Source organism: Dromaius novaehollandiae, chromosome 12 (assembly GCF_036370855.1).
Source record: "Dromaius novaehollandiae isolate bDroNov1 chromosome 12, bDroNov1.hap1, whole genome shotgun sequence".
Lineage (NCBI taxonomy): Eukaryota > Metazoa > Chordata > Aves > Casuariiformes > Dromaiidae > Dromaius > Dromaius novaehollandiae.
Genome location: NC_088109.1, coordinates 23,451,106 through 23,739,463, shown reverse-complemented (window position 1 = coordinate 23,739,463; position 288,358 = coordinate 23,451,106). Strand labels below are relative to the sequence as shown.

The following is a 288,358-nucleotide window of genomic DNA, read 5'->3' as shown; positions in this document are numbered from 1 at the left end:
TATTCAGGGATGACTTTGAAGTATTATTTCCCTGTCTGGCTATGCTGTGCGAAAGCAGCATTTTTTTTTAACTTAGGCCAGTGGTAGGATGTAACAGCTATTATCGTCTTATGACGGAGCTCGCTGGGTCCCTCATCTTGATTCTTTGACTTGCCATTATCACAGTGTTATATACAGGGATATATATCCATAGCCCTTTCCCGTGAACATGGCGTATATCTTCATGTGCTACTCCTGATTATGTAATACAGTATATTTATGGGTGATTGCTTTGCCTAGCTTTGTCTTCAATGAGTATGTATGAAAGTATACTGCAAGCTGTTCTTGCAAAAAAGGAAAGAAAAAGGAAAAGGCACCTTGAAATGTTGTGAAAAGAGACAATTTAAGGACATGAAAATTGTGCAAAATGAATTAGTAACAGTTTGGGTGTGAAAGCTCATGACAAACTGTTCCACGAGTTTCAGACATATTTCCTTGCTGTGCAGTGCAAAAATAGACACGAGTGCCAACAATTAGAGCACATTTTCTTTTTACCTGCTGAAAATCGCTGTACCTAATGTCGAATTTCTGTGCCGAACTGCCTTGGAGATAAAAAAAAAAAGATCATAAATACAGAATTGCCACAAGGAAATGCTTTTATGTTCTATATTGCTGGAATTGTTTTTAATCTTCCTTGATTTGTTCTTGGGCAGGAAGGAGACATGGATTTCTCTCCTGTTGTTCAGATGCAGAGGAGAAGCTTTCTGAAGTGAATTGCTTGCTTTAACTTTCTATTCTTTAGAGGAAACCCTCAGTGGTTTGGGGTTAGAGACATTAGACAGAGCAGATGTGACGCCAGTAACCCCAGAGAGCTACTTCTCTAACTCTCCCACAGCTCACTTGCATATGCAGAAAGGAAGCGGTGTTGTTCCTCAGAGATCTACAGTAGCAGTAGCTGAGCATTTCCTTATAGTTTTATTTTCTTTACTGAAATCATCTAAAGGTAACTTTTATTTCCTTTCATAGATCTCAAGGGTGAGCAAGAAGAGCAGCTGCTAGCTGAAGTGGGTAGGCAGCAGCAAGATGACATTTTGGAAATTAGGCTAACAGCAACCCTCAGTGACTCCCTGGGGAACCCATCTTAGTTAAGTCTTCTTCATACAGTGTGTGGGAATGCCATGACAGGGCGTGAGGGCCTCAGGCGCACCTTATCACCAGAAAGCTATTACAAACGGAAGCACCGATTTCTTTCAGCTGATTAAAGCCTAGAAGACCAGCTCAGAATAAATGCCTAATTTTTAAGCATAAGTAGCTGAGCTAAATTCCACTCAAAGAAATCTCATTTACAATTCCATACTTTTTATTTTAAGCACTGTAGCAAACTGCACTATTGTCCAGACATGAGGTAAATTTTAATGCCAGAATTAAGGCCAAATCACTCAATATATCTTTAAAATTAACTCATTATCATAGCACTGGAAAATAGAACATTGATCCATTCACACAGCAATCCAAAGGTTCCAATTTTATGGTCTTCTTCAGATAATTTACTGAAAGTTGTCACTATAAATTTAAAAAAACAAACCCCCACAGAATGCTTGCGTGTTCAGAATCGAGGGGATAAAAGGGAACTACAATAAAAACACATGCAGTTTAGGCATACAAAACATTATGAAAGGCTTCTTTCTTCAGATATAGAGTTCTACATCTTCTTTCATATTGTGTTTGTACATTTCTGCATTATATAGAGAGAAGCGTTTTTGACTGTAAATATGCACCCATTAAAAATCCATATTTAATCTTTTCCCTAGCTTTCTGGGAAGAAGGGTATGAATTGGAACATACATATGCACAGTACAGATCTTGAAGTCAGTATTATTTTCTCCATCTCTGTCCGATCTCAAGGAAGCTGCACTATTTTCACATACAGTTTACTAAATATATCCATACAGCAATATAATATCAGGTATTCATAAATCATCATATTTCAGACAACTAATTGACAGAAATCTGGCCCCGGAGGAGTCGTCTTGTAAATTCAACAGCTCTTTACAATGAAGGACTCTCTAACTCGAAGCCAGAACCCACTTGAGCTTTGAACCAAGACATGAAGGTCAACAAATGTAAGCTTAATCAGGCCAACGTGGAAACAGATTTCATACTAAAAGCTTCTTTATTGAATAATGTGCTTCTCTGCTGTACTCAGCTGGGAAGACATTGCATACAAAGAGTGAAGGACCTAAATTACTGGAGCCTAAGTAAGACACACCCCATCACACCAACGTATCCAAAATCTAAAAGAAGAGTGTCTGTGCTGTTTAAATGAGAGTTGCAAGGCAAGTGAGAGCCATAAGGTGATCACTGCAACGTCAGCAGGCAGGCATGGTCTGCATTAGCAACGGCTGCATGTGCTTTCTTAAGAGGTAAAGCCATGAAGACCCCCATGAAAAAAAGAGCAGTCTAGCCTGTTGGAGACTGTCAGAATTGTTAAAAACAATTGTTTGAGCTAGATATCCAATGGAAGACTTGTGGCTTGTAGCCACAGATGGTAAGAGAGCTGTAAAATATATTCACTTTTTTATTAACTGTTTTTTGTATCCCAAGGTGAGGGAAAAAATTAAAAAATTACATTGTTTTGTAATTATACTGAAAAAAATCCAATCCACTAAATCTGAAACACTGATTAAATTTAAATTAGTTTTCTCTTTTTTATATACACAACAAATATCAAAATAAAGTAAGTATTTTAGAGTGAAAAAATACAATTTGTTTATCAAAAGTATCACTGAAATCTGGTATGTTTAAATTTCCAGGGATGAATAACCTACCAGATCCCCTTGGATAATTGTTGTAAAGATTAACTGAAAATCTTAAAATGTTTAACTTCAACTTCCAGCTATTTTACTTAATTACACATCGGCTACACTGATGGTCTTATTTCAAAATTCCTTCTCCAGACAGATAGCAGCAAACTATGATAAGTTTAGCCCTTGGTCTTTGCTTTCCTACAAGAAAACAGTAGTTCATTTAGCTCATTGTCTCTTCACTTCAAGGCATGTTTCCAATCCTTTCATCATGTAGTGGTACATATCTGCTACCCTTCCAATTTATTAGCATCCTTCAAGGAGAGTAGCCAACAGAAAGAGAAGTAATACTGAAACAGTAGAATAATCTACTATTAATTGAAACATCTCTTTGTTCTGTCCGCAGTATCTTCAAGATAGCATGTGCTCAACTGTTATCTGTTGTGACCTCAACATTCTTTTTGGTGACTTCTCCCAAGACAGACTCTGCAGGTTACTTATACTGAAGTTAAGTAAACTTCTACATGAATTTCTGTCATAGTTAACGTGCATTTAAACTAGCGGGAGAGGGAGAATGAGCCAGTAAGGAAGCAGGCCTGTGTAGGGGTGAGGCTGTAAGCCTAGGAAATCTGGATTCAGTTCCTTGCTTCCCACACACTCATTTTGTGACCTTGAATAAGTCAGTTTAGCTTCCTGTTTCTTACTTGTCTACCCATGTGACAAAGATGGTAATATTCCTCATAGCACTGGGGGAGTTGGGAGGATAAATAGATTAGAAAGATGAGCCAGATCATAGCTTTATTTCCATTTACAATGTATAAATGTATATGAACACACTCTCACTCTTCTGGCCAAGCATAAAATGAAACATTTAGATGGTAAGATCCAAAGAATTTCATTAAGAATCCACTGCAAATTGCAAATGACACCTCGTGTATTGGAATATGAATTGTGAGTTGGGTGTTGCAGAAGTGTAAAATTATTCCATAAATTATCTATGACAAAGTCAAAAAATGTATCAGTCAAAAAATGTATCAGTAAAGCCATAGTTTATTTTTAGATCCTCAAACCATGCACAGCAACATGTATACTACAGAAATAATTATTCCACTGCAATATGCGGAATAAAAACAGAAGGACATTTAAAATTAAAAATAATATGAATTTGAATTGTGAAATTTCTGCCTGATGACCTCCTGAAAAACATATGACTTAATATTTTATTAATCAGCCTTCACTATCATGCAGAGACATGCTGTGATTCCATCTCATATATTTTCACATTTTAATATTCATCTGAAGATTTCCCTCATATTTTAAGGGATAGGGTAGATGCACGTAGAGTACCTCATTTATCTTTCACAGAATTTGGGACAGAATTGGCTCTGCTGAATTTAACACTCAGCTAAAATTCAGCTTAAGAGCCCAGGAAGTAAGTGAGAGAGAAAGTTAGAAAGTAGAATTTTTCTCTCCCTTTTCCCCAGTCCTTTGCTAGCTGGAGGATGAAACTCCTTGAGATGCAATTTGGGATTCCAGTACTGATTTGTGTTTATTCAAAGGATTGCTCAACCATGTACCTTTGCATGTGCCTCTGCTGGCCCTAGTACACCACTACTGTCAACAGGTATCTTTGGTCATCACTTGATGACAAACCAGACGGAGCAGAGGTCAGCGTGTCAACAGTACTCGGGTTGTAGCAACACCACTGCCTAAGGAGGAGGCTTGTGAAGCCTTCTGTCTTGACAAACTGAATTGCTCAAATACTTAGCATGTTCTTATGTGAATCCTTCTGAGTTTTGGCAGTAAGTTACATAGGTGCATTACATTATAACACAGTACAATTGTTCTGCTGAACTGATACCATGAAGTTTTGGCTTGAATGCTTTATGTATACACAAAACCTTCAAAAAAGCATTGAAGTATTGGTGTCTGCCTTACACATTGCTGACAACAGGGCTTGAAACAGGCAAAGACAACAGTAGAACAAGCAGGAGAAAGCACAGTCCTGAGGAGACAGTGCTGGGAAAGTTTATGGGTTTTCCAGGCGGTGGGAAAGTGTCCTGCTGTCTCCACCAGTGGTGAGTCTCTACTGTACTCTGACCACTGTTGGGGAGAGGCAGTTTTCTTTAGCATCTGAGTTCAAGCAGTAAACATAGCGAATGTATTCTGTAGTCACATTTTCATGGTTTTCAAATTTTCACTATCTTCTTGTTAAGTAATTACCCAACTGAGCATGAAATCCCTGCTTTGAAGTCATTTGAACATGCATTTAAACAGGAGTTTAGTACCATGCCATTATTAGACAAATTATATGAGATGGGTTTACAATACTATGCGATTCAATGTTTTAATTAATAAGAGCCTAGCTCCATAAACTCCTGTGGGAGAAGAATAAGGTGTGTAATCTTCCAAGAACTATTTTAGTCAAATAGGTCACTACTATTTATTTCAAATATTCCAAGGTGCCATGATTTCACAGCAGATCACAAGGGCTTTGATGAAATTAATATCAAATATCACCTAAATACCTACATACTTTGAAATCTCCACCAATATATGGGAACATTAGCTGAATTAATGGCATGAAGAATATGCCAAATGTCATCCTACATTTAAAAGTTCCCTGTTTTCATAGTTTTGAATGACTACACTAATGTTTCTTAAAAGTATTTGTGTGTTTATAGCTATTCATCTCCAATTTTCTTCAATCCTAAGGAATAAAAGTATGACATTTTTTCCACATTAACTGACCATATTAGTCAAGTACTACAATTTTTGCACTTCACTGTTTATAATATTAATAGCCGTGCTATAAGAAGTGTACTATTGAACTGTCAAGAATGATTTGTTACCAGGTGTTAGCATAATTTGCCAGCTGTCATATTTTAATCATTTTTATTTGCCTAAAATCTGACACTTAACTTTAGTGGTAAATCAAGACATATAGCAGAACTTGTCTGATGTTACAGTAGCTAAGGGGGAAAAACTCTGGGCATCCTACCACTAATACTAGTATTTTCAGTTAGAGAATAGATTCTGAAGTCCACATCCATTCATAAATCACACAGAATTGCTGCTGTTCTCAACGAGAATTTTCTTCATTTAAGTAGTTCAAGCAGGTACTACAGACTCTCACTCAAGTGTGTAATGTTTACTCATGTGAGTATTTCCAACAAAATTTTTCACCTCTATCTTATGAATAAAAGGTACTTGCTATATGAAAAAGAGCATAGAGAAGAGTTTTAAACTAAGATCCTGTGCACACTTTTCATAAATGCTGTGAGGTCAAAGCTACGCCAATGCTTTGGGCTCACATTTAAGGGACAAGTATGTTTAAAAGTATAGAAGATTATAGGATAAAGCCATAACTAAACTATGAGCTGTACATAAACAATGAAAAATAAACAACCACTAATATAACAGAGCCTGTTAGAGGAGCTTGATTTTCTTTTTTTAGTACTGGTATTTAGATTTAGTTGCACTTCAGATGCACTTCAAAAAATGAGTGTGCAAAGGAGTGTGAAAGACATATTTTGATATTAGTAAAATATTTGATTTTTGCCATTAAAAATCTTATTTTGAGCATTCATCCTAGTTGTTCTGGGTAGAAATATTATGTTCTGTAGTGTGGATTAAAAGGTCATTGATTACATGCAATAATAAAGAACTATTTATGAAGTTGCAAAGAGTTTCATGAGTTTTCCCAGTGATCCATTGAATCTGATTTTATTATCTAGCATTTTCAACCTAAAAAAATCCAAAAATCAGTAATATGGAAAGGGAAATATGTTTTTGTAGCAAAAAAATGTTTGTAAAATTTAGGGCTGCATAAGGAGAAACATCATGACAGAGGTAAGAAGCCTTGCTATGACTGATACTGGACATAGAATATGGTGTTTCTGGTCAATCTACTATCATAAACAGAAAGAAATAAGAATGTATTTATAAAAAGCAACAAAAATTACTAGATAGATTAAGATACATGGATTCATGAGAAAAAGTGGAAATACATTCAGACAGAGAAAGAGAAAAAAGTGCGCACACAGCTAAAGAATAGGGAACAGAAAGGAGACACGATCATTTGTGAATTTTAAACCCTGTGAAAAGAGGAAAATTGAAAAGGAGCATGAAAATATGGGAAAAATTCCTTGGAGTGAGACAGCTCTGAGTTGGTAGAAGGACTGTATGTTTTGGGACTTTTAAACCCCATCTGTATAAGATACGAAGAGAGGTGCTACATCGGCAAGAACACAGAATAAACTGGTGTTTTTGGTCTTGAACTTTCCTTTGGTTGTATGTTGTCCTTATTCACATTTACAACAGCTGTTATTACTATAATGTTTTCTTTCTACACAGTTACATATGACTGAAGAAGATACGCATAAATAATTAGAGAAGCCTTGGGAGCTTGCAGTAAAAAAAATATAAAGGTGGAAAGACAGACATTAGTCTGATTTTATAAATGAGAAACAATACTATGGAGAGCTAACAGCATCCCACTCCTATTTAAAGCACTTAACTGAGGCGCAGTTAGAAAGTGACATTAGAAACCTAGTCATTCTCTGTATGAGAATGAGGCATCTCTGCAGTGTAGAGAAACATTGCTGGATGTGTGTACCTATCCACATTGGCTATAGAGCCTAAGGCAGCTGGGACCCCAGTTAGGTACCCTTTTTAGGTGGGATGAATCTGAGTCAACGTAACTTACACACTGTCACACAGGAAAACTGCTGAAGAGTTCAAAACTGAACCCCAGTTTTTGAAGACCTCAGACAGACTAATGCAATTTTTGCTTGTGTAGAATTTTGCACAAGATAATGAAACTAATCATTTTGCTGTAAATGGGAGAAAATACGCAAAATCCTGGAATACTAAGGAAATCACCTAATATTTTACCTGGATAACTCTTATTAATGTTGCTTGAAAATCAACAATTTACCCCACACAGTATATACCCTAACACAAAACTGTAACCTCTGTCATTTGTCGTCTCCTAAACTTGCTACACCTCCAAGCACACCAGTAAACTTTAGATATTTACCCTGGAAATAGGTTTAGCTTTGTCAGAACCAACTTTCCTGTATTGTCAATCATGTTATTCAAGCTTTTCATTTTATCCACAATATACTGCTTTTGTTCATGCGTTAACCCCATGGTGCTAGCTGCCACCAAATTATCGGAAAAATTCCATGCCGGGAGATCTAGACTACTCATGACAAGTAGTTCAGGTATCTGTAGCTGGAACATTACCTGACATTTACAGTCAGGGCTATATGCTGTTTATTACTATCCCTAATAGTAATTACTATTTAATTACTAAATAAGTAATTACTATAGCCTAAAAACAGGCTATTCCTATGCCTAGGCTTGTAAAAGTTTTTGGTATGAACAAAACTGGCTACACTTAGGGTATTTCAAATCTCATTGTATGACAAAAGAATTCTCCTTTCTCTCAGTCAAATGCAAATTCCTTAAACTACTTTAAATACATTCAAAAGCATTTACCAAAGACTCCACCTGCCTCTACACACACATATATATAGATCTATCTTTATCTATGACTTATCAGGATTCTGTATTTCGTAGCTCTTTCCTCAGGTGGCAGTAAACCAATTTGTTCACAGCGTTGCTGATGCATCCCAGCAGCTAGCACGCAGGGAAGGATGATGGTTTATTTTTTAGTGCATGAACAACCTCCAGTAAACCCACAGAGCTCAAAAGAGAGGGACTGCAGCATGTATGAAAACAGTGTTGCAGTGATTCCCCAAGGACTCAAACTGAACCAGTTATGAACTGTCATAAACACAAAGGGCCAGGATGGATCGGATGCAACTTCCTCATCTTCGCTTGGTTTACTCAAGGCAGGAGCTTGACTCTGTGCAATCTGAGACTTTCAGAGAGTTATACTGCAGGGGGATGTTCTCAAAAGTACCACAGGCTCTTGGACACTCACAAAGACCGAAAGTGTAGGGGAATGGGACTACATCTCCAGTGCATAACTGATGTGGGCTACCCCGCCCCTGTGCTTCTTATCCCCAGTAAGGATGCTATATGCTGGAGAGCCTTGACATAAAGAAAGCATACTTTGCTACGATAGCCACAGGCATCAAGATTTGTCAGGCTGACAACACACTGGTAGTTTTATCTTGCACTTTCGTAGCCAGATGTTGGGTATATGTGAGAAAGGACCATGGTTCTGTATGGTCTGAAAGGTGCTGGGTTTTGGTCCCTTCTTTGTTCTTAAAGAATTCATAATTAGATTCAATCTCTTCTACTATCCTGTTAGCTAATATTTTTTGTTAGCTACAGAGAGTATCACATTCCATATGCATCATGTTCCAAGGCCTCAGGTGTCCTGTTGCTCCCTGCAATCATGCCAGAACATCCAAGGAGGCACAAGAGAGCCCTGTTTCTATGTTGTTATTGTCCGTGTACAAGGCTCCTTTCCCCATTTTCCTGTGAGTGGACCTAAGCTGTCTTAGACTCCCCAAACCAGCTGAATGCCAGTACAAACCAGAGATACACCTCCTTTGGAGGTGTATTTTCCCCTGGGTTAAACTAAGCTTTTGCCAGAAAAGAAGCATCTTGGATGATGAAAATAAATGTTCCGAAATGCTCATAGAGGTCTGGACCAAAGTTTTGAACACATGAGATAGCATAGAAGACTGAGGTATGTCATATCCTTCATATTACCAGCTCATTTTTCCTGCTGTCCTGTAGCAGAGACTGTTAAAGATATGAGGTATATCTTATTCAGAATCCCATTGAGTTTGGATCATGGTCTCTTCTTCCTAATAGATTGCACACATCAGTACAATGATCTTTGAATATGACTGGAATTGTTGTATGTAACTGTATTAAAGTAATACTAGTACTAAAGTAATTAATATTGATTCATAAAGATTGAGTTCAGAAGTCTCTGGTATCTCTCCTAAATCTTATTCCACCCTTTCCTCCCTAAATTAATCCCGGTAAGAGTAGTTTCAGAAAGCATCTGAAAGTATCAAAAGATGGTGAAGGAAAATCCTCCCAGTTTGTCCCAAAAGAAAAAAGCATTCTTAAAAATATTTGTCATTCTTCGTTCTTAAAAATATTTGTCTTATTTCTCATTTGAATATATCTTCCTTCAGCTTCCACTTACTGGTTCTTCGCATGTTTTTTTGACTAAAGAGCCTTTCAGTGTCCCCTTGATAGGGCTATTTCATGGATGAGGGCTGCTGAGGCACCCTCTCTGCATGCATTGTAGACTGACTGTATTAAAAATATTAAAAATAGTAGTAAAATTTTTTTTTGTTTTAAAGGAACAAATTTAGTGAGGGATCCAGAATGCTCTTTATTATTTCCTTGTTCTCATAATTATTTGCCATTACATCAATCTTTGTGTCATCTGAAACTTTTACAAGCCAATCATTACTGAAAATGATTAATAGCAGTGAGTGACACCAGCGGAATACCAACACTGCACTTAATTATGATTTCCCACTGATAACTATGCTTTAGATCCATTAGCTTGCCCATTCTTCATAGATTTAACCTGTATTTTATTGCTATGGAATAATTCTCATTTTTTAATCAAAATATTCCACAGGACTAGGTGAGGTATCATACAAAAATTAGGGTCTCTAACAGCTACACAGCAACCAAGCTTTTAATGTTAACAAAGAAACAAAATTACGTTTGTTTGACAAGACCTGTTTCATAAAATCATGTGAAATGACAATTATATTCCCATATTCAGTTCTTTATCACTTGAATCCTTTATGAGCTTTCATTTCACATTTGCCAAGGATTGAGGTCAGTGACTTATAGGTACGAAGGTCATCCTGACTGCACATTTGGAATATGGACACAACATACTCTTCTAATCTGCTAGAATTTCTCTACTATTCTAAGACATATTAAAAATAAATATTGTGATAAGATAACCTCAACCAGCTATGAAGGTCACCTTATGTAGAAGGTATCAGGGCTGCTGATTTTAGAATATTTGGTTTTGTATATGTTATTTAATATCCTCATTTGTTTCCAGATGACTCCTAAATACTTCCCAGATGACTCCTAAATACTTCATCCTCATTTCTTTTGAAAATAGAAGACATAAACATTTATGGAGCAATTCTGCTGCTGCTGCATCATTATTAGCAATCTTATCACCATTACGGTGAAGTAATAAACCTATAACTTTGTCAGGATTTCTTTTGTCCTTAAAAAAATTATAATTACATCTTATTCTCCTCAGCTGTTAGGAGTGGATTTATTCCTGAGAATTTGAACTTTTATTTTCAACTTCCTATACTCCATACTTCTAGAGTCCTTCCACTTTCCATTGTTTATATACTGCTTCTACATATTAAATTGCTGACTTCATTGCTGACATCTTCCATCATTTTACTGAACTAGATTAACAAATCCGCTTATTGGCTTCTTGAAAATGCTGTTTATCACTTCAATCTTTCACCTAAACATTTTAAAATTTTTCTCTTGCTCCATTTTCTCTTCCCTACCCTAATGTTGCTGAATCTCTTGTACCTAAGATTCACAGTTCACTCACTCAAAAACTGTTAGGACCATCTGACATGATTGTGTCTCTGTGCAACATCAGCTTCTAGTACAATAATGACATTAAACTTGTATGATAGGAAAAGAAAATAGCAAAGAATACGCCCCAGAACAAGAATTTTATATTTGTAATAACAAATTGTTGCTTTAAGAAAGCTACTTTGGGGGTTACACTCATCAGTTAATATTCTTTAAAATCAGCAAGGCCACTGTTTTGAATGTGCTGCTGGTCTGGCTGCAGTGTCAGGGAACAGAAGTGAAACGGACTAGAGCCCACTACAGCCAGTGTCCTGTTGTCTTCTCAGCAGATGAGGTGATTAGACAACAAAAGTTATCAGTAATGATGAAGGCGAGGAAAAGAGGATAGATTAGGTGACCTCTCAAGATGGACCACAGGTCCCTTTCAGACCAATTTTCTGTGATTTCATGTTGCACCTCGCTACGGTTATTTTTCTAGACCAAAAGCTGTGGGAAACCAAACAGGGAAAATTACTTGAAGGCTCAGAGACATTTATTGCCAGCTATGAAAAATGGCATGTCATAAAAAGTTAGTAAATATATTAAATATGTCATTATATTTATTATAACAATTAAAATAGCAAAAGCTTAATAACTAATGAACCTGGAGAGAACTTTGCTTTCAAATAAATTTGCTGATAAAGAATTATTTTTGACAACAGCATTTATCATGGGCTACCTAGTACTGTTGTAGCTATTTGTTGCACTTAATGAACAATGATAAATGTATCTTCTTGAAGAAGAGTAACTTAAATATGTGTTGTGCAATCTTCTTGAGAAATTGTAGCCAAGACTAATTAAATGATTCTAATTAAAATTGTGTAGATAGGAAGGAAATTAATGGCTTCATTTGTACTATTTGTTTATTTCATTGTCAAGTGTACTGGATATAATTGCAGTGCAAAGAAGAAATCATCAAAATTATTTTTTACTCTGTTGATTCTGTGTTACATCAATTTATTGCAGAGACTTCATTTTCTCTATCTTTAAAGAGAAACAAAGACGGCAAAATGTAAAACCTCAACAAAGTTATTTTCTTCTTTGCAACTGTTAGATGGAGAATACATTTATTGAACAAAATAAAGGTTAAGCTTCAATTAAGCATTCTAAATATATTTAGTGAGCTATTGAAAAGTCATAATGTCTCAGCCCACATGGTTCACCAAAAGCTATGAACAAAATAAATTATAATAGAAACAGAAAGAGTATTCAGATGGTATGCCTGTAACACATGACTTACAAAGGAATAATATTACTCCTACCTTCTATTGTGTACAGTTTGTGTCAGATAAAGAAAAAAAATCTTCATTAATGCTTTTTTTTTCTTTCTTTCTTCTTTACTGCTAGCAGTATCCCATTACAAAAAGAAAGAACACCTAAATTTTTTCCAAGGCGAGGTTTACATTTCAGTTGCTCAGTCAGGGGTCCTCAGTTCCAGAGGGATAATGAATCAGACTATACATAGTCTCCAACTCAAACTGATTTACATTTTGTTTTGAGTACTGGGAGAAATTTGGTTGAGACGTATTGGCAGGCTGTGGTTCTCCGAAGGGCTTGGAGTAGATTCACTTCTCTTTATTCCTTCCCTCTCCATTGAGCTGGTAGCACAAAGAGAGATGCTGCTGCCTGAGAGTCCCCGGCAGGAACCCAGATGGTAGCTTGCAGTCATCCTTTTGCACTCTTCCATGGCAGAAAGCTATGGTCTCTACAGGTTTCCTCTCAGGAGATTCAGTATTACTCAGGAAATTGCTAATTAATTTCTAATGACTTTGAAGACAAGCAGAATTGTTTGAGAATTTTTTTTCAACTAAACATGTGGAAGTGAAAGATTCTGAAATTTCAGAGCTTAAAATGCATGTTTGACTGAATTGTGTTCACAGAATTTGTTTCTTTGAGATGTCTGCATTTTTGCTACAGAAAGCACATGTTTTTCTTTGTGGAAATTTCTGATTAACAAAAAATACAGTTTTCTTTTTCAAATAACTTTCAATCGAACAGTTTTGACAATTGAGCTATACCTAAACCCTTTATGCTGAATGTAAAAGCAGTCTTTATGTTGTTGTCAAAATGTGCTTCTACAATGCTAAATACAAATGAACTTTTATAGCCTTGGTAAGTAGAAATACATGGGAAATGAGAGTATATTTGAAAATGCTTCCATTTGTTAGAGCTAGCTAGACTAATGGCTTATTTTCTGCCTAAATCAGAGAGATTAATCTATAGTTTTAAAATCAGAACAAAAAGAGCTCTACTAAAGGGTAAGGTCTTGAGGAAAACAATTTTCTTCAAGGGTAAGAGACTAATCATCCCTCTCAGTGAATGCTTTTTCTTTCTCTCCACTTTTCTGCAACCCGTAAATGCCAGTGCATTGGGGAAAAAGAACATTCTCCCCTGATTCTTGAGAGTGTTACAACATGGTTATCTTTATGTGATTTCATTCTCTTCCCAGGACTTTAGGATAGCAACTAACGGCACAAGAGCCATTCGGAGACAAGCAAAATGGAAGAGAAATACTTTTTCAACCAGGGAACAGCTGCAATGTTCCCTTGGATGTCCTGGGCTCGCCACTAGGAGGTACGAGGTTGTTAAGTAAGTGTAGCCGTGGCCATGCTTTCCAGCCCTCAGGAATCTGCTTTACACCGGACTACCACAGAGTCTCTCCCTGTTAAGTGCAGTTGGTTACATCTGTCATTAGCAAGTGCTGGGGCTCGCTAGGCCTGGAGCTGTAGGGTAAAATGGATGGGGCTGAGGACCTGCTGCCTGTGCTGTGCGTGCGTTAGGGATTTGTTTTTCTCCTTGCTCTGGTTTGGTGCCATGGACTAAATGCTCATTTGCAGTCAGTGTGTGGCAGTAGCTGTGTTCCTGGAGCACGTCTTTCATCTTAGCGCCTCTTAGCACATCTTTTGTCCATAGGAATCCCTTCCACATGCTCAGAGATGCATGGCATGAACTAGTGCGGTAAGTGGGAATGATCAGGTCTGCCTCCGAAGCACTCTTGACCTAACCTGCAATGGTAATGTAGACACATATGTAGCCCTGCATAGTTTCCACTTGCCTCTACCTGCAGCATTGGTAAGACTCCTATTTAATCATTAGTGTCATGTTGTATTGTTGCAATCACTGTGGGACCAGTAGCTGTAATGCTCTAAGGATGTAAGTAGAGCAAGTTCAGCAAAGGCAATATTTTTTATTAGATCAGCTGATACAGCTAGAAGAAAAGCAGACAAAATCTTTACTTCCCAGAGGAGACTCTTCTTGGATATGAAATAGAGGTCTTTTGTTTCCCATTGGTATATACAATGTGCTTCCATAAGTCAGAGTTCCTAAAGCTGGGTGCGTAGGTAACAATAGCTAAAAAAATATATGTATAAGGTGAAACAGATGCCTGTGGAGGTGTTGAATAGCTCCTTCATAGCAACAGAATCACCTTTTCTTTCCCTATGAACTGATGCTCATGTGTTAGTATGTACCCGAAGTGCAGTGTAGGAAACCACCAAGTGCAACAGGAGCCACACGCTTTATTTTTAGTAATCTGTCAAGGCTCCAATAGAAAGAAGAAAACATCTGTAAGGACATCCTCTCAAAGTCTCAAGAGAAAAGCAGCGGTTTTATATTATTTACATGGGTAGAAAGGTGAATCTGGTATCAAACCTGGTAAGGTTCTCCTAATAATTAAAATTACTGTGTTAAATAGCTTTCCACTCTCAGGTTGGTGTAAGTCTTTATATTGTACACAACCAAGAGTTGCTTTCTACAAGCTGGGGAGACTCATTGCTCAATAGCAATTAGAAGGTCTCCTTACTTGTGAAGCAGTTGTTGAAGCAGTGGTGAGCTGCAGCATCAGGAGCATGCAAGTGTCATAAAAGGTCTAGGTAAGCAGTACAGAAACATTGCCACGTGCACTTTCTAGGCTGGCTGAAGAATTCGCAACAACCATTCACTTGATAAAATTTTGCCCTCTTAATTGTTTTAAAACTTTCCAAAAATAAAACGGGATTTCCTTTTGCTTTTCTTTTTTTTGGCTTGTTTTATTCATTTGCTTGCTACTCCAAGTTCTTCAATGAATATTTCATGCAAGTCAGCTTCAGCTTTTGTATCATTTGGAACTATCTGCTATACATATTCCTTTAATCATTCATTATTTATAATTCAATATTGAGAGTGGTTGATCTGATGCCCAGGTCAAATGGAGGTCTTAAAGAAGCCACAGCCCACTCTTTTCTCGGTGCCAATCATGAAAAACGTTCTCGCTTCCGAGTTTGCGGGTACTGGGGCCCTGTAGACGCTGTTGCATTTGTGCGGCTAAGAATACTCTGTGCTTAATATGAACTTGAAACAAGTGATTTTAGAATAAAGAAAGAATCTCATTTTCTATAGATAACTCTGCATGAGGGCATCCTACAAGGGACAAGAGAAAAAAGATTCCTGGTATTTAGCCCTTCAATTCTGTGTCATAAGAACTTGTTTCCTAATACACTTTGCTGTGGGATCATCTTCCTTTGACCTGACTGTGAGCTTCTGTGCTATTCAGTGGTGTGCCAGCTTATTTTGAGAAGGGAACAAAGATGTTAAAAGAAGGCTAGGTTTCCTTATGAGCCAATGAACTTTTTCTGGCTTTTTTAAAAGCATTAGAGGTAACATTACTGACTATATGGATGTAAAAAGAACAGCAGGGACCAGATAAAAGGAGGAAACTTCCTTTGAATTGTCTCTTTTTTCCTCTTATTTTATAGCAATATTGCCTAGCAGAGTTTTTTTTTCTTTATATGACTTTTTTGTCTGATACTGGATGACAGAAAATAATATATTATAAACACAGTAATCTTTCCATTTTCCTATTGAGCAAGAGAAAATGGAAGGAAAGCAAAATTTTCAGAATTAATTTGCTTGAGACTCAACTGCAGGTTGTGTGCCATTTATTGCATCTCTGGCAATGTGTCTTTGTGGAGAGGGGCTTCAGAATGACTCGGGGATACTGCTGTGTAGGAAAATAGGAAGCTGCCCAAGTATTAAATAAGAGGAAAATCAATGTAGTCCAAAGGTTGCTTCCAAGGAAACAAAATAACATTTATAAATATCTCTGTCTTGCTTGCTTCAACCAGGAATGCCTGCAAAACCTGTTAGCTGTGCTAAACCACCTAACACAAGGCTGCAGATTTAGCCCATGCTGGCAGGTGAGCTACTGCCTTAGCCAGTCCCCAACCGCTCATCATCACCGCTGCCAGAGGTTATTTCCTCTTCAGATGTCCCGGCTAAAATACTTGCACAAGCTCTCCCTAAGCAATTTCAACCAAGCTGAGCTGACCTGGCTTCAAGCAGTAGATAGGAAATGGGTTATTGAAGCTGATCAGAGGGGGAGATAACCTGTGGCAGAGGGCAGGGAATGAACCTGGGGCAGCAGAGGGGAAAATCTGGCACGGAAGAGGCCCCAGACCCCAGGCGTGATAAATCAGGCGAAATCACGCAGTGGTACTGAGCACAAGATTTGACGACAGGATAGACTGGCTCCAGCTTATAAGGAATAACGAGCACTGCATTGTTTCTTTGGTACTAAATGACTGCTACCAGAGTGATCAGTAATAGTAATGAGTGATCAGGAGAGTCATGCCCCATGTCAGAGGGATGAGTGCAACCGCTGCTCCTTATGGCCCTGCTAGAAGCCACATGGCAGCTGCAGGCCATCAGCATCGCCCAGCACCAGCAGGCCTCACTCACGAGCACCTCAGGGAAGGGCTGGCCAGGGCTCTTCTGCGCCCAGAGGTGGAGAGGAGCTGAAGTTTCAGCAGACAGCAGCTAGAAACATAAACTGATTCTTTTTCTCCCCAGCCTCATCTCTGGGTGACACAAAAGGGTCCCCACCTGTCATTCAGTGACTGTACTTATCTACCCGCTTTCAACTTTAGAAATTCTCTCCTATCCAGTTTAATGCCAGGGCTAACTGTGAATATTGTGAGTTAATTTTTGGTGTCCAGGTTTCACTGTTCTGGCTGCAGAGAAGTCTGCAGGTCCACTGCTGAGGTTTACAATCTCTAACTTGAGGGAGTTTCCCTACAGAATTTCCATGTAGAAATGAAGTGTGATGGGAGGAAACAAACTGGAATTAATTTCTTTCTACCATTTTATTTTACTTTACTAGAGAGCTGTCTACATGCACATGCAACGACTCTGAAATCCTTCTTCACTGCTAGATCTCTGAGCAAATTTACATTTTATTACATAGATTATTTTTTTCTTCAGTGTTGACGACCATTTAGAGTGAAAGTAGGACAATAGAAAAACACTGACAAAACAAATAAAGAGATCATTAAAACAGCCTAGATTGCACAGTTCAAAAACTGGCATCTATTCATATGCTGTTCACACTTTACACAAATTTTCATAAGCATTTTTAATACAGATGACATATCACCTAATTACATAATTACATGATGCTTTGTAATGGCTCGGTGATTTGGGGGAGATAAAAACTGCTCTGGAAAGCTCCAAGTGATCGTAAGCTCTAAAACTCTGGAGGGGATTGCTGAGTTCTATATATGTTTTGTCAGTTTTTTAATTTGATATTTCCCTGAAATCATTAGAGTGTAATGGACTATAAAGCAAGGAATACACTTTTTTTGGGGAAAATGCAACCATCTAAAGTAGACTGCCAAAATAAAAGTTAGTTAAATTTCATATAAAAGGCCAAATCCATCTTTTTCTGTTGGATAAATTTAACATTTAATCATTTTAGCTAAAGATGCACTCATCAATTTAGAATGAGTTAAAATCACAAATATGATTTTGTAAAGCTCATGTCAAACCTTGTGGCCTTCCTCTCATCTTAACTATTAACTTGTGTACATGAGTAACTGCTACAGAGACAAGAAGGTGTATTGTGAAAGTTCTGACATGTTAGTGGAAGCAAAATCTTTATAATTAAAGTGCTCCTAAGTCTTGTTTGTAACTTTTAATGATATGATAAAGTTTCTTTTTATATGCCACACTGTCAGGTCATGTACCTCTGCAAACAGCTGCTATTCTATAGCCCTAAAGGTGCCTGAATATGAGCTTCCTACATGCTCTGAGACTCCTACTTAATTAATACTTAAATGGCATAATTCACTGAAAACAATATATTCGAACAAATAAACATTTCTGTTGCATAAGCCCGCAAACATGAATAAGTTTTCTTACTAATATGGTGGAGGATCATGGGAGTGCACAGAAACTGTTTCTACAAAGTAATGAATATCTCAGAAAATTAAGCTCTCACTTCTTTGTAATGAGCCACTTCACAAGAGTTGCTTTCTGTTACCATTGAATTGATTGTATTCAGCGTTTCCCATGGTGTGCCTACTACATATTTTGCCATCTTACTCACGGGGTTAGATAAATAGGTAGATAGATGTTGAACTGTCTGTGTAGAAGATAGCTGTTGTCTGCTTTAATTGATAGGTTAATTAGCGCTGAAATTAGCAGATTAGTTTGGGGTGGAAGAAGTGGAGAATTGTGATTAATGCATTAATAGTACTGAGTTATATACTTCATTAGATACTTGTCTCCGTGAAACCGTCAAATGACCTGCTAAATCATGCCTGATCCTAAATGATTTAAGCGACACCATCCTTTTGGGAAGTCAAATGCAACCTGGCTGTTAGTCTGACAAGCACCGTATAAAATCCTCAGCCCCTTCTGTTGTGTTCGTGCTGAGAAACGAAGCCATTTAACATCTAAGAGCTTATGCTCTTTCAAGAAGCAGCTTCCTACCTGTTGTTAGATATTTACCACTTAAACAGAAGTTTGTTAAAGTTTGTACTGGATGTTTAACTGCAAATAGAAAAAAAAAAGTTTAAGTAAGTGCAACTGAGAAATACATTGTATCAAATATATCACAATTGTTCTGTCATTTCCTCCCTCAGGCTTCTTATGTCACCCTGTCCTGGAATACATCACTAGGAGAGTGAATGGATTATTTCTGAGTAGGTACTAAAGTACACCACCATTTTCGTTAGATTGCTTGTGAGAAGTCAGGGAAAAACTGTTCAGTGAAGTAGACACAAGCTCATTAGTCTAAGGGAGCTTAATTTGCTGACAGATGTGCTGCAGAGTCTTAACTAAACTGTACCCATGTTCGCCCTAGCTCTCCAAGACATAATTTATCACAAGGTGCAGGATTATACGATACTTTTCTAAGCATGTAACCTGTCAGGGCAGAGATCGTAACATGTGGGACGCACCTAACCTTGCCTTTGAGCCTTGCCAGCACTGGGAATTTTAGAGAAATAGAAGTGAGATAATGTGATGGGTTAAATAATATTTTGTAATCCAGATGTACCTGTGTAAGTATTTACTAAACATGAGATAGCAGGTAGGTAGAAGCTAGGGTTATTTCTCCAGTTGCTGATATTAATGTATTTCTGGGTTGATTATACAGGCAGATTAATAATGGTGTCTATTAAATTGAGTTGCCTTCTCTATAGCTGCATTGTCATGATGTCTTCTCAAGAAAGCTGCATTTTACTGACAAGTGCATGTCGCACTTCCATTTCTCACATTGATTCTCCATTATCTAGCACTGCATTTCCTTTATCACTTTGAAAGGAAGTTACAGAGAACTACACTGTGTCGTGATTAACACCCGAGTACAGAAACATTTTTGGCATGCTTGACTATTAATAGAACAAATGTCGTTAATTGTACTGGTCAAGTAGTCCCTGTCACTGATTAATGACTGAATGCACTCTCTGTATTTTCAAGTTCTTTCTTAGACTGAAAAAGAAGAGTGCAGAGAATCATGTACTATCTGAAAGGAGTGTTTACATTAAAGATAACTGGTGGTACAGAAAACATTTAATATCTTAGCATATACCATCTAAAATTAAACAATTTTGGTCTTGGATTTTGTGGGCAAAATTGTAACAATGTATGACTGATACAAGTCATTGTGATATGAAGTGCCTTTTGAAAGATTCAGTAAAGAGCTTCTCCTACGATTGAAGTTAATCAAACTGTAATTAAAACAACTGTGTGGCAGTCAAGAACACACTGTAACAAGTAGAAACAAAAGGATTCTATACAATGCATTTATGCTACAGCTTCTTATGCAAACCGCCCTCTTCTATAGTTCCATACAGATTAATACCATCACCTCTCTTTGAATTTTAAATTTAGAAGAAACATTCCACACGGTACCATTATTATTTTAAATTGCTTTCATTCACATTTTCAGCAGCTGCCCTCACTATGTCTTCACACAGTCCTGACAGAGTTAAGTAGTTGTATTTTTAGAGGTGCAAAGAAATGAAAACAGCAACAACAAAAACCTGAGTAAAGAGCATATGAGCCTGTGATACAAGGTATCAGGTCAATGGAAACAACACTATCTACCCAATAACATAATGGGAAATTCAATGAATGAAAGAGAATGCAAGCCGGAGCTAACAGAATTGCATGCCAGCACAGAAACAATCCAAAAAGAAAGGTACCATTCACACAGTGTACAAGATCCACATAATTCTAGTATCAGTGAAATGGGCAAAAGAAACTTAGAGGTGTTGACATTATATATATTTACAGAAAAAAATACAATGTCAATGGTATCCTCACTAAATTTGATTGAAACATTTCACCAGATCAACATTGAATCACTGCCATTCAGTGGTGAGACCTACTTTTTCAGTGATTGTTTACAAGTCTGCTGAGGAGCTTGTTTGATACACTTTAGCATTTATCTTGCTTCATGCATCTCAAATGATAGCTTTGCACAGCAATCATCACTGCATCACTACATCTCTTGGCCACTGTATAATGGTGGGTGTAATCACTTTATTGATCAGGGGGGCTGAAGCTATTGTGCACGGTATCTGTTCATGCAAGTATCTTCCAAAAATATACCAGAGCTGCTTAGAGGCAAGATGTACTGTGAGAGAATATAGCTAGTTTTCCACTGTTGAAGAATTGTTCATCTGGAAATGTATCTTCATAGAAATTCTTTTGGGGATCAAATGTGTCTTCCAGCACGTGCCTGAGCAAGGGGGTAGCGCAGAAGTTCATGTAGTAAAAGGCACATGGTGCGATTCACACTCTGCACTCTGGGACTCAGGTTAGCAGAGGTTTTCTCCCTGTTTATACTAGCAGCAAATCATAATTCTTTTTGTCTCTCCTGACGTTTACTACACTGACCAGTGAGTGGAGAGAATAAAACTGAAGTTCTGGCCAGCTCCCAGCTCCTGCTGCACAAGTGCTTTAAGTGAGGAACTCGGTCCCAGAGGTTGGTAAAACCGAGGTATCAGGCCCTTTGAATTGTCTCAAATATGAATGCAGAAAAGCTAACGCACCCACACCATTAGCCATTTCTCAGACTGAAATCCTTCTCCCCTTTCTCACCAAAGGGTCAAACCCCTTTGTACCTTCCCATGATACCTGGTGCATTTTCTGTGACTCAGCAGTGTGTGGTAATACGGGAGTCACAGAATGGCAAAGAAGCTCAAAATAAGTGTCAAAAGCTCGATAAGGATGACTCAGAGAATGAGTGTTGGCGGAAGTGGGTGGAGAAATACTGAGTTTCCACACGTTTATCAGGCTTAGTCATAATCTAGCTCCTAAGAAGCTAAACCCTGGCAAAAAATGGAAAAAATGTAGGCATGTGAAAGTGCAAATCTAGATTCTTCAAGGAAAAAAAAAATCAAACTTCATGGCACCTCTGAAGTTCAGGTAAAAAAAGCAGTAGAATAGGGGTTTTCTGAACGTCTCTCTTAAATTAAGACGGCTAATCTTTTCATGGATCTTTCCCAAGCTAAATGAAGAGAAGAAAGCTTCATTCACTTCAGACTTGATCTGAGGATGGGGAGAAACAAATGATTTGGCTTGGTATGACACAATGCAATGTTTCGCTTTGGCTTTAGCAGCGCCAAACTGGTGAATGCTGGCATCCACAAGCATCTCAGTGGAAAATTTAATTTTTACATGAATTGCATTTCACATTGAACAAAATTTCTCAGAAATCAATTTTTTTGGCCTCCCCCAAAAAAGAGAACTTTTATGACAAATTTCTTAGCATATGGATTGGTCGTCATTACCTTTATTATAGCCTTGACATTTTCAGAGTGACAAATGCCTTGTATTTTCATTGGAAAAGAAATCCAGCAGATTCTGAATGTTTTGGGGTTTTGTTTGCAGAAATAGCTTGCAGTTCAGATTCAAGGTAGGTTTGTTTATGTTTTCATTTAGACAGCCCTACACTCATAGCTCAGGCCTTTCCTGTGTAATTTCAATAATTTATCCTGTTTTCATGTAACTGATGACAGAATGCATTACACAATATAAAGGTTTTTTAAAAAGCTAAGAGTCATCAACGTGTCACAAAAGGACAGCAAGCTACATTTCGTCTTTTATTGGCCATCTGCCACCCTCTGAGTGGTAGTCAATAACGGTCTGTCAAACAATTAACACAGCTAATAAATAGTCACAAAGTAACCTAATTTGCCAACCACTAGTAGCCACCAGTTGGAAATTAATGTACTGTAGCTATTCAGTATCACACCTGACACCCAACCAGATGGAAAGGAAACATGACATAAAAGATGATGATTAATGATGAAAATGACATGCAGCGTTAGCAAGTAATTTAGATATGGAAAATACCTTTCTGCTAGCTACATGCGTGTGGCTAGTATGGATTATGCATTGTCTTAAAAGGAAACAACCCTGCAAGAACTGCTGAGATCCCGCATAAAACCGTGGCACTCCACATGTCTCTCTTATACAAGGTAAACTCTGGAAATGTTCTGGTTTACACTGAGATTCTGCTTACCCTGAGATTTTCCATTTCATCATTTTAACAAAGAGAAGAACTGTGCAGAATACTAATGAAATACCTGATATTATCAGGGTGTCTGAAATCCTGCAGCTTGTAGTGCAGAATTCTTAGGTGATTGATTTTAAGGTCTGAAAGAACCGTTATGATAACCTAATCTGGCTTCCTGAATAGTGCAGGTCATAGAATTGCACCCAGTAATTCTTTCAAGCCAATAATTTCTATTTGAGCTAAAGCATAATGTGACAATTCGGGAAATTCCACATATCACCTACGAATTCCAGATTGATTTTATGAAATTTGTGCCACAATGACTTGAATCTTTACATGCTCTACCTCATGCTGCTTATTGGAGTCCAGCTGGGGAATGGCACACACATGTCTATCTATGAATAAGTCAATTCTTAAAGACACTGTGTGGAAGAGACTTCATTTGAGGAGAAGAAAAGAATAATGTAATTGTCGATATAGCCGCTTTTCTCTAAGCTCTCTGCAGGGTTCTGAGATCTGAGAGAGTGTAATTTCCACACATCCATACAAATGGTTCAGGGATTAGTGTCAGGGCTTAAATTCAAAGATCCCACAAAATTCAGAAAAGGTGCTCAGAAATAAAAGGAAATTTGAGCAGAAAAGAAAAACAGTGGGTTCTGTTTCAGTAAAGGAGAGGTCTTTTTAATACTGGGATCAGACAAAATAGAGAAGTCCTACAAAACATATTAGAGTAAAGGAGTGCTCGTCTCTTATCTGTTTATGAACCACTTACACTTCTCTTCAATTATCCAAATACATTAGTAAACATAGAAAAAAATCAGTGGCAGTTTCAGTCTCCATGAAATGCTTTTAATTTATGTCTACCTCTTTCTGCTCCCACAGACAGCTGTGGCTTAGCACTGAAAATATTCGATGCTTTTGAAATTCATGGAAATGGCTGAGAAATTCATGGAAACTGCTCCCTCCTGTGGAGCAGCTGTTGAGTAAGGAGGCAGTTCACCCACTACCCTGGAGTACAGCTCTGTGGGCTGCAGCTCCCAAAGAGGGACAACTTCGCTTTTGAAGCAGTATGTCTTTGCATGACATACATGGGAGTGTAGTGCCATCAGGAAGCGTGAAGCCAGTTGCCTTTCTGAGAAGAGCCTATCACTTCCACTTCCAGGTAGAGAGCAAGACATAGTAGCAGGCAGCATCTAACAGCAGGCAGGTCACAGAGAAAGGAAAAAAGAAAATGCCAGTCACCTTGTTGCAGCAAAAAGATTAATTCCACTGCAAGAATTATGCAAAATCGTAAGTGTTCGCAGAGCCCTGACTGAAATGGATGGGGCAGTTCACGCCTCTCAGAGCTAGGCTTGGAGCTGTCAGAGCACAGCGTGGGAACTGCTTCTGCCTTATCCTGAGCTTAAAGGTTATTTCTGCATTGTGAAAGGCTTGAAATGTAGTGCTGTAAAATGAAAATATCAGATCCCGGAGCACAGTTTTGTGGCAGTAGTCTGGTCTTGGAATTCACGGAGACTGCCAGAAACTTCAGAGACTGCCACAGGTCTGAGAGCAGGGTTACACAGTTGCTCCCCTCAACAGCAGGGCTGGCTTACCCCCCGCCCCCTCCTTCAGGGGACTCTGGGCGCTCTCCAGTTGTGTTATGACAAACCGATTCAGGGAGCTAACTAAAAACATCCTGATTAAAGAAAAAAAATTTAAAAAAACCCAAATCCAGAGTATTTCCATCACTTAGCTCACATGCACTTCCTTGAAGAAGGGGTAGCCCCAAAACAGAACAGGGGAAAGGGAAAGCAGGAATGATCATGGCATGGTAGGCAGAGTAGCATGGAGGCACACCCTCCACTTACGTCATTTCCAGCTTAATCCTGAGTACTTGGTGTACATTTACACTGCAGAGTGATGTCGTGACAACTGCATCAACTTGCCATAATCTGGTTTGTATACTTGCCACAGCAGCAGCAAACTAACTCATTTATGTCCATACCATCTGCATTTCTTTCCACTGTGTTGGTATATTAGACTCCCTATCAATACAGTCTCCTACATACATTTCACTTAATCTTTCACATCAGTGAAGATTCTCAGGTTGCAATTGTCCTGTACTTATAATATCATTATTTTGCTTCTATACCTAAGCAAACTAGGCACATGCCACTCACTGAGCAGTCTACAAGGGATGAATACCAGAAACAGACTTTTTTTCAGTGTTTACTAAAGAATCAATTTCTCTTAGAGTTTTTTAACTAAAATGATACAGAACTGCAGGCAAAGTCCAGCACTGTATTGGGTCTGCTATCCTGAATGAAGAATATGGACATTCACCTGCATTACTGTCAAAAAAAAAAAAAAAAAAAAACACAGTAAGTTGTAACTCTGCAGGAACATTCAATGCAATAGTAAAAATCTGTAAAATAAGATATTTCTCATGGAGAAAGAACATCTTATAAGAGTGTGTGAACTGACTGCCCATTGAAACTCTGATTTTCACTAGGAGCTTCCAAAATGAATAACCTAAAAGGTAAGACTCAGTCATTAAGTAAGAACATAAAGGTGGTCATTTATATAAATTCTGTTAAAGAAATGACTCCCTGAGGACTGGGAAGTGGCTAGCTGACCCCATTATATAACAAAAGTCCTAAGTGCATCTTAAAAAAAATCTACGTCAGAAAACTTAGCATCATTTCATAGTGAAAGTCACAGAAAGCTTTTCTGAAGATCAAACAGAAGAAAACAGAGAAAAGTCTACAGAATTAAACGCAGAGAGGTCAGGCCTCAGTAACTTTTGCAGATTCTTCAAAAGCATGAATTGCCCTGGGGGTTGCAAGGACCAAATGTTCAGGTTTTCATAAGGACATTACCAAAGGCATATCTTGGGAGTACAGGTCTGAAGTGTGAAATCACAGAGCCAGAAGAATGTTAAGCAGCTGCCATTTTACCATGCTTTCCTCTAAGCTGGAAGAAGAAGTAGTTATTGCTTTCAGCAGTTTGACAAATGGCAAGAGACATGGAAATAGGAAGGAGAACTCTTCAAAACTGAAACAAATACAGGAAACGAGTATCTTAGTAGTAAATGCATGGCATGTTCTTAAGCCTTTAGAAAAATCACTGATTTCTGTTTTTAATTGCTTCTGACAGGCTATGTGATTTGGTGTAAATTTCTAAGCCCTATGGGCCCAGATCAAATGACCACAGTGATCAATATTTACCACATATAAACTCAGAGTTGGATGGAAAGAACTCTGATTTCATTCTTTTTTTTTCTGTACTGGATTGTGGCAAAAACAAATTCTTATTAAACAATAGTTTGAAACAAAACTGGATCATGTCAAGCACATAGTCTTTTTTAAATCTTAGATTGCTTTTAGTAATCTGGTCATTTTAAGTTTCAAAAGAAACAGTAATTTCAAATTGAATAATGAAACAACTAGACTGCAGAGCGTGATGTTTTAACAATTTCAAAACCATTTTTTCCAGAATAGGGAGATTTTTCTAAGTAGATTTTCTCCCATAGAGACTTTTGTTGAACTGGCACTTCGAGTTAAAAAAAATGCATTGAAGAATTCTCAATCTGCTATACACAAAAAATGATGAAAGCCTCATGATCTGGGGAGCCATCATGACATTCATTATTAGACACCAGCCTTTAACAGAGCTTTTGTTTCTAGATTTTTAGACACTTGTAAAAATAATAAGTTGAAGTGGGGATGTTTCATCAAGTACAGAAAGAGAATAAACACAACAGAAATCAGAGCAGTGCATGTCACACAACAAGATAAAACGAAGTTACTCCCCAAGAAAGACAGAAATTCAGGGAACGATTATGCATCTCATTTTGCCTTAAGCTAGCCAGAGCAATTTCGGCACACTGCTCTGCTGACCACTACCCTAGGCCACTCACTGTGCTCATGCTCCTGGGGGATTTCACAGCCAGATCAGCAGAGACAAGGGCTCACGGACAGGCACAGAGGTGGCACAGTTGGTTCTTAAAACTCAACATGTGCTGTACTCTTACTTGTACAGTAATTATGTCTTTGCTAAAAATTTTGCTGAAGTAATGGCATGATATTTGTCATGCCACAGAGAGCTACAGTCTGCCGTGAACGAAGCAGCTAGCGTGGAACAGACTGTAAAGATAAGGATTGATCTGGGAAGTGGTCTTCCACTTGTCTAGATCAGCACAACCCAATGGAGGTCAGAAGAGTCTAGGGAGTAAAAATACGCTTTCTGAATTCTAAACAGTGTTTTTCAATGCTATAATTCACCAGTGGAAACACAAAGAGAGAAAATTTCAGATAATGATGTGTTTAATGGGACTATTTAAATATCAGAATATAACAGACCATTGAAACAAGGAAAAAATTGTCTATATGCTCATATTTATGTATCAAATGTTTCCAGTGTAAATACTTTTCCTGATAGAAAGAAGTGTAGAAAACATTTGGAGAATGATTTTCAAGGTGCTTACAGTTTGTGTAGCATCAGTTTAAAAGATCTCAGTGGGTGATCTCTCACCCTTTTTCCTAAGAGAAATAAAATAAAGCTTGTAAAGTAAAACTTGCGAGAAAGTCACTGGGAAGCGGGAATGTGTAAGAAAGCTGCATAGGTAAGTCTACTGGAGTGGCCCAGGAGCATTGCTGCCTCAGCACTGACCTGAGCTCATTTAAAGTCCGGGGAGTTTTATTGCTTTCACCAGTACCAGCTCTATGCCTTTGTCACTTTGATTAATACACAAATGTGAGCAAGTGAGGAGCTTATTTTCAGAACTCAAATTCATGCCCTTGCTTTATTCATATAAAGGGTCATATTGCATCCCATCTACTACAGAGTGCAAGTGCCAGGAACTGGAAATCACCTGGTGGACAGTGCAGATGAAAAGTAGGCAGCTTTTACTGATGAACATTGAGCTTCCTCTTTGTACGCTATTTCTTCAGTGGCATAGGTATACGGCCAACACATGAGTGTAAGAGGAGAAATCCAAATAATAGGAAGCTAGGAAGAATGGTGATGCCTACATTCCTTGGCTTGTGAGGGCCTATAAGATATTAAGAAACACGTATAACGAAAGCAACCCTATCAGATTTATCTCAGGCTACTGAGCTCATATCAGAGTAAAGACATGGCAGGATTTCATTGCTATTAAATGTAGCATGCTGAACCTCAGAGGAAGTGGAGGAAGAGATGTTGGCCACAAGAAAGTTTTTTTTTTACATACAGGACTTTCGGGCTCCATCGAGGCCCCTCTTTTTTTTTTCTGCAGTCATGGCCTGGGTTCTTGGGCCTCTTGTTTATGTCTAAAAATGGCCTTTCCAAAATAGCTGCTAAAAGTAAGGCCAAAATCTTGATTTAATCTGTGAGAAATTCAGTGCATGACATGGCCCTGACCCATACAGTTTGACTTACAGTTTTCCTTTCCTGTGAGCATCAATACTTCCCATCTTTTCCCTTTGGACTTTTCATGTCTATATGCAAAGGCAGCTGCTATTTTTTGATTGCTAGCACACACATTTCTCGGGGAAAAGCTAGCAGAGTAGCTGACAGTTATTAAGATCTGTTGTCAGCTCAGGCTCCATCTCTGCATGGGCATTACAGGACTATAGCATCCCTGATCTGTGGGACAATGGGCCATTTCTGTGGCCATGCTCTCTGGATGCTCTGTACATGGTAGCCAGAGACAGGGGTAACTTATACATTACACTTCTATCTTCAAAACTTCATTCCTACAGGCGCAGATCTTTTTTACCAGTACCTGTCTCTTAAATTCAGCCAGCAGCCGGCAGGTTTGCCATGCTGTTCTAGAAATGACTAGAGGCAGATGGAAGGGGGCACAGAGTTGCCCTCATTTTCCATCTGGCATACTCTACTTTTAGCTCCACAGTTACTTGGGAGGGTTTTAAGTCTACTGGCTAGCGCTGTGTGGTTTGACTGATACTGCCCCCAATGTCGCAGTGCATCATGTATTGCAGGCAGCAGAACTCAGAAGCTTTCCAGACCTTCCATAGATATTTTTATATTAAAATAAAAGCAGACGATGTATTAAAGACTGCTGTGCAAACTCTATTTATGCAGCATATTAAAAGTTATTGGAATTTTTGGTAGCATTAATAAAATATATTTAAATACATTTGATTGTGGTGCAATATAAGACAATAAAAACAAAATCTTCTCAGAAGGAAATTTTTACAGAAAAACTCTTTTTGGGGCTGTAAAAATGCAGACCTACTGTGTTAGAGCATCCCATAAGCAAAGAGCTCAGCCAAATTAGACATATGGAATTCTGATTAAATATTTTACAAATATTCCCAACAAATAAAAGTTTATAATAACATGGAGGAACATATAGCCAGCATTTAGTGAACTAAGGCAACTTGAAATGTTCAGTTTTATTTTAGTATTATAACCCTGTAGTACATTTACTTACGTCAACGGGAGTGCTTCATTTGAGCAGACTCTCAATGAGTACACATGTAGACTTATTATTTATTTACCCCTTATAACTTATTTACTCCTTTGTAACCTCACTTATTTGGAAAAAAAAAACTTTAATATGCTTCTACTGATTTGTGCTAGCTGAGAATAGATCCTTATTAAGGGCAAACAGTGATAAAGCATACAAGCTTATGTATTTTCTCATGGTCTAATGGAAATATAGACTATGAGATTACAGGAAATAATATAAACATCTGAACATGCATGGAAGTGGCGTTCCTTTAGGAGCAATCCCTATGATACTTCATTATAAAGTAATTCAGAATTCAGGACCTGAAAGGAATATAAATGAAGTGGGAAAAACGAAGGCTGGCGACCATTAAATATGTAAAAACCTTTTGAAAGGACCCCAGCAAACCATTCTGTCCCCTCCAAAACCCTCCTCAGATGTTGTAAACTAGTTGTAAACTCCTGAGATGTTTATGAACAAGACTGTATGATATGACTGAGTATGCTAGCAGGCAACTTGATCTGATAACTCAGGAAGGCCTTCCCAGTCTTGTGACCTATGTTACTATCTTCATTGATTATCTATAGCTAGTAATAGGTTTAAAATCCCACATTTTAAATTTTTATTACCACAAGACTTGACACATGTGGGACGTGTATTGAATTCCTTTAAAACTAACTAACAGGCAAAATTCTTTGAAGAAATGTATGGACTGGACTGAAATATTATTCTGCTTATGTGAGAGTTGAGAAGACTGTGTACGCTATTCTGTGTTTTTCCCACTGCAATAATTGTTCGAAACCTAGTCAATACTCTAAGTGCCATATAAAAAGCAGAACATTTGCAATGCTTGGATCCAAAGTTTGATTTGAATTTAAGCATCCTCCTTAAGACTCAGAGTCATATGAAATTTAGGTTCATGATCCATCTTCACTGGGAGGTTGGGTTTTTTTTGTATTCATCTATTTGTGCTATTTTCATCTCTGCATATAAAATAAGTTCAGGCTAGTATCATCTCACTGATTTAACACACTTTAAGATTTCGTTTAGCTCAGATCCTTTTAAGCATCACTGTGTTAGAACAACACAGCATAGCATGAAAGCAGATAGAAATACATGCACAGATTCAAGTGCCCATTTGCAGGATCTCACAGTAGCACATTTCCTACCATTTAATAAAGACTATGATTTCTTTTTTGTCCCTGGCAAGCATATTTGTCACTCTGTCCTTCCAGTCACAACAGTGCTGCTGGGGGAGACACAGCCCTGACCTGGACAGAGGGCACCAAACATGCCGTACAGTGCATTTATGATAGGTAACAGCAAGAACCAGCTATGGCCAGGTGAATGCTCCCCTCCTTTTCCCCAGAGTAACTCCTTGACTGTTTGTCACCTCTGAAATATCATAAGTTTCTCAGAAGCCCTACTTGGTTTTGAAGAAAAAGTAGGTTTGTCTCCACGCATTCTCCAACTCAATGTCACCTTTTATTGGTATTGGATAAACCTTGTTTCTCAATGGTTGTGTTTAATTTAGAAACAATGTGTTAGGCTTGTTTCTAAACAACAACAAAAACAAGTTTTGACTTAGAGAACTTCAAAATGCTGAAGTGTGAAATTATGCTCTCAGCTAAAACATGAACTTTAAAATCTTCCAAAATATGCATGGCATTTTAGTCAAACAGATTCACCTGAGACTTGTATAGAAGATCCTACTCTTCCCTAGATAAAGCAGGAAGGATAGCACCTGTTTCTTATAAAGGCATCTTTTTGCCATTGAAATAATTACTTCACTTTTAATGCAATGAGTTGCAAAATTGGGGTTTTTTTTGTCCTAATCGCATAATACTGCTAAGATTGCAGGAAGAGTTATGTTAAAGTTCAAGAGCAAATCAAGCTTTTAATGTAATAATGCCTATGTTTGATTCTTACTAGCAATTGTTGATCTAAGTTCAGAAACAGCAATGAAATTTTAAAAGGCAACAAACTGAATATGTACACACGATGGTGTGGAAACTCATTAACAACACACCTGTTCATGACATCGCTCCAAAATGCTTTCATAAAAAGGAAGATACTGTTTGAAAATAATTATTTGCCCTTATATAAAATTTAAAATTTGAGAATTCACAATTCCTTAAAATTGCCTATTTCTATCCTTAAAAACTCTTTGAGCACATTAAACACATGAGGTTGCTGATGATACATGGAAACAAAGGCCAAAATTTCATGCTTTTAATTGTGGGCTACCTAGTTTAAGGACCTATTTTTCTGTTTGTTTTTTTTGGTGTGTGTGAAACTGTGGGACTCTAGACCTTCTAAAAAATTCAGCGTGACATTTTTCAGAAGAATATGCAAATATTCTCTGAGTGGGAACAGTTCTTAAATATCTCCAGGAAGAAACTCCTAATTGTACATAGCCATAGACAGATTCATTACACAGTGAAGCCAGTTAGATGCTTCACATTCATTTCTGTGAGCCTTTGGTCCAGATCTTGGTGCTTGGCACTGTAGCTGAATTTTCCTTCAAAAGACCCCATAGCACATTGCAGTCATCAGCGAAGGAGCTTTGGCAGTTCTTTTGGGGATAGGAAAGATTTACTCCGATTTTATTTTTGCTTTTGTTCAGGATGTGTGAGAAATCAATCACAGATATGAGGTCTCCTAAATGCATCTTATACTTTTATCACAAGACCATCCATTACTACATATAGTGATTTGTGAACAATGGCTAACATTTGAATTCAGGTCATTCTAGAGTAGCTTGATTCCCATGTGCAGGTGCTTTTAGAATGATAATACCCATTTCAAACAGTCCATCTAAGTGAATTAGAAGGTCTGCAGGTTTCAGGGCAGAAGAGTCAGGCAGAGGTAGGAAAACTCCCCACACAACAGTGATAGATGTCATGCAGCCAGGGCAGAAATGATCCACCGTGCTGTAGCAAAGCATGAGGCACAGCTGTACATGATTGCACACTGAACACTCATGGATAAGGATAAATAATCCTTGAGTATATCTGAAGACTGAGGCAAATGGTGTCAGATGATGACTGCTAGATGCACAAGAAAGTGAAAAGAAATTGAACTCTGTTAGATGATCATTTCTAATGTACATAAGCGATGCTAGGAGATAGATGGTTGGATGTTACAGCAGTGAAGAAGGATGATTTCAGGCACTATTGCTGACTGGAAGTGAAGAGATCCAAGCCGAACAATGTCAGACAACTACTGCTGAGTGGAGGTTTGGTGAATGAAGATGAACAACGTCAGAGGAAAACTGCTGAGGAAATGCAAGTCAAACAAAGATAAATAACATCAAAGGATTATTACAGAAACTATATAGGTGAATGAAGATGAATAAAGTCAGTCAACTGCCAAACAGATATTAGACAAAGCTGAATATAACAAGATAAGAAAGATACACAGCAAAAGTGATGCAAGTATAAAAGATTCCTTTAAAATGGTAACGAAAAGAACAACTAGTCTTCTCTCCCTACAAACAGAATTTTACTTTCTTTCCCCTACATTTTCTGTACAGATTTCTACTTTGCTCCTAAATCTGCTCATCTTTATAATTTTCTTTCTCACTTGCTCCATTGCCCTCAGATATTTATGTATTGCTATGTTTGGCCTGAAAAAGATGAGTAGTTGGGGTCTAGATTGCTAGTATAGTAGTGTCACTCTTAAAATCATTACGTAAGGAAATTGCACTGATGCGACTGAGAATGGAATTTGGCACAAATCTCTTTGGATAGAAGTTATAAGCATCAGAAGATTCTTGAAGAATGAGAAATGACAAATAGTGACACCTTCTGAGAGGGAAAAATAGAAGATAATTAGTATAATTAGAGAAGACTCCAAAATAACTTAGTGGAATCACATGGCCAAACACTAAGATTAGAATTACCAATCCCTTCCAATTGTCAGGACAATTACGGATCTACTTGCAGGTTCTCAGGGGATAAAAGAAAATCTCACATCCTCAGGAAAGAGAGGAATTAGACAGTAGTTTATGTGAATTACACAATAAATAGCCAAGCACATAATGACGAATAGATTGCATCTCTATTATAAAATGGAATAAATGATAAATAGAAGCCTAGTTAGTAATGTTTCCTCAATACAGAAGCATCCTTCCTAATTAACTGTATTATCACTGTCTTCTCCCTCTTTACATAATACACAATTGCCAGGGTAGTTTCAGTGATGAACCTGGGATTATTTATGAGTTAATTTACTGCTTAGCATGAGGACTAGTGTGTGCTTGTATCTGTGTGATCAGAATATGGATCAAACTATATAGTTCTATGCTGTAATTAGTGAACATTAATGCACTATGATTAGATCATTAGTGTTCTATAGGATGTGAAATGACAGATTATAAAAAGTATGTTAAAATTTGTACCACTTTCAGGACTGTTCTGTTAAAGTTAGGCAATTTATTGGGAAATTTATGGAAAAAATATGGTTTTTTTGCTATGTATTTATTAAGTTGTGACCAAGGTAAAATGTCCAAAATGTGTGTGTAGTAATGGGAGTTGTTACCTCTGGGCATAAGCTTATGGGGCAGGATAGTTTGCTGATCGACCTTCTACAGTTTAATATTATGTCGAAAAATCTTACTCTCCTTCTAATTTAATGATGTATGTTCATTATATTCTACCAGTGCTGGAGACATGAAACACTAAGATTCATCTAGTCTAAACGCATACCATTTTCTACCGGGTTTACAGTCAATAAGAAATATCAGGTTCCAAATTTTAGGCTTTAGATTTTAGAATTTAGACTGAATTAATCTAGGCTAACCAGTCTAGGTAAATAAGATAGGACACGCAGTTCCACTGTGCAGACAGAAAACTGAAACCAGAAATAGATGTATTAATCATGTATGGGCAAGAGGAAATATCCATAATGCTAATGTCAGAATTTGTCAACAATACAAGGTCAACACAGGAAATGGTTCAATTATATATAATCAGATGCCATATATTGCACTCTTCTTCTTAACTGCAACAACCAAAAAAAAAGTCTCTAAATGACATATAAAATAAGTGAGGGTTCTCATTGGCTGCCCAAACGAGCAACTTTTGGCTCTCCATGGTAATTTATTTCATCTGTTATTTAAGGAAGAGCTCTCAATTACAAGGTCTCTCAGCACAGCATTCTGTTCTAACAGTAAGTACATGGCTTAATTTAGAGATTTTTTGGGACAGAAGAGCTTATTATCATCATCTAATCTGACCTTTCATTGAACAAGGGCAAACACTTCCACCTGAAAAAAAGAACATGGTTTTCACTGTTTTAGATCATCATGACTGTGTTTCAGTCTGGTTTTGAGTGATCAGTATGTGCTACAGGAAAAGAGTTCAAAGAATGGAAGTTGGGAAGTGATAAAAAGAGGCCATAAGGCTTGTGTGACTGGGGTAACGCTGTGAATGAAGGATAATAGAATATGAGGTGAAAACTAGGTGGGGCCTAGTTTTGCCTTAGCAATAGAAACTTGTTGAGATAATCATAAGAAGACCGAGAGCATCCCTTGAAATTAAAGCTTTAAGTTTTCCAGAAAAGATCAAATGCTGCCCCTCATAATAGATGCCCAGATTCAAAGACTTCAAACAGGAGGTCATATTAATATGAAAGAGATCTTGCGATGTAGGTAATCTGGATGCAAAGGTTTTATTTTACCTTCATTCCAAAACTACTTCTTAGACTCTATTTTAAATCTCTATCATCAGTGCAGAATGCACGTTTACGCTACAAATTCCATGACTATTTGGACTGAAATAAACATCCCAAATTCTCTTCCCAACAAAAAGTAGAAACTTCAGACACGGCTGCCCCTCTCCCCATTCCCTGTTTTTTATCAGGATTACTCAAAAGGGATACATATGCACACATGCAAACGGAGAGAAGAAAATCTTTAATCTTGGCCTAATCAAAAGGAGTCATCCTTGTCAAGGCTGTCTTTCAGTTTCTCATTGTTACAGTATTTATCTCTTAAGGACTTTCCCTCTCCCTTCCCACCACAGCTGAAGTCTATGAAAGATGGACTTTTGAACTTGTTTCATAAAAAAATAAAGAAGCTTAAGATATTCTGGGCTTCACTAAAGGGAGGACAAGATATTTGTCTCAGTGTGCAACATGATCTCCCCAGAGTGAGTCTTAGCAATGTTTCCGTCCTGAACAAAATACAGAAAGCAAAAGAAAACAGGACAAGAATCAAGACTCAGTGTGGTTGAAATAAGATGGATGAAAATCTATTAAAATGAAAATCTCTTTTGGAGTTTCACTGAATTCATACCAATGAAAAAGAGTTTGCAACTGGGCCCACAAAAGCTATTTTGTCCATATCCTTGTCTTCCTACAGTGAAGATTCTTAAAAAGCAAAGAAAAAAAAACACCACCAAAACCCAACAATAGTAAAATTTGACCTTCATTGAGCTCAGAGATGGTGTTTAAAAAAAAAAAAGATTCACAGGTAAAGAACATTGCATGACACACATGTGAACACCAAAAATATCTACAGCAACCAAACTTCCAATCACCAACATCAAGAGAGAATCTGATAGTGTTAGGAAAGCAAATGTATATAGCAAATTCTGTAGCTGCAAGAAGGGAGCTGTTACATTCAGTAAGTCCAAGTTTTATCACCTATCTTACAAGGTTATCATGAGACAAAAATACAAATAATTGTAGCTGTTATTATGGAAAGGGGGATGGCATTTGTTACACAAAGATGGGAAGAGAATGGGTGATTTCAGACAGAACTGATCATCAGTTATACAAAGACTGTTATCTTTTGGTCTTAAAGAAAACTCTACCTAAGTGGTAAACTGTAACAGTCACCACATCTAGCAACCGCAAGGATACATAACTGTATATACTCAGGCAAATATATTATGCTCACATCATTTTTTTTTTCTGCTGTTGATTCTGAAAAGGCATCTCAGTGAGATGGCTACGAGGACCCCATGGTTACTAAACAAAACTTAAAGACTTATTTAATACAGTAGACAAAAATAGACAGGAGTACACAACTGCTTTGCAGAATTTAGGTCTAAAGATTCTTGTTGAAATAGTGTGGCTGAATACGCTGGAATGGTGATTTTTATGGGAAATCAGATAAAAACTGTTCTCTACAGAATAAAGTGTCTGAAATGTGCACTACAGAAGGATATGGAAATAATGTTTGGGTTTCCCACCTTTTAAAAAATATTCTCCCTACATAGAAATCGCAAGACCACTTATCTCAGCAGTGATTTCCATAGGGACATTTTTTTTTAAACCCTTCCATAACTTTCCATCAAACTCTAATGTAGTGCCTTGTTCACAGTAGTATGCAAGTAACTGTCACACTCAAGATGAGTTTCAAAGCAAATTCATCACAGGAATAATTTGCTAATATTAATTAAAGATAGCTAAAGGTAGAAAAAGAATCCATGCTGCTTGCCATTCTGTCTGATGAGGCAGCATCATAAAAGACTACAGGTACATGCTTTTTTTACCAGTTTGAAGAGAATGACCTAGTAACTCATCAATAGATTTTTTTAAGTGACCTTTTCAGGCTGAATTTTAGCTAGAAGGCATCTTCTTTGTATCATGTATGCCTCAAAGATCAATGTTAAAAGATTATGGAATTTCTGCACACAGTTCTTTGATATTTGCTTACCTTCCTTCCAAATCTTTCTTCCCTCCAAAGTTTACCTTAAGCTAAGAGTCAGATTAGTCTTAGTGAATGATTCCACAGAACAGGTCTTCAGATCCATAATATATCTGTCTCAGCGGGATTTTGTATTAGTTCTTTGCTGCAGAGGCTAAAAACCTAATGATCTAGTTTTCCAGCTTGGGTTTCTACAGCCATGAACCTAGAACTTTACTTAAGCAACTAAATATCTGTAGTAGACTCTAAGGGACTGTCCCTGCATCACTAAAAGATAGACCTACAATTAATATCAGTGGGTCCCAAATCAAGTTGATACTTCCTATCCAGTAAAGTATCTAAATACAGAGTTAACGTCTTGACTTTATCAATTAAATCAGCTACTAAGCAAATATCACACTAAAAAAGTGCATCTGTAGGGTTTCATATGAATAAAGAAATTAATAAAAACAAATATTTACACACAACCTGAATATTCCTTCAAGGCGCTGCTGGTGAAGATTTCTCAATAATATGTATTGAGAAAGTGTTAGGATAACTGATTACTCTTTTAGCTGATTTTTGATTTTCACAAGGTTAGACAGGCTGCAGATCAATGTGTCTGGTATCAAATACTTGTATGAGGGGCACACCGGGTCTACAGAAATCTACTGAGATCCACGGAATGACTCATTTTCAGATAAGAAGGTCCCAGTCCATGTATCAGTAATTGGGAAGGACTGCCTTATTTTCTGTAGACACTTCTACAGAATGCCTATGGCATAAATGGGTAAGGAGCGCAGGCAGTCTGTAGGGCCACTCACACATCGGCTTTGCGGAGAACTGCAGCAGACACAAGACTCTGCCATGCAACAGTAGCAGGATCAATATATATGGTCTCACCAATGCAAAGTGAAACTGTATCTGCTCTGCTACCACAGCCTTTTCTGCACTGGTGGAAGAGGGAGCAGGATTTATTTCTTTATATCCTATCCATCCTAAAAGGATTCACTAATATGTCACAAGGGAAATAGGGGATAAAGAGTATTTGTAGCCATTCTTCCTCACCATTTGTTAACTGTAGAATATGATTAACAGATTACATGACAGCCCCATATGAGTATTTCTTTTCATTCAAAATAGTTGAGTTTGGAATAGATGTATTTTTTTATTGTATATAAGGTTTTCTTTTGAACAAAGATGTAACTGAAGGATGTTTGATAAAATTACATATTGTCTTGTTAGTGTTCTAATTTCTTTGTTTGTAGGCTGCACTATAATGGTAGTTTCAGCCTTGCACCATCTTTATTTGCCTTGTGCTCCATTGTTTGCTTCTGTTTCATATTTTTACTAAGCACTTCAGAGAAGATTTTCATGCATTGAGGATAAGACCTTGAGATTTTGCTTTTGTCTGTTTAGATATAATTTTTAATTATTGTTTAACTTTGCTATAGCTACTTTTATATTGCAGGTATAGCAAACATAGCTGTCCTTGTCTTCCTCTCTTTATATGAGATTTAACAGCTAGTAAATCAACTGACATTAAAATGACTCTGTGGAATGTGCAGAGGTTTAAATGAACCAGTGAAGGCATAATGCACCTGATAATCTGAAAACAAGTAATGAAATTTGGAATGATTTTATTTGGAAAGACATCTAGAGGTCAAGGATATTTCAAGTTCTGAAGGGCTAAGTGGTATGTTCTTTCATGTTGAAATGCAATTAAAAAAAAAAGAGGCCTTTGTAATTTTAACTGTTAAGATCCAATACATTGACTCTTTGTGCAATGCAGAAATGAAAGGAGAAGAGATGTCTGTTTATGTTACATTATATAGCCCCAGTGGTATGAACAGGCTCAGTTCAGCACAATACAAATCTCTTTGAAGAGTGTGCAATCCTTGTGGCAGCACCACACTTCCCTGCTGAGAAGGAAATAAAAAGCTGATGACCAAGAAACCTTCGGGGTTCTTAAGCTTTTCCTTATGATCTCAGGGCAATATTGTGAAGGAAGCATCACTGTCATGTCTTTGTTTAAGAGTGTAGTAGGTGAGAGGATGAGAAGAGTGGCTTGTTGATTTTCTGTGCAAAGTGTTTATGATTCAAACCATGCCATGCTGCATCGTCTGCTTTGTCTAGTAAGGAGGTCAATAGCATCCTCTCATCAGCTGTGCTGAATGCTCTAGAAAGGACTGACATTTGTAAGAACTGATTTTTACCCAGCACTTGTCAACCTTTCTAAAACAAAGGATCATCAAACCTTTTTAAAAATAGTTCATGGGTTATTTCAAATTGGAGTTGTTCTGTGCAAGCGCAACACAGGAACCAGGAGCTGATAGCAATGTTTGTGCTGTATGTGTGCTTTTGGGGAGCACTTCATGAACCACAGGTTGTGAAATACTACTTCAGATCCCTTGGTTCAGCACCATATGGTATTTAGGGAGTGGAACTGGACTGAACTCCTTTTATACAGTCAGTTTGCAACCTGGGAGCATCTATCCAGTACGTTCCACACGGGAACACAGGAACAAACCACTATGTTTGTAGTGCAGGTAATTGGAAAACCAAAACTAACCAAACAAAGAAACAAAAAACCCTAAGATTCACTGCAAACTGTTCTTATTGGTTAGCTTTTTATACTTCATGGCTCTGTAGGAACCAGATACAACTTCAAGCAATTTTTGTTTGCTGTCTTCTTTGAAATAGTCATCATTAATAGTTTACATCCAAATCCCAGCATACATCAACATCCTCTACTTGCCAGTAGAAGCTCCATTTTGCATTATATTTTTGACTGAAATTTACAAATATCCATCTGTTAACTCATTTCATTTATTCATTATTTGTCACTTCCCCTCATCCTACTTATCTGCATGTGGACTCAAAGAAGAGAATTTTGCAGCTTGGAACTGGAAGGATTTTGGATATGAATTTGGAAGCCTTTACCCACAGCTGAGTGTCATTAACTAAGAAATCTACCATTTAATAGATGCCTATTACAACTAAAATCTAAAACCTTTTATTTTCCCAGGAAAATACTTTCCTTTTTTTCTCCCCCATCTTTTCCATTTATTCCATGAAGTCCTGAAACGTATTTTTATGTAGATTAATATTCCTTTCATGTTTATTTCCTGTCACACCAATGTTTGTTTTCTTCACTTTGCTGAAGTACTTTGAGCCTAAGCTGATTAGAATCAATCCAACTTTTGTCTTGCAGTTATACAGACATTTATTAAATGGTAAAAATTAGATGATCAATGAAGAAATGGTAGTAGGAGTCAAAGCAAACCATGACAACCTTTGCAGCTCTTTACAGTGCGATTTTGAAATTAGTTTTTTAAAAAGACCTTTATAAAATCTTTCATGAACAAACAATTCAGATAACATTTGTTGGCAGAAGAATTTGAGAGAAGCAGAAAACTAAATGAGCTATCTCAATCTGGATCCAGTTTTCATAAATGGTCAGCTAGCCTAAAAAGCCAGCAGAAAAATTAACTCTGTTCTCCAAGACAAATTCCAGATAGCAAATCAAACTGGATTCAGGTTGGGCTCATGAAAACTTGTCAGAACTTTTCCTTTTCAACTCATTCAACAGCACATACTATATAACTTCTAAAGAACAAAACCCAAGATTTCCCTTTTCCCTTTCTTTTAATACAAACATACACACAGGCATATGCCACCCCATCTAGATTTTGACTTCTAGCTGTCACCAGAACCAAAAGCTTTTATGCAGATCAACTTAGTAGCTCAAAAATGGAAAGGTAAATTTCACTAACAAGAAAAAATACAAAATAAAAATAAAAATAAAAATAAAAACCAAAAGGACCAAAGACAGGTATTAAGCTGTATTGTTAACTGCAAAACAATTAAACTCTGGGATCGGTTTACAAAGAGGTTGGCCCAGCCCATAATGAGTCAGGGCTATTGAATCTATTAGATAAACAGCATCTATAGGAAGACAAAGAACTAGAAAGAGTTGTAATGAAACCTAAAGGAATGGTATTTCATAATCTCTGCATTGATATTATGCATTATAGTGTCTCCCTAACTCCAGGAGACCATAACTTCAAAATACTTCATAGCACTGTTAGGCAGCTGTGTAGCACTCAAACTGAAACACAAAAACTCATGCTGAAACAGTGGAATTAACCGAAGAGAATACAAATTAGCTAACGGATTTATTTCTCACACTGACATAATAAACAAATATTGATGGTTTCCTGTGGTGTAATACATCCTTATTCACTGCTTCACAACTCACTCGGAGCTTCATCATTTTCTCTTCACTACTTCTAAATGGGTGATTTGTCCCATACTTCTCGAAATATTAGTCTGTTTACAGTCTTCAGATAGCTAACAGATTGTGCATCATTAAAGTAACAATGTGGAGACTTGCAATGGTGGATTGTTATGCTATTCACCTTTATTTGCTTTTTTATGCATCAGAGTTTTAAAGAAGAGAATAAAACAAACTGCATCAGCTTTGTAGCTAACAGAAACATTTTGACTATAGATCTTTATAATGTCTTCTGAGTAACTTTGCCATCTCCAAATGCTTCCTACCTTTTGAAAATTATGTATTGTTTGGTGCATAAACCAGAATGAAAGCGCAGATCTGTAAGGCCTGTAAAGGCCCTTAGCTCCAGCCTGGCATATAAACCCACATAACTTGGCACAGTGAGAAACCAAGTCGGAAATTTCAAATGAATGAAGCCCAATTCAAATGCAGCAAAACCCAAACACCCCTCAAGTTTGATGCATTCACAATTCAGATTAAAATACTGAGGCTTTCTCCTGCCTCTAGCAGATACCCTAGCTCTAGCTCCATACTTCTCAAAGGCAAATATGAAGACTAATCACTGCAGTAACTCTGACTGAAAAAGGTATGTACAATAAACATTATTTCTAGTCCTTTTCTTTACTCTCAGAATGAGAAATACTCTCAAGCATTAAGTATGTAATACTTATTTTTCATAATGGGAAAAATCCCAAATATTGAAAAATGTAGTAAGTATCTTAGTGGAATTTAGAGATGAAAGTGCTGCACATCTAAATTGATAGAGCTTCACTATGAACTTTCACAATTCCCATGGATAAAATCCTGCCTTTAAGTGCCAGAGTGGTCACAGTCCAACGCTGGACTTGCAAAATCCCATAGAAATTAAAACATTCCAAGTCAAGATTTAGAAGCACTGCAAAATAAGTTTGGGGATTTAATACTAATTCTGAGATTTAAAAAAAACTCCTATAGGATATAGTATTGTTAAAGTTTGAACAAATAAAAAGCCGTAATGCTAGCTGCTTTCTGTGCAGGCAAAATGTTGTTCAGGTAGTACAAGTTTCATGGATTTTGACTAAAATCATTTAACAGACCTCATTCCATTTTTTTCTACCTTATTGTGCAGAATTTCTTCCAGATTTATGACTAAATTTCTTAACATTAATATGCAAAAAAATCACTTCATAAAGACCTGATTAGATTTGTAAATTCAGGATCAAACCCCATATGTATATATGTATGTGTGTGTGTATGTATGTATGTATGTATATCAAAAGACTTGCAAATTGTTCCTGTTGAGACTCAGAGGTTTACTAAATGAGTTAAATACTTCAGAAAGCTTTTCTCCACCCTCTCAATACTTAAGACATGAGACATTGTGCCTATTACATTATCTTGTGCTGTATTCTACTAGATCTGTTTAGCTATTCTATAAAAGATTAATCAAAGGGCTGCCAGAAGGAGTCATTTGCTTTTTGGGCACTTTTGGAAACAATATGTTAGAAAGTGTAATTCACAGTTTGTGTTAAATGAAGAAAAATGAGCAAAATAGTGGAGAGTAAAAATATATTGCAGTGGATTTTTGATCTTAGAAAAAGAAACATTTTAATTAAAAGTCTCTCATTTTGTACTTAAATCTCTAATTTTGCATGAATGATCACTGGCATGAAATGAAATATATCAGTAACACCACGCAGATCACACTGTATGCAAGTTTTAGGCACACATTTGCCTTTTTCACTTTTACTGAAGAAACAGTCCAACTGTTGCTCGCCACCCAACAGAGGGTGGAATGGCTGAGTTGAAGAAACAGGTTCCATAAAACCTGCCACAGGGTTCATTTGCGACATTCTACTTTGCTTCAAGGGTTGAATGATTTGGTTCACTGAAAAAGTTGGAATTAGGGGTAGAATCTTTCTGTTATCATTCACCAGCAAGAACACATTCACTCCAGTATCTCTGTCCTAGCAAGAATCCCAAAGCAGAATTGTGTTTTCTTCTTCTCTTACTGTAGGTTGTGATATATCTGGGATTTCCAAATGGATTTCCTGATAGACCTGAGAAAAACAAGTCTCCTGGATGGAGGGATGGGAAGGAAACCAACATGGGGTGCTCAGTGTTTTCTAACGTGAAGACTTGCTGCCAAAAACATAATTTAATCAAATGAAAGCTGGTGAGCTATTTTTGTTAATGGTATTAATAGTCTTAACAGAAAAAGAGAAAAAAAAGACTAAAACTTCTCCCCACTCCTAGCTAAAACAGCCACTAGAAATTGAAAAGCCTCCGTGTATTCTCCTGCTGTGGTACAATGTTGCCTATTGGGCTGTGTTTCCCCCTTGGACAGGGGCTGCTGGACCCAGACATCAAACTTCAGAACACATTTCTGCTGCAGGAGCTCTGACTCTCTGGCAGACATCTCTGACAATTGCATTGGCAGCTTTCACACTGCCTCTGGGCCTGCTGATGGGTTTGGTGGCTGGACAGCATTGCTCTCCTGGATGCCTTTTTTATTTTTTTTTAGAGGAATATTCCAGTTTCAATCCACTTGTGACTCAGCCTAAAGCCTTGCTGATATCTCTAATCTCTGTGGAGGCTGTGCTGTAGTAATCCACATCTCCATGTTCAGCTCAGGCAGAAATCTGCTCTAAAGACTTTGAGTCACACATAACATTGAATGCTTTTCATATAATCTGCTCAGTGGCTTTCTGGCCACTCATTGACCTGAGGATCATTCACAGTGCAGTCTGCTGACCTGACTGAGCCTTCTTTCTGAATGTTCAGACTCTCATCTGTATGAAACCAAACATTTTACAAAGCACTGATAAGATCTGTTTCTTGGAGAACAGGGCCTGTGTGTCTGAGGAAGACAATTTTATCTTCATGAACATCGTAAGCAGGTAAATCTGCTTACACTAAGTACATCTGTCCCTAAAACATGCAAAAGCAATCATTTAGGACACTGCAGTTGTATTTGCAAGAAAGTACAATAGCCTGAGGGGTCTGCTAAGCAATCAAAAAGGTCATTATTTTTGACATTAGTCATACTTCACAGTTAACACATTATTGTCTGAAAAGGCAGTGTTCTGGAGCTATCATTTCAGATTATCTGAAGCCTGGACAACCTACATCAGCTTCTACCAAGCTGCATTTTTCATTTTGTTTTCAGAAAGATAAAACTACAATAGAATGGAACAGAAATTTGAAAATAGCTTACATTTATAGCAACGCATGTGGCTGGATGCTCCTATCATACAAAAAAACACATTAGTAAATTTAACTGGATTGCTAAGAGCCCCTAAAACATCCATTAGCATATATTCATGCCTGCTTATTGTATGAGAACCTTCTGCTCCCTCCAAGTATTTTTGTCATAGGATTTCTTCACAGTCTTGTTGGTTGATATTCATGTTGCATAATCAGTTGCAACAGATTTATTTCTACAACTGCTGTGTATCACTGAGGGAGCACAGGCCATATCCACCTCTATCTGAACCAGCAATCAGTAAACTTTAGTTGATGCTTTCAGAACTTCCAGCCCAGCATTTGCTTTCGTCTATGTTCCAACAAACTATGCACAAGATGCAAAGGGAAGTTGGTAAATTGTGTTAAACAGAATGTGAACATATTCTTCAAGCCTTTCCTCAGTCTTTTTTGTATTCTGCAGGAAAGCCAATCAGTTCTCAGAATTGCTGATAACATGAAACTCCTGTGTGATCAAGTTCTTTTCTATTTCACTGAATTATTTCAAGTGGATATTCCTCTGTGTGCTTTTGCATTTCTGCACAGTTGTAGCTTTCAGGTTTTTCCATACAGTATTGCAAAACATAATAATCCTATTTCTCCCCATCCTCTGTAACGAAATCTGTTCTTTTTTTAAAATAATTTTTTCTTGATTATTTTGATTTGCTTTCTGGTTTTCTAGATCAGATTTTTCTTGCTTTACATTGTAATTTTTCTTTACTACATATGGCAGATATTTTTTAATCCAAAAGTGAGATTCTCATGAAAAATCAGCATTCATTCTTGAAAGAAAAATCACCAAAAATCATTAAAGCTGTGGTATCATTACAGTAGTGGATAGTGTTTTCTGATTTACAGAAGTCTTTTGAAAAACCCAGATTTGAAGCTGCTTGCAGGAACCATTCAAAGCCTAAATCTTTTTTTCCACCTATCTGTCAAAATCATTAAGACTTGTGATTAGATCTCATGAATTGAATCTTTGCAAATAAATTATTCAGGAAATCAAACTCTTTTTCTGCTCATGAATTACTGTGATCTGATCTGGACTGCTGCAAATGTGTTCATTATTAACAGCTGTTCAATGAAGAGCTGGAGCTACACCTCTGCATATGGTTGTTTGCAACCCATTGACTTTGATTACTGAATATTAACTATGTAGAATATGGAACTGGTCACCTGAGTTATACAGACTGTTTTTGTTGTCTGATTAGACGACAGACACTACTTCACAGGGAAGTAACTAAACAGCAGGAAATACACTGGTTTTATGGAAACAGAGACATATGAAAAAACATCCTAACTCCAAAGATGTACAAAAAATTATTCACGGGAATGTTTATTAATATTGAATGATTAAAGGATCTGAATATATTCAAAACCAGGTTGGTCTTTGGAATTCAAAGGAATATACTCAAAATCTGTAATCTGTGCAGCAATCAAAAACTACATTAAGAAACTATTTGAAGCTTTTTCTGTGCATCATCCCTTGTAAAATTAGTTACTGCAGATGTGTGCTCATGCATATCCAAAGGAAAGACTGAATCCTAAGCGTATACACCTAATTCTCTGATTTACTGTTCTGTGACTTTTGCTTAAGTAATGTCACTTTATCAACAAGAAGCATAACAGTATGAACAATAACTTCCACCAGCAGCTCCACCAGTTCCTCACTCATTAGCAAGCTCATTTCTGAGCTGTTCTTCACTCATCTCCTAAACTAGTGTAAATCAATGTCACTGCTATGCAACATGACATCTGACCTCTAGATTTTAAATTTCCATCATATGCCTGCATTTACTTTAAATGGAACATAGAAACTGCACATCTATCTTATCTGATACTATAGCACTGAGCTGGAACTGAATAGCCTGGAAAGGAGCAACTCTGACCTTGGTTCCACTGCTATTTTTTCTATGATTGTTCTGGGATTTCGGTACCGTTACACTGTATTAATACTTGAAAAACAGATTTGGCCTGTATTTGATTTTCTCTTTTGGGGGGTGGTAGGGAACCATGCCTGAGAGATTATTACAGTAACATTTGAAAATTGCTTGAAATTAAAATCAAATAGCATTGCCAGAAATTGAGGGTTTGATTTTCCATAAGTTTACTGGAAGTTCTCACTGACAACAGCAGGTCAGAGACCTCTAATGAATTCCTGTGGTATTTGGCTCATATTGGGATAAAATACTAGCAACTGAAGTTGTCAGATACAGCTAATCTAAAAGCAGGAAGAACAGTAAACAGCATCCAGGACCTCTGGGAACAATTCCTTCCCATGAGCACAAGACAGGGGAAAAATCTTTACTTGACCTACATTTCAAAGCAAGTTTTCCACGGAAACAGATAAGTTTAGGTGAATACCATGACTGAAAATGTCTGAATCACTGAATCTGTCTCCATACAGAGCCTGGTGGCAGTGCATCATAGGTGACAGACCCTGAAAGAGTCTGTCACTAGGACTGTGCAATACACTTCATTCCAGTAAACCTAAGCCCACGCATCATCAGTGTTTTTCTACCAATCTCTCTTTTCTAGGCGTTCTATTACTACACAATTCTCTCTTTACTACATTTTATACAATACATGTTTTGGGGAGAATGGAAGGAAAAGAGAGGGAGAGTAAACTGGGTAAAACCATGCTACTTCTTGTAGACTAACTGTATGCCTATTACAGCACTGAACAGAGTTAGCACCTTTCTGCTAAATGCTTAATTAGTTTCAGACTTGTTCAATAACAAAGCAATGCCCAATGTGAAAAATGGTATTTATCATCTGAACTATTACAGCTGTACAACCCCTGATTAGTCTTCAAACTTAACTGACAAGATGTCTACTGTTTGTTTTAAAACACAAGCCCAAATATTTCTGGAACACATACTTGTGTCTGTCAAAAACACTAAATATGACATCTATTCTTGAATGTATTTGAATATGCTAAAATCAATATATCTAAAATCAATACTTTAATTCAAATCTGAGCTTAAAGAACACAGTTAAAGTTTGTATCAGACCAAAAATTTGTCTTTTTTTTTTTAATCAATCCCACACTGCTTTTATTTATTTTGGGCTCCATACAGAATGCAAATGCATGTCCCAGAGTCAAAATCTCACCAGCAGTCTTTCAAAGGAATGTGCTCTTGTAAAGGATAACAAAATTAGTAGATAGCAGTTTGGAGATTCTAAGAGGTTATATGCAAAAAGTTAAAGGAAACAAATGAATTAAGTTTTTTTTTTTGTTTGTTTTTTTTTTTTACTTATTCTGAATTACATGCTGCAGAAATAGAAGTGATCCATTTATTATTTTGTGGAAGAAATAGAGCTGCCAGCATTATCAAGGCAATACTTAGATAACCCCCATGAGAGATAAGCAATAAAAAGTGCGCTGCAAGCAGTATTACCCACTAAAGCACCATGGCCAGATAGATATACAGACGAATTTCATAGAACATCAGTGATAAATTACTTCCAATTTCATATGTGATTTATAAATATTTTTTGGAGACTAAAGAAATATCTTCTTATTTTAGTTAACCAACATTTCTGTCTTTTTAAAATAAGGTGAAAATCTCAAGTGCATCTGATTCAAAACCTTTCACAAAAATTTTAGCTTTTAGCTCAGAGAAAGTCACAGCTATGCCTCCTTATCTTTCTCAAACTAGATTTGTTCTGGCAAATCTTTAACAGATGGTTCCCAGTATCTAATGAATACAGCCGGTCATTACAAACGGGACACAAGATACACTTAGATAAAGAAAAAGGAGTTTCGAAGTGTTTAAACATACTTCAGAAGTTCAGAAAATATATCTAAATTAGATTCAGATACTTCATAGTAAGCTAATGACTTGAGTTAAAACAAGATAAAAATTGTTTCAGCTTGAAATGAAATCTACTTAGCATATCCAATATGCCTTCTATTTGTTTGTTAGCTTTTCTCAAACCACTGAAAAAGTTGAGTATGAGATTACCCCTTCCTTCAAGAAATACTTTGAGAAAAACAGAAATGTAGATTTCTCTTTTCACTAGATCATAGAGAAAAAAAGAAAAAGAAAAAGAGTGAATAAGAACATGCTGTATTTTAGGAAATAAGGAAATAAAATTTAGGCAGAAGGCAGCAGAATTCTGGAGTATTTAGTAGCTTCAGAAAGAGGGAAGAGCTTTCTAAGCAGTAATCTTTTACAAAATGTCTATTCAATGCTATAGCTATTGACTGCCAAATTTAAAAGGATAGAATAAAGAAAACAGCATTCTTGGAAACAGCTTCTCTATAAGTAGGCTTGGTGCTCAGAGAAGTTTAACAGTACCTGCAGCTCTACTGATGTAGCTGCAGGAGATGGAAGAATGGCTCCTGTTCTGTTAATCTTGTATTATCACTATATAGGTAAGATTTTGTTCTAACTAATGCATGAACTCTTTCAATCTTTGCTTAAATACTAGCTATGAGTAAAGCACAAGAATGAGAAAGGCAACTGTCGTTTAAATTTGTATCTGAAACAGCTTCTATGTGGATATTTTTGGAATACATAGGACTTGCTACTGTAACACAGAACTGCATGAAAAATTATCTATTGCTTTCAGTCTGTGTTGAAGAGAATGTCAGAGACTTGATGCTCTCTTGTCTTCTTCAAAGTCTTTGTTTTTGTTGAACAAATGCTAAGGGAACTGATTTTTGAAATTTCGCTAACTAATATCCATCTCTCTTCCCATTAATTTCATCAGGGAGGATCTATTTCTAAGATAATGAAACATAAACTTCCAAAAGAGTTTAGGAAGACAACGTAAAATTACTTTGAAGGCTTCCAAATAGTACTCAGTGGGTAACTGTGGTAGCAGAAGTACTGATTTCAGTTTGACCCAAATCTGAGTAGGTAAGATCCCTACTACCAGGGATTAAACAATGCACTGGAAATTAATTTTGCCCTGTTTAATCTTGCCAGCAATTAGCATCAGAAACCTTGGTTCACAAACTACACCAGACTTTAGAGAACTACCTCAATTTAGTGTGAGAAGTTGTTAGCAGCATGTGCAATGGAGGACATCTGTAGCAGCTGCCGAGTTGCAAGGCACATTATTTCATACATGCTGTGTCTCACCTGCCTTTCAAAGTCTGCCGACTGCAGAGGAAAAGACTGCAGTTGCTGCTACAGGCTAAAGTCTGAGTCCTCCACTGTAGAAAAGGGTGATTCCTCCTTTGTTTTGGGGGGGGGGACTGAGCATATTTTGGAGGAAGCACCAGCCCTCAAGGTGGGGGAAGGGAAGATGGGGCTGCTGGCAGGGGCCTGGCTAGTAGGAACCTTGCGGATGGGAGCCAGGCAGGAGGAAAAGGAGAAGGTCCCAAGCAGGGCTTTGAGCCAAGCAGAGCAAAGAAGGGCACCGTAGAGCTTCCTGTAGCCTGGAGGGTGATCACCCTGCAAGGAAACCATGGCAGAAGGGACTTCCATTTAACACTCCTTAATATTTCTTTCGTGTTCTGGTTGCTTTGAGTTTTCTCCCCAAACCACTATTCATTCCAGGGATGGTTCAAATGAAAGCTGGCTTTTGAACCTAAAAGCCCTTTTGGTGTTTAGTGTTTTGTGGGGTGCTGGCCCAGGAAAAAAATCTGTGCAGCCAAAATTTCAGTTGCACTGACCACCTCTGGGTCTGCTCGAGTTACAGTATGTTAAAATTAAGATGGAAGGTGGAGAGGGTAGCATAAACCATATTTTCTTTCCTGCTGCTTGTCAAAATGACAGTTGTCCAGCGGAGTGGTGTACTGATGCCGTTCTGTTCCCCTGCTTGTTTTATGCCTTTTGATAAATCACCACTTTTGTATGTTTCTGTTTCTCCTCCTTTGTCATATTTATTTGTCATGTAGGTTGAATTCAGAAAGCCTAAGTCCCTGAATGTGGTGTTTCCTTGTTGGATAGGTGCTTCTGAAGGCTTGCAAGCAGCCAGTAGAAAATCCTAAACAGAGGACTCGAGGTAGAATCTAAACCATCTGCATATGCCACTAAGTGTTTATGCAATCTGCAAGTGATACTGTAAAACTGATAATACCTGTTAAGAGAAATTAATATTACAACAGCAGTTATTGTAATGAGACGTATTACATTTTTATGACAAAAGCTGTAATTTTATAAAGAGATTGCTGCAAAATCTGAGAAAGAAAAGAAGCCAATACTGCCCTACTTGTCATTATGCCATCTAAGATGTCTTTACATGAAAAAATAAAATCCCAGTGTGGTATGTGGGATCAGAATCTCATATGAAAGTGTATTGACAACAAAACTGTTTTAATCAGTTAAATTATCATTTTGTACAAAAAAAGACAGATTTGCTTAATAACCTCACTACTCCAGGGAAGTAAGAAGAAATTGTCAATAAAAGCAATTACATGTTAAATGAGAGAGGCAAGCACAGTACAGGATGGGTCTTGCTTTTTTTTAATTGTAATAGCAAATAATTGTCTTCATACAAAGCAACTTCCCTACATGTCATACAACAGATCAATACTGGTGGATCACCTTCAGGATAGATTTTTTTCTGTCTAGCTACATTTAAGTGATGTTTCCTGAATTAGATTTTTACCGTATGTTAATCGGGAAGCTCTATTGGGCAAACTGACTGAATTTGGATAAAAAATGATCACAAATTTAAATCTTCAAAGTTCACTTACCTTCCCCCTCAGTGTGCATATTCAAAAAATGCTCTACAAAAATAAAAAATTGCAGGGTAGACAGAAGTCTCACACAATTTCAGGTATGACTATTAGAATAAAACCTAAAAGAACCCATTTTCATATGGTTCATGACCACACTTGACTTGCTGCACTTCCTTAAATAGGCTCCGACCTGCTGATGGTGTTTGTATTTCAACGTGCGGCAGGAAAAGCAAGGAGGCTTGCTCTAGAGAAGGGCTTGGGCTGATTCACCTCCAACCTCTTACTGACAGGAGTAATTAGTGGGTGCTTTGAGTCACTTATGAAAAAGGGGCAAGGCCATCTCTTTCTTTCAGGAATCTATAATCTAACATACTGTGAGAGAGAACAGGGCTATAAGAAATAGTTTTACAACCTGTTAAATTATTGTGGGATAGAATTCAGTGGTAAAGTATTTTTTCGAAAATCTGATATACTGTATTTCTTCTGAGGTCTGTATGACAGTTGAAGTCGGTATGTACGGGTGAAAACTAGACTTCAGGACTCTGATGAGTCCTGAAAGAATCTTTACCTTTCTCCAGAAGTCTTCTAAGTTGGATCCAGTTTCAGTGATGAAATAGCGTGGACTCCAAAGAAGTGGCATTTCTCATTGATGTAGATTGGTTTTTTTGCTTTGATTTTTAAATCCAGAAAAACTGGCCCTGAGGAAAGAGAACCAGAAAATACAGAATGAGAAGGAACAGCTAACTTGCAGAAACTTTTAAGACCACAGTAATGGCTGATTTCCTTATGAGAAGACTAATAATCTTCCCCTTGTTGTTACACTGGGTTTGGTGCATAAGACGACTTTTGTTTCAAAAAACCCTCAAATTTACAAGTGAACAGATGACAGAAATGTGTCTGAAGTGCTGATGAGTTTATACGCATAACGCACTGAAGTGAAAATAATTAAGAGTTGCATTGATCACAGGATCTTAATGTAGTTTCAAAATTCAAGGTGAAGTTGCACAAACACATTATTAGTGAAGCTGCTTTAGGCATTTCCTGTTCACTCCTTCCCTGCCTACCTTCTGTTGCAGCTTGCAGTCTCCATGGTGTTGATCGCACTTGTTTTGGGGGCTGTGCTGTAAACAGGATTGATGTAACTATCCAGATTAAGAAACTAAAAACATAACAAACCTTCAACTTGTACACATTTTTTTTTAACTTGGATCATCTTGGACAACTGATCCAATTTACAGCACAGCCCTACCAACAGTTGTGTTGTTATGATGAGAATGAGGAAATGAGTGAGAGGGAAGTGCTGAATTCCACTGATGTTTCTCTTCTACCTTTAGCAGTCATGTACTGCCATGTTAAGTGAAAGCAACCTGACACCCTTCTTTAGCTTCATCATTTAGGCCTCTGTATTAGAGATAATGCTCCCTTTTGTGCACGAGTTTAGATGATCATCTTGAAAAGACAGTCATATCCCTCAGATAACCAGGACTCTCTATATTGTCTTTTTAAAAACAAAAATCTGTTGTTTTTAGCTAAGCCTTTCAATAGATCTATTGTGTGCAATGATTTTATAGTCAAACTGGCACACTTGTGGAAGCAGCCACCTCTGGCAGGATAGGGCAGGGACTGATGGCTACTGATGGGAACTTCCAATTGGAGCATCAGCTGAAGGAACCACAATGTGGAGCCAGAGCCAGAATCTTAGGTTACATTCACAGGCACCAAGACTGAGATCAGCACGTTCAGTATAAGACCAGAACTGTTACTGCAAAAATGTCATTCTTTTCAGGGCAATTCTTTCATGTAGCTCACAGGAGATGAAAAGCGGCTTTGGACTTCTCTGATTCTTCTGTTTTCAGTTTATTCAAAACCTCTCAAGGATTGTTTCAAATACTTCAGAATGAATAAGTTAACATTCCAGGCTTTTCTATTGTTTTTTGATTGCAAACTAATTTGCAGTCCACCTGAAACAGATTAAACATTATATTGTGAACTGTCAACAGGGCTTAGGCACTTCTGAAATTCTTACTGCTGTGCATATTATGAGAGGAAGGTAGCATAAATGACATATGCAGTGCAAAACCTGATTGACCTTGTTCAACAGAAAATGTAAAGATAAACTATATTTTAAATCAAATTGTAGATGAAAAATGAAAAAGAATGGTATATGTCTGTTCAAAGCAGGGGGTGGAATGGGTGGGAAATGTATCGAAAGAATACCTGTTGTGACAAAGCAATGAAAGCTTTGCATTTGTCTCGAAACTGGAAACTGAGGTGGCTCAAAGACCCACGCAACTTGTTGAGGGGTCCATCCATTTCCTGACTTCATTTTTCTTTTACTACTTAATATGCCTTTAAACATATTTTGAGGGTGGAGGGATTTTTTTTTTTAAGAATGATTTTTACATTAAATTCAACCTTCAACATAAAAATAATGAGTTGTTTTAATCTACATAGAGATTGTTCAAATCCCAAAAAATAATCAGCCACCTGGAATTTTAACAAACTCTTTTTGATACAAGTCAATGCCTTTAGTGGTTTTTGCTGGATGAGAAACCAAAGAACTGTAGAAGACGAAAGAGGCTTTTCCTTTACTATGAAACAACATGAAGATGAAGGAGCTAGGTAAAGAGAAGAGAATTGTCACAGTCTTGGTTCTTAACTAAAGTGGTATTCTCCTCCTAGCTCCCATGGGTCCTGGGAAACTCCTCCCAGCTCTGGTACTGGCATATTGCGAGTTTTGATACTCTGGCTGCACTGCTTATTAGTTAAGTCTGCCCTCTCTTCCGCCGTCCTTCCAAATGTTCAACATCGCCTCTTCAGCAGAAGTATCTGCCCCTCCAGTTCTTCTATATTGCAGATGTAATCATTGCTCAACCCAATTCTGTCAAAATGATCCAGTCAATTTGAGCACTTTTAGTAGTAGAGGCTTTGGTTTTCTTTTTCAACCTGGATGATTCTGACAGAATGTGGAACTGAGTGGGCTGTGGGAATGGATTACACTTGGGCAGATGGTCCTTTAATTCATGGCGTTATTACTACTTCTATTACGGTGCTGCAATATTGTAATAAGCCCTATGGTGATCATAGTTTTATTGAGGTAGGTGCTATACTAGCATAGAGTTTGAAACAAATCCTGTTTTGGAAAACTTACTGCCTTATGAAACAAGATATCTAAGAGGTTGGGGGCAAAACTGAGTCAACAGATAAGTGAAGGGGTGCATCTCCTCAGCGCCAGAAGCAAGAACTGAATCTGTGTCTGCTGAACAGAAGCATGGCTAGCCAACACCCCACTGAGTACAAATGCCTCTGCAGATTGTTAGTGGAGTAAGTTATCACACTCAGATGCAGTCTCTCATGTTTTTACCCACATCTTACCTTCTGCTTAGCCCTCACTGCTGGTGACGGGAGTTCAGGGGTGCAGGCTGATAAGCCTTTGCTGAGAAATTCTTACTAATCTCTGCAGTGAGGCTAGATTTGAACTGGATGTAAAGTGTACCCTTGGATGACAGCCTGAATACTGTAGGAAAGCCCTAATTAGAGGCTCACAGTCTCTTAGATGGATTGAAGGGGTTTAGGACCAAGACAGTTGCTGTTGAACAATAATTATAAATTAGGACTCCAGGCATGCTGCCATCTGAGGAGCAATATTGTAGACTCACCTTTGAGCAGTAAACTGAGTACAAGCCCTTACACTGTTTCTGATGCCTTTTCACAGTTTGCCAAGGTCATATCACTCTCTGCTGGATTCAGCCTGGGCTCTCCCATCTACACCCTGGCTCAGCCTGGCAGCAGAAAATTCATGCTGTGGTTCCAGCTGAGCCACAAGTGACAGCAGCATAAACAGGGTATCATTAGCAAATTGACAGAGATTTGTAGGGATGCTGTGTTGTTATCCTGCAGATAAAGGAATTGGTTGCAAAGCATCCTTTGCCTTCAGTGGAGGTAGGGCCCTACCCCATGCTCTTCTCTGAATAAGGAAAGGGCTTGCCATCATTTATAGCAGTGTCTGTGGTCTCCAGTGCAGCCCCAGCCCTTTTTTCTAAGCACTGTACAAACACACACTAAGACAAATTACATGTCATGAAGTGCATATAATCTAAGAGACAATAGAGACAAAAGGTTAGAAAGAAGCATTATTTTCCCACTTTTAGGAAGAGGGGATTGAAGCACAGAGAAACAGTATGTTAGGTTCTCTGAGGTGAGTGCAACAGCCTGCCAGTTTTAGTTGCCTAATAATCAGACCAACATTGGTCTGCAGGAAGATATTTGACAGAGAAGTTTAAATTCACAAAATAAATTCTTCGCAATGCAGTATGTATTACAATTCCCTGAAAACTCTTAAGATCCAGATAGTTTTCCTATTATTCTGGAGCATGATAAGGTGTTCTCCCAGATAACACCAATCACTGGGAGACAATCCTCTTGCATGTCTCTCTACATTATTGACCCAAAATCTGCTCCACAAAGCTCAGTGGAGATATGCTATCCCCATGGGGTAATATTAGAGGAGTAGAAATGTTGGGCACTGAAAGTATGCTGAAGTGCCCTGATTTCAGAGACTGTCTCACTCACAGGGTTGGACTGCCTGGTGATTTAATAGACTAAAGAGATTGCATACTCTTGGAATATCTTAAGATTTAATGATAAAAGAGTATGTGTATTTGTAAATAATCATTTGTAATAATATTTGTAAAAAGATAGAAAGACAAAGACAGGATTCAGATGTTATGGAAGAGCAAAACTTAGCTGTAGCTCTTCTGCTCTCACCTGGCTCTCTGTACGAAGAATCTAGGGATCAACAGCATGAAGGCTCCTTTTGATGATTCCCTTTGCTTTTCCTTAATGACACCAGGGAGCCAGATCCTGTGGACATGATCCAGTCCATAGAGTTTTGTCCGGGGTCATGAAATGAATCTGTAAGAACAAAGGACTGAACTCAATTCTACATCTACTGTCTTAACCACAAAATCATCCCTCCCAAACCTGGTCAAATTAATTTGATTTTATTAAAGGGAAGCAAAAATGCTAATATAATGGATAACATTTTAACAATCTTTGGGCCACAGAGTTTTCTTTTTTTTTCCATTTTCCTGAGGCTGCATTACACACTATATAGAATTACCAGAATTATAATTCTGCCATAGTTGCTGACTGATCTTTTCTTCTTTTTCAGTCACAGATGGTCTGACACTAGAAAATGTACCTATGTTACCAGTGAACAGGTTAAAACTTTGTTAGATAAGGTCAGGAATTTCTCTGACAAGTATATGCACCTGGAATACCAATCCAGGCACATCAATGACTGAAAGGGGAATGGGAATAATCACAATAAATATCACATCCCAACAGCTTACTCTGTGTGGTTTCAGCTATGTTTTTCTCCTTGCATTTATTTTTAATTAAACTAACACTATATGATGCTGTTAGTGAGGCTTCTTATTCTTCCTTTGATAGTCTCAAAGCCAGTAAAACAGGCTGTGGCGGTTGAACAATTATGCAATTAATGGCTCAGTGCGGTTGGCAAGTATGTTACTAGGGAGATAGTCAAAATGATTTTTTTTATTAGTGCTGTAATTCAAGGTGGGTCCCAAAGAGTATTGTAGTTTCTGCCTTGTTTGCTGTCATCTGTGCTCTAGATGTCAAAGAGGGAGAACCTTGTTCATGTTGTTTTGAGAGCATAAGGGGAGTGGAACAGAGGACATTTTAGCGTATTGATTTTTCACTTGTTTTTTCCATCTTCCTAAAGCATCTTCTGGCCTTTTAATTTTTCTCTATCAATCATGTTCTTTTTCTTATTGTTAGAATAGTAATAAGATGTTCTATATAAATGTCTTTCCCTTATTATATAATATCCTTAGTCAGGCTGTAGTCTGTAATTATTTTCTGCTCCTACTTTTGTCTGTAAACACCATCATGAGGATTTTTCTCTTAACTAACTCCTTCACAGTAATACAATTGCTATTTTATTTCCTAGATGTATCAGCTAGGCATTTTTAAAGACTCCTACATAGAATGAGATACTATGTGTCTGTGTGTTCATGACTGTTAGAAAGCTCATCCATAGGAGTTTCTGACTACTACCATGCCCACACTAGAAGTGCTTTAGAGACTTGCAGTGGTTCACCCACCAGTGCCTGGTAAAACTAGCGATACCCAGAACAGCTTTGCAGGTCGTTACATCTGAGGCTGCAGTATCGCTGTGCCAGGATACCAAGGCGATCATGCTATTTCATGTTACTGCCATACACAGATGCGCTGCTGCAACTCTATACAGCAGCTGTGGCCAAAGACCTTTCTACTTCAAGCAAAGGGAAGTCATGCATGATCTCCTTTCACTCAGCTCAGTACACGATTTGAATTAAACAAGTTCAGGGTGTGAATTCAATAAGTTATGCAAAGAGGCCTGTAGATAGGTACAGAAGACCTTACTTAAAGGCATCTTAATACATATTCCTATGACATTGTTGGGGCACTTCCCCTTGGTAGTGATGCATGTTGAGGAAGCCATATCATGATTCATCTTGAAGTTTCATCTTATGATTTGCATGTTTTATCTTCTGCCTGCTGGCATAATAAAAATGTGAATCCATATGGATGTAACGAAAGATAACATACCCTACAAGCAGTGAGTAATGCACCCCTCTACCAAATAGCCCATCATGTTTCACAGCACACATCCTCATAAAAACAAACCCTCCACGTTGTTATTCACAAGTTATTTTCATCTGCAGCTAAAAGATGAAAACTGAGAGCCTGCAGTCCCACGAAAGGATGGTTACCTGCTTGGATTTCCAGGACAGCTTTGAAAACTTTGGAAGAACCAGCTTCCAAGCAAACTTTCTATTAAACCACACTATATTTGCAATTCCACTCCCGCAATTAGCAGTGAGCCTACTGGGTGAATGGCATTTAGCTTACAGGCTTTGAGAGGCTTGTTTGCTAGACTTTGAGGCTCCTGTGCAAAGCATGCTGTGATTCTGTGTGTTAATGACGTGTCAGAGAGTGATAGCCTGCGGCAACAAAAATCCATGAACATGGAAATTCTCTGAATTTAGGGTTTTCACGGGATTTAGGGTATTCACAAAGATTTCCTGAAAAATATGTGACATTTTCCAGCATATAAAGCTCTCACTCTTAGGAAATGATATTTCTATTCACCCTCCAGTCCTAGGAGAGAGACTCAAAAGTGAAAATGGATGTGTTTGGATTTTACTACTAGGTGGGACTTAAAAAAACCAAACATTCATTCCTCAGGAATAAAAAATCAAAACAAAATATTAAATACTATGGATGTGAATCTGCAGTTTTCACTCACTCTTTATTCAGGCAAAACTTCCACTGACTTTTGCTAGACTCATGACTGCCATTTAGCCCAATGGGCCAAAATTCGCATAGATGACAGTCATTTCTGCTTCTTCCTTTCATCCATCTACTCATTAAGGGCCAGATTTTGACAGCAGGCTTAAGGAAAAAATGATGATATGAATCTACTTCTGTTAAAGAACAGCTCCAAGAGACGCTGTGACTCAGTCTTAGCTGTCACAATCTTCCCCCTCCTTCACATTTGCTCCAGGGGGTTAGTGTATTGCTGCTGGCCTGTACCGGCAGCTAATTACAGTGCTCCACTGGCTTAGGCTGTGTTGCTGAGAGGAGATCGATTGAGTGCTGGCTTGCTGCTATGTGTCTTGGTCTAAAACCTGAATAAGCCAGATAATTAACAGAGGATTTTACTTCTACTATTCTTCATGTCTGAGTAGCCCACATCCCAGTCCAGCATTGCACATGTATAAATGTCAAATAGTCAAAATAATTTACAATACCCTGCAAGACACAGAGCAGGGGTTAAAGGCTGTGTGAGAGAAGCCAAGGAGAGGGGGATAAAACCAAATGAACACATTAAAAGGGAAGTAAATACAATTCCTCACTCACACACACATGCGATCTTTTCCAGAGAGGTAAGCAGCCTCCCCTCATTTGTGTGTATGTTTCCTCAGTTTCTCATTTCTGTGGTGATGAGATACTCTGAACAGTGAAGACTGTAACCTGGCCCTCAGTAGTGCTGTGGAGGGCAAGAAGAGCCTGTGCAGAGGCTGTAAAGCTGGGAGGGTAATGCACCTGCAGCCAGGTACAAAGGCAGAAACAGGCTGCCTTTCAGGACACTCCTTGTGTAAGAGCCAAACAACTGAAGCTAAAACCCAGAGTAGGGCCATGAAAAGCTCCCTTCTTTGGGTCTCCCGCCTTTTCCTCTCAATGATGTGAGAGGAGAGGGTAGCGCCTGGCATGATAGCACAGGGGGGCTATGAAGGAAATCTGGTAATTCTCGTAATATAGATATGGCTATGCAGAAAATGGAACTGGAAATACAGAGGAATTCCAAATTATGTAGTTCTACAAGAATAGAAGCTATAGGATAGAGGCCCTTTGAAGAGTAAACAATTGAAAACTAATGAGGGAACAGAGCCAAAAGCCAAAACCATGCACGTTAATAAGCAACTTAGCACCAAAAGCATTTTGAGATCATATTTCTGTATTTCCTGTCAGTATGATGAGAGACGTCTATCTGTACATGCTACAAAACAATGGGTGAGATGAGGCAGGCATGAAGACAGTGGTGCACTTCAGACCAATTTCACAGAAGAAACGTTCACATAAATCCCACTTATTTCTGTGCAAGTAATTCTTTAGAGCTGAAGACAGGATTGTAATGGGATCCATGCCACACTATGGGAGAAAAAAAGAATTTGAGAACCATTTTTCATCTGACCATCACCAAAGCAGAGAGAGAAAACAGATTACGGAAGAGTAACAGAGGGAAGCCAGCAGAGTGATGAGAGCAAAAGACTTAAAGACTTCTGTCTACCTGCCAAAAGATATCTGCTTACCGGTGCCTATTAGATAATGACCCTTCTCATGTTCCATTATCCAGTGGTCTTCTCCTACCTGGACATGGAGCAAAAATGGGAAGCTTCCTCTGAAAATGACACCGAAGAACTCATCAGTGACATCTTGGAAATGTTATCATATCAGCTATCCTCACAAAGAGCACTAGTTGGGTGACATGATATAGTTAGGCAAACATTTGGGTATGTAAACTTCCACAGTAAATCATCAGAATCATTTGGAGGACAACCTTTTGCCAAGGTGTTCTGTTGAATTTGTGGCTCTGCTGCCATGCGTCCCAACAAATGAATTCGTTCTCGTTTCAGAGAGTTTGTACACCCACCCACCCAGCCTTTGGCTCATGCTCTCACTCTTTCTGTACTTCATCAGTGTAAGTTCAAATCTTGTCTTTCAGCAAAATCAGTGTGGATGCTGCTGGCTGAAGCATTTCAAGTCCCTGATTTAGAGTATGGTCTGGAGATCACAGACTTGATGCTAAGCAGATCATATGTGATTAAATAAATGTTCAGATGATGAGCAGAACCCCTGCGTGGATGAGTGTCTCTGTAGTTTTGTGTTAACGACAAATGAGTCATATCACTTAGACAAACTGATCATGTCTTGCGTATCTGTTTATTAACCTAAGTGGCTTGCTTCTGTTCCTGTTTTGCATTTATACAGAAATGAAGCTACAGGACCTAAAGGAGCTAAAGGAACTAGCTCAATATGCAGAAAAGTATTGTGGGATAACATAAAAGGGCTAATCTGAAGTTAAATAAGGTGACTGCAATGTGGTTATGCAAGCAGCAAGCTGATCTTTTTTGAAAGAACAGGAAAGGTTCAGAGAGAATTGGGCCCATTTCTACCCATTTTGTGCCTCTGCAAACAGTCTAATTGATTTTAGTCTGTCAAACCACTCCTGGAAGGAAATGTTACACAGCGCAGCAAGGCTGAAACAGTCTGGCTCTTAGGTTTGTCAGCTTAATAAAAGCAAATAGCTTCTATGAGCAAATGACTGGGTGTGCTGTACATGCATACTACATACTATGTACATGCATACTATGGTGCATTCTACCATTTGCTTTTTTGAAGGTGTTAGCAAGGCAACCCAAAGAGAGAGTTTGCTGATTGAAATAGATTAATTAGACAAAACTGTACTGAACTATAATGTTGAGGATGCAGTTTTGTTGGACACCTGAATATCCGTTGTTCTTCAGCTTCCACTTTAGGGCACAGCTTTTACTTTTGCTGATTTTTTTTCTTCTATAGGTACCAGAGAGATCAGAAAGAGAATCACTGAAGGACAATTTAGTATTTCACTTACAGGATTTGGACAATGTGAAGATGACTAATATAGCTGTTTCAAATGTAAGAACATACATCCAGTCGACAGTGAACAACTTTACCCTTGATTCTTTCTAACAGGACTTAATGGATGTGTAGATTCTTGAGCTGTTCGATTTTCAACATATCTCTTCAAGAGCTGTGAGCAGAACAAGGCCAAATCCTCAGATGAGGAACAGAATCCTTGTGTGGATGAGTTTTTCTGTAATATTGTGTAAATGACAAATGAGTCACATCATTTTGACTAAATGATCTTGTCTTGTATATTTGTTTATTAACATGAAACCACTTACTGCTGTTCCCATTTTTCATTTATATATAAATGAAGCCAGCAAGTAGTTAACAGTTAGACTTCCATTGAACTATAACGGTAGAGGGTAACCACTCATTTTCAGGTGTTTTTGTGCTCACGCAATTAAAACATCAGAACAATTTTTTTAAATGGCAAGCTAAATTGTGACTTGATTCTAACAGTTGCTGCTCAGGGTTACTAGAGAAAATAAAGCTATGAACATGTTAGTGTTTCCAAGATTTTGGACTGGGCTTAATGCCATCTAACTTCAGGCACTTAATTAGAGTATTGCACTTAACTTATGAGCTGGTTGTCAAAAGCTTCTTCTTCAGTATGTATCAGTGTTTTCCTAACTTTTGACATCTGGGAACACTTTTTCCTGAAATAAAATGGGTGGCACGTGGTAGATCTCCACTGGCCACTCCAAACTTGCAAAATGTAGCTGGGCAGTGGCCTCATGACAACCACTGAGTATGTCAAACTGCACATTCTCCCCACCAGCTATTGGGGGCTGCTCACACCTGCCAAGGTTTTCAGACTGTTTGCTAAGGGAGGACAGATGAGAGCACAGGCTGTTGCCGTGGCACACACTAGATGAGTACTGCACTTGCTTTGGGAACTACTAGTTTATAGGAGAAGTTAGATACTCCTAGGGGTCATTCAGCCCAGGCAGGGTTTGAGCTGCCTCTAGGGGTGCCAGCTCTCCTCTTGACTGTTTATGCTTAGTAATACTTAGTGTACTATACACTTAATAAAGTGACATTTGTCAGGTAGTTGCCCTATGTTAAGGAGGATGATGCTGTTTTTTGTCCCTATCCTGAGGCTGATCGGGACCTGAAGAGAGCACAAGGACTATATTGTCAAAGAAAGACATGACAGAGGAAGATATGGTGAGACAGAAAAGATCTGGCATGCTCTTTCCTAGTATTCTGGTTGACAAGGCAGTATCAGGTTTGACAAGAGTATCATGATTCCAAGGTCTCATCAAACAGATTGATAAGAGAGTAATGGATAACAAGTAACTGTTTTTCAGTTTTGAATCTTTTCCCTCTCTCTTCAAAAGAAAAATAAAGCAAAGTAGCATGAAGAATTATTTATCTAGTCCTAAAATCATGACACAAGCAAACAAAACCCAAGGAAATAAAAAGGAAACCTGACTATGTCTCTCTATCTGTTTTTTCTCTGATGGTTATAACTTCAAAAAGAGCGATACACTTCAAAGTTACTAATACTTTTTTTGGTTTTCTGGATAGTTCTGGACTAGTACGGGAACTAAGTCCTTCAGAAAATTTAGCTGCTTTTCCTGATGACACATCTGTGACCAAGGAGTTTTTAAACTCTCACAATAATCAGTATCTTCTCCAGTGTGTGAAATGGTATAAAGTGTCCACAAGAGAAAAGTAAAACTCAAACTGAGGTATTCAGAGATAGCCATAACTCTATGTGGAACTTCAAAAGCAGAATTAAGTATTAAGCTGCAGAAGTAGAATTAAGCACAGTATCCTTAAATATACACTGACAACTGAATCTGCTAACACAAGCTACTGGAAAAGAAGTTGAGATCAGTCCTCTCTTTTGTGAATGTTTGGGCCTTTTTCAGTAGTTAATGAGTCCAGAGACTTAAATGCATTACTGTAGATTTTGAAGCTAACTGAATTTAAGGGAAGTGAACAGTTTGCGAAGAACAAGCTGTACTCATTTTCAAATTCATATTGCTTCTATACATTGCGAATGGAGACGTGAAACGGACTCTAATAGCAGATCCATAACAAGCCCAGAGAAGAATGCAGTGGAAGGAGAAGCCCAAAGTAAAGAATTGTGTCCTTTGCTGATGCAAAATACTATGGTCCCTCCTCAGCTGGGTTGGTTTTCGACTAAAAAAAGACAGGTTCTTGAAAGTATTCATATTAGGTACATGTTGGCTGACAATGTGTTGGCTGTAGCCTTGGGATGAAATCATGCAGCATAAAACAAGATTTAACGGTAAAGAAAATCAAGGAAAAATCTGAAAGCAAAGTCACAAAGACTCAGTTTGAGCAGTTTAAAATTTAAAGAAAGTATAATGTTCAAGAGAATTAGTAGGGACAGAATGTCTTGTGTTGTTGATTGGAAGTTCCTACTTGAAGGCAGCTGTGCTTACTGCCAAAACCAAAACCTGTTTAAACACATGCGCTTTTGAAACTAACCTTGATTCCTCTGTCATGAAAATGACTGAAGGCATTGTTTAGCTGCAAATGGCCAGAGGAATTATTTTCATCTCAACACACAGCATCACAGCGAACTTTCAACACCGAATATATTTAAACAGCCTAAGAGGGGAAAGGAGTACAGTGGGAAGAGATTACAGCCAGTAACTGACTGTATACTCTCAGGGTGATACTCACAAATACATGGAAGATGTACAAAGCCTTTGGCAGAAGGCTTCAGTAGGACCTAGCATCTTTGCGGGGACACACTATTCCCACTGCCCCTCATAGCCTACAATATAGCTGGACCAACATCTTACATGATTTTTTCTACCAGTCTTCAATGGTTTCTAGTTCCTGGCAGGTAGTTTCCACCCTGCTTCAATATTGGTTTAGCAATAGGAAGAATTTTACTGTCTAAAATATTAAACACATCTTCAAATATTAAACAGTTAACATTCTTCTTCTGGTTGTTAAATTTGTATTGAAACTGCCTGGAAACTGCGGTGCAGCCTGTATCTATGGAACTGGTGTCACAAGAGCTTGCTCTGCTCTTATATACATACATAAAAAGTAGATACTGTTTCTCAATGCCTGGGCTTTTAAAGCCTTGCACTCTGCACAAAGGCAAAAGCTTTCTTTTCAGAATATGTGACTTTGCTATTGATCTTGTAGGAAACAAATCCATGCCAATGAGCCTAAAGGGCCAGACTGATCAAAAGAATAATAGACAGGTTGCTGTTGAGGATTTTTTTTCCTTTCTGTTCCAGTTTTAACAAATGTGATTCATTAAAACTGGAAGGTAGATAAATGACAAAATCTAGTTTTGGTGATAACTTCTGGGGGCCAAACGCTATTCCTGTTCATCCCTTGTGCTGAAAAAAAAAGGGAGCAAATAAAAGCACACTGTGAAGACAGATCTAAAAAGCAGTAAAGGTGTTTGTTTAGAGGTGAGATGCCCTCACCCTCTCTCCATCCCTTTGGCATTACCCAGATGGATATGCAGCCTAAATCATTATAACCAACGAATTGCAAAGGCAGCTGGTTACCCTGATTCCATGAAGTCATGTGGAAAAGAAGTCATAAGGTTTGCAAACCTAACTACAAAAATCATGTCATGTTTGTCTCGGCCCAGCCACAGACCCCAGTTTCTGTTGCTGCAGTGAGATGGTCTTATAGCATGGAAATGTTCCAAGACTTTGCTTTCTGGTGCTGTCACCAGGCTGCTGATCTGCAGTGGTACTGCTGTACTTCATATCATACCCATCCTCAGAAGTGGAAGAAGAAAGTAAACATTCAGCCCCAAGTGCTTGTATTTCTAAAGAGGAAATGACATTTCATAAATACTGAACTATGCTTTTCTCAATATCCAATTTTCTATATTGGATTCATTTCTAAAATCTACTTACTCAGTTCAGAAGACTGAAATGTTAATCTATCAAGTCCTGCAGTTTCATAAGCAGTATGTAGCTTTTCATTCAATCTGACAGTTGCATTTAAATGACCCTATAGCTTTAGGGCACTGAGACAACTACTGTTTCATTATAACATTTCTATAAAATAATAAATAATCCTATATGTGATAACTCTTAAAAGGGGGTAACATGAATATGGTATGACCAGTATCAACTATTGAAAGAATGTGTGCAGTTGTGAAAATTTTTCTGTGAGCACCACAGGAAATATCTATTCCCAGAGGCTAGATATCATCTGCGCTGTGAAACTTAACAGTTCTTCACAATAGTTTACTATTTCCCTAACATGCAGAGAAGCAGCCTTTTGACTTCTGCATTGAGACCGCCAGCAAAAAAACTCTAGTTAATGACAATTCTTGTAGATTTTAGCATTTGTAATTTAGGAGCCACCTAAGACTTTCTGTTCAGAATGCCACTGAGCAGTTGTCAGTTGTTAATCAGCTGAAGTCAATTAGTGTTCCTGCTATGGATCTGTGCAGCGTATGACAGCACCGGAAGGCTCTATGGGACTAGAAAACATCTGAAAAATGGGAAAGAAACATGTCTTGGTTCTGTGCTTGAATTCAAGACGCTTTTGAAAGTTTTCAGCATAATTTGTAAACTGAAAGTCTGAACAAGTCCTGCTCAGCCATTTGACTTAGCCTTACAAAGCTTCTGACCAAAAGCACATGTCAAATGGTTTATCCTCAGAATAGCCTCAGGTAGCTTTTCACCTAGGCTATAAACTGCTGAGTATTCCTCAGCAGGCGAATGGTAGTAACTGAGTATGAGACCACTGCAGTGCTAGCAAAACATCTCAGCCTAAACACATCTCTAGTCTCATCATCTATTTTCACTGGGCATAGACCAGTCCTGGGTGCTATAGGGAAATCTGAAGGGAGTCCTGCATACAGCTAATAGGTAATATGGGCAAAAATATCTCCCTTTTGTGAGAACAAAATGCTGTACAGTGAAGTGTGAGGTAACCACAGGTCATAGCCGACCCTGCTTTGAGCAGGAGGTTGGACTAGAGACCTCCTGAGGTCACATCCAGCCCAAATTATCCTATGATTCTATGAATATGAGAAGACAAGTTCATGATTTTTTCAAATTATAAGAAGAAACACTGGACTGATTCTTAATCAAAACATAAGCTGTTCTGTTTCTTCATCTTAATTTTCCCCATCCAAAGTGGCACACAACTCAAAGAAATTATTTTAATTTCTTCTTATTTTTAAGAATCTATTAAGAGATGAACTGTCATGTTTATAAAAACTAAAGTTTTTGTTTTTAAACTAAAATTCCTAAGTTTCTATCAGAAGATGTATTCCACAGACCACTGAATATATGCATGTACACAGACAATGGTAATTCATTAACTGGATGAAGTGGGGGACTTTCATTTGTTTTGTTGACACTTCTTTTCATATGGAAAATCCAGTGCCAAGTTTTCATCTATTCATGTTCTGTCACCTCTTGTAAAAGTCAATATGTCACTATTTTCTGTATGTCAGCTGAGACTGATGGAAGTGCTGACTTTAAAGACAGGTCAGAAAGTCATTGGGAAAAAAAGCAACAACCTTTGCTAGAGCAGAATGATGCTAAATGTCACAGAACAAAGATTTAGATGCAATTTAGAGAGCTGACATGCAAAATGTGTACACTGTAGAGTTCAGAGCCTTAGTTAAAATGAAACAAAGTCCACAATATTACACCCAGATAGTGCATTACTTCCTCATCCTCTTCCAAAACTCCACTTATTTTTAAGGCAGAGAGATTTCTTCTAGCAGCACAGCAGGTTTGCATCATCTACTACAACACTCAGTGGCATTTTGCACACTGTCATTTAGTGTTTCCTATCACTTGGAAGTGTACCTACTCATATCCATTTCCAGATATCCTCTCCTTTTACATTATTCCATTATCCCTGAATGGCTTCGGACTAAAAGTTTGGTTTAAGGCTGCTTTTGGCTACCCCAACCATCACTTAGAGCTGCCTAAGGGGAGAACAGAGGCACTAACTAGAAGTCCTTTTCAGGAAAATATCAGACCCAGAATTCTGAACTTGTTTTAGTCCCATTTCTGTTCCTTATTCCTTGTTATTTTTTAAAGTTCATGAAGTACCTTAATGGTGCAAAGTACCACAGAAATCTAGACTGCAACACACTTCTAACGCACAAGAACTGAGAGCTGAGCTGAGGGACTCTTATTCACACAAGTAACTGTCATCACAAAGAACTATCCTCACTGAAATGAATGGAGATGTATGAATTAGGATGCAGGTATCTCTTCATGTCAGTCTTTAGAGGTCACTATTTTGGACTGATGAATTGAGTACTGCAGTATCTGCCTGTGTAGAGTTTAAGACCTGATTTTCAGCTGTTCATTCCTGTAACCTCTATTGTTGTGTCTATACTGTTACTTCAGTGCTGGAAATCAAGGACAAATAGAGACTAAAAATACTGTGAGCAAATAATGAGCTTTAATAACTTTGTCTTACCTTTGCATTTCAAAAGATCTGGCACATCATTCTAAGAGCCACACATTTTGAAAGCTAATGCCACCTATATTAGAGGCACTATCTTTTTCACACCAAAAATTATTAATTCTTTAACCAATTTAGAGTAAAAATAAAAGTGAACTAGGTACATTCCCTTCTGGCAATGTTCTAAAGAATCCTTCAGTTCCAGGTCATTTGATCATATACGTATACACACACACACACACACACACATACACACACACTTATACATATATATATATATATGTATACATATATAGCGACAGAGAAGTATTGCTACCTGGCTGTTCAGTGATCAGTGTGAAATGACTTGGCTACTTTCTTCTACGCTTGATAGAGACCTGGTCCCATCACAAATCTGTCATCACAAGTGTCATGAACTGACAGCCTCTCCACAGAGAGTTTAACAGCTCAAGGAGAAGACATGCTGGAGCCTCTTTATTCTCTCAGATATCCATCTGTTTTGAACAACTCTTACAGAGGATACGAAGTCAGGCTCTCTTCTGAAAACATACAAGCGGAGATCTTCATCATAGGCCCCAAGGCAGCTCTATCAGCTTTCTAGTCAGGTATGTCCGGATTTATCATGCTGAAGTATCTGACAGATTTCCTTTGCTAACCACTTTCCAGGGTGCCTGTTTCTCTCTGAGTGCTTAGGACTTTTCTAGGATTTACGCACAGGTCTCTGTGTTCATAGAAAAAGCATCATCATTTCACAAAGGTTTCCTATGAGATGTTATTTATATGAGGATGAAATAAAATTAAAGCAATATTCTGTCATTTCTAATTCCATGCTACACCTCTTGTGGAAATGAAAATATATGAAAATAAAGTAAGCCTGTCTGAACCATGCAAAACTAAAACGTTCTATTTTTGGCTTGTTCTGGTATTCCAAGTTATTCATGGGGAATATCTAGGGACTTACAACCAAGTTTTTAAGAACTTTGATCAGCACAATGGTTTGAATAATTGTGACTGACAACCATAATTATTTAAACTATTGCACTGTGTAGCCCTCCTCCCCCTTTTTAATGGTTCACAGAAGAATATATGTGTCATATTAGCATAAATTTAATTTACTTTCCCATACAAAATGCAAACCAATAAGGCCAAATTTTAAGTAGTATTCATTTAGTTTTTAATGCAGGGCTCTGCAGGGCCAGGATTCTTACCAAGGGTGAGGGATAAACAAATCAACATAAATCTACAGGTAATTTGAACTCATCTATGAAGATACAGCACAGTCCTTCAAAGTATCCCCTTTAGATATGTGGCTGATGATGGCTTTAGGAATTCTAAATTGCTTGCTCTCTACCTACTAGTTTTCTCAAACGTGATGTGATGCAATTCCCCTCAAATTCTTTGCTAGAGACCCTTATGTAAAGGGTCAGACCTTCAAGGTCAGACCTCTAGCAATGCAAGTGAACACTAACTGCGGGTGTGATGCCCAAAGTATTTTCTATCCAAGACCAAGAATATTTTAATTTACAAGTAGGTGATCCATTTACTTTGCTTTGACTGGTAATTACACATTACCAGTTATCACAACTAAGGGTATCAGAATCCAGCACTATATCAACTTCTCAAAAATCTGTAGCTTTCAGCACACAAACCACTCCTGTAAAGCACTAGGTCCCCTATATATGAAAGCTCCCATCAGAGCCCTGCTTTCTAACAAGTCTGGAAAAGTAAACAGGCTTTGAAATATGCCCTAAAAGTCATTCCAAACTGTAAGTCAAGTGTGACTTTCTACAAGATGATAAGAGTCTAACATGATTCCTATGTTTATATATATATTTTAAGTCAGAGTTCTTTCTTTATCATAGAATTTGAGAAACAAAAGTCTCCTGCCTTTGATTGCCTGGGAGAAAACATTTTTACAGATGCCTCCTCTATAGAGATCTAAGGGTTGTTTAAAGTCATCTGCTTTTTAAAGATGGAAGTTCAAGGGAAATAATTTCAAAGAACCTCAGAGGAGAGAAACCAAAGTTGGCATATCTTCTAATCTGTATATTCTTTAGCTGTTATTTGAAAGAAGAAAATTTCTTGTTCCTTTGCGTAGACAGAAGAACTGAGATGGAAAATGCTGCAAATTTAAATCAACTCCAAAGGAATGAAGACTTGTTCTATCACCTGCTGAAACCAATGAGGCATTTCCATTACTTCATTTCAGAACTGAAACTGGAAGTAGATAATGCAAATAAGAGTTTCAAGCATGGGTTAAGGGCAGGGCATAACGGTTAAACCTCCCCAGCCCTATCGACTCTCTATCAAAGACGCTATGCAAGGCAAGGCATTTGAATAAAATCTGTTTAGGAAACTTCCGCAAGACTGAAATGTTATGAAAAAGGCTGAAAAAATGTTCTTAATTTTCTTATCAGTTCTAACTATAAATTGTAATTTGTTTTCTGAGTATCATTCTGTCATTATTAGCTTTTTTGAAGGTGATGGCAGTGCCAAACACCACGTAGGAGTTTATCTAAAATTAGAGGATAATTTCTAGGTGCAATTTGCTTTATTTATGTACAAAGAACAGTTTTGGAACAGAAGTCAGAACAGCGTTCTGCAATCCCCTTTTACAGAAATCACTAGCCCTTTAAAACAGATACCTTGTTTAGGAGTCTACTGCTTCTCTCTTAGGGCTGCATTTAAAAATAAATTCTGTGAAAAGGCTACACCTTTATTGAAACACATTTATTTTGTTCATCCACCGAGAAAGAAAACCCGAAACAACAGCAAGGAATTTTATAAACTATCTACAGGAGGTCTGTCTGATCATTTCTGCTTAGAATATTGTCTTAAACTGTTAGACTATATTGAATTCACAAAAATAAGAAAAGCCTTAATTAATAAAAAAGTAGACCTATAGCCTTTCATTTACCATTGGCATGCTTACACTTCCCTGATCTGTGACACCCAGTGAACTATTCACAGCAATATCACACAATAATTTCAAATAGGATGAAGCGATTATATTACCTCATTTAAAATACAGTTGCACCATGGGAATGCAGATATCAGACAAAATGGTGTGTCAGCTTTATTCAGGAGAAAGGAGAATTGCACAGATCATTTCTCCTTTCAGATCTAATATCTGCTGTTCACAGTAACTGTATTTTCTCCTTGGTCACAGTTAATTTTCTTTCTGTTTTTGACATATTTTTCTGATTTTCATAACAATACTCTTTGTTATTATATTGTCTATAAACCCATGTTCTGTTTTAAAATAGTGTCTCAATTTCATTTATTTGCATCTTCATCTAGCTCCCTTTTTCCAAAGTACTTAGGGCTCAGTGCCTTAAGAATCCTCTCCAGGAGGCTTAAATGAAAGCATTCAACAGCTAGATTTAGTCCTCTGTAATCTAATCCTTGCCAGCCTGCACACAAAAGTTAACTACCCTTTCCCATATCTCTTGTCTAACAGCCGGGTCAAGCCAGTCCCTCTCTGGATTTAAGTCCTTGGAGGGCCCCTGTGGTATGAAATGCCTTTGACAAACATACAGTAATTTATTATTTTATCATAATAGCAATTTAAGAATGACAATTTTCCAAAGATCATCCTTAATTAGTTTACTGAATTGTAGCAGCAGACCAATATCCAAAGAGCAGGTTTTTGCTTAGTTTCCTCACTGCTTACTGTTGTTCTGACTCCCATCCTTATCATTTTGCCCTCTTGCATTTGATGTTTGATCAACATTATCAGAAAGCTGATCTGACTGCCATTGAAATGACTGCAAAACTTTCTTTGTTTTGACTGGAAACATGGCGAGGCTCAGATTTTTGTCTTTTAATTAACAAGAGGTTTTAAAGATGAGCCTCATTATATCTGGCTTCATTTGATCTCATAGTGACCTTTTCTGGTGCACTCATAGCAACCTTTCAGAGAGCTGCGCTGGTACAAAGCAGAATCCTTACAGTGAGGTCTTGGTGGGTGAAAGGAGCAAAGCAATAGAAGAATAAACCAGCAAGCTCTGAAGGTGTCCCAAGAAGAACAAAGAATAAGACTAATTAGATTACTTTACGGTAGTGTTTAATCTTTTCAAATGAATTGAAATCTGTTTTCCATGCCCCTTCCCTGGTGGTTTCTCTGAGCTATACAAAATCAGTGTATTCTTTGTAGATGTTGTTCTAAGACTGAATAAAACCCTTGTGAAAATGTCTAGCCATCTGACTCTGTTAATCCACTTTTACAGATTAATGTCTAAACGGAACTATAGTATCTGTCCGGCAAGACTACCTAGCATTCAGTCTGCTATTTTCAATATATCTTCATATAGTCACCCCAAAGAAAGGATTAGCCTGTCATTTCTTAAGATTAATTCACCTTCTTTAAATCTCTTTTCAATAAATTTTTGAAATTAAGACATGTTATAAATAAGGGATTTAATCAACAATGCAGTTTTAGTGTTCTTTTCAGGATAGGTTTGATCTCTATACTTTCTGAAGTCTGTGGAGATTATTCAGTTTCTCTTGCAATCTTTTCATTTTGTCTATATGAAATATTTAAACTTTCAAGATTTAATAATGATGAATAAGTTTGACATTGGAGATTACAGCAAGTTAAGGAAAATTATTTCATTTCAGTCAGCGATGGTCTAACATCAGCAGTCTCCTATTTCTTTTAAGGTTTTGCTGCTGCCCCTTTATATTTAAATGTAATTCTTTTTCTGTTCTTCTTAACACGCTCTTACTGTATTTTAGATTAGCAGACCAAAAAAATCTGAATTTTGCCTGGTCTATTTGCCTATAGTGCATTGCTCTTTATGTTGCTTTTTGGGAGGCCTAGGTTTAAAAGTGACCTTAGGTCTTCTGGCTTCTTAGTTCAGCAGTGGATGGAAGCCCTATCCTGCCTGTGAGCCCCATGCAAGCTTCACCAATTAAATTATTAAAGCCAGTACACGCCGAATGTGAGGAAGGGTTGAAAGACAGTGACCACAGGAAGAACTGAAGTGTCTATTATGAGTGTTTCTCAAACCCTAATCTCTCAAACATATTTTAATGTACCAAAATCTAAAAGCTTTTGCATGTTACTATTATTCCTTTTTAGTTTCATTCCTCTCTCTCTGAGACAATTTTGAACCTTCCTTAAGACATATATGCACATGGCTATTACAGGTGGCAATTCTCTCCTTGTGATTCTTATGTTTAGATGTATTGTAGTGCATGCAAATAATATTTTAATATTATATATTTATATATACTTTATTTACATATAATATATAGAAATAATATAGAAAATAAATATAAAATTTAAATATTTTAGTTACTGGATGGTCATTCAAAGTGCATAGTTTTCTAAATGACATATGCTATTTGGGGATTTCATTCATTTGCTTTCCCTGGTACTCCATACAGAAGATAACACACCCAATTACCTCCAGATGTTTCTGCCTGATAGGAAAAAATACTAAGTCATTAACATTCTGAAATCTTGCTGTTCCTTTGATTAAATACATCTGTTTTTGTACGAATTTATGATTTAAAGCTGGATTTGTGTTTCTTTATAAAAAATTCATCCAAGTTATTGATCAAATTCCATTGCTATCTTGTCTGTTTCCATCCATGCTTTGAGTTAGTTCTCATCTTGTATCCTTTATACATATGCTTATTTATTCTTTTTCAATTTTTTCCATTAATGAGCACATCATTCTTAAAACACACACATAAGCAAAGCTGGAACGAATGACTCTGGTGCTTTGAGAAAGACAGTCTCCCCTTCCTTCATCTCCTACCCACTCCCATCACTAATTCCCGTGGAGCCCACGTTGCCCTATTCTTCACTTGTCCTTAGAGGGATGAAGACATTTTGGAGATCAAATCCCAACCCTTTCACATTGCTCACACATTGAGTTGTTCTTCCTGCCAGTTGCAGAATAAAACTAGTACAGGGACTGGAAGAAAGTGGTGCAACATCTCTAATGGTCCTTCAACCTGTTGTGATGAATATCTAATTCAATGTGGAGTGTGAAAGAGCACAGCGAATTTTGCTACAGAGTTGGAAATACAACTGAGGTCTTCAAATCTCAGTGCATCCCTCTCTTAAGGCAGTCCACATTCCTAATGTGAAATGGACTGATGGTTGTGCCTAACATAGCTAAGTTTCCTCCGCTCTGCTCTGCTCTCAGTTGTAGGTGGGTCTAGATCTTCATGAAATGCCTGAAAGCAATCATTATGCCAAGATAAGGCAGAGGCTCTTCTGATTCTTCCTTTCATCACTCTTCAAAACTTTTTAAAGGTAAAACATATGTAGCTACTGAAGGCTTTTTCTTTACAAGAAGTCCTACATTACTACAGCATTGAGGTAGACACATATCATAGAGTTTACATGCACTTCTAGATTCTTGTTTGTTCTGCTTCATTTCAAATTGGGAATGTAAAAATAGTAAATGTCTTCATTATGTTTATGCTGATCTCATCACCATGTACGGCAAACATCTTTCTGGTTTCATGGCTTCATTTCATATTTGATTCAACATTTCACTGTTTGATCTCTCTTCTGATCAGTAACTTCAGTGACAATCTATCTGATCCTTACTGTATGTTATTTAACAGCTGTAATTATTTGGCTATACTGTGGCTATCTGAGAAAATGTGCCATGGCCAATGTATATGTCAGAACAATAACACCAAAATGCAGTAATGGGAAAATCCTGAAAGGCAATCCCTCTTCTGTTGTGGTCCTTGCCTTCCCTCCATTCAAAGAAAAAATCTCTAAAAGTTTCCTTTTTTTTTTTTTTTTGTAAACTTTGTTTCTCCCTGCCTGGCAGGAGGGAGAAGCAGCTAATGTCTCCCTGCTGAAAGCATTAACTGATTGCATTGTTGCTTGAGCACAGCAGCTGTCCTTATATATTTAGACTCCCAGTGACAACAAAATTAAGGCAGCCTCCCCTTCTGTCAGGCAATAAAATGATTTTCGCAACTTCTTTATTTCTTCTTAGAACTTCGTAGTGCCTGCCTTTCTATGACTGCAGTGAGAAGCTACATCAACTGATCATAATGAAGGGGACCTTTTACTCAGTGCTTTCAGGAAAGGCAACAGGGAAAAAATAACCCAGATTCCAGTGTGCCCTGAGGACTTATTTCCCCCACTTTTCCAGTTGCTTTAAATGTGTTCATGGGAGCAAGTGTTTAATCTCATTTATGCCACCAGTGGAATGCTCAGTAATTGCCCAACGCTTTCTGGTATCTGATTAAACAGATCTTGCTATGACACCCATGGCAGAGCACAATTCCCCAGGAAGGAGGAAGGAGGGTGCTCCTCATCTGAACCATTTAATTCTTGACTCTTGAAGAGTCCTAATGCTTTCTATCAGATGGCAAAACTAAATTGGTATCCTGGCAAGTTTACTCTATGCCAGTGTCTTCAATGAACCTGGGCGGTGTAAGGGATCAAAGCTGAGAATCTGAACCAAATTCCATTAGTTCTTGCAGTCCTAACAGGCTGCTTAACATGAAGGGGGCAATCAGGTCTTCGACTATCCTAAGATATGGAGACTGCAATAACTGTTCTGCTCTTCTTTCATTGCTTAAGCTTCTGTCAAAACTGATCTAATAAGGCAATTCAAGATTTTCCATTCGAAGCGGAGTCTACAGGAGGCATCCCACAACACTGGTGTGAGCAAAGCACATCTGCACAGAGCACATGGGGAAAACAGCACTTAGACTGATCTAAAATTCAGAAAGGAGCTGAACTAGGCCCAGGCAATACCAGACGGGATATCTCCAGTACATTTGAAGCATCTCAAACCTATGCCTTTTAAGATCAAGGGCTTCTCTTCTCAGTCACCTAAGATTTGGGTAATTTTCGCTCTTCTCTTTTTCCCATCTGTACCAGACAATAATTTAAAAATTAGGCCTCCTGATAAGACAGTTTTGTGAGGGATACAACAATCTCATATAGTTTCACCTGCTAGAATCTTAGGACTACTTGGAAGCATAATTTATTGAGAAAATAATTTTAAACTCAATGCTTTCCTCTTTCAGTGACAGTTACTTTGGATATTTCTCCTTAAGTAGACATCCTGCCTGAAATAAAAGCAATAGGAATTGAAGCTGCATCACTACTGCTGAATAGCTGAAATACATTTCTATTCCATGTATACATCTATATTCTCAGCTTCTGATTTGGTATATATATAAATTTAAATGCATGCTGTTTTTAATGAGAAAGTAACCCTTCAATCTTTTAAGAAAGACTTTTGTCCAGTTCTGATTGTGTCTGTTTACGTGTCATTGCTAGTTCTACCTCAATACTCTAAAAACACTGATTCTGCTATGACTTATAGATTACAGGAAGAAACACCACCACACAAGCACTAAGCTAAATCATCCAAATTTGCCACAGCAGGATCCTTCACCTATTTTCTGAAGCATTTAGTTTCATTTTTTCCTCTCGATCTGACCCTCGCAGCTCAGTATTGGTAATTAGCCCCCTGCTTCTTCTGTAGCTCCTAAAAACAGGGGAAAAATAAATGTTTCCATTTTAAAACATTATTATAAAGGCACAGCCATGGAACACTGGAGACTCACTCATGATGTAAGGGCAATTTTAATAAAATGACACTCAGGCATTTGGGTTCCAGCCTTCAGAATTAAGAACAGTATATTTTTTTTTAAATGAGAACTTAAGGCAGTGCTACATCTGTGATTTTAGAGTATTAATTCTGCTGTTGAAATCTCAGCTTGAAATCCTACCATCCTAAAACCCCTTAAATGAAAAACACCAAAGTGAAATAATAAAAATTAGTATTAAAATAAGCCAGGTAAAGGCCTTTGGAAACATGTGATTTCTTCTGCTTTGGTACTGAAAGGAAGTGATTTCTATATGGTAGGATGGTCAAATTATGAACTTTTAAAAAAATTCTTATTGCAGGCAATATGACTGGCAATATGATTTATTGTCACACATAGTCCGAAGAGTACTTCAGAGCTCTTCATAGCAGCTGCCTCAGCAAAATATCCTTCCAATCACTGTATCTATGCCACTCAAATCATAATTAAAGTTCAAACAATCCAGCTAAAGGTTAGATCAACTGCTACATTGCCATTCAGTTCTGAACCTCCTGTAGATATAGCTAAGCAGATATTTCATTAAATCAGTAAATATCAAAACCAAGCAAGAATTTATCAAAAGCTCTAAAGAAGTATTCCCCCTGGCTAGCTATGAAACTGCTACTCTGCTTCTTGTTAAATCTATGCATTTAAATTTAAATTCTGTTTTCTTCTTTCTACAAGGGAGATGCTCAAACAGATGTTATCGACTGAATCTAAATCCTACAATGACAGTGTATCCAACTTGCAAAATTTGATGATTTTCTTTAAGCTCCAGTTGCTTGTGTCAACCAACTGCATAAGAAGCTCGGCTTTTCATTTGTATCAAGAAGTACAGTTCTGATTGGCAGGACTGAGGGCAATGCTGAGGCTGAGGGCAATGCTATGTTAAAGGCTTAGAAAGCCCTGCATATATAACTTCTAAAGCATTGCACATTTGGGGGATTTTTTGTGATTTTTGAATGCATTCACCTGGAAACCGTTCGGTAAGTTCTTTGAAGGTCCTAATCTCCTGTTGCACCAAGCTTTCAGTAGAACATAGTGACAAAATTTTCCACTGAGATGAGGGAAAAATAGCGCAGTACATACTAGTAACATCTGAAGATACACAGCAGTTTTAGGCAGTTTTCAAAGGAGAGTGAAGTAACTAACAGAAAAACATAAAGGATCTTACACTGTCGTCTTCATTGGAAGAGAATTCTAGCTCCAAACAAAGACAGGAGCTTTGTCATTCTCTGATTCCCTCTGGCGTTCTGTTCTGTGCCTCTTATGATTCTCAGAAATTAATCTGGAAATAATGTTGCCTTTTTGTGTATTTTTATTGAGTTCCCCTTTACCTATAAAGCTTTTATCTACTCAACTGTTGACTTGATGTCATTCCGCTTCAGAAATTCAACTCAACTTAGACTTTTTTTGTAACACAAAAGCAGTCTGAGAGCCCTTGAAGACATCATTAAAAAATTTATTTCCATGACTTTCAAAGCCTCTGGAAATACATATTGTATTACATGCCATCGTTGTAAATAGTATTTCTCTTAATGCAATAATCTCAGCCTAATCTTCCAGTGGTATGAATATGCTAAAACGAAAGCTTAAAGAGATAGATGTTAAGTAAATTAAAATGAGCTAAGGGAAGATATTTTATAACCCTAGAAATATTGCAAACATTACTTAAAGTAGTTAATATTTTTACAACCTTGTGAATGCTAATCTCTGGGAAATCTCAGGTAGCAAACAGTTTTAATTCTCAATTTTAATTATCACAATCTGGAACTGCAAATTAATTTCAACACTCTAAAAAGTAATAAAGATGTTTATTTTCTTAAGTGATCTAGCTAAGTCAGCTGTAGACTAAATGTGAATTAATGGTCTTGTTATGCTGAACACAAAATCAGTGAAATGCACATAACAATAATACCAACTGGAAGAGTTACAATGTTGGAGACCAACTTTTTCTCATTAATATACTCTGTTAGTATTAAAAAATGATACTGAGTTTTCTATCTGGCACCTGAGTGCTTTTCTAGTGATTTCTTTACAAGAAATGATACCTTTTGTGGTATCAGTATAGCCTAAGTATGCTTACAGGGATGCATTAAAAGTAAAATTATAGTACCTGTTGTATTAGTATAATCAAGATGCATAACCTCAGATGTGGAACTTTCGAAAAGTCATGGGATGTGACAGGCAATCTTCAGTTCTAGATAAACGGAAGAAGTTGCTAAACTCTTCTTGTAATCATAAACAGTGGAAACAATAGGAATCAACACTGAAAACACAATGCTCTTCAAGAGCCATCAGGTTCCAGAGTAGAAGTTTCATCAATATTGACTGAGGATTTGTATGCATGCATATATATGTTTGCAGAAGTGGCAAGAGAACAGATAAGAAGTGGCCAAAAGGAGTGTTTTAAGAGAACTGAAAATATAATCAAGAAAAAAGTTAAAAGGAGATCTGAGAGGTTCAGTGTGATGGGAAGTACATATGGAGCCACGAAAAAATTTATCTTCCAATGTTTGACCATGTTGTGCTTCAGAAAGCAACACTGTTTTTTTTTTCCCCACGTAATAGGGTATTGCCAAAGAAAAATATCACTCAGTTATTGATTTCTTTCCTTAACAGCAGCAAACCGCAGGACTTTGACTATCACTTGACTTGCTCAGACAAAGTTTATTAAGGAATGAGTTTTCCAGGAATAGCCAGATCATAATGGTGTTGGTCTAAACAAACATAGCTATGATGACGGCATTAAACAGAAGTGTACAAGTGTGGTCAGATGGTCTTAACCCCTGTGCAAAGCCCATCAGAACAGACTAGGTAGGTAGACCTGTGCCTCATACCCAGGCTCCGTGAAGAACTCAGGTCCACTGCATTTCAATGCCCCTTGTGTTATCTGAAAAATTTTTACAAACAGGAGGTGACTCAGTCTGTACTTGTGGCATTAAACAAAAGTCAAAGCAAATAGTGAAGCAAGAAAGAACTTACTCTCCAGCATTAAAGATGAACATCTTCAGTTTGTGAGCTTGCAGAGAAATTTGTCACATCATTGTGAAACTATTTTTCTGCAAATTTGTGAAAAACAGCAAGCGGAAAAATGCTATTTAAAATACCCATGCACTGAATGCATCTTTGCTAAATCAGTGGGTATATTTTTCCTCAGAAAAGGCTGTCCTCCTCCCCTGAGCCAGCCAGTTAACTCAGGGTGATACTGGAAGGCTCTTAGTTCTTGGGTTTTTTTAGTTTTTCATGAAGAGTAAGGGTTAAATATGGTGACAGAAAATGAAAGTGGATAATATTTTAAGTGCCAGGCATTTACAGATGCATTTATTTTATGAACAGTAGAAGCACTATACAAATAAATTGGAGCTGGTGGAGGAAAGGTCAAGCTTTCCTGGAATTTGGGAGGCAGTAGTATTTTTGCAGGCAGGAAGAGGCGTTGGGAATCACTCAGTCATGCTCAGTTAAACTTTAGGAAGTGAGAGTTTGGCCTTTGGGGTTCAGACATGCATGGTTAAGATAAAGTGGAAATGCAAACTAGCAGACAAAGAAAGGGAACTGCTCCAAGGAATGAGACCCTGCTCCAGCCCAGCCACAGTTTTGGATTAGAAAAGCCTCAACCTACTATTTGAGAGGAGAGAGAGGATCACGGTCTGAAATGGTGACAGCAGTTTCTTCAGATTCTCACCTAGTTACACCTCCAAACATTTTTATTGCAAAGTGTTTCTGTGCTGAAAGTCAGTGTCCACTAACATGTTTTTTTTACCTTGAGTTAACAATCCTGAGTCAAGAAAACATGCAGGGAAAATCATTATGCTTTCTGAATAGTTTAAACATCAATGCAAAGCTATAAAGTTGCAGTGGGCTATATAAAGATTTATTAATCAAAACATTTGCAGAATATTGACTATGCATGTAGCCTGTTAGGCCTGAGATATCATCTGTAAAGTAAAGCTTCAATTAATCACTTCTTCTCATACTGTAATCTTTGCAAAATAAAAAATATGTAGGAGATATTTGTGGATATTTTTCTAACTATGTTTTGGTAAATTTATTCTCTAGTTTAAAACTATTTCCCTTTAACAGTTGTCATGTAGATGATAGAAACAAAAACTCAGTGTAAGCAGCCAAAGTACAGCTCATAGAACAACTGTTGTTTTCGAATAGGCCTGGCTCCCCTTTCCTCCTTAAAACACTGAGAGACTACAAGTCCCAAAATGCAAAGCTCCATCATCTTCCAAACAGAAGGGCTGCAAAATAACCCAGAGAGAACTTTGCTGCTGCTTTTCCACTTTTGGTTTAAACTGCTATAGTGCACCCAGATCTATGAAAATCTGGCAGTGCCTTTTCCACACAAAAATGTAGTTCCAGTACAAGAATAAAGCAGCAGAGCAGAACGTTTCACTGATACAAAAAATCGTATTTTAGCACCCAATCAAAGAAATGTTCCCATTTTTCCTTTTAAAATTATGCTTTATTTAAATAGTATATTTTGGCTTGCATTTTTAAGTGCAAAAAATAATGTTAAAGCATTAAGTAAATGTTAAAACATTAAAACAAACATTCTTCACAAAGGAACTTAGAAAAGTTTAAGTTTTGCTCCTAATCAGAATAAAAAACAAATTTTGAAAATGGAAATGCACTAAAAAATGTTTCTTCACAGCACTAAAAGGGACCTGTGTTTTTGACAGCTCTGTACAAACACGAAGGCATCTGCAATTCTGTGTGAGAGTTTCTGTAAACTACTTGTAGTTCTTTAGCTACCAGCAAATTCCTTTAATGAAGATTTTGCTTGGAAAATATGTGGGAATTTTAGTGTTTAGATCTCAAAAGAAATGTCATAAAAATCAAGTATCTCTGATGAAGCACTATATGACTTGTTTCCCAAACTGAAATTTTCCTTCCTAGGAGAGCAGATGTCTTTATTCCAGTATCTACGAGGTTGGGAGAGAGGCATACAGATCTCAGGGTAGCATTCTGGCCACTGTGAGTAATAACAAAACCCCTAGTAAGCACTGGAGATTGTACTGATTAGAAACTGATGGCATAATTTGGCCTGGGATATTTAATTTTATTAAATGCCAAGATATGTACCAGCATAGCTTGGAGTGCCTATGAATCAATAAGTGCTGGCAGGCTTATTTTATTTAAAGATGTGAACTGCTACAAAGTGACCATACTATAGTTGATGTCTTTAATTAAAAAAGAAAATCTAATTGTTGGGCTGGCATGATGATAAGCAATAGCCATGATTTTACTTCATATGTGCCTTTTACTGTTTTTATTAAGATGTTTTTTAAACAAAGTTTTAAAGTGCAAGACATGTTATCATTTTATTTCCTTCGAACAACTAATAAGTCAGAGACCTATGATGTATTTGTAGAGGGATGTATATATAAAAGAAACCTTCCAGCAAATGGGGGAGTGGGAGAGACACACACATCCCCTAATGTGGAGAAACGATTGGGAGCTCATACTTATCAGCATTTATGTAGTGCCATTCCTAGATTAGAAAAATTATTATAGGCCTTAGATGCAAATGTCTGCTGCTATACACTACTTACTATTTCAAAATCACTCTTTTGATTTTTCTTCTCAGGGAGACAAGGAAAATGAAAAACATTACTCTTTTCATTATATGTACTTTTATTTTCTGCTCCTAATTAAAAAAAAAAACACTTAGTTACTACCCTTTATCTTTGATTTTATTTTTACTAAGTACACTCAATTCCCCTGTGAATGCTGACAGTGGACATGTGTTGATGCAGGAAGTATTTATGCTCCACGTGTGCCAGCTGCAGCACAGCCCATGGAAGCAGCTGAGCCTGCAGATTTTGGCACTGCAGCAGGACAGAGTTCAGTGCCGCCACTGTGCAGGGTGCTGCTGTGCTTGGGTGGGCGCTGGAGGTCAGCCGACCTCTGCCACGCTGCCTGCTATGGCCACCTGAGCTGACGACACTTAAGCTGTCTCAATGTATGTGTATGTATGTCACACAGCAGTGCCTGAAGTGAGCAAGAAAGATATTTCAAACCTGAGTGCTATAAAATCCTGTTGAATATTCCTTTCTGAACTACCTAGGCATCTGATCTCTGTGTTTGACTGTCACCCAACCTGCTGTTTTAAGGCTATCAGTTAGAGGAAAAAGAGACTGGAGGAAAAAATCTCAGAAAAAAAGTGAACTTAATGTAAATCCTTAAAACCAAACTCTCCTATGCATTAAATCCATTACTTAATGCGAAAATGTCATCTTTTGCCAACCAATACAATAGGCACAGCATCTCTCTTCTAACAGATAACTGAGATACTGGGAAAAAGGTATATATACTAAACAGAAGCAAAAAGGATTTTTTATGGTTTAGACTTTAGGAAAAATTTTCAAAAGGCTTGTGTGACTCAGTAGCCTGCAAGAACATTTCTGTTACAGATTATCTCCAAATCAGAACAGTGTAGGTGTTTATAGAAGTTCTCTAAAGAAGCTGTTTATTGATCCATAATTATTTTGCTTTACACATTTCACTACATACATGAATGCATATGTGTATATATATTAAAAAAATATAACATTACTGCCTTGCAAACCTAGTACAGCACAGATTATATGGAATTAAGAGTACAAGTGTTCCACCTTGTAGATAATTCTGAAACTTTTTATCACTGTAAATGAGAATAGAAAATGGAAACATTCAAAAATTCATTCTGAACTATTCTATTTGAAAATACCAGAAAGTTCTCATAATGCTTCTCATGCTGAAGAAATGTTATTATGTTCTAATGTAACAAAAAACAATGTGCTTGTGTTTGTGCACATTTGTGCATGCTGGAGTGGGAGGGAGTATAATAAACCAAATACATCATTCATTATAAAACCAACAAAACTAGTAAGTAAAAACGTTTGCATAAAACAAAACAGTGCATGCATCAAAAGAAAAAAACGTCAGAGAAGCAGAGACACTGAAATGAAATACTCAATTTAATTCTCAGTCACTGGGAAATCTCTCTCTTGAAAATATCAAAAATCAACATGTTCCTCTTAATGTTCTGCTCTGATGAAATGTTTTCTGATGGGGAACCGTTTCACGAAACATATTCCAACAAGCTCTAGCACAAATATTGCCAATTGTCACTGTGTGGGAAAGTGAAGAATATATTTTATTTTAGCTTAAATTCCCATAGTGTATAGGAAAGTGGCCTCTCTAATAGAAGTCTTTGAGTCAGAGGACTGGCTGTAAGACACTGGCTGTGACAACAGCCCCCGATATTTCTTTTTACCTCTCCTGACCTCGAGTAAGCAAAAGTGTTGTTATGAAATCCCACTCAGTAAAACTGTTTTTTTCAGACAAGCTCATAAAATCAAATAATGATTGAACAGCCAAATTTCTGGCTGTTCAGGACTGATAATTGATTTCTCATTTTATTTTATTCTTTTTAAACAAGCAGGAAAAAACACTGAAGACTGCCAGCTAAACCAGAACTTCTCTGCAGCTGCCCACCTTACCCTTGCTCTCATTTCCTAGGGCTTTAACAATTGATCTGTCCCACTGATGTTTCTATATGTTTGCTGTAATTTATCTATATATACACACCATTATTTGAAGTAGCTTCTGGCTTTGTGGGCTTATTTAATATCAGACAGGAACTGACACCAGCATTCCTTGGTGGCTGGCATGGGAGGAAAGAGGTGGACAAAATTCAGGCTGTTTCACTGTGGACTTTGAGATAAAGGTTTCTCTTTCTCTTTTCTTATTTTTGTCCATATTTTTTCATCCAGCATTTTATCTCAGCTTTTTTTTTCCCTCCTCCATTATGGTTCTCGTGAAGTTATGCAAGATTGTCTAGGAATATTAGTTCCATTTGAAAACTGTCATCGTAAAAGCAGCACTGAAATCCCAGTAGGAAAAAAAGGTTCAGTATTTGGTGTATAGTTTTGCTTTGTTTGTTTGTTGTTTTTTTTATTTCTTAGAAAAATACAACCACATGTGCAGAATAGGTTTGAGACCTGGGAAAAGCCTCAGAGTAGAGAGAATTTACCCATGAGAATATCTGCATTTGAAGTTAATTCAGTTTTCCAAGCTACTCATTACATACAGAAGTTATAGGAAACCATGATGTTTTGCACCGATAGTGAGGTGGTTCCTGTGTTGTGATCCAGTATTCATTCAAGGGTGGCCATGTGTGATTTTTCTTAGATAGTGTGGCTAAAAGAACAGCTCCACCAGGAGAACAGCATAAAGCTAATGCATTATAACCAATCAAATGTTTCAGTCATGGGATTCTTCTTACCTCAATTTGGGAAAACTTAAAAACAGTCATGATAAATGGGAGTTATATCCACTTTATGGCACTGTAAAGCAACATCTATATCCCAGACGCTGCTAGAAGCTGTGCTAGGAGTAGCTCTTACATGCTCTAACTTTGCATATTTCGCTAGTACAGCAGGAAAGGTCTTAAAGAGCAACATTCATTTTGCCCCTTTAGGGGATTTTGGGATGCCTTAAGATTTTCATCAGGAGCCCAGCTGAAGCTCCCAGCCTTTTGCTGGATGAAAGCGACAGAGATTATTAGCATAAGTGAACAGTAATAAACTCTGAAAAAATGCATTCATTAGTTGAAATTGGCAGAATGAACAGCAGTGTAATCCTCTTCCTCAAAATTCAAATGCCTGCCCATCCTTTTAATATCCAAGTCTTCTAGCTTGTTACCTTGCCAAGATTATGGGCTAGATTTCAGCTCACTCAGATTAAAGTAATAGGAGTTAAACCTTGTAACTTCTTTCCTCCACCCTGCAGCAGCATTTGTCTCATACTTTTCTCTGCTAGAAGCAGGAATACCAAAAAGTTGTTCTAGCTCCACCAGAAGGATTTTTATCAGCTCATTTTAGTCAATAAAGAAAGAAGTCAATCACTTTTGGAAAACAGCACTTTTCAGTACTGTATATACCAGGCCAGTATAATCACAGAATAAATCAATAACCACATTGATCAATACGATGTAAACTGCTGATCGCTGTGGATAAATTGTATGGGTGTAAGAAGGCTTTCAAATAAATTCCAAACCCACTCAAACTGCATAGGCTTTAAATCTACTAAGGGTAGTGGGACATGTGAAAGATTTGTGCTGTTTCTTTTTAAAAATCTCAGGGATAGCAGAGCTGCAGAACAATGTAATTAAATCATGCTAGCAATACTCACACACAAAGCCTACTTCATGGCACACTGAAAGCATCAGAAAATATTCTTTAACTTAAACCTGCCAGCAAAAGCGAATTTCTCATATGGCAATATATCAGGAAGAAAGGCTACACTGAATATGAAGGAGTGCACAGAGAAGGCCGAACTGCAATCTGGTTATACTACAGCCATAACCACTGTAGGAAGTTTTGCTCCTCTAGGCACCTACACTTTTTGTAAAAGCCAGAAACTAAGCATCTCACAGTTTTTATTTCACTCATTGCCATAATAGCAGTCCTGTGAGAGAATGCTGGTAGAGACCATGGACTCTCGTTGCTTGTGAGGGAAAAACTGGGTTACTCCTAAAGACACCACAATCAGTGAAGGATCTGCTGTCAGCTTAGCTTGCATTGTGGTTTCCATCTGCTTAGCTTGCATTGCACCGCATGCATGGCTGACAAATAAGCTGAAGGAAACAAACAGGAATAGAATTTGTGAAAATTTGTACTGGGCTTTTCACTGTGGGCCTGAATGTGTTGTGGAAAACAAAACTGTTAGGAGATGATCGGTATCGATTCAACATCATACCATGAACTTGTATATAACATTAGTAGGAATGCCATAAGGGATTTACAGAGTTGATGAGTATGGGCTGAATCGACATTTCAGGCTTTAGCAGAACAATTAATAGCGCTACACTAAATGACCATGCTATGGTCATACTAGCTGTTTCTGGCAGAGCAGAAACTGAAGCCAGACACCCCAATGTACAAGCCAGTGCTTTAACTATACTGGCCCAGTCTTCCACACCATCCATATAAAGCCGTATTTTCTCAAGTGCAAAGATTCTAGAGACTTGAATGAATCTTGTGAAAAATCTGCATATTTTAGAGGGTCTTCTGGTAACCCTCCGTATTTCAGAATTATTCCGATGCATTCTCTAAGAATGGGAAATATTTGTAGCCATTTTTTGGCATACAGAAGATAGGTTAAGTAAAGAAATGATACATAACAGTATCATTAATATGACATTCTAATTGCCACATCAGGCATATTTTCAAGTGCTAAGTGCTAGGAACTGATAAAAAGAAGTAGTTCATATTAAAGAACCTAAATGATTGAGGCCATTTAGAGGCCTTTATTGTACCATGCTGTCAAAAATGTCCAAGTGGCCTTTTCTACATGGTAAATTTCTCCAAGAAAGATTTTATACAAGCCATTTTAATAGCACTGCTTTTTTGCTTCATAGTTTTTGGATTAGATAGTGGCAAGAGCAAAAGAAATGCCAAATCCTTATACATACTCTGAAGATGACCAGGGGCATATTTAAATTACATACTAAGTCTCTGCAACCTTGTTTAAATTTTTAGAAAGATACTGTTAAACGCATCATTTGCCATTCTTTCACATTTTTAGTCCACAACTATCCTTCTGTAAGTGGCAGTACTCCATTAATTCACACTGAGTAACAGAAGGTAGCATATATACATTATCTCAGTTCGGTGACTGAGTTTGGTTGAACCATTACTTAAGATAAATAATAAAAAGATTGAGATGCAACATATATTTCCACTCTACCTGTGCATTGAAGATATCATCTACACCCTTGCAGTAACATTTCAATAGTCCACTGCTAATACCATTGGTTATCAATCCACACTTACCCAAAAGCCATATTGTGGCTGCATCCACGCAGGCCCTTGAAACCTATCCAAGCTTCAAGGTAACTAAGTCAGGAACAGTGGGACGTGACAAGTTTTCCATTACTTTGAGAGAAATTGTGGGGGATGATGCCTCAGAAAACTAGGTCCTGGACAGAAGGAAGGGCTGACTCAAGTAAGAATGCAAAAAGGGTATACAGAGTAGGGCAAATTCTGCCCTTTCACCCAGAAAAAGGCAAAGGAGTTAGAAATGTGCTCCCTTTTAAGACTAAAAAAATAAAATCTGCCAGCTGCTCTGTGAAACACAAAGGCGGGCACAGCATGAGGGTACCAGCTCCAGCCATCACTTCAGGAAGGTTTTACTGACGCTTCTTTGCCCCAGTAGTCTGAGCCAGGCCTGCGTTCGGCATCCATTGAGGAAATGGGTTGCCGTAAGAGCTGCAGGCATGAAGGGGACCGCCAGCCAGCCTGGGAAGTCGTCTGCCACTGCGCGTAGCCAGCTCTCCCCCAGCACGTAACACCCAGCCAGGCAGCGCAAGCTGCTGCCCCCAGGCCTGGCAGCTGCCCAAGCAAACCTCGCGCCAGCCAGCCCCCCGGGAAAGCAAGCATGCCGCACATGCTGAGATATGCCAACAGCCAAAGATGCTAGGGGAAACTCTGTGGCACATCACACTGACAGAAGAAAAGCAAGCAACAGACGAGGAAAGCAGCCAAGTGGCACATCTATATTTGCAGCAGGATGAACGGGCACATGTATCCCACACATGTTTTTAATAGCACAGAATATATCAGCACAAAGAACTGCTGTAGCTGAAACTCACAATGGCAATGCAAGACAGCTTTCCTCACTGATTTCTGTACAGATACCAGAAAATAACAGGAAGGGCCTTGGAGAAGGGACTGATGTGAGTTGAGTAGTATTTTCCATCACTGGCAAATGGTAGAGGAAGGGAAGCGGGATGCACAGACATCAGACCAAGGCAGCCCTGTCCAATGCTGCAGCCCACAAACTATCTAAGCCATGCAAAAAACTCTCTGGGCAGATTAATTCTTGCTGCAACATAGCTTCCACACACAGGCTCTGCAAATCACTGTAGGAAATTCTTTGTGATTGCAGTATGGTCAGATATTAATAAAATCCTTCTTTGCTTTTACAACGGGTTTATACATAAGTGTGATTTAGAGTTTTGTGCCAGATTATCACTAGTGCTGCATTCCAATAACCAGCAGAAACATAGGGTGTTTCTGCACTTCACACTTGAGGATAATATTGATTTAGGGGCTGGTACAATAGCATGAGATACACATGGGGTATTTTATTTAGTTTCTTGGCATTCATATTCAAAAATTGCCCTATAAAGAAGGGGAAAGGCATTAAAAAAGTTTAAATAATCTTAAATCACAGTGAAACATTGAGTTTAAAGTGAACTGAAACATTTGGATAGACTCAAAATTGCTTTTTTCAGGAACAGAGATTTCGTGGATGTATTAGATTTAAAATAAAAATCTCTCAGTGTGACAGTCTCCTTTTTTTTACTGCTTTCCTTAGGTCATCAAAATAAAATAGGCAGTACTCTTCCAGCTGTTTCAAAACTTAGACCTGTCTGTGATCTGATCTGGTGCTCTAAAATCTGGTAAGACTGGAACCAAGGTTCCCAGTATTGGGAACCTTTAAGTGGTTTGGCTTCCTACTCACTAAAAATCACAAACATTTTGTTTTTCTTTTTCCTTTTCCATTGCTATCATTTTGACTTCTGGTTTTAGGGGTTTTATACTGTTCATATTTTCAGATTTTTTCTGCAAGTGACAAAACTGTTTTTTTTCCTTTTTTCTTTTAATGAAAGCTGCCAGTCATCTGAACTCTTTCTATTTCCGCATCAAGTACTTTAATAATATTTTTAAAAGATGTAAGATAAAATCATCAGAGTTGGACACCTACCATTTCTTACACTGTTCTTTAGTTTGATTAGTCCAGGCTGGCTAAACATGATAAACAATTTCATATAAAAGGAAGGGCTCAACTTTCCTTTCTTTGGACAGGCCAGACCAGACCAAAGAGGAACTTGGTTCCTCTTTGAAGTGAAATACTGAACAGGAATGGGGGAGCCAAATTACAGAAGATGGGCCTTCAAAATTTGGAGAGCTGTATAACCGTTCTGCAGAAAATCTCTCTCTGCTTGGACAAAAAGAAGAACTGTTTTGTTTAAACTTAGCAAAAGCATTACATTTATGTTATAAAATATTATAAGAAATTTAGATTAAGTTCAACCGAAAAAAATGTATTGCTTACTGGATGCAAGGATGGAAGAGCCAGGTCCGAAGATCAGACCTCAGTTCTTTTGCTGAAGCAAGCGCGTAGCCTGGAGTCCTGGTGCACTTGTACAAACAGAAGTCTTTAACCTGAACTTCAAACCCAGCACTGAAGGATGTTGGCTCCCTGCTGAGCCACTAAACAGGCTGCTGAAGAATTAGTGGTCTGGCTGCTCAGGTCTCCCAGCCAGCAATCATATGGAGAGCCAAGGTCTGCAAGGGAGCTGGCAGGACATAAGCCAGGTTCCTGGTAGAAACCTGCTGGAAAGGCATGTTAAAAAAAGTTCTGTCAGACCTCCACCAAATAGTGGTCACCTCTGTGAAATACTTTGTTACATTCAGTATGAGGATTATTAAACATCACTAGTTGTGGTATTTGCTCACCCACAGTAAAGAAAAAACCTAAGTTTTTATGATCATTTCTTCCTAGTAACACTGCAGCTGTATATCCCTGAGAACATGAAACATATTCTCTTTTGGCTTTGATAATGTCACACAAAACCCACATCTTTAACAGTGAGGACAACTGAAACTTCTTGTCTAGGGTTTTAATATACTTTTCATCATGTGCAATCTTTAAATCCAAACTGGGCATCTTTCTGTGACGCAAGCTCTAGCAGTGTTTTCATCATTTATGATTTTATCCCAGTGTGTGGACTTCTTGGAAGTCCAGCACATGGGCTCTAGAATATAGGAGAATTACAGCTCTGATTTTAAGAGATGTGTCTCCACAAGTGTGAGAAAAAAACTTGAAAAGAACTCCCCAAGCCCAGTACAAAAAGGCAAATAAGAGGAGTACAAATTTTTAAAAAATAAATTATCATGTGTCTGGGATGACTTAGTCTTTCCTCTTTGGTGTTTTGACTGGTATTTCTTTTATAGTTTAAACCCATCTTATTGAACACAGGATAGGCACTTTTGGATGACTTCATTTGGTGTAGTATATAGGAAACACAAATTACCAAATGGACTTGCTCTAAACTTCGTGAATCTGAGCACAAGCAACTAGAGGCTTTACCATCTACACTTTGCATAAGCTAAATGACTATCCTTACTATTGCTACCTAAGCCTAAACTTCACTTCTTGTACAAAGACATAACATACAAACCTCATATAACAGCTGCTTTTCATATTCTTCAAGGAAGGAACCAAGTTTGGATACATTTGTACAGGAAAAGTTTGTACTGGCCACAAACAACAAGGCTTCCATTGCAAAAAGCCTTACACGCCAGGAGGCCACAGACCGCCTTGTGCCGGTCACAGCCGGTTCCAGCTGGTTCTAACGGTCGGAACATCGCACCGCGCGCCCAAACTGCAGCCAATCAGAGGAGCCTGTAGCGCCCTTGGGCGCCAAAGCGGCAACCAATCAGAGGAGCACACGGGGCGCCTGCCCGGGCGCTTTTAGGAGAGGGCGGGGGCCGCTGAGGGAGGGGGTTGTGGGAGTGGCGGTGGAGGTGTTTCTCGGGGGAAGGTGTTCCGGGGCGGCAGGGCTGTGTGGGAGCTGCGCCCGGGGGAAGCCCCTGGCGAGGCAGAGGCGACGACTGAGGGGCCCGGAGCAGTAGGAGGGAAGGAGCGGCGGGTGGGAGCGGTTGCGCAGCGCCTCAGTCGCTGGCGCTGGCCATCGCCCCCCCCCCCCCCCCCGAAGGGTTTCGGCGGCGCTGGGTGTAAGGTGCGGCGGAAGCCCGGGCAGTGGGGTGGGGGAGAGGTGTTGGGCTGAAGCTGAGACTGGGGGAGGGAAGGAGCTCCTCGTAGTTGTTGTTTAGTAGTTAGCTTAAGTTTCCCTATACGCGACTCAGCAAAGGTCAGGGTCGTTGGCAGTTGAGGGCAGTTGGCGGGGTCGACGCCGTTTTGCCTGTGGCATAATGGGTGGAAACCGCAGGCAGCAGCGGGCACGGCCTGGGGGTGGACTAGCTGCAGGGTCCCGGAGACTGGAAGGATACATGCTTCTGGCGTGGGGAGTTCGTGGTGGCGTGCCTGGTGTGTGAGGCACGTGTAAAGAGGTGGGAAGGGGAGATCCTGGGGGGAGCTGAGCGAGCTCTTGGAGGGTGGGAAGGCGATGGGGGAGAAGTGGCCGGGTCCTGCTCCAGGTGGCTGCGGTGGTGGCCTGCAGGTGGAGCCGCCTCCGCGTGGAGACTGCGAGAGCGGCAGCCCGGAGGCGGCAGAGGAGCTGTGACCCCCGGAGGAAGGTGTGCTGCTGGGTCGGGGGGTGCGCGGCGGGGAGGGTGGCGTGCGGCAGTGCTGGGCGCGGCAGGGGCCCCGGGTGAGCGGCTGTAACGGTCTTGGCTGCGTGTTTTGCAGGGACAAGGCCTGAGGGTTGTGCTGGCAGTTCAGATTATTACGATGTTAAAGCTAGTAACTTGTAGAGATCAACGGTGGAGTTCGTAATGGATGAGTTTTCGAACTGCTGTCACCTCCTTGGTTGGGTTCGGCACCGCAAGGGCTGACGCTTGAGTAGGGTTTCGGCTGCAGGGCGCCCTGTGTGCAGGACGTCGCGACCTGCCTTGTGCCGCTCACGGCCGGTTCCAGCCGGCTCTAACGGTTGGAACTGTGCCTTGAGCGCCGAAGCGGCAGCCAATCAGAGGAGGCTATAGCGCCCCTGGGCGCCGAAGCGGCAACCAATCAGAGGCGCGCGCGGCTGCAGCGCGGCGTTTGGGAGGTGGGAGGGGGGACGCGGCGGTGGCGCAGGAGGTAGGTGCCGCTGAGGGACCGCGGCCCTGGGGGCACCCACGGCGGGGCAGGGGCTCCCCCGAGTCCCACCACAGAGCAGGCGAGGCCGTTGGCAGCTGCCCCTCGCCACACTGCGGGGAGCGAGTGTAAAGTGTGCCAAAATTGAGGGCGGGAGAGGCTGGTGGGGGAAGACCAAAGTTGAGCCTGGGGAGGGGGTGCAGAAAGCCATTTTCAGAAGTGTTTGATTGTTGTCTTTGTTTCTTAGTAACTTTAACAGTGATTAAAAGCTTTTGTTAATTGGCGCTAAATTAGGTGGAACTTCACTAAGCAAGCCTGTTTTGCCCTCAATAATGGTACAGTGACAGCTTCCATGATAGTGGCACAAGGAATGTGTATAATGCAGTGTGATGTGTGCCATATACAGAATAATAATTTGCCATTCCAGTACAGATCTGTTTTTGCGAACTGCAGTGAACAAAATGAAGTATGTGCTTATGTGTTATGATCATCTTGGCCAGTGTAAAAGCTACATCTTTATGGGCAATGATGGAATATAAATGGGAAAGAATTGAGCTTAACTTTTAGTTCCCTGGAGAGTTTGTAGAAATAATAGAACTACATTGGTGATGTGAGAAAATTGGTCTAATATGAAAAATTGCAATACTGTACTTAAGTGTCTTTCTAGAGTAGAGATGTGTTTTATCTAGGTGTTTAGGACTAAAACCTAAAAAAGAAAGGTCAGCCATTTTCCTCTCCACCACTATGATAGTTCTTCTGTGAAAATAGCAAGTTAAGATTAAAGAAATCTGGCTGTTATTACCATAGAAATGTCATGTGAATTTTAACAGATGTAGTATTTCCCATGACTATTTAGTTTAGCTGTAAATACTTCAGTGTATCTCTGCTTTTAAATGTTGTGTATCATAAAATAATTCACTTTAAACTGTGTTCAGAAGAACTGTGGGGATATGCATGCCCTGAGATATCTGCCTGATAAGGCTGTGCTGAATGTGTGCTCTCGGAGGCATCAGAGAGACAGAGCAGTTCATCGTATCAAGTGCAAGGTTAATACAGATGGAAGTTAATGAGACAGTCTCTTCCTTTTTTAAGTTGAATAAACAAAACTTAAGATTTTGAAGTGCTATTATGAATGGGTGTGTCTTGACAAGATCAAAATGGTATTTTTAAAATTCATCTTGCTCTTCAAATCATCATGACTTGACTCTTGTTCGCTGCTTTGGCTGCCATGGAATTACCTCTGATACTTTGTCTCTGGATGGATATGCCAGCTGATTTTCCTGGTTTATCTGTAAAGAGTTCTAACCTGCTCTACAAGAAATTGATATGTGGAGGAAGAAAAATTGCAAAATAGTATTTGAAGCCATGGTAGTCATTAGTGTTGACAAAGCTCTTACATGGTACAGAGAAGAGAGGAAATTCAGCAGCTCTTTGTCTTATTAAGATAAGCCAAATGCATGATTTTTCTTGATAGCCTGCCCAGGATTGCATATTAACGAGCCTATGAGTAATTTCAGCACTGGAGTTTTTTTAGTAGTTTCACCTACAGAATGGTTATGTATTTTTCAATTTGTCTTTCTCTACTACTGTTCTGCAAAAGAACAATCTCCAGTCTATATAAATTCACACTTAAAGACCTTTTTGCCACCAGTTTGGCTTCCCATAGCCTTAGATGAGAAGCACATTTTATTATGTTGCTTGGAGGATTATCAGCATGCACAGATGAGTCTCTAGACTTCTGCTTGTTAGTAGGTTTATGTATTGCCATCTCCACAGTGCTGCTACCTTTTCCTGAGGAATTTTGTTGTGGGTTACAGGAATGTAAGTGTTATGGAAATTAGGTTTGTTGGCCACCATAACAGGGCCCAACCCTAGGTTCCTGCAGAAAAGTTCAGAGCCAAATCAAAGCAAATTAAATAATTAAATTTTAATGACACGTGTGCAGTAATTACAGCTCGAGCTGGGTGCCTCTGAAGAGGGACCCCGAACAAAGAAATCCCTGGGCAATTACAACTTTCCAATCATGGGGTAGTTTGGACCAATAGTAATATTTTGGTCTGGGATCTCCTGCTCCTTATTGGGTCTCATCACTGTCCCTAGGTAGGCTGTTTATTTTTACTGTTGGGATTTCTGTTGACAGATGTGTCTTGATTCCTCGGGTCCTGCCCTTGTCTCTCAAGGTCCTGACAAAGAGGTGTTGTTCCAGCAATTGTTACTGCCTCAGCAGTGACAGTAGGTGTTATCTCCCAAAGTCCTGACGAAGGGGATATAATCCAGACCCCCTAATTAACACTGTTTCAGCAGTGAGAGGAGGCTTTGTTTCCCAGGGTCCTGGCGCCCAAGTAGGCCTTACTTCAAAGCCTTGACCTCCTCCCTCCTGGAGCGCGAAGCACAGGAATGCAAACTGCTTGCAACTCCCTTACCATTCCAGCTTGAACCAGCTCTCAGGCCCTTTCACTGAACTAGGTAAAAGTTCATTATTTTATCTAAGTGCAGCCTAAGGCTTCAACAAATTTAGCTACTCAGGCTAAGCAAGTTTTATATAAGTTGTGCTGTGCAGCTACCTCTAGACAGTTTCAACTCAATATTCTTTAACAGTAAGAAGTTTCCTTGTGCTTGAAAAATAGCTGGGCAAATTACTGGAAACAGTTACTTACTATCTTTAATACAAAAATGTGTCTGTTTCAGGGAGAACCTGAGAGAAATCATGAGAGCCTGGGAAAAATATTCTGAGAGGTGTCATTTTATGTATGCCCTGCTCTTGTATTCTGTCAGTCTCTTAGCTATTATTTAAGGCAAAATACCAGAGGAAATGGGCCTTTGGTCTGACCTGTTCCAGCTGAGAGGATTCTTTCAAGGAAAATAGGCCTGTAATTATCAGTAGGACTACTGTGAATGTCGAAGTACTTTGGGGAGAGGACAGAATTTGATTCATTTGTGGTTATAAAGACAACACAACACAGATACTTGACAGTGGTGTAAAGAAAATATACTCCAGAGTAAAGTGACAAGGAATTACAGGTCCCCAGCAGTGATATGAGATGACAAATACCTTTTATTGGGTGCTTGTAAAGTTGACACCGTTGTGACTACACATCTTGAGCCATATGCAGTGACTTGAATGAAAGCCATGCTTACGCTGGTGTTTATCATTCTAATAATTAAGTTAAGGACTTAATTAGGTGATTTTTACTGTATGTCAAGATGATTAAAATCAGTGTTCTTATTTACCTTCATACCCAGCCCAAAGATGATCTATGACTTCAAGCTGCAGCAAAAGAATAACAATACCAGCTGATTTTGAGTAACAGAACCTGCTAGAAAACAACTTTATTTCAATCTATGTTTAAGAAAAGTGTTTGACATCTCTGCTAAAAATTTCATTCAGGTGTGGTTCAGAGCTTTCTGATGCCAGTGGAAGGCTATTGAATTCAGTGGGCTTTACATTCATGTGATTGCTTTTATTTATCTGCTTCTGTCTTCAGAAGAAAATAATACTGTACACTTAATATACATTGTGTGACAACTTCTGGTAATACAAACAATGTGTAAAAAGTAAATAACTTTTATTCATTGAAAGTGTTTTTTATAGGTTACAGTGAAGAACATGAAATAAATAATAGCCACTTCACAAATAATTGCAAGTCTCTTAGTTGCAGTAGTTTGAGACAGGTCTTTCACATTTGCAGTACAACCACAATGGAGTTTCAGTAAGAATTACTAGTTGTAAGATAGGAGACCATTCCCCTTACAAGCTCACAGCTATGTTTGCCACCACTCCACTTAATTAATGCATGTACACTTATCTATGAAATTTAAAGCTTATTTTTTAATGTAATACTGATAGTTACATTTTCTTAATGTTCCATTTGTCTTCCTTCCCTATTCCCACTATCTTTATCAGGAATGGTGGTTGTGATGAAGTATTACAATTTACAGATGGTTTACTTTTAGAGGTCCATGGCTGAACATTTTTTTAATCCTCAAGGAAAGGAGAGTATGAGAACAAAACTCAGCAGCAGAATCCCACATGTCAATATATGGTTTACCTGTTGGGAAGATTTTATTCCTCTGGAGCTTAAACCTGTAAAAAATAAAAACATAAATCTTAACAAAAAGTAAATTTATATCCCAAACCACTTTTCTATATACTCTAGTATAATAGTAGCCCTTGTTCTAATTTTAAAAATGAAACATCGTCCACAAATGTAATTTTTATTTTTTCTTTTAAATTGTAGCAGTGTTTTGATGAGGTATGGACTTGAATGAGCTTACCACACTCCACATGAGTATCTGCTTTCATGAGTGTTTTAGCCAGTCTGTTTTGAAACTGTGCTCCATTTTGCATGGAAAAAGTATTTATGAGAGAGACTTGAACCTCAACACCCACATTTCAGCTGTGATGAAGTGCTAAGGTTTTAGGGTCACTTTTTTCCCTCTTTATGTAAGAAGCACTTGACGCCAGAGCACCCAATAGCCCTTCTGTTTCAACATCCTGAAGTTGTAGGAATGCAACTGTAAGACCTTGTCCAACTTGATTCAGGCCAGAGATCTGAGTCTGTCTGCTGTTCTCCATGAACAGCTCTTCATTGCTGAATGTTTTCTCAGTTTTCACCAGAGATTATATCCTGAGTGAGCACAAGCTTTACAGAATTGAGTAGGCTGCTACAAAGCTAAAGTGATCAGCAGAAGGGGAAAACATTTAGCTGAAACATTTCAACTAGTCCTAACATCAGTGACAACCCAAAAAATGGATTGGGGGGGGTGGATTTAGAACTTCAGGGTCTTTCTAGTCTGTACTGCAAATGCCTCTAACTGGAGTATTAAAAACACCTAGCAGATTAAGAGTTATGTTACATGTGTGAGCTATAGCTTAGTCTTTAGTAAGAAAGCTTGTTTCTCTGTCTTTGCTGAAGTGTTACAGGCCAGGACATATGGTGGCGTGCACTAAAGATTAGGTCATTTCTACATGTTCTACAAAATATTTTCTCTGCTAAGGAATGCAAGAGTGCTAGAGACAAATATACACTTTTCCATCATTACAAAGCAATAGGAGGTCACTTACGGTAATGGAAAGTCTGTTATACCTCTTAGAGAAACATGGATTTCTTATTAAGCAGTAAAATTTAGAGAAAGAAAGCAAAAAAACATACTTGATATCTTTGGAATTCTAATTTCCTCACTACTGCTGCCATCCCCACTGTCACTGACTGTTCTTATTTCTATGAGATAATCCTCTTCAAATGGTACCAGAAGTTCAGCTGAAGTGTTGTTTGTCTCCAGTACATGCGTTTTGCTTTGTCTGTTTTGTCTGTACAAAATCTAAACAAAAAGGATTTAGAAAATAAGAGTTACTGGATTTTTTGTGGGTTTTTACATTTTAATGGATTTTATTTTGCAGAGTATTTATTCTATCTCCCAAAATTTTCAGAGTATTTTCAGCACCTGTGGAGTATTAAACAGAAAAAGGGACTTCATCTGAAACATTCTATGGAATTTTGTGATGGAGACCACAGTAGACATGACAACTCAATTTACGCTGCCCGTATTCTACGTGTGATCCCTTGTCTACTAGAATTATAGCAAACCTTGAAAGTAAGGCTATAAAAATGCTTATTCAATACAGTCTTGTTCTGTAAATAAAAAATGCACATCTTTTTCAAGAGACTTTAGCATGCAATATCTTTTGTCTGTATGCTGAAATCTGCTGAAAATCATGTCTCCACTGTGGGTACTGAGGTTTTAGTTTTTTAAATTGGCAGTTGACAATTGTCAGTGTTTGTGACTGTGTAGTCAAATAAAAAGTCACATTGACTCCACTGTAAAATTGTCACCTGTTAAAGAAAACACAGAATGCTTCATAGCAGTATGTTTTAGAGTTCAGGGACAAATTTGCATAGTGGTATCTGGAATTCCTCTTAGTAACCACATTTCAAGAACTAAGTATGATGGATTCAGTGCCTGTTTGTGCTTAGGTCTTTCTGCTGATGTATCATTGTGCCAATGTACAGGCCAGCTGCCCAGGTCCCTTGTGCTTGAGTGCATTGGTAAGTCTAGATGGGGATCCTGCAGACTGCAATAAGCTTTTTTTCATCTAACAAACTTTTCCTCCTTGCTAGCAGAGCAATGACTGTGTTTGACTCCTCTCTTGACAGTCTTTTGACATATACTAAAAAGAACAACTGAAGAGCAAAGCAGAAGGAGAAACAGTTAACAGGAATCATACAGTAAGTATCGCGGTCAGTATTTAAAGCACTCTTAAAACATCAAAATGTAATAGACAAGTACAGCCTTAGAAGCAAGTAGGTTAGTCAGAAGAGCTCAATAGTCTAGTTTTAACTTTACCCTTAGTGTGTAGAGCTATTCAAACACATCACTAGGGTATAAAAAAACCAAAATCTGAAAGATTGCAAGGGTTTTCTCTTTGCCTTGAGGCATAAATAACTCCGTACAAACTTAGGGAGACTAAACTTTTGAGCAGCAAGAAGAAGTGTTCTTCACCTCTGTTTTTGAAATTAATCAGGAGCATTAAAGAAAAAAGTCCCATATGTTATCTTGTGGCCACAGCCACTGCAAACAACCTTTACACTTAATTTTCCTTTTCTTAAGAGATGGATTTACAGAAGGGCTCTTTATTTCAGTCACACTGATCTGTATGTGAATATACGTATATTCAAAGATAACAGTTGTGAATATTCATGGTGCTAGGACTTTCGCATATTTTATACCTGTCTGCATAAGACATAATGCTTAAGAGACTGTTCTTTTACAAATGTGTGGAACTCCATCCCAAAACATGGGAATGCAAGAACCTTACATGAGTAAACTTGCAAGGGAAACTGGACAAGAGCAATCCAGTGTTCAAGACAGAATATCCATCCCTGTGTTGGGATAATGAGATCCTATTCTGAACAACAGCCAGTCTTTCATATATTTTGTATAAATGTCAGCCAACTGTCCGAATAACTCAAGAGAAGTCACTCTGTTGCAGGTAATAAAGTCTCAAGGATAGCATTTCAGCAAGTCTTTTTTTTAATGCTTCTGTTACAGACAATGTGTCTGATTAATAAAATGAATTGTCGAAATTACTTACTTTGTAGCCTAACACTTCTGATTCATTCTCCATTGTTTTTACATGTTCCCAGTTCAAGCAGATTTTTGAATTTGTCAGTTTCCATGCAATGTTTGCTGGTGGCTGGCTTGGTGCTTAAAAAAAAGAAAAGTTGATCAAGATACAGCTAGATACTAATTTGCATAGTGTAGTTGAATGAGCTGCTGACATGAAAGTAATGAATGCATGGGTGGTTGAATCTAAGAGTAAAGTATTTTTCAGTCCATCGTTGCTCTCATATTAGTCAGAATAAAAGATCTATTCATAGCATGAAATCACTTACTGTGAATTCATTTTGGAATTTAGGCTGAGTGTCTGACATTTTGTTACATTTGACAGTTTAAGCACTCTTCCTGTTCTTCCTGTTTATATTTTAATACACTGTAGAATTTTCTGCTGTATGTGTTTCAGAATATCGTAAGACTGGATCGCACAAGACTATCTTCATGAACTATGAAGATGGGTTACGAAGAGTTACACATCACATTTGTATGAGAGCCATCATGAAACACTAGGATTTTATAAATTCTCAGCACAACAGGCTGAGAATATATTTTTGAAAGGCTTTTTATGCCTAAGTGCCAGGACTTTGAAAATTTGCCTACAAGTGACTGAAACTGAATCCTGTGTGAACATGTGAAGTTGAAACTGTGCCTTTGAAATACATCTCAGATTTAGAATGGCACATTATTTCCTCTGTGGTCCTCCCTGCTTGGGAGGACAGCACTGAGAATATAAGAGGAAATAAGGATTTGAACAGAATTAAGAAGATAGATTTGGAGCAACAGGACTTCTTGGTTGTGAATATCCCAGACCAGAACTTAAAATGCTAAACTTCTGGGATCCTTATCTTCTCCCTGCTGTTCCTGTATATTGATGATGAACATACATAAAGCGGAAGGTACTGTTAATTTGATAATGCTCTAACGTCTTTCGTTACAGAGATAAACTGGGTGCATTGTGCAAGAAAACCAGCATTGTCTGTTTTGTAACTGTGGAGAAATTTAATCCATCCCACTGGCAGGGAAAGGTGAATCTAAGCAGATGTGATCCTTCCGTAAGCAGTAATGGGAGATCTGGATAAATACTCATTTTCTTTATGAAGGCATTTGTATATGCTCCCCTGTATAAGAAATTAAACTTAATTGTTGTTAGTAACTCCTTTGCTGCTTTCAGTGCACGTTTTGTACCAGCAGTTCAGTCACAAAATACTCAAAGGCAAAGTGTCTCAAATAACCAACCGAGTTCTTAGAAGTCTTGGAAACACTCAAATATGGGTCAGTGTCACCCTATGCAAAGATTTTTATTGCAGTACTTAAACTATCTCAATTCATAGGCTTTGGCAGAAAACCATTACAGGATGATCTTTCAAACCAAAATTGCCTGGTTTTGCTGTATAGTGAGGCACCAGAATAGTTCATGAATAGCACTTAAAATCTACAGTAATAACTAAGCAAAAAAACACTACAAATACTTAAGTCCTAAATAGGTGTTCAAGTTTAACTTAATGTTGTTGCAGGCTTTGCCTAATACTTGTCTTTGCTCTACTGAGTTGAGGTTTAACCTTGCAGCATAGTTGTAACACTTGAGAGGTATATAGTTGTAAAGAGAAGAAAAATCTCTGAAATCTGTGCCATATCTATATTAAAAAAACAGAACTGAGCCTTACAGAGTTCCTAATGAAGCAGTATGTTCAAAGAATGTAATTTCTGCTTTCTTAACTAGTTCACACTTAGACTCCAGGATATATACTTAGACCTTAAATTGAATCAGAATTGCACCGGTTTGGCAGAAGGGCTGCTTGTTTTTGCTTAGTTTATATACTAATGGCATGCACAGGACATCGTAGAAGTCATGGCAGTGAGTATGACACAAAGCTATTAGCTTGAAGTTACAGCTTGCACTGTAGATGATGTTTATATTCTCTTGGCGTACAATCTCATACTGAAAGTGCCTACATCTTTCAAGAGACTAGAGCTTAAGAATTTAACATACGTTTTTAAATACTGAATGGGTTGTTTTGACTTTAGTTCTTAAATGAACCATTAGTACAAACCTTGGTTTGACAGAAGATGAAGTCAATGTACAGCAATAGCAGATTTACTCTGTATCCTGTCACTTGACTGTCATGTCTTTACCCTCTGCCTTTCATATATGTACACATGAACAAATGCAGAGAATGATTTCCAGAGTCCATTTTCTATCAAGAAATGGCCTTTTAAAAGGAGTCCTCTCGAGGTCCTTGGAAATGTCTTCTCTGGCTCTGGTTTTGTCTATTTACATTAAATAGTAGCTTTTATCATGAACTCATTTCAGAAGTGGGTTCTTATCTTGCACTTCAATAGTACGTGGATAAGAGGATGATGAAAAGACAGGAGAAATATCTCCCTTTTTGTGCAAAAGGTATGAGCAACTGTTTACTGGTGGTGGTGGGGAAATCACAAGGATAGTATAAAAAAAAATCTAACACTTCAACAGTATTAAATTCTGGACACTTGGTAGTAAGATTTCTAAACAAATTCTGTGTTAGTCAACACACTAGTCAACATACTTTCCATAGGAAATTCAGTGCTAAAATGTAACCTGCCAGTTACATAGCTGCAAATTATATGCTGATGGAGCAGAGTCCAAGAGTTTGCTTCCATAAACCAGAATGGTCTTAAGACTGCTGCAGATAACTCAGGAGGGGTCAGTTTATCCTCCAAAATTACCTTAATCTGCATCACACTAATATGCAGAGGGCTAATTAGCTGTACATAAGGTTCTTATGTGTAAAGTTGAAATAAATGCACAACTTCCTGCTAAGGTAAAGTAACCAACCAGGTAAATAACAAGGCTTTATATTCCCAGTTTTCTCTAAGAAAGCTAACTTCTTAAATACTCTGGTAGAAAGATGCAGTTATGCTTTATCATCTGTAATGCTGTGACAATGAAGAGAAATGACAAAGCGTTTCCTTAAGCCACCAGCAGTATTTTGGTGTTACAACAAAGAGGGGTGGTTATTGCTTGATGGTGATGGCAATGAATTCACAAGGATAAGTGATTAACCTTGAAAGAGTCTGAAATGAAAAACAGATGCAAACCCCCTTTTTGGCTCTCAGTCAAAATGTTGCATGGCTTAGCCTAATGTTTTTCCTGTAACTTTTTACCATACTTATATCTAGTGCTCCAAATTAAAGAATGGAGTGCTTCAACAAAATTACAAGTACTTGTAGCTTACAAAGGACCCTAGCACATTAAGGGCTAAATTCTGCCTTTCATAATCAATTTATAGTGGCTGATTCTGTGCTTAAAAATAATCACACTGCTTCACTGTCCGGTCATAAACATCAACTACTTCAAGTGATGTATGTTTTGGAAAGTTCACGAGCAAGTTGGAGACTAGTAATTTCCCTACAAGATACCAACATATTAAGATGATAAGATATCTTTGAGTAGTGGGGACACTTGCATTATTTTTGCAGCTAATTCAAACAAAATGGATGATTTGGTTCAGCAAGCAAATCATTATAAATTGTTTATTCAGTGCTCTAATGCACTTATGGAAGAATAGGAAATACTTGTTTTTCTGATGAAGTTAGAAAAACTAGAAATTAGAACATACAAACTATCTTTCCAAGATACTTTTTTCATTCTCCTAATAGCAGGGGGGGGGGGGGGGGGCGAATTGCAAGAAAAATGCAAGTCCAGTGTTCCATTATGTTACAACATAAACACAGCTAACGGAATTGTCTTTTAAGTGACAACCCTTTCATACAAATCAAAAAGGCCTGAAGCTCCACGTTTTCTTGAGAGCCTCACTAAATCTGAAATCTTCAGTTTGGGGGTGTTTCTCTATGGTTTCAGCAAGGCTATGTTGGCATTGCTGAACATTATGTTGTAGGTTCAATCCCCTAGGATGGTGCTCAGTGCTTCCTTATTATCTTGGAGGATGGGCCCATAAAAGAAAAGCACTGGTTTTATGAAGCAGTTTCTCAAAAACAGAATAGCATCTTTTTTTCTTCTGTACTTACAGGAAACTTAAACAATTGTTATTTAAACAATACTATTTTTATGTTCAGAATTCCTTTAGCATATCAGTAGTATAGGGTAAATGAAGTAACCTTCACAGGTTTGATTTAAGTCAATGAGAAATTTGGCTTCCACTGAGTCAGAATTTAATCCCAAGAGTCTCCTATGGCTAAATATTAAACTGACATCTTACATACTGCAGTCTGAGTAAATTTCATGGTGACAAGAAGATCATCATCAAGGAAGAAATAAGTTTCTTAGTCAATTCCATCATTTAACTTTATGAAGAAATTTAGCATCAAGCTTTATTTGGCATTTCCACATTTAGCAGTGATAGATCATAGTATGTTGAAATGTCACAATGTCAGCACAATTTGATATATGAAATTGAATACTCACGTGACTTCTTAGTAGTGACATTTACTGGGGTGCTAGAGGGCCCTGTGCCTGCAGTGTTGTAAGCCCGAACTGTTACAAAATAGACTGTGTTAGCTTTTAGTCCTGTGATGTTTTTGGCTGTTACATTTCCCTTGACTCTGACTTTACCAGCTGTGCTTTCCTTGGGATCATCTGTCCAATATAAAACCTGAAAAGTAAGAACAAAGAACCAGCAACTAATTGTTTTCCATCAATACAGATCTGGCTGGAAAGCAGACGCATTGACAACTAGGATTTCAAGAAATATACTGTGCTTTCAAAACTGTCAGGAAATAAAACTAAACATGAATACTTACAGAGAATAAAATAAAATTTCAGAGACTGAATACTGATTAGGAAAGCAAATGAAATCCTTAGCTTTATAGATGTCTAAAAGGAAAACTTTGGTAAGGTGAGAAATTTTAAAAGCTTGGCTGTTTTTATGGCTCAAAGACATTTGAAAAGGACTTAGGAAGATACAAGGAAACATCTACCTCAGTCATTTAGGTAATTATAATTATTATGTATCCTGTCTCTAGTTTTGATTCAGTGACAGCTATTTAGACCTGCTTTTTTTTCCCTCCCTCCCTCCCTCCAATGAGTGTTTGATTTAGGCAGGTTTGTACATGCCTCCTATTATCTTGATCTCTACTTTAAATTCTGTCCTGTCATTATGAATGTATTTCTGATGCCTGCACTGGGTTTACTTTTATCTACAAAAAAACCTTTCACCATGTGAGTAAAATGCATTAAGAACCTGAACAGAAATAATATTTCAGATTACTTTGAAGTATCTCAGGTATTAATATAAAAAACCTCCATCTAACCCTATTCTGGAGGCATCTCCATTCTTCCCTATGGATATCATAGTCAGTGTACACTGGTTTCCATCCCCACTGAGTGCTTGAGACTAGACCTATGTGGGAAGCAGTGTGGCTGGCTGTGTACAGCAGAGTTTTGGCATTATCTGTTCCTCCTTGCAGCTTTCCCTCCGGCTCAGACCCTGACATGCCTTTCCCTGGCTCTGGCCCCAGAACTCATTGCTATTACTTTGGCAATGCACCCCTGCTTGCAGCTGAGTCAGGGTGCTAAGCAGGGACAAATAGACTGTCAGTTATTATTAAATGAGCAGCTGTTCACTGAGAACAGGCATGAGAAGCCCAGAGGTTTAACAAATATGCAATAGCACAAGGTTTTGATTGTGTTTATCCCAGTTTCTTCTGGTTAGCAAGGTTAAAATGCTTCCTGTAGGTCATGTATATGCCCTAGAACCATGAAGTTCCTAGTAGTACCCTGTAATCTTTAGATAGCATTGTATTTGTGTAAGAGAAGTGATAATTAGCTTTGTTTTATGGAATCAAGCATGAGTCCTCTTACAGTAGTCATCACAAATGATTATTTCTGAGGTTTCAGTTTACAGGAAGGCTTAGACAGGACTCAAGTCTTGGACTGTAAATGCTTATGATTATTTTGGGTGAAATGTTGCTAATGAGTTGTATGAAGAACTCCATTATCTATTAACTTGAAAACAAGGGAGGAGAAACCAGAATACGAATGCACCTGGAAAATGAGATGTCTGAATATCTCAGAAACCAACACTGCTCCTAATACATGTACTCTGTGCCTCACCTCGTAGCCCAGCACCCTTCCGGTGTGCCTGTTCCACGCAATGGCCTTCCAGGATACTTCCACCTCTGCTGCTGAAATGCTCTGCACCAAAGTCCCTGCTGGTGCTATCTGTGGCTCTGGGGTTAAGAGAAAAAAATAGGCCTATAGTAAATGAAGCTAGTAGAATGTTTGTATAATTAAAAGGTTATATCAGAAATTCTGGAAGACTGACAAAAAGAGCAAGAGTTTTTTGGCTGAGGCAGCAGGCAAAGGCTCAGGAAACCTGTTAGGAATCCCCAGCTTTGCTGCTGATGTACTGTGAACATGATCAAAACTAATTTCTCAGAACTGATCATTACTTACAAGCTAGGCTAAATTTTGAGATCAGCTGCGCTGAATGGAGTGGTGAAAGTCCTAAATTTTTCCCACCCTACTTAGGGGAGCTCCTTGGGGCCGATTATTTTGAAATACACCTTCTACTTCTGAAAATCTGTCCCTTCATTTCCCCATCTTCCGTCTCATTTTGTCCCTCTTGTTAGTCTCCAATCTTTAAGCAGTCTGTAATATCCCTGTAAAGATGTGTCTGATTGTATCTTGGGCCTACTGATGCTGCTCAACCGCTACCACTAACAACAGTAAGGCAGTTTACCATCTTCTCCTGAGTAGACAATGGATATAGAGCTCAGGGTCCCTTCTCCTTCGTTGTTGTACACTCCCACTTTCACCTCAAAAGGGGAGAGAGGTGTGATGCTTTCATTTCTATAAACATATTTGCTTGCTTCTACTGAAGCCACCACTGCCTTTGTCCACGTTGTTGAGCCAAGAGGTCGAAACATGATGATATAGCCAAAACCTTCCCCGCTTTGTAGTTCTTCAGGAACTGGCTGTAGTGACAAGGGAATCGGTCAGTAAGCATTTGCAGCTATACACTGTTTTAATTGAATCTTCATTCTCAGTGTATTTTAGTAGTATTGATTTAGCTGACTGTGCCTTAGAGAAGATGATAATGTTTGCTCCATCAGTCAATGTAATATTGAAATAAAAATCAAAATAATCTATTGAAGCAATCAGTTTAGAAACAAAAGATCTGATCAGCTCTCTTAAGAGCTCTTTCAGGCATGAAGTTTTGAAAATGAAAAGCATCTCACTCAGCTTAGGTTGTATCTGAATTTCTTTTTTCCCAAGGGGCATAGGAGTGCTAGTTTTACCTGATTTTTAAAGAAAAAAGAGTTGGGAAAGGAGCAGATGTATATACAGAAAGTGCACATCAGCTATATTGGCTGCATATGAATATAGTACTTTTTTTTTTAGCAGAAGTGAAGTAACTTCGTGTTCTTTCTTAAGTTTGTTTAGAACAGAAATGTTACAGCAAGTCAACATGGCAAAATTAATGTTTCTATTAATAAAATCTCCTGTCAAGATATGTATTAATGACTCATACTGAAAAGGCAGTTTCATCAACAGTGCATCCAGTGTGAACTTGTATTTTCTTGGGATAAAAATAACTATGGTGGCTTCTCAAAGCAAAAGAACATGTGTGAAAGAAGATCATAACATGGAGGAAACATTCCTCAGCGAAGTGGTGTTTATTTAGATGTTCACTGCTAAGAAAAGTGCACTGGAAAGCAGCCATGCAAAATAGTAGGAATACAAGAGAGAAAGTGGGACAGAACTGTAGCCTATTCAATGATTCATAACTTAGAGCTCCAAGTTCCTCTTCAGCGGACAAACTACCATAAGTAATAGTGATGTGAGAAGATTTCAGGGCTGCTTTCTTTTCTCCCTAAATTCTTTCTAACTATGATAAGCTAAACTCTACGATTTGTCAAGTAACAACCCTGATCTAGCATATATAACATATCTGTGACTTAAGTGTTTTACAGTTATTAATTCTTGAAACTGCTCCCTTCTATCTTAGCCAGTCCTGAGAGAGTTAACTGTGAAGGATAATGGTGCAGTGGGGATTATAGGAGTTCAAGCTACTTTCTAGAGCATTTAATTTGTTTTTTAAAGCTTCTGTGACCTGAGATTTAATCAAGATGTTTAGTCAGTTCATCACAGAAAGCTGAAGAGTTGTGTTCAGTGTTGTTGGCTTGGCATAATTAATATTTCTTCTGACTATTTTTCAGGACACACTGTGGAGTCCAACAGGATAATTTGAGATCTCTCAGGTGGTTTTTTCAATTTTCATGTTATCCCTTTCCCAAAGAGTAGATCAGTATAGGAGAAAATGAAGCAAAACAGTGAAAGATAGATAGGAATTCAGTTCAGTAAAAGTGAAATTTCACTCCATTTGGAGCATGCAAAGGGAAAAAGACTGGCAGTATTATTTATCTTGTGGGTCTTTTCTTTCAGTCTCACTTTTTTCCTGTCTCTTCCCTTCCTCCCCCAAAAGGTTGGTTAAATGGCAGTTTTCAGCACACAGCACAACACAGGTAAATTTCATTTAGTTGATGAATAACATCAATTTAATTCCTTTAGTTTGCTTTAAACCATATGTAAGTGTTCGGTTATTTCTACCTTTGGAAGAAGAGTAAAGTCAAGGGAAAGAGTAGGCTACTTCCCTTGCTTAAGATCTAGCAGATTTACTTTAAATGAGCAGGAAATTTGTGATATCATAAGGAAGCATTGTGGTTCTGGAGGCTCTGACCTAAGTTAAGAGCTCAACAGAGGTCATTTTGATCAGCCTCTTGCATACATCTCTCCTGCTACTAAGACATACGGCAAGCCTGCCTGGCCCCTGCCCTCCAGTCTGGATGCTTCTGCTGGGCTGGGATAGCTCCTGGTCAAGTAGATGTCCTCAGAGCTAGGTGGGGTTATCTACCTCCATAATTCTCATTAATTTCCTACATCTGAACTGTATTTCTCACCTGTAATGAGGAATCCTGAGGGCAGGAGATGCTTTAGTCAGTTTTTCCATAGAGAATGGAGCCCTGACGAAGGGCCTGCCCTGTCACCCACATCTGCTTTGTGAGGGAGCTCCTTCCTGAGCTGCTCAGCGTGTGCAGGGAGGCTGGCAGATGGTGGGAGATGCAGGGCTACTTCTCAGTGCACTTACTTTCTGCACTCTGTAATGAGCTGTGCTTACACATTGCAATTTGTAGTATGTATTTTAACAGTTTAGAAAATGTATAATTGCTGGAGTGCTACAGCATTAAAGGGCTCATCTCCTTTAACGCGTAATAGGATATGTCTTGTCAGCACAGTATTTCAGAATGAAAAACATAAACAAAACTATCAAAAATGTTAATGCAGAAAATGGCCAAGCAGATTAGTGTATTAAGTACCTTCTGTACAATGGAGATAAGAGGGTTATACAGACTTCTGAACATCTTTATAACATGCCTCTTAAAACTTTTTTTTAGAAATAGTTCACTATGACACAAAACTTGCTGTGTAACTTAGGAAATATTTCCTCTCAAGATGCAGGATGAAATCCAGGCTCAGACAAAGCCAATGACGAAATACCTGTGGATTTTGGTACGGCCCTGATCTCACTAATACACTCTTACCCATTAGCTTAGGTTAATTGATTTTAAAATTACCTCCCATGTGATGACAAGCTCAGAACAGCTTCCTCCACCTCCGCTTACATTTGTTGGTGCCACTACAGGAACTGGAGAAAAAAAGGATATTGGTGCTTGCAGTTACTCACTGCTATTGCCAGGAGTCTTCTCAACTGAAAGATGAGAGCTTTTCCTCTCAGCTGTTGTTCTGTGTGGCTATTCTGCCTTTCAGCATGTAGAACAGGGACTATATTATATAACAGCACATTTTAAATGAACTGAAATTATGTTTACTCATTTTCAAGTTTCTAAGACTGAAGCCACAGATGTATTTGATACATGAGTACCCTGGTTCAAAAAACTAATTAAAGAAACTAGTAACATCAAGTATCTGACATTATTATGCCTCATCAGCTAATTGGCAAAATGATGTTCCATTCAGACTGTAGCTGCAACACTACTGATTTACTAATTATGCATTTGTTCAGTAAACATGTTGTTTGAGCAATATATTAATTTTTTTTAATGGGCTATATGCTACTCTTAAGAAAATCAAGACTTGTAATGTGCTTTTCTCCTTTTACACCATTGTCCACTTGTAGCCTGGTGAATGTATTGGAGGTTGATGTACCCAGTGTTGGTTAAGGTTTATACTCCCATAGGTCCAGTCTCAAGATCAAGTAACATGCTGGTGTCCCCAGCTAAAGGGGCTTCTCATCACTGAAATGACTTTACAAAGAGGCAAGGAAAACACTGCTGTTTCTTGCCTCTTGCTCCTTTTCTTCCATTAATGTGTCTACCACATTAACATATAAATATTACTGGGTTTTGTAAATTGGGATTGTGATGCGATGGATGGGATTTTGGCAGGCCAACTTCGTATTACGTATCTCACTGTAGAGTTACTGACAAGGATGATACAGTGTTTATATTCTGCTGTTAGAAGTATAAAAAAAAGACAACTCTAAAACTGACTAAGACAGAAACCCCCCAAATGGTTTGGTTTTTTTAGGATTGTTTTGTTGCACACTTCATTCAGCTTTCACTGTCTAAAAATTGGGTGTGTCAAGAGTGGGCTGAAGACAGGGTCAGAAATAGAAAGGACGGCTGCATCTCAGAAACTTAGATTTGCACAGATGAACTCTGGCCCTTCTGCAGCAATCTTCCTCCTCTGCTACCATGGCTACTGGAGGGGCTGCTCCATCTTACCTGTAGCTGCCTCCCTTCAGAACAAGGGCACTGGGCAAAATTAAACCTGGGACTACGTAGGGAATAAGGTATTGCTGTGTCAGAATTAGGGTATCTGGAAGTAATCTTTTAGATAATATTTGTCTCATATTCTTACAGAAATCTTTGATGAAACTGGTATGAAAAGAGTGCTCATGTCACCTAGATTCAAACTTTTACAAGATACCCGGTTTAAGTTAATCTTGCTTTCCTGAAATTCAGCAGAGAAAAATACATACCTCCCCCTTGGCTTATGCTTTGTCTCCTGTAATAGGTGTCTGAAACAGGTAGGAACAATGACACTTTGAAAGTGTCTCCAGCTCTCCACTGACTATAAACAACTTGCTTAGATTAAATAACTAGTTCTTAGTTTAAGATAGTTCAAGTGAATCTCATTCATAAATAAGAAAGGTAGTAGCCCTTTAAGTTCATAGTGATTTATGTTGCTATTAAATAAATATGTGAACACACTTTCACTACTAGATTCAAGCCCACATCTAAATCTTTACCTGATTTCATTCTCTCTAGAAATGTAGAAATTTCAAGATTATTTTGTTCTGCAGTCATAACTAATCAGTTTTGTCACTCACAATCAATGTCTTTGTGCATATCAGAGGTAAACAATTCAAGACTGAAAAGAACAGCATTAAAGGAAAAAAATGAAGAAACAGACTTACAAGCTTGGCTCAACTAGTTGAACCAGTTGATGGTAGATTAGTGCATGTGTTAAATGTGTTCAGTACTTGCTACATTTGTATGGGGGGGGAAAAAGTATACTACTGCTCAGCGGAGCCTCCACTGGGTCATAGTTGAGAAACAGTTGAAAATTTACAGCTCAGTGCACTGACAGAGGCTCAATTAATTCTCAGCTCCATTTCAATGAAATGAACAGTGGCTCATTTGCATCCACAAATCTTCTAATGCACAATCAGATTTTAGCTCGTAAAACAGCTACTATAACAGGGAAAATCAAATTCACCCTTTCACTGCTAGTGTTTGACTTTTACACTCTGATTCTGCTTTCAGGTTCTTCTGCTAAGAAATTAAAGATAAGCTGTGCCTTGCCTATATGCACAGCAATGTATTGAGACAGAATGATTTACAGCAGTAAACAGGTTAAGTGACTAAAACCTGGAGTGAATCTTTCCATTCATTTTGCTGAGCTTCAGATTAAGCTACACTGAGGGGAAGAAGAAAAAAGACAAACAAACTATTCCTTGCGCTACTGCCGTGATAAATAATTTCACTTTTTTTTTCTAGACCTGCCCTTGTGAATCTCTCTAATAAAACTGAAGGCGGCTTTTACTGATTGTACAACCGGTTTTGATTATCACACTTTGAAAGCCCCCAAGGTGGCGGCAAGGAGGACCCTCTCTAGATTACTTTTGACTTCATGATCAGTTATGTAATGCAGAGCACGCATCCGTGATACTTTAATGGGGACTGCAAAATCTGGCTTCTTCCTGTCTGCAGTTTTTCTGTAACCTTCCTTTTTTCTCACTGACCCTTACTACTTGCACGGAAACCTTGTGATCCTCCTGCAGCAGGAATGTGTCATGTACCATCCTCTGGCATAGATCCCCCCACCCCCCCCAGCTATCTAAGGCCAGGCACAGTTGCCCCCGGAATTCATGCCGGAGGCTCTCGGTTCTTGCCCTTCGCTGTGCGTGCAGCCCGTCTGTTCAGTCGCGCAATCTTTCACTGCCGTACTGATCAGGAGTTCTAGACTGCTAATACGCCTCATTTGATCTTTCTGCATCTGGCAATCTGACAATTTCTGCTATTGAAAACTGCTGTTTTAATGATCAAATACTTTCTTCTGTTATTGATATTCAGGAGAAACTTCTGCTTCAATGATAGAAAAAAAATCTTACCAAATTTAAATCAATACAGTTAATACATTTTGAAGTACTTTGGGACAAACATGGCCTGTTGGCAAAAGTCTGGTAAATATTCTGAGGAGCAAGTACATGGCCTCTTTCTGAGGGTATGTGTATTTTCTGCTATATAATCTACAATACTGTATTTTGAGTTCAATTTTGAAAGCTGGCCAAAATTCAGATCATGGCAAATGAGGTAAGCATAGAACAGAGAATGTATTATAAAACCTGCTTCTATTTCACTGCTTTCCTTCCTGTAGATACTGATTGTATAGGTGGGAGAGAGTTGATGGGCACAGGGCTGGGAGAAACGTAGAACAAACCAAAGGCTTGGGCTTCAGATAAATTGTACCTAACAGAGTAGGTTAAAGGACTGACAGTGTCGGTCAACCAAGAATGAATCTTCTTCCCATGAGGTTCCAAGTCCCAGGAAGATAAATGTGTAAAGGTTAGACAGACTGATAGGAAGGATCCCACACTGGAGTCACTCGAAGCTATTAGCTTCACCGGGCTTTGGATGTTATAACTTACTTGCTCTAGTTAAGGCCAGTATCCTGTCCACACTGATGCTCAGATATCAAACACCTTCTGCAACAAAGGCATTACTTGTTTGTAGTAGGATGTATCAGTGGGCGTTATCCCTTTCTATTAAAGTAACAGAACAGGCTATAAACAGTTATACCTGGAAGAAAACAAAATAGTGTTTCCAGTTGCTTGAGTGAAAGCCTGTTTTTGGGATGGGCGTTAGGTATATTTTGGGAGATGACAAAGGGAGGAAACATGGGCTAGCCCCAGCCTTATTGCTGGCCCAAGTGGACCGACTGCAGGGGGCGAAGCATGCTGTGCCTAAGCCAAGTCTGTCCATGCTCTGTGCTGTCAGCCATGAAGTCTCTCCACAGAAGACTCTAAACACTGCAGGCTGAATCGCAGATAGGTGTGTAAGTAATCCGATAGGACTGAGTGGCTCTGCTGTACTGAACGGATAACAGCCTAGAGCTAGCAACATGCCAGTGTGAGGTACTGACTTTCTAAAAAAGACTGGCAGAAACCAGGAACTTACTTGCTGCTTTAGTTTTCAATAGTGCTGATGATCTGCTTGGCTCCCCAATTCCAACGCTATTGCTGGCAACCACGCGAAACTCGTACTCGACCCAAGGACTTAAGTCAACCACTGTTGCCATATGAGTCCTACCATTAAGGACTTCAGGAACTAAAGACAAGATAGACATGTAAATGAAAATGTTTTTTGCAGTAAGTAATGGTATATGCAAAAAATACAAAAGAGCTCTCAAACTGCTCACCTGTTGAAACTGCCTGCCATCCAACTGAGAAAGGAGTTCTTGTCTGAATATTGTAGATCTGGACTGGACTATTATTATCTATTCCAGATTTCCACGATAACAGAGCAGTAGTGCTAGAAATATGTTCAACTTTAACATCTTCTGGTGGACCTGGGGGGCCTAACATGAATATATATTTTCAGATAAAGGTATTTAAAAGAGAAAATTCATTGCTGGTCTGGGTGGGCAGCTCTTACTTAAGGTGGTAGAATTAGGAAAATGCAGCTTCTTAATAGCAGCACAATCTCTAAATGATGTTTTAAAGAAACCAATGTAAGGTCTGCATTCAAATTTTTAAATTCACGAGGGATTTCTAAGGAAAATAAATACATTACTAATAAGAAAAACGTAAGCAGGTTATGAGTTTTGTCTGGCAAAGAAAACTGCCCAGTGTGTCTTTTGTTGAACCATACAACATTCTCAGAATTTCTTTTGAATTTAATGAAAACAGGGTTAGAAAGAATGCAAGACTGCACACGATACAGATTACTAATTTCTGGTAAGGATAAAGTGGATCTGCTCCCATCACAGCATTTCTCTTGCTGCTGACAGTAAAAGGTTAGTTAAATCTTCAATCTTGTCATTTAGTTGACCATAAAAAATCATCTTTCATACCATCTCCAGATATTGGAAGGAAGACAGGTCTTTTATTTTTTGTGTCCTTTTGAACAGGTGACACCAGTCTGATGGAAGAGGACTTGCCTGCGCATGGCAAGGGAAATCTGCCTTCCCAGAAGGCCAGGACGTAACTGCACGGATCTCCCTGCATTAGCTGCACACCTGGATCATTTTGGCCAGCATCTCAACTGAAACTTAGACCCAAGGGTACACAATACTACTGCATTACTGAAATGTTAAATCAACATCCTAGGACTTCTTAAACAACAGCTGATGTTGAGAAGTTCTAATTCTTTCAGAAGATATGAGAGGGACATTTACATTTAATGGACATACCTCTTACAATTATATCTCCTGTTGCAGATTGACTGTCTATAGTTGTTTGTACAGTGCAGACATACTTCCCAGAGTGATGCAGCTGAATATTTCTTATCATCAAATCCCCAACAGATTCCTGGAGATACAAGGAAAATAAACTAATTACTCACAACCTGCTTTCCATCCTAGACACTTTTTATAAATTGCTCAATATTAATAAAAAATTCAGCTTTTAAATTAAAATATTCATAGCTATCATCAGTTTCTTTCATGTGGACATTTTTATTATGGCTTCACAAATAACTCAAGCATCTTTATGAAATTTAAGAAAGAAAAATAAATGGCTGCAGCCCTTATAAAGAAACAGTTATTTGCTATGCATATCAATAATGATGGAAGAATTATGATAAATGTTTATGTGGTCTGAAGACTGTGGCAAATAGCTTCACTAAGTACTATGGAATTTAAAAAACTTACTCCTCCAATTCTTTCAAAATGATGTATTTCTCTTTTCAGATCAATTATATTGCCATTGAAGGACCACGTGAACACCACATCGACAGAGGAGTCATGAGACACCTGGCAGGGAAGGACTATGCTTTCTCCAACTGTAACATCCATATTAGAAGGTGGAATAGTAATTACAGTCCTTTCTGTGGAGACAAAAAATTTCCCTTTTATTAAAATGCTTACAAAAATAGTAGATCTTGAATGAGTTTTGTACCATTTGTGAAATGTGGTTCAAAATTGGCCCGAATGTTCCATAATAAAGAAAATTATCTCTAATATGGTGATGATTTCAGAACACTCTTACCCATGCATAGCCTATTACTTTTCCAGTATCAATACAGTGAGTACACTGTGTGCCTCAGAAGGTTTGCGGATGTCAGAGGCAACATACTGAATTAGCCATATGTTACTTTGTAAAGCCCATAGTCAACAGATACGGTTTCAGCTCAGAAAGCGCAGAATTCATCATTAAAACTGTTAAAAATAAGCCCACGGTTGTTCAAACTTTGAAACTCTTCTCTTACAGGAAACCACAGCAAAATTAATATTGGTGTCTGGTGTCTGTCTTCCTTTATACATTGAAATTCCTCTGCTTTTCAATTTATATTAATGCTAGTGGTAGTCTACTGCATAGTGTTGCTTACATTACATCTTCAAAGGAGAGCTCTCAAAAGACAGAGTAACTAGCTATGTAATTTTTTTAACTCTTTACACTGAGAAAAAAAGTTGCTCTTAATAAGGGAAGTAGGAGTTTGTTGAAGGGGAAAAAAATGGGTTTATGGGGCTTCATTTTTGTTGACATGACTGGCAGATAGATTAAAGATAACAACCACTTTGTTGTAAGCAATTCTCTTGCATAAAGCTTTTGTGCATGAAAGTGTTATGAAATTGTGAGAATTCAGAAGCACATGAATAAAATGAGAGCAGAATCTATTCAACAATATTAATATGTTCTGAAAATAATGTGAGAGGAGAAGAATTTGCAGGAGCTGTATTCAGCATTCATTCTGGCTTAACCCTATGTGTTAGAAATATATTTGAAAAGTTTGGATTTGTTTTTACCAAGGCCTTGGTTTACCAAAGGGCTGACGCATAATAGGACATCCAACACGTTACCTTCAAATACATTTTCATTCAGACTGCCAGAGTCATTGCAGGAAGTGATTAATATTTAAGCAGAAACAGGCAATACAGGCTGAAATTTGAATAACTTCTTCGCAGAGCTACATTTATTGACTTAAAACAGCGGTTAAGTAGCAATGAGGTGGAATACTGCATTTTTTGCTAGCCTTTTAAAATAAAACTTGGCTCTCACTAGTTCCAGTAATACATTTGATGTAGGCATCAAGTTATATTTTCCAAGGAATGTAAAGAGCCTGTCTGATTTGTATTGTTACAAACGAATTAGGGGATTTTTTCTGGTATCATTAAAAAGCTTACAATCTAGAAAAAGTATTCTCATAAAGAGTTAAGACCTGGAACACACTTTCTCAGATTTTTCTGCATACTCTGATTGCACTTCTCAACTATTTAAAACTATCATCATGGCAGTTTGACCTGTTTGTTTGGTGCCAAGAACTGCAGAAATGTGAAGGCCTCAGCTGACAGTCTTGAAGATATTTGATCATTATTTAGAGAAATTTCTTCCTTTCCTTGGAAGCAGAGTGCCAGATGCAGTAAATTCCAGATGACTCAAGGGCCATATTCTTTGTTGGCACAACTCCACTGATTTCAGCATACACCGGCAAAAGAATCTGGCTCCATAAATCTCAGGTGAATTCCACTGTGAAGCACAGGTAACTTTATAGAGTAATGCTGAGAAGTATCTGGGAACTGCAGAGAACTTCCACAAAGATTTTTTTCTCACTGTTTTGCTCCTGTACTTTGTTTCTCACAGCTGAAGTATAATTTCTGTTACTCGTAATAATGCTGTCTGTATATGTTAAAAACAACATGCAAGTGTATGCCAAAAACTGGAAAGTCTCTTGTGATACCTCTAACTCCTTTTTGCCACTAGCAGGTCAAGAAGCATTAGCTAGTAGCCCAGTATGGTTCTCCATACCCCCTCCTCTCTTCCTTCAAGGCCATCCTATACCTTAAGCCTATTACTGTGCGCATCTCTATAGTAAGCTATTAAAGCCACCTAAGTAGGCCAGCAAGGAAACAAAGTCCTTCCTCGGCACACTAAGACTAAGCGTAAATTCCACATGGCTCTGAATGTCTGTGACATGCTTTCTCCCAAACTCCACCTGTGTTTTGTCTGTTCTGTCTGTACCTGTGCAGGAGAGATGCCTTGACACATCCTTGCTCGAAACTGACAGACCATGCTTGATTTAAAGGCGGCTGTACAAAGGGCCTGGGTGCACAGTCTGCCCTGCCCTCCAGCCTCGCGTGGCCACTGGGTATGTTGTGAGCAACAGCGTTGGAGAGAGACGGCAATGGGGGACTGGCTTCTCTGAAATCCCTGCAAAGCGCCCTGTCTCCACAGCTCCTGTCTCCTTTAGCGTGTGAAATGCCACTGTGAGTGGGCAGGGCTGTCTCTAGCAAGGCTCGTTCACGATGTCAGTCAATTAGACTGGCAGCAGCATGTTTTCTGAGCATTACGTTGGAGTATATCCTTGCTCAGTATCTGCGTATGACTAAATGGTGGTTACATGGTTCAACTTCCCAGGCCTCTCAGACAGACTCCAAAGCCCAAGATGAACTTTCTGATGCCAGGTATAAACTGCTGCTAGTACTCCATCTGTCTAGCTTGAAGTTAACTTGGACATACCTGTTTCGCACTGCAGTGCCTGCTTTATACTCTGCACTGCTTTGACTACAGCCTGGAGATACCCTCTGAATTGGCTTACTCCAGTGAAACTCCAAATCAATGCGCTTACACTAGGGATGAAATGCACCTTTTATGCTTTGGTTCATTAAGCTTTAATAAAGCTCTGCCCCACTATGTAATTTTCCATGTGCCATGTGCTCCCTGTCCTTCAGATTTCTCTTTGAAGTATCTATTCTTCACAAGACCCATGTCAGCCTCTACTGCCAGATGACTTAATACTGCTTCATTCTGTAACTTTTGCTTCTCTGGACTGGATAGTTAGCTTAAGTGTGTTTTGGCCCTTCTGCAATGTATGATGTGAAATTACTGCATTCTATAGATAAGTAAAATACTATAAGTAACATCAATTTCTTTTTCTGGAAAAGTTGAAGTAAAACTAAGCAAGAACTATACAAACAGGATGGCATAGAATTTGTAATCAGGTTCAGTAATTACATTCCCAAACCCATAGCATACAAATAGAAAATGATGTCCTTTTTGTAAAATCTTTAAGCCTCTGTCAAGGCCCCTGTTCTGTTTTACAGAAAGGGGCCATTAGCTCCAGCTGGTTGTGACGAAACTGTCTGTGAGTTTTCTGAAACCTTGCTTCATCAGAAAGTGCCAGTAATATGGCTGCCCATAAGGTCAGCCATATTGTTACTTTTTGTACCATTATTTGATCACACATGCAAACAGATAGGAAATAAGACAACTGCAAGCCTGTTACAGAATGTATTAGTTGGATTAAAAATTCTAGAGACCATTTATCACTCTGTTAAAACCTGCAGGATGCCACCTTAAGGCACAGATAAATAATGTGAAAAAAATATGTGCTATGGAATCCACTATTGAAATTATATTTTGGAATATCAGAACATAAGGGTTTCTTTTTCTAATATGACACATCTCAATAATTATATGCTGTTTTATAAGAACTCTGCTTTGTTATCGTCAGGAACCTTTTGCCTCTGCCAAATAAATGTTCAAAACTGGCCTGTAATGAAATATACTGGGTTTGTGTGGTGTATGTTTTTAGCAGTGTTAGCAAAAAATCCATCTTATGAGGTTATCATCCTATTGTATCTTCTGTTGTAGCCGGCTTATATCCAGTGACACCACTGATGCAGTTGTTCACTTGTGCCATATTTTCTGCTTCTTTTATGGAGTTGTGTTTGACTCTTACCTCAAATACTTTTAAAAGCTTCTTAAAAGCTCTTGGTTGTACATTTTCTATCTATCTTGCTTAGCAACTGCACATAGGTGTTACAAAGCAAATCCCATTCCAGAGGAAAAAACAGATAAGATGTTGTGAGTGCTTGAGGTATAATAAAGACTTCTCACACAACGAATAAACAACTCAATGAGCAGCAATAAACTTAATTTGCACATTAGATATGCTTTTCCAAGTTCTGACATTTCAGTTGAAAATAATGCTGAAGCAATGAGGCCTATAATTGAACAGCCAAAACTTCTCCAGAGGGGAAACAAAAACAAATGTTCCCTGCAAACAAGATCATTTTTATACCATGTTGTTACTCAGTGTTTTAATAAACTTTGTAAATGCCAAACGAAAATTTTTTTTTCCTTTTTTTAATAGGATTTTCCCATACTGCTCCATTAGGATGTATACATGTGATATGTGAAATGGTATATAACCCTAATGAAGTCAGAGCTGCCTAAACTCTACAATTCTGGTTTTATTCACTGCTAGCTGTGCTGTAACACTGTCTGAGATTACACATTGTGTTGCACAGTGCTAACTGCTCTTTCATAATATGAATATGAAAACTATTTCAGCCACCTGCAGTAGGTTAAGAAGGAAGTCGCCCCTGCAGGCGAGAGTAATTATTCTGAAATCACTGAAGATAACTATATTAGGAAAAAAAAAATAGAGCTACAAATTATGTCTAATAATGGGTTCTTCTTGTAACTACAATTATTATTAATGTTATGTTATGCATAACTGATAAATGTTTCCTATTTTCTGACAAGTTATACATTTTAACTTGTTCTCCTCATTTCAGATCAACAAATATGAATACTTGTATAAGAAAATACCTGTATTGAAAAGATCATGCAGGAGACAAGAGAAAACATACTAAGTTTGCCCAATTTTTCTTTTTTTCCTCTAAGTTCTCAAAGATCAGAGGATATAGAACATAGCCATTTCATATGCTGCTCACAGGAGTACCTGTGCAAACAATCTCTCTCTTTACATCCTTCAGCTCTGGACCAAACCACCTGAGGGACAGGACTGTGCTAACGCCTTTCACTAATGGTGATAAACCATCCATCAACATAGCAAAAACTTGAAGTGAAAAACTATTTTGGACATAATATAATTTGATGCGTCCCACAATATACTTAACTGTGTTTCAAAGAAAGGTGAAAAACACTGAAGGGAAGCTCCACCTCTGTAAGGCGTCACTGTATTGGTACTACAATCAGAATGTGCAGTCAGGCCCGTAGCTCAGCCCTGCTGTAGATAAAGCTGTAGCTTTGGAGGGAAGGAGAATTACGGCAGACATGACCATTTGACACGATGTGTCTCCTAGCCAGTAACAGGATTTGCTGGATGTTTAAACTGATAGTCACGGGATGCCTGTTAGGGAAGTTATTTATGTGTCTCCAACTAAAGTATCACAACATCTACAAATTAGACTCCTGGCCTCAGCAAGGTGATCAGAAAAGTTGAACTAGGCATTGAAGATCCCTAATGTTTTCAGTGGGAGGAGTTAGACCCTTAGAAAAGATTATCAAAAAACAAAAGATCGCTCAGTAAATTACCTAGACGTTACCAACAGGGAAACCTAAGGATAGCAGTGCATCTGAAGGCTTCCTGCTCTTGCTGCAGTTTAGACTGACAGCCAGTAAGGGCTGTCATCCAAGTGGGACCAAGCACAAAAAGTCCTCTTCTGAGAGTGCACTTGGGCAGTCTTCACACTCTTCAAAGTGATACTGCTCCTGTGGCTATCCACCTTCTACACAAACGGTTGGAGTCCCACGGTTACCACACTCATCCAGAGAAGAGGAGATCTGGGGTCAAATTCTTCCCAGTACAGGGAACTAAGCTCTGTATCTCCTGTTTTTCCTAGCCATGACTTTGTTCAAGTCTGCTCTACCTTAAGAAGAGCTATGAACAAAGAAAGCAGTTGTCTAAGGGGCAACTCGTTCGGTTCCCTGAGTGATGGCATGCGATGAGGATAAAGGGATAACAGCACAGAAAGAAACCATGCTTTCCAATCTTAAAGGTTATTTCTATTTTATATCCAAGTACTACAGAATGGGGCAGGTAGACAATTACCTGCATTTAGTGACTTACTAAAAAAAGGGAGGGGGCAGGAACCAGACGTGATTGGAATGCAGTCAGAACAATTTTCGCTGATGTCCATGCAAAGTTTGGGAAACATCACGTACTTATTTGGTCACTGCACTTTGGCACATCTCGTCAGGTAGCATCAGCCACTTGGTCTTAGTATCTGACTTCTTATAATGAAAGCTGACTTACACAAATTCATAGTGATGACTTCCAAAGAGACAAGTCACTTTCTTTTTAAGGGAGAGAATTAAAATTTTAGTTCATATACATTATGGAGAAGAGAATAATGGTAATATGAGAGGAGGATGTTCCTCACTCTCCCTTCAGAAAAAAGATCTGCCTAGTTACATGAACATTTGTACTTAATTGTCAAATTGGTTTAGCTCAAACAAAAATCATATTTAAGGAAATACTGGCAAAAAAAATTGTTTTCAGATAATGGAGTGTCATGTGAAATGAGATGCATTACAGTATTAATATCCAGGAAAACAAAATAGTCTGAAAGTATAGAAAATACCCTAACCAAGTCCCTTGATTAACTAGTAATGGAATCAGTAGATTAGGGGGAGCTTTGTTGAGGACGGCCATTTTAATATTCAGAATCAAAAGTCATGTGAAGGACCAAAGAATAATTTTTGCTTGGCTCTGCATTGTTTTGCAGTTATTTACCAAAGTAGCGCACAGCAAATGGGACACAGGTAAGAGGTGGGTGGCTTCATGATCAGGAATAGAGCAGATGCAACATATATGCACCGTGCTGAAGAAAATAAAACCACCTGAACTTCAGATTAATTCAGAACATCTTATTTCTTTTTGCCAGCACAGCTTTGAAAACTCTTCTGTAGTCTGAGATGTGATATAAATGATAAATGAGCTGAATAAACTTATCCAAGCACACTGCAAAAAGTCCAGTGAACCTCCAAACTGCCTCTGCATCTTTTAAAACTGTCTGCCCCATGGCTGCAAGTGTAGCCCACGCCTGCAACTGCTAAATGTTACTGGAGTGCAAATATCATTATTAATGTTACCACACATTTCTGGTGACACCTTAGGAGGCCTGCCTGATAAACAAAGTGATCATCAGAGTGGTGTGATCATGAGATTTTCTTTGCTGCAAGCAAAAGCTTCAAACCGCAAGTGAAAACCTGTCAATACTGATTGGCACAGTCCTGGGCATCCCAGTGTGTTTCAGCAAAAAAAGCACATACTTTTAACATTCATAAAAAACAAATGAAGATACTAAAATACCTTTCACAACCAGGTTCCCTGAACTTCTGGCAACTCCAAATTGATTTGTTGCTATACAAGTGTACACTCCTGCGTCCGATTTGGTGATGTTGTAGAGCTTAAGACTGCCATCCTCTAGTAAGGAGACCCTGGGGGAAAAAAAAAAGAAAGAAAAAAAGATACTTCTATTACAGGAACTATAATAAAAATGCAGCGCTATTTTTAGTATTTAAATGCTTTCATTGTGCTTCTTCTCTACTACAGCAAGCTGAATATATATCAACTTTTTCCACCTCTGCTTATTACTGATTTCTATATTGGGAATATTATACTGACACACTGCAACTGACCAGTAACTGATCAAGCTCGCTTTCTTGTGGTAGGTTTGGAGTCTCCGGAGAAAGAATTAAGACCCAACCTGCTATCTAATTCTGCTCATTTTACCTTGGGATGCATTTTTCTTTTCAGTTCCCATGTTCTTATGCTATCCTAATGTTACGTCTGAGGGCCAACTGCCTGTGCAATTTTGTCAGGATTATTAAAAGGTATTAGCAGACTAGCTGAAATGCCATCTCACAAACCAAAGAACCAAATCAAATATACCACCGTCTCACAGGGCCCCCACACCACCTTGTTAGTGACTATGTTGTTTACATCAGTTTGCAGAATATTGGCTAGACTGCATTTAACCGTAATTTCAGAACCACTCCTGGGTTTTATGGATGAAATTAATTTCTGAGCTTATTTATATACCTCTTCATATCAATGAGATACTTTAGGATATAAGAGTTTACACTAAGCTTTTCTTTGCTAAGTTTTGACTGTACTTGGCACCTTTGTGCTTACACATACAAGGGCACCACTTTAAGGTTTGGGGATTTTCTTCACAAATATATAGAACACTTAGCTATTCAAAGACAGAGAAATTAGATTGAAAACTAAATTAGAATGAACTTTAGCAGAGAAAATAATATTATCCTGTTGTGCTGTGCTCATTTTCTGTCAATTCTTCCATCTACTTATTCCAGCTAACAGATGTTGAAGTTCTTGGCCAATTTTTTCTGAGTTTAGGAGATGGATAATGAGCTCAAAGATATTAAGTTCCTAGAAGCTTCATGAAAATGGGGGCAGGGTTTCTATTTATAGCCCCCACAGCCAGGAATGTTATGTTACTGTATGAGCACAGTCCTTAGTAGACATCAGAGAATCTGCACACGACAGAGCTGTCACAAATCACCTCACTGTGGAAAAGCTGCACTCAAATGAGACACCCTCCTAGATCTGACAAAATTCAACCCTAAGTCATACATCTACAGAAAACCAGGCTTCATTCACTCCAGCGGTAGCAGAAATACTGCATTTTTTTTAATATTCCTCTTTTAATTGACATTTGAATCAAATACAGGAATCCTTTCATATAAAGAAAATATCTAATTCATGCATCACAGCTTGGGTATTTAATATTTATTACTAACAACGTAAGATTGGATGATGTAATGAATTATTAAAAGAAATGAACAATAACAAGAGCAGAAGTTGAAGCTGACAGTAATATCATAGCCATTAAACACACAAAAAACATCATAGCACCTTGCTGTATTCCACTTCTGTATTTATATGCTTGTAGTTATATGCATAACACACATCAGGCCTTGTTCTGCTTCCAGTTACATGTTCTCAACCTCTCAACTGCTTGAGCAAAGAGCTAAACTCTGATTTCTGGCCCCTGCTTTGAAATACAAATAACAATCCATCCTGTGGCCCTGCCACGGAGTCTGCAAAGAGCATGAACCAGCTCTGACTCCGGTGGAGGCAGATGCCTGATTTGGAGTTAATTATCACAGGCTGTGTCCAGCTAACTGTCAGATGAAGAGGAGTGCTCACACCTGTGTTTAGTGTGCCAGGTGATGGATGTTGGAGAGAAGCTAGTCTGGAGGTTGTTTGTAAGGGTTTAATTTTTTCTCCCTGTTTGCTCCCACTGCTGAATCAGCAGGATGCTCTAATGTGCCTCAGAGCTGATTAAATTCACCTTCAAATCTACATTTTTCACCAGCTGTGATTCATGCTGCTTCTTCCCCTCATTTCTCTCCTTAAAAGGTACCAGGTTTGGAAGGAGAGGACCAACCTCTTTCACGGTGTAAATTAGTGCTGCTTCGGTGAAGGCAAAAGAAAATGGGTTTTAAAAATAGGAGTCCTGCTGCTGTGTCACGAAGATGTTTAAAAGGACACATCAGTAAGTGGTTCTCTATGGAGCAACTTCAGGCAGCTGAAGCTCCACAGTCTGAACCAAACAACTTAAAGCCAAAGGGATGTGTGTGTTTTTGTGGCTAATTCATATATAAGACTTGTGAGAAGTAAGCAATGTATGTGTGGTCATTAGTCCTGCCCTGACACAGCAGGCTGAAGTACAGCTCCGCTGCCAGGTGGTTGTCGGGGAAGGGTCCCCCCAGCACGCAGCACCCACCCACAAGGTTGGTTCTCCAGGGCAGTATGTTATTCCTCTCTCCATTGCCTACGCGCCCCTGAAGCAGAACGCACGCCAGCCGTGGTTCCCTCGCCTCGCCCTGCACGCTGCCCCTTACACGAGGTCTGGGGCCCTACGCCACCGGCCTCATCCCGTAACAGGATACAACACAAGGAAAACCCCCGCACAACCAGTGCTGTTAACTGTGAATGAATTCCTGACCTCTGTTACACAGGATATATTTTCAATCCCGTATTTTGCTACGCAAATGTATTCAGTGTGTTCTCTGAAGCTAAATTTTTATTCCCTGTTCATTAGGGTGCTTTTCATAATTTGTGTGTTTGATTGTCTCAGCTCAGTCTTTTCACTCACACCGCTCCAATTTCACATCTCACACTGTCATCAGATTTTACCCAGTTGAAAGATCTGGCCTTGAATAGGGGTGGCTTTAGGAATGAGAAACACGAGAGTTGTAGATTTTCCCACTGTGCTGTGCAGCGCAAAGGCAAAGGTTGCTTTCACTAAGTTTTTAGTAACACAGGGCTGGTGCTTAGCCCCTGGCGGGAGGATGGCCGAGCGCTGCCAGCCACAGCGCAGCCGTGCGCAACCCAGCCCTTGCAGCGTGCTGAACTCCCTGGGTACAGCAACTTTTGTCACTGGAGTGTGTAACTGAAGAGGGAAGGGATTTAGGCCCATATTAAATGGAGAGGAGCAAAACACGAAACAATGAAGTACACTCTTCAGTATAACGATGTATCAACCAAATGACATTTTGAGATAAGGAAGGATGAATAAGCGAGGAAGAACTGCACTTTTCAACTGACACCATTACGCTGCACATCAAAACAAGAGGCTACAGATGCCTCTCCTCAGTTTGGAGAGATACCTGATGACAGTACTTTAAGGGTGGCTTTAAATACAAAGAAACATGTGCAAGTGTTTCACTCCTGCCTCTGCAGTTTTTTGGAATTTAAAATCAGTTTTTATCAGCTGCAAGAAAACGCTGCCATTTGAAACTGCTGGTGATAAAATAGTTGATTCAATTGACTAGTTAGCTAATATATGTTGGCTTTACTGGTCAGTATCAAAAGATATTAATGTGTCAATCAGCATATGTTCATAAATGGGATACCTGAGCTCTAATGAGCCAATTTAGTGAGTTTCTCACCATTGAATATTAAGGCCTTGTTATTTTTATTGCAGTTGCACTTAAAAGTTCTAGCAACACACTGGAGTATTGAAATGGGCATGGGGCAAAGCAAGAAGACAATCCTGGTCCCCCAAAACTTCCAATTTAGGTAAATATGAAGGAAAAACAGTCTGTAAAAAGACAGAATAATATAGGGAAGTATCTTTGAATGGACAGGCTGTGTTTAGCACTTTCTGTATGTATCAGGGACTGGAAAACCACAGAGTCTTTTCCTCTCCCTGAGTCGCAGGTCAGCTGAGGGCCAGTACCATTCCCAGTCTTCTCTAGCTCATACCAGTCTGCAGTAGATGCTAGAAACCATTATTAGAGGAAGCAGCACTGAAGCAATGAAAATGCTGTGAAAATGCTTGTGATGCTGAGCAGGGAATATGAGTGTGTGAGATCTAGCCATGCCATCTTCAGGCAAGCGTATCCTGTGTCAAGCATTCACCTGTGACACCTTACACTGAAGAATGATGGAGACTGATGTTTGAAAGCACCGTGAAATTTACTGATGGGCTTGCTCAATACAGGAACAGGAAGGTGGGTCTCACGCTCAAAAAAACTGTGAAGCATGCATGGCTCTGTTCTTACCTCAGCTTATTTTAATGAAGAAATGCTTCAGCCAACTAAATGGAAACTTTTCCCCTGAGATACGAAGGAAAATTATATTATCAAAATGTTTAGTGTCTTATTTTGCCAAATGAATTAAGTCTGAAACTCACTCTAAGAAAAAGTCCTTTGAATTGTGAAATTAAGCCAGCTCAGAGATGGGTTACTGGTTATGCCTCTTTTGCTGAAGTTTTGTGATGCCTAGCTGAGACTTTTCTTCTGTATTCTTTACTAGGAACTGAGACTTGAATAAATCATGACATCCTGGTTTATCCACTAAGAAGGCTTCATACCCACTCAAGTGCTGATTAGGTAATCTTTAGCCTGAAGAAACATTGCTATGAAATAGTGTTTCAATGGTTAGGCAAGCTAAGCATGACGTGGCTCTTCCAACTGATCAAAACATGGCTTAACGAAGAGAAACCATGATGTGAGCTAATAAAGTTTCAGAGCTGTTTGAAACAGAGGTCACATTACCTAAAAAACATTAGGAAGCCAGCAGTAAATAAGATACTCTGGCAGAATTTATTAAAAACACAATGGACTCTTGGGTAATTAGTTACCAGGAAAGGGAATTAAAGCAAAGAATGTGAGCAATTTCCAGATGTACCGAGATGTGCTTCAGGAGAAGGATGGGAATGCAGAGCAGAGCAGAAAATCAAGATGATGCATTTCAAATGCAAGAAGAAAGAGATGTGAAATACCAACCCAGCTGGATCGAACAGTAAAGTTCCCATGATCTTCAGCGAAGCCAAGATTTTGTGCTGCGGGTAGATTCAGATGGACTGCGCTTTATACTCTTCCATTTGTCTTTCAAATAATGGCAGGCAATGGGAGTATTTTCTTTAATGGACTTTAGATCAAGCTCTTTAGAAAATGATTAAAAAGAAGCTGTGAAACACACATCTCACCTGCTCAAAGGCTTGCTGAAAACTGTTACTTTTCACAACATTTTAGACTTAATAATTCTTACCATTTGCATCAAAAGACAATGTAATTCCAGGCACTTCAACAAAAATGAAAAGTTTAACATTTCCGATATAATACAATTATTTCCTCTGCCAGGAAAACTGGACCTCTGTCAATAAGTAAACCAGCATCTGTCAAAGGGCAAAAGGCAAAAAAGATTTGAAGCCGACCTGTTAAATACATCCTTGCTAAAGCAGCAGCAGCAAGAATGGAATGAGCTACTTGGGACACAGCTGTTCATAAAGCCCTGTTTCAGCAAGAGACTGTTTAAGCATAAACCTATGAACTAACACCTCTCACTTGAAAGATGCTTAAATACTTACCAGACTAATGTCTGATGCCTGTGCTGCTGCCTGAGTTAATGCTAGGTGCTACCTCTGGGTGAATAGCTCAATTAAACAAAGATACTATAAGCAAAAGAAGTGATGACCACCCAGTTATATAAAGCCATAAGAAGTTCCTCCACACAAGGGCTAACTGGAAATGCCTAGAAATATCATTACATATGTAAGAAGCATAGGAACTTGCCCCCCCCCCCCGGAAATGATATGGTAGATGAAATTCACTTCATAGAAACCATAACATAAGATAACCCTACTGAGGACCAGTTCAGAGATACGTCTAGCCAACCTCATCTTGGACAGTAGCCAGCAATGGGCGGCACTGGACAAGGGCAAGGCAAGGAAGCAGTGGCAGGTCCCAGCATCCTTTCCCAGCACTAAGCGATCTGTGACTCGGGGTTTTTGATCCAGAGATAGCGTCTTCTTAAATAGGACTAATTCTGCCTTCAGCAATGAGTCCAAAGCTCTTCGAACCTCTGTAAACATTTCATCCAAAACCAGTTTGTGAGAAGTCTTTCCCCAGTTTATTTAAGCATAGCATAACCTATCTTTTTTCGTTTTTAACCTACCGATTTCATTTGATTGATCCACGTCCTTGGGGGCAAGCAAACAGTGGTTCCCCCCTCAACTCTGAGCCTCTTGCAGTTTACTAGGTGTTATATCCGACCACAGTCTCTCAACTTGTGATTTGTATTTTACTTTTCAGTTTAGGTAATGCAGATGTGCACATTAACACATGGATGAGGCCATGTGTTTGGACAATCAGCTGAGAAATCATTCCCTTTCTGAGTGACTCCATTAATATATAAGATAAGCATTATATAAGGAAAGGCAAAACAACCAACTTACCCAAGTTCTACTCGAGTCAAAACTCGGTGTAGTGCTCAAAAAGAATAGTTTGCAATGTCTACGCAGGAGACATGAGACTGGGAAGAAGAGCTCATTAAAATCGTCACACATACTTTTTAAGTAAAGAACTTGAGAAATCAAGCAGGGATGATAGGTACAGCTTTTAATTAACCAGGCCAAACAAATCAGCTCTGAATGTGTTGTCTCATGTGAACAAAAGATTGTTGATGGCTACTTGCTTTGGTCTTAAGAGCATGAAAGAATAATATGTATTTAAGAAGGATGACAGAAAAATAAAATCTGAGAAAAGAAGGAGGTGTCAACTCATTAGATTTTAAAATACAACCAAGGTAATTTTGTGCACTGCTGTACTGTTCAGCCAATCTGTTTAAGAGAGAGGAACAATTTTAGTTCATGTATGTGAACTGCATTAATTCAATACAGCAAATACCTTTGAAATCTCCATCAAAATCAATTGCATTACATTGGTGTAAAACTGGAGGTGAACAAACCTATTTTGTAGGTTTCCGCACTGCCAATAGGATAGTTATCTCTCCAAGGGCATAAAATAATGCCTTTCAAAATAAAGTAACCCTAATATTTAATGTAAAGATTCACTCTTCTCCTGTCTGCCTCTAACATCAAGTGTCTGACACCTCATAATGTTACTGAAGTCATCATCACAGTACTATAGAGATAAAAAGGGAGTATTCGGGATCTGATGAAATCAGAGGAAAAGGAATTTTTATTAGCTGAGCTCACATAAGATATCCTCTTCAAAACCATGTCTTCTCAGTCTCAAGTTCACTGCTCAAGAACAAAAACACTCTCGCCTTCATACATTATGAAAAGATGTATTGTTTACACATTTCTTCAGGTATGCTAGCAGTCAGTAAGAAATTAAATCAACTTTTCTGATTTTACAGAGATTGGTAAGCATGAGAGAAGCTAAATTTAAAAGCACAAGGGGAAGTAAGCAAGGGGCAGAAAAGTGAGCACAATTCTCAAGCGTCTCAGAATTAGTAGTGATTTATGCAGAAGCAAATGTAAGTAAAGTTTGACTGTGTGAATGAATTGTACTTGATGATGACAGCTCTGGTATTTTTGAAAAGGTCCCACTGAGTCCCATCTGAGATCCAACTGTCTGTATTATATGTTAATGATCTTTGTACCTGTTTATCCTATTCTGAGTGTAATTTGTATGCTAATAGTATTGCCATTTAATAAACTATGTTTAACAGAAGATTTTGCTTATCTGCATGCTGATATAAATGAGCTTCAGAAATGACTTATAATTAACTGGAAATAAAATAAATGCCATTATACTCTTAACTATTTGAATCAAACAAAGTTACAGTATCTAGCTAGTGCTATTAAAATGTTTTAGAAAAGAATACTATTAGCAATAGTAGAAGGTGACAATAAAACATTGTTCCTTACTAGTTGAAAAGGAACATTATTTTTGCCATTTCTCTAGATAACTTGAGTGGAATCTCTGCACAATTTGTGAACACAAATATTTATTTTATGCAACTACAGACAGACATATGAACTGCACTGTTTTAGTGCACTGTAAAGCTTCCAGACAAAATGCAGTGTGTTGAGGAGATGGTAGTCCCATGAACATAAAATGGAGATGTTTGTAAAGCCCTTTCTTTCACATACTCAAGAAAGAAATGTGAGGCAGAGGTCCTCATGCAATGACCAAAGAAAAAAACTGACAAAAACACCATGCCTGTAAACATATGTCTACCTCTTGCTACTTATTATAGTAATAAATCTTGCAGCTGGAAAATACTGTGCAAAAGCACCTCTGTGCATACAGGAAAGAAAAACACACCAAATCAGTAATTAGTTTAGTAATGAAATAAATAAGCAAACCCCCCCCCCCCACAATGTTGCTCATCATACTTAAATCCTTTCACTTTTCTAAATCATTGTGATAATTTCTAGCTGCTCATGGGTCTACTCACGCCTAGCCTGCAGCTCCAAACACCCCTCCACACACACAGTTCTGACCTTTCCCCAGGCAGATAACTTAGCCTAATGTCCTATTTACAAGATATGCCCTGTTTATGGCTCTTCTCTTCCCTGTGTCTATCCTTGTCCTATTTTAAATCTGCATCTAAACAGCAGATGTCATGACATGAGGTATCTAGTGTAGCTCCTGACTCAGACATGAGCCATATGCTAAGACGGTAGCATATCCAGCCAAAAAGAAAAATTTCTTGGTGTATAGGTCAACCCTGTGAACCCGGAACCCTCCATCAGTCTGATCGGTCTGAGTATTCATAGGAGAAAAAGTTATGATGTAGCAGTATACTGAGAAGGAAGGAATCAGTTTGCAAAATCCTATGGTGAGAATCCAAGTGGAAAATAAACATAATTGCCAGACAAAAAGCTTACCATTTTTTCTATTTGCCAAGAAGTGCTGTTTTTATAAGAACTTAAGAACCCTAGTACTTCAGAGAAAAGTTCTTCCAGCAAAGGATGGTATGCCCACACTACCGTTACTCAATCTAATTGCACCAGTAATTGTTATTTTTTATGATGATTCAGACATTATTAGGAGTCGAGATGCAGCCATTCATACAACCACATTCATTCCAGATGTAAAACTAAGCCCTTAATATGGGACTGTAGTAGAATTTAAACAGTACATAAGGCCCTGAATTAAACTCCTACACAGAGGGTAATTCACTTACAGAAATGTTCTTCCGTATCTGCTTGTCAGAACATATTTTAAAAGTAAAAGTACAATACAACCTGCTGTTGCCTTTAAAGTATTGTGTATATACAACAAGCGAGTGACAGAAAGTACATAGGGTGGTACTGGCTTGGTTTTCAGAAACCCTGGACGGCATGTTCATAAGCACATGCATGCACAGGTACATACCAGATATGCAATACTGGAGATGCTCATGCAGTAGATAGGTTCTGATGTTTGAGTCATTAATTTTTAACAATCAAATCAGGAAAGGGATTTTTGGATGAATAGTTCAATTTCCCTAACTCAGGCAAATAAATTCTAAGACAGTGAAAAAGAGAGACCAAAATTTCCATTTTCCTCCCCTGAGGAACTCTCACTGCTACTTTGCCATCAACCATCTTTCTAAGCTCAGCTTGATTCCCTCTATTCTTCTCCTTAGTCTTACAACATTCATCTTTGGCAATTTCAGCTTCCATACTCATGACTCTTACTACTTTATGCATATGTCCTTGCTCTCACCTCTTTAGTTCATCATCTCTAGCTTCCTGTGCCCATTGGTTTGGCTATCTGTTTTTAGGAAATCCAAGAGAAATCCTCATTAGGCTAGAGAATTTATGCTTAATTTGTATTATAGTAATAGGGACTCCATGCTGTTCACTGAAGCTTTAGATCCACATCCTTGTTTAAAATTACAGAGCACAGACTATTATGTCTTTCTGAATATGTGAGTAATATTCTATCACTTGCATGGGTCTATTAAGGGGTGTTTTATTTTGCCTTTCACTGAAAGCTTTAAAATATGTATTACTACTTATAGAAGAAAAAAAAAAAGTATCTTTCTCTAATAAAAATCCTGTTCTCCAACATCTTCTCATAGATATTCAGCCACTAGCTCCAGCACATGGCTAAAACAGAAGTGTTAACATCCTCTTACAGACTTTTCATGTTGATCAAGCATCGGCCACTTCTTTAAGGTGCTGTTCCTATGCTCTCTCTCACGTAACCCTTTACAGAGGGACTGCATAAACTCCTCCCTAGAAGTCTCTTTGTTCATCATGCCTAGAGCATAACTGAAAACTGTCTTAGCATAACTGTCTGTCACGCTAATCAATAATGTCTTACTGCTTCTTTTAAAGCACCTCCCCAACATATCCCACTCTATCTCTTGCCTCTCATTTTACTCTTAGTTTGAACACTTTTTGGATCAGCAACTATCTTTTATTCAGTGTTTGTACAGTATAGCGCAGCATCTTTTTCATCCATTACTAGTATTCCTGCATGCTAAAGCAATACACATAATAAACACGATGGCAACGATGTGCATGACAGTACATACAACTTGGACTAGAAGAGAAGCACAGAAGGTTGCATTCTATCATTATTTTTGTGCATATTCCTGATTAGGAACCCTGATTCAAAGCCTGTTGAAGTCAATGGAAAAGCTCCAGTGAGAGTAGCTGGCTTTAGATCAAATCCTATACATCAACCAGATTATGTGCATGAAGCAGGAATAGAACATGAACCTGAAAGAGAGACAGGACACAACACTGACACTTACTGGGCTTCAGCTTGTTACAACTCCCTATGACATGGAAGAGTGACAGATTGCTTGGGACATCTTCAGCGTGTAGCAAAGCCCCTCAGAAAGGTTCACCTTAACAAGGTTCCCAGGAGTTAAGTAGGAACAATTTAAAATTCTATTACAAAGATGTCATACAGAAGGGGAATTGTAATAAATCCAGCATCATGCAGGTTGTCAGTCTACTTTAAACATGAGAACATATGGTTCATTTGCTTATTTGATGCTCATACTATCTGATGTGCTAAACACTATTGCATTAAGTAGTCAGTAATACATGATAAAATTAGGTTTATTGGCTTGTTCCATTATGAAACTCTCTAAGGAGGGAGAAAAAGGAAAAGCCCTTTTCTTATGTCTTCTATTGCACTATTTTTTCCTGTCTACTGCCTGCCAGCATTTCATTGGGTCAAGTAGCAATGGGGGTCCCCTTCTGCCTTCTCATTACTTTGCAGTGAATTGACTTCAAACGGAAAGATAACAGAAAGAAGAAAGGGGAAAACAAAGCAAAAACAAGATTAAGAAAAATAAAATATTGTCTTTTTCTTCCCCTCATCTGTGCTCATTCTTCCTTCTCCCTGCATCTCTCTCCTCATCTTTCACTCACTCATATAGCTTCCACTCCCCTGCCTTCCTCTCATCTTAGAGGAGAAGACAGAAATAACTGGAAACATGGAGAACACACACACACACACACACACACACAAAAGGGAAGATTGAAGGTACTTCAGGTCAGTCAGAGACAATTCTTCACATTCCTTTGATTGTAAAACTTTTCTTATGCTAATATCATCAGTTTTGTTGGATCACCAAACATTTCTGCTCACGCTTACTCACTGTTAAGGGAGTACTGCTATGTTTATGGTCCTGCTAGATTCGATGACACTACTGAGAAGTAAGCGTAGACAAATGTTTGCATGTTTATGCATGCCTACACCCAATGCTGAGAACAGGAAAATACCACTGCAGCTAGCAATTATATATATGTGAATATATTCCTACCTCTACTGTATTTTGTAGTATCATCTTTTCTGCTACCTTTCATAAAAAAAATAGAGGCCACTGTACTCTGAGCAGAAAATACTTCTTTTAGACAGAATATCCTTGCGACTCAGCATTCCCTTAGGAAAGGTGTAATGATGGGTTTTGTCTTGTTAGTGTCGAATATGTAGTAGCAGTGTGGCCTGGGAGATGAAAAGCCAAAGCAATCTCAGATTTTGCAGGAGTTTTCATATCTTAATGTGTAACTTCAGACAAAGCATTGAAAGCAGGCACATAAATCCATGCCTTTGATTTCTGTCTATCTAGTTGTTAGCAAGGAATAGAACTAAAATGATTAATCAAATTTAGTAGATGTGGAATCAGTTCCATTGGTTCCCTAAGTAAAATCAGAAATTCATGAAGAGATGCACTTAATTTGCATCCGAGCTGGCTTACAGCGATGCTGTCCAAGATACCTGGAACTGCTCTGATTGCCAATGCCCACAGTTCAAGGGTTCTAGTTATCTGATAAGATAGAAGGGTTAAGGCATATCATTAGTGCTATGCAAAGCTTCTTGTGATAGAAAAGCAAGAATAAAATGGTGGTACGCTTAACCCAGGCTTCGAAAACTGGAATTCAAAAATAATAGGCATATTAATATCATGTTCCTATTCACTTAACCACGTTGCTGTGGAAAGCTGGGAATAGAAGGGTAAGTACTGGAATACTGTGAGGAAATACATTGTACATAAAACTAGCTACCAGCACACAAATATCTATACTACCTTTATCTGCAAACAGTGGCTGCTTAAAGCACGGTGGTTTCTGGTATTAAGAGGGATGACAAAACAAGGCTTCTCTTTGGCTCTGCTACTGATCTGGTGCAAGTTCAATACAGCTGTGTTTCCCTGCGAACACTGTGGAGAGGTTTCATTCACACAGCTTTGCTCATCTAAAAGTTAGGCACCTCATTTAATATGGAGGTGCCCGCCAATCAAACACAAATAACTACCTTGAACTGCATATTGACTTGAGCTAAAGGAAAGCTAAGTGACATCAGTCCTCTCTTTTGTTAGTACAGTAGTGGAAAATTTTGAATTTTCAATCCATTTTGCTATGATTCCTCCCCAAGCAGATTTTTTTTTTTTTTTTTTTTAAATGGATATTCTGGAAGGCTTCAACACAAGCTTAACAAACACAGTTGACATTCTGGTAATTGAAGTGTTTCATTGCAGTTTGTTGAACTGCCCTGACACATTTCTTCTCAAATTGGTTCAAGTCAAAATGCTGTTTCACAGTACAATGTATTTAGTATATTATTTTTAATTAGTGAATGAAGGGCTTTAAACATTTACCAACTAATTGGCTTTTTTAAAATTTCATTTGCTTTTTCTAAATCCAACAGTAGTTGACATAAATACACAGTTTTCCCCAAATAATAAAAATTCAAATGTGGTAAGATTTCTGACTCCAAATAACACAACAGAAGGAAAAATGAAGTAGATCATAGTACATGTACTAAGAAAGCTGCAGAAGAACAGTCCTGCTTGGAAGATGGATGGGTAGTTCAGATGCAGCATACAGCTGCAAGAAGATTGGATCCCTTTAGTTAATGAAACCTATTGCATCATTGCATTTTGGAGCAAACTTGGAGAGATTCTCCTGTTCCCCTGCAAAGGTGTAAGACCTCTTTCATCTCTGCGTTGAGCTAAAATCCACACTACATGCCAGGAGAAAAGTCTTGCATTTAGCAAAGGGCAAACAAAACCTCTCTAAACTTTGACAGTTGCCCACTGGGCAAATGGTACTGCTCCTGAAAGATCATTTCTCAAAACTTCAATTCAAAGTAGCTTAATTGCCTGAAAGAAAACCTGAAGCTGTATTAGATGATCCAGAGAAGCTAATTGGGACATTGAGGGCAGGAGATCATCTGAAGAGAACAGTTATAAACAGAAGGATTTACAATTAGACAATTGTGGAATTCCTTTTCAATTCCTCTGGCTGATAATCTTGAATTCCCTCCATAAAATGGCCAGCTGCATGAAACAAAAATAAACCCAACTACTCAAAGGCCAAGCCATACAAATGAAGGTGGATTTTTAGTTATTTTGAATAATTTTGAAATAGAATACTGAACAGTAGAAAGGATATTAAGATGGGAAGCAGTAAGCATATCTTATTCAGGTATATTTAGGCTTGTTTTACTCTCTAATGTAAAGATTGATCAATTTGGGTACTTTTTTTGAAGGACAAGTACGCATGCTTCAACTATCACACATCAAAGTATATTCTATAAGTCAGCGCATCCAAGTAGTTGAAGATCCACGCAGAGATGTGTTTGAACTACTGAGAAGGTAGGAGAGACAAGAGCGGACAGAGGAGGCTGTCTCTGCCCTGAGAAGGGGATTAAGGACTGAGGACCTTCACCATTAGACTGTGGCAGGAGAGTCAAAGGCAGGCTCTTCAGACTCAGGAAATCTAAAGATACTGGTCAAATAGCAGAGGCCCAAATATTGCAACTTGATAAACAAAAAAAAGCTTGATAAAAACCAAAGCAAAAAAGCTAGAAATATTGCATGGTGCTTATTAATAACATAGCTTAGTTAGCTCTTCCTAGTTAGCACACTTATTTACATACCTACAAACTGGCATAAATATAAAACAGTGTTACCTTTGATATCAAGAGCTCAGAGGATAAGTGAGAGCAGTTTCCATGCATGACCATGAGAAATACACTTACACCATGAGTAAGGCGTCGAAAAAGAATATCCTTTTTCCTTTAGGGTGAAATATTCCCCAAAGGTCTAGTTGCACTATTTCTGTACCAAAAGATTGAACTGGTCTAAGTCATCCTAAAGAAGTTATGTAGTTTGACTTATATAGCAATATGTCCATCACAGTATTGCTGTCAGACCTGAGGGATTGTTTTTTCCCCCCTAGCACATATATCCCAAAAAGATAAAAAAAGAAAAAGGGGCTAGGAGTCCATAGAGATTCTAAATGCTACGCAATAAAACAGGAGCAGAAATAACATGAGCTTCAGTTAAAATGGTTCATCTATATGTGACATGTCAGGATTTAATCATATATACACAGAGAAGCAGAGCAGGTTTTCTCTTTATGAAAAAAGATGCATGCGATTTTAGCACTTTAATTAGATGAGAAGAAAAATTACAGCTACACAAATCCTTATTTCATTTTCTGTCTTCCAACCCAAAGAACTCTAGAAAAAATATTGTATAGATTATTTTATCTTCTTTAAAACTGTGGTATTATGTATTTTGTCATTTAATAATTGAAAAGCCCCATAAATACTACTTTGCACCAGTGGACACACTGGTATAATGTTTTGCACATGGAGAGTTTAAACTCCTTCCTCCTTTGCCTCAATGTAAATTCTGCTTTTTGTTGACTTTCGCTAAGCAGCAGAAGGTCTTATGGGATACTCAGAAATCCACGCATGTTTATAATTATTGTTAGTAAATTAATATCAAAGTACAAGTAAATACCATATGCAGTATGTAAATATTGTTTTGTTATAAGCAAATCAGATGGGAATATCATGATGCTGGAGCCTCAAAATCCAGGCTTAGTTGAGTTGTGTTGTACATCTTAGACAGTGCTGATCTCCCTGCTGCCATACTCATGAACATCAGAAAATGGAGAGATTACCCTTGGCAAGCTATGCATACTGAATGAGTTTTCTAGATACTATAGGAGTAGACTCCTCAGTATTCAGTAGGAATGAATAGGCATTTTCACTGAAGACTGTGCAATCAAAATGGAAGTAAGCTGAAGATTTGACTAACCACTAATTAGAAAAATACTTTTAGTTAATAATTGCGCAGTTAAACAGAATAAAACTGGCATTATTGAAAAGATGGAAAAGTCATTGGACAGCTCTTTTCAAAAGACTCTGCAGATGCTGGCACAGATTGCTGATCCAAGTTTTGCTGTGTTTCATTGCGAGTACCTATGTAAAATACCTCTCATTGGGTTTGCGCTTCCACACCCACTCTTCAGATTAAAGCCCAGTGCAAAGCAGCGTAACAGACCTTTATCAGCATTACATGTTGCTGCAGTATGGAATGGAAATACATTTGTTTGTGTCAGTTTTGGATATCATGTTGTTTCAATGAATTATAATCATTTCAAGTCTTATGTGATCTGAATCAACTTCCCTGAGCAACTGGTACTGTATGCACTATCTTCTGTTTGATCTCCAGAACTTTATGAATGAGATTCCAGACTTAGGCTGTGGAAACAATGATGTGATAGAACAGCATTGCTGTTATTTGTGGACTGAAAGACTGGCTGAGAAAGATTATGATTCTTAGACACTCTTACCCATTTCATCTGTCTGTCTGTCTACATTCATATATGGAGAAAGCATCTGATGAATATATAGCGATACTACTCAAAACTCACTTAAGTCAGTGAGTAGCTTTTGATTTTAATGTCTCCCCATTTAATATTAGCTTGTGATAATGTAGTTAACTCTCAAATAAGCGGTTAGTCTTGACAGACAAAACATCAGAAAAGCTCTGCCAAGACCATGCAACTACATATTATAGATTTGCTGTTATTTTGAAGATTAAGACTTTTTAAATTAATACTGTTAATATAAAGTTATTAACCTGTGAGAACTAACTTCTTGAGTACTAAGTAATTTCTTATGAGAATTCTTCAATGTAAAGCATCTCAAGGAGTATGCAATATTTTGCAATTGCTTTTCCTTGCAAAATTTTAGAAGGCTAGAGAGAGTTACTAAGTCAAATTATCCCATCAGGCTCAACTCATCTGCTCTTTCTACGTCGGTCTCACTACCCCTGACACTTTTGTAGCAGGCCATTAGAAAAACCACCCCCTGCCCCACACACTCACTGAAAGAACTACCTGAGACCCCTTATGTAAGCAGGCACCATTCCAAGACCAGTCAAGTCTGTTCTCTCCATTCATTTACATAGTATCTAGCACATGTGCTCTTGCCCATGGTGTGCAGGAAACCACATCAGTCCCACTTTATAAACATGTATCAGAAGGTGGCACAAAGTTTCTTCCAATTGCCATTCATGCCATTGGGTAAAAAAGTCTGATGGTGGTTTGAAGGAAATGAAAGTGGGAAAAAACTCACTGTAAAGGCTAGGGAATGTAATGCTAACCTGGTCCACTGGCGAAATCTTGTCTAAACAAAGACAGAATATGGAGGCTTGATATAGCCTATGGCTTATTACACAATCTGTACAGATGCTGAGCAATTATGCTGCAGCCTGGGGCTATATTCCACTTCCCTAAAGCCTCCACTGATGTCTCCTACATGAAGCTGATTCACTTAGGCTTTGCATGTGGTAAACAGTCAATTCTGGTAGCACTGCAGTGAATTAACTGCTGATGAACACAAACATATGTATCATACAATTACCCATGTGTATTTAATTTAGCTTTGTTCTCAATCAGCTTTATATCTGCAAATTGTATGGCCACTGCTAAAGATGAATAGGCCTCTGGCATCAAAGTTTTCCGTCAGTGAGCTGTCAAAAGCAATACTAAGTCAGCTGTGTTTCAGCAATGTTTAAATAATGTTAAAGCAGAGAACACCCAACAATCCACAAACTAGTTTATTACAGTACCTTTTGTTCTGTCGCAGAACCTCCAAGCCCTTTTTCCACTTAATTACGGCTCTGGGAGAAGCACTTGGTTTACATCCAATTGTAACTTCACCTCCAACTTGAACAACAGACATTTTTTTCACAGGATTTTTGGAAAAATCAGGGGCTGCAGCTAAAAAAAAGAGAAGAAAGAATAAAGAGCAGAATATATGCAGCTGACAGGTTAAATGAACTTGCTAAATTTTTCTCTCTGAATAACATGGTAGGGGAATCCAGTAATTGCTTTGCTTTTGTAGCTTCTGCAAAAGTGGAAAAATCAAACAAATGTATTTAAGTATCAAAGAAGGGGATTCATTGCATCCTATTTATTTTACCATTTCTAAACTGTCTACTCTAAACTGTCTACCTGGAAAAAACACTAAAGTGATGCAGCATTTTGTAGACCTGCAGTCTTTGCTTAGGATAATCGGAAGACTGGAAGAAAGGGGTTCATCTTAGACGAAGAATGAGATTCATGAGTACAACTATGTTAGTAGAATAAAGATCTTTCTCCTGATTCTAGCCAGAGGTGTTTCCTGGCAGAGAATTTAAGAGTATTCAGTTGTAAATACAACTTTGCTATGACTTTCTGTTCGTGAACTGACTCCGATTTCTGAACGTGTATTTGTTATGCACAAGGATTCGTCCATTACTTTACAGAGAAAAAAAAAAATCACTCTTGGAGAAGGAGAAAACACAAGTCCTGTACAACGCTCCAGTGTCGTTAAAGTCCGTGTTTCAATGGTTTCACTGGTGTGAGTGTTGAACAGCCTTTGTATTTGGATGTCTATGCAAGGATAGATTTCATGTATGAACAAATTCCATTTTATGTGCATCTCTAGTAACTGTTATTGAGATTTACTATGTTGTGTTTACATATGTATTTGTCAAATGTTCTGTTTAATATCAGAACTTCATGCTCTCTGAAATGACTTTTTGAAATTGCAGCATAACTAATAGTAACTCAAACTAGTGAGAAATAATATTCATTAAACTTGCATGTATGTGAGAAATCACACATATGTGAATAGAATTTCCCCCCCCAAACACCCTTTCTCCCAATAATCATGAAGTCAAGAACAAGATTCATGAAGAATAACTAGTAAAGAAGTAAGCACAGACTTGAACTGCCAGGTAAAATTTAATCCACTCGCTTCTTAATATCCTATTCTAGTCCGTATCTGCTCATTTTAACGTTTACTCACCTATCACCCGCAACTCAGCATTGGCATAAATAGTATCATATTTGTTTTCTGCAACACACTGATAGAGGCCAGAGTCTGATGTATTCAGCATAGTTATGATAAGAGTTCCGTTTTCTATTTGAATTCTCTCCTGATAAATGGAAGAAAAAAGGCAAAAACATTGACAGAACCAGTGAGTGAACAATCTCAAGGTTTTCTAGTACCATACTAATATACCTGATCACAGTTCAGAAGTGGAGATGTTATTTTTTTTAAGCAACATGGACAAATACATCAGAATAGAGATTATCTTATAGGACCACTGAGCTCTTCAAAGCATTTGAAGAGCACTAGGCACACACTGAACAGCCACTCCTTTGAGAGGTTTCTCCACCTGTTCCACCTGCAGCATGCGTTTAACCGCACGGTGAATTGTGAGTTTGTGGTTATGCTTTACCACGAAGCAGACATTGCAGGACAAGTATGGCTGCACCACCCAGGGAGCCTTAACCATCTTCCATACAACTCCCAACAACTAAATGCATACAGCCCTCTGTAGATACAAGAAAGCACGATCTACCCTTCTTATCTGATCATATGAATCTAGAGAACAGAAAAGCTCCATGGCAGAGCTCAGATATAAAGAAAGTATCATCAGATCTGCATTTTAATGAAGAAAGATGTGCTGAAAAAGTTCTGCTCAAAGTCAATGCTTAAGTTCCTATTGGAAACCTACAGGCAAGCTGTTCAGATCAGATGGAGAACAAGCTCCACATAGCTTGAATTTTTATTCACACCAAGTTGCTCTAAGCTTTAATGTGATTTGCCAAAACACAGGAAACTGCACAATAGGTAAATGTGGGCCAGAGCTTGGTTTGTATATTAAAAGGAATTTTATTTGCCTGTTTCAACAAACAGTAAAGCCTGTTTTGTTCTATAAGCGTAACTTAGTTAAATCTTGAAATATTTGAGTCTATCACCAGCCTTCACAGACTACTGCCTCTGAAGAATTTAATGGGACCATACATCGCTAGAGTGTACAATACAGTCCCCTACTGAACAACTGTAAGCATCTAGAATATATTTGTGAACTGTCGAATGTATATAATCTAACTTGCTAATTGTCAGAGATAAGACAGTTTCACAGGCTGTTCAGCGGACATCTTTTGCTGTGTATAACCAGAGGGGAGAGTGCCACCTATCGAGCCATCAAACTATTTCCTTCTTCATCCCCCAGGTTTTCCTTGGAGGTCTCCCAACCAAGAACTGACCTAGTCCAACCTTGTTTAGCTCGGAAATTTGATGAGAGCGCAGCCTGCAGTTGTATGGCTAGTGTATTGCAAACTAATTAACAATGTTACATTACTTATCCACTGTTAATTTTTGAGGCTCTTGCTACAGATATCTTCCGCATGCTTACTTTTACCTTCAGGCTGTTTGCTATCCTCTCAATGCATTCTATTTTTACAAACATCCTTTGAATATAAAAACACCTTGTGAAGTAACACTAGCATTTCATACGCATGCCAAATTCTCAGCTAGCTCTTTTGAGCTATGCAGACAAAGAATAAAGCACATGTACACGAGCAGAAATAATGCAGAGATGACCAACTAGGTGGCCAGAGAGAAAGGTTTGACAAAGCAGATTATACGCTCAAAATCCGCTCTAAGCATATGGAATGTATTTCTTGTATGGTATTTGCAACAAGAGGGATGCTGTGACAGAATATATTATACCTCCCTTGTACTTTCACCTCCAAACTATCCATTTTGTCCATTGAGCAATAACATTTAGTATTTTCCTGCCTGAAGTATTCCATTTACAATACACTGTAAGTACCGTGAAAACATCAGCTGAAAATATCTGTAGAGTGTTTTATCCTTTTTTATTGAAACGATGCAATTGAAGAGTGACAGCCTCTAAATATCACTGTCTTCAAAGAGAAAGAGGGAGGAAAGGAGGGAAACAAAATCTTTTTTAGGAGGAAGCAACAATATGCGTAAAATTACCAGGTTCTGAGAAACTGCAATTCAAGTAAATTCTGACTAGCCTTCTCAGATGCTAGTTGGGCTCTGTTTAGGACTACTCCAGTAGAAAATCATATGGAAGATCAGCCCTCCCTCCGATTTGTTCAAATAAGCACTAGTAAGTCAAACAAGTGCTGGTGCTGTGACTTAACAGGTGCTAACTTACCCCATAGGTTTTGGAAATGCTTCTGTGTCTGTTCTTGCTAGACAGAAATTAATCACGGTATTACTTTTCCCCTACTAAATAAAACTGCATTAGAGATGAGCCATGCCATTTTATGCCTGAAGGATGCTTAACAGATTAGGGAAAATCTGTCCTCAGTAGAACACAGACAGCAAAGAAGCTGTTGCCACAAAGGTTGTTTTCCATGAGGTTACCAACAAGTCAAGACTGGAAGATGGATTATCCAAAGCTTGACCACCATAGGAGGAAAAAAAATTATACTGTCTTAAAGCCAAAGTCAAGTTCTCAAAGACTTGCCCACATAAGCATCTGACCAGATTTCTTAAGTGTTTGAGGTCCAATTGATTTCCCCATCTCCTCATGCATTCCTACCACTCAACTATTTCTCCTTCTACTTTGGTCTTTCTTTGTCCTTGAAGTGAACCACCTACTCACCTTTTGCTTATCACATCATATGGTTTCCTTTGGTTTATGATTCTTCTACATGGTGCCAGATAAGTATTATACTCAACATTAACTGATTTTCATAGCTGACTAACTTGCTTAACTGATTAACATAGCATAAGAATGGCCATACTGGATCAGACCAAAGGCATCTATCCTACAGATTAAGGCCAGAAACAGAAAAGTGTATGTTAACAGGCTGATCAGTTTGTAATACTAGCTGATATACTTTTCCCATAGACAGGCAATTGTGATCCTACAGGTTTCCTGAATTAGAGACTGCATTCACAAGCATGCGTTTAGTAATTCTAGACAGGTCTTTCTTTCACTGATTGTACTTGTTACTTTTGAACCTGTGCATACTTATTGCCATATCTTGTAGCAGTTAGATGGTCTGCAAGATATATTGTACAAAGATGGTATGGGTGTGTATGCATACAAAAAGTTGTTGATACTTCACATGTTTTTAATGTCCAGTGATTGAGGCTCAGTATTGCAAAGAGTTTATGCTATTATATTTATTTTCATTAAAATTTAATAATAAACTTCCAAAAAAAGTGACGGAATGTAAAATGAACACCACTAAACTGTGGAAACAGAGACATGTAAGAAAGCAAACAGGAAGACAAGAACCTTACCTCTGACATGAGAGGCTGGCCATTTTTTAACCAGCTGTAAGAAGGACTTGGTTTTCCTCTTGCCTTACATTCCCAAAATAAACTGTCATAGAGAGACAGAAAGGCATTTTGGATTTTTTTATCCCATTCAGGGAGTGCTGAAAAGAACATGCAAACCATTTTAAGTAGGAAAATGGTGGTTTCACTGGAGGTATGCTACAATTAATGAACTGAATCATGCTAATTATTGTTTGATCAATGCATTGATACTGTACTGCAACTGTATACTAAACAGCAATTCTCTGGCATTAAACTTGAGGACCAGTTTGGGAAAATGTTAGCAATTAAGTGGCTAGTGATCAGAAGTTCAGTCTAGATATTATGCATTTCTACAGCCACAGAAACAAGCTGTGATTTTAGATGCCTCAAATTCTAGGTGTCCTATCTGAAAAGGCTGGGACACTGGCATTCTGAAAAATTAGCCTTCCTCTTGAGGTATTTCAGTCAAATAGAAGCATCAAAATCATAAATCGGTAACTAATAAAAAATGATGGATAAGTGACACCACTTAGAGTCCATGGATTCCTCAAATATAATTTACAACACAAATACAACATGAAGAAAAAGCTATTCAGATTAGACTAACATGTTCTGAGTATTTGCAAGAGAACAGCCCGTCGTCACAACAAGGTTATTGCTATGTAGGAGGAGAATCTACAAGAATCATGTATGAGCTTCATATACATTCAATTAAATACTTAAGGACTGAACTGAGCAGGAATTACTTTGAGGGAGGCTGACATTTAGAATATGACTAACGTCTAACTTCGGGATAAGACCAAAGCCACATGCTTAGGAAGGTACTAGGTCAGATCCCTCTGACTCCAGCCTCTAGAATAAATGGATACTGTCTTAATGTCCTGAGGAAGATTCTTGGCCGCTCCATATTTAGTCCTTATAAAGGACAGTTCCATTTTATGAATGGAATTGTCATCCACTGAGACAAGCAGAACAAGCTGCTGAAAATCTCTCCCCTTATAGCTCTCTAGAGCTCCGAGGCTGGTAATCACATTCTGACAGAGTACCCCTAGATCATCCAACATCAGATTCACACAGCTCCAACAACTCAGTTCACAATATGTGGAAGTATCTGGGATAAAGAAGTTGGCAAAGGTCACCATGCTTAAAAGTAATTCTAATTACTTGACATCTTTATTATTCTCAGAGCCTAAGATGCCGGATACAGGTATCATACACAAAAAAGCAGACAGTGGCTGGATCAGAAAGCTTATTTCCTAAAGAAACAAGCTATATACAGAGTGAATAAAGACACAGCCATACAGAAATTAAGCAAAAAGAAGTCAATTACATAGATAATATCCCAGACCACTCCTAATATGATAAGAAAACTGCTGTGCAAATGCTTCATGAGTGTTGTTGATATATTTCACTAGCAACAGGTACTAATTAATTTACAAAGCACAATTAATAAGCACATTGTTTTAAACTGTATTAACCAGTCATAATTTTGTAATTACATCTGCTGTTATTACTCATGTCCAGGTAGTCTTCTGAACTTAATTTTAATGGTACTGCTTGATTATTCTGTGAATAGTCTGTTGATATTCTGTGAAAATTAGTGTGCAATGAGAACAAAAACAATTCCCTAAAAGCACAGAAATAATTAAGTATTCAAAACAACAGCAGACTGCTCTGTTCCTGGCATAAATCTTGATATTAACCATGGCTGCAGGAGACTGGCAGCTTATCAGTGAAGTCTGCATCTCTTCATTAGCAGGGACTTCCTTAAAAAAAAACTGCCATGGTCTTCTCACCAGGTATTAATTGTAGGCTCATAATTTAACTTTCTGTAGTTTTTTCTTCATTGCTGTTTTATTTTTCCCCTCTTCCTTTTAAAGATTTATGAGCTAAAAAGATGATCTCCACAAATTCTTATTCATGTCAAAATATGTTCATTTCCCCCTATGTATTAGGAATGGGAATAAAGAGCACATAATTCACTTTGCCTGTAATGAAGCATCATATGACTTGGAGCCCAGACAATTAACGAGCACAGGAAGGCAGGCAGAAGACGAGATCAGTTTCACAGAAACATTATTCCCCATGTTTAGACGAGGAAGAATCAAACTGTGGGAGCAGGATGAGCTTCCTCTGCTATGACCTCCCTGTCAGTCCATCAAGCAATATGGTTCAACTAGAACAGAAGGTGAAATAGTATTGTGCTCAAACCAGAAGCTCAACTCCTTCCCTGATTTGCTTCTGGGGCAGCGCATCTTTATGCCACTGTGAGGTACTGAGAGTAAACCTTTTTGTCTGCCCTTACTGTTTTGTTTAAGCATACTAGGGATTTTATGCCTCATAGTAACCTTTACAACTTCATCATGGCACAGCCCACATTTCCAATCTGAGTTTTAATGCAAGATATCTTCGTTCGCTGAGGATTTAATTCAGTAAAGGTCACTGCAGACCTCCAATCATTTTTTAATCAGCTTAACCTGAGCTACATTTCATATCTTCAGTAAGGGGCTAATAGACTTCATCTACAAAATGCATCTGCACACTACCATACTCTAAAATAAATGAGGAAATTAATCTGCTTACCATAGACAAATAATTGACCTCTTGCAATGTTTCTTCCTCGAATGTTTCCTGCGATACACTCATAAGAGCCTTCATCTTCTTGCTGAACATCTGGGATTTCAAGTACTCCTTTGGTTTTGTCATGTTTGATTTTCCTCGTCAATGAGTTTCCATCAGACCTCTTCCAACTAATACTAGGGACTGGACTAAATAATTATATTTCATTACGGAAAAAGAAAGAGTATTTAGTATAGCAGCAGAGATAATGCAAAATCCCTTCCCTGTTGCTTGAGGGAGGAGTGGTCAAAGACCTTAAAGTAATAAGAAGAAATCACTTATGTTTCTACAAGTGACACACAGAGGTTAATAAGAGTGTGGTTGTATAACTCACCTAACTTGTTTTGGAAAACAAGTCCTACAGTGGGACTTCATCCCTCAATCAGCTGTATGATTGATTGCTAGCCCAATTTTGATTTTGCCACAGTAACTCTTACTTAGGGCCAAATCCCACCCTTAAACACTGAACGCAGATTGAAGACAGACTTTGGAAGTGAAAATAAACACTACAGAAACACTGAAATATTGACTGGCTTTCAGAGTGAACAAATTCTCTGTAGCATTAGAGGTATTTTCACACCTCAAAATATGAAGCATTGGACAAGAATTCAGAGGAGCTAAAGACCAACAAATCTAGGTATTAAAAAAAAAGGAGTCAGGGTGGAGGAGGCAGAAAGACAGTTGAGCAAGGAAGTATGAAAGCATTAGACATAGAGTTTGAAAGGAGATAGAGACAAAAGAGAATATTTCTTGTTTCATGTTTTTGTAGCTTTTTATCATTTTCATTTCTATTTGGATCAATGTATTCTACGCGATAAAAAATAGTCAAGTGGAAGAAAGCTATAAATACTTCTTGGATTTCAGGTAATATCACAAACCATACAAGCCTCACTTTCATGATCTATTATGTCACCAGAACACTTTGAAATATTAATAGTCCTGGATTTCACAGTTGCTTTTCTGCTACTGAAAACTAAAGCTGCTTTTTCCTAAGCAGGAGAGCAGTTACATTTTGAATAGCTTTTTATAGAAGCTTTGATTAATGCTGACTACTTTTCCATTGGAAGCAGTGTCAACAGCAAACACTCAGTACTAAACTTTAAAATAGCTTTCATGTAAATTAGAAGCACATATTGTCCTTCTCCAAGAGTCCCCAGCATCTCTGGCTTGGCATTCCAACTTACAAAACATTTATTGCTTGTTACTGGAGGCTGTAACTGCTCACACTTCAAGTTACTTAGGTCTCTCGTTCAAATCCTTGTTTATTGGCCAGAGAAACTAAGTGACTAATACACACTGGAAAAAATTAACCTAACAGAGGCAAACTTAGGCCTAAATCCTCCATCTTGAGTCTGTTTGGCCATGGCATTCATGAGATCACTCACAGACAGCAAGAATCAGGACCAGGAAATAGCTTGAGTGCTTGTCCAGTCATGTGGATTGAACAACTGACCAGACATTAACAGTGTAAGTACAAGTGTACAAGCAAAGGAAAGACTATACACAGGACGATTTACAGCTAGACCACTCTGAAATACAATGAGTAGCATGTAATATTTGCTTATTTCTGCATTGCATTATAAACTCAAAACATAAGGCAGGTACACTGGAAGTTTAGCATTTGCTGAATGCAGGTGGAAGCTAATAAGCTGGGCAACAGCACCTCTAAGCTATGCCTCCCCCTGCTCTATAATACATAATTGGAGACAACAAATTTAACCAACGGATCTCCAAGAGCTATGTAAGGAGCATAATAGTTTGGCTAGCTAGCTAACCTTTTTCATCATGATAACCAAGCTGCCTGTGGAAGTGGTTTGTAAACTATACACAATCTGTTCCAGATTTTGAAGTTAGCCTTGTATAATATACTCACACACACACACCATTTGTACACATAAAGTTCTGACTTGCACATGACCCCTCCAATACAGCTGAGCAATTTACTATTAACAAGAGAGACTGGGATGTGCCAGACATCATGAACGAGGAAAAGAACTGCAAAGAACAACTGAGATTTTATTCTTCTATTTACTATCTTGGTTCAAAGCCTAAGTAGTTGCTTAAATCCCAAAACTCTTCAGGCAACAGTAGCTGCTGTCACCACCGTTATTATTTGTCCTTCACTATGAGACAGAAACCTATTCTTTCAGGTGCAAACCTGTTTAATATTATCCCTTACCAGGAACCTCAGGAGGTCTTGTCCATTTTTGTCAAACGCGGTAGTTGGTCTGTTAAAGGGTGCTATTTCCCCATAAATCTTGTATGGTATCATTCATACAAAATTTCTGTAAAGCAGATTACTTTTTAGCCATTTAAAAAAGTGCAGCTATTGCACAGAATGTGTTTGTCCCACTCTCACCATGATCAAGTCAAGCAGATAACTAGAGGTATTTGCAGTCCTGAAATAGATTGATACAGACTGCTGATGACAAAGGAGAGCATGGCCAGGTTTTAAAGTGCTATTGCATATTAAACAATAGATGAATAGTACAATAGAATCATGCAGTGCATTGAATGCCAGAAGCACTTAACTGCTTTCGTCAAAGCTACTTCTGGATTTTTCTTTTTTGGGGGAACAAACAGATAAAAAAACCCCAACAACGTGTGAAAAAAACAACAACTAGATGTATTCATTCACGCTCCGCTACCTGGAAGTGCTTCATCTAAATATTTCCTATTCTGTAGCCTATTTCATCTTAGTACAGAGTATTCACAAATAAGGAAAGTCTGCAGCTGACACCAAGGCCAGAGGCAGGACTCTGTAAAAAGAGGTCTCTTCTGTCAACATGTCAAGTCAAGTTTACCAAGTTTGGAGCTGAAGATGCTGTCCTGTTTTTCTTATTCATACCAGATAGTTATAATGACTTCCTTAGGGATGTTTCAAGGCAAACTCTCCTCATTTTTGGCCCTATCCTTCATAACAAGGGTGTTTGAAATGTACATTCTCTGATATTAACTATAGCAGGATGACAGATATAAAACTTAAGAGTTTGGTTCATAAACTTTGCTCTATTTAAATATGTAATTGCAATAAATACTTAACAGCATTTTGTTCTCCTGTTGGGGAGACTGCACTAAGTGGCCTAGTTTTACCAGAAGAAAGAATTCATTTGTTAGGACAGCAGCTCCTCTTCAACCTGAATTACAGGTTAAATGAATGCTGCAGACTGCAGGAGGATCAGTGTTTCAGCTGTGTGACTGTCATCCACAGAAAGAACCTTCATTATCAAGGCAGTATGAGAAGGTCTACATTTCTTCATTGGTTTTTCTGATACTCCATGATCTTAGGCTGTCCAGCATCTTCAACCACTATTTTGCAGAAGGCAGGCTTTTGTCTAGTTTCACCTTCTTCCTGTTATTTACATTTTTACAACAGAAGCCCTTAGCAGCAACCTATTAGTGCAGGCCGTGTGAAACAGTAAGATAAAAATCTAAATGGCTTTGAAAAGAGTGAATTTAAAATTCACCTTAACAAAGAGAAATTTTGTTACATGCTATTTTTATTTTACAAGTTGATACTTTAAGAAGTGAGGCTGTCCTTTAAGTATAGGTAAACATGTACAAAACTTAGTTTAATAGATACAGCCTTGTGAATTCTTGTAGGATTGCACTGCCTAAACATATTGCACTGAAGGCCAGCATCTGACCTTGTTCCAGACTAGTACCTTCCAATGCAACAGACTTTTTTTTTTTTTGGGGGGGGGGGGGTCCTGCAACAAAAAAAATAATGACTTTCTTTTCATTTAGTCCATGCCAATAACCAGATTAAAACAGGTAATTGTTTGAGGCTGCAAATTTTCACAGTATCTGAAAAGCAACAAATACACTCTTCAAATTTATTACACTTCATAAACAGCAAAGCCTTACTTTCACCTGAGTATATAAGAAAATAGTGCATAAATATTAGTGTCTTTGTACATAAATCTGTAGTTTATTTGAAAGCTTCAGAGCATCTAGAAGTACTGGGCACAGATACTAATTTTTATTTATGTTCTACCATACAGATGGCAGAATCACAAATCCCTAAGTTACCAACTTGGACAGAAAAGGAGATGGAAGATATTTTTTGGTTGTGACAAGTCTTGTCACACTGAACAAGAAATTAATTTGTCTGCTGCATTACACCCTGCACCAAAATGAAAGTTCCATCTTTTTGCAACAAAGACTCAACAGCCAGCTGATGCATTGCATTTGTGCCTTGTCTTTCATCCTATGCATCTGAGGGCTCTTCACAATAAAATTCAATCTACAGCTTACATAATGAAGACCATACAAGTGAGACAAAGTTGAGATCTGAAAGCTGCTATCACGTCTGCATCAACTTCTGACACACAGCAGAATTATAATCCAAGGGGTGTAGTAATTAAAATACACAGGCTTCTAACCATCTTGCAATATTATTTGGGAAGCAACAAAGAAGCAAAGTTATCTGAAACCTGATATTGCTACTCATTCTGAGGTGGCAGCCTCAGGTCAGAACGTCACTGGAATCAAGATGCTCACCATAACTCATTTAAGAGAGGATCTTCCAGAGGGTCCAGCTCACTACTTAAGGTACAAATGCTAACAATTATCAGGAGCATGGGTTAAAAACAGCAAGCTTCACTTGTAGCTAAACTGATTCATATGCATATATATATTTTTCAAACCTTCCAATTAATCCTTCTATAGCCACTTATATAAAACCCTTGAGAATATACTAGAGTAGCCATTTAGTCAAGAAGTTAGGCCTGGTATTTTTATGCAAATTGAGTGAAGCTGGTCACATTTGGAATCCACTTGTGACTGCTCAATTATCTTCATTATACTAACAATCAGTAGAAAAACTCTAAACACATTTACAGGAGGAAGATGTGGCATCTTCCAACAAGCAGCAGCTATTCCAGGCCAAAAGATATGCTGTTACATGATTCACACGCACTTCATAACCTCAGCTGACAAGGCCCCAACTGCAGAGATTCTGAACAGATTACTGCCTCTCCATCTTGGAAGATGGAAAATGTATGTTTTTACATAAATAAAACAGGTGCAGTTGAAGTTATGTACACATTAGACACAGAAGCTATTCTGGTTTTGCTCCAGATCCTACTCTTACTTTCACAGGAGAAAGTTTTGGAAACCTATGAGGAAAAAAAAAAAAGCATAATAACTCAACTAAACATAGTTGTAAGCAACTCCCTTTCCATGACACAAAGTCTCTTCAAAGACAGAAGGAAGAATTTATATACATGCTATGATTAATACAGCTTGATCCAAACCATGACTTAATACTGGCACAGTATTAAACACTGTCAACATAATACATATTACTGTAGAACACAGTCTCATTTCCTCTAATGAATTGCCAGAGACTGTAGTATTTCAAATGGTCAAATAGCTATTTCCTACCTCAGCTTACCATCCAGCTAAAGAATTAAGTAACATGTAATGCACATTCTTGGTCCAAGTACCCTGCACCAATGGCCATATGGATGCACACTACTTAAATCCCTTTCACTCTCCCCCCAAATGCATTTCCAACAACAGACTCATTTACTTTCCAGAAGCTTCTCTCCCACTCATTGCCTCTGCTCTATAGAAGAGGATTCACAGTCAAAGCTGACCAAAACACTTTTGGCCATTTGGGTTTATCACAGGCAAAACAGCCTCAACTGCTCTAGCCTGAGCTCCAGCCTTCCCCCAGCTTTGTAATTCCTTGGCTCTCTGAGGGGCTCTAGGGACCACCTCATCACATCCTCCTTTCCTTCAGGAACACCCGGACGCCCCAGCAAGCGGGGCGGGAGCGCTGAACGCTGCTTTAGCCCTTCTTGATGCCTTTCTCGGAGGTGACCACAGCACCGGAGTCTGCTTCGCGGCTAATCTCACACCCACCTCCCACACATCCCCCCCACACCGCCGCAGCAGGACATCCCACCAGCTCACCAGGCAGCACCCGAGGGGCAGCCGTAACCGTGCCAGCCAGAGCTCCCGGGCCCCGGCAGCAGCCGTCACTGCTCTCCTGGGGTCCCTGCCCACCTGCCAGCACTCCGGCCAACCCCGCAGTCCATCGCCTGTTCTCGCCCCTCACTCTCACGAAGGGGCTGTTGAGGCCTCCTCCCCCCGCCGTACACCCGGGGCCGCCCAAACCCTTCGGGGAGGCGACGGCCGGCGAGTGAGGCGCTGCGCAACCGCTCCCGCCCGCCCGCCGCTCCTTACCTCTTACTGCTCCGCGCCCCTCGCTCCTCGCCTCTGCCCCGCCGGGGGCTTCCCCCGGGCGCAGCTCCCGCACAGCCCTGCCGCCGCCCCAGAGCACCTTCCCCCCGGGAGGGGGCACACCTCCACCGCGGCCCCCCCGATACCCTCCCCCTCTACGGCCACCGCCCTCTCCTAAAAGCGCCCGGGCAGCCGCCCCGTGTGCTCCTCTGATTGGTTGCCGCTTTGGCGCCCAAGGGCGCTACAGGCTCCTCTGATTGGCTGCAGTTTGGGCGCGCGGTGCGATGTTCCGACCGTTAGAACCGGCTAGAACCGGCTGTGAGCGGCACAAGGTGGTCTATAGCCTCTTAGCGTGTAGGGCAGCCTGCACTCAAAACCTTGCTGTTTCAGGAGCGTGTGCATTTGAGCTCTGTTCCTGGAAATGAGTACTGATTCTTTAGTCTCCCTGTATTTGTTTTCTTCAAAACAAATTGGGGTTTATAACTGGACTTGAACAGTGCTTATTGGTGTTAACCGTGATGTTTTAACGTAAGATGCATGAAGAGAGTTTTGCAGCACGGACTGCACTAAGCATGCTTCTTCCTGGAGAGCTTCCTGAGCTCTAGTAATTCTCAAGCTCTCAAAAAGCTACAATGTGAGGTACGTGAAATGCATCTGTTTCTAGGGGTGCTATAGTCTTGCTGAAGGAGTACTTCTTAATTATGTGGTTTTGAGTACTGCCAGATAGAAAGGAGTCTTAAAACTCAGTCATAATTCTCTTTTTCTGTGTTTGTGTTTCAAATGTGGAAGTGCTTTTTGAGCAATGTCCGATAAGTATGATTTGCTGTTCCTTATAGAGAAGAGATGCTATTTCTCTAAATACTGTGAAAGTACTTTCATTTAAGACTTTTGGAGACCGAAACCACAGCAGGTTGCCTATAATCTGCCTTAGATGTGAGAGATCTGTTATTCATAGCACAGAGGTAGTAGCAGCTGACAGCATTGTCTGAAGCAGTGGACTAACAGTATGAATATAGAAAGTTATGGATAATGGGAATGTAGCTCTGAAATCCAAGAGAGATAATAACCATTAGTGTTTGTGGCAGATCAGAGGTATAGCTCAACAAATGTTGAGCTGAATCGATTTTAACATAAACAGACAATAGTAGGGACTAGAATTTTAGTGGAATTTAGGCATCTAAAGGTACAGATGGCCACACTGCTGCATTTATATGAGCCTAACTACAATTGTAAACAGCTGGAGGTAGACTCCTCAGAGCTTTTAGCAGTACCAGTAATCACCTACACACCTCTAAATATCCATCCTTATCTAGTAAGTTAAGATTATTTCACCTGCAATTTTTTTTTCTCTCCTGCTTTATTCATATATAAATGCTAGCTGTGAAATAATGCTGTTCCATTGATTGCCACATTAGTGAAAAATTTGGTACGAGGCTGTGCTCAATCAGAGAAGAGAAAAAGCACACTGAAAACAGCAGTAGTGCTCTGCGTTAGACTTCTAACGCGTTAGACTTCTAACGTATTCCAAAAATCTATAAGGAAAAATTTTTCCCGATGTTCCATTAAGGAGTCTTTAGTCACAAACAGCAGCTATCCAATATACATATAATCTGTTATATGCACATTATTAGTATGTTATCAAAAAATTGTGTGGAAAAAAGGTTAGTGCACACGGGTTGCTTGGTGTTGTTTACTCAGTGGAACCCAGGGGAAGTATGGTAGCACCAGTTTCAGCTGCAGTCCTGTGTATAAGAAGAAAATGTACACTAAAGATGTATTAACCTCAGTCATTCCATTTTCTAAGCACAGGATAAAAGGTACTGTACTTGCTGAGGGATTTCATTATCTATATGTCCTTTAGTCCACTTTTTTTTTTTCCTAAAAAAGTGCTTAAAATGGCAAATCCTGTGTGCCACATCAGCATGACTTGTCTTCACCCTTCAGTAAGAAGGCACAGTTTTGTATGTATCATTTACTCTGTTTTTGAAATACTTTAATGTAGTCAGGGTATCTCTATTACATGCATTCCGTGCAACAGATGGAAATACGAAATGACAACTTGAAATGTAAAGCTTGCAGTGACTCACACGCAATTAAAGAAGTATTTAAAGAGGAGTAGCTTGACAGTATTTGGAAAGAAAAATAAGCTTTAGCAGAAGCGTTCCAGTCTGGTACTTGTTTTGGACTCCCCCCAGGCCCTCCCCCCACACACATGCAAAAAAACCCCTCTGCATATGCCTCTGAATATGGCTCTGTAGAAATATTCTTCTTCCTCCTTAAATAAAAATTAGCTCTAAGAGTAGTTTATGTAAAAATCTCATCTGAAAGGAAAGGCCATTTCTCCTCTTATTAAGTTTTTATTTGCTTTATTTCTCTACTTCTCAATGTAGCTTCCACAGGAACATTTGATTAATTTGTGCTGTCTGCAAGTCAGGCTTTTAACCTCTGGGAAGGCTCTAAACGCTTTAAAAGCTTACAGCCTTAAAAAGGATTGTCAAAGTGAACTTAAACTAAATAGAGGTCAACAATCTAAGGTGATTTTAGCTTTTCTAAAGAAAGTGTAGGCTCTTTGGAAAGACTAGTTTTCTTAGACTGGTTACATTTATTCAGTTAACCATTGCTCTTTGAATACAGAGCACCCCTTGCTGTTTAAATGCACTACTACTTCTGTAAATGAATATTACAGCATAAATAGCATAGGCAAAATATAGGCTACTGCAAGTCTAAAAGATTTTAGCAGGAAGGGCTACTGCTAAAATAGCTTGGGACTCTACAGCATCTTTGTGGAAAAGAGAGTGATAAGAGCTACATGAAGCTCTGTTGAATTCATTTTAGACAGTCCATTACACAGAAAACATACTCATACTTTGATGCACATCCATACAGATTTGATGTGAATCTGCAGTTAGACCATGGAATACTGAAAACTCGGTCAAATCTTAGTCCAAAGTAAACTCTTCGGGATTATAATCTCTGGTTTTTTGTTTTTTCCTAATTAAAACTGCAACCAAGTGAGCTTCAGTTTTGAGATTTTCTTTCTCATTACTTTGGGAGCATGTTGCACAGAACCGATCATAAACCAAGATAAAAAAATAAGTTTCACAAATTCATATTCTGACAAAATTCTACTCTGCCATTTAGAAAGAAACATTTTTCACTGTAGAACAGTGTTAGAACCCACATTTTAATAAAACCCAAAAATCTTACTTTCCGAGGGCAAAGCATTCCAGTTTAACAGATGAGCCCTTCGCTGCATATGTTGTTTCTGGAAAACGTACTTCAATCTTTGGTTCATACTCCCCCATCACACCTGTTGAACATCAAAACAGCTAGCACTCCAGTTGAGCCTCAGACCTGTCTAGTACAACAGAATTTCAGTGTAAAAGAAAGAACGGTATTAATAGTATGAGAGCCTTTTGTTCCACACATGAGAATCAACAAGTGATTTCCATGGAGCGGGCTTGGGCTTCTGGGTGAAATCCAAACCTATGCTGAAAGTTTATGTTAAATCTGTAAGTTCTTTGTGTCTGAGAGTAAGCTGCACAACTTTTGTGCAAGTTCTGTATATACAGGTATGTTTTACTAGTGCATTAATGTTTTAGGGAGAATTCAGGGCTCACATCTCTCTTGACCTTAATACTGGTCACTTTGATGAATGGCCGCTTCTCAGGACACCTGATAGGTTGTGGATGCAAGTGAGAATAATGGGACTCCATCTGAAATACTTATAAAAAAAAATTGAGAACTTCTTTAAAATATCCAAATCTGAGCTCCAGGCTCCAGAATAGCTGATGTAACTACATGTAATGATCACGTTTGAAAATCTGGCAGAACATCTGATAAGCCATAGGTAATCCAGTATTAGGTTAGGATATTTAATTTTGCAACAGGTTAGGGATTGCTTCAACAAATTAAACATTTAGCTCAACTTCTTAAATGTGCATGCATCTTTCAGTGTAATTCATTGCAATAGGAATGATGAGCATGAATCAGATATTCTCTCTCGCAAAGTGTTTTTGCCCAGATCCTACACTGAAAATGAGTCGATACTTGTTCCATATTTGACAAGGATCTGACTAATATTATATGTACTATTTTGTGCAGTTGCTTAAGACACTGCTTGTTTAGGATCTGATCCAGAGGCCATTGACGTGAATGGGAGGAGATAAAAAGAAGAGATTGGGAGAGATTGATAGGATGAGACCTGGAGGAAAGGAATAGAGAAGTGGGTAGATGGAAAGGAATAAAATAAAGAGAAAGGAAGATCTTAAGCATTTACACTAAGTTTGTAGCAAATTAACTTTTGAGCTTTGGAGCTATAACTTTGTTTTGGTCTGGTTGAATATGTCATAAAACAACACAGTCTCTTGGTGGAAGTATTGTAATATATGGTAGATTTTTATTTATTTTAAAACATAACCCTCTACAGATTTTTGTTACTATTTATCAAGACTGCTTTGAAAACTGTATCAGTATATTGAAATTTAGGTGAGCAAATTTATAAAATAAACTTTGTGTAAAAGTTTCTCGAGTATGTATCTCTCACTGGGAAAATTCAATGGAAAGTGTGAAAAAATATTTGTGAGTTTTACTTCAATGACTCACTTTGAAACAATTATCTAGATTTGATATTTGAGCTATACCTAGATTATTAAATTTAGGAAGCTTTGCCAGATCAAAATCCGAATACAGGCAACCCTGGGGTTAAAAATATTAACATCTGGCATTCTCTTGCTGTTTTTCAGTGACATTGAACATTATCTTCTTGTGCATGTGTGTTATCTTGCTGTTCTTGTCTGAGAAATGTAAATCTCATTTCAATCCAATGGAAAAAGTGGAATCGCGCCCACTGAACAGCTTTTTACTGAGTCCTTTATGTCCACCAGGATTTATAGCAGTATGAGTTTCAAATAATTACTGATTGACTAGTTAGCATTGTGATTTAAAAAAAAAAAAAAAAAAAAGATAAGCATGCTAAGGTAACTTACCATCACTGCGGAGAATGAGAGGAGTAGGTGGCCCCTGTACACTTTGTTCAGCTTTAGAGTTAGTTACGACACAAGTATAATTGCCCACATCAGATGGCTCTACTTTGGCGATGTACAGATTTCCTGTTTCTTGTGAAACAAAGCGACGGCTATCTTCCTGAACATGTAAAGTATTATTATTGAAGATCCATGCATAGGACAAGCCTAGAAAACACCAAATACTTATCATGTATCCTTTCCATTGTAGTCTACTTCATATTAGTGCTTAAGAGCAAGGTAGCCAGTTGAAAGAACCAGTCAGTTACAAGGCAGACCATTTGGGATGAATAAATTAGTTCAGGCAAGATAAGCATTGCTTTAGTCTTAAACTCATTTCAGGCTACTTCAGAAGGTCACAAAAGTTTTTGTCCCCTGATGCTTTTCATTTTCCTACATCAATGTATTTTTAAGTAGGAATGGCAGTGCTAGAATGCCATGAGAAAGCTGTTTTAGTAAATAATTTCTATTTATAGCACTTCCACTTTGAACATCAGAGGACCAATTGCTGGTCACACAGCATTATGGCTCTCTTCACTCAGACTGTGGAAAAAAGAAGCAGGCAACCTGGAGCTTTATCATCAGATTCTCAGGAAGAGGAAGAACTCAGCCTCACACGAACATTTCAGAGAGGTCTATTTAATATTCACTCCTGTTGCACATTGGACCCTTCTCGTCATCTCTAGCTTTCTTATCACCTTCCATATTTGCATGCTTTGCATGTTTCCTGTCCTGTTTTGGATTCCTTTCTTAACCCTTTTCTACCTTCTTTCTTATTGTGTTTCACAATACATACCTTTGAATAGTCCACCTTGGCAGGGCAGGACTCTGTGCGAGTTGGCCATCTGAGGACCTTCGTTCTCAGAAGGGCTTTTTGGCCAACCCCTGCTATGCTGCTATTGGTACCTTAGCAAACTAATTTGTGGTTTATAAAACATTGCACTGCAATGTAGATACACCCTCAGTTTTCTACCAGCTCTTTGCACAGCTGCTGCTCCTTCTAGCTGCCTGGCATTTGACAGCTGACTGCAGCATTTGGTTGTATTCCAGCAGTGGCACGAATAACACTGAAATTCTGTTTTTAGTAAAACACAGTAAATCAGAAGTTTCAAATTTAGCTTTTTTTAATTAAATGTATAATTCATAAGCTAAGTGTTCTGCCGACAACTTCATTTTCACACATTTCCCCCATCAACAATCCCATTTGAAAAAAATTATTTACATCACCCCCCACCCCCCCAGTTATGACATTGGTACAGTATGGTAATCTGTCTGCAAACTCCAGTAATTTTGTGGTGTTTTATGTTGTTATCCTCTAACACTGTAGGACTATCATTAGAAATGACGCGTCTCCAGGGAACAATCAGTGACTCTTTCTGTACTTGGCTAAATCCTGCAGTAGGCTGCTTTTTACTATAGCCATTGTACTAGGCTTTTTTGATGTACAGTTAACCCAGAGGATGCAGCAATTCCTGAAAGAGTGTACTACTATGCATATATAACATTCCATAGGATGGTTTAGAAGTCCTTCATGTGCATTGGAACAGGTTGCCCAGGGAGGTTGTGGAGTCTCCATCCTTGGAGAAACTCAGAACCCAACTGGACACAATTCTGGGCAACCTTCTCTAGCTGCCCCTGCTTGAGCAGGGGGCTTGGACCAGATAACCTCCAAAGTTTCCTTTGAGCTCCAACTATTCTGTGATTCTGTAATCGAAAGGCATATTCCTGCTATAGGAACTGGTGATAATTAAAATAAACTAAATTCTGCTCAAATTAAAAGAAAACTAAATTCTCTGTGCAAGACAGACTGTATGAATCCTAATAAAATCTATTAAAACCAGCTTTATGCTATAGAGAGCTTCTTCATGAGGTCAGTCTACAAACTGAGCTCATGAATTAGCAAAAGAGCCGGTTCTTGCCTCTCATGATTTCAGTTCTTGGCAGTTTCCAGTTGACTTTAGCTTCCAAAGTTTCCATTACTCCCTCCATCTGTCTGTACTGCACTACTGCCTTAGGGCCTGTTGATGAATTTTTCCATTAACTGGGAACAAATGCAAGCCCTTTCTTTTCATATTTAAATCCTTTTCCCCCAGTATAAGGGATATAAACACTACCACTCTTCTAACTGCAGATTCATCATCACCAGCCCCCGGGCCTTACTTGCCTAGAGTCTAATTCAGATCCACTAAATTCTGTAGAAGCCCTAATTTTAATTGACTTCAATGGGAATTAGATGAAATTGAGAGAGAGAAAAAGGAACCAAACTTTGGAGCTCAAACCTTGTTCTTTTGTAAGGCATAACACTAGCAGCCTACTCCCTTATAAGGTATATTTTCTTAGAAAGTTACATTAAACTAAAATACTGAAAGATGTAATTGATTAGAAAATCTAACGTTGCATTATAAAAGAAGCTACTATTACTTAAACATTTCAATTTTGTGTCAGTCAGAATAAATCAGATTTGTAGCAGACCCATTAAATGAGCAAAAGAAAGGAGTAAAAGGCCCATGCCATCACTTTTAGGGTTACATTCATTTGCATGAGTAAATCAGTGGCTGAGCAGAGTCTGTAAAAATAATACTGAATAGAAGATAGTAGAGGTATAGAGGGGAAAGTACAAAAAATAGTAACTGGCTAATGAAGTCTAGCTAAAATGAACACTTGAAAATTGTTGCAAGATGCTTTAGTGAAGAAGAAAAGGTTACAGTTATCTTTTGCTTGATTTTTGGTTTCCATTTAACCACAAGATTTCTGAAAGGCAGAGTTGTTGAGATCACACTTCAACATACCTGTGATAGTCTCAGAATTATTAAACTTCAGAGGCAGCTGTGAAAAGACTTCAGCATAAGAGGTCTTATATAAATCTTAGCCATCAAGCACCAAGGATTTTTATTTATATTTTTTCCTATTTCATTTTTTTTCTTCATAGCCCTATATATCTGTAAGTTCCCTTCAGGACTAGCCAATTCTCATGTGATACTAAAAATGAAACAATGTGTTTGAAGTAAGGAAATGGAGAATTTTTCATATTAGACCTATTAGTCCAATTTTGTATTCTTCTCATTATAGTTAGTGTCATGTGGAAAAATAAATGTGTGAAGTAAAACTGTGTAGTTCTTTCCTCATAGTGTTAAGCCTACATAAATATATCCACCTTTAGCCCACTGTATTTACAAGGATTAAAAATTAGGTAATATAGTATCATTCATCCTTAAGTGTCTTTGGAAACATCTTTTGCTGTCCTGAAAAGAATACATATCCTCCAAAGTATGTGTTAGATGACAGAATTATGCTATTAACAGTTGTCAAATGTCATTCTTTCTGGTTTTGCCCCTGTGCTAGAACTGCTTATACTGAAACTGGTAAAAGTTTTCACTGAGCAAGGGGTGCCACTGTGTGCAGTGAGATGCAGGTTGAGATGATATAGGGTCAGTCCCTGCTCAGTGGTGTTTTAGATAAGTGTCAAGCAAGCAGAATTTGGTCCTAGATGTTGGGGGGAGGGGGGTTGTAAGCTTTTGAAGCAAATTGCATAAAGGTGGACTCATTCTAAAGACAGAAAGAAAGAATAGAGTATGATTTATCCTTAGGTCACAAAAAAAAAAAAGTACTAACCTTTTGGCAATTTTACATTTGGAGAGAATCCCCCTGCTACCTGTATATGCTATTAATGACAGAAAATAAAATTCATAGCAGTATGAAAGTTTCAGGATTTGGTTTACAAAAACATCTACAGCAAAGTGGAGAAGTATTATTGATATAATTTTTGCCCTCAGTTTTTTAATTTAATGCCTATGTGTCAGCCTCACAGGCAAGCTTAGAAAACATTAATCACCTTCAGCTAATTAGTTTTTTTAGTTCTATTCAGCTATTGCATAATAAATACCTGTCTACAGCTCCTGTTAGCATGTACTACTGGTTGGTCTCAGCCCAAATCAACATATTTGAGCACTGAAGACTGGAAAATGTTATTTGCTCTCAAAAGACAATGATCCTGATGCTGTTACTGACTGTGACGAGATGCCTTGGAATGTACAGAACTGCATTTACTTCAAAGGGGCTACATGTCAGGAGAGATAATTACAGTAATATAGAGCTAATTATGCATATGCCAGAGCATAGGCTATTTTATTAGAGATGTAATCCTAGGTTCTTCTGGCTTTTTTTAGAGCCAGTAAAGAACCTCGAGCAGGGTAAGGCAACTAAATCCAAGTAAACCCTGCTGCTGAATTTGCAGGGTTTATCTGAAGTCACTAGACATTGCAGTGGTTGTGCTGAACATTCGTTAGCTGTCCCTGCTTAGGAGCTGTGTGCCCAAGTGGTGTCAATCTCCCTCCTCATCTCAGAGGCCCCTCAGAAGTAGGTTAACTTTACTTTCCAGACAAGAACTGTCTGCTAGGCAAGTTGTGAGCTTGGCCAAGCAAAAGGAGAGTATTGCCTAACCCAGTCAGTTGTGAACTATTTCTTTCAGAGCACAGCTGGGAGAAGAGCAGCTGATAATCACTTTTGATACACTAGTCTAGGGAATAAAACATTTCAGTGCTTTCCTCAGCCTGAGCAAATTCAAATCAATATTGCTCATTCTTCAGGAGAACAGCTAAAGGCTAGTCTCACAGAGGAGACTTCCTACCCCTCCCACTGAAGCTGGCAGAAAAGAATTAAATATTCATAGGAGCAGTGAGGAATAAGAGCAGAGAGAAGATGACTCTGAACTGATAGAAAATGACTCTAAACTGATGATTAAGGCACTCAGCTTTGTAAAGGGAGATACATTTCAATCTCATTTTAAGATTATGTATTTTATCTAATGACTGTTTAATATAAAACATGGAAACAACCTGGGGCATCCCCAGGTTTTCTGTTCACTAGCTTTACGTACTCCTCCTTCCCCTGCTCCTCTGCTGCTGAGAATTCAGTGTATTCCCCCACCAGGTCTACAGGTCTCTCGCTTTGAGAAGGTTTTTCAGCCAGCCCTGCTATGCTAGTTGTACTACAAAGAAAAGCCTATACTGTAAAGCTTCAGATCTTGGAAGTTCTTCTGCATGATTAAATGAAAGTGTATGAGTGATCCTCTCACTCCTAATATACTAACATTCTTAAAGCTCTATGGGGGCCTAGTTTGAAGAAAATAGGCCTTATATCAGACCAGTTCTAAGAGAATGAATAACAAACAGCCCAGCCCAGCATCAAGTATTATCATTTAGTCAGCAGCTTCTTAATCACACAGTCAGTTCAAACTCATACATAGCTATAGAAATGAAAGTATCTTCAGACTGCCTTCCTCCCCTACACACTTTTTTTGTACCTCTTACACCTACATAACACCTTCATATTTTTCATGAGTAAAACAGTACTATGTTTTAATCACATATGGAAAAGCAACTGACCTGAAGAGCATAGGCTAGAGAGAAGACTTTTCCCAGGAAAAAAAAAATACAGCTTTCCCATCCAGCACTCCAGAACCTTACTAACAAGCAAAAGAAATTTAGATGCTCAGCTTCATAAGGTGTGTTAATGAGCCTCGTAAGTAGCAGCAGCTGAGCCTGAAGAGAGGCTGGTGCATAAATAGGCAGGGGAAGGAAGGACAGAAGAAAGAAAAGAAAGAAAGAGAATGAAGAAATGAAGGGTCTAGTGTGGGTCACTTGATTTGCTTTTTATTTGGAAAGGAGGTTGCTGGGGGTTTTTTTGTTCACTAGCTGCAGCAACTTTACTAATATCTTACTAGGTCTAAGGTGTAAAGTATGCCTTTAAAATGTAGGATTTTTCTTTGAGTCTCATATTTAACTTTACTAACATCACTAATATTTCTTAATGGAAATTTAGAGTAGATTGACTCTTAGAAGCATCAATATGGCTATAATAGCAATTGTGGGAGGGTTTTGCTCTCTGAGAGTCAGTTTAAGGTCTAAAGCTATTGTGAAAGCTTTTGGAATAACTGTTTTAAACCTACTGGTTCTTGCTTCTTACCACCTAATTGCCCAGTACATTGTATCTCTCTTCTATTAGAATGAAATCAGTTGCTTCTGTAGAAGCAAAAATAGGTTTTCTGTATGCTCTGAGTAAAGAAGCATATATGTGAACACAAAAGTAGAAGTGAATATGTTCTTGTTCAATATATCAAAAAGCTAAACTTGTTTGAAAATCAGCTTTGTTAAAACATAAGCTTTGAATGTTTTTAATACTGTGAATGTGAAAAAGTATTTACAGCATACCACAAGCACACCTGAGTGATTAAATCTAGAAGAAAAGTCTGACTTTAGACTGTTTGTGAAAGAGGGCTAGATAAATTTGACAATCTGTCAGAGTCTCTGCAGTGAAAGAAAGGGAGGTGAACCATTCTTGTATAGATACCCTTGCCAGTGGAAGTATCTCTTGAGCTCTCATTTTTTTTCTGTCTACCTATTCCTAGTTTTAGATTTAATATGGGAAAGGATTTAAGATCATGACAACTCCTTGTTTTCTTAGGTCCTCTTCCCCTTTCTGTTTCTTCTTCTATCACTAGCAGAAGCATGCATAGACTTCCTAGGTTATCAGGAAGGTAGGAGGCTTTAGCTAGTGCCCCTTAGTCCCACATCAGTAGTGTAATGATAGTTGCTTCAACCAACTGCTGCACAAAGCTATTAGGTTTCTTCTGTCTTGTTAAAAGTCAGAAGGAGGAAAAAAAAACCCAGTAACCATCAGAATCATGTTCCTCTTCCCTCTGTGCAACCATATGTGTAGGGGCAGGTTTGTCAAGTGACTCATCTAAGGGGAATGAATTGCCTGTCTATAGGGAGGTGTGCGTGAAGGACTGCGCCCATCTGCTGTTATTCCTTGGCATGTCTGCTTTCAGTTACATGGATAATTTCCTTCTAATACCGTAGTCAGCATTTTCTACCTGAACAGTTAACCTCAGTTTCTTTCTAAACACTTGTACTCGCAAAGGTCCACACCAGTTATGGATTGTATCTGTTAAGTTGGATGGGTAATTCTAAGGGCAATCTTGTTTGGTACTGTGTAGAACACATTATATAACTTGTATTGTCTTAGTTTTCCTGTTGATATGGTATATCTTCCACATCCTTTAATATCTAACTAATTTTCATCCCATTTAAAATGCCCTAAGAACACTTCCCGTTAATTCAATGGAAGCTATGTGTAAAGCTAGCAGTCCTTTTTCCTTTGGGTATTGTGAGTCAGAAGCAAGGGTTTCACTAAAACAAAAATACAATCCTTTTCTATAGAAACAACTTCCTAAGCATCCTGAAATAGTATACAGCCTATCATAGTTCACACCATGCATTTAATCCGTACAGCATATAATTTTGGATCACAAATACGGTGTTTATGGATGACAAAATTTCCGTTCTCTAAAGACTTGTTATTTCAGCTATGTTATGTTGTTTTTCATGCCTGTTGGTCAGCAACTCACATTTCCAGCTTAAGGAACCCTGCGGCAGAGAGTTTGTTCATGGATACCATTTTGTCAGTTCAATTAATCTGGGTTAAACTCACTTTCAAACTATTTATTTGTTCTGAATGTTTTCTTCTACTCACTCCTATTCGTCAAATCATAATTTTACCCTCCAGCAAGAAGAAAACATATAGCTTACTGACTCAAGGATAGATGTGTTTTCCTTCTGTCTGTCCCATTGATACATTTCAGGAACTCTTTCAAGCTTTTTCTGCCCTTAAGGACTGGGTTACGCTTCATCTTCTTGATTATACACCTCTTTCATACTGCTGTAAACACTAAGTGAACTGACATTTCTTCTCTGTTCAAGACTTGCTGGGTTTAAATTGATTGATGGGTTTCTCTGTATTTCTCATATACTGCATCCTCTTTATAGATCAATATTTATCTTCTTTTCATGAGAATTTATCTTATCGTGGTGTCTTTAAGAAGAATTGAGGAAACATTCTTGAGAGCAAGGTGTCAGCACTAGCACATAGTAAAGTGAAGTTCCCATGTATATGTGATCACATCCACAGGAAGCTGGGTATGAGTGTCCAAGAAATGCTGATTCTTTCAGTCTTGAACAAGCCAATTTGTTTATTAGTCTATTGATATTTTCATTTTTTAATACATAATCTCTTTTCCAGAGCAAAAATTTTAGTTAGTTTTGCTGGGAAACCATACTTTTACTCCAGACGTCAAAGGAGCTGAAGCAGTTTTGATATGGTTCTAACATCCCAAGCACAGAATTAGGAATGTCTGTTGCTCCCAACTTTGAAGAGTAGATATTGCCAAAAAATCACGAAAGATCACTTGCTCAAGACCTGCTCACTTCCAGTAGGTACACAAATGGGGTTAAGAAACCCCATAAGAAACACACTGCTCCGGCAGTGCACATACATATTCAAACCTTTATATTGCTCTAGAAATACTGATGTTGGAAGCAGTAATAAAGCTATAAAAAGGGTGAAAAAGAATGTTGTTCCATATGTTTAGGGATGTTGTAGATGAAAAAAGGAGTCTGAAATATTGTGCTAAATGCACTGCACTACTGGTTCATCGCACATCACCTGGATTTTACCTTATCCAGAAAGGAAGTCCTCAAACACGTGTAATTCAACAGCCATATGGTTAAGAAGCAGTAGTAGGCAATGACAATAGAAGCAAGGCAGCCCCAAATCAAGTCTCTGGAAAATCCATTTTATTGTCACCCAAAGTCAAAACTTCCAAGATTACCAAGCAGCCTGATCTGATTAGACTTTCTTTGATCAGGAGGTTGGACTGGATGACCTCTATAGAGGTCCTTTCCAACCTAAATTACTCTGTGATTTTATGAGTATCAGAAAGGAGAAAATCAAGAACAGAAAACAAATTTTCATGACAAAGCTAATGTGTAGAATTCAGAATTCAAACTATAACATTGAAATAGCAAGTGCTGAAAGGAAAAATAATCACTTCACTCAGATGGGAAGTGATTTTAATGTGGAAAGAATTGCTTTTGGTAGGTGCTGTTCTGCCATTCCACATGAGTAAGGAGCTGAGATAACCAGGCATAGACAGGAAATACTCTTTTAGACCTTCATACTTTCTTTGCTTGTGTGTCACATGCAAAGAACAATGTTCTAGTCCTCAAGTAACCATAGAACAATAAAAGGGGCCCTGTAAGAAATAGAAACCCCAACATACTTTAAAGAAATGAAATCCAAATTTGTTGTAAACTGTGCGCTTTATGATTTTATCTTTAAAAACACCATGGAGAATGTATAAGTGAAAAGCTCATGACCAGCTTCCTGAGTCTTCAGTACTGTGCTGAACAAGCTTCCATTAATTTTTGCTTCAGTCAATTTGTAAATACATTGAGACCATTTGATTACACTTTTTAGACCTATTACTGTCTCCAGCAGCTCCCTAACATTATTTAATCTTGTTAGCACCTCCTTGCTACACCTGTATCAAAAAGAAGTCCTGTTCTTTTAAGCAATCAGTTTTTCCAGTTCTTGAATACCTTGTGTTGATTACACCAGATCTAGAAGCTGGTTACTTGAGGCTGAGACTGAGACGTAGAGAATCATGAAAATAATAGCTGAGAAAAATTTCTGGCTTCTTCCAACATCTTCCTAAAGCTAGGGCTCGATTTGGCTTGAATGAAGTTTGGTGTTGCTTCCCTGTGAAAATGACTAATTCTGTGGTGGATGTAGGGTCCAGTTCAGTCATATAGACATATGACTCTATGGGTCCAGTTCAGACATATAAATTTATTATCACGAATAGTCTAATGAGAGTACTCGATGCTGAAAATCAGAACGTCGTAATTGACACTGTAAAGAACACTTCAGGGGTGTGTGCCCAATGAATGATGACTTACACCTGGTAAATATACCTGTTCTCCAGACTTTCTGTGAAAATACTGCTTTAAGACAACCTGAATTTCTTTTTCTTTAAAACTTCAGATAGGCTGCACAAATTCTAGGGCTAATCAGCCTGTGAACTGCACAGGCTACTTCTTTTGAGCTGTAGGAATTGATCTTTATTCAGAATGCCTACAACTTAGAACTATTCTCATACCTCCATGATGAGGTGGAGGACCACAAAGCAGAACCACTCCTTGTCCTTCTCTGACTGACACTGTGCTTCTTGTTTTGGTTTCAAAATTTTCAAGATCTATAGAGAGAAGGAGAAAAAAAATCCCAGTTATTATCAGATTTATTCCCAACTGTAGTCTAAGCTATGCAATGCTTACACAGTTAAAATCAACAGAGGAACATACTTACATATTCAATAGCATAATATAATCTCAGTATAAGAATTGATATACCATAAGAAAAGATAGCTTGTCCAATCTAGAATCTAGTCTTTCAGAATTTATCAAATACCTATTCCTAAAGTAGTTATTCCCTAACCCGGTGAGTTTATATTACAATTGCTAATTGCAAAGCTATTGTATTATTCCATGACTTTCTCCAGCATCATTTTTTGGAACTTATTGTTAGACTCTTAAAAATCCTCATAAGGAGGAAAAAGGCATTTTGGTTTGTTTCCTTATTTTAGCAATAAAAAGCAGGTGTGCCTTTTTATATATGCAGATGATAACTAAACAGCATTATGACTCCCACAGTGTATGTGTTTAAATGACTATAAAAGTACATCATATTTTTAAGGAGTCTCTTCTGTCCTAAAGCTGTCTACAGTAATTGGGCATGTTTTAATTGACTTGAATGAACTTTAGCTCTGGTTTTACAGGGGAGAATGAGGATACTTTCAGTAGGAAATAATGTGATGGTTTAGGGAAGTCTCCTGTATAAACATGTCTGTGTTTTATCTCCCTTTCTTGATTTTTGTGGCTGACTGTCAGTTTTTTCTTATTTTTTACTGAGTCTACCATAACATCTGAATCTTTTCTGCTTTTTCATATTTTACTGAGATCTGGAAGTAATTTTCTCAGTCTCGTTCCCTTTATATAATAAAACTTAAATTACAAGAGATGACACAATTGATGTACTTTCAAAATTGATTATTTACTTTTTGATCTAGCTCTCATTCTAGTGAGAAGACTTACTACTTTTGGCAAAGTATTTTGGGAAAAGATTGCCTGAAATACTTATATTCAAAATCTTTTTTAATAAAATAAATAATATCAAGTTTTCCTTAAAGCTCTTTATATCATAGTCTTATATACTATTTGCCTTAAGCTTGTTTTATTTACCTTGCTACAGCTTTTTGTTTCAAACAATTATCCCTTTTTTTCATCAGCTGAATAACTACCTGATCCAGCGTTCAGTAGAGAGAAAGAGGTGTAGCTGGTCAAAGCAATAATGATTACTGCCTGTACAGGCTCAGCTATTTACGTCGATATATCAATTTGCTCCCTCTTACTTGAACTTTACACAGTTAATTTTTCTCTTCCTCCTCTTCATCTCCTGTATATTGGTCTCCTATGAAGACATTGTCTACTCAGAGGTGACTGAATTGAATTAGGCAGCTGTAGCACCTCCTCACACTGTCATAGTCACAATAGATGGTATCTGTCAATACACAGGGAAAGTTTTAAACTGTGATGTTCTTTTAATTGCCTGCCTGCTAGATGTCTGGATTGCAGTCTGTATATTCTGGGGTGGAGAGGGGAAGAAAGGCAAAAGTGAGGTGTTCATAGTTTTATTCCATTCTCTGGTATTAATCGGAAAAATAGAACAATGTTAGGTGGATGTAGTATGTCTGACTAATCAGTGTTTGGGTTCATGCTTAAAAGGTTTTATGGTATATTTCCTGAATGTGTGGATTTGCTTAAGGGTTTACTTGTTCTGAAAATTCAGTCTGAGAAAATTAAGAAAATAGATTGATACACTACTCAGCTTTCTTCTTTTTCTTTTCTTCCCATGTGGGTTAAAAATTTCCTGGAGGAAAAGACCAGAACAAAATATTTGGGAGGAAAAGTGGCCCCTGGGTACAAATGTCAAGATATCACCTGGGGATTCAGTTGAGCTGGCTGTCCTGAAGCTTATGTGGTCTGGAATAAGGGAGCAACTTTGTCATGTGGAAAAAGACCCTTGAACCTTCCTATTTACTATCTTAGTTAGAGAAAAGGTTGGAAGAAGGCAGAAAGATTTCAAAACATGTGATTACCTTAAAGACAATGTCCCAGACAAAGCATTCAGATCTAGGATTCAGGCATTAGTAGCAAAAACAGTCAAATTTCCCTTTGCTAGCACATTCTTTTCTTTTAATTGTTAATACACACAGACTGTGCAGTTTCTAAAGAAAAAATGGATTAAAAAACAACAAAAATCCTTTGGGGCAGTATGGAAAATACATGTAGTGTAGCCGGTTATTTCCAGTGCTTTCCCTTGTCATAAATTTTTACAGAGCACAAAATTTCACTGGTAATGAGAGAGCAGAGAAAGAGGAAAGTAAGAGTAGTACAGAACTAAGCAAAAGATGTTCAAGACAATGCAGAATTAACTGTGTAGTACTTTCCTCTGAAATTGGAATAGATTTGGGAAAGTAATAAGTTGCTAGTATCTTAGTTCAATGACACAATATGTCATGGTATGATTTTACTGTCATTTACAAAACTGCATCACCTGTCCAGGTTCTTCATTTAAAAAAATTGATACGTATCCCTGATTCAAATATTGAAAAAGCAGTAGTACTAGGTGTCCTATGGGGAGAGTATATGGGGAGAAAGTTGGCCTTGCATTTTTAATCTATGCTATTCAACCTTAAATTGAGTATCAAAATCTATATGCAGGAATCCTACCTTTCATAGCATGTTTATAGGTCAGTTTTACAAAGCAGCTCAGTTCTTTGCAGTGCTCAAGAAATTTTCATCCCATTATGCTTACCACAGCTATAGAAAGTAAATATGGAGGTACACGAACGATCAGTCTATTCCTTTGGCCCAAGACAGTTGCAAGTATATGTATGTCCTTCCTAACAGATACTTTTCTAAACCATTTTTAGACCTCTAAGGACAGAGATTTTCTTTATTCTATTCCAGTGCTTGACTTTCAAAGGTCTTCATCACACTGCATCTTCTACCTAAAAATCCCAGAAATTTGGTAGGCCTAATTAGGAATGATCAATGTTTTCTCTATCTGAAGCTGGTTTGATAGATATTGTACAAAATCAATTTATTAAGTGTCTTTCTCTGCAATAGTCGTTACATATTAAAAAAAAGAAAAAGCAAAACAAAGCAAAATCAGTAAAAATAACTCATTATGGGAGTCGTGGTCTTATTTCCCTTTTCATCTTTGTTGGACTTTTTTTCCAGGCAGACTCTATCTTCCAAGAAGTACTGTTACACCTCATTCAGATGTGATACAGCAATGAATTATGAAACTGTCTGTCTTTGAGATGTGGCCCAGGGTGATAACAGAGGAATGAGGTAGACCATCAGGAATAATGTTTCTTTTTGCTGGAAGCAGTCTTTCTGCCCGAAACATTATGCATCCTTTTTTCTTTTCCTTCTCTCTGTGTGTGTGTGTTTGTGGATTTTCAATGATTGATTGCGATCTAAAATGTTTTAAATATAAAAAAATAACCTGAAGAGGAATATAAATGTAGATACTATGTTTGGCTCTTGTTATTCTGAAAATCTGGCTACTTCTTACAATCCGATGTTGCTCATGTGTGGCCCTCAGTGTGCATTTACACCAACAGCAGCACATACACTCCGTCTTCCCTGTTATTGTGTTACCTAGCATAACTTTATAACATAACAAGACTTAACCTAATAAAGCATAATGTTGCTTGTCAAAGAGAGTATCGAATAAGATAGCTAAGATCAGGTGTTTGGCATGCATTTAGGTTGCTAATATGCACTTAGGAATAGTATGACTGTTTAACAGATGGTATATTTGCTAACTTCAGTGTTTCTGCAGAGATCTATAAATAAATTATCACCTAGTTCCTACATAATTCCTTCCATTCTTTGCCCATATTTATCTCACTTTATGAACAATGAGTTGCCTCACACTGCATTGCTCTATCATCTGTGAGTTTTAAGAAAAAAACCAACTTTTTTCAGCCCTTTGCGCCTTGGCGGATTACTATCGGTATAGCACAATTAATCAGTCAAATGAGATAATGGGGTCATGTAGAATAAGCAAAACGCTCAGGTGAACATGTGATTCTTCAAAGTGAAGTGTGTAGACATATGGACTCAGTTGTGTGGCAACAAGTCATCATCTTCAGCTGGGAACATTTGCAGACCTAAGCAAGAAAAATACATGCTTAGAGCAAACAAAATGTGTTATTCTGTGGAAACCGAATTAGAGAATGACAGGACTGTCTCTGATAGAAGTTGAAATATTTGAGATGATGGAGGCTCAGTGCCTCACCAGGTGTAAATACAAGAATGGGGATGGAATAATGGGACAGATCTCTAGCTGGTCTAAGTCATTATTACTCCATGGAAGTCAACAAAATTATGGTGATTTATGCCAGCAGAGGGTATGGCCTGCAAGTCTTCAATGTAGATATCTAATTACCGTAAAATCAAAAGGTAACAGAATGGCTTTTTCAGATGAGAATGGGCATCAGGGTAGTTTTACTGAATACTGAGCTGCAATTAAAAGAAGGCAAGCAAACCCACAGTGATCAGTGAGTTGTTTAGTTGAAGTGATGGATGATGACATACGGAGATAGGTACAAATGGAATTGATGTATACAAATACTTCCTGCTAAAGTACTCGTGTTACTGAATTAATAGGCTTGATGATCAGTCACACAGTATGGCAGTATGATTCTTCAGTGTTTTAATGTCAAACACTGATATAATTGCTGGTTGCATTGTGAATGTGTATCTCATCTACTTCCTTCACGCCTGCCTTCATTACCTACATATCAGACCTTTTTTCTTAATATAAAATTACTTTATAAGTGTTAGAATAGTAGGTTTCACTTGCACAATACCGTGTGTGAAAACTTGATAGGTTACCCTGGGGTTAGGGAGTTATTTTTTAAATATATACAGTAAGAGCAAAAATCTAAGTAGCAACTCATCACAAGTAGCAGCTCATTTGTTTTGACCTCTTGATGATGTGTTTCAAAATCTTTAAACTGTGCAGGTATAGTTATATCGCTTCCAAACCACATACTGATCAAGGACACCTTTGAAAATTTGCAGAATGTTCATTGTTCTCACTTCATACGTAGTTTAAAGTAGATTGAGACAAATTTTCCTTTTCAAGGTGTAATTTAGCAGGCAAGATAAGAATTAATTCAGGGAAATAAAATATGTCAAAAGAAAATATGACAAAAGATATTCTTTTTGTGTCCAGATTAAAATCCTTTCTGTTCATACCTAATCCACAGATCCTTTCCAGTTTGGGCTGTTCTTACGAGCCCACGTATTTGGATTTTTTTGCTCAACCAAATTGCGCAGATTGTTTTCTTGGGCCTTTCCAACTGTGTTAGTATCACAATCACAATACTAATAGCTAAATTCTAAAAAAATAAGATTCATTTAAGTAGATAACTGCAAATGAAGGTAAAAAAAATTTCTTGAAAGATATAACTCATGTCAGTATGGCGTTGACAGTGTATGGAGTAGAGAAGAACTATGTGGCACTGAAGTGTTACAGAGCTGACACTGAAATAAAGAGAAGCCTGCCTGGTGTGGCAGTGGCCAGAAGCCTGGCCTGGGTGGTCCAGTGATAGGAGGATAGGATAGGATTTAAGTAGTGAGGGATGAGCACTAAAATTCTGAACATCTGTTTTCAACTGCCCTGTTTCTAATAACTCCATCAGAAATGTCACAGTGTTCTAAATTATGGAATGGAAATGCCTTAGTGGCTATTTCATGATATTTTCAAATATTTCCATCCATTTTGCTCTCGTCTGAAGCTGAAAACATGAGAAAAGTTGTCTTAATCATATTTCTGCATTTCTGGTGGCTGCATTTCTTCTGCTGTCCATGGCAGGGTTGAGAAATAATAACACTTCTAGGGGAGAAAGGTGTAGGCCTGGGGATTTCTATTACTTTTTAATATGTGGAGACTGTTTGAATATGTCATTGAAGCAGTTGTGGAATTTTTGAAATTCTGGGTAGAGTTACTGTTGCATTTTTATAAGGTAGACCCAGGATTTACACAGCACAGTTCATTCTAAATTTAAAGGTAGACACAGATGATTTTTTTTTATGTCTTCCATTTGCATCAAAAAGAAAATATTTGTTAGAATGAAGGCTCAGTGGTTTGGATATGGGAGAAAAAGATAAAACGAACTTAGCGGTAGGTCCTTGAACAGTAAGCCAAATCAGAATGCTGTTTCATAGAAATATCACTATGTTTGAGATAGCCCAATTTAACCAGTTCCCTCAAAAGACTGAACTGCATTCTTACAATGGCCATACTTCCAGATTATAGAGATAACTCAGAACTAACTATAATCTCTATCAGTTTTCAGGAGAACTTTCTGATTCTCTTAAGTCAGAATTTTTGCCTTTTATTAGTCTTTAGGCGACAGTACAGGACAGGAACAAGGTAGAATTTGATGGCACAGAATGTTTCCAGTTCCATGCAAGGCTTCACTGATTGTATTTATATGGCGATGATTAAGGCATGCATAAGGCATACATAAGTAGCTTGACTTTTAACCAAATAATGCTATTTGTTACATTTTATTTTTATAATGCAAAAGTACTGTAGATACAAAAATAGAAAAACATATTGTATTTGAAGAATGAACATAGGACATTTCTGTATTACTAAGTAGCAAACAAGAAAACTGAAGCATTTTACTGTATGAAATTGTTACAGACAATTAGAGAAAGTCCAATTTATCACCCTGCATAATTACTAATAGTTCATCTGAATTAATGCAATTTCATGCTTTCATGAGCTTTTGATTTTTTCATAAATATTTTGTCATTACATAATCCCAAATATTATAGCTGTAATTACTTATTATTGAAATAGATAATGAGTGTGAAGACATTAGAAGTAAGAACAGTTTACAAATTAGCAATGTTCCTAAGGACATATTAATAAACTTTTTCACATTTCCATTGAGATCTGTCTATTTATGAGAAATCATACCTGTTCAAGTTTCTTCTGTTTATTTTATTGGGTATGATACGTTACAATATGATTTGTATTACTGGATATGACATATCACAATACAACTTACCTTGCAGGGGAAGGTGGTAAAAATTATAAACTCAGCAGTTCTTAAGAGAAGCTCATTGTTATGATTTGCTATAAGCATTTTTAGCATCTATGATTATGGGCTGACTATTATTTACCTTCATTTTTCTGTGACTGTAATGAATTATGTGGTCCACTGGTAAGCGTAGGTTTAAATTCCATGTCTGATTCAGAGGAGTCAAGTCTGTTAGACACCCAAATTGAAAAACTTGATCTTTATTAGATCCTTAAAACTGGGCTATCTTATCTCAAATTCTAGGAGGTCCCCTATTTGGGTAGATTTGGGGGTTGTTTTGCTCTTTGATATATGTGAAGTCTTAAGCACTTTCACTGGGCTGTAACACTTTTAGATTCAGACTGTGCACACTGACAAAAGGTCATGATTATCTGTTTCGGATTGCTCCAGAAGACCTCCAGGTATATATAGCCTTACTTTTTGTTTCTACTTGGTATTGTTATATTGAATAACCTTTTAGGCAGATCAGTACAAATCTCTTGCAGTTTGGTTACTAATAGGGGGTGTTATTTTTAAAACATCAAAAATTCTAGAGATGAAAAAATATTTCTATGTTCTAACATGGGAAGTTAAACATTATATTATATGCTGCTCAGCTTAATCCTGGGTAGGTTTAATTGACCTCAGCAGGGCTTTTTGCTTAGTTTTCAGGATTTGGCGCAGAATAAAACCTAATGCTGCTATATTAAATCACATGAAAAATACTACTTAAAACAGTACGGTAGGACTGCATTCAAAGCCCTCAATGAACTAATAATGGAAAGGAATGGATAACTGTCAGTTTAAGTAATCCTTCTGAACTGCCTCATATGACTTGTTTAGACAGAAGCTAGTCAATAATACAATAATGCATACCACACTCTGCAGTTTACTAAAAATACTTGTAACTTAATGTTTCAACATTTGAAATAAAATGGAAGTAAATCCAATATATAATTTAGGACATCATGAGGTGATCTAATGAAATCCAGTTCCTTATTAAAAAGCTTTCAGATAAAAATCCTTAGCATTCTGTTGTAAAAGAGACTTTCCAACACCATAGAAAATTGACAGCAAAGATAACTCTCTCAGGATGAGAATTAATGAAATTTAGTTTCAATAATGATAACATTCAGCTTCTCTTACAAAAATAAAACAGTTTGAACATTAATTAGTGCTCATCGTAAGTAGCCAAATTCAAAGGCAAATAATAAATGTGATGTGTTTCAGGACCTATTCAAATCTGTGAGTTTAAATACCCAGAGGACCTGATTCCTGTCCTGTCATAGTTAGACAGTAGGATGCAACACATCTCAGTTATGTATGATTGGTGGTTCAGAATGGAAAATGTTAGAATCATAGTATGCATCTAAATACATCAGTCTTTCCTTTTAAATTCATGTGATATGATCCAGAGACAGTGTTATGAAAGAAAACTTTTATTGTATACTCTGTCTTAAGGTTTCCGCTGCCAAACTGCACCTCTTACATCCTGTCTGTAAAAAACAATTGAGAACAGGTAGCTTCTAAGAGGTGCAAATGGTGACTTTCCCAGAATCATGGGATTAACCACTAAACCTCCCAGGTTCCAGTGGATTTGGTCATTGTTGGTAGCTTACTCCTAGAGTTGGCTCTGTGAAGGCCATGCACTCAGAAATCAAGCGAAAAAAGGAGACTCACTCTCTCTCTTCAGATATGTCCCAAAGGCATGGCTAATTTCATTTCTTACAACTTTTACTAGAAAGTAAACTCTCTTTTTCAGCTTTCAGAAGAGTAGTAAACTTACTAAACAGATCCCCTAACAGTTCTTTTGTCTTGATAATAGTGCCAATATTATTAATCTATTTCTCTTTACCCTCTAATCTTAATTTTTTAAAGTTTCTAATTGATTTTCTATGAATTCCATTTAAGATGAAGAGCAGTGTTATCTCTAATTAAGGTGTTTGAAAGCTGCTTAGCACCTGAATGTCTCCTTTGACCAGGACAGGTGAAAAATGGCTGTAATTCCTACTTCTGTTCTAGTTTTCCATCTAAGGTAAACACAAATGCATCCCATCTCAGTTAAAAGAGAAACTTCCCTTCTTATTCCCTTCTCAAGGAAGCCACCAAAACAATCATATGCCGTTTCTGTTGTCCTTTAAAGCCTTGCTCTTCACATCTAGCACTGATTGCCCTATCAGAGCCATTTGCCAAACCAGGAGGGAAAAGCACAGTCATCAACTCTTGTCCTTTTCCAAAGCTGCATAATCAACCAAGGAACTTTATCAGGGCTCCTACATTTATTTAAATGGCTTTGGAGCTTCTAAGGGGAGTGGAGTTGTAATTTACACATTAGGATCCACACCGACCCCTTGTCTTCAATTCGAGTTAAATGATATGAATAGCCAATCCAGGCACTAATTTTAAAGGTGGGGAACAATAATTTCTGCCACAGCCTGATTGTCTTTTTCAATTAAAGAGTGAAAATGCCCTTTACAAAGTAATATCAAGCTCCTCTAGAGGAAAAAATGGAAGGTCACAATTAAATTAAACAGGGAGAGTGAGAGGGAAAAAAGTCCTTAGCTTGATTTTTGTTCATGCACCAAAAAGCCAAGTGCAAAGAAACATATGCTGTGAAGCCATAGTGCTGGTCTACATCTGCTTTTTGTTATTTTTCCCCTTTTACAGAGTTAGCAGCACAAAATATTAAAGCTCTCTTTTGAACTGAACACATGAATTGTGCTGAGCAGTAAGTATTGATGGAGCCTTAGGGCTTTTACTCTAAACTCCATCTGCAGGCCAGAGGCATATCCAAGGATCTGACCCTCTCAAAAGGAGGGGAAAGTAAGAAATATATTTTTAATATTTTATATTCCTGAACAGTTTTCTCACTTGTCACGGCAGAGTTCATTTGTCACCTGTCATCACAGAATCACTTTGCCTTCTGCATGTGTTTTCTCCAGATTGGAGTGTTCTTAAAGACAGATTTTTCTCCCCAATCTAAATCTCATGGGCCAAATTTATCCGTAATAGAACTGTGCTGGTTTGACTGACTTATGATGGAGATTGCCCTGGCTCCCTGTGTCAGAACGCCTCTTGGCCCGGCTATTAGCTTTTGTCCCAAATCAGCTTCTTTTACTTATATTTGCACACCCTTCCACACAGACCTGGTTTCTCAGTCTGTATGTAGATGTTTAATTAACTCAGGCTCATTCACTTGGGCTCTGACCTTCTCATTGGCACTGAGCAGACATATACCGGGTCCTGCAGAGAGCCCTATTTACTTCTAAGTTAGGGGTCCCACAAGCCACTGAATACCTCCTGTTAAGTACCCCAAATTGAGTTCAGGCTTATTAAGGTTTTTTTTTTATAATGCGGTGTAATGCATTAATAAATTCAATAAGAAAGATGGTAAGGAAGAGATGGATGTCATGCATTGTTGCGAGAATGTAATAAATGTGTATGCATATTTCAGCGCTTTCCAAAGTCTTGTCAGGCCTTTGGGAGATCTCAGTCCAGTACGGAATTATTTCTTGCAGTATTACTTTGAAATATCTCCAAACACTGCCGCTTTATCTCACACATTATAGCTGCAATACCATCAAAGATTTCCTTCTAATGGGAATTCTGAAATTCACCTGAGTGATTTGATGTAAAGGATTTTTCAATGCAAATCTTCAATGTGGGATTTGAGCTATGGTATATGTTATTAGTTTTTCTTTCAGCAATGTTTAGAAATGAAGAGTTACAGCTTTGTGCATTCACCATACCCGATCTGGCTTGCCTATTGATAAAAGCTATGCCTGTGGCCTTACCCATTCATGTCATGTAAAGTACTGAAGACTGTTCTTCCTCCTGGAACATAAGATGTAGAATAAAGAGATTTCTCTTGTATCTTAGAACCTTTGTATTAGTCAGGACCAGCCTTTGCTACAAAAATAAGAAGTAAATTAATTTCATTACTTCTTATTCAAAGAAGTCACTCTTCTGTTCCAAAGAATTTAATTCAGTTTTTCTTTCTTCCAAACCTTTATCTATAAATTTTTATTTTTTGTCGAACTGAAGGATGAAGAAGCTCATGTGGACGTTATAGATATTGCATGCACTAGCTTGTTGGAATCTAAGTCATATAGTCTGCAGTGAAAGTAGGGCAGATAAAAAGAAAATCACCTATACTGCAAATAAAGACTGGTTTTACCCTTCAAAATTATTACATTTTATCAGTCAGAATCTAGCAGCTCTGGAACCTGTAGATGCTTTGTTACCTACCATATCTCAGTCACATATATTGCTTTTCCAATACAACTTGCAATGGGCTGATTTAGGATAAACACTTTTATAGGAATTACAGAATAGTAAGTAATACGTAACTGGAAGATAATCTTGAAATACTTCTACATTCCCTGTTACTGCTTTATCTGACTAGCTCACTGCCTGTAATGCTCTTTACAACATCTCTGTAATGTATATCTCCATTTTATAGATAAAGAATTTGTGTACAAAAGGAGTGAGAGGCAATATAATAATGGTTTTGGCAACTAAAAATTAGACAACAATTCATCCTAATAGAACGAAACAACTTTAACAAAGTGTTCTGGTAAAGAATAGCCTTGAACATGGTGCTTGGATACTATGAGAGATATGAGATGAAATCCACTCAGGAAAGATAAAAATGCAACTTGGGTCTCTGATAGTGCTCTGTCTAGCATGACGTTAAATAAAAGGGGAATGTCACTGCCATCAGCTCCAGTTCTTGCGTTTAACAAGAAAGTGGAGGCCATGACTACGTGGTGTCAATGTGCATTAAATGGGCTCTGAGAACCCAGATCAGGCTGAAACTTCTAGGGAATGGTGGAGAAAGCAAAACCCATTTATTGTGTAGACATATCCATATATTCTTTTTCTTAAGATTTTCCGGCTGCTCTTTCTGTCTCCATGATGTCTGGATATTTGCATAATCCTATTTCTGTAATATCTGAGTTTTAAAATAGAAACACTATTAGCACTCTGTCTCTTCCTGTCAGCCAGCAGGTGAAACAGTTCCAATGGTTTTTTAGTTACTGTTGAATGCTGGCTGATGGTTTCTACTTTTCTTTAAGCCTGTGACAGCCTGTGTGCACACAGACTTGTGTGAAGAAATAAATCCAAACAGAGGAGTTGAATGTAGTGAGGTCTTGCATCATTTTTGGTCTTTGTGTAAGTGAGCTGCATCGTTTATAGTGTCAGTTCTCTGTAAATATTCTTAAAGTAGCTTTAAAGTAAATGCGTATCAGGTTCTCACAATGTTTTTTCCCTACGTTTGTGCAGCCAAATTGTGAAGAAGAAAAAAGTATGCCCAAGGCTGCTGAGTCTGCTCCGTGGGGAACATCCATTAAGGCAAAGACCCTGATGTAGACTCACATCGTGGGGAACCACTGCAGTGTTGGAGCATTGGCACAAAGTGTCCATAGTAATCAGAGCTGATAAACGGAAGTTCTATTTCAGTTCAGTCCAAGCAAACATGTTCCAAAATACGGGATTTATTTCCAAGTAATAGAGTGAATTCTTGGTATATTTGTTATATTTTTTTCAGAAGTTTGCACTGTACCTGGTTGTACACAGGGAGAGGTATGTACTGCTGCTGTAGCTGTGTTGACTGTTCAATCATAGTTAAGAATCCAAAAGACAATTTTGGGTTGTAAGCCTATTTGGTGACATAAGGAGAGATGAAAATAGCATTTCCATCCTCCAAACGGAATCAGCTTGAATGATGAGTGTTGCTATTGCAACTTCCATTTTTTCTTGCCTGCTCATGGGAAGAGGCAGATTGTAAGATGTTGCCAAGATCATTGGGAGGGCTGTGCCGAGCCCAGTCTATTGTATCTGGATTTCAGTACATTTGCAAGTTTAGATGTGGTTCTGCATTTTATTTTATATATATATATATATACACACATACACACACACACACACACATATAATATATTGTTTTATATATTATGTATATAAGCTAACACTTTCAAGCCAGGGAGGTAGGTTTAATATATTGCTTTTCATTTGTGGATTATAAAATGATGTGAAATAGAGTCAAGTTTGTGATTTTACCTGAAGTGCCCCTATAGAAGGTATGGGAATGTAGTACATTGGGAAAACTTTTGGATATGTGTCTTTAATGGTGACCTGCTTCTGTCAGTGGAAATCTCAGCTCTTTCTTTTGATTGCTCTTCACTTAGCAGTTATTGGCTATCCTTGAGTTACTTCTGAAAACTGAATTAACAAACATATACCCCCTTTTGAAAAATAAAGAAGTTGCAATGTTCATTCCTTTAGTAGCTGATAGTTGGGCTGATCCATATGGCAGCCCTTGCATGCAGTGATGAATTTGCAATCAATTTAAAGACAGAGAGGGCTTTACTGAAGGTAGAAGTTACAACGTATAGTACACTTTTTAATTAAATACAGTTGTTACAGGGGGATTTCTGGACACACGCAGTACCACAGTAAGCACCAATCCAGAAGTGGATGTACCATTTAGACTAAAATTCATGCATGTCCAGACTGCGTAAATTCAGACTATCTGATCTGATTTAACTGTATCGATTTTTCTATTTTCTGTTTCAAAGCATGTCCTATATAAGTAAAAAGGGTTATGACATTTTGAGGCTTGCTGTATTGCTTTGTGATGTTTGTGTAATTTGTGTGCAGTCAAAGGTAAATAACATGATGAAGTAATCAGATGAAAAGTGGGCTTTTCATGCTAGCTGAGCATCTCACAGTCATTCTAATAGAGCTTTGCAAATACCTCAGACTGTCATGATCTAGCAAAGACTAAATGGACTAGAATGTTTTTAATATCTTTCCTCTAAAATAGTTAAATATGAATAGTTATTGTATTATTATTTTTCTGTTGCCTAATGGAAAAGCTGTCCAGGAGGAATTGTTGCCTCTTAATTTATTTCAGCAAAACTGTGTCTTCTATCCTGCAGCTAACAGACAAACCACACGTGAGAGCGCTTGTGAGCTCTAGGTTTCTTCCATGTGCTCTAGTGCTAGCATGCTCATCCGGACTTCTCTGAGCAGCTCAACCAGTGGTACACCTTATCACTGGCCAACAGGAGGCCAGATGTACGTATTCAGAAAAATGCTGCCGAGAATAAGGACCTCTTTCCAAGCAAAACCCCTGACCGCCCCTTTAAAATCCATGAGATCCAAAGTGGTGGCCCAAAGATGCCAAGGCTTTTTTTATAGTTAGTCTATAGCACTGGGAAAAACTTTTAAATAGATGGTCTATTATCTTCACTGTGCCCTAGTGTGTGTTTCAGTACAAACTGACTAATCCTATTTGTGAATTTAAATTATTGTCATTATTTCTCAAAAATGATGATTAAAAATCTTTGTAAGGCCTGAGGTCTGAGAAAGCAGCAGTCATCATGACTGTCTATCAATGATGACAGAATAATTTGAGAATCTCATTTAAGATCCTAAGCCAACCAAAAGTCTTAAATTAATTTTCTGGGGTTTTGCCCTGAATAGTTATGAATTAGGTTCATATATAATTTTTTTTCATAGTGGAGTAATTTTTTTGTTTGCTTTACTGAACTTATTTCTGCTATGTCTCTGTTAATGTCTCTATTATAGGCATGCTTGACAACTAAAAGAATTAGTAACAGTCCTGGGTAGACTGTTTTGCTGCAGTTAGTTATGGGTATTTCCCTCAAGACCAGTTGTTTACATGCAGTTACTTTTACTTAAAACTGATGAAATAATTAAAACAAATCCCCTGTGTGCCATGGATAGAGACCTAGTTGAAGCAGTATTAAAGCAGTTTTCTCTAACAGGCTTTTTGCTTGATTTTCTTTTAAGGCATGAAATGCAGTTTAGATGGTCTTCATTAATAAAAATAGATTTATGCAAAACACCTCATTAATATGCATGCAGATGCATCTTGGCTCCACAGAATAAGAGAAACTCCAGTTTTACTTATCAAAATACTTCTTTAAACTTAGATGCTTTTCCCTTTTGTGAGTTTTGGACATAGCTGTTATTTTGCTATCTCTGTCTCTGGCACAGAATTTACAGGTGCTGCATTTCTGCCTAAATGGGCTCTGTAGCAGTTTCAGGAGCATGGCTCTCTGGTAGCAGCAATACTGAGGCATTTCTCCTAGTGTAGCAGGGCTCAAGGCAGATGCTTGCATTTCTAGTCCTACCTTCATGCAGGACAAACAAAAACTCTGACGTCTGGGAAGCTTGTGCCCAAGCATCCAAATTTCAGTTTAGAAACTAAATTGTGTAAAACCTGAAGTAAAACCTTCCATGTCCCCATCCCTTTCTTCCAGCCTTCTCTCTTGCATAGTTCACAGAGATAATAAAGTTCTCTTTGAGGTTCCCTTTACTTAGACTTTCATCATTACTGGTGATCTGCTGTTGGACATCAATACTTAATTTACTGATGTAGGATTAAAAAAAGAAGTAATAAATGGGTTGTGACTTGGGAGCAGAGCTCAAAACTCAAATCTGGGTAAAGAACCACTTTTCTGTGACATACTCTGGCTACACAAGCTGGATCTGAAACCAGTGCTCTTTAACCAGGCTGAAAGATCCAGATCCAGTTCTTGCAAAACATGCATTAGCTTTTGAAAGTGTATTGCTTGCTGGGTAGGCAAAGAAGCATAGGATTCCCATAGGGTTTATAGCAAACTTCAAATTTTACTTAAGACGAATCAATCAATCACCAGGAAGTACGACTAACATAGGACTGACATCCTATGTATCCTGCTAATGCATTTTTTTGCTCTTGTTCTGCTCAGTCTCTCTGATACTCCTATTTTCAGCCTGTAGCTTTAATAATCTATGCCATTTCCTTCTGTACTATATTCCTCCTGCAGCTTTCATTTGACAGCTCTGTTTTTAATAGAGGATAAGCATGATACTCCAGCTGAATCTGAAGACATATTTTTCATCTCGTGTGGCATTTGTTTTGTTACTCGAAGAGCTTACTGTTTTGAACTGAGGAAAAAATATATTTTGCAAATTAAGTTGAGATAAATCCATGTCCCATAAGTGTGAGGGGAAGAAGATCCCAAGTTTCCCTAAGTATCATTAATTCAAATTCAAGCTCAAGGTTATTTATCCTGTAGTAAAAATACAAATATGCATAAACCCTGCTACTTGGATAGTAGGCCATGTTCAATTACTTATTGTGGTGATTGCAATTACATGCCAGGCAAGGCCATTCAGGGAAGAGTCCCATTTTGTTAGGTATTGAATGAGTGTTATAATATCAACATACTTGCCTGCCTGGATTTTAAGATATAGTCTGAGGTATTGGGTGAAATAAAGAAATAAATTGGAGAGCAACATGAAAATATGAAATAAGAAAATGTGAACTGTGAAATAACTGTTTCAAGGTAATTTTGTTCCACTATTCTCATCAGGTCATTAGAGTATTTTCCAAGTACTGTGTTTTTTTTTCTCTTGTAAGACGAATTAAGACTCATAGTTCCACAGTGATATCTCTGAATATAAGCGTTTTTCTGGGTGTTTTCATTTGCATGTGTAGATGACAAGCTTCAATTTACCTGTCCTTTCTCTTCTGTATGGGAAAGGATGTACGTTTCTGTCACTGCCAATCAAAAAGTAGCCCACTTCTTGAAAATGGCTTCTATGGTTGTTTTTAAGAACTGAAGGATTAGTGTGGGATGGTAACTGTAGGTTTGTCTGCTGCTGTGGACAAATGAAATTTTACTTTGTTCTGAATTGCCCCGTGAAGTAACTTTGGGAAGTATCTTGGTGGGGATTTGAAGCCTGAGTAAACAATCTACTTAATATTTAGCCCATTTAGCTTACAGTATATTGGCACATGACTTTCAGCAGTTAGTGAGTTACATGCTTCAGATGGCATACTTCACAAACACAGAGTATCAAAGAACTAATGTTTAACGGCTGAAAATACTTAATACCATCCACAGAGGTCCTCTAGTTGCTAAGTGGTGCCAACTGAATAATACTGGAATACGCTTCCTCCTCAGATTTTCCAGAAATGGTACATGTGTTTCGCTTCAGGCTTACATTTGTCTCTGTCCAGCAGCCAGACAAAGAAAGAAGTAATTGCAAGAGGATACAGTAGAGCATCCTTGCGTTCTGTTGGAAGATGCTCCTATGTTTAGATCCTTAATATACTGACTTGCAAAGAAAATTGTGTGTTGGAGTATAAGCTGTGTTAAGGGCAGTTGTTTTAGCCCAAATGCACACAAAAAATCCTGCTTGAGCATGTGCCTGTTTGTTTTAAGTTGAGATTTTAAGCTCTTAGGCCAAGTGTTGGCTTGTTTTTCTTGTCAATTTAAATTTCTTTTTGGTACTAGGGAAAGCTTCCAATGGATCATACTTCCCACAGAGCTTGAAGACAGGATGCCTCTGTCCCAATGAATATCTTTTATTCTTTTGATGGCTACTGGTGATTCATTGACAGTTGTATAGGCAAAACATGGACTGACTTCACAGACATTTCTTCTTTCTCTTCCTTACCAGTGAGACTTTCTCCTGTAAGTTTTCTTCCCTTCTTTCACTCTTTTAACTTTGTCCAAACCCTTCTCTTTACAAGGAGCTAAGGTTTTCCAGAGCTATCTTTCTGTCTCCAACCTCCCTATGGTTACAAACTGGCTATAGGCAGAAGAAAACATTGAAAACCACAGGAAGGAAGTGTAATTAGATATTATTCAAAGGACCAGTGGGCAGAATAGTTGTTTATTGCACCTAAAGCGAGTGTATCAAGCCCATATGATTCCCTCTTGGCTGGGACAGCAAGCAAACAGTAAACGAAAGTGCTTCTAGCATATTCTGAAATTTAAATCAGCAACAGACTTTTCAAGAAAAATAGGAAATAATTGTGAAATTTGCATGTGCTGAACGATCACTGGAGCCTTTCCATCTTTTATGTGTCTTTCCCAGATATTCCTTGTTCTTTTTTGCACCTTCTTCATGTCTTCATTTGAGGAAATTCCTTTTAAGTCTTTCCTGATCTCCCTTCCCAGTCTTTGCTGTTTTCTTGTAGATTATAGATTCCATGGATAATTTTGAGAAGACTGTCTATTCCTGCTGCTTCTGTCTGAAATGAGATTCGTTCTGAAACTGAACAGTTTTCATCTCTGGGTCTTGTAATGATTTCCCAGGTATAAAAGGTGTCTTGCAAGGTTGTTTCAGAAAAAGTGGAAAAATAATGAATCCAAATTTTAGCTTCCATTTGACCAGCTCTTGGGAATCAAAAGATCTTTGAGAAATTCAGGGTAAAAAATTATTAAATGTAATACTCGCGATACACAGTTTGATCGGCTCTACTAGAAGAGAGTCTGTGAACCACCATGACCTCTAATGTCTCCTTTGTATAACCCCAGTGACATGAGATTTGCTATGAGAAATGGAACAAGATTAATAATTAATACATTTGCTGGTGTCTGAAATAGCGACACAAGGTTGGCTTAAGACACATGTTTTATTAATGAGGTTTGAAAACAATTGCTTTCTCCAAGCAACAGACAGCTCAGACCTTTGTACTGTGAAAAAAGAAGTGGAGGTAAAATGTTTTGGGGACTTTTTTTTTCTCTTTTGTTTTTGGGGTTTTTTTTTCAGGACATTAACAGAACTCAGTAACCACATATAAATGATGTGAGGAAGGTTCTTTTTTAAAAGAGGAGAAAAATGGGGAGGAAGGCTAAAGTAACTTTTAAACTGGTTCAAGACAACATACATGCTCTATCCAACCTAGCTGAAATATGAAACATTCTACAGACATTTTGCTAGGTAAGGAGGGAATGTGTTTCTTACTCTGTTACTGTAACAAAATGTCAGTGTGGTAATTAGGGGTACAATGTTTCAGTGACTCCTCTGGACCTCATTATGCTATAGAAAATGGAAAGCCTAACTTTTTGCAACAGTCCCCTCACATGCTCGTAACTGTGCAACATAGCAAAGAAAGCTCTGTCTTAGAAAGTGGAAACACCTTTATTAAGTGAAAATAATTGCATTCATCTTCCTTGACCTTTCAGTTTTCTGAAAGTTATTCTTGTTCCTGAGGGCTAGCAGGTATGAGATGTCTGTTTTTATTATTAATGTTTACTAGGAAAGAATTTTTTAAGAATAAGTACTGCTGAAGTAAGCCAAACATTTTGAACAGAATCATCAATGATATATTAATTATTCGATATATTATAGTTCATGTGCAGAATTAATCAGAAAATAATGCTGCAATAAATATGATCTTCCCAACTTACATGCAAATTGAAGCTTTGCCTTCCTGCTCAGAATTGTTCCAAATGAATTTGTGGCCAAACACTGGTATGTTCCAATATCCTGTTTTTTATGTGGGTTATTGATTGCCAAGCTGCCTCCAACCAACCTGTAGTGATAACTCAGGGTAAGATCAATATCTGTGCCATTTTGCTTCCACCTTTGAGGGGAAAAAAATCAAATTATGCTTATAATTTACAGATCCTGTTCATATTTATCTTAAATAGCGTGCTGTAGCATACCTGTAACAATCAAAGTGTAGTTAAATATCACTAAATCATACCATTTTTCACGCAAGACTGCTTCTTATGTCAATCTTAATGATATCAATAATTCTGTTCTTTGGAAAATCTTTACTGCTTTTATGCTAGTCACCACTGCTCATCCAAATGTCTACAAAAGGTAAGTATAACTTACTCATACAAACTGAGTTATCCATCCAGTTGGGAGTATGGTATATTCCTTGACTTAGCTGCCCTGTTTTTCATAATACAAATAGTACCCGAATGTGTTTTACGGTCCTTGCAAATGATATCACAAATTTGGTTGCAGAAATGATTTGAAGGTACAAGCCAGGAAGGATTACACTTCAAAGGGCAGAATAAATCAGAGAGAAAAGTTTTTATATAGCAAGTTTGAAATTGATAATGTAATGATGAGAATGCTGCTATTTTAAAGCATTATTTGTCTCTGTTAGTCCATTAAGGAGAAAATGGATTGTGTCTGCAACATTTCACAGCTATTTATAAATGTCAAAATAAAATCTATATTTCAAAGAAAATAAATATTATCTCTTTTAAGAAGGGAAGTTCTTGTGGTTTTAACGTTTGTCACATAAGGGTTGAATTTACATTGCCCACATGAAGCCTGAAGAAAGCAAAAAGGTTCTCAGTCACTGATGTCTACAGTCATTGGGCTTGTTGATGCCACACTTCAGGCTGTTAATAATCCTAGCTGTACATGACCAAGTGTTTTCTTTTCCTAACATTATACCATGATGATCTATCTCTTCAGCCTGTGTCGGGTTACATGAGCATGATAGTAAACCCCATCCACAGAGCGCAAAGACCACAAAAGAATTACTCGTGCCTCACTTTGGCTTTGCAGAAGGGTTTATGGAAGTCCTCTAAACAAGAAGAATCTTTCTTCTTGTAATTATCTGAAGGATCATAATATAAAATAAAGTTTCTTGTTGTTTGCAGAGATGAACTTACTGACAGTGGCAGCAGTGTAGTGAACTGTTTTCCACAGTTAACACCTTGAAGCAAATTTGCATTGTAACTATAATCCTAGAAAATGTTACTCTTTAATTTACATCAGTGTAAACTGATGTAAACTTGGTGGAAGCTAAATTGCCAGTTGATACCAGGTGTCACAATTTTACCGTAGTCTATGTAACCAGACTAATTTCCATAGGATGATCTGACCTTGTAATGTGTAGCAGTGCTTTATTCCTAACACCTGAGAGACCTTTCTCTATACAGTCAGACTGTACAGGTAGCTGTTCTTTTGGAGGAGGTTTTTCAAACTGATGTGAAATACTGTGTTCCTAGGGGAATCTGGACAAATATGTACAACGGAAGATAAGATCCTGACCTTTTGAGTGGGCACTTGTTTTTAAAGATGAGGAATGATTGATTAAAATATGAAATCAGTTGAATTCTGTGAACAAATTCTAGTAGCATTAAATAATTTATCCGGGTATGCAGATCATTGCCTCCTTTACATTAAGAAATTTACATTAAGAAATTTAGAGGCAACTATGGACTACCAGTATTTTCTTCCTACCAATTGCAGCTGATTTTTTTTACCTTTGAGTTCCTCTGCACTGTTCGTCTCTTATGTTTTCCTTTGGTTGGTCAAAGTTTTTGTTTTTTGTTTTGGGTTTTTTTTTTTGCTGTTGTTTTTTGCCAAGACAAGCAGCATTTTAGCTGCTGCCCATCCATGAGCCTTTTCTGTGAAGCAGTAGTCTGCAGCAGAGTCAGGATTTTTGCCATACTTCATAATTTACATACAGTGCATGCTCTCTGGACCTTTCAGTTTTTTAATATAGGATATTCTGGTATTTAGTTTGCCAGTTCTCTTTAATTTCAGAATCAATCACTGAAATAACCGCTGTCATCATTACATGGCTCCCAATTAAGCTCTGTAATTGTTTTTCAAAACAAATGCAAAGTTGTTGGCTTAGTTGCTGCAAATGAATTCTTCACAGTATCCCCATAATCATTCTAATCACTAAGGTACAGTGATTATTAAACTGTGCATATAGATCAGGGGTTCTGGTGTGGGCTTTTTCCTAATTAATACATTTACATCAGTGAAGAAGGAGAATTAATGAATTCATATGATAGACAATGATTTAATGATTTCCTGTGTTCTGCAGTATACCATCTAATACACAAGAATTTTGGAAGGATTATCTTAAAATTTAAGGCAGGGATAGCCTATGTATTTTTCTTGAACTTTCTCGTACAACCATTGGAAGATAGTTTTCATCAATTACAGAAAATGCATCCTAGATGGATCATTTCAGAATCTAAACTTAAAAAAGCCTATATTCTGTTGCTGAATTCTGTAGTTCTCTAAAAAAGTAAGACTTCTCAAATAGTACCGGTATGTCCAGACTTAAAGCAACTATGTGTTTTATGAATTCATAGACAGTTTCATGTTCCTTTTGCTCTAAAATCCAACTTTTTATAGAACACCAGTCATAAAATTTTCCCTGTAAATTCTTTATTAAGTTAAAGACTTTGAGAGCATATTTTAGTGCCCCCCCGTCTTGATGTAAAGATCTCAAATGATAGGCAGTATATTCTATTCTGTCTCCTGTTATTTTTTCTAAAATCATTTTATTGCCCATCTATACTTGCATTCAGATTTACCAATATTCTTCCAAGCCACTAAATCGTGTTAAGTCTTTGATGCTGGACTTACTGGTCACTTCCTTCTTACGCAGACTGCAATTAAATCATTTCAGCTCCGTTTATAGGAGGATAAAATTATAATAGATGACGATTTCTTCATATTTGTATTACTTAATCAATACTTGTGATTTACTATTCAAATAATTCCCATCTCCAAGGAGCTAAAAAAGAGGAGGAGTAGGATTTATTAACGAATATAAATATGTGAGTAATGTGTATTTACAGTCCTAGTGCAAATATGGAACCTGTGTTGTGGGTAATATCTTACAAAACAATTGTGGAAAAAATATAATGAATTTCTGTCATCTTTCCACATTGAAAAAATACTAATCTAGCTCAAAATGTTCAAAGTAAAACAGAAGCACATAAAAGTAATAGAAATGTGGAAATACTAGATATCTTTGCAGAATACAGGTATTTTTAGGACTTGTTTGAGAAATGTAGATATGTTTCATTTTAGATGTGTTCAGTGCTAAACTGTACCCATAAGCTTCTCTGATACTTAAACTTCCATTGTCCAGCCTGAGTAGACTTTCTTCTAGACCACGTATTTACTGTACTGATACCTATGATCCCTCCTACACCAATATCCATGTTAAAGTAAATGAAGCACAGCGGAGGAGACAGAGCCTTCAGCCTGGAACTCCACATTACAGAGAGATTCAGAATAAGAAACTTGTTTTGATGCGCTAAGACAGCTGTTTGGTCACCTATAAACTTTTGGTAGGGGAAATTTTAACTTTTCATACAAAGCTGTGTGTTCTGATAAATAGATAGTTCACCAGCAAATTTCTAATCATATTTCTAAGGACAATACTATATAACAGTTTAATAGTAATAACTAAATCAGTCTTATTCCTATGAATTAGTGAATCTGTTCCATAGAAACTGTTTAGAAAAAGGAAGAATTTTCTTTCAGAAGATGTGCTTTTGGTGGAAATTAAATGTCAGAGTTTATCAATTTTGGTGAAACTAGTAACATAAGAAAGTTAAAAGAATTAAGGAACTAGTAAAAGAATCCACTCAGATAATGTGCAGATATTTTGTTAAAGTCAAACATAATATTTTATTAATCTGTTTTACATGTCTTTAAAAAGACACATTTAGGAGTATCAGAATTGCCTGAAGAAACAGAAATGCCCTTTCATTTGTTTTCCACCTCTACATGTAAAATCCTGAAAGTACTGCAAAACATGCATAGCTGTGTCATGGTTTTGTTCTGAAGTCATATTAGGTAAAACTTCTTTTATATATCTTTCCCTAATGTGAACTACTTTCTGTATGATACAGATGAAAGGAGTTTTCGCTTTCTCACTTTCTCCCAACAAATGTAATCATTGGAAGGAAAGGATGTTGAGTTTTCATCTAAAAAGAAAAATGTGTGATTAGTTTCTACCACCCCATCTTCTGACTATTAAATCTGTGTGGTTGCTTTGCACAGATCCAAAAAAGCATGCATCTAAATCAGACAAACATTGAGGGGAAAATCTCCCTTTGATAGGGTAATCTCCATGGTCATTGTTAAGTCTGATCACTCAAATTATTATTTTAATGCCTAGTGGAGCTCTGCTTGGTAGAAGAAATATTTACCTATGGCTGATTGACACTTGGGAGGCACAACTTATTCTGTTTTTATGAACAGCAAAAAAATCATTTCCAAACTGATCCTTTCAAGCAGAATTCTCTCTGGTAAAAATAAGGGAAAGAAGAGCACAGCGGAGGCTTTTGGAAGTCAGGAAAGATCACTGAGAGTGGTATTTAATAAGGAAAAATTTCTCTATGTGGGCTTAAAAGACTGTTTTCCTTCATTTTCTAACTGAAGAGAATTTCTACAATAAACAAGCACATCTAGGATGCCAGTAGACCGGTCTCCTGTCCTAGAAAGGAATATGTGAAATGAGACAGAAGCCAGTCTCTAGACTGAATATCCCACTTAAACCTACCCATTTTCTTACAGAATACCAAAATATCTGATTTCTAGAATTGCAGTACTTTATTTCAATGAGATTTGGGTAAGGTTTCAAGCTCCCTTTCCTTATCTTCTATCCTACTCTGTCTGCTTTAATCTTTGCTTATCCGTAGACCCTACCAGCATCTTCCCCAAGAATCATAAAGGTATTTGGGACTTCTCTGTTATCCCTCTTGGAAGAATTCTCTTGGAATTGTGCCTCTCCCTAATACTGCATGACTCATTATCCACTGGATTTTATGTGCATTTCTTAGTTGTGTTCCTTAGAGAACTTGCATGATCATTTAAGTCTTGACATTTATAAGTAAATCTTAGTTTGCATAAAATCATGTGAAAAAAACCCCAGATGTACAACATGGATGTGTGCGTGTATGATCCTGTGACTTATTCTTTCAGGGACTGTAGCTAAAATAAAAATATGTATGTTTTAAGTCTTCATTAATTCTTCAAAATTAGTGATTATTAAGACAAATTAGTGATTATTAACAAGACAACAAAGGCTGAATGGCATTTTAATTCTACTTCGCTTTTGAAGCAGAATCTACAGTGAATCAAGGGACAGCATTTTAATGAACAAGTACACTATACAAGTGTTGTCATTGGTTTTTCAAGGCTATGAATAAGACTAATATATTTTTGGAGTTACTTGGCATATTCTACAATCTCCCCCTGTGAGGGTTTGTGAGGTGCTAATACAACCAACTTTCATCTTAATCAAGATGAGCTGAAGGCTGCCCCAGTTTACACGCACCACTGAAATGTCAGCTTTTACCAACAGGTGTTACAGAGTGCAGAGATCAGATACCTAGTGCCCTTTCCTCCTCCTTTCTGTCCTTTTGTTTGCTCCTCATTCTTGACTTACACTTTTCTGCTTGTTGCCGTGTCCTATTCCATTTCAATTCATTAAAATACAAGCTTGTATAATGTGCGATGATTATAAACATGTTTCATGCCATTTGCAATCATCCTGGACTTTGTCCTTCTGTTCCCTTCACTTTCATTTGTCTGTTACAGTTACTTTGTGTTACTTTGATTTGGATTGAATTTGAATTTCCTTATCTTATTTTACTGTATCATTCTAAGTTATGCTAATGTTCTAAAATATTATTATTATATAGTGAATAATGCTTATGCTGCCCTTGGAATTCTTACTTATTTGTTCAATTGACTGTTCTTTGTATAGATTATTGGGAAAAAAACTCAACTTCAAATTCACATGAAAATGTTAAATTCAGAATTTGGAGTAATCATGTAATACAAGAGCAGAAGGAAAAATGTGATGAGTGATGAGTTAGAACTGAGCACCTTAAACCGAACAGGAAATGTCAGAATACTGCGGAAAGCACTTGGTTGGCAAGCTATAGGTGACTTTCTTTTTTTTCCAGCATGGAGGAGGGGTAGCTGCATTACACTGAATGATTTAATGAAAGGAAACTGTGGAACTGTGATATGTTCATGGATAGCCTGTAAGCAGAAAAAGACACAGAATTCGTGACTTAAGTTAGTTGATGGTAACCACTAGCCAACTACAACAATGCTTAAGTGAAAAGAATTAGAAATCTAACTTGGAAGGTTGTGCTTATTTATATCAATATCACATAAACAGTTAAAATGATAGACCTGATATTCTGCACAGTTTTGACTACACAAAAAGGCGTAGCAGATTGTTAGATTGACATTTAACAGGATACTTCCTAACACATGCACTGATTTTAGAGGTATTTCTATTTTTATTTTTGTTTCCGTTGTAAGCAGATCTGCATTCTCTGTTGCTTCCAACAGAGGAAATTAGTGTCTCTCTTTTCTATTACTTAGCTGCCATGTCTATTTCAATCTTCTGTTATTTTTAGTGTGACTGTTATACAGGATTTTGAAATGAAGTTGCAAAAAGTTACTAGTATAGCCAACGGGTCTTTAAGAAGAACATAATAAAATACATAAAAAAATAAGACTTTTAGGAAATGCTAAGCTTAGTATCTGTCACCATCATTTGTGTGTATGTGAGGAATGAATGGGTGGAATACGTGAGTTAATTTTTGCAGGTTACTGAGGAAGCTGTGTATGTAACTGGATATGAAGTGAATGGATGGATGAACTGGAAAGACCTGAAATTCATGACGTTACGCAGGAGATCACACACACACAGAGTGGTTGAGGTTGGCAGAGGCCACTGGAGATGATCTAATCTAACCACCTGCTCAAGCAGAGTCACCTAGAGCAGGTTTCCCAGGACAGTGTCCAGTTGAGTTTTGAGTATCTGCAGGGATGGAGATGCCACAGCCTTTCTGGGCAACCTGCACCAGTGCTCACCCTCACAGTAAAAAAAGTTTTTCTTACATTCAGATGGACCTTCCTGTGTTTCAGTTTGTGCCCATTGCCTCTTGTCCTGTTGCTGGGCACCACTAAGAATCTGGCTCTGACGTGTTTACATCTTCCCTTCAGATATTTATACACATTGATAAGGTATCCCCTGAGCCTTCTCTTCTCTAGCCTAAAGAGTCCCAGCTCTCTCAGCCTTTCCTCATATGAGAGATGCTTAATCATCTGAGTAGCCCTTCGCTAGACTCGGTCCAGTAGCTCCATATCTCCGTTGTACTGCGGATCCCAGAACTGGACACAGTACTCCAGATGTTTATCTTGAAAACAGGAAGAATGAATGGGATGGGACCTGGGTAAAGATTTCTGTTCCTATAGAGAAGCTACATTGTGAAAAGGAGAAAAAATAGTCCTCTACCATACATTTGGAAACAAATTAATAAATGAAGTATAAAAGCCAAATTGTTAATTAATAGTGGTAACTACACAGAGGAAACTGTTGTATGAGCAATAAAAAGCTATCGAAGAAATACAGTCTAAGTGTTTGGTAGAATACAATTTTCTTTGATATCTTACATGAATGATTTCTTGTTTTTCATTTTACTTTTCCCAGACCACTGCTTTACCTTTTTTTCTGAAGAAAGCACACTGTCATTTTTTTCAAACTTCCTACTTTTCCCCCTGTTAAATTCAGGTTTCCAGATTCCTGGTGCAACAAAGTATGTTTTAAATGATGAGTCTACAGATGTCTAGCAAGACTACCTTTTTCCATTTTTCACAGCTTTTCAGTGAGTTTGAAAGTAATTTTGAAGACTTTAAAATACTTTCGGGGCAACTTTCAATGTTGTGCCTTTTTATCTGTGTTAATTTCCATAACAGTAGAAGAGAAGAATATTTTTCCTACATTCCTTAGATTTGATTTACTTGCATAACTTTTTAGCTTTTCACTCTCTTTTTTCTCCCTCTTCCCCTCAGATTTCTAATGAACAGGCTTCAAATGATGTGATAGCATAACTGTGTAATTAGAAAAAAATACATTTATATACTTCTTGAAATAAAGGATGCAAATGTGAAATTATTTCATTTTTCAGTGCAAAACACTAGGTCCATTTGTATGGAGGGCACATATAGGTTATGTTGTACCATACTTGAACTGACCAGTCCTAGATATGACTATAGCCTCAAGACCTTCTCCACACTGCATCAAGAACAAATCTGCCCTGTAGGCTGACAGTAAATCCTGTCTCTCCTGGCAGTAAACAAAATTGAGGTCTTTCTAGGAGAGGCCTGAGGCTGTCCTGCCTGCCATCTCAAGAACAGCTAGGAACACCCCAGGATATGGAGGCCTGACCAGCATAAATGCTCCAAAGCACTAAAGATGTGTGAGCTTTTTTCCTCGAGACTATTAGCTGGAAGCATTTGGAGGTGGCCACGTGAGCACTGCTACAGACAAGTAATGTGGAAAAGCAACAAACCTGGCTACAAAGCCTGGCTTTCGGACCCCAGTTGCGTAGCTCCTGACATTCTAGCCATGTGTGCTCACCACATTAAGGTAGCTTACTGTGTACTACTGATTAAAACACAGTTAAAAGATTTACAGTGAGACAGCACTTTCCCAAAGTTGACTTCACCTGTAATATGGGAGAGGATATCCTTTAGCTGTACAATTCAGTAGTATTTCTGGATTCGCTGAGCCCATAGAATAAGTGGTATCATATGGCTCTTGGATAAAAACAGGACCATGTAGGGTGTCTTCCCCTGTGAAAGAAAAAAAGTAATTTAAGATCAGACAGCTGTAGTGCATCCTTACATATGAAAATGTCCTTTGGTGTCCTTTACTTTTGGTCAAAAGTTAAGGTCTTCCATTATGTTCTGCAGAGAATCCACCTCCAGACATTTTGTTATTAAGGAGGAAACATTTCAGGACTGATTGATAATAAAATCACATACCCCAGGTGTTTGTGATTTATTTAGCAAGTGACAGTGAAGACTAGTTTCTTTGCATGTCTTCCATGGAAATTATATGGCCATCTATTAAATCCCCCTCATACACTCCCCACACGTCATACTTGCGCTTTAGATTATGACTGGAAGCAGAAAAGGACAGAATTGTGACGTTTTGTGTTCAGAGCTTATGTGGTTCGTACTAGCCTGGTAAAGGTAATGTGTCAGTCCTCGTATCATGCTGAAGGAGAGGCAGCTCACTGAGTGAGCCCCAAGTCTGGGCAATTCAGACATCAGCTCAGCTTTCTGTGTAGCGTATTAGACTGTATTGTGTGAGAGAACAGATCAGCAAATAGCTTCTGAACGATGTGGTACATGGTGGCGTGGTTTTGCTCCTTTACTGTCTGTTCGTGTTTTAGATGGCCTTTGTTTCTTGTACTGGGTTCTAGAAAATCACATCACAATGTAAGGGAATCAGTCATTTCCTTCTCATATCCTTTATATCCTTTGATTTAATACTGTTACTGTGTACTTTAGCTGGCTCTCCCCTGGTTTCAGTCTTACAATAGTTTTTTCATATTTGGCCCCTTTGAAAACATAGCAGTAGAATTACATGAATGTTAACAATGATTATTCATCAAATATATTTTAGTGACATCACTGGAACCTTTTCATGCCTGGTGATTTAGAGAGTCTAATTACAACATGTAAACTCAAAACCCAAGAGAACTGTGAAGTGAAGTGAGACCCTTTTATTCCCTCAGAGTGTTAGATGTTCCTCCAGGAAAACTTTTGTGGAGATGAAGTGATTTGCTCACAGTTACAATCTAAAATTAGGGACAGAACAGAGAAATGAGCCCAGATCTTTGAATAAAGCTTAGCTATTGGACCATCCTTTGGTTTTTAGGTATTTTGCATGAATCCGAGAGACCCAGAAAGTTTGCAGTATACTTACATAGGTAGCTGGAAAGCACAGATATAAAGGTAAAAACCCAGCAGCTCTACAGTTGCATTCTGCAAATAACATAAATGTGGGCAGTAATCGTGTCTGATTTTATTCACCTATTTTATCTGCTCTTCAGTAATCAAAGAAAGAACATACCAGGGCCAGTGCTTCACTGCAGCTTGTATCATCCTGTCAGCCCCAGCCAGTGCCCTCTTGTTCTATAACTTTGTAACTTCTAGATGTTGTCCTAGATGATATAACTTTGACTTTGTAACTCCTCAGTTGCTGTCAACAGGTCCTGCTCTACTGACTCTAGGAGAAGTGCTTCCTGTATCCCCAAATGGTCAGCCATCCTTATGCATTAACTCAGCTTCTGTCTCCATGCAATTCCCCGGGTCTCATTGCAGTGCTAATCACTGGAACCCCATTTAGCCAAACTCCTCCTGCAGAGGGCATAAGCAGCTACGCAAAATGCCCGTGAAAAATGAGATCATCTCAATCTGGTATCAGCTGTGTACATATCGTGTACCCGTCCTTTTATACTTTACAACCACTTCAGTCTATTTCCTCTACATTTTTGAAAAGGCCAGATCAGCACCATTGTCAGCTCTCAGGACTTTGAAGACTTTGTGAGACTTTCTGTTTTCCTGAGAGTTTCTGAGAGCTGTTTTAACTGGAATTGTATGAATAATTTGACTCATTTTAATTCATGAATATAATATTTGATTTTTCAGAAATATAATTGATTTTTTATCTTTATTTCATTCCTGAACATTTTCAAATAAACCACTAAAGTTAAAAGCTCTATCCTCCTAGGATTAAGATTTTTTTCTATTCATGAATGCAGTCACACTTTTCTACTTTAGGTCTAAAGCAAAGAACAGCTGGCAAAAATTTGAAAAGTTATGATCGAATAAAAATGTTTTATGCTTAAGCTTTATTGACCAAAGACCAATGGCACTTAATGGCAAAAATGTTTTCCACATATCTTAATTGAGATATCAACTCATGAACAATAGGTATCTGTTAGGACACTTTATGCTGCATAACCTTCATAAACTCACAAAATCTGCACAGCTGTGAGTGTATTTTCATGAGCAGTATCTATGAGAAATAGCCTTCAAGAGAATTGGAGTAAAATTCAAAGTAGCAGTCAAAAAAGATTAATTTGTTTTATACCACAATAGCTGTTTGGGTAGACACATCTCATTTTTAAGACTATCTCTTGTTATGAGGGAAATGGAATGGACATATATACACTGGTTATACTAGAATGAAAAAATGCATCCACTAACTTTAGGATATAAAGCTAGTGTGTTATAAAGTCAGGCTAGTAAAACAGCTCAGATGAGCTAGTGGTTTGAAGGTAATATTAAACTGGTCTGAACATTATATGTGGTAAGTGACATAATGGACCATAAAATGCAATAAATCACATAAAAAGTATCAATTTCTGTAAGTTTTTCATTCCACTGAACTTTGCAGACTATATGTGAACTTAAAGTAGGCTTCAGATATTTCCTGACTTATCTGTAACTAGTGGACATAGGTGAAAATCTCAGAAAATATGAAGCAAACAATGAAAGAAGCAGTAACTCAAATACATTCAAGACATAATATTGCCTTCCTGTTTGCCTTTGGTGGGGGTACTCAGATACCTAAAAAAAGCATGTGTTTCAGCTGTTAGTTCTTTCTAGAGCTTAAATTCCTTTTCTTTTTTTAGCTTTTATATTGTTCTGCCAGGGGTCTTTAGACATAGAGTAAGATGCTGTAGGAAAAATAAATAGCTCATATCTTACAGTGCCAACAGTCTGATCAGAAAGATTACACATCTCCCAATATTGACTCAAGACCCCAAATTATTTTTCCTGTTTTTCATGCTTTCTATTCTATTCACGCTAAAATAACACACATTTTCCAGATTGCAGAACCAAATTGTCAGGATGCAGTAATATTCCCCCTTCTGTGATTTTGGGTAGGGAATCAGACCTGGCACATCTAGGAAAGCAAATACCACTGGAATGGGTCAAATGGTTGTAAAGTAAAATAAACGTTTTTCTCTTTCTTATGGAAGTCTTTCACATTGTGTGGAGGTGGAGAGAAGATAATTTGTTCAGCTGACCATGCGGGGCAAGGCAAAACCACTGTCAGAGACTGCAGCTGAACATACATAAATAATTTTTATCTCTTTTCATATTGCTCTTCTATTTCTACTGTCTTGCCAAATTTCAAGACTTCTCTTTCCACTGTTGCTACAAATGATTGTATGACTTCTCTTTTCTTTGGTAGGAATTATTCTTGCCTTCTGTGTTAATTTACTAAGCCTGTTGTCATTCTCATTACCTTTCTAGAACCCTCAGCTAAAAGGTTTTCAAAAGCAACAAAGTAAGTTAGGAAAAAATGTTCCATTTCCAAAATTCATATAGCTACATGGGTCTGGAATTAACAGTGGTGAGCTACCTAACATATATAAAAATGTCTGTTTTAGCTGATAAGAATGTAAATATTTTTGTAAATCTGTCTTGGTGGAAGTAAATTCCCATTAACAGTTCTAAATGGAATTTAGACTCATTTGTCATTCACAGACTTTTGAACTTTTTATACTCTTTCATTGTCCTTAATACTGCACTGTGTCAAATGTGGACACAGGAATTTACATGTACTCTGATGTCTCCTTTATTGGAGACATGTTGCAGCCTCATCAGGAAGATCCTGCCGCTGACTTTTGGTAAAGGTGAATTTATGCTATCATTTTGTCGTCTTTAATATCCTTTTCTTGCTGCAGGATCTGCATCAGAGAATACTACCAAATTTGTGAGAAATAGTGTGTACTTTTAGAGCCAGTGCTGTACTGTGAGTCCATCTGTTATTTATACAAAAGGTCAGACCGGTCACTTCTAATTTCCTGATGCTTCTTTTTGCATTTCTGATAGAGGATGGTGATACATTTCCCCCTGTTCTCCAGATTCACTGCAACTCACCATGATTTCTCCAGAGATACATATGTTGAATGATGTTTGCATTTGTTAAGATTTAAAGAATTCAGAATTTTTTAATCTATTGGAATATGAATATTTGATTAAATGTATGCTTTTTTCCCTAAAACTTGGATGTGAGTCCTCAGCATGGTGCTTGAAAGCAAATATAAACTCTCATTACGGAATGTTTTATATGAAGTTAAAATGTATTTCTTTGTGATACCCAATCAGTTTGATCTCTATAAAGACTGTAATTATGGTAGTCTGAATTCATATCTGAAGTACAAAAGTGAAACAACATTCCTTTATTCATTATATGATATTGTCTTCAGCCAACATGGAGATTAACACAGTGCCAGTAGAAGAAAAGGAAGCCTATTTTTTTATAATTACGTATCAACAGAGGATTTCATTGTGCTTTTGTCTCTTTGCTTTATAGACAACAGTTAGTTATATAGGGGTATGGTATTTGGGTCAAATATAGTCAAAGAGTTCTTGGTTAGTTGCAGTAAATATTTAAATGCTTATGCGCTGCCTCATCCAATCAAGGAGAATCAGTTCAATGAAATAAAATTTGGAGCCCCCACTTAGTCAGCCTCGCTTCCACCCACATCCTGTTCCCTGTGCTTGCCTTTTGTCTCATTCTGGCTGGCGTCATATTTAGCTCAACTGGAAATACTAGGCAGTACAAACTTGGGTAGAATTTAGGCTGGCAAAGTCCCGATCTGTAGGTATGTATAGATAGCTTTGTAGGCCAATATTGCAAACCAGCTGTCTATCCTTTTTATCTCTTTCCCATCACAGATTCTGCTTTCTATTATGATTTCTTCGCAAAGTGGAGTTGTAATTACTATTACCCATATTGGATAGATTCAGTTGGGTGAAACTGAAACTGGCCTAGGAAACATCATGCTCCATTTGTGCAGAAAGACCATATTCTACTTTTAGTTTGTGTGTGTGAATTAGCTCCTAATAGACAAACTCAAAAGGTTTTGAGAGATCCAAAGTGCATATTGTTAGTAGTTCCTGAATTTATTATTTGTATTGCCATAGTATTTTGAGGCCCTAATAGAGATGAGTCCTTTGTGCTGTGTGCTGTACAAACAAATAACTAGAATACTTACCTTGCTGTGAAGAATGCCAATAAGTGATGTGCTACAGCTGTTCTTTACTCACATGGAATGACAAAAAAGGCATAGAGGGATCATGTTACTGCCTAGGCAGATAAATATGTAGCGGATTAGTATATCCTTACTGAAAGATCATAAGAATAAAGAGACCAGAATAACAGTAAAACCTGTACTCTAAAAAGCTTCTAAATGCAAAACTGCTAAAATTCACACAAGTAAACCAGATAAGGAAAAATTTATCCAGGCAATTGAGTTCCAGGAAGGCTGTAAATTCCAGTGATAGTGAGTTTCTAATGAATCTTTCTTAATGTGCCTGAGATAGAGCCTCATATCTGATCCTAAACATTAATATGACTTTATGGGCCAAAGATGACATCTGCTTAAGAGGCCTCTTTCAAATCAGCATGATAGTAAAACACTTGTCATTACTGGCAAAAAGTAGGGGACAAGTGACGTAGAGACTTCTGCCTTGTATTGATATCATGAGTAGAAAAAATATGAAAAATACAAGTAACTTTAAAATCTTTTTAATTTTCTTTGCAACTTAGGACATCAATAAGTTTTAATTGGAAGAAAAGGAATTTCACAACCCATAGGTTTTTAAATGTGAGTGAGGCTTTTCCTGCAAAAACATTAGGGTTTTTGGTTTAATCTTGTCAGGACCAGAAGAGAATGATTATTTTCTTCAACCAGAAACTAGATCAGGTAGCTAAAGGATGTAAAGGAGATGACTGAGGCAAGAAGAGAGGTAATGGATGAGACAGTGTTGGTTTGCTAGCAGGGAAGCATAAACTTAACACACATCAGTGCAAGAGATGATGGGAAAAGAAGTGAGAAGGAGAAAAGCAGCATGAGAGCATTCTGGAAAAAGAATCAAAACTTGTCAGTAGTATAGGCAATAGGAGGCAGGCCTTCTCTCCATCTCAGAGTTGTTCAGTTTGCAATCAGAGTGTTAACCAGAAGATTTATTTACAGAGAAAATGAGATTAAAAGAGATTTTATAGGTTTGAACAGCAGAAGCAACCTAAAACCTGTAGGATTTCCCCAGTGGGTCTTCAACTTTCATTTGTTTTCTCCCTTCAGACACTGATGTACAGAACTTTAGAGACACTGAGCTCCTTTCGCGTTTCTGTTTCTACTGAAAAAGTCAAATTGGGAGTAGTGGTGAAATTCCACATTGTCTCTATTATCAGACACCAAAACCAGAAAGACACTTAGCTATCTCTGATGTAGTGTGAAAAATAGGCATCTAGGAGACATACAGGGTGAAGTACTGGCCCTATTGAAGTCATAGAAACTCTCCATAATGAATTGGAGCTTGGAGCTGTAGCCCATATTTTATATGCAAAGCTATCTGTAAAATGACAGTCAACAGGGCAAGGCATCCCTTTAAACCAGCATATATTCTCGGTAGGCTAGCGATACCCCTTTCTCAGAAACTTGAAAAACAGTGGGTTTAACCAGATAAAAGGAGGCATAGCTATGAACCTGTGATTTACTGGCAGCATGCTTGGAGCAATCTGCCCAAGCGCCTGTGTCACTCCATCCCTCCCCTGCCTTTCCATGGTGCTCCGAGGTTGGGTTTGGCTGGACCTGAAAGTCGCAGCCTGGTTTTGATTTTATAGTCCATATATTATAAGACTAGGATAGTTAGAACTCCTTCAGCCTGGGAAAAGGCTGTAGGAATGATAAACGTCTTCAACATGGACAGTTCTGTGTTCCCTAAACTTTATTCCTTCAAAAACTGTCCAACTACTTCAGTATTTTTCCTAATATTTAAACAAAACGTGATGGTTTTAGTGGATCACTAAATTTAGATTCAGTTTTTAGGGTGATCAGAGGCTGATGTGTCTTGGGTAACACACTCAAGTTATATACTACCTACCTGCAACTTCTCCTGAAGTACTTTGTTGCGAAAACAAGCAATAAATATGTAAAATGTTACTTTAGTTACTAATATAACCATCTGTCAAAATAGCCAAAATCTAGCATATAAAATCAGGATGTAATATATCACAGGAAATAATTAAGTAACTATTGTGCAAAAATCATCATATTCTTGAATTATGAGCATTTTTCAATTAAATATACATATTGATGAAAGATATTGTCAAAATCTGACACGTAAAACATTTCTTACTAGTTCTATTATGATAACCAGTATTGCTTCATCACTTTGAGCTAGCTTCCTGTGAATATAATTGAATATCAGTGAATATATTACCCATCTGTGTTTTGGTCTAACAGATACACATGTTCTAATTTCAAAATAAGTAATGGTAAATCTCTAAATTCGAAAATGTGATGAAATATTTGCTCATAAGATCATCCTGAATTTCACATCCAAACTCTAACTTCTGATTTACATGATATCGACTGTATTCAATACAAAAACCTAATATTCCCTGAAGAATCCATTCTCCAGAAGTTCAAGCTACGGAGTAGGAAAACTGCTAATAATTGATATTTTCTGGATACTATTCAATGAAGCTTCAGTAATTTATACCTTTAGCTGCAGATGAACAGAGATTTATGGACAATTCGTTATGGAGATATGCATAAAGATATTGTACCCTGAACAGGTATAGGGGCTATAAATACACCAATGTGTTAACGTTAACAATAAGATAATGTTTTATTAAAAAATAAAAAAAGTTGTGAGTAGCGATGGCTAGTTATTCCTGTGCTAGAATTACTAACTGTGCATAACTTCATTGGTTTTATGGAAGGATTTTCTGAAGGCTTTTGTGCTATTGTGCGAGATGTAGACAAGATAAAGGAAGCCTTTTCATTTGTGCAGGTGATTTGTTTTATGTCATGAACTTGGCCGTGTCCTTCAGATACAGAACTATTGTGGAACAGACATCTAATTATGGAGACAAATATCCACAATGAAGTTAGAGGGATGTGTCTTTATGATGTATAGTAATCCTGACGTGCATGCTTCTCAATGAAATTTCATTAGTTTTTGTGTTACTAGGCAGGACGAATAAATAATAATGAACCTTTTCCAATCTACTGCACAACCATTTTGTTCACTGTAATTTCAGTTATAAGTGAGACCTAGATTCGATGACAGATTCTGTTTGCTGCATTGTACTGTTGTAATATTCATTTGGAACTGTTGCCAGACTGACTGAAGGCTTAATTCAATAATTTACAATACAGGAAAAGATAACAGCTCTATCATTTAATATCCTGCCAGTTAAATAAATCCAGCACTTAGTTCCTCTGTAACTTTTTTTTGTGTAAAATATAACTATGCTTTGCCATCTTAAAAGGATCATGAATAATTACGCTCAGATAATTTTTACAGCTGCTAGTGTTGGTCAGCTCTGGATATTTGTGTGACGACTCCAAAACTCCATTGCAACTATCGATAGATGCTCAGTAGAAAGGGAGAGAGAGGGGAAACTTTTACTTGAATGATTAAATAACAACTTAGCAAGCTATAGAATTCAGTTTATACCCAAAGAGAAAAAAAATTGATCTGTGGAAAATTCTTCTAACCTTTCAGCACCATTTCAGCATCATTTTTCGATGAAGCATCTCGCTTTGCAACCCTAGAGTTCCATCCAGTGGCTCTGGAGGTGGGAGGAGACAAAAAGGAATTGCTCCACTGCCTCCTTCCCTTAGCTCCCTGTCTTTCTCTTTCCCCCCTTTTTTTGTGTTAGACTAAACCACATGACTAGTGCTGAGGAGTTAGGCTGAAATGCCTTCTTCCCCTTCACTTTCTTGATTAGCCTGAAACGCTTGGGACAACCAAGCTTTTTAATCTCCAAGATCATTTACACAAATCATTACTATCTTTCATGTCACCCCTCTTCTTGCCCCATAGCAGAAAGACTTGTGGAATCTCTTGGAAAAATAACAGTCAAATACAACTGAATTCATAAGGATGATCTTTTTTTTCTTTTTCAGCACGACTACAATTTCAGTATAGAAAATATTGAGAAACCTGATGAATGTTATGTTTGGCTAACATTTTTATAGCTGGCACTAGATACACTTTTATGCCTCATCAATTTTTTTCTCTTCCTATGTAGAGAGTATGAGCCAAAGTGCTTTGAAGTCAGCAAAAGCCTTTCATATACTTCAGTGAGCATTGGATCAAACTCCTACTGAAAAAATATAAGCAATTGATACTCCATTTTTTCTTAGTCTTCTCTGCATGTGCAAACACTGTGCTATATAACATAGATTTATTCTGTACTCGTGTGTGTATATATGTTTAGAATATATACATCTGTACCAGCAAACACACACACACACACGCACACACAGAGTTTAGTCCAAGAGGGAGAGGTTTGCTAAGAATGTCTCTTTGATCTTCTATTCATATTACTTCTATACTGTGTAATAAATGATAATTGGTTTACTAAATACTTCATTGCTTGAAAAATATGCCAAGTCTATGTACAATAGCTATTGAACATCGATGGCAACTGCATTGTTTTCAGGCAGATATTTAGCAGCAAAAATCCATCCAGATTGGAATGAAAATAAAATGATGAAAAAGGCTAGTTTGCAAATACTTTGAATATACTAAAGCAAACAACAATTCCTCTTTTGTTTCCAGAGGGCACGATTTGTAATTCCCATTCATGTTCAGTAGAAAACGTGGTAATGTGTAAAAGCATTTTAGTTTTCACAGTATTATGAATCCCAGACCTTTTAGAAAGCTAGATACAATCACCAGTATAGGAGACTTCAGTTGCAGGTGGGTGTTTAAGCTCTGTGTACATATTATTTAAATTTTGCTTATTTACTTTGAATAACTGGACAAAATGGCTGCATCATAGATGTTTGCTTTTCCAGCTGAGGCTCAACTAACAGGCATGAATAAAACTAGTCATGAACTGGCTGTGAGAACTTGAAATCAGAAATGATTTTGTATGTTGATAAAAAAATTTAAGTTCTGGAATAATACCTAAAAATAATAGAGATTGTGAAGCTCATAAGAGAAAACTGTGTGGATAGAATTAATTTTTGTAGCCCAAATTGACATCAAGACAAAAATCTTTAGGACATGGGAAGATCTGATAAATTTCAGGCTGCCACCCGCTTCTTGCTTGTGGATAATTGATAATTTAGGAATAAAATCTTAGAAAATAAATCTTCTCAAACAATTAAGCCAATGTCAAATCAGACAAGATTAAAAGGGTCTATATTGTCTCATACATAGTTGGAGAGGAAAGCAAGAGATATTTATAACATTTTTAAACCCAAGGAAGGTCCTGATTTAAATTAGGTTAGTCAAACAGGATATTGTTGAAATATTTATTTTATTTACTGACTGATTTACATATGCTTGTCATCATAGTGTCTGGACTTGTTTAGTATGTTAACTTCAAATTTGGAACTTAAACCAAAAAAATGATCTTTCCTGACCAAGAAATCAGGTACTGTCGATTGCAAAATTATTTGGCCCATCAGGAAACTCAAGGGTCAAGCAGAAATGTCTCCTTGCTTTCTCTCTTAGCCCTTTGTATGACTATAGAGATAGAGAATTGCTTCGTGTTATGTGGTGTATGGAACACTTTCCTGCTCCAGAGGGATTTGGCTTGATCTTGTCCCCTATCCTGAACAAAAAAAAATCATTCCAGTTCAGCTCTGGGTTAGGCTTTGCACATGGCATAAAAGTAGAGGAATATGGAACATACTACCCAAGCTATATGTCATCTCTACTCTTGCACTGTTCTTTAGGTGTCGGCTTTTGGCTGACTGACATGCAGTAGGTTCGATGAACCTTTAATCTCAGCCAATATGGCTGTTTTGATTTTATGTACTTTCTTGCGTAGCATCATCTGCAGATCTGGCTCAGACTTAGAATATTTATGTTTAATTATTATTTTGGCATTCTAGCAAAAAATTCCTGACTATCACAAGTAACAGAAGGGAAATAGTGATTTAAAATGTCTGGATCTCAAGAAAATCTGGTTGGGATTTCATGGAACATAGCCCCACCATTGGACACCTATTGCATTTCAGCAGCCTGCTGAAAACAATGAGGTGCAATAGCTCCCCATGAAAGGGCATCATAATCCCTTACTGCAGAAAATATTAGGCAACCTAAATATAATTAGCATCATGTATTTTGTTATTGTGTCAAGCACTGAAAGTTCCCAGGCACTTTTAAAATAAATAGAATAAACATAGATAAATGAAACTGAACTCTGTTAAATATCATCAACTAAGATCTGCTTTATTACTGGCAATTAAACAGTGAAAGTCAAAACACAAGCTATCATTATCACTCATTGATTAAAAACCAGTTAGAACATTGCATTTCGAACTAACCTACTGCTTTGCTCGTTACGCATTACAGCATGAGCAGCAGCACAATATTTCAAAAATAATTAGGAACACAGCATAAGTGATCAGTGCTAATGTTCTTGAATAAAATTGCCAAAGCAAATGATTATACATCAGCCAAAAAACACTATTTGAAGCCATCATCTTTTGCGACTGTTTAATATCTTCAGGATGATCTTTCTCTGAGCAAACACAAATGAAGTTAAAGCAGTTTCAGTAATGGTATCCTAAAATTTAGCAGAAGCAACAAACATAACTTTGTATATGTGTATATACATGTTGGGAAAGTACTTGTTATAGCATTTGAGTTACTCAAGACAATTTCTTTCTCTGTTTTAAAGGGGCTAATATCAATATTTCCAATATATGGCAAGCTGTGAATGTAATTATTATTACTGTTCTGTTTCATTCAAGTAAAAAATCATGCTTTTTCTGATCTGTTTTCAAAAGAGTAACAATATAAATATATATATGTAAATAATATGTGATATATTTAGAATATGTATATATTTATATAATATATAAATAATATATATAAATAGCAAAAAGAACCCCAAAAGAATGAAGAAAACAAATGGTAGGCTGATAGGAGGGAAGTGATTGTGGCTGTAGCGAAACTCTTTTGGAGCAGAGAGCAAAAGGGAAGAACTCAATAGACAGGGCATATGTGACCTCTGTAGAGTTTGTGAGCCAGTTATTTGAGTGTAAATGTCACTGGTGATGTCAGCAGGCTGAACAGCCTGGGGTGAATTGGTAAGGTGGAGAGGCCTTTCATTATATCATTAAAGCAGTGCTTTTCCTCTTCTGATGTAAATGATAGGTTCATTTCAATACTATACTGATAAAAAAGGCTGTGGTTTAAAATACAGTTTTTCCTAGGGGTCTCTATTTATCTTTCTTGAGGCACCAGCTGTCCTCACAGGCATTTACATCAGAACTTCTCTCCTTCGTCTGCTCATCTGCTGCTTCGCTGTCTGCCATGGCAGTGAGAAGAGGCTGACTTTCTTTGAAATTTTCCTCTTCAGCCATCCCTTTTGATTCTCCTATTCTTAAAACAAAGGGATGAAAATCAAAAATTTTAGAACTTCTCATGAAACGTTTTACAATAGCAGTTATTCTCCAGCTAAAATTAACACTAACTAAATGGTTATACAGTTGAATGGCAAATTCTATTAAAGAAAAACTCTGCAGACTCATTTTGTAAGGCGACTGAGGGAGAGGATACTTCTATGAATATTCTTTGTTACTTTGGTATTTCATATAAAAGAGGAAAATAAGTGGAAAGCCTAGAGCATAGAGAACTTTGCTCTCACTCCAGAAAAGAGCGTGTTGAGCATGGGATGATATGTCATCTGGGAAAACTTTGAATGATTTGTCCTTTTGTGTCTCTTGTGCATGTTTCCAGAGGGAAATGACTAATCAGAAATGTTTTTCATAAGCAGATAGGAAAAATCCCACATCTTTTCTGGTGCCTGTTCCACCATTGTTGCCAGTTTAGCTGTCTGGCATCCTGTTATCTTCATTGTTGCTTTCTTTCATCTGTATTTTCATTACTTGTGGTGATCTGGCAATTTTAAGACGCAAAATTTTTTTTTTAATGAAAATACTTCTGTTTTCATCCTTATCTGGAAAGCTGTAATTTCAGGTCAAGTCTTTGCCCTTTATGATCATCAATATTATTTTGCAAGACCAAGTGTTTCCAGATGGGATTTACACTGATCCCTGCGTGCTATTATATTTAATGCTTAGGGTACGCTTCAGTGTTCTACACTTCCCCATGCTTTCATTTAAGTTCTTCCTCATGCCTGTTCTTTCAAGAAGCCCACAAAAGCCAGTCTATGTCACATAGCTTCTCCCCACCTGGAAACTTTACAGGAGGGATAGTAAGAGTACAGGAAGAAGAACTGAGTCCAAGCTTAGGTCCTCCTTATGCTTATCTTAGTCCATTGAGTCCTGTGCAATTTTGTGGAATTTCACTGCTTGGGCTGGAAACAGAAATAGAGATTGGGCAGTCTACACCCTGAATAGCCTGATGGGTGCTTAGTACAGGGACAATAATAAAATGCAGAGAAAACATTTCATATATATTACCTTTCTGTAATTTTTCTCTAATCCAAAAATCACAAAAATGCTGTAATTCTGCAGAAATCTTGCATACTTGGAATGCATATTTTTCCTAGCTACCATAAGAACTGATAACAGGCTGCTAAATTGCTGCTTAATAAACCACTAAATGAGTGCCATCTGAGATAACGGGGCATTAAATGACAACTATTCAGGGAAAAGTAGAACTGCAAGAGGACTCTCTGCATCAAGGGAAATTGGATTAGTCATCTCATCTATGCCAATGGTAAAATTCAAACTGAAGCAGATTTTAAAAAAAGAAAAGCTCCATTTTGTAATGTGTCAAAGGAAGAAGCATACTCAATGTGAGGGCTACTTTCTTATCACAAGAAACTTGGGGAGGTGAATGGGACCGTATTAGAATTATGGAGATAATGTCAGCAATAAAATACTCATTTACAAACACAAAAAACCGCCATTAAATAACAAAAATGATATTATCAAAAACCATCGAAAGAGCTAGAGCTGATGGTAAATTTCAAGATGCAAAGACAGTGCACAAATGCTGTGTTGCACCTGAATTCAGGCTCTTGATCCACATATTTTGATGGGGTTTTGGTATTTAAATACCTGGTCATTCCTATGATGGTTGGGACCTTGATCAAAATCAGTAGAAAGGCAACAGAAAAGGTCTGTGAAGTGTTCCTTTGTTTCAGTCCATATATCATAGGCTGGTGTCATCCAACTACAGGAAGGTTTGTCCCAAAAGGCTGAGAACATACTTGCTTGACTTGTAGTAGTTGGGAAATTGTATCATCTTGACTGATACTTACTATGTCTACTGTATAGTATCACCAGCAGAGTTATGACAAACTGTCTGAAGGACATATTTCTGTGGAATGACATAATCAATGATAGATACTCCTCTAATTTAGCTAGGTTTAGAGTGCACGGTCTTAAAGAAAATAAACCAAAGCATTGTGTCTGTCTCCTTTCCTCAATATTTGCATCCAACTGAATTTACAACACATCTCGTTGTAATAGATTTATTTGCTCCATGTTTGTATTTTCACATGTATCGTCTCTAAAACTGCATGGACATTTTACTAAAATGTCAGTACATTATAAAATATCATTGATTTATTATTTAGGGCTACAGTAAACATCCCCCTTTGGGCTGATGAAAAATTGAGAGAGGAATTTTTTTTCTTATATATTAGTTAGATAATATCCACAGTGTGGCATTTTGCATATATCTCAGAAGCTCTCTCCTGTATAATTCATCAACTGAAGTAAGAGTGTTTAGGCACCACAGTCTAGAGGTTAAAGGAAACAAAATTTAAATGAGCTGCTTGAGATGGAAAAAGTAGATAAAATTTGGTCTCAGTGTTCCTTCACTGTAAATATCTACATACCGTGAAACTGGTGATCAATTGGTTGCACATTCACTTGTTATTCCTGCTAAGGATTATGGACCAAATGCTTAGCTGGTGGAAATCAATTTACCCTATGGGACAGCTGACCTTCCACTGTACTAAGAGTTATACAGTATATAGTTTGAAACTTGGGTATTTAACTTGGGAGGGAATTAAACTTCAAATCTTCAGAATTTTCAGTCTGCTGCTGTCTGTCCTGGAGGTATTTAAAAGCTTTAGACATGCAATTTACTTATAAGAAAGCTCACCCAGCACCTGAAGTTGTACTTCTGTACCTCTCTAGAAATTTTGACAGCAGTGACCCAGCTCAGCACTCTGATTCATGCTTGGACTTCTTGAGATTTGTCCAGTAGACATTTCTTCCTCCTGGAGGAGCTATGCCAGTCTCAAAACATGAACACAAGACTAGCTCCAGGTGAGACACGGAACTTACCCTTCATGAGTAATCGAGAGTAGCTCAGTGGTTAGAGTGCTGCTTTGTCTTACAGAAAATCTGAGCACCATTCTCCCCTAAATTTTCTACCCTTCCCAGAAGCTGATGTCTGAAAGTTTTTCTAGGGATGATAGCAGGTGGAAGCATTTGCTGTTGGTGCAATTTTAACATTGCCTTTAATATGTAAAGATTCATTTTTCCAGAGAACAGGGAAGAGACAACGAGTATGTCTTTTTAACATGCATACTGTTGAGTAGGTGCAGAAGATCTGAGTTTCATCCTCTGCTTTTAACAGACTTTAACCAATGACTCTTTACTGCTTTTGAATTGAGGAAGCTCTTGAAAAAGGTAAATATTACTGCAAAACAAACTTTGAGATTTTGTGAGGATAAATCCTTAAATATTTGGGAATTTAGACATTATGTCATAGTAGGTCTTGAAAATATATATGAAAACAAAAATGAACTTAGCATCCAGATAAACTTCATGTGGATTCAGATTTTATAGTAAATGCTTATTTTGGATTTTTATAAAAGGAGGCATGCAAGAGAAATGATAAAAAGCTGGTTTGTTGTTTGCCTACTGTACTTTGAAATGTTTTTTAATAATAAGGAAGTATTCCTCATCCCTGGATCTCACAGTACAATTTAAATGTTATATCTATATCTATATCTTTATAAAGATACAGATCTAGATATAGATATAATCTATATAATACATATATATATATTCTTAGATTGTCTAAAGACAAGATAGTGTTGTGACTGGTCAGTAGGCCTTGGAAGCCAGTGGCAACATTGGGAACAAGATATATTCTAATTTACATTCAGATTGATAGCATATTAAAGAGACATACCTTTCTTTGAAAGCAAATTCATAGAGTACATATGTATCACCATTTTAATTGCAACATCATACACTTTGCTATACTGTCAGCTTATGTTCAGGAAAGGGTTAATTTAGTTGGAAAAAAAAGTGCGCTAATTAGAAGATGAGTCATAGATGATAAGGTCATTTGTCAGGTAAACATGGATGTTAGTACCTAGCATATATCTAGAAAATGTAGCATAAATGATTACATATGCTCTGGCCTGGAGCAAACTATTTCTGCTTCGCAAAAACACAAATGTTTACAAGAAAGACACGGATAAAACTCCTCTTTTGTTGCTAGTATTTGCTGTGTAAGGCAGAATAAATCTAATTAGCAATAGTAGTTGGAGGTATAGTGTTACGTTGCGATTTAAGTTGCATTATATCATCAATGATTTCAGTAGGCTTACACTAGCATGAATGAAATCAGAATCTGATCAATGCACAAGAAGAGAAGACTGTTAGAGATTAACCCTTGCAGTTTTGTTTTCATGTTGCCCCTATTGGTATACATTTTTTATAGGCTATACAAAAAATAATTAATCATCGAAAACTATTTGGTACAAGTGTATGAAGTGTGACATTGTTAGAGAATGAAGAAATTGTGTTCCATAGATCATGGTTGTGTTGGTGAGAAGCCCATTGAACCACATGAGTCAAAGTTTGCGTAGATTTTCCTCGAAAACTATAAAGCTATTTTCCAGGGTGAGTCATGGCAAATTCTATTAGATACAGAATATGCTGCAGTTTGGAAGGAGTGTCAGCTTGTATGTCTGTTGGGGCAATCAAGTGATATAAGCAAAAATCTGTCCGAGAGCATATAGCAATTCAGCAAAGGTGGAAGCCAATTCCAACAGACAGCATTTGTTTTCTGATTTTGTAACATGCTCCCCTTTTCCTCTGTAATTTTCCCAAATGGTAATAAGCTTTGCATCTGTTTTTAAGGAAACCCAATTGCAAACAATATACCCATACACATGAGAACAATGCATAAAAAATTACCTACCAACCAACAAAACTTTGTGATAATGCACAAGTCCCTTAGTATCTGCCTGTCTCAGAGGGCCTTTCTCCATAAAATGCGCTGCTGCTGCTAAAGCTGGGAGAGGAAAGGGAAGAGAACATCTCCCACAAATGTATTCACATGATTTCGATAAAAGAAAGGTGAAGTTGCTAGAGAATATAATCTCTGAGCAATCTGTTGGTTTTGAATGCTCTTTTCTCTCTCCTCCTGGATAGTTTGAGGAGGTCTGTGCCTCTTGACCAGCACCCTCTTTGAGCAGACATTGGCATGAAGACAAAGGTGCTTAGGGTGGGATTTCCAGTAGATGAGATAGGACTTCAGTTTAGACTGTTTGCACCATGTTTACATCCTGTCGCTAAAAGGAAATCATACTCATTCTAGACTTAGGCATCAATAAGTCCCTCCGTCAGTTTAATGTGACTTTTCATTAATGAGATAAGAATAACCTTTGTGTGTCTTCTGTTTGTTTGGGAGCAAAAATGAATAATATCTTCAGAAAGGCAAGTAATGCCTTTCTGACGTCCTGTTCAGAGAAAGTATTATCCCAGGAACACAATCTGAGCAGTTCTGGAATGCTAGTATGATAGACAAGGGTATGGCGAGGGAAAGACAACAGTTTAGAGATTTGATGACTTTCATTGTTGATATGTACCTTCTGGATTACTTCAGTAATCTTTCATTTTTCCCTCAAAACCCTCTTTCTTCTTTTGTGCACAGTTTGGAACCATAAAGTACAGCTGCTCTGTTTCTAAGAACTTCCAGGGCTGAAGTGAAAGGTGCATTTGCCATTATATAAACATCTTTTGCATTAGAACCTTTCATTCCTACTGATGGCAGCTCACACCATGGCAGTGCTCACAGGGGTTTTGACTAAAAGATCTGACTTATGTAAGAAGAAATGAATAACTTTCAGGTGATTGTAGCAAGTGGAAAACTGTTTGGAGCTAAACGATATCACATATAGTGATTTATTTAGCAGTAGAAGTGATTTAGCAAAATAATATTCTAATACCAATCCAATTGCTACAAATTTTTAAGAACACTGGCACAGAATAACCAAGACCAATAATGAGATGCAGTATCTGTCAGAGGAAAACATACTGCCCATTTAATAATGACACTGTAATTAGAGTAGGACAATAAAGCATATATTAATGTTGAACAAAGGACAAAATACCATGATATTATGGTATACAGGAGAAAAAAAAATCCTATTACCAAAGTTCCAAAAGGATTTAAAAAGCAAGCATATAAAAATAAAGGAATAGAGATTAGGATAAAGTCTGTAGATCTATCTCCTGCAGCAAAGCTGATAGATGGACTCTTAGACAGTTTCCTCTTCAAGCTGCCCTACTAGAACAATGATTTGTCATCTGCAGATGGATTTTAAACAGATCTAGGGAAGCAGAGAGACCTAGAAAAGTGTGAACTGCAGGTCTTCTGTTGGTCTGAGATCTACTCCCTATTCAGAAGCTGCCCTGTTATTTGCTTTCCTTTTCCCTTCTGTGGTAGAAGTAATAGAAAGAGCCTCTCTCTAAATGCTAATTGTAATAACAATGCCACTGACTGTAGTAATTACTAATATAAATTCTGGAATGTTAGGTGTTGGGGGTTTTTATCCAGTTCCCGAAATCATGTAATTCCTTTTTAAAGTCTATCACTAATGTTTAATGGAGGATATATAGAAAAGAGTAGTTCTGGAGAATGAAAAACTAGAAGGCAAATAAAAAGAATCTGTTTGCATTATTGTTTGAAAGCCTAGGAATATAATCCAGTCTCATGAAAAATATTCATTTGGCCTGCAATTTTACAGCGTTTGGAGCTGATAACACCAAAAATAGGAAAACTATAGGATCCTGATATAATAAGGCCGTTGAGAGGACTGTTTTACAGATGGTACAGATGTTATAGCTACAGTCAAAAATGGTTCATTTCTATCTCACATATTTCCATTCATTCAGCCCCTATGCATGGCCTCATTGGACTAATCCATCCATATTTTTCTCAAATTACAGATTGGTATGTGTTTCAGAGTTGGCTTCCCATGCACACACCAGCAAGCAATTTTAGCAGTAATCTCAAGAGTTTCTCTTCCAGATAGTCATGAAAAAAATACCCTGCATCCCTAAGAGGTCACTGTTTGTACTGTAGGCATGATAACTACTGCCCAGATAATACTGTATTATTCAAAATGGGTCTGTGAGCTCAAACTCTATGACAACCACATTTTCTGTCCCAGGGAAAAGACAAAAATAAAAAAAGGTGTGTGTGTGTATATATGCATATAAAGGTGTGTGTATATATATATGTGTGTTTTTATATATATATATAAAAAAACTTTTTTCCCTAACAAGAAGTTGGAGGAGAAAACAACAGATTTTTTAAAAACAGTTACAGTGAATGTGGTAGCAAGCATTCTTCGGGAATGTCAAGTAGGTATGGACGCTGTGAATTCCAAGAAGTTTTCAGTGTTAATTTCTGCTCTACAAGAAACACACACACGTAAACAGCAATCAATAATCATTGAATGAAAAAGAAGTAGCAAATCGATAACTAGAGACATTTTATTTTCAAGTTTCTGCAAACAATGGAATGGATGATCAGTCTGTGATCATATGTAAGTAGTAGACGTTATAATTCTTAAAAGTGGATGGGCAAGGTCTTCGCTGGTGTCAGTGTGTGTAGCTCTGCTGGATGGTAATATTAAATCACATGAAAATTTGACCCCTGGGTTTCTGTTACTTAAGTAAAATAGATTTAATCATTTTTTGCATTTCTAAATGGTTTTTTTCTGAACACAGATTAAATCCCTCTCGTTCTTAGTATCCATTCACAGCATTTTTCCACTAGTGGAAAGTTACAGACTACAACTGAGTTTCTCTTCATTTCGTGTAGTGCAAGTCCATCATTCTGACCATACTGAAATTTATGGTTTAAATTGCTAGTGCTTTAATTCAGGCATAGTGATGAAGATAAAAAGAGAAAGGATTTGATTATTAAGCTCCAAGGATACCCCCTTTTGTAACTGTCTGGACCAAGATGCAACATTCTGAACTTTGAAATGGAGGATCTCAAAATCCAGATTAGGGTTTTCAATTTATCATTTATATCTTAACTTACAAGATTTATAACATTTGTCTATAACATTTGTAAATGAAGTACCCTACTCTAACAGTGAAAAGGAAAAGGAAAACTTATTTGAAACTGCTGAGAAAGTGAGATGATAGCTTCAGATGACATATGCAAAACAATTTCTTAAAAGTTAGGCTTGTTACAGAGGTGAAAGATCAAAGGCAATGGCTCTAGACTTATTTCTAATGGTCTTTAGGCATGAACAAAATCAAAAAAGACTGTAGGTCAAGAGAAAAGTCCTGGGCAATGTGGGAGGCTACAGCAGATGTACAATTTCACCTTGTTCTGTGCTTATATGAAAATGGTTGGGAATTTTCAGACAACTTTTTTTGTTGGAAAATACTTATTCAGGCAAACTGAAACTTCTCATAGGATTTGGTCTGGATGTGAAAGATTACTTAGGTCCAGGATAGAAATTTCATGTGATATATTTTAAGTGCTTAATTACCTACTAATCTCAACTTCTTGTCAGTGATAATAAAGTGCAATTTGAATTTTTTTTTGAAGTACCAGAATGTTATTTTCTAAAGTTGATAAGCGTTTCATACAAAGAGATGAAATGATTTGACATAAAACAGAAAGAAACCATGTAAAATTCACAATATAGAAAAAACTTACTTCATCTCATGTGAAGTAACTAATTGAAGAGATTAGGAAGTAATAGTTATTTAAATGACTATATAAATGGGTTGGGCCTTTCAGGCTATAGAAAAGCATTATACAGTAGACCCATATAGAAAACATAAAACTCCAGTAATGACTTCTGTGAATTCTAGCATGCTTCACTTAACCTTAAGAACTGTAAGTAATATCTTTCTGACAGTTAAATCAATACAACCTAAAATTTAGAAGTGTATTGACCCTCAAAGAAGCATCTGACTCTAACCTCTTTTTCACCATATGTTTGTGTACTTGAGGGAATTCAAAAAAGACAAGACGGTTTTCTTGGAAATGAAGTATAAGGAAGACTGTTCTATAATGCTAATCATACCAATGCTATGTAATATTAAGTGACTTGTCATTCCTTGTTTTTGACAGGTCGGTTTGAGGTGATAAGGGTATGCTTGGGAAACATCTCAGTAATATACTTCATTGCCCCCCTCAGAATAAAAACTGTTTGGGAGATGGGTTTCTGATTGCTTTGTGTCTTAAAGTAAACCTGAAAAGAAATCTTTACAATCTCACCCTATAATAGGTGTGGTTTTCTGAAATGCTCAGCATTGCCCTAATTCTTCCCTTTTCATAGCCAGTGATAAGACTGCCATTGCAATCTGTGGAAGCATAAAAATAACAATGATGAGTCTTTCTCTATATCACACCAGCTAACTGCTACTAATGTATGTTGTCACTTTTTTATTGAGATTATTATTATTGCTATATTGTCCATTCTTTCTGCATGTGCTTCATTATCATACTACTTGAAACCACAAACTCTTGTGAATAGATCCCTTTTGAAATTGAGTAAGGAAGGAGATAGTTATCTTGACTGAATGGTGCCTTGTAACATCACCAGTTCATGTAGTCAGCAAGTGGAGTAAGAAATTCTACACAGGCTTCCTGAGTACCTCTTTGCCACAAGAGGGTTCTTCCTTTATATTGCATTACAATGAAGAGAAATATCCACATTTCCCACATACTGGCTTATCTTGCCTGCCTTTTGCCCGTAGGATAGTAACATGTTGTGGTTCTGATAAAAGACAGGAAATGGAAATACTAAAATTGTTCATTCTTGTTTCTAAAATTAAAGATGTTGGGACCAATTCTGTGTAAGCCCTTCTAGAAATGAAGAAGAGCCGACCAGTTCACTACCTATGACTGGCCCATTCTCTAGTTTAAGTAATAATTGGGATGATACTTACCAAATGTGGTGTCTGCAAAACTGGGTGATAGATTAGAAAAATAGCTTATTTTCCCCTCCTATCTGTCATGTTTCCATCTTGCACATGTTCTCATGACCTTTCTGATAATACTGTTTTTTCTGCTAGCTCAAAAAGTGTTTGATCCTGGCATTGTACCCGAGTGCGTATACAGCAGTTCCTGGAACTGAGTTTTAGCTAGAGCATTGCTGGCCCACATCAGACCCAGAAACAACTGAGATGACTGCATCTAAGGGGAAAGGCAAATGTGATACCAGAGGAATATGACAGTGAAGGTCTCCTACAGTCTACATTAGCCTGTGCCATGGATTGCAGTACTGAAGGAGCAGCTTGTACCATTAGGAAAGGACCTTCCTGAGCTAGCATCTTACTTCAGCATCTGTGGTCAAAACAGTACTCTCTAGTGCATCCTAATCTGTGTGGTATGAAGGAGAGCGAAGCTGTGGTGTAATTAGTAAAATCTTAATGAAGTCTTTCTAAAAACAGAGAATGGGTAAAGCCTATTAACATCAACCAAAGTAACTAAATAATTTCATAGCCCATCCATCCCCAGATACAGTCACATTCCTTCTTCCTGCATCTTGCAAATAGCCAAAAAACTTAGTTGTCTTGGAAATGACAGGGATATTGACTATCCACCTTTCTGGGGCTCTTCACCACCCTTTTGCCTTCCAAATTACTGCACGTTCAGAGGCATTAGGTATTCTCCTTAGCTTTGTTTTACCAAAGTGTATTTGTTGTTCACCGGCGTCAGAAAATGAGCTGAGCCACACAGCACATTCCCATAAAACAGAAATAAAGGTTTTTCTTTAGATATCACTTTTCACTCTCCTGAGAAGGTCATTGCATGACCAGTCATTGTCTCTTACCATGTGTTTGGAAATCATTTATAGAAATACAGCTTTCAGGGTCACTGTTTCCCAAAGTCATGAGAACCTCCATGTTGTTCAAGAGAGGCTTAGTTATTATTATTCTCTGACTCATCGGTGGGTCTCCAAATGCAGCTGTATGTTCAGAGACATCTTAACATTTCCAGACTGAACTAGTTCTTCTCTGCAGTTTGCTGTTAGAAATAGCAAAGATGTCACTTGTCTTAAAATATATGGTCTGCTGTTCCATTCCTAAAGGTGCTGTTATGCTAACGATAAATCTGCAAGAGACTGCAGGCGGAGTGTGGGATGTGAGGTATTCAATATTCATCATGCTGTGACCCAAAGGAGTATCAGGACACTTTACATCAGGAAATTTCTCTCTCTAATTTAGCACTTTCAAAATGATGGGCCAGAGTATAGCCTGGGAGGTTGCCGTTGCATCTTCGATTCTCATTTTCAAGATGAAGGTTTGGATTTCAAGCTAGTTTGGATTTTAATATTTATATTTTCTGTAGCTAATTTTAAGCACCTGATAGTTTTTAATGATGCTTTCTTTTTTCCTCATCTTTAACTCTGAAAAAAACATTCGCTGCTGTGATAGGTTGACACCATCAGTAGAGCAAAGGACAGTTGCAAAGGTAATCCCAATCCTGAAGACTGCATACATGTATTTGAAGGACAGAAGTAAGTTACTGGGAGTCCGATAACAGAAAGGTCATGACAGCCTTTGGGAATGAGAAGGACATAGAGAAAATCAGGATAAGCAGTCCAAGAGGAAGACAGAAACTGCAAAAATAATTACAAAACAGTTCTCCCCCTCTTTCCAAATGGTAGAGTTTTGAATAAGTGGAAGGTTGAAGCAGGGAAGCTCGGTGGCTGGGTTCAGTAGTTGGCTACATCGGTTAGTTGCAGTGAAATCGATCCCAAAATGAGACTGTACATTTACTGCTGTTTAGGGACTCTTGTTTATTCCCCCATTGGGGGGGAATATTCAGCCATTGGAAAAATCAGGCAGTGCTTTGTTTCTCTACTCTGCTAAGATCTGCAACCTGTATTTCTGTAACATCTAACATTCCTAACGTGCATAATAGGAGAAGGTGGGAAAATGGCTTTTGCAACTTACTATGATCAAATTCCCATTATTATTTGTATTACAGCATTGGATAGAAGTTATAACTGGATCTGAGACCTCTTTTTTCCCCCATGTTCATAAGAAGACAGCATTCTGAAGAGTTTGCAAGCAAATCAGGCAAGACAAAGAAATAAGGAGGAGAATTATCCTTACTGACAAATGAGGGAACTGAGGGACAAGAGAGATGAATGACTTGCCTACAGTTACACAGGCAGTCTGTAGCAGAACAAGGTGTGGCATCCGTTTCAAAGTCGCAGTCTAATGTGTCATGCATAAGACAGCTCTTCTCTCATTTTGATGTTGTTGGCAACTAGCCTTGCACAATAGTTCTAGAGTACAGAGGAAGAGCTAGAAGTGGCTGTAAGAGGAAGACTAGGGACACAGTTTTGTTTTGAAAAAATAATTCTTTTCTTTCTTGAATTCTCTGGCCACTTTTCTGTTTGAATCAGCTTCTCAAAATTCTGTCTGAATCTCTAATCCAGAAACTGAGAGTTCTTTCTTAACATATTAATATCAAGCAGCGTTTAAATTTCAACAACAGTGTAAAGAGACGGCTGTCATGTGTCCTTATAGCAAATACACAGAATTTAAAATAATGATCTCTGAGTTTATCTTCATCACTCTTCTTGCCTCTGGTGCTCTGTTTAGATCAGATTATCTCATTTAAATAGCAATGGGTTATGAAAAAAAGTCTAATCTGTTCCCTCACTGTGTCGCTGTGCATGCATACATTATTTTACTTTACTTTATCCCTTAAGGCAGTTGAGAAAAAAACCCAACAACCCAAAGTCACATAAATATGTGAGTCACATAAAAAAGCTCTATTGGAAAATAAGAATTGGAGGGAATATTACTCTTTCCATGTTCTTTCTACGGATTCTAGGAATATAGAGAATATTTTTATTTTTGAGTAATTGAATGGCCATTTTCTCAGCAATAATATCTAGCTCTGCTCTACAGCACATTTAATCCTTAGATTTAAAATTCATGTATAGATCACTATCATTTTCATTCTATAGGTCTCATACAACAGAGGCAGAAACAAGCAAGAAAGGCCTGACTAATGTCATCTAACAAATTGAATTGTCTTCCAGGTCCCAGACCAGGGCTCACAAGAGTGCTCTGCACAACATCGTGCCTAGTTTCTAATTTTCTCACTCAGTTCCATTATGTCTAGATTGATGTGAAACATTCATATAGTATATCAAAGAAGTTTTGCCCATAACTTAAGTTTTACTGTTACCATCAAGCATATTTTAGAATGTCATGTGGTGAAAATCAGCATAACTCCACTGAAATCAATAGAGATAAGTTAATTTATACCTGAGTATAAATTATCACAGTGAACTAAGTAGGAGCTTTTGCTATTACTTTTAATGACTGCAGGATCAGGACAAATGTGCTCTTTTGATTTACTCTTGGTGCTTGAGAATATGGAACGTTTAAATTTTTATCTATTGTTAAGTCTCCACAAAACGGAACATGTGAAAGTGAGCTGCTAATATCTTTTAACTCTGTTGGCCCAGGATACTGGTCTCATTAAAAGATGATCCTGTAACAAGAAAGATGAAAATGACAAGAAGTTTGAAAAATGAAAGCTTTCTGATAGTAAATGAAAGAAAAGGCTATATTCGGAATCATGAAACATAGGTGTAAAATTATCTTGTCCATCACCAAACAGTACTGCTTTTCCAACAGTTCTTATTTCAGGACTGCTATCTATTTGAGAACTGCTAAAAGCAGTCAAGGAGTTATAGGGGTATACTATACTCTTAAAAATTGGGACAATTACTTAGACTAACAAAGAAGACAATGATTCATGAGAAGTACTGTGAAAGTACGCAAGCATTTCCCTCTTAATCTGACCAAGGACCAAAGCTGAGCATTTGGTATTGAACTTCCAGCACATTTTAGTGGGAGAGGAGGAATGTCTGCCATGTATCCGGTATTTACATACCACTTTATATCCGGTATTTGCATGAGGGGGGAGGCTGGTGACAGCAGCGTGGCTTTGCCAGGCCGGCTGACAGTTAGAGGAAAGACTGATTGGAATTATGTTAAATTCAGCATACTTGGGCCTAACTGAGTGACTGTTTACTTGAAATATCTACAAGTCTTAATATGAAATCCTTAACACGTTGGCCGTTTGTTACTGAAAGAGGCACTTAGTATTGATTTAATGGAAAGTCAAATCTTGAGATTTACATTTTTAGCTGGAATCTATTAGACAAAATATTATCTGGTTTAATTTAAATTGTATTTTAAAATACTGTTGTAGTCTGCACTCTGCTTCTATAGTTCCTTCATTTCAAACAGCTGCTGACTCATGCACTACATAATTAATTTAAGTATCATTTGAAGTTACTTTAATCCATTTTCTTTGTAAGTACATGAAAAACATGCCAGCTATTTAGAGTTCAATACATTAATTATAGACAAAAGTCAGTTGTCATGGTTTCCGTCATAGACAGTGTGAAGGGTCAGTTCATCCCAAATCCATTATAACCTCAAAGAGTTCAGTTACTATTTTGTGTCTGGTCTCAGATGAGTCTGTAATGAGTCACATGAATTAATCCCATTTATATGATTTTGTGAAGTAGGATTGTCAAATTACATGTTTTGAATTAGAAGAAAGTTTCAAAAAATGAACTCCGAATACCAAACTCTAACTGTGAACAATGCCCAGCCAGACAGAAATGCACATTTTACCTTGCAGTGTGCTAGCAACCTGTTGATGGTTTAATTAAGCACCAGGGATATTCAAGAAAGAGATAGGGGATAAAGCAGTCCTGCATCCGGCAACCATATTTCCTCCTCTGAATAAAATCTGAGGACAGAAAGGATACCCAGGACTTCGATCAGTGACAGCTTAGGTTGTGTAAGGGTCTATCACCATGCCAACTGGATACAAAGAAGGAGGAAACATTTATATTTGCTTTGGTCATTAAGCAAGATTTCCTTTCATTATTGGCACCTGTGTTTTGATAACCCTTATCTTTCTTACCTATTTTGAACGTCATAAATGAATGCTTTTATTTGTCCTTAAGTGAAATGGGATTTAAAGATATTTTACTAATATAGATGCATTTTAAGGCTGTGATAATCCTTAAAGTGTGGAAACAAAACGATCCTTGCAGCCATCCTCCCATACGCTGCACTATGGGGTTCTTTTTTTACCTAGCTTCACTAGATTGCTTGAGAGTTAGTGATGCCATGGCTAAGAAATGTCTTTCACGTGCATGTTGTTAACTGAGTAAGTTTCCTGCCCTAGAGCAGCTTCATGGGAGAAGTGCCTAAATCCTATAGGTTCTGGTCAGAAGTCATGGAGATACCAGGTCTGATCTTCAAAAATCCATTGTGGATTCTGCAATAACTTTACTGGGACCTGAACTTTATCTGTACAGTCCAGACAAAAAAGTCTAAGGGATTCTGCAAGTTCATAGGTATAGACCTTAAAGGTCAGAAATGACACTGCAGGTTATTTCGTGTTGACTGCATGACCGGACAATCCTCCGGAACTTAAAGGGTGCTTACAAATTTCCATTTTGGGGAGGGTTTGAATGCTACAGTTTAGAATATCTCTTAAAAGCTATTTCCTGGAGCACAGCTTTCTTGTGATCTTGAAACATGTTTTCTGGTTCAAAGGCAGCAGCTTCTGTTGCTGAAAATTAAGGGGTGTCCTAATGAAAAGCTCTTTAGTCACTTGCTCATGCGAATAAGTGCCGTTAGTTTTGGTAATTGCATCTCCTTTCTAAAAGAATTATGATACTGATATAGATTTATCAATCACAAACACTAATAGTGGAACATTTTACCTGTGCTGCAGCTCATGAATGGCAGCAGAATTATTAGTTTCCATAGCAACACCATCTCCACTTTCCAAGGTCAAAAATTCCTCCCATCCAATCAGTGGAAAGTAAAGTGTGTCTTCCTGCGACTACCTTGATATTCTGTAAAAACAGTAAGAGATATTGGGTAATTAAAGCAATAGATTCAAAACATTTTCCCCAGTTTTCCCTGTGTAAAGTCATGTTCTACTGCATCATTGATGAGTTAGACACTAAAGATGCAATAAATGGTCTAGACAGGGTCGTTTCAACATGAGGATAATTACAGAATGACAGAAAGCAGGAAATGTCAAGGCAAGGAATATGCAATATTTGAGACCCATTCATCCTCCGTGTGTGGCATAGAGATTGCTGCCCGGTAGTGAGTTTCTCCAAGTAAGAAAACAAAATCTGTGAACTATTCACGGAACATTGCTGGATTAGGAGAAAGGGTGTGGGCAAAAACGTACTACTCTAGCCTTCTAGATGTTAGTCACACTTTAGGATGTTTCTTTTCTTACACAGATTTGGCTTCTGATCCCAGAAGGGATACTTTGGCGAATGTAAGTTAAGTAACAGAAGCTGTTACTGATGCAGAATGAGATCCCTCACAATTGTGGAGAAGGCAATATAATGTCATACATGCACTATGTAAAAAACAAAAACAAAAATCTATTTTCTGTTAAGGTTTGTTCATAAGAAATGAAACCTGCACCTGTAAGGGTTTGCATAACAATTTGCTCTAATTTCCTTTGACATTTCAGCCAACATATGATGAATTAAATCAGGAAAAAAATATCTGTTTGGCCTTTACTCCCAAAGGGCAAACTAGTAATTTACTGTTGGGAATGAGTTCATAAAACAGCTGAAACCAGAAATCACTTAATAAAATGGGTTTACAGAATCATAAAATCATTCTAAACCTTCTAAGTGCTGAAAATTTTCCACTGAGAAATTATGCTTATGATCCACATTTATGGATCCATATTCTCTTCTCACTTGCATCATTTTTCATACCAGTGTGAAAAGATATCATACAGCCCTTAAACTTATTACTGGTATGAATGAGAGAAGCTTTTTACACAGTGAAGAAATTCAGTTGTTTTGGAAATTATTCTGCTTCTGTTAGGGAGCCAACTCTGTACATAGGTTTTTATAAACTTGGCCTAAAATTTGTACGTGGTCTCGGGGGAGATACATATCAAGCTGGTACACCTTTGCCAGTTGCCATTTCAGTTGGGGCATGATCAAATGTTGAGAAGCTTCTGAATTTTCCAGAAAAGGAAGAAGAAAGTGGATTTCCTTTTAATCTTTTGTAAGGGCCTACTTCACACACATCTGGGGTCTGCAGAAGCGCTTCAGTGTCATCTAGAAGTATAAATGGCTTGAGTTCTTTAGAACATACTTGGATAATTCTGTTGAAATAGAACCACAGAAAATGGAGCTGGATGGTACCTTTATACATTAAACAATCCTGCCCTCAGACAAGCTTAACTGCACCTGAAATACGATCAACAGATATTTGTCTATCCTGATGACTTATGGTGATAAAGTTGCCTTAAACTTCACCAGGAAACTTTAACAGTTCTGTCAGTTTAAAAAATTATTCCCAACACTGAATGTAAATGCCTTTATTTGCCTAGTCTCAGTGGACATTTCTTTCTATAACTTTCGCATATTTTAAGAATATTATCATATCTTGTATTAGAGTAATCCTGTTTTATTTCGCTTAAGTCAATTCTCAACGTCTTATTCTTGTCTGTTCTGGATTCTTTCAAAATACCTGGCATTCATGAAGCACACTGCCCAAATCTGAACATAATATTCCAGCCAAGGCCTTCCTAGTGTGGAGTAGCCATTTCCTATTTACGCATTCGTAAATGAGGATTGTTTCTTCTGTAGTTGCATTCAGTTCAGGATCCACTGTAATGCCTTCATTAGACTGCCTGCTTATACTGAAGGTGTGCACTGATTATTTCTACTTGAGTGAAACTTTGTACTGGTCCTTATTGAATTGCATCATATTTATTTCATACTATTTTTCCTGTTTGTCAAAATTTGAATTAAAGCTCATATATGTCTCTGATACTTAGGACAAAAAAACTTAGATTTTTTTCCTTGTCCTTCCTAAACAAGATATGCCCTTCCAGATCAATAGTGCAGTCATGTCAATTCTATTACTTGTTTCTGTTTGCCAGTTAAGTTAGAATTTTAATTATTTACTAAGATCTCATGTTAAATCTGCCTATGTCTTATATTTATTTGTAGATGGATAAGATTTTCATCATCCGGACCACTTTTGCTGTCTTGTTCCTTCTATGACTTTGACTGTCCTTACCCCTGCCTTCCCTTGTCTCCCAGTTCTCAACTTTTTTCTAAATCCGGTGTACGTTTTACCTTATGTCAAAGCCTTGATGATTGTAGTTTGAAGCCCTTTATACCGAGTGACACAACTGTGACTATTACTTTTCCCTTTGTTAAATGGACCTTACTTCTGCTCAATACCTGTTCTTGTAACACTGGACAACCTTAGAAAACTCAAAACTTCTCTTTGTGTTGATTCCCAAAGGTGAGTAACCAATTTGTTTCTGCCTAGATACATGACACTGCCCTTAGTGTCCTTGCTCGCAGAAAAAAAGTAAGGCCATATACCATAAACAACTGCTACTCTGTTTATTTCTTGCTGTAATGGCCAGGAATACCACGGGGTGAAGATGCGCAAAGCATCTTACTTTATTAGAGGGAGAGTGATTCCCATTTGCTGACAAAACCAATTCTTGGGTAAGAATACTTTCTGTTGTTATTGGTAGAAAACAACCAGTATTTGCTCTGTGGCTCATCTTCTGTTACTGTTGCTGTTGCATTCCACACGCACTGCAGCAGGACTGCATCACTGTTGGAGACCTCCACATTTGTAGGAAAGTCTGGACTGCAGCCAGACTGGTCAAGTTCTCACATTCCTATGGGCTTCTCCATATGCTTCTTTGGAGTTTCTATTTGCATGCACTTCCTCTGCTGGACATTTATCTTTGGTGGTTTTTCTTGATGTGGGCATGTAGGCCACATTTCCTAAAATGAGACTGGATTTGCAGAAGTAAAAGAACAGATAAAGAAACAGCTAGCAGCAAAGATATTATTGGTGAGAAAGCATTTCCCATACATTAGGATGCTGCCTTTTCTGGTCCCGCTTTCCTCACCGTTCTCAAAAATTTCCTATTGCTGGTCGCTTTGCATTTAGCATGTGAGTTATTGCATGCAGGTCAACCAGAACCCTTTTTAAAGGTGCAACAGGTGTCAAAGGCAGTAATTATGGCTCAAAAGAAAGGTTACTTGTTACCAGGTTCATGTGCTTTCTGGGGGAACATTCTGAGCAACAAAAAATCACCAGTGAACCCAGTTAGCCAAATCCATCCTCTTCTAAGGTACTTGCCCTTTCTTACAAGGACAGATCCTTCTGAAAAACTCCATGTTTGCTGTTCTCTCTTTGAGTCTTCTGAAACCAAGAAGCAAGTACATGCTGCTGCGAGTATCAAGAATATATTTTCAAAAATCTTATTCATTTAAGTTATTCATTAATCTTCAGAACTGTAATTCTCCTGCTTTTAAGGTTGCAAATTATGGAATATTATTGTAACTATAAACATATATATGTATATATACACGCACACATATATATATTTCCTTTAAATAACCCAACTGTTAGTTACTTACTTTACTCTGACAAACTCAAGGACCTAACTGGCAACCAGGCACTTAATAATTTTTACAACATCTTTCCAACGGCAGTTTCCATGGGATTATTTACTGTCAAACTAAATCAAGAATAAATGAAAAAACTGAAATATTTATGGCATAAGAAAAATCTGGTTCAGACTAGAAACCCCAGACTGGCATTAAATCAACAAATGTAACAAGATAAATTGTGCCATCATACTCTTTGTTTTCTGGATGTAACACTATCACTTATTGTAATTGTTATGCCACAGTTTGAACAGTCAGTCTAGATAGATGGAAATCAAAGTATGTTAAATATGATCATGGGGAAAACATTACATTTTCCCCTAAAAATACTGATTGCGTGTCCATTTGTCAGCAGTATGTAATTTATACAAATATATTTGTTACAGAAGTAGTCAGGATCATTTTTTGTTTTTTTCCCATTAGAGACAACAAATCAGGAGAAAAGGACTCAATCCTCAGATATTTTTTAGCTGTCACTTTTTCTTCTTATCTGTGGTGGAGGAAGATAGATATGTTCCTGGAACATCCAAATATGATGTCTGCGACATATAGGTGCATATTTCAGATTAATAGATGGAAATACTGTGGTGGAAAACAAGTGGTTGAAATGAATACAGAGGAAGTACATCAGGTCAGTCATGTCTCTGAACGCAGTGCAGAGCTAAGTTACTGTCTGACTGGTTCATACTGCATTTGTTTCCCATTGAAAATACTCTAGCTAGTACTATTGGAGATAATGGACACAAAAGCATTGTGTTCATCAAATCTTTATTTCTGGGTATCTGAAATATGGAAAATTCCAATCTAAATGTGGGATGTGGGTAGATGCATTGACTTCATGATACTGCACCTAGCGCATAGAGGGGAAAGTCTTTTACTTTGTGTGTCCAGAGCTGGCAATTGTATTGCTGTTTTCTTGGCAGAACAGAATTTATAAGGAGGTAAGGCATACCTTCATTTATTCGTTAAAATGGTCTGACATATCTTTAATCCATTAATGTAAATGCCAATATTTAGTCCATTATTTCATGCGGTTTAAAGTAATGACTAGGTTTTAGGTTTTGAGATACATGCTTTGTTCTCCTGCTTATTTTTTTTAAGTAACCGATTTACAAGATCAAGTCTGTGACAAAGGAAGGAATACACTTCTGGTGCTGTGTGAGTTTTCATGAAAATATGCAACATTTTATGTTTCTGCCACAATTGTCTGTTAGTTTTGTAAAAGCAAAGAAGAGTCAGTTCAGGTGGCAAACTGACATCTTTCTGAGGTAAATGTTGTCAAGCAAAGAAAATGATGAGATTTTGCTCTTAGCTAAATTCAAGCAAATTGACATTTTTACCCATGGCAAAATGTTGCTGTGTTTGCAGAAATAGTAACTTTTTGACTTGGTGAAAGAAACAGTGTTTAACAACAGGGATTTGGGCCAAATTCCACAGTGATGCTAGCAAAGGAATTTCACTGCAGTATTGGTATATTGGTGTAACTAACTACAGAGAGAGATCTCTTGAATGCATATAGGAGGAAAGGAATAAAAATGTAGAGATAAGAGGCTATAATCCAGGGAGTGCATGCATAGCCTTTTTATTTTGCAGCCTCAGCTTTCACTCCCTCCAACTTCCACACATCTATATTATCTTTTGAATTTGGCCTTAGATACTTTTGTATTCTTCATCTGCCAGGAAATAAGCTGAGTCTGTCCCAGCAAGGCTTGCATTCTTGGCACACCATTGTTCCTGATCTCTATATTGTCTCCTGAGCACCTGATTTGAAAGCATCTAATGTGAATTTTCTCATGAATGCCAATGATATACTGCTACATTTTTCTTTTCAAACTTTTTATCCCTGAGGCACTTTCTGCACTCAAACTGTTTTCCAGATATCTATAACAGACTGAATAGCAAATACTTGTAATAACAGAGCAGAAGCAGAAGAGAGCAGTTCTACAGGCCCCAGCAAGATTTACCTATGTTGTTCTGGCACTTACTGCTTATTTAAAATTATTGACTGATATTTTGAAGGAAAAGAGGTGGACCATCTTATTTAACTAAGATCTCTCTATACTGATCACTCCTGTTTTCCCTTTGTCACAAAAGGAGTTGTATTGACATTTGTTTTTTATTCATGACTACTATTGCTCTTGCTAGGGAAACTGAAAATATTGTATCTTATTTACAATTCAAACTCAGTACATAAAGCCTTCGGGAGGTTTTAAATCTTGGATCTTCAAAATATTTTCCTAACTCGTAACAGCTCACTGGGTTTCACATGACTTTGGAATTTGTATACTGTGCAATGATATATGTGCTTTGTTCCTTAAATATCTCTAATTAGGCACCTTACTAGCCTGTGAGCAGTAATTGGCCAGATCCTACTTTTGTATCTATGATGAGGCCTCACTTGACTCAGTTCCCTGAATGGATTCATCGGTATTGGCATAAGCACATCCAAAGGTCAGAACTGGCTTACTAAACAAATGGCCCTCCGTGATGACTATGGATAAGGCCATAGCCTCAGAGTTAGCAAGCTGACAAACAAATGGGATGCACCGTCCATTCTTCAGTTGAACCTATGCGTCTTGTGATGATGAAGTAACCTTCTGACAGTTCAACCATTTCTTAAACATATGAATTTCCATATTTTAAAAATATCCCATATTTTTAATTTTTTTTTGATTTTTCATATGGTTTTATTTTCATAGACAGCAACAATTAAAATAACTTTATACTGTTGTTGAATATTGCTGTTTTGAAATGTAGTGTCCAAATGAGGATATCAATGGAAGTATAAACTATTTGGATCTGCTTTGAAGCTGAAATAATTTTCTCCCAATAATGCACTGCAGAATGTATCTGTGTCCTTTATATGCAGTTAGTGTCACATTAGTATTACTGTGGTAATGCTCTGGGAAGATATTAGTGAGTGATACATTTTCACTAGAACATTATGGATAAATGCCCTAGTTTAATGCAACAACACAAACACTTGTGCGAGCATTTGCAGCTGTAAGTAATTGTATCTTAGTAGCAAAGAATCAATGCAAATATTTGCAGTATTTAACCAAAACATGCAGACTGAAAGATACGAATTCTAGTATGTTACATTGTTGACAAGTCCCTGTAAAATGTCTTTTAGCAGTAAACTGCTTAAGTAGTAAGTTGTAATGAATGTAATTGTTGTAGCACAGTCACAACCCTTGTGCTTAAGCAAGTCTTAGGAAAACACAGAAAGATGCAGTTACAACGACTGTGTTCTTCGAAGCTGGTTTACTAGTACTTTGGGGTTTTTTTTTTTCAGTTTATACACAGAATATAGTGTCAGTCACTATTCTGAAAGGGTTGTCTCTTGGGCAAAATAAAAATTTGCTCCACATACTCAGATTGCTGGCAGTGTTTCCTTGTAACTTAGGAGATGTAGGCATATTAGCTTTTTATATAGGTATGTATGTATATGTATATATGCATGTGTGTATAGTAGAAACAGAGGTATGGTTCATTTCAATCATCTCAACTGTAGTCAGTTTTTTGAAATATAAAGTTATGGTGCTATTTCTACTCCTTGCGGAGATATGTATGATAGATAAAGATGGAAATATCTCCCCTGTGGTGCAGTGGGATAAAATTGACCCAGAAACTGGTTTAGTTTTCAGAGTAGTGAAGGCTTTTCTGCTCATTGTTGGCCTCTGGTTGGCCTATTGGTCTTTCAGGGCTGGGATAGGTTGCATAATGACAGCTTGTGTTAGAAATGTTAGGGTACCTTGCCCAGCCAGTATAGTTAGGGAACTTCAGGGAATGTCTTCACAACTGCAGCCTTTCAACAACAGTGCTGGGCTTTGTGTTCAATGACTTCAGCCATGGACTGGCTTCAATCCAGACTTATCTACGAATACCTTTCAGAGAATGGTAAATGACGTTCAACAGAAACTGCTTATTCCATCATCAGATGTTCAGTCACTGAATTAATTATTAAAAAAAGTTAATAATTTCCTTCTTCTTTAGGAGGTCTTCATGATTTCTGTGGCCACTTACTACGTCTGGCTTTGTACATAGACATGTTTTGATTTGGGTCAGTTGAAGACAATGCGTGGTTACAAAGTCAACCCATCAATTTGTATCCTCCTATAGCATGTACCATACAGGGGACTGGAATTTCATTCGTACATAGGACTGTCCAAATTGAGGCTAATAAAAGTATTTGGCACCTAATTAATTGAGGAATGTATTGTCTTTTAAAATAGTCAATGAATTATTGTTTTTTTAAGTCACCTTATTTTACGCTATTCAATGTAAAAAGTAATCATATCAGTTTAAGAAGTTTAGAAATATGTCATGAACATTAGTATGCATTACTGATATTCCTGGAGGCAGCAGCAAGGATCAGCATCCATTTATGGTGAATAAGCTCCTCATCTTTAAGATCCTGAAATGTGATACCAAGAAACACAAAGTCTTCTACCCTGCTACAGTTGTACTTCAGTTTCAGCTGTATAACCATGTGTCTCAGTGTTCTCTTCTCCTAGCAAAAATTATCACTTCTGATTTTAGGAAAATGTTGTTTTCTGCGTTAAATTCATAACTGGGATAAACATAGGTGCCTTTGACAGTGGAATGTTAGCCTGCAACTCTTCTTGTAAACTAAATGAGGTGAAAGCGGAGTGATGCAAGGTAGTAATTATTTATCTTACGTTGTTTGATAGGAAGAAAAACGTCAGTCATAAAAGCTTCCTGGGCCAAAATGGATGACCATAAAGGAAGATTTGCAACAGTGATAGCAGCATTTAGTGATGACTACCATGTTTCCAGCAACTGAGGGAAGGAAGAACTAATTCAAGTCTGTAAGTTTCTGTAGGCAATATGTACAGTGGTTAACCGAAAGATTGTGTGCTGTTGACCTGCCATCTCTTTGCATTTGCAGATACACAGGTCCTAGAGGCATGCTGGAAGAACCAACCTCATAGACAATTTTCCGTTTTGCTTCCCTTTATGTTTGCAGGGTAAGTCTTCCAATGTATAATATGCAGTATGTATGAAGTTAGAAAAAGCAAAATTTATTACATACATTATTACATTATGAAAACATTTTGGAATCCTTGGTCCAGCTGTAAGACCTACCCACAACATAACCCAATACTGAATAAAGTTCCAAGTGTTCTCCAGCTTTCCGCAGAAGGAGAATCCGGAAGCTTGGACAGACTTATTACAATGCCATGCTCCAGTCATTCCCCATCTGGATGACTGGGTGACCTTCACCCTGGTGGCAGAGCAAAAAAAAGTCTAATGCCAGCTTAGTTCCGACGCAGTGCTTAGGTCATCTAACTCATTTTTTCCAGCTATCAGGACAGACCTGACAGACATACTCCTCTCTTAGTTTCACTCTTTCCATGACTCTGTACCACCAGTAAGAGCGTCACCTGCCACCAGAATGTCTATAGAGGAGAACTAGAAATGATCCTCTTTGTTATTATTAAGCATTTAAATAATGTAATATATGCCAGAGTGGCAGTCTTTATCAAAACTGTCTAAAATCCAAATTCTCATGTAGAATCTATGAATCAGAATACTTAATTAAAGACCTGACAGAAAAATCCTAACATCTGCTACAATACGATGGCACCTTCACCTGTACACTGGACCCAACTTCATGCAAAGACTTGGGTTATGACTTCAAAATTCATGAATCTTCCAGGGTAGTCTTTCCAGTGTCAGCTCCCATTCTCCTGTAACTGACAGGTTCACAAGGGCCAAATGTAAGAGTTCAAATTCTTCAGCTAAAATAAGAGTTCAAATTCTTCAGCTAAAATAGGACTGCTGTTAATTAATTTTTATATATGTGGGAATGAAAATTCATACATCTGTATAAAATCTTTCCTGTAAGATTTGATGAGGTGGAAACTTGAGCCTAATCTTCAGAGATTTCTGTGAACTGAACAAGAAAAATATTTTTCCTGTAAATCAAAAGTTTAGCGGTTTTCACCATATAATTTCCAACAATTAGAAGATTCTGTACTAATCACTCAGTGCAGTCTATAGTAACTACTGAACAAACATTGAGATATGTAGAACAGATCTAATAAAACGGCTCAAAAGGTAGTCTCTTTGGTTGAAGTGTAAGTATGAATCAATTTTCAATTCAGTACATTAAGAAATACATTTTCTGAAAAGATTTGAAAGCGTTAAACTTACCAAAACTGAAAGGGTAACTTATAAACTAATTACTATATTCTTTTAAAATGCTGACAGATTCATTTCTTACCCAAGACTAAGATAGAAGAGCATACATTATTCTTCACATGTAATGGGTTTAATATCTACTCAATAACTATGAGTAAAAACTTAAGAACTCTAGAAAATAGCCTTCCAAGTATTATCAGTGTAATAATGATAAAAAACTTGATTCTGTTCCAGTTGAAGTTAGTAACAAAATTCCCATTTACTTCAATAATGTAGAATCAAAATTAGAATGGCATCAAAAGATACTGTGCGAGTTTCTTCAAGGATAGGGCTGTTAATAAAGGAATTGCTGATAAACGTTTACAACGGTGTCTTGAAGACTTCACCTCTTTCAAGATCTCATGCAGAGGTTATTTCAATAAGAGTCATATATCAAAAGAACACTTTAATTTGTGCCACCAGAAAGTCTGCTATTCAGTGTTTTCTTTTTAATCTTTTGCTTGCTTCGTATTAAATATCGCAGATCTTTTATTAAAATTCATATTAAAGCTATTGTAATATCCTTATGGTGCTCTCCTTTCAAACAAGTAATATCCTTTAGTAACAAAGCTCTTAATCCTGCATTCCTTGCATACATGTACCTCTGACTGGCTGCCATGGAAGGGATGAGAGGGCATGATGTGACGGATGCAGTTTCAGGTCACCTCATCTGGATATAATACTCCAGTCAAGGTCAAACTGCCGTGTTGTGCAGAAGCATAATAACAATCCTCTGTCTGTCCTCCTCAGCAAGAGACACTTAACAGCTGCCTTTACCTCCTATCCATTCATTGAGATAATGGCTGAGGGGATTTCCCTTCAATAGCTCACAAATCCCTTTTGATGAGTATGCAGCAGGAATTTACCATTTATTGAGAGAGTCCCTCTTTTTATTGTTCTTGGCTTCTTCATGTATTATATATATTTACTGGCATAGAATTTCATTTGTGCTTTATTGCTCTAACATCTAAAATGATCGTTCTCTTTCTCATTTCATTGTTGCTCATTGTTTGTTATTCCTCCGGATTATAGCTAGCCAACTTGAAATGCTGGGCTCCGCAAACACTGTGCAGACACCAAACACCAGTCAGTGCAACGCCTGTCTAGCAGCTTCTCCTACGTAAAAAATACAATGTTAAGACCCGTTTATTAAGTAACTACTGTTCCTATTCTGTGTTCTGGAGGAGAAAGGGGAGGAATAATATGCTTTGTCTGCAAAGTGTGTCAGGCACAAGGTATGAAAGAAAGCAGGACATAAATTGTGCTATGAGTGGTATTGAGTGGGTTATGACACTTGGAAATATGATACTTGGAATTATGTGGTGGGTAAGATGTCCTCTGTCTGGTCCCCTGACTCCCTTAAAACACTGCCTGAGTTCTTTCCCTCTTCAGCAAATAATCCTGGGACTCTCTATAAGAAAAAAAGGTAGGAGGTTTTCCAGATTGAACAGAAAGGTTCCGCAGAGCAAAGTTGTAGGAAAAAAGAAAGAGAGCCTAGACTTTGCAGAAACATGTGTTCAAGCAGTTTTTTCTGTTTTGTTGAAAATGCACTAATCAATTTACTTGTAATCTTCTCTTCACTTGGGCAAGTGATATAGTCTCCCTCTCCCAGGAAGGATAAGGCTAAAGAAATTCCAGTATCATGATGAGAGGGATTTCATGAGAGAGCTTGCAATCAGCTTTCCTGAAGCACTGTATCGGGCCAAGATGCCCACATTTACACCCTTCTGATTGCAAAAGACATTTAAACTCATCTGAAACAGAATGAGTTTCCTCAACCAGGAACAGTGGCAACAAAACATTTAACATGTTCTTCTGGAATCTAGCAACAGTTTTGGCCCTTTGGACTACCTCTTTACGTATAGATAGAGATACATGCATGTATGGCTGAAAAAAGACCTACCCTGGAAAAAAAGAAATTCAGCTTGATCTACTGATATTTAACATCCTAGTTGCTGTAAAGAATGATGAGTGTCTTGTGTCCAGTAGGATTTTACATCGAGATATAACATGCTGGTTATCCTGTAAAGATCAAACCCCAAACCAAAAAGGACCTCATTCCTCCGCTTGGATTGTGGTTTAACCTTGGAAGTGTGTCATCTACTCACGAGCTACTACAGCCATGTGGAATGAGAAAAGTATACATGAGCCAAAGAAGTAATTCAGACTGGTTTTTGTGGATCCCAGGCTCAGGGCAAGCACCCGTGGGCATTCCCCAGCAGCTAATACAGTGTGATTGTAGGCTGCTGTCTTTCCTTCGAAGAGGGTGTAGGGTGGAGGAAGGAAGAGGAGAGGCAAGCAAAACGTCTAAGAGAAAAAGAGCTTTAGGCACATTCGGCATGTTTTCTGGTGGCTGTCCCAAATGAGTTTTACTTTATGACAGTCAAATTTGTAAATGAGATTCTCCTTTTAAACTTTCTTCCAAAAGTGAGTATGCAGTTCTGCAAAACATAAGTGAGTTCAGTCCTTTTTGAAGTATTAGAGAAGTGCTCTTTTGAACTAAGGTCTTAGAGAAATGTCTTCCAAAGGGGAATAGTGTGTCTGCTTGCCACTCCTGCATCAGGAATTCATGCATCAGAGTTAATATTTGTAAATAAAACAAAAAGTGAAAGCAAAGCTAATTTTAGAAAAGAACCTGGGAATATGCCAAATTATTAACAACTGGTATTCAGCCTGGCAGAAAATACTAGCAGCACTATGAATGTAAATTATTAGCCTTGGATTTCCCCAGAGCTGTCAGGGAATATTTAGATTTTGTAATAGCCGTACATTGCTTCGTAGCAATAAATAAGGAGGCCTGGTCTGTTTCTGTGCTGATGCAGGAGGACACAAATAGCAGTAGGTTAGGTGAATTTGAACCGGCCAGCAATGAGACTAGGTTGAATACTAAATAATAGAAATACAACCAGGCAGGACTATAATGCCAGGGTGACTTTAAGATTAGCTGAACCATACCTGTCCATTATTTTTGCCTAAGATGAATTCTGTAATAATTTTATTTGCATGCATATGTGCATGCATGTGTGTCAGGAGGGAGACTTAATTTCAGGGCTTGTTGTTTAACAAGCAAATGATTCAGCATGAAATGGTGATCTTTACCAATCCATTCCTTCTTGGTGATACTATTTCTGCTTATTACTATTACGTAAAATCTCCTTGATAACCAAGTACAGAAGAAAAGAATCAGCAGGTTTCTATATGAGATTGAACTTAATTCCGTGTGATCTGTATATCTTGAGTTATAGAGCAGTGAATATACAAGTAGAATAATCAATCCAGCAATCAGAGAGAGTGATTATATTAGTGTCTAGACACTGATCAAGCTGATCTGGAGACAGGAATATCTGTATAAATTACCTATTCTGCTCCAACGACTGATCTGGATTGTGGTGGAATCCAGAAAAAAAAAAAATCCTTGAGATGAAAGCCAAGGAGAAAAGTGATGGAGTTCCTAATGGCCTCACCAAATCAAGTACTTTTTCTATAGAAGGTTTTCTGTTGCTATAATGAGGGAGAGGTGTAGAAGACTCTAGAGTTGACAGAATGATTACGAACTGAATAACCAGAGGAAAAACAGCACATTACACTGGACAGAGTTATAGGATTCTGCTGCTTGTTCCTGTAATGCTTGCAGACTGCTTAGAGCCCAGTTCTTCTGGTGTAAGGTGAGACAGTTTGTACGACAGTTAGGAGTTGCTGCTGTGAATGGAAGAAAATGAAATAGACTGCTGCTCTGACAATTCTGTGTCAAAGGGAAATGGATTATGGTTGTCCAGTGGCATGGAAAACATGTCAAAGCAAGAAGCTGTCAGGGAAGCTGTATTTGATATGCTCCTGAACGTGTATGTTCAGACTATGACTTGTCCTTGTCTCTATGTTGAGTCCTAAAAAATTTTCCATGATGGCTCTTCTCATGCAGACCATGTGTGGTCTTTGCAAAGGCTGATCAGGAAAGCAGTGTCTGTCAGGGAACAATCTCTGAGTATTTTCTCTTTCCGTGGGAAGGCAGAGATGAAAGGAGCCCACAGCCCTGTTCTCATTTGCAGTACCCACGCATGGCACTGACTGGGCTTTCAAGTGATAGCATGGTCCAAGCAGAATTACCAGACAGAGCTGCTTGAAGACTCATTTGTCTTTGCACCTCTGAGACAAGGAGCAGTGTGTAAAGGACAATGCCTACCTGAGGACTGTAGCACACACACCAGCCCAAGCTGTATAGGAGGAAGAGTGAAGGTTTTGAAATTGGCTAATGCTTCCCTGCCCAACTGAGTCTGAATTGAGTGAACAGAAGGTCTGCTATTCTCAAATAAGGCTCTGAAGATAAATCATTTATTAGTATTTAATAAAAAATAAATAGCCATGTCTTTCTTAAGCAGCTTGCCATGCACAGACATTTAATACTGTTTTGGTTTTTAGAAGACTATCATGTTTCAAAGCAGAGTAAAGCTTATAGAGGTGCAGAACTTCCTTTTCTATTTAAATTGGTAATTTGTAAAGAAAATACATGATTATGAGCATGTTATTGAATATATACAGAAAAGCACATGTTGACGTGATCTAAATAAAAGCACAAGGTTAGAGGCTTCTCTTACTGCAGAGGAATATTTGGCAGGTTTAAAATAAGATGAATCGCTTTTCCTTTTTTCTACAGTTATCTATGTCTTTCTCTTTCCCTAGAATTCTGTAGATGCATCTAAGTTCCTTCAAAGTCACTTCAAAGTCAGTTCACGCCACATAGACCAATTGTATCATGATGCTTAGAAATTATGATGTAATTCTAGGCCTAAGATTAGTTGATTTTTGTTTGTTTCTTAATGAATTTCTTTTGCAATCCATCCTGTTTTCTAGGACTCATGTATGAGCTATTTGATCATTCAGAAGGCAGACCTTATCAAGTGTCACCAAGTGGGTAAAAGAAAGAGATAAACATTAATACATTTTATTACATTAATTACCACTGGACTCCCATTTTGCACATAGCAGATTATTTGTTAAAAATTGATTTTATTTCTTGATAATTATACTGCACTCTAAACAAGTCACACATGCAAGTATCAATATATTTGCATCTGCTGGATATGCAGCAGACAAATTATATAGATTCAGAATATGTTAGAAAGACAAAATGTTAGCTTGAATAGTAATCAGTGTTTATGAATGTTTCCTCTTACTGGGTACACCAAAGAGATTTGAACTTGAGCTTACTATTCTGGAGGTGTTCTCATATTTTGACAGGTAAACAGGGTTGGATGCTGCAGTGGTGTAAAAAGAAATAGCTTTGAGCTTTATGGATCCATGCTAATTTACACCACTCAGGAGTCAGGACTAAAGAGATTTGGAAGAAAAAGCCTTTAAATTTATCTGCAGTTAGATAATAGTGATTTTACTTAGGATTTCCTAATTCATAGAAAGATAATATTTAGGATAACTTTAGCTTTAATGTATGCACTTACTTAAAATGTATCAATTCTAAAAATGTACCATTCTCAAATGTGAATGTCCATCAAGGCTACCTGTATCAAAACTTGGCCATGACTAGATATAAATATTTAGGAAGTGATTTTTACTGGGATTGCATTTTTTTTCTAGAGGCAGAACCTCCGTTTGTTTCTGCTCTGTTTTCTCATCTGTTAGACTGTATATTGAAAACTAATAGGACTTTAAACTGTTTTCTTATAACATCAATGCTCTGAGAAGCCTCTTATATTCAGCACTTTCATTTAGACTCTTTTTTACGCACTGAAATATGTTGTTTGAATCCCAGAGAATAATGGAGGGGAAATTGCACAATGCCAAGTGATCAGTTATAATGCAAAAAAAGAAATGGTAGTGAATTAAACACATCGCTATCTTACTCAAGGCCATTTTGAGGAAAACTTATTTTGCAAAAAAAAATGATTCTGTTGATTAAGTACCCCAAAATATAACTAGGTTCTGGGGAACTATATGAAACCCTCAACACAGAATTGTTCTGAGGATCTAGGTAAGCTATAATAGCGCTCAGAAATAAACTAGAGTCCTATTAACATACTGAAGAAATCCTAAAGTTTTGGTTATTATAGTAGTGTCAATTAAGGGATGATGGCCAAAATTCAGTCTGCATAATTAGCTGTTACCTATTCCTCTTTTGTTCTCCTGGTCTGTATTTTCTATCCTAAACATTTCTGTGTACTGTTTAAACAGTTGCTGCATTTTTGATCCATACATGGCCATATTTCCAGAGTGGTAAAATAAATGTTTAAGGCCAGATTTTCTTCCAAGATTTATGTGGCTCATTTCAGCCTCTCACAGCTTTGTTTTTCAAAGAGGAATAGGAATTCCTGCTGATGTGAATCATGAAATTCAGCTGATAGTGCTGGGATTTTGTTTGTTTCTCAGATGGAGTATGTTCTTGTAGGGAGAATGGAGTATTGCAGTCAAGATCCTCCATGTCGATCTAAGACTAGATTTTTACTCTTTTTTTAGGTGCTTAAAGAACTGGAAATGTAGTTTATTACGAATTAATTCATAAGGAACTAAGAAAAAGCATTTTCTCACTTTCATCTTGTTCATTGTCTTGCTCTTGGGGGACTGCATAATCCCATTCTCTTTGTGTTAGTATAAATTCACGATTTTGGAAGGCAGATCCATTGTTTGCATATTCTTCAAGGCCTTCCTTGCCTGCTACTCTCAAACAGTATGCCTGGAGGTACTGAATATAACCATATCCATACAATGGAGACCTATAGCATCTCTAAGTAACATTCATAACCTGGTCAAGAATACATCGCTTGCCAAGTGAAATCATAATTACCAATGACTGAATACACAAGCTAGTCACACCTTCATTTCAGTCCTCAGCAATATGGAGAAACACTCTCTATGCTATAAATTAATGCATAGTAATACAATAGCAGGAACAACTGAAGATGCTGCAAAATCCTCTCACAGATATCAGAATGATTCAACCTGCGTATAGTAATCCTCATGCAGATTTCCTCAAGCCTTCACAACCATATGCAGGTCTATAGGACCCTAACTCAAGAACAAACTTTGCCTTTTGACAATGATACAGAAAGCACCTACTTTCTTTGTGATCTCATACCTGCATCAGACTATTTGGTTTTTGTAAACTATTCTTACTGTTGTTTTAACAGACTTTAAGAATATCAAAATCAATCTTCTAATAATAAAAGGGATATTTCTTTATCTCAAATCAGAACCAAGTTCTACCTTTTGGTTTTACTATTAAAGCATGTGATTTTCCCACACCTCTCAGAAAGATTGCCCATTGTTTTAAGCCACAACAATTGCAAATATGTGTGGAACAAGAAAACATTCTGTCACAATATATCCTGGAGTACATTTCTTCTTAATAAACAATCATATTGACATTTTTCACATCTATAAAAATAAAGTCAACAGCCAAAATTTTCCTTACATTTAGTAAATGTGCTAAAAGGCAAATTATCTGCAAAACCAGGGTCTGGCTGTTAATATTGCTCATGTATCTGGCCAGAGGACATGAGGAGGAACACAAAGGATTTGTTCAAGGAAATCACTGAATTTACGGGTCTTTTTAGAATGAACGGTGTCTGCTTCAGAGTCTGTATGCTGCTAAGTTTGTGGAATGGTTGGTCCTTACTTGGCAGTAGAGGCTGCTAATTAGTATATTTTCGGGTGCTCATTTGCATTCTGTGCTGTAGTTGCAGGATCACTCTAGCATTAAATGTAAAGCATATATTTAGATGTTCTGTGAAACGGGGACTATATATTAGAAGATTCTTTCATTTGAAAGAGTAGTTTGATTAGTGAATCTGAAAGAGTAGTTTGATTAGTGGATCTGAACAGTCAAAATCCCATGGTCATACTCCCGTCTTCTCATTTGGTGGGTATTTCTATGAAGCAGGGATCCAAAACATATTAACAAGAAAGTCTTCATTTGCAATCTCTCTGCATCCTTTTCCTGAGACTGTACTGATTCTGCCACGTTTAAGATTGTTTCTGGTGAGTTTGGCTTGGACATGAAGATTTGTCCCAGTAATGGCCTACTAGCCTACCAACAAGCTAGTTGTTTCTTTGCCACTCAAAGCTATGGATGAATGTATGGAAGTAGTATACTATAAAAGAGCCAAAAAAGCTGAAATCGAATGCTTTTCCAAACCCATCTAACCCTTCCCAATGATTCTACAAAAATTATTGTAAGAGTTCACTTGCAGTTTTGTATACCGGTAAAGCTGTTCTATCAATAAGGTTCTATGTGTTTACTTGGAATTCCATTTATAAAACCTCAAAACAGAGTTCAGTCACTAATGGGTTTAAATGCACTTCCTGTTTTGAAGAAGAGACATTGAGGAGGATCTTGGAGTGAAGTGTCTGCAGTTTTTTATGCTAATCATACTTTCACCAGAGTTATGTTCTTAATAATGCAGATTGTTCCTGGGATACTGCAGCTCTTCCCCAGCTTCTTGTCATCCACATATTTGATTGCACTCATAAATTGCTTGTAGGCACTAATAACTTCTGCTGATGTTACAATGCATGTCACTCCAGTCGTTGGCTCAGCCTCTCTCACAATCCAGGATTTTCTCTAGCCGCATATGTTATGGGTTCAACAAGAGTTTAGGAGATTGAATAGAGATGCTAAGAAGATGATGGAGCTGCATTTCATTCTTGAAAACATTCATTTACTGATGATGATCTAAATAATGGACTATTTTTTTTTTCTTGACATATAAAACAATATTGTTACTACATAGTCACACAAATCAAATTTTCCACCAGTTCTAGACTAAGAGTAACAAATAGATGGGCTATATTCCTCTCTTGGTCTGCACCTCCTTGAAAAGCCTATCATTTATTAGGGGAAATAGCAAGTACTAGGTCTGAAGGGATCCACTGTCTTTAGCTTTTATTTCCCTAATAAGCAAATCAGTTTTCATCAGTGTGCAAGATCATCAACATGTATTTCAATATCTGTATACATCAGAATATATCAACTACAGTACATTACGTGGAGGGTAAACCACACAGTAATTAATGTAGCTAATAAACAGCATACAGGGTCTGATTCAGCCTTATGAAAGTCAGGGAAACATATCTCATTGACTTTAGTAAGATTTGGATTAGCTTTCTAAAGATTAGGATCTTCACTTAGCTTATGATACAATCACATTGCAGTAAATAGGCTTATACTCCATCTGTGTATCTGTAGGTCAGTACCCTCATACTTCAAGCAAGACCTACAGAGTAAAAGCTGATTTTATGCTTCTGTGTCTGTCTCAAAGAAAAAAAATTAGGATAGGATAGGATAGGATAGGATAGGATAGGATGAAAAGGGAAATGGGAAAAGGAAAGAAGTCTCAATTATTCCAAAGTGCTACTCCTTTTCTTTGGAACTACACTGGCAAAAAAAGTGTGTACAGGTCAATGTATGTTTCAAAGAGAAATTTTATATTAGAGAAAGAATATCTTTGTACTAAGTACGATACCTTACAATGTATCTCACGAGTACTGTAGGTATCATTCTTTCTGGAGAGATTTCCAACCCTCTCAGCCTCTTGACCCAAATCACAAAAGTTACGATGATCTATATCTCACTACCCCTTGCACAGATGTATTGGGGAAGTGAAGGCTACTTACCCTTTCTCATATTAGTCCTACCCAGCAGCAAGTAACTACCAGAAAATAAACATAATATATGTAACTATACTTAACATCTTGTCTAGCTCACATCCTCTGATAGGTGATGCAAGAGTGAAAAAGCTGCTTGCATGAGGTTTACAGCCTCGTAAGTTTTCTTCAGTTATTGCTCAGAGCATCTCATGTTATCCACCGAAGAATCCATGTGGCCAACCTATGAAGCTACAAGCAAAAGACTGCGATAATATAAATAAAAGTGCCTTGAAGAAAATTTGAGGCACTTTGTGTCTGTTTATTTTGGTCCGATTAGGCTGCTACAACATAATAAATGATCTAGGGTAAGGATAATTTAGTTTATGGCATGATGTGTATGAGAGGTTATTCCTTCATACGCCCTTCTCATAAAATCAACCTTACAAAAGTAAAGTCTTTATGTCTCAGTAAAGAGAAGGCACATCGATATTGTGTAACAAATTATATATTGGATAACAATCTATAAAATTTTATTGGGTTATGAGGTTTGCATTGATTTGAATTTTACCCAAAAGCAAAGCGTTACTGTTTCTCCAAAACACTAAAATAAAAAGAAAACAGAAATCTCCACTGTGGTCTTTTAAAAGTATAGTCATTAGAAACAGTTCTCAACAGTGCAATCAAATTCCGAGAAACAGACTAGGGTTCACCTTGTCTGCTTCTTGTGTATGATTGAGAAAACCCTGCAAATCAGTTCAAGCAGGAATTTCGGCATTGAGGTATACCACAAAGCTCCCCAGCACCTTTTGCCATCAGACTGTCATTGCGATACAGTTCTGTAAAGGTCCATTGCCACATTTCCATTGTGAGATGTTAGTGGTTTACTATCATTGATACAGCTGAGGGAAACTGCGGAAGAAAAGTCAGTTCATGGTGATCATTTTGCACAATTACCTGTTTTCTGAAATCCGGAGTTTGCGTAGTTTTGAAGAAGAGAAAGTTTTTGTGAATCATGGTGAAACTGGAAAGCCCTCTTCACTTGAATATTTGCACTTAAAAATCCACCAGAGACAGACAGTAGCTTAAATCAAATCACTTCTAATGCTCTTTGGGAACAAGGAAGGAACAAGGAGGCCAGGAGTTTTATCTAGAGCTGTCCAATGGCTGACCATGGTAATCATTTTGTAAAGTCAGACACAGACCTGGAATGGTCTAACGCTTTCTCAAGGTCAAATCTGGGTACGCTGATACTTATCTATATGAATGTACTACAGTGCTTTACTCCTAGGCAAGTCATGAAAGCTTTTCCCTGTCTCCAAAATAAGTTAAAATAATATTCACAATAAGGAGAGCCATGATACATGTTCACAGAGGTGCTCAGACCCAGAGAAGCCTCATGTGGGTTTATGGAAACACAGAAATTTTTATTTTGGATGCAGATTGTGTTTCACCAAGGCCAATATACTATTTGCAGTGGTGGCTAAAAACTGGTAACAGACTTTGACAGCAAGTTAGACATATGTATTCAATTACAACAGTGAAAGCTAAAGGGAAACAAATGCAAAGTCTATCATTGCAACATCTGAAATAAGCCTGACAGGGATGCTGAGAGATTATCTGGTGACTTTCCCTGCCCCAAGATAAAACCTCTTGTTACAGGAATTACATCAATCTCTCAGAAGTTATGCTAATTTCATGATACACCTTCAAGAATGTTCAAGATTGGCCTTTGCTCATTGTTTCTCTTGCCCACCTCATGACCATACTAGACATGGGCATTAGTACGATGTCCAGCTGTTCCCCACCACAGGGACATTACGGACATTAGGTGCGCCTATCCTGTGAAATGATGACCCACTTTTCCAGCAGCTTGTTACAAGACCTACAGCGTTCTCCAGAAGTGTGCTCTGAAGGGACACGTCTGTTACTGGGACACGTTTCCTGGAGGCCAGCGTCTCCCACTGCCTCTTTCGTGCCCTGTGCCCTTGCTTTATGCCAGTACACTGCTGGTGAGCAGCCTATACTGCAGTACAGTGCGAGGCTTCAGAGTGGGCTTAGCTTTAAGTGTTATGGGTCGCACCTGTGACTTCGAGGCAGTTGCTCATCAGCTTACATAGGTGATTCCTGGATCAGTGCCAAAATGGTTAGTAATGTTGTGCAGTTTAGCCCTGCTAGGATTTAGCTACTCACGGAATGTTTGTGCAAGAACCTTTCTTCTTTTGAATCTGTCCCATTCACCGTTCTGAGATGCCCCTACTCTACTAACAGAAAGGCTTTTTGTGCATTTCCTTGATCTCTACGGATATTTAGAAGTCTTAGAAGTATGAATTTTCGTTTTTAAAAATCAGGAGCATATGGGTGGAAGATTATATGGCAGAAAGACTTTGTTCAGAGACAGGCTAGTGATTGGATATGCAGTAATGTTTTTGTGCTTGGCTGAATCTTGATTTTTTTTTAACTAGATGGACTGTGGGTGCACGTTACTTATGTAGACACAAAATAGAAACTACTGATCCTTAAACTAGGGAGGTGAGGCACAAACAACTCTGTTATTGCGGGTATTAATTAGTAGGTAGTATTAATTACTATTATTCTATCCAGCAGAGGGAGCATTTGAGCCAGTTTATTACTTTACACACCTTTTGGTAAATGAGACTAGGGCACCAATATTTTATAAGAATTATTTCAGTGATTTATGTTGCATGGCAGAATGTGGCCTATCAATTATGAATGCCTTCACTGCAGTCACATTCATGCTGTCCATTTGATACTATATAATAGATATATAATAAATAGTTCATTTGACTATACCTTACCCAGATATGTTCACCAGGCTGCAGACTGTGTGATCCACTGTGTGATTGCCCACTTCAGTAGTAAGCGTCTGAGAATGGATGCTGATAAATCATCGAATTGGATACCATATTGTTCGTAATAAGTGAAATGGTACAAATGTTGTGACAGGCAATAGTACATTTGTAATAATGTATACAGCTATTAAACTTAACACAAAAAGCAGCCACTAAACTGGGTGTAGAAATGACCAGTAAAAGAAAGTTAAAAATACAATTAAAGCTATGGTTGTCAGCCAGGTATGACAGACTGAAAAATATACTCGTTCTGCATAAATCTGTGAGGCTTTCATGCTGGACACATTACATGGTCTTGCTATTAGATCTCAGATCTTTCCACATCTGCGTTCTTTTCTGGAACAAGCTATATAAATGTGAGTTCCCTGTGCTGACGGTACCTCTGATATCAGAGCTGGCTCGACTCTCCAGCTGCGCCGCACTGGGCACTGCCGTGTTGGGACAAGCGCTGAAGCTTGGGCAAGGTTCTGGAAACTCAGTAACTCAATTTTCTCAGTTAGATTTGCGAGAGATTTGGGTGATTTGCCACAGCAGGTTTCCAGCAGTCACCCCTGCTGCATCAGAGGCAGGGATAAAAGTCAGCAGGCAATTCTCTTTCTTCACTGTTGACACGGCTGTTGGAACAACGATTGTTGTCATTTTTGGTCTATCGCTATTAGCACTATACACTGAGGAGATGACACTGGGAAGTCTGAGCCTGTAGTCTGGCACATTCAAGGTCCTGGCTCATTCAAAGTGCGGGCCACTGGCATTACTATTTTTCCAGGAGTGGTGTAATTTTTAGCTATTATACTGATTACTGTGCCTGACACTGTTAACTCTATGTGTGCTGGCAAAAGCAAGTCAAAGAAAAGTTACAAGAGATGGCCCTAAGATGGTCTCAGACTAATACTACTGCCATAACCAGACCCCAGGGATTTAGATTAAACTTTTGCTGTCCTCCGAATGCCCTTTTAAAATTCTCTCCTTCACAAGCAATCCCACATTCAGTTGAAATATCAACTTTAGCTAGTCAGTTAAGAAAAAAGTCCTACATGCTGCTGATGAAGTCAGTTCTAGAAATGAAATTTGCCAGTTTGTAAAGTAAAAAAAAAAAATTATATTTACAATCCACGTCGAGCAGCTTTAGACATCTGCATGGACAGGAGAGGTGCATGGGAAGTACACAGCCATGAGGAAGAGAGCTTGCAAGTGCACAGCCCCTTCCTTCATGTTAGTCCTCTGCCTTGGGGTACAGCTCATTTTCTAAGGCATCGCCATGCAGGTGAAAAAAAGGAGGTGAGACGAAGACTCCTCTCTTCCTTTAGAGCCTGATGTGACCCTTAGAAATTGGAAAAAATTTCTGTAATGTGAGACCATACATGGCTTGTTTCCAGAAATTCTGCCCCTCTTGCCTTGAGCTTGCCACTTATTACTGGATGTGTATGTGGATGCCATTTCAGGCATCAGTTCTTTTTATTTGTATGACGAAATACCGAAGTGCTAGACTAGCTATTAACTTTCGTGTGCGTGTGTGTGCACACGTGCGTGCGCACCCCCCACCCCCCGAGAGTCTGCCTCTTGCAGAGCAAATAGGCATCTCTGACCCTCTGCCTGCAAATAATGTAAAGGAAAATAGGGCTCCTGCTTGCACTGGTGGGAACATCTGCCCAGAGTGTGGAGAATTAAGCACTTCTTAGGTGCAACAACTGTTATTTTAGAACTGATAAAAGAAAAAAGGGCAAAAATTCTGCAATTAAGATTCCTTACAAGATTTTATTAAAAACATGCTTTCACTGATGTATTTTCTTAAATGAACTTTCTATTTTCAGCCTACTCATTTGGTAAATATAGTTTTGATATGTGAGTCTGGCCATGAAGGAATTAATAAGAAATAAGGAATTAATAAGAAGGATCTCACCTGGTTTTATTTCAACGGTGCTTATACTTAAATTTCTTTATTATTCTTTAGCAGTTCAGAGGTCACAAATATATATTCAGAGGTCACCCAGATATATATGATACATATCACGGTTTCATATGTTTGGTTTTTGCCTTATTTACAAAAAAAGAGTGCAATGTTCTGTTGTGTTACTATTTGCAGCAGATTCTAGCAAATCACCAATGACTAGCATCTTCAGGATTATCCTTTTTTCATTCTTTCTTGCATTTTAAGTTTTTCTTCCTCCTTAATATTTCTCAGTTCAATGCCCTGAATTAATTTTCTAATGAGTGCCACTTCAGCGGTTCTGTGGAAAGCAGCGTTTCTTCAGACAATGAAATTCTTTTGTGCCATTAGAGCATTTGCTGCTGATGTTTTCAGTAACACCAGGGAGCAGAGTTCTGAGGACTTACTTTCAGAGACTTCTGGCAGTGTTTCTGCCTCTCAGCATATATATAAATAATTTCTTACCCAAATTATATTCCTAAGGGAATTTTTTTTGTGTGAATTGTCAATGACATTTCAGATTTAGCAAGCATTAGAAACTTCTTTGGGGAAAAGAAAGAAAAGAAAAAAGAAAGCCTTATAGTACTTCACAATCAGTTTCTAAGTTGTGGTTTTTTTCCCCAAAATACTACTGTATCTGCAGGTATGAGTGGGTTGTCCTTATTGAAGTACTTTGTACTTCATTACACTTAACAGAGACCCCTGGTTAGTCAGAGTATCGTCCTTTTTTTGGATATTGCTGTTGGTTGCTCTGGTTTTTGAAATGACCATCTCAGCAGTGTCAAACAAAGTGGTTTCCTCATAATTCCCTTCAGGGCTTAGATGGGTTTTGAATCAATTTTGCTGAGACACTCAGAGAGACAAAGAGGTAAAGCTGTGAAATGGTTAGTCACTTATATTTTACCTGCATCAGTAAGCAAGGCACTTTTTGTAAGTTCATATATTTCATACATACTTTCTATTCTACCAGTTACTGATTTAAGTTTGATTTTGGGTATCTTGCCTATGTCTTCCAATTCCTAACCCAAAGTTAAACATTATCCGTTATTCAACGCCTTCAATAAGACTAACTTTAAAACTAGTAACCTCTCAGTAAAGCTGTACAATTAATGCTGAAATACCTCAAGTACAGAGTGATACCTAATGGCATTCCCTATAGAATTCCTCAGAGCATTCCAAAATACCAGTAACCTTCCCTTAAGGCTCTACATTTTAAATGTGCTCTAAGATTTAGTGGTAGACCCTGGCTGACCTAAGTAGATTTGCTTAAAAACCAGAATATTTTCCCTGCAAATTTAGCAGTGAATTCTATATCAGCTCATAGTGAACATGCTTTATGTCAGATTTGAATGATCAAAATGTACCCCCTACTCTACTTATTGCACTAATGAACTTTGCCCATGTTGGTTTGTTTGTTTTTATCACTTTTTAGTTTGCCAAATTAATTATTCAGTGTTTTCTTGAAAAGTTAGGGCAAAACAGTTTTTATTCTGTTGAGTAAATCAGTGGAAATACTGATTTATCTAGCTGGATGTAGTACTCTTTCCCCACGCATATGTAGCTATCACAGGATTTTTAGGCCCATTTCTACAAGTGCCTTCAGTGAGCCCATTAATGCTTTGGCCTGTGCATGAATCTCCCCTTCCCCCTCCACGCTTTTAATTCCTTAGTCTTGTTTTAGCTCTTGGGCCCTTGCTTATGCTTTCCTGAGCTTTCCCCTACGTAAGAGACGAGCCCTGAGACATCTGTAGTCCTCCACGGCTTTGCTGTGGATGTGGTGCTGCCCTGCCTGCACCGGGATTGGGCCAGCAGTGCTTCTGGCCCTGTAGCCCACCTCTCCTCCTTTCCTGGGTACGGAGAGACGTGGGGCCCTTGCCTCCCTGCAGCCCCACGCAGACCTGTGCGCTGGGAGCTGGGGGAGCAAATAACTTCCGCTGGCCGCCTGGTGTGCAGGGGCACGCTGCGGGGGTGTCGCGGATGCCGTGCCCAACTCGCAGCAGTCCCTGTGGGCTTCCCCAGCGGCCTGGCTCTTCCATCTGCTTCTCTAAGGTAGGGCTTTAACAAGCTGAAGTTTTACTCTTCCTTGTGATATTAGGTAATGGGCTGCATTTGGACAAAGCTTTTGCTTTAGATGTCTTTACAATCTTCATAGCCACAGTAGTATATGTTTTATTTGAAAACATTACAGTTAGTACAATATAAAGAGGCCATTATTGTTTAGCTATGTTTACCACTGTTCTTTCTACCTCCCCACCAACTTTCCAGCTGTTTTCCTGATGTCTTTCTAGAGTTATCCAGTGTGTGTTAGGTTTACTTATTCCTACTCAATTCCATTTGCAGTAGAAACAACACAGTTATGTTTCTTCCCCCAAGCTCAGTGTCCTCAGAGGAGTATTTAGGTTAAGAGCAGTTTATTCCTAGGCTGGAAATGCAGTAATTGTAAATAGGTTCATAAGCCAGGATTCTCCTTTGCTTCAGGCTGCTACTAAAAGCCTAGGTGATGTCTCAGATGCAGACAAAACCTGAAAATTGTATAGCAGTGGGGCATGAAGCATTCCTGCTGCTGCAGTAAGGGCAGTCCTTGCAGCATGACCTGGTATTTGTGGTATAGGTGGCAGCACTAGGGGTGAAATGATCCCATAAGTAGACAGAAATACATACAGAAAAGTGGCCAAACAGTACACCAAAATTATAGCCCTTTGATCAGTTCTCCCAGAAAGCATCGAAAAGAAGGGCTTATGTGACAGAGAGGGCTACAAGAGTCAGCAGCCTTCATCTAGCAGTGGTAAAGCTAGGATATTCTGAGATATCCTTATGAACTAAATAATAGAATTCTTTTATTTTTGCATTTCAGGACAGCGATGTCCTGACATGTTTCAGGACATGAATTAGATGCCATTTCTAATCACTAAGGAACACCTTCTGCCTGGGACAGGGGTTATTTTGTGGGAAATATTTGTAAACTACTAGTACAATAGTGGCCTTATCCTGGTCTGAGTTGCTTGGTACTTTAACAGTAATGACAGCAAATCTGAAAGAACCATTCCCTTCTGCTGCAACAGTTAAACTAGAATATTTGTTTCTATAAGAATTCTTTCACTGAAGAATGCATTCTTTCTTTGTGTTTTTTTCTACTTCTTATGCAGGATTTTTGCAAAGAAATAGCTGAGTAACTATTCCTACTCGAACTGTAGAGGAAAGGAAGATTTTCCTTTTAAGTGTAGTAGGATCCCTCTGATAGGTCTCTTGTCTGTGGCTGTGACCTCTCCAAACAGATGGCTACACAGCTGGTCAGGCATTACACATTTATATAGTTAGTAAATATTGCTATTTAGTATGGATCTTTTGGTGGGGAAAGTGAGCCAAGACAGAAAATATAGGCCCAATTCTTGAGTGCAGTGGACAGAGTGGGACCAGAGGGGACTTCAGGCAGTGAAGTTAGAACTGCATGTATAGCACCTTGAGGGTGAGTAATATTAGAAAGAAGAGGGTTAAAAATATATATAGCTTTTAGCTTTGTATGATAGCTCCAGAAAGGACTGGGTCACCTCTGTTGAGAGCCTTCAGCAATATGTCATAGATAATGATGTCAGTGCTGAGACAAAGGTGGCAGTTTAAGTGAGTATAATAGGGGTAAAACCTCTAACCTGCTGTGAAGCCTAAGTGCTCTTGTTAAAACAGCAGACAAAACAATTTCTGGGAGAGAGGTGATTTTGCAGAATCTCCACTATCCCCAGATCCGCTGGTGATTGCAGAACTTTCCTGTTATTATCATCCAAAAGAAAATGAAACCATTTTGGAATAAGTGCCTGAATTAAGGAAATTAACATCACCACTTTGAAGAGAGCTTAAATGTTGCAATACCAGGCAGCAGTTACAATACAGTATGCAAAATGAAGCAATGCAAATCAGTTATCGGCCAAGGCTTATTTGAGTCTAAAGCATGCATTAGAAATTGTTTTTATAATAGTGACTGCTGCTAGACATGCCAGAGACTGCAACTGAGGCATGAAGTATGATAAACAACTATACTGGAGATCAGCTTGGATGCACAGCTTGACTCTCCAAAGACTGTGTATACTTTCTCTGTGGAGAACAGTCTCACAGTGCAAATAACATGCCTGTTTTTGTTTACTTGGCTCAAGGACAAACTCCTTGGAAGCTGTAAGAAACTGGGAAATGCACAGAAGGTGTGTGGGTCACTGCAAATAAGTCCAAATTCTGTCTGGCATGCACACCATCAAGATTATCTAGATTCTTCAACTTAGGGATGGGAAACTGAGTCCATGCAGAGTGCTGTATAGGCCATGCAGAATAGCTGTTTAATTTAGGTGATAAAAATCTACATTTTATCTGTATTCCTTTATAAATGGAGGAAGTGAAATGTATAGCGAGGTTTACTGTGGTCCTGCTGTTTTTGTAATTTCATGGTAGGATTATCAGAAACTGCTTGAAGAGATGAAGTTGCAGAAACTTCAGTGCTTTTAATCCCCATTTCTCACAGCAAAGGTAACATCTATATGCTGTATACGGCACACTTAGTGTATGCTCTGCTTGTCGGAGAATGTCTGGGAGAAATGGACCTGGACTGGTAAAGTATATGATATACCAGGATTTCAGAAATAGATGCACATTTTCTGTGGTCCAGCCATACGTGCTTTTGGTGGACCAACCTGGGAATGGACGAGGCAGTGGGATAGGGTGAAGTCTGAAATGCACAAAAGCAAAGGCTATGCTTGATGGGGAAATAATTGCAAAACATTTGAAAACTCATTTTGATACTAGGAAACTGAGTGCAGGTCTTCTGCCCAGTTAGGTTCTTTAATTATTTCCAATGTTAATAATATGAAGAAAAAAAGGTGCTGGTGAAAAGCAGTTGCCTTAAGCTTGCTGACAATCCAGCCTGACATGTCTTCTACCCAGAACAGGGAATGTTTCCTCATTAGCTGGATACAAGAATTTCTCCTTGTCCCCAAGTCTATTAGCGGTGGAGTTTGAACACTGTGAAACACACACTGTTCAACAGTTCAGTATAATAAGAACAATCCTGACACAGAAGTACCAGAAGTGGTGTACCAGAAGTACACCAGTCTCACAGAATTTTCTGTGGGAAGAGATCTCAAATACATGGGGAAACTTCTGCCAAAGAGAGATTCCAGAACAGTCAGGAGTTTAGGCATAAGATTATGAGTGGTGTTGAAATTTCTGCTCTGCCAGAATAGTGATCTCTTGTATCCATGCAGATTGTCTTATCACAGACTACTGCCTGTTCTGGGGAGATCTCTCCCTAGTTTTGATCATCTAAACCCTGAAAAACCTTCAAGACAAAGGTTCAGCAAGAGCAGCAGAGGGTAATCTGTCTGATCCAGGGTAGCAAATTAATCACTGATCTTTTGCACATCAAAGGATTGCACACATTGATGATAGCCCTCATTCCCAGACTCCTAGCTATTCTGAGATACTCCAGCCTCTGAAAAGACCTCATCTTCTACACTAAAATGGAAATGAATAAAATTACAGCATTTTTGATAGCATAGGATTCTTGTTTTCCAGCCAGCCATTTCCCATGGCACAAGTTTAATAACAGTCCTCACAAACATTGCCACAGAGCTGCAATCCTCATGATCCACAATGTGGTGATGCCCACAAAGTGTAATTCATTAAAAAAATATAAAATCATTCTCAGATTTAACCTGAGGAATCTCATATATAAAAAGGATCCTTTTGGTAATCACACCAACCTATTCTGAAGAAAGGACAGTACATAATTTACAAAAATTTGGTAGCATCCTTTTTATTTGTTTGAGAGGCCTCTGAGAGGAGCTGTGATCAGACACACAGGAGGCATACATAGGCAGCTAGGTTGCCCATATTTGTATATAGCTAATAAAAACAGTTATCTAGAAGCCAATTATATTGGTTCCCATATTACTGTGTTGGGTAGAGAGCAAGGACATAACACTGTTTCATCTTTTTGCTGTTTTCCATTTCTTTTAACAAGAGCATTACAGCAGATGCTGTCAAGAATTTTAATAAAACAAACTGTGCTTCTGACCGTCTTTATTCATTCTTCTTGTCTTTATAGGCTAGAAACGTATTAGAAGGTCTAAGTGAAGTAAATTGTTCTTCTCTCCCCCTCCCTCCTGCTTGTCCCTCTCTCTCTCTCAATTGTTTTTCAGAGTGCTGCATGATAGGTAGTTTTTCTTTTGCAGAAAAAACAAAATACAAAGAACCCCCCAAAAGAGCCCCACACTGGCACCACAGGATATACTTGTTACCTGGATATTTACTCACAGACTGTCAGTCAGTCCCCTTAGCTCCCCACTGCCACAAACTCCAAATGGGCCTGAAATGCCTCCTGCAACATTTTGGAAAGGGAAAGGGAAGGACCACAGGGACAGGTAGCAAAGGCTCCAGCATGTTCAGATAGTATGTGCTGGAAGCGGGGGTGGGGGTGTAGGGGAAATATGGTGGCAGTACAAGTCCCCAGCTCCGTTCAGATGATGAGCAGAATCCAGTCACGAGAAGGTGGGAGGATTTGGTGGCAGTGGTGTATTGCAGGACTCCCACTGCTGGAGCCTGCCGAGCCAAGCTGGTGTAAGCTAGATGGATGTGGCTAGAGAATGTCTCCAGTGTAGACAGAGCCATGCTCAATAGCTGTCCAGGAAATAAGTTGACCAAATAACAACACAAACCCAAGGGATAGTAATATAGAAGGTTTGTAATACTGACTGATAGGGTGGGGCGGGGGGGAGAACAAACAGGAAATATGCCAATAACATGTAACCTGACTAAATGGTGCACAGCTGCTGCTAGCAGTACAGGGGAGAGATCATCTGTCTCCTGTCCTCACAGCACAGAGATTGCTGCATTCATGAAAAACCCAATCATTTACTGATAGAAAAGTGATTCCTTTTTGTGTGTCAGTGATTCACAATTTTGTTGTTTCCCTTCTTCACATTATTAGGGGCAGGTCCTTCCTAAACAGTTACTTTTTGCCCCTCACAAGGTCACCTTGTGCATGTATAAACCTCTGTCCAGCTTTAGATATGCTGTGAACAAAGGTTTGTGTATCTTGGCGAGGCTCAGTCCTGCTGAGAACCACTGCCTCCATCAGGAGAGCTCAAAAAAGATCATTTCAAGGCTGATGTTTCTCCTGTTGTGCCCTTCCCACAATTTCTGAAGCTGGTCAGATTGCCTGGGAAAGAATGCTAGAAGATCTCGGCATCCAGCTATGCCAAAAAACCTCAAATGGGCAAGAGTCACTACATGAAGATGACAGAAACTATAGGGAAGAATCTGGCTTAGGGACACCCTCACTTCAGGGGTAGGTAGAGGTGAATTCCCTGACTTAACTTAGCAGTGAAGTCACAGACATAGTAAGATCTTGGTAAAACATTGCTGAAGAAACATCAGAGAAGCAGTTTGGTAAGGCAGATTACTAAAAATGAAGTGAGCTGTTAAGAGTCTTTAATTATCTCTTTGACTACAATGGGACAATTAATTTTACAGTCCCTGAACAAATGGGTGAAAACACCTTTTGTCCTCAAGAGTAAAAGCAGAAGAAACCGCTAATCAGCTGTACATGATCAGTCAGGCAAACCCCACTGTGTTAAAATATTGCAGCTGGGCAGAGGGCCTGGCAGATGTGAGTCAGATGCCTTAGCTGGCACTTCTCTGGGGAAAGGATGTGGAGTTGGGAGCAGAAAGGTATGGCAAAAATCTGACTTTTCCTTCCCACCTCAATCTGGAGATCCTGAAACCTGTAAACAGGTGTGTGCAAATTCCCATGTTTGTCTTTGTGAAAAACTGTTTTGCCAACACTTTGTTTATCTAGTCTGTTTAGCAGCCTCCTAACAGCAAGATAATGTCTTCTGGCCTTTGGTGACTTGTCTCGCACCTGCTGCACATCCCACTATCTCTCATCAAGACTGGCAACTATAGAAGTACAGCGTCCTGATCTGCTTTGCTAGGGGTTATTTTTATCTTCTGTCATTAAGCTATTCAAAGATACTTGATTTTCTTTTTAATGGTGCAGTATTTTTTCTTGCATATCCTTCATTTGTAGAAAGACTTTGTGTAAATAAGGGAGACTTGCAAATGCCTGCCAGTTCATGAATGGAAATAAGGTCACTTGATGGTCTAAATACTAGTGTGTTCCCACAGATTAGGTTTTTTGTAGTCCCGGAGACAGTAACTGCAGGTGCAGGTAACTGTAGTTACAAAACTGTGCCTGAAGTTATTTGTGCCTTCACTTTTTAAAGAGAGAATACAGAAGACTAGGCTATAAATTTTCTCGTGTATCTATTTATAATCCACTTTAACTGAAGCCTTTGGTAAGAAAGAATAAAGGACTTCTTGAGCCAGTCTTTTTGGTGTTCATCCTCTTAAAGAGAGTTCTTTTAGTTTGCTTCTCTGTGGCAAGTCAGGAGGGTCTGGCTGCACCTGAGGGGCAGAGTCAGAGTATTTGAGCACTGACTCTGAGCAGCACAGTAGAATTAAGATGCCTTTTTTGTCCCAGTTTCCCTGAGCAAGCCTCACATCAGGAAGGTGAGCAGCATTTAACTGACCTCTGGTCGAGGATTAGTAGAAGGGGATCTGTGGCAATTCTCTTGAATAAATTCAGTCAAGATTTTAAAAGGAATGTTGTCTTGTAGTAGCATGCAGTTGATACAGTTAAAAAAAAATAATCCTTGAAAGCCATTTTGAAGAGCTGATGTATTTCTGTATGCCCACAATACAGGGACAAACCTTCTCCTAATGAAAATTTTCTGTTCAAATACAAATAGTGTTTCATACCCCATAATGCAAACACACAACTTTCTGTTTAAAGTCTCCTTTGGGAGGCTGGCACCTTGTTTTGTGATGGAAATATTTGCTTCAACAACAAGAAATTAATTTTAGGGTAGCTTATTATGCACCACAAACCTTCTTAATTCTAATCGTAAAGCTGGAAGAAAAGGAAAAGAGATGTCTCCTCTTTGATTTAAAGCACTTAAGTTGTTGTACATCATTTATAATTTTATCCTCAACATGAAAGGTAACATTTCTAATGCATGGCCATCAGTACCTCACCAGCATTTGAAAACAATAGTTGCATATATTGGTGTGTTTTATTTTTCTTTTTAAAACAATAAAATGTGATATATGATAGTTGCTAACTTCATATAGGTACTGATGTGGGACTTCTTAGTGTCATAAAACCTCTGAAGCAGAGACTCATGGAACATGAAACATTGACAGAGTGCCTCTGGAGCACCAGAGCCAAAGCTGGCTGATGAAGATACGTTATTTGTGGTGTTGTGGTGCTTGGAATTACAAGGACTGCAGGGTTTATTTTCTCTCGCTCACATTCACGTACACACACACAGACACACAGACACACACACACACACACACACACACACACGACTTGTAGAACTTTTCAGATGTTGGAAGTAGTCTGGCAATCTTCCCCTCTTGGGTGGGGAGGAGAAGGGAAGGCGGGGGGGAAGAAAAGGCTACCTTAAAGAAGTAAATAATCTGCTTTTGCCTCTTAATTTTTATCTGTAAATTGTTGCAATGTCAAATAAAGGACAAGTAACTGTTATTTAAATAGGCTGCAGAGTGTTTACTTCTTGTTTAATCATTCAAATACACAAGTACTCTGTGAGTGCTGCAGGAAATTGTTAGCGTTCAGCCTGATTGTGCAAAGGCTGTGAGAGGGGACCCTTTATACATGCAATAACTGTCTGAATCTGAGCATTCACCCAAACAGCACTATGGGAGTATACAATTTAACAGAAAGCACTAGTCAAACAGTTGCTTGTTTCTGGAACCACAAACTTTCAAAACTTTTTATAAAGTATTATATTTCCTTTGAAGCTGTGTCATACACTATAAATAAATGACTGCACTAAACCTAGAACTACTTTGCAATTCATTGGACGCAAAACTGAAATTCAGTATATACTGTAACCTTGATTTTTTTTTTAATTGTTTAAAAAAAGCAACAGGGAAAACTTTCTTTTAAGGACTTACATTTTCTGGAGATTTGTGTTTATTGCCTTTACGCCTTCTGCTGGTAGAAATTAGATGACTATCATAACCCACCTCATCTTTTAATATGCAGTACAAAGTCATATGAAAGTGCCAAAATTAGCACTGTCATCCTCTCTGTTGTCCGTTTTACTGCAGCACAGAGCTGTGATCTACTCAAAAAATATACCTGTAGTGTCTGTTACAAGCACAGTCTTCTGTAATGTTTGACTCAAACCTCACATGCATACAAATTCACTATATTTTTCTCTTTCAAGAATAAATACATTTGGAGCATCAGCAATTTATAGAAACATAGCATAAATAACAGCAGTGAATTTTCTTCATTGTCTACCCCTTATGCTAATGAAATTTACTGAGAAAAAAAACAGAAAATGCAGTTCCCCCAGCATCATTCACGTTGCAGTAGACGGCACAATTCTGTACTTACAGATCTTAACAGTGAAATGTCTCAGGATCTTTACAATTTTCTGCAGAACTGTTTGAAGCTCTCAGCAAGCCACAGTGTTCATCGAGGCAGAACGGAGCCGTATGGAATGTCTATGCAGCTGGGAGATAATGGAACTATTTTCCCAGCTGGGACTACAAGCCTTTTATCCACTGAGCATTGCGTGTCTCTTCTCTGGTATTAACCGTGAAATACACTGCTTTCCCGCTGTATTCGTGATAGGACCCACACAATTAGTGCTTGGATCAGATACACAGAGCTACTACAGTTTATGAATATTGCTATCTAGAAATCTTGAATGTATAAAAATTAGCTATGTACTAATCATCCTTCAAGCAAGCTGAGAGAGCGAAAGCACAGCTGTCATACTAGTAGCATAAAAGATTAAATGTGCTCTTACTGTTCTTTTCATACAAATACGAGCTCCTGTCAGGTAATCAGAAAACCTCTCCTCTTGAAAACTGGGTCACCACTCAGTATTAGATTTAGAACAGGAATGGAAATAATTTTGTTTGGTTCTTGGTCCGACATTTATTTCATGCACCCCATAAAATTAAGCTCATAGGATGCACGTTTACACTCAGATTATATTCCAGTACTGACTGTACTCATGAAACAATTAACTACCCCTTCCATATTTTGCATTTAAAATAAAGAAGGAAAGGCTTGCTTATCTAAAGCAGCACAGACATAAATCCTGATTACATGTAAACTCCAAACCTTCTTAGATTTCCACTGTTCCTCTTGGGATTGCTTCAGCAAGATCAAATGGAAAGCTCAGACGAGGGAATGCCTTTCCCTTAGTAAGCAAAAGTTATTTGTATTCACAGGGGAGGAAAGTGGAAACAGCAGTTTTCAGAATGTTTCTTCCAAAAAACATGCAACTGTGTCACAGGCATTGCTTCACCACATTTTAATGTAATCTCAGTGTAAATCCATTAGTTCGTAATGGGATTAATTGCATGCCCATCTGAACAATGGCAAGTTGAGAGGAAGTGGAAGTCAGGTGGCAGAAACACACAGAGGCATGCATGTGTCAAGTAGACCAAAATAAGAATTTGGAAAAAGAATAGCAGTGTGTATCTTCTTTACCTAGTTTGAATTTACCCCACTTATAAACATGGAACGATTCAGCAGATAGCCTCTGTTTCCAGCATAACTGCTGATTTCAGAGAGCTTGCACCAGGAGTTTGAAGTGTTCATGTACCTACTCCCATGTAGCCTCAATGGCCCCGCTGCAATACCTGCTGCAATACCAGTCATTTCAGGCTGCCTCCTCCCTCTCCCCGTTTTAGTGTGGACGTGCTCAAGCATAATGGGTCATTCCTCTGCATCTGAGCCTTTGTGCTTTGTCCTCAGCCAATCATTAGCCCACCCAGAGGGACTGCTTGTGATGGTAAGTTTACTTTCACTTGAAATGGCTATTTTGTTAAGACACCTTTGAAGAACGGTGAAATAACTGTAGCAGAAGAGAAGGTGAAGAGATGGTCTCTCCTAAAAGTAGAGGAGAGCATGTGCTCTGAGGATGTTTCTATCATTTGTCCGCAGGGGAAGAACAGTTCATTGGATGCAGGCTGATTTAAGAGACCTAGGTTCAACTGAATCTCCCTCGAGGGTTTCCCGTATGCCCTCAGAAGTGCCTCATCTGTCCTTGTCTGTTCTTCATTTGTGAAATGGGAACAACAGGATTGCAGGTAGTCGGAGGGTACTGCAGAAAGACATGGTTAAAGGCAGGAAGACCGTCAGTGTGGTGGCAGCGGGACTTGCAGATAAATGCCACAGGTAGCGTGGCAGCCCCAGGGCCGGGGCGCTGAGCGCTCCCCCTCCTGTGCAGTGTGCACATAACCACCCTCTTGATTAACATAAGCAATTTCACACTTCCATCATGTGAGCATCTCAAATGAGCTGTACCGACAATTAATTAAGCCTTGCAGCACCTTCTGAAGTAGACAGGCATTATAATTAGCAGTCCTATTTTTAATTAGGAACAAAATTTGAAATGGAATTTTAGTTATTTCCTCATTAAAATTTTTCTTTTAAATAATGGGAGTGCTTTTTCTAATTTGTATCAAGAGTAAATAGAGGAAGACTTCCTTACAACAGATTAAGCCATTCTTCTTGTTGCCAATTTCAAAAGTGTATTAAAAATCAAATCTTTTCTCTATTGAAACAAATGATTTTGCCTATACATTGATTGTCTAATAAGACTGTCTGGGAACAGGACTTCTTGGTTGCTGGGGAAACTAATGGTGTCAAAACTTTTTCAGTTCCAACTGAGATTGTAAACAAACATTTTAGAAATGTCCCTTTATTCTAAAGGTAGATTATCTATTTGAAGATGACCAAGTGTTTTTGATTTTCTGGAAAGACTGGAACATTTAAATACTGCTCAATTTTGAACTTCTGAATCTCTGAATTGTGCATTATTAGAGCTTGTGAAGTTCTGAATTAGAATTTCTGAAGAGTATGGTATACTCTATCAAAGATTATGCCCATATCTCTTAGAAATGAAGCAGAAAGTGATGTTAAAATTGAATATCAAAACAGTCTGTTCCTAAAGGTCAAGATAGAACATTTAAATGTTACCAAAATGTTGTGTTTTTCCCTAATTTTCTTTCAAAACAAATTTTCATTGACATTTCTTTGCCAAATATTTCACTTTGGAAGGTTTGCCATATTTTAGCAGAAAAAGCTATCCAACAGTTGTTTTTTAAAACACAGATCAAAAAGCCTACTTTAAAACGTATTACCTTACTCTATTTCCAGGAGTCAGAACCCCCTTAAACCATTCATTTCAACTATTAAACCTACTTGCTATTTATGTCTGGGTTTTGATAGTATCAGAGCAGGAGCAGTTGCTGCTGTATTGTAAAGCAATTTAGGATGGGATTCCGGTTACCCCAAAAGTTGGCACTGGTTGATGAACAGGCAAAAATTTCCAGAGCTCAGAATGAATTGCACAATGTCCTTGCGTACCTTTCAGGACACTGAAATAACTCACCGATAGGATCTAGTCTATAAACTAGAAGATAGGTTGAATCTACAATGTAAGCTGGAAGACAGAAGTGAATCAGCAGGTGTCGGGCCAAGGTGTTTCCTGAGGAAATTCTGAGAAAGTCTGGAAGACATGTTCTCTATATTTTCTCTGTAAAAATTGGAAATGCCTTCAAATAATACATGCATTTTTTTGTAAATGCTGTCAGTATACCTTCAAAAAGGAATAGAGCTTTCTGGCTTACTGCTGACTTCTTGTGGGCTGTAGATTTCAGTCTTTCTATCTCTTCTTTAGACATAGTAGAAGATCAAATCCGTCTGAGTGTCTTCAGCAACATTGTAAGTGAATTAGATCAAGGACTAATAGGATCTGGACTTTTTCTGCTGTGCTCAAACAGCAACTTGTCCTTGAGCTAGTCCCTATGATCACAAAGGCAAAATTTAAGGATGAAGATGAAACCCACTTGAACAAAGGAATAAGATTGCATCCCACTGTGTGTTTTATTCAGGCAGTGCCGTCTACTGCTTTGAAACCGATCTATTAAGCAACCTAAATTGCTGTTTGGGTTAATGCTGTATGTAGGATTTTGGTTACTCTGAAATCTTAGATCATCTCTGTGAATCCATAGCCACTGCTCAAATAAGATTGAAAGTAAATTTTTCAGGGCTTACCAAGTAATCATTGCAGAGGCAACACTCCTGGGCCTGAATCACTAACTGAAAAGATTTCAATACAATTAGTGGCTCTACTACAGGCATCCTGTGTGATGTTGGAGGAAGTTCCTACCTAAAGCTACCATTCACTGCTTTTGTAAAACTTCACAGTATTTCTGTGTACTGCTGGCAGGTAATTATTTTTAAATCATTGGCTTAGTCTTCCCACAATCCTGTTAGACATATTCTGAAATAAATAGCAACACACAATAACTGCAAACTAAATACTAGGTGAATACACCTCTGCAATTCTTTTTTAATACAGAACTAATTATGTAATTGCAAATGCATGCAGTAATATGACCTTTGTCTCATGATCGTTTTGGAAGTCTTGTCAGAGAGGTGTTGTCTAACTGAGAGATGGATGTTGGAAAACCTGAGAACTGGACAAACTGAGAACAGAAATTTATGATAATTCGCTTGTGTTATAATAAAAATTAAAAGCAATATGAAGTTAACGGGGATACTGGACAAGCCGGAAAGTTCAACAGTAGACAGCATGGGTGTGGGTATCCATTCTGATCTTGGGATCTTGCATGCAAGAGGCCGTGAAATCTCACAGAAGACTGGATTATTGTGCCCTGAGCTCCCCAGAAAGTCTGTGTAGCTGTGCCTGTGAAGCAGAGCCTGAAGCTCTGGCTTCTAGGGTTTGACACCTTAATATTGAATATACATCAGATATTTCTGGGATTTATTTAATTGAGTAACGAACTGAAGAGCAACAGCAGTTTTTAGAAGAGCTAAAAAACAAATTTTAGATGATTTTAGGGGATGAGACTACCTTTAGAGAAGGATCACTCCACCACAATCACTCCAGCAATGAATTGTGTCAAGTGACTGGAGAGCAAAAATTAAGGTCAGTGCCTTACTATATTTCTGTATGTCATGACTTTATTTAGCTATTCAACAAGATGAGTAGCTTTTACAGTGTGTTGCTATTTATTCAGTAGGAAAGATTTTCAGATGCCTGGACATGATCAGCTCATAGGCCTAGACTGAACAGAAGTCCCACATTTCAAAATTTGCCTTAGTGTATTAGTAGCCTAACCTGCGCGAGCTCTGTAACTCAATCATCCGTATCGCTAAATTGTTAGAACGGTCCTTGGCATTGGCTTATGCAAACTAGCAGGCTCCCAAGCAATTCCAGGCACAGTTCAGGAGTCAGCATGGGCTAGAGACCCCCGCTGCGAGGCAATTTAGAGGTAGGTGTCTGCCCTGTTTTGGGAAGAAAGAGAATTTAACAGTATGGGTGTGGGTTGTTTTATTCCAGCTGATCTAGAGATAGGGAATGAGCCTGGGAATATTTTAATTACTACTATACATCTGGCCTTATGGAGTTATTTCTGTAATCTTCTGGGAAGAGAGAAGGAATTTGCTCTAGAAGTAATGCTCACTCTTTTTTCACAGGCTTTTATATTATTTTTAAATCTTTGTTATATTCTTATTATGCAACTGGAGAGAGCACCAAGTCTCAACAGCATGTCTTCTCTGTATGCTTTAAGCACAGCAACTCATGTGGAAGAATGTTAATTCAGAAAAATTTAATGTAATCTGTAGGAAGTATTCTTTGATATAGAATAGCTTCTTCTATAGTCATTGTAGATTTTATTTTAGTTTTTAGAGAAAAAAGGAAACTTAAGGAAAAGGGATCCACAGGTTTAATGTAAGCCATTTAAACAACAGGGTGCATATTTAGCTTTCTGCTGAGTATAAAAAAGACGCAATTAACAATATTGAGTTTATTGGCCTTTTTCACACTACATCTATTAAAGAATCAAAATAGACTAGTACAGTGCTTTTTTCTGTCCTAACAGTGCTTTTTTCTGTCCTAACTGTAGTCTTTGTATCCTATATCTACTTTAGGTCTCCCTTTTATTGGTTATGAGGTAGTGATTGAACATAGTTATGGACAGCCTAATACATAGATTCAACACTTGGTAATGCTTTAATTACACAGGGTGAATAATTACTTTCCAGATGAACATGTGCACACACAAACACACATACACAAACACACAAATAAAGTAGAAAAGAAGACTTCTGAACTGTTGAGTCTCTAACTCAATGAGATGAGGAGGAGGAAAGAAACCATTCAGTGATGCACTTAGTCTTGTTAAAGTACCAGATTGATCTCAGCCTCTAGAATAAATGCTAAGGTTTATTCAGTGTTAATCCCTGTGGAATGCACTGGTTCTTAATGATTGTTTCAGCAAAGGTGACCTCTGAAGCTATGAATAATGCTCTGTGTAGAGACTAAATGGTTCCTATACATTCATTTGATCTGCATTATTCTCTGATGCCATTTCACTTTTGCTACATTGCAGTGGATTTGAAAACTTTCTGTCCTCTACAGATACCTAGTTCTGACTGGGGCGGTGGGGGAGTGCTCAAATCAATACTTGTAAGCTTATCTATAATGGAACTGAAAGCTCTTTAACCCCAGAACTGAACTGTCAGGCCTGATTGGAGATAATTGGACAAGGAAGTTCCAAAAGTATAAGCAAAAATAAACACGAAGGCTTTTATTTAAGTTATTTTTGATATGGCTGGTAGTGTTATTGAGTACGGTTTGTTTTGAGAGCATAGCCAAGAGCAACCACTGCTGAACAGCCTTAGCTACCAAGACAATTAAAATCTTCTTAGTGATACTTTTTAATGCGCTCAGAATGGCTCTGTGGCTAACTAACTGTAGCATGATTTTCTATTCATAGTATATACTTTAGGAATGTGTTTGGGAGTTGTATTTATCTTTTGTTTGCTTCTTTTTTTTGCTTCTTTTTTTTCTTTTTTAATAGAAGACAGCTGTGTTTCCAGATTTTTAGGGTTTTATTTGTGGTTGCAGCTTCCTGGATCTGAAGTATCAGATAAGTGGGTCACTTTTCACATTGATTTTCCTTAAGGGAGAGAAAACTAGAAAAATGGAGTCTGGAAGTTACAATGAACTTCCAGTGCTACACATCACCATTCTGCTAAATGGTCAGTGGATCAATGTCCACCATCTGTGCTGTGTGGAGGAGAAGCCTACAGAGACATCAGTGGCTCTAAGTATAGGGTACTAGATGTCACCTAACAGGTATCAGCTGGAAGCAGTCATTCAGCTGTGAATAAGAAATTTACAAAAATTCTCTAGTTACAGAACTTGGGGTAGCTACATACTGTTATTCCTTTCACACGCGGCTTGCTTTTATCCAGTACTTGGCACACCGTTCTGAGTTATGTTTTGCAAAAGTGCTTGCAAAACCTACACTTCATTTTGTGTCTAAGCATCTTGTGCCAAGTGGTAGCATGCCTTACAGTGGTCTGTCTTGCCCATCTAAATAGAAAACTCAGTTTTAAAATACACAATCTTCAATACATTTCTCTCTTGTTATAGCTAACCCTTAGCTTAACAAACATTTAAACATTAATGTACAATGAACAGTAATAAACAACAAACAAGTGTTAATAATCTACAAATTGTGGCTTGGCTGTCTCATACAGCTGACTGGTCTGACAAATATAGTGTCCCTTTCCTGTAGTCATCTGCTGAAGAGGTCACCTATTCCTTCAGCAGATATATCTATTTGAACTGACAGCCTGGTCTGATTGTCTTACAGTCTTTTTGTGATACTACCACTTTTTGTGATCCCTGTTTCCTGTAATTTTCATGAAGTTGTTGCAGCTTCCATAATGCCAGTTAATACTGATTGTTTTAAATGCATTTGTTTACCTTATCTGTTCATGTTTCTACAAATTCTCAGTAACTGAAATCTTTTTGTGCTGTTTTTTCCAGATCTCTGCTAAACAAATGTCAGTAGGTAACAGTCCATGCTGTTCAATGGAGTCTTACAAAAATCACTTCTGGCACTTCTATTAGATGTTCTTATCTTTTGTTCATCATGCATTTCTGTTTTGCATTTCCTATATTAGGTGTCATTATCATTATGTCTTCGAGGAATTTCTGATCTAATATTAAGCACTACCCTTTAACTGGGGGGAGTAGTGCTCAATAATATGACGGGGGGAAAAATGTCCAATTCCTGCCAACCTGAATGAGGAAACTCTGTTACATTTCTTCCTCAGCAGTTGTTCTGGCAGTCCTGCTCCACTTCTGTCTGAGATCATGCAGATGTTTCTTATATCAGACTGCAGACTTTTTCCTGCACTTTTGCCAGATGTTCTTCCCCAGTCTTCTCTAGCTTTGTATCAATTTTGCATTTGTAGCTGGAAAGAAGCATCCCTTTCTGGGGGTTGAAGGCAGCTGGAAGAAGGAGGTTGTTTCTGACACCCTTCAGCCTTCAGTTTCTCAGCTTTTCGTTAAAATTGTCATTCTAGTGCACAGTACTACTCTTAGGAGTTGCTGGCTTGGAGCAACTACGTTATACTCAAATTTCACTACAAAGTTCAGCATGTGATTTTGGTATCTCTTCTTTACAGAAACAGGCAAGTAGAGAATATTCATAACCTAATTGGGATCTACTTGCCCACTTTTACCAGAACATGTAATTTAAGCATATAGTTTAGTTCATGTACACTCCCTTAGATTAACTAACCTGAGGCATCTAGCTCTGCATTTTCTATCAAAATTCTAATGGTTCTCCTGCTTCCATTAAAATAACAAATGCTCCATTGTGAAAAAACATTTCAGCTGAAACTGAGAAGTCTTGGTTCTGGAGTTTTTCTGCTGATTTCACATGGACTCAGATCAAGCCTGTAATTCTTAGAGTTTTCATATACCCTGAGGAAGAAAAAAATGTTGCTGTATAAGATTACCTTTAAAATATAAAATAATAGATTTTCAAGTTACTCAATTACATGTATGTATTGGAGGTTGAGTAATGCTTAGAGTGCAGGAAAATTAAGCTCCAGTGTTCAAGTGAGCACAAAGAGTAAATTATCTTGAAGCTTTTTACCTGTGTTTATATTTGAATATCTGAATAATAATGGCTTAATATACGTACAGAATAACCCAAAACTGCTAGAAGAGTTCTACCTCTTACCTGCTTTGCCTCTAAGCCGCAATCTCGGTTTCTCTCTAAGGCCCAGTCAATCATACCCTCCCTATCCCTAGGGGTTTGACTGGCCCATTCAGTGCAAATAAGCATGAAGAAGAGGAAAAGGTACTCAGAAATCTGCTGCAGCAGAGTAGTACTCTGACTCCTTCTGTGAGCGAGGTACTGATGGACTTCACAAACCGTGTGCAGGGGCCAGTGTCAGAACAACTGGGAGGTCTGTGCATGCACGAGTGGCACAAAATTGAGAGGGGAATTCATCAATAACTTTTGTGATTACACTACAGGCATGAGGTCTCTAAATGTGACCATGCAGATGTACTTCTTGCATCAAACAAGGATACCTAGCTTTGGCTCACTGGGTTTCTTCATCATACCAAGATGTTAGCATCTGCAAATGAGATAATTAATATATATTGAGGTCCATTGCACACCAACAAAATGTGGTTCAAGGTTTCCTGTTAGGCTGTTGTCTTGGTATAGTGCTCTTATTGTGCCATAGGACATGCATGGGACATGCCTAGAAGCTAAGTTTGCCAATATTTTTGTCTTTTATGTACTACTCACACTGACTTCAGTTTATTCATTGATACTTGTGGCCCAGGTGTAGGAGTCACCAGGAAAGTGAAAGGAAAGGATGGAAAAGCTAAGGGGAAGGGAGTGGCTTTGTCTTTTCAGTTTGCATGATGCAGCTGATTCCCCAGGTACATGATGGTTGAGCATTCACGCCTCTCCCTTCTCTGTTTTAGAGAATTAGAAAACGAGACATTCTCTCTGTCCTTCTTTTCAGAAAAAAAAGTAGTAGTTGCCATTGCATAATGAAGAAGCATAGAGATGAAATTGTTTTCCAGTTACATTTTTCTCTTTCTGTGTTCCTTTGATGTGAACTGTTAACTGAGCTGTTATCCTGATGCTTCTATTCATTAAAACAAGTTGCTAAATCTCATCCTTCTTTTTCCTAACTGGATCTCTGTTAGCAATTTCAGTCGTATTAGTACAAACTTTCTGATTTATCAAGGCTTTTCTTTCTGTCTGCATCGCTGATCTCATATGAGAATAGAGTATAAGTCATTTCAAGGTGGGGAGGGGGTTTTTTGGTCAAAAAATTACCAGTTTCGTAGTTCCCATAAAGGGCAGGGGATTTCTCATCCATGTTCTGTGGTAAAGCTTTATGCCTATAATATCTATCTATAGATGTGTTTTTGTTTTCACTCATTTCTATTTTGTATAGAGAATAGTATGCCTGAATTATTATTTTTGTAATTCTCTGATTTGCCCAAGTATCCTAAATGTAAATGGGTGGGAAGCAGGTGAAAAGGTGGTATGTTGGCTTGGATGCCACTGCATGATTCTGTAACAGCCCTGCCTGAGTCACTTTTACAGAAAACTTTCAGGGATTGCCAGCCTTGAAATGCAAGAATGGACTTGTCATTTTGTGACCTGATGAATGCAGTCTAGTTTGCCTTTCCCTCTCACAACTTTTGGCAATTTAGCTCCTATCCTAGATTTAGAAAAGGAGGTGGTGTCGGAGTCTGCTATGTTACTTTTAATGCTAGAAAAAGTAGTCTACCTGGTGATGAACCCATTTCATTTGACCAAATGTGTCTAACATGCAGCTTCCTGTGTGATTCCATATTTGCTCTACTGTAATTTGATTAAAAAACAAATGATAATATTATTAATTTACGTTAGGAATCTGAAGAAGGATAATGAGGTTTCGATTTCCGTGATTTAGAGGCTCAAGTTTGCTGAAGAAGTAAAAATGATGTGTAACGATATGCATGAATTGCAGCAAGGAAGGATCCATCACCGGTAAGATATTCACCCAAGCATCTGCTTACTTTCTCTCCCATCTGGAGCAGAAGTGCAAGGAAGCAGATAATTGTTGATTAGGGAGACACAGGTTGGTGAATGTTTAAAATGAAACAAATACTCACATGGATAATAATGCAGACTCGCTTGACCAGGTAAATGACTTACTATTACAGCTAATACTTGGAAATTAAAATCTATATATGTTGCATCATAATCTTAGGTCCCACAAAGACAAAAGTAGATAAAACTTAAGATACTTTAGCAAACCCTGGTGTTCCAGCTCTTAGCTTTGTTGTAACAGAAGCCAAAATATTGCATGGATTCTTGTTAGAATTTTTTTAAGTCATATTTAAATATGCACAAAAATTGTAAAGTTTGGGGGGGGGGTTCTTTTTTCATAACAAGATACAGTTTCACATATATTAAAGACTGATGCCTTTGAAATATTGTCTATTTTCCATTTTGAAGAGAAAGTCCAGTAGGTGACTGGTTGCAGCAGACTAAAAAGGCTTTCACTTCTAAACTGGCAGCTGAATTATAATTGTAATTTTCAGTGATTGAGAGTTCTAATTGTGGAGTAATTTATAGTATAGAATTATGTTAGGATATAGTGAGGAAGGATTGGGTGTTTGTGTCTGTTTGCATCAAACGGAAGGCAATTTAATTCCTTTGAATCCTTTGAAAGCTCTAACTTCCATTGTTCTCAGTTACACACGGGAATATGCCCATACCTGGAGTGGATGCTGTTAAATCCCACCGATCTCCACCATGGTTTTAACCCAGGTTATAATCACACGTGTCTTCTATGGCTAAGCTCAGAAATATGCTTTGACAGTCTTTTTTTGCTGAAGGAAAAGGAAGTGAACAAATAAAAAAATATGATGGACCTACTGTCCTATATATGGTGCTTCCACGTGAATGTGAAATTTATGAAAAAAGGAGGGGGAAAATATATTTACTTTTTCTACATTGTCTTTGGGCTCCTGGAAGACCTTTATCTCCATCCTCAGCACATTTCAAGTCTTGAAGAAAAGAAAAGAAATAGACTGTAAACTTAAACAAAAAGATCTGTTTTCTTCTGTTAGATGAAGATGGGTATATTTTAAAGAGATATATTGTGGCAGTTCATATAAACCACAGCCAGACTGGATTGCACTTTTTTTACTATTATAAAAATGTACCAAAAAACCCTCAGTACCATTACTCATAGAGTACTTCCTTATTACTCTGGTTCCTTCGTTTTAGGCTGCTATTGATGTCAATGATATTAGATCAGTGTAAAGGAATAATTAAACCAAACTCTCTATATTTAGCCAGCCAGCCAGCCAGTTTCTACAAGGTTCACCAGGCCAATAGTTGAGCATCTCTACCTTTATCAGCCTTTGATCTAATTCAAAATATAAACACTAGAGAGCCCATTGTATAATACTGCTGTTACATTGGTCTCCCTTTGGGTAACTAGTATATAAAATCCACTTGTTAAAAGCATATACATGAGAGTAGTGGATACAATATTGTAGATCTGGTTTTACTGCAGAAAAGGTAGTTATTTGAGGATCTCAAAAGCTATAAACCTGTACATAGGTTTTTACAGTGCTGAGCAAGCTTAGATAAATTAAAACATAAAATTTTTCTGCATCCTTCTTTGGATTATGTTTGGAAACATTTTTCATTTGTATTATTTTTTAATTTCAAATGGCAAACACACAAAATATTCCTCTTTCTAGTTGTAGCTAAAATTAATGAAAGGAATATAATATTCAGACAGGGATCGGCTGTATAAAGTCACTTGCTAGATGCTTTGTATAGAAATATCCTTGTGTTTTGACATGCTGATTTCTTGTTTTCTGACAGTGGTATAATTTGCTTTAAGAATTGTTTCAGTCAGTTCCCAAGTATTTCTTATGCAGCATTGGATAGAAATAATTGAATTTTGTTAAGTTATATCAACCTTCATTATGAAAAAAAAGAGATCTCTTTATGTAATCCCATCAACTTCCCCCTCAAAGATTGGTTTAATTAAAACTACTGCCTCTTAAAACAGACCATCGCTTATGAGTATAATGGAGTTGTGCAGGTTAGTTTTTGTATTACGCATGGTAATTTCTTGTTGCTGTTGCCTTGTAGAATTGTAATAAGAGATACTGTAATTAAGGATCAGCCTGGCTTTCCATTTTAAACCTCTAATTTATTTCAGGGGTGCATGTTAGTCTACAAGGATAAATCCTGCATCGGCTACTGCTTAGTGAAAGACAAATCTCAGCTCAGGAAGCATTTCACTCATTCAATGTCTGCCCCAAAGAGGTAGCAAAAACATAAAGGAGGTTTGCTATGGCTTTCAACCAGCACAGGGTTTATTCTACTGTTGAAAGATGTTTACAGAATCAGCAAGACTAATATAAATAGATAACAAATGTTATAAAGAGCAGCACAAAGTGAGGCATTTTTGCTTTATTGGAGTTAGATACTGTTATATTTTTAGAAAGGCCTTGAACCATATCATTTTCATGGACTGCTTAAAACTGCAGTATTTAGCCCATTCTCAAAATATGCTCTTATTCAAATGGTTCCCAACAATTTAATACCCCATCACTGTTCCCATAACATAGCCGTTTGTGTAAATCTTTGTATGGATAGTCTCTTTTCCACTATCCAAATCTTTATGCATCTTTCAACTGTGCAATGGATTTTATCAGACTATTAAAAATAAATTATGCAGGCTTCCTGCCACACAATCAAATCCCTGCTTGTTAAGCATTTAGTGCCAGTGATCAAACCCCCTAAATGTCAGAAAGGTTATAGCCTAGCTGTGTTACTTGCATGAAATAAAAGCTTGTCTTAGGGCTACTGTACATTTTTACCTGGTACAGAAACTTTCTAAATAAAACAATTAGGTGAAACATTCTTCCAGAAATTGTGGTGTGTTTTCCATAAAACTGCAGACACAATTTTGAGGCAAAACATGTGTGGGGGAATGAAAGGCATTTGTTCCTTTTATAGGTCAATTTATATTCCTGGGCCTGATTCTAAACCCCTCCTTTTAGTTTCATTATCAAACTCTAAATTCTGAAGAGACTTGCTTACTTTTACATTTTGTCTTCTGCCAATGTCACTACTATTCTTAAAAGTTATTCTCCAGATTTATACATAATTTTCTGAAATTTTGCTTTTAAGATAGACAACACAGCACCCCTCTATTAAAGAAAAATGTTGCATCTTCAGACAGAAATCACTTGAAGAGATATCACCCATTTTTAAACCCTTGTTTTAGCTGATATCAATGACACTAATCGATGCCAAAAATCTCACAGTTCTATTTATGTAAGAAAAGATAATGATTTACTAAGATCAGTTTCCAAACAAAGATCTATATATCATGTTTAGTTGTTCCCATCTCCTTTATGCCATTTGTTTCAACTTGCTCATGGCAATTGCTGCACCACTTTTTCTCATCTTGGTGCATAAACTCTATTGAAAAAGCAAACATCTCAAATTAACTTCCTAGTAGCTCATTTTAATTTTGCCTGGTGCTGTCTGAGGGCTGATAACCTAAATCAGCTTGATTGCTATTTCAGCTAGTAAACAGCATATATTACCCACTGCTTATTGCTGCTAATAGCTTGTACATAATCCTTGAGGCTATGTGTATTCATCTAATAATTAATTTATTAATACTATCCTTTCTGAAGGAAAAAGAGATGTCTAAAGGTACCAGAAAGAGGTAAAACAAGAGAGGGCATTGTGCATTCTGTGTATCAAAATCCCTGCTTAAGAACACATCAAACTCTTGTAATGGAACTCAGGGGAAAATGATCACTCACATTATCACTGCGTGAATTTCCTTGCTTAAACTCTTGGTCTTTTATTTGCACTTTCTGATGTCTTGTGAATAATGAAGCTGGGAAGTGTAAGAGTAAAGCTGTATCTTGGGAAAGAGAATGTAGCTCGAAACATATTTGTTACTGTAAATTTTCACTAGCAAACCAGTTTTTACACAAAGTGACTAGTAGCATGGTTTCAGGCATGGTATAGGAAGGGCAAAAAATGTTGTTCGTATTATTATTGGTAGTGTGCATAGAGAGAGAAAGATTTTAAAACATGTAGATAAGAAAAGCATTTGGAGTTCACAATTCTTAAATGCTGCTCTGGCTAAGATATTTAAATCATACATTTCACCAGAGCAGCTTACTCATCCAGATTCTCATATTCTACACTGCTGGATACAGCAAAGGATATGTCAGATCCCCTTATAGACGCTTGTGTGCATAAAAGATAAACTATTATTACTACCAGTAATGAATTTACTCCTGTATCTCTAGTAATAAATGTCTGTAATTTAGATCTGTGGTTCAAACCTTGTTCTGGAAAAGGTCAGTATTATGGAGGTCATTGCCGTCACAACAAAAGGAGTCCTAGTCCTGCATTTTTAGCTAGTATTGATGAGTGTGTCCCTTATCGCCTTAATAAATACCATGAAATTGCCACAGATTTGCGCCAAAGCAGTGCACCCTTTCGTTCACTGAAAATGGTACTTCTCTTAGCTACTCAGACCTAACATCCTCTGACACTAATAGAAAATTAGAACTGAATAGCTAAAAGTAGAATTCAATCTATTATTCTCAACTCTCCTGAGGACAGAAATTGCATTGCTGTTGTTTAATATTGAGGGGAAAAAAGAGACAAAGTTAAAAATCCAATTTGATTGACAGTAATGATGAGCTAGAGAACAATTAGCTCTGTATGTGAGAACTGGTATGACTGGTGTAGAAGTTGTTAGGCTATTCAGTAAAACTAGCGTATGAAATAACAGAAGGAGGGAGAAAATATGTCAGTATTATTGCTGTGTAGATGGAATTAGATTCATTATCCTCTCCTGGTTTCTGAGGAACAAGTCTGTTTAAATATCAAACCTGTGTCCAGGTCAGCGATTAGCACCAGGCAGGACTGAAAGACTGTAAAGCATTCCATTAAGGATGAATAATACAGTTTTTTGTGAATACAGTGTGTGCAGCTGCAGCTGCAGCCGAGACAAAGAGGAAGTTTACATACGGAATCATACTGTTCATGAAGTGCTTCTCATGAATAGATTTTATCATTCTCAGTCCCACAGAAAAGAAGGCCCCAGAATGTGTCTATTGATGCTGGTTTGAAAAGCATGTTGTTTGAAATCAAATACATTTGGCCTGATTTTCAACCAGCTGAGTTATGTTTGTCACAGGACTTGACAAGGATGGCCGTTACCCTTTTATGAGCTCCTTGATCTCAGATTGTCAAGAGCTAACCTAGTCCCCCAAAATAAAATAGACTGCTCTTGTGGTAGTTTGTTTTATGCCCAACTGCCAGTGGGCTTTGGGGTCATCGTGGCTGTTGGCCATCCAGTGCATCAGGAACCTTGCAGCACTTGTTCTCCTTCGTCCATGAGTACCAGACTAATCACTTGGGAAGGCTCCCAAAGGGTGAATAGCGATGGCTGCCAGCCACAAATGGAAAATCCCTCAGATCTACTGGCCTTAATGCATGTCTCCCTGGCAGAGCTGTCAGCCATGCCATTTGCAGAGATAGTGTACATCTGGTGATTTTTTGTGAAAATGAAACAAGACTGTCAAAGGGTCCCCAGATCTCCAAGACTTGACCTTATTTAAGTCACTAACAAATCTGTCAAATCAAGAGGTTTCAGGATCAAAATGTTGAAGAGAATCCTAGCTATATGTCTCAGATATACAGGCTTTTCAAATGATCTGTATTCTTGGAACAGTGTCTTTCAGGAGCATTGATAACATCATCTAAGGAGGTCAAGACTAGTTGTTAAATGTTGATGAGTACGTTGATTAGTTAGCTGATTAGATATGAGGTTTAGATGTGGATTATATTTAAGTATCATTAGTATTTAAGAGAAATTTAAGCCCTGAGTTATCCTTCCTCTCCAATCAAACTTGAAGCATGCTTTAGGGGGTGCTAAGGCATCCCTAACCAGTCCCACTGCTCAGGAAAAGACCACTTACAAAGTCGACTGGCATATTGCTTGTGTAAGAACTCCAGGTTCAGGTCTTTAGGAAGCTTTTTTTTCAAAATGGCAATTTATGGCACGTACTAAGTACCTCAGTTGTAGCATCTAGTGATATTTCAGTAATAAAGTCTTCCTTTCAGGTGATAGTCCCCAGTGTTATAACAGCAGTTTAATTAAAGGATTAAAGACTCTTTCTTTTTGGTTTACAATCTTCAATTCTTTTTCCCTCTGGAAACTTAAAAAGGACTGCAAGAAAATATAAATTTTAGGAAAGGAAATTAAGCTCTAATTTTACTTCAGCTAAAATTACTGAGAGCATTCCACAGACTTTACACAGCATATCACAACACCTTGTAAGTGTGTTTATCTTCATAACATCTTTATGAATTAGGGACTTGCTACTGTCTCCATTTTACAATAGAAAACTACCTGCAGAGTAGGCAAAGCCTAATTCTGCAAAAAGACTCTGACATGTCTCTTCACCTCTGCCCAGAACTGTAATGCTTCCTACCACTGGAAAAGTGCCGGCTCCTAATCACCTAATGTCCATAGGTAGCTCAGAGTTTAATATTAAAATTTTCCTATGCCTGTACATCTGCTTATACCTCTCCAACTGAGACTTAGTCAGGATCCAGATTTTAAATGTTCATCCACCTATTCTGCCTGCGTTTAACAAACTGCACAAAAAAGAGGATGCAAACTGGAGCTCTTCTTTTTAACTAATAATGGGTTGAGGAACTAAGCTATGTCCCCTTCCATACAATTCCGACTTCTTTGGCCAGGCGTTTTCCTGATGAGCCTGATGTATGTCACATACCCCCAAAGGCCACTACTCTTTTTGTGCTTATGAGCTCAGGGTAATCATTGGGGTGCCTGAGAGTGCCATACTTGTGTCCAGGATTTTACAACATACCTGAGATTACACAAAGTCCAGTAGGTCCCACACCTCTTTCTGACACTTCCTAAAAGTGTAACTTATGTATTTGTTGTTGATCCATGGAGTAGCTGCAGAAATGTTAGGGATTTCAGACCTTGTGATAGCCACTTGAAACTGCTGCGTAGTAGCTTTATGTGGGCATCTGGAGATCCTGGGCAAAAGTGAAATAGCTCAAATTCCTTCCAGACAGGGTGTTTCATGATACTTCTGGACACCTGGCAGCATAGCATTGGCCAAGCATGTAAAGCAGACCTGTAGCAGAAAGAAAACACAAATTCTGGCTCTCGTGAAAGATAGCTAGTTCCTTAATCTCTGCATTACCCTTCCTCTCCAATCAAATTTGAAGCATGCTTCAAACTAAGACATCCCTACCAGTCCCACTGCCCAAGAAGAGACTGCTTACAAAGTCAGCGGACCTGTTGCCTGCATAAGAACTCCAGGTTCAGGTCTCTCAAAGGCTTTTTTTTTTTTCTTCTTCCTTTCAAAATGACAAGGGCAAAGTGTAACCAGGCAATGAACCATCAACATTCAACTGTTGAATGTTTCTCCATAGTGTTTTGTGAAAACTATAGTCACAATATGCAATTTGTGTGTCTGATGTGAGCCCAATGATTATTTCCTCCTGCCTAAAGATTAGGAGCTGTTTGAAGTACTTGATGAATATTGAACAAAATACAGAGTGAAAGGTATAAAAGGTTATTAGTAAACAAATTCCTGTAGACATCCAAGGGCTGCTTTAGGTACAGTCATGTTTTTATTCTAGCTGAGCATCATTTTCCTCTCAATAATGTTAAATAATGTATGTGCACATCAAAATGTCTATTGCAGTGTAGAATCACCATCTTGTTAGTGGATGTGCATGGCGCTGATTTTTGAGAACTCTAGCAGACAAAAGTCCATTTCAATTCTTCTGTTGCAGGTCTAAGTTTCCCTTTTTAGTGCTGCAGTATCATGTAACTTTGTCACTTACCACTAAATGCTGTGGTACACAATAAGAGATTTATTCTTCTGTACCTGAGATTATAAGTGCCACCTATAGGTTTTTTTTACTTCTACTACAGGTCTTCTTTTACATACATAATTCATAGATTTAAATACAGTTACTGAAAATTTTTGCAATAGTGCATAATCCCCTTAATATCTTACAGGATATGTTTGATCTTTAGAAGGATTTGTTTCTTGAGAGAACTGCTGCAGTATGTAATTATTTCTGTTTAAAATCAAGCAAACCTCATAGACAACATTTTTTGTTAACCTCGGTGGATTTAATTTTAATAGTTTAAAAGAAGTGTGGGATCATGATAAGAATCAAAAATTCTTCCATTTTAATCCTTTCTCTGACCCTCTTGTCTTCTATCATCTTTGGTAAACTGTTCCAAAACGTTTCCTCAGTTTCTTCTTCTGTAATGTAGTAACAAAACTCTTTACCCAGGTTATAGGGATTTTGGTCCGTATCCTCTCAGGTTTCTGGTGGCCATCCATGTCAGTAGTAGCTAGAAATATTACAGTGTTTGAAGATCCAGTCCTTTTTGTGTTAATCAGATTATGCACAATATGTTATCCAGACCACAGTTTTTCTGTCAGCTACTATGCACAATGATAATTGAAGAATATTCAGTTATCATTCATCAAATGATTCATGCATAAATTAGATGTGCAAATATGCTGATTTCTGCCAACATAACTGAACATCCACATATGAAAATGAGGAGTTCATTCATCTCTTTCGCTGAAATCCCAGCTCTGTTGACACCACTGAAGGCAAAATTTTGCCCTCAATATATTTGGGTTGAAATCCTCCCCTTGTGGTGGTAAAAAACTCACTTATTGATTATTGTGGGACCAGAATGTCACCAACCATTTTTGAAATCTTGTCTCCTGTCTTCTAAAGTAATAAATATCCAAGCAATGGAATGATCGCACATGCTGTTACTAGTTTAAGCACATGTGGGAACAAAGGCAGAATCATGTGACTTGGGATTGATTTAGTATATTCTTTTTCTTGTAAAAATGTTTGATTCTATATTATTCCTAGCAATTATAATTTAAATAGGCTCTATACATGAAAAAAATCCAGTTCTCAGAGACCTCTAAAGCAGATCTCTTCTCCCTGTTTATTCGTTTCTTTTTAGATAAACCTTTCATAAAGTATTCCAAAACACCAAAAAATCCGTAGCATTTCATTTCAAACAAAGGATGAGAAACACAGGCTGGAAGTGTGGATTTCCTTGTGTTTCCATTCTCCCTTTGCTTTTACTTTAGCTCTTTAAAAGCACCCTTCCCTGGGGGAGGGAGGGGATCTATATTGTCCAATTGGACTTTCCATTAAAATCAGCAACAATACTCCTATAGCTTTATAGAGGAGCAAGATCAAGACAGGCGTATTTGTTCATGTATTGATCATTTCTGCAGGATATCATGCCTTTTCTCTGAGCTGATAATCTACCATAGCTGTCTGATCAGGTGATTTCTACTCACTGAAAGTTGTATGGTGGGAAGAGATTGCTACTTTTTGTCTATGTAATTGCTTTGAAGATTTAGAAGTAGATTTTAATCTCAGAATGGCAATATATATATCAGAGAATCTCAGAAAAAAAAATGTTTCTAATGGGTATGCAAGCAAGATGCAGTCGCAGATTTGCCCATGCACAAAAAATGCATGACACGTATCAGAGATTAGGATCTGACAGCAATGAAATTTAGAGGGAAAACTCCACAGAGAGCTCGTACTAATTTCACTGCCATTGGTTGTAATCTCCCATATAATAATTGTAGTACTTCTTTTTGATTTCTGTTGGGGTGCTGTAAACCTTTTCATATATAATTCCAGGTGTTTTGCTTGGAAATTCACATACCTTTCTTTCTCCAAAAAGAGTGGAAAATTATCCAGTGTAGGGAGGCCGACCCCACCAACATCTAAATAAAACAGGAAAATAGTGAGTGTGAGTTTTCAGGGTTGTTGTGAGAGACTATAGCAAAATCCAGAAAAGGGCCCATATCTGTTACTCCAGGAGATGATGTTTTAATCCCAGGATTAAATTTTTTCAATTTACTTAGATTTAGCCATGGTCAGAAGTGAACATCATTTGAGCCTGAGTGCATCAGTGAGAGCGTGGTCTGTTAATCATATTTATTGGGCATACACCATGCAGGTATGGTCCTTACACACAGCTTCACTCATACTTGTCTTATGATTTGTACCATAGTAGTGCCCAAAAGCTGTAATTGAAAGCAGGGTTCCCTTGAGCTAGGTGTCATAGGACGAAGAGATAAGATACACTTAAGAGGACAGCTCTTACCCTCTAGAGTAAGAGGAGATCTCATCTAGGGGATGAGAGAAGTGGGAGAAGGGAGGTGTTTTTAATATCCCAGTGTTGTGGGAGAACTGAGGCAGTGAGAATACAAACGACTTGGCGAAGGTCAAAACTGTAGGAGGTGCTTAATGCATGAGTATCTTTTATTTTCCTCACCTTGTGCTTTTGGTGAATATGCACTTTCTCACAGTATTTTCCTACCCTTTGAGTTGTTAAGTGAAGAACACAAGAGGCCTGGATTGCATTCCAGGGTTTCCTAAGGGCCCTGAGGTGGTACACATGAAGATGCATCTGAGGATTCAAAGAAAAACCAGTGCTTCTAGTAGGAAGAATCCTTAAAATGACAGCTGTGATTCCTCAGAAACAGCATATCTGGCTGCCACCCTACCCAGTTTAGATAGTCTAACAACTCTGAAGTTGGTAGAAAGATTTGTGAACCTACATCTCATTTACAGTTTCAGTACAGATTTTTTTCCCTCTTACAGGCATGGCACAGAAAACTATTTTTCTTGGAGTGCTTGTTACCATGACCTGTCAATGAAATGCAGTACCCTGTCTTTTCTGTTGATTCCTGATTCAGTCCATTTTATATGTTCTGCGGAGTATGGTCCTGATGTCATGACTGGGCAGAGGTGAAGTCCCTTTGGGAATATCAGGGTTACAGTTCTTTGTTGTGGTGTATCACAACTTAACCTTTTCCTGTAAATATTTCTGTTGTCTCTACCTAGGTGTCATTTGAACAAGCATATTCTTCCCTTTAAATCCCTTCTGGTTGTTTTGGCATGTTGAAGACAGATATTGGATAGATAATGGATGACTTTTTCTGTCATGTTTGGTTGTTTTCTGTATTGCATTATGTGGCTTGGAGTGTTTCTTTCTGTGTATATACACTATCACTAACATTATTAAAGCACATAGCATGGTTGGAGTCAAAGCCCCACAGGCATGTAGGCTTCTATTTGCCAACTTTCACAGATGTCAAGGTATTTCTGAGCTCCCTATAAGACTACCAGATATTCCACAGCTGTGGCCGTGCTTTGACTGGAAGGATGCACCAACAGCATCAACCAACCATCTTTTTGACATGAATAAAGCATTTAGTTGTGTTTGGTCCCATGGTGAAATTCACCCTGGTACCATATTGCATATAAATTTGGGAACTTAACAAAAAACTAGATCCAGTGCAGCCCATGATGTTAACAATGAGGAAAATGGAGAAAAAAATTTGAATGCTTCCTAAGAATACTTAAAGCTGTTTTTTAATTGTCGCTACTGAATACAGAGTGGGTTTGAAGATCTGAAACTTTTCATTTGAGGAAGAAGTTGGCTTCTTGTTCCTTTCCTCATGCTGGGTTGACACGTTTTCATCAGCTACATCGTGTTACCTCTTCTACATTAAAGGCTAATCACAGACTTGGAGTCTGCAGTTACCAGCTACAAATAGAAAGATTTCTCCCTGTGAGACCACAGCATTCCTCAAGCAATTTTCCACCTTTATGCAGGGTTTTTTGTTTTGTTTCATGAGTTTTTTTTGTTTCTTACCAACTGCCTTGCAATTAAGTTATTTAAAAGCACCCACATCAAAGAAGTGTTCTGGTTCTGTACAAATAGACCTCACTACTGCACTGCAGAAGTGACAAAAATAATCTACCCAATTCCATAGCTCATTACGGTGAAATAAATATTTTCCCCTACTTTTTCTTATTGACTGTTACAAAACCAAAACATAAAAGCATATTTTCTAAATGTGTCTAAATAAAACAATTCCTGATTGAATAAAATTTGGTTATGCAATGATAATCAAATCAGCAGCATCCATCTTTGTCATCTTTTTATGCATACCTAAAGGATATTATAAAACTCATGGACTTTTTTTTCTTGTATTTTTAGAACTTTTTGTTGAATTCATTGCCTGTATGAGAATCAAGAAGGTATGATCCCCTACATATATTAAATTTATATCTATTTTTCATGTAAAAATTTACGTGTAGCTTTTTAACAGTATTCCTAGTTTTAAAGGTTTATGAACTGTGGATAACAGGTAGAGTAGAAGAAAGGGAGGGAAGACTGAGGTTGACGAGCAAGCCTAAGAACTGCTGAGACACTGAGTACTTCACATTAATTGTTACTGTAAGAGTGTTGTAGAGAGGAGCATTTCAAAGGACACGAAATTTAAACAACAAGGTTATACTGAATGTAAAGGCAAAGGAAAAAAGAATGGATTAGAGAAGCCATTTAAAATAAATTGCAACTCTGGCATTTTTCCCACTTTTTTTTTTTTTTTTTTACTATCCAATAATAACTGCAAAGAAAGGGAAAAAGAAGGCAAAACACTTAAGACAATTTATATCAGAAGGAATACAATTATTGTGGGATGAAAAGCCACAGAGGAAAAAGAAATACATAAAACCCAGTGTCCTGTTCTCAAGAGAAAAATTCACAAAGATAAAAATGTGCAGAAGGGTTTCCATGACTTGACAATGAAGAACATGTATAGAAAGTGACCTGTGCTTACAAGTAGTAATTGGAGCTAGCATTTCATTGCCTAGATGAGTGACTACCTTTGTGTTGTTCAAAGTGGCCTCCCTAAACAGCCAAACAAGCTGAGAAAACCTAATTTCCTATTGTCTTCATCACTGGCCCCTGCTGTCAGCATAAAAAAAGTAAATTGATCAGGATATGTTTGTTTTATTCGAAGACTGATGTTTTCTTGCAACAGTTTTTTTTTTCTGTCAGCAAATAATGCTCCAAATTCTTAAGAAAGAAACACAGTTTTGCAAATTCAGAATCTCTCATTTTGGCCTGATGGCACCTGGCTCTTCCAGCTCTCCCATCACAAAGGCACACAGTGGATTGTTTTGAACTGGATATTCAATTATTAGCTGCTCTGTAGAAGTTCGGATCAGGTCTGTCTGTAGGCTATTCTTAAACCGCATTTGAGTCAAGACTGGAGAGGCAAACCCAACAGCCACAATGATGTTTGTCAGCCTATTCCTGCATGCAGCAGTATGCCTTGTAGTTCAGGAAAGTTGGACATCCCAATCCCATATTTGCCCCCACAGCCCAGCCCAACAAACGACAACTCCCATTTTTCGTGAGCTAGGGTGCTCATAGTTCCTCCGAGCCAGATTGGCCAGGCTCAGACTTAGAAATCACAAGTTTAGCTCCTAGTTTCCACTATCCTTCCCCTCACCAGGCTAAGCGATGGATGGCAAACATCCAGCCTAAGTGAATTACAAGACAATTTCCTTTCACTTTGAAATTTGTTTTGATGCTTTATGATTCCTTTGTTTTCACATCTGAAGCATCCCTGGCTGCGTTCACACAAAACTCTCCAGAATTTTCTAACTGATTTTACTTTAGTAAAGGAATTATTTTCCCATAATTGCTTTTTCCTACTGAGCAATTGATATTCTCCTATCTGACTGAATTCTCCTATCTCCTGTCTGCCTGAAAAGCAAGAACAAGGGCCATTTGAGCCTGACAGCAAGACTTCAGCAAGTCCTTTAAAAATCCTTAACTTCTTTAACTTCTTAGATATTTAGGTGCTTTTTTTTTCTGTTGTACATTTCAGAAAGCTCAACTGTCATCTGTACACCACAGGTGTCAAGTGATCCACAAGGCACAAACAGTTAGTACACAGCAATATGCCATCCCTCTCCCTGTTCCCACAATTAGGAAGCCTGGGACTACGAAAAATGTCCAGTAATTACCACCATGTCACTTCCCTGGGGAAATCATCTTTTTTTACAGTATCAGTTGCTGAGCAGGGATTCATCTCACTGTATGAAAATTCAGCATTTCTTGTCAGAAGTGATACACGGTTTTATCCAATTGATGTGGATGGCCCCTTACCATCTAAGCCAGAGGGCAAGTTAGAATCACCATTCACAGGAATTTGAATCGATCTTGGTATTTGTATTCTCCATTTCCAGATACCAAACATTTGATATGTGGGTACGACTAAAAGGTTTGTCAACTCTGAAGCTATCAGAACAAAAGTTTTGTAATTTATTACCAGAAAAAAAACCACGTGCTTTGCCTTGTTCTACTTTTCTCCCTTTTGCTTTCATTCCACTGATCGAAAAGTAACCAAATCTGGATTAATTGTCAAGTTTTGAGAGAATTAGGCTAATCATTTTCAAAGCAATGTCAAAAGGAAACATCTCAGCTGTGACAATCACTTTGTTGCTATGTATATGTGGTGGTTGTCTTAGAAACTTCCTTGAGATGAAACTTTCGAGCAAATGAAAGGTCTTAGTGTTTGAAGAGCTCCATAAAAGGAAAGATCACAGGTATCGTCTTTTTACTCTTCTCATCTAATGTCACTTTACAGTGAATTTGTTTTCACAGTTTGTTTGCTTTTGGATTTCTCCTTTGTACTTCAGGCCTGATCTAAGGGTTATTTAAGTCAGTAGAAAGATTTTTACTGATTTTAGGGGAACATGTCTCCATACAAAAGAAAAGCCTTCAGAAATTCTCTCCTGTTATTGCTTGGACTATTGGGACTTTTTTTCTATCTTCTCAGCCGTTCTTGCCACACCATCTGCTGGCTCTCAGGTCATCGAGGAACCGCTTCAGGATGGCCTGCTCACCGCCTGTGAGGTTGTTCCAAAATGAAGTATGCTCCCCTCTTCTCTCAACTTTCTTCTTTTTCAGAAGAGGCCTTTCTTTTGCAGATCCTGTCCCCAGGTCAATGCTCTTTTTCTTTCAGCCTCATGATATTTCATCTTTTTCAGATCTCCTTTGAAAAAAACATACTTACTCACTCACTGTCTGGAAGTAACTCTAAAACTAAAGCAGAAGAAAGACATTACCTGTATTAAAAGATGGTAGTCTCTGTACTAACATTGCATTGTGATGCTGTCTACTACAGTCAGTGCGGCTGAAATCTGTGAAGCTGAAAGGATGGAAGGGAGTGTAGAATTTGTTCCACTGGCTTCCATGGTACATAATCTTGCCTGCCTTTCTCAGATAAATCTCCACTTCAGCTTGAGAAAGGTTTTGCTGCATGTTAAATAAAGATGGCCTGGATCGGGACCAGAAGGTTATCAGTTCTGAATGTTGTAAATAAATATATATATGTGTGTGTACACATGGACATATACACACACACATACACATGGATTTATGTCTATACGTGGATGGATGGATGGATGGATGGATGGATGTATATGTCCAAAGAGTCATGTAGCCTAACCACAGCTCAGTGTTGGGCTCATCATAGTCTTCTCCAGTGTTACTGAAAAAAGTTCTTCAGAGGAGTCCTCCAGGGCTGCTTTTATTACAGAGACCAGCAGTATAAAGTTGAAACTACAAAACTGTAAGCAACTCTGTTATAATGCACTTTTAAAGAAAGGGAGAACAAATAGTTAGAGTGAGCTCTGTGGTGTCTCTATACTAATATCTGTTACATAATATATACTTTAATAGGCAGGTGTTAATGAGCAAGGTCTTAAAGACTGATCTATTCTCTCAAGATAATGGCTGCTTCAGAAATAAAACCTTTTAAACTAAATAGAGTGAAAAAGCTTAAATCTTCAAAGTATGAGGAGCTGCAGCCTGTCTGGGGAAGAATAAACCCAGACAGCAGCCCACTGTGGAAAGCTTAACAGATTTATATAATGCAGAAACTGGGAGGAATTTGGAAGGCCTAATATCACAATTATGTTGAAGTTTTTAATCAAGTTATTCATTTTCTACCAAGCGAACTCAAAAAATCAGAACAATTACAACTGATCTAATATACATAGAGTGTGTTGTTTGCTTTTCCTTTCAAAGGTACTTTTGATTCAGACATGTAAAGATCATTTTCACGTAACTCCTGTAAAACTGAACTACTCCAAATCCCAAATGCACGTCATTCCATGCAGGTAGGGCAACTATCACAATTTGACATGAAAAGCAGGTGTGAAAGACAGGGAAAAATAATTAGGATGAAAAATGGTCATAGTTTGTTAACAAAACTGTTACTGCTAACTTAATGAAAGCATTATGTTTTTATTCCCCCTTTTTAGTTGGGTTTTCTTCTTATGCCCATCATTACTCATCTCGATTTCCTGAAGAAGTACTGAATAACCTAGTCCTTGGCCATCTATATAGTCTCTTTTATTCTGAAGGACACCCAAGAGATTCATGAACTTTATAAGCCATATATAAAAGAATCATATACAAATTATGTTTGCCTGGGCCATCGCCACTGTCCCTAAGCACATTCTGGAGAAAAAAGATCTCTGTTTTTACATAAAAAATTTTAAGGTGGAAAAGTCTGAACATACAAGCTTTTGCATGACGGAAGAGTTAATAAAACATGTTGCATCCTAGAGGCAGAAAACAAGGTTACAGACAGTGCTCTGAGTGCTAGGCTGTCTTCTTTCCATGATGATAAAACACACAAGGTGATTTCAGCACAATTAATTGTCAGAGATAAGAAACAAATGTCAAGAAGGGACATGAATCGGGAGTTCTGCTGCAAGTGTGACATGTGGTACATGTTAAACACCTTACCTGCATTAGCAGCTGAGGTGCTCCTTAGCACAAGTGAGATCAGAACAGAGAGATTAAGTCTCATTTGCTTAGGAAAGAATTGTGGATGTGGTTTGTATCTAAAATACCCAAAGTCAAAAATGCACTTTAGTAATGGACTAAAAAAGAAGAATTCAATACTGTTTCCCCACAGGGTTTGCATATTTTGGAAGGAGTCTCTTACCCAACTCCAGAAACAAAAAGAAACCTAAATCAGAGAGCTGTGTAAATAAAGCATTCACAAGTCCATGTTTTTTATCATTAGCCAAACCACTCATTGTTGTAAGTATTCCTAAGAGTATCGTTTTATCACAGCCTAAGCAACATATTTGTACTACACAGGCCTGCAATAAGTACTTATTAAAGTCAGCTATACAATGTATTAAGTGGAAACCATTCATAAATACAATCCGAGAGTTAAATGCTAGTAGTCATTCTAAAAGTATTGATAGAGCCTCTTACTAGAATGATTGGAGATATTACTTATCCAACCATTTACTCAGAAATAAAAGTGTGTGATGGAACAGAATTAGCACTGCTATGCTCAGTAAAACCCTTACTATTAGGCAAAATTCGTCAACACTTTGGATGACAGGTTTTGACTCAATGATTGTATTCACAGTATGTGTAATGCATACAGACTCACCTTAGGTATAGCTGCGTTTTAGCTCTTTGGGTTAGGACATTCATTTTCACTCTGGTTCATGTTGGCTACTGATACAGATATGGACTGTACATGGTTCCCAGTTAGACTAAAAGGCCGTTTTCACCTACCTGTCATTTTAAAAGAGCTTAAATATATATAAGTTATATTTGCACTCTCTCTGGTACTATTTTGCGCTGTGTAAATGCTCTTCCCTTTGTAATCCAACAAGGACTGCATAATGGATTTCCACCACAGTTCTCCCAGGTAACAGATAGCACAAAACCAGAGATGCGTTCAGACTCTTTCTCTGTGGGTGTCTGTGTAAGGTAAAAAAAAAAAAAGAAAAAAGAAAAGAAAAGAAAAGCAGATCAGGAGAAATACTGCATTTGCCTACACCTTTTTTATGCATTGCATGAGGTATATAGCAAGGTTCAAATATTAGCAATATTCAGCAATGTAGGAACCACAAAATAATTCTAATTTTTAATGATATTTCTGTCTCTTCCAAAACTGATTTCCATCAGTTATGGTGAGAAAGGCAGCATTTTTCCTGTGGCCGATTTTTCTTCAAATGCAATGAAAAGAAACTGAAGGTTAAAATAAAAGTTATAAGAAAGCACAGTAAGACCACAAGGAACAGGGCAGGAAACAGCAATTCCCTATGGACTATAAAATGAAAAAGGCTTACTAATTCATAAACTAAAGATGTCTGTGCTTTAAAAGTGAAAACTTATGGGACTTGAGCTTCCATTTTTCCATTTCGTTAACCATATGATGTGCTGTAGGCATGTAATATCTTACGTCTGGAATTCACTCAGTTCCTCATTTCTGTCTTACAATACCTGCCAACACCTTGAAATCAGAGCATTATGCAGAGGCAATATCCTCTGGCGAAGGCTCACGTTTGCTATGGGAAAATCCATTTCATGATGTGCAGGGCTGGAAGGGAGGGAAGGAAGAAGAGAGAGCAAGCAAAGAGAAACAGAGTAGGGATGAAGAGGGAAGGACAATAGATTCCCTCAATACCTTACAAGTTCATTTCTCTTTTTCAAGAGTTATTCTTATTATTGTTATTATTGCTCTT

The 288,358-nt window shown here is 37.9% G+C and overlaps 1 protein-coding gene and 1 long non-coding RNA gene across 3 annotated transcripts; one reads left to right on the top strand and one right to left on the bottom strand.

Annotated features, from left to right (window-relative positions):
- The first annotated feature begins 91,367 nt into the window (after positions 1 to 91,367).
- On the top strand, positions 91,368 to 115,164 carry LOC112989732 (uncharacterized). 2 transcript variants are annotated; one of them, XR_010391301.1, is made up of 6 exons: positions 91,368 to 91,412; positions 97,860 to 98,023; positions 98,584 to 98,655; positions 99,951 to 100,440; positions 114,201 to 114,353; positions 114,981 to 115,164. It is a non-coding gene; the product is annotated as an uncharacterized LOC112989732 (long non-coding RNA). The 2 variants fall into 2 exon arrangements; XR_010391302.1 differs by lacking the exon at positions 91,368 to 91,412 and adding an exon at positions 91,870 to 91,929.
- CNTN6 (contactin 6) lies at positions 95,727 to 259,747 on the bottom strand. The gene is made up of 23 exons (XM_026111054.2): positions 259,314 to 259,747; positions 224,495 to 224,629; positions 196,158 to 196,284; positions 187,302 to 187,477; positions 168,004 to 168,099; positions 157,971 to 158,174; positions 156,190 to 156,292; positions 146,755 to 146,939; positions 144,154 to 144,290; positions 140,881 to 141,010; positions 139,658 to 139,808; positions 122,354 to 122,481; positions 114,942 to 115,117; positions 114,483 to 114,600; positions 113,490 to 113,648; positions 113,249 to 113,398; positions 109,121 to 109,191; positions 106,225 to 106,459; positions 105,597 to 105,712; positions 103,950 to 104,136; positions 99,522 to 99,634; positions 97,582 to 97,750; positions 95,727 to 96,512 (listed from the first exon to the last, which is right to left on the bottom strand). The coding sequence occupies exons 2-23, from the start codon at positions 224,547 to 224,549 to the stop codon at positions 96,412 to 96,414; spliced, it is 3,087 nt and encodes a 1,028-aa protein (XP_025966839.2). The 5' UTR covers positions 224,550 to 224,629; positions 259,314 to 259,747; the 3' UTR covers positions 95,727 to 96,411.
- Positions 259,748 to 288,358: the final 28,611 nt, after the last annotated feature.

Bases quoted from the DNA above. Each gene is read 5' to 3' on its own strand.
- CNTN6 (XM_026111054.2), bottom strand. From the start codon at position 224,549: ATGGTGTTGCTATGGAAACTAATAATTCTGCTGCCATTCATGAGCTGC. The intron at 106,460-109,120 runs GTAATTTTAAAA...TTGTCACTACAG, and splicing joins AGCTTGTCATCACATGGGAG to CCAGTTCCTGAAGAACTACA. The intron at 105,713-106,224 runs GTAAACTGCCTT...TCTTAACCCCAG, and splicing joins TGTCTACTCAGGAGAAGATG to AGCCACAGATAGCACCAGCA.